Raw genomic sequence first — 233,424 nt, forward strand, 5'->3', positions numbered from 1 at the left:
CAATATCAGAAAATGGATCAAAAATCAATTCATAAAGTCTCACGTTCCAAGCCGAGAAAGATAGGAAGATTCACAAAGCATGCTTCTTCTTTTTTTCAGCACCGTGCTGCTCCCATATATAGAACAACTGCACGTCAGTTCCAGTTTTTTTTGTTTCTTCTTTGTCCCTAAACTTCATCCTTTTTATCCTTCGAAGAGCAACCTTGCATGGAAGTGATGATTCAGTAAGAAAAGTGACATCTGCTAATGTGAGACTTGGAAATTTTGCACCTTTGTTGAGCAGATCAAGCATGAGTTCAGATATTGTGAGAAGAGTGTGGGCAAATGCTGTTCGAGAATCTAAAGACCAGTACATTCCTAGTGCTCGGTATTATCATGCAAACCATCGCTTGAAATGAATTCTGTTTCAGTCGTTTCTAAAGAAAACTCAATGCTTCTTACCGTGACCAATTGACTACAAACCGCTGTTAGCAGCGACTCGATTTTATACAAGTTGTGCCGAGCTAAAATTAAAAACTTGAACCAGACACATAATTACTCCAAATCCGCAACGGGTCGGAACCTAGTGGGTGGGGTAGAGTGGGAGTGGGGTGGGGGTTTATGCAGAATTCGGGTAAGGTTGGACCCATGTTTATGGAGCTGGAGCATGGGGAACGAACCTACTAGGGCTCGTAGATTGGGTTCAAAATCAGTGGCGTTTGAGAGAAGGCATACAGTTTTGCACAAGAAGCACAAATCCTTCTCCACTTCCATTTGCTCTCCCAAGTGGGCGGGGGTTTCTTGGTTCTGATTTACTATTATATGACAACCATTGTTTGCCCCTCGTGCAAATTCCTGGCTCCGCTTACACCGTATAAAATCTCGTGTAACTGAATAATATATGATACAGATCCAGCTCTAAGTGCACTTTCTATGTGACCAATGCACATTTCATATCAAGTCCCACACACACACAGTCAATATTTCTATCCTTGGATTGATCACAGCAATTGAAAATGTGGCCTATATATGGCGTAAGAACTCGACCGATTATGCAACTTTTAAGATCAGGAAAAATTAAATGAAACTATGTTGAATTGATTAGCTGAGATCAAGGGAGCTTTGGTCTTTTCACTATAATTATCTCCAGCCCTTGACCAGGCCATGATCAGTGGTGATTATTATTCACAAAAGATTAGGGCTAATCTCTGGTGATGTAAGCATTTAATGATATTTTAAAACAAGTCTTTACCTGCAACATTGAAGAGCCCCTTTGGGAATGCTTGACTGTTTGCCTTTGATCGGCTTAGATATGGGGCTATTTGGTCTTTTCACTATTATTCCCAAAACCTTTACTAGACCTTGATCAATGGTGCTCATTGATATACAGGTATTAGGGCTGATTTCATTTAATCCAATGAAATCAGCCTTTCGAAGCTAAGGGCATCTTTCGCAACCATGTAGAATTATTTCAAGGAATGTTCATGTGCCCAATTAAAAGAGGAGCTGAGGGAGGGGGAGAGACTTAAAAGAGGGCATGGAGAGAACATGGAGATTGGCATGAGAAAACGCAAAAAACAGTGGGAAAAAAGAAATACCAGCTTCAGATTGCCTTTGTTCCATGTTTTTCAGGAGCTTTTCATTCTCCCTCACTCCTACCCTCTCAAGTTTCTCCTTTCTACCATCACTCACAACTGGCCGCCCCACTAATATTTCATGTAAAGATTTTCATGGTCGGCCAAACATGCCTTTCTATAAATTGAAACTTAGCATAGTTAGGGTCGAATGCCATTCCAATCTATCCCAAGGTGAATCCACATCTTAATATAAACATCTGCTTAACAAAGCAACTTAATAGAAACTTCCCACAGAGTATTCAAGAGCGCTCCTCATTAAAATCCTCTAATTGGTGCAAAGTTTTTTAGTGTTAAAGAAGGGCAGTGATATCCACCCCCCTCTAATGGATATTTCCTTCCCCCCCCCCCCCCCCCCCCCAACAGAAATCGTTAGCTTTTAAGCCTGTGGCTCCTCCATCCCTTTGTATATCCTAACGATATCTGTTAGGGGTGGGAGGAATATCACTGCCCTTGAAGAAATATCCCACGGCCGTCTAAAGTTACACAACATAACACCAATCCCGATTTTGAGGTTATATAGTCACCAAATGGGTAGGAATAGGAATCATAGGTCTCGAACAGATCTTCCGAACACTATTCAAGATGAAGTGCCTTTTTGAATAATCCAAAACACCCCTTCACAAAATGAAAGTCTTTTGAATCACCCAACATTAGGCGCCCCCTTTAATGTGAATTGTGGGCAGACTTTAATGCTTTTTTTATATCAATTCAGGTTAACAGGGGGGCTTATAATCCTACCCCGGTGGGGGAGGATTAGCTCCCTATAATTCGTTTTTATGTTTTTTTTGACAATTTCCAACGAAAGGGGCAACCAAAAAGGACGAGTTGGCATTAGAAGAGACAGTACGGGGTGGAGTTGGCCATGTTAGGAGTTAAGTAGTGAAGGCTTGACGATTAGAGAGGAGGAGGATCGAGGTATATATGTACGGAAAAATTGCACTCTGACACCATGTAAGAAGTAAGAACTTAGTATAGCTTATGCTTGTGGGAGTCATGCTTACATTCTTTGGTTGCAGGGATCAATTTGATATACACAGCCAATTAATCCAATCGCTTGGAATTGAAAGGGAGTTCGAAACTAATTAAACTATAAAAAGCTATAGTATAAAGCATAAAATTCTGAACGAAATGGCCCTCTTTCCTGGAAATTTTTTATTAGAAATGGTTTTAAATGGAAAATTTTTATTGGAATTTTTTCTATGGTGGATTTTTTTACACCTCAAGATGTAGGGTACATCATTTTACACGCATAGAATGGATGGGGCTCACCATTTTACACTTGTTTAATTTGATATGATAGGGCCCACCATCTCTACACAAATCCAAGCATTATGGTAGGGCCCACCAACTCCATTTAGACCCATGCATCCAGTGGGTCCCACCATTTTGATGTGGTGGGTTACACGATTTCCACCCAAAACCATGCTCATGGTGCTGCCCACCAATTTACACTTCATCTTTTGATGTCGTGGTGCCCACTATCTCCACCTGTATAGGACGGGCGGCCCACCATGTACATCTAATATGCTGATGTGATGGACCCATATTTTATGCCTTATGTTTTGGTAGGTGGAGCCCACTATTTAAGCGAAGAATGATGGTAATATTTTATATGGACCACTTTCCTCAAAATCAACTATTTACTCACCTAACTCAATCTTATACGAACGGGTTTTCACTTGAGTTTGTGTTCGAGCTTCACGCTACCAAATCAATCAATCAAGAACTCCTTCACTCCATTTTACCTTGGCTGAATTCTCATTCCGATTCGGCTTCTACATGTGTTAACCTCAAACCTAAAAACGCATGCATGCGCAGCACACGCATGCACACATGGACCCAAATAATCATATTCCATACCCCATCAGTGTTTCCCTCGTCAAAAGCCAGGAATTAATTTGTCACGGAATTGATTACCCCTCTGTGATAAAATCGTCACCTTTTTCCCTGCCCAAGTGCCCAGAGTCAAAGTTCTACAGTAAAGCATTCCGAGAAAAAGGCAATGCATGTAATCGATCAATTCCCATTTTGGCTTACCATCAAGCCCTGGGACCCATATGTATATACATGATCGGATCTGTTGACAGGTGGACGCCACTGATCAAACCATGATCGGATTATTCTAGTCCCTTGATTAAAAATGTGTATTCGTGGATGATTTTTTTCCAGGCTTAGATATCATGTATGTGATGTCTCTTCAGCATGGAACCAAAACTATTCAGGGCATGCCGTGGTGGCCCACCAGATCGACGGTCTCATTCACACAACTATGTACCATTCAGGTCCAGTGTTTTTAGAACTGAATTTCTTATTCGGTGTCTGAATGTGCGCTCAAGTTTTACAAAAAAAATAAAAAATCAATGGGCCCATATTATTCGATGATCCAAAACATTTATTTGTTGGCCTGCCTTTATAATCTTCTCCAAAAGATGATCGTTTGATCTGTAGAGAGTTCTATAATGTACCATCCATCTACAGATCGTTGGCTTAGGATCATCATATGGAGATGAACTATTTAAGTTGGGGCCCAACAAATGAATGGTTTGGATCATCGAATAATATGGACCCACCTTTTTAAAAAAAAAAACTTGCACATACAATGTGGACACCATATAAATACTCGATCTAATATAAGACTATGTGTTTGTTATTCTTCTAAGGAAAGCTTTCTCCGAAGATGCTTTACTAGGGAAGGAAAATCAAAGTTATTAAAGCAACTTAGGATTGATTATTGTTCGAGAATGGTCCAAGTAGTGGGGGACACCTAAAAGATGCATAAAAAGCTCACATCAGCAATCATTTGAGTTTCCGGATCCAACGTTCGAATGGTCTTGGCTCGCATCATTTCAAACCTCCAACTTATGTATTTTGCCTTTATGCTGTTTCTCTCTTTTCTCCTACCCCTAGCTTGACTTGTCAAAACATGTTTCTTCACCCTTTATTCTATTCATTTTATGCGGAATAATACTGTAAGACGAACTGAAGTGAGACACCCATAAGACAGCTCCTGCTTGAGTTTTTGCCCGGCCAATCACAGGCCACAGTCCATCCACCAAAAAAATCCAAATAATCAAATGGGTGGACCCATGTATTGCTTGAGTTTTTATATATGCACATGCAAGCACAGCAAAAAAATGTTGTGGGGCCCACATTATTGGATCTTCCAATCCGTTCATCTGTTGCGCCCGGACTTAAATAGACCACGCCTGAAAATCATTTCCATAGGATGATCCCAAACCTCCGACCTGAAATGGTTTAGAATGGAATGGGAGGGTTAGGATCATCCTATTGTGATGATTTTTGGGGCATGTCCAAATTAAGCTTTGGCCCTGCAAATAAATGGCCTAGATCATCCAAAAATATGGGCTTTTTTATATATATTTTAGATGTACTTGCATGTATAAAAGGGTTTTGTTCCAAAGAAAATATCCAGTAAGAAGTCCCTAATGACTTTTGCTTTTTAAAATAAGAAAATAAGCATCTATGAACGAACTATGATGCTCTGGATAAACTATACACCAACACTCAATTGTTCATATGTGCCTCTTCTCGACCGTCCAACCTGCTAAAAACAAGTATCTGTTCGATTGATCTTGAACGTTCCTTTGAAAGGTTTTTTATGTTCGGCAGTCCAATATCTTTTATTGACCCTATAAAAAGCAGGCCATCGATCACAAAATGAAGTCATTGTGTCTCCTGTATCTATACTTTACAAAAGATTATCATTACTCTTCATTACTCTTTATCAATTGATTTCTAATTACGCATAGAGTGAACTTGTGTTTTTCTGTGTGTACACGTAAGCGCATTAGGAAGCCTGTAGCCCTACTGGCTACTGTAATCATTTTTGTAAGCCCCATACGGTCCTTAGCTAGTTTTTTTCCCCTAACAATGGAGCTTGGCTGTCTATCCCACATATGGATGATTAGGTCCATATATCTTTTGGGTGCATGGTTTGATGGTCCTAAAACATCGGCAGTATGGGACACCCTATATTTAGGGCAATGATATATTGGCCCCTTTTTCTTCCCCGGGCCAGCCCCTTCCAGCTTAAAAAAGAATAGTCATAATTCATAAATGCACCAGTGGAATGGCCCAGCCGCCCAGGGAAGAAAAGGGCGGGGGCGAATATATCACTTCCCTATTTTATCGATATTGCTAATGTACTGTGATATTTAAAACCATGGTTGGGTGACAACAAGTGCAACCCTTTACCACCAATCTCAACATGAATGGTTGATCTTGGTCCATGGGGCCCACGTGTTTCCCACAAACATGATCAGGTCCCTGAAGACCCCAAATCTGGTGACGGGATGTTGATCAGATTGGATCTTAGCCCCTTCTTTCCATCAAATAATGTTTAGCCCTGTTCGTTTGAGATCATGACATCCGATGGTGAGCCCCCAAGCTCATTATTGGACTCAAATTACATTAATTTTGAGTCTAATAATCAGTTTGGGGTCTCACCGTCGGTCATCAAAGGCTTAGGGTTCTACCAAGAAAAGCTAAACTATTGATTTTCGTAGGCCTTTATCTAAATGATGGGATGCCCATTTGACATGAGACCAGGTTCATTTAGGTCTTCTCATGATGATATACAAGATCAACGGTCTCGATTGTACATGCACCTCCGCATCAAAGACCCAAAAATCTATAAATGAAATTGATCGGACGGTGACTATCCATTTATTGTTCTCGTCTTCTTACCGTCTGTCCAACAAAAAATAAAGGGGCCCACATGAGAAGCCACCAATCAGCACACCTCCAACTTAGAAATGTAATGGATCACTGCATTTAATAACTCACCGATATTCAAATGCTCTTCAGTTGGAGACCCAAGAAGCTCGTTTTCTTCTTCCTTTTTCTAGTTTTAATCGCATCATAAAGCAAGAAATATCTCAAAAAAACTGGTAGTTTTCTGACGGATTGTCGATCATTTTCCTGTCGATTAGAAAGACTTTCGCCGGAAGTTAAAGGTCGCTGTCCGTGGCAGCGATTTTTTATTTTGCAAAGAGGTACAGGAAATCAATCTACAGAGGAAATGTACTTTTTCTACTTCCCTTGATTGAAAATTTCATTGTTTTCGTTTTTTTCCTGAGGTTTTCTGATTGTCTTTGCTTGGTATGCTTTTCCTGATTAACTTTTCATTTTTTGTTCGTTTTTTTGTTCTTTCCAGAGATTTTCAGAGCATAGTTGCCTGATTTCTGTTCTTGATTTAAATATTCGGTTTTTCCGTACCAGAGAAAACATTTGCTTCATTTTCTGTTCTTGATCGACTTCTGTGTGTATGTATGTTCAAGGAGTTCTTTGAGAAATGTAATCACTGAGTTCTACTTGATTGAGATTTGTAGCTTTTCCAGACGATTTTCGTGCGATTCTTCTAGTTTTTTTTTTTCCAGAGAAAACCAGTTCTTATTTCTTTGTAGACTTTTTAGATCTGTTGTTATGTGTTTTTAGATGCTTCTGAATTTCATCTGATTTTCTGAAGAATTTGAATTTTTCTCTCTTTTTTTTTAAAGTTATGTTTCTGCGTTTGTAATTGAGTTTCTCTTTTTTCTCACAGAGAGCAAGGACAAATTCCAGTTCTTATTTTTTGTAATTGAGCTTTTCTTTTTCTTACAGAGATCTCAGTAGAAATTTCAGATCTTATTTTTCTCTCTGTTCATAGTTTGGAATTTTTGAATTTTTAGCATGTAAGGAATTTAATGTAATTTTTTGTTTTGTTTTAATGCTTCTGAACTGCGTAGAATTTTCGAAGAAATTTGAATTTTTTGCCCTCCCTTTTCTTATTTGGGAATATGCTTGTTGAGAGAGAGAGAGAGAGAGAGAGATTCGTTTTCATTTATTTTCATTTATTTAGTGTCTGACAAATGCTGAAATCAATTTTAATTTCTTGTGATGTTCTTTACCACCAGGTTTAGAGATAAGTAAGAAACGATGCCGCAAGAAAGCTCCAATCCGATTTTCGTCTCTCCTTGTAAGAGTTTAAGGGGAGGACTGAAGGCTTTAACTCTTCAGGACGGATTGTTTGCGGAGGAGACTATCAATGACGAGTTGGCTCAAAGGAAGGCAGAGGAAGCAGGTAAGATTACCCTCAGATTCACTTAATTGAAGAGTTACCATAAGATCTACTGATTGGGCCCACCCACATATGGGGTCACTCATGATTTGGACAATCCTAACCATTAGATTAGTGGCTTGAAAATAGATTGTTAAAGAAAATGAACAAGAGTCCATGTTCAAGTCCGATGATTGGATGGTTAGGATCGTCTTATATAGTGGGGCCTACCTTATGAAGGTTGACATCGCTTTGATGTCATGTGCGTGGGCCAAATATAATGTGGGCACTACCAATTAAAACTTAGGAAAAATTGCCAATGGGGGATATAAAAATACGAGAATTACCAAGGGGGGATGCACTTTTGAAAAATTGTTAAAGAGGGTTGATAACCCCCTTTTGAGAGTTTGATAACCCCATTTCGTCCCTCTAACAATTTTTCAAAAGTGTGTCCTCCGCTGGCAATTCTCATATTTTGATGTCCCCCGTTGGCAATTTTTCCTAAAACTTATCTACTGTGGGATGGATAATCTGTCCTATTATATCTCTAATTGTTTGCACATTTCTTAGGCTATAACAAGAGTTGTTTTTTAATACAAATGTAGTGAATATTTTTCCCCAGGGAAAAAGGCTACTTATGTTGGCACTACCATGTTTTGATACTTGCACATGTTTTCATAGTTACACTAACTCACCCTGTCCTTTCTTCTTTTATTGGCTTCTAAGAGCTTTTTAAGAATTGTAATATAACCTTTGACCGCTGGATAAATAATAAAAGACAAGGTGAGTTAGTGTAATTATCAAACAATGGTAGTGTATCAAAAGCCAAAAAACAAAAACAAAAACAGAACTACAAGAAGAGTCCCTTGTTGGGATTTGCTAGCGTCCATAGCAAAAGGCATTTCGAAGATGCGCTGTCGCATGTCGCACGTGAGAGCATCAACCTGGCAAATCCCTTGTTTTTATTAAGGTTTTTGGAAGAAACTCTGTTACCTAGAAAAACTTGAAAAATAGGAAACTTTGATTTTTGTACAATTTTGTGTAGCCACCTGCATTCGGTATTTTCGGTGTAAATGTTAGAACAAATCATTACTCTATGCTAAAACTCGGGTGTCAATAGACCCAGTTGGTTTGATGGATCCAAAGGGTCCAAACGTTAATGGACATAATTTGGGCAGAAGAGCTGGATCCGAACATAGTCCATTGGATATATTTATCCTAAAGTTCAAAATTATTTTAGATCAAGACAGGTGTAGCCACAAAATCCTATGGAGCATCCTTGATCGGAATGGATGGTGCCAATGTACAAAAATACCCTTCATATTTTCAGTCATTAGTGTTAATTTTATGAAGGATACTTTTGCAATCTTAATAAATTTTACATAGTTTTTATATCGTGTTTGCATTTAAGAAATGTAATGGATCTCACATTATTCAGTGGTCCAAATCATTCAGTCTTTGCCTTTTTGGAACCCAATGTCTATATGTAATGGCCCCCAAAATAATCTCCATAGGATCATCCTAACCTTCAGACCAGTTCAGAGGGATGACACTCTATAGAAACTTCCATAGATCGAAGGGTTATTATCGTCCCATGGAGATGATTAGTGACGCACGACCTACTTTTCTTAGGATCCAACAAATAAATGGTTTTGTTCATGGGAGATGATATTTTCAACCCCTCTCTACACATTCCCCACCCTTATAACATGAACAGTGGGCAACTTTAGCGCTTTTTGATGTCACGTTAAAATGGGGGGCGGATGCGTACTGGGGGTATGTCATCGCCCTTGTTCAATGAATTGTGTGGGCTCCACAGTATTTTCTGAAAAATAAGTGCATACAGATACTATATATGAAACTCTTTTAAACCCAACATTTCATTTCCCCACTTTTCGTTTTGACAAAGTATGGCCTCTCTTTCTAGAGTTTCTTCTCTCTTCCATATCCTGGCCCTGGGTTCTAATTGTGTACAACATAAGTAGGACCTAGGACCCGTCGGAAGGTCGAATTTGAAATAGATCACGAATGATGTGCAATTGAAGCCTCCTGGGGAAGACATAGGTGAATCCTATATACGGATGATGACCAAGGCTAGGTGCATTGGATCCGAAGTGGGATCCGACCCAAATTGGATCCGTTGACACTGGCTTTAAAATATTCAAGCCACATAAAGACGTTTTCGGTAGATCCATTACAAGTTACAACCTCCCATATACAGTTTTCATGACAAGACAACCCAAACTTTTCTGATAAAATGTGACTCTTTGGCGGGCATGTCCCGTTGAATTGGACAATCACACTTTCAAAGTTTTCTCTACATATGTAACAAGGGATTTGCTAGGGACTTTCTCAGAAAGAAATTTCACGGCTAGCTGTTGCACGACAGAGATTTTGTCTTCAATTAACCGTTATTAAAAGCCTCAGTCCTATTACAATTGAAGTGAAGTCGAGATTAGGGTATTCTGATTCGAATAAATTTCCCACATTACAGCTTCAAGAAGGTATCAAGCGGCAGGATGGCTGAGGGAGATGGATCAAGGTGCGTTCGAAGCTCTATCGAAAGAACCCTCGGAAGAGGAATTCTGTCTTGCCCTGAGGAACGGGTTGATTCTATGCAACATTCTCAACAAAGTCAGTCCTGGATCTGTTTTAAAGGTATGACGCCTTTGTACTGGTTCTTTTGCTAACATGGAACTTGGTTAGGAATTTTTGGTCCTGTCTTCGTTTATAGGATTCCTCACTTCCAATTCAATCCACCTTTCTTTTACTGCTTTTGCCTAATCTTCAGTGTCATTTAGATGATACAGAAAATATGGATTTTTTGTAGTTCTCATTGAATTTTATACGACAGGTTGTAGAAAATCCTATTATAGATGTTCAGTCAACGGATGGAGCAGCTCAATCAGCAATTCAGTACTTCGAGAACATGAGGAATTTCCTTGTAGCAGTTAAAGAAATGAAGCTTTTGACTTTTGAGGCATCTGATTTAGAAAAGGTATCCTTTTGCTTAAATGTTTTCATGAAAAAATTACGGAAAGAAATAAAGAAAGAGAAAACACATCTGTTGTGATTCCACGCAATTGAAATTATGTAGAAATTACAATTGGGCTACACAGTAGAGAGAGTATTAGTGAATTTGGGATTGTGATCCTTCCTGGAAGGCTAGAACGCATTCCTTGTGGATTAGTTGTCAGGTTTTAACATGGGTTGTTTTTATATAATTTACTTAATTTCAGCTTAAACTTTAAACAAAATTATGCTTGGACTTTGATGTCTTGTTTTCCACTCAAGGGGAGTTGGCCCATCCTAGTTTGACTCCATTCGTGTGGGGACGACTCCTTTTTAGTATCATCTTTGACTCGGAGGGTGGGAGTAGGTCTCCTAGTTAGACGAGGGCTAGGTTTTAGGTATTTGACATGAGAAAACCAGCGACCAAGAGGGGAGGTGGTGAGAGAAAAGACAGTTTTCTTCTTGGGTCTGTTTGGAGGGAGGGAGGGAATATGTAGTGGAATTTGGCTTGAAAGTTATAAGGAGGAGACAAAAATGCCACCTCAGCAGACATGCAATAGTTACCCAGAAGACATCCAGGAGAGTCTCCATTGAGTTCAATGCAATATTGGCAACCAAACGAGGAATGACATCCCAAATCCAAACAAAATCCCGACGGCTGTTGGGAGTTTGTGCAACCAAACACAGCCCAATGTGCTTTGTGTACGATCTTGGTGAAAAATATTGGTGAGAAATTAAGACTTCCTTTCTTGTTTTGTGTACGATCTTGGTTGAGAAGACAATGGAATGGGTTATGATTTGTGGGTTTCAGGTTAATCCCATTGTAATCGTTTCTTCTTGCTTTATCATGGTGGAAGATAGTGATTTCACCCGTGGATGTAGTCATCCAGGCCAAACCATGTAAAACTCAATCTGTGAACCTTGTGGTTTGTTTCTTTCTACTACTTCATGCCTAATTGGATTGGTTTTTTGCCCGCCAAATTTTTCTTCTTACTAAACTTAAGGAAATGGAAATCTAAAATTATCAAAGAAACAATGGAGAAGAGCATCTTCATATCAAGTGTACTATAAGTGTCCGCATTTAGTTGTTGACGTGGAGCGGCGCGTGTGGAAGCTTTCTTGCAATGGAGGATATCCAAAATATTTTGATTGCAGTAGGCAATTACTCTCTCCTTTCAAGAACTAGCAAAGATGAATTAGAAAGGATCAAATGCACAAAATGACTGGTTCACAGTCAAAGGAATAAGTTTCAGTTAGGGGAGAAATCTGGATCCCATTCAAGTGAAAGTCATTACATTTCAGTAGGAGTGATCTTCATAATCAGCTAGTCTCAAAGAAGAGGAATTACTCAAAAATTCCTAAAGGAACTAGAGAAATTAAGCTTCAGACGAGAACTCACTCTATTTCTGCTGGTTGTGAATTGTGACTCAGAACTGAACTTTGAAAACTTATGATTCTCGCTGGGATCTTGATTGGGATTTCCTTCGTTCCAAAGAAAAGAGCCTTTTTGCCTTTTTGATTGATCTGATATAGATCTTTAGTATAAGATCTAAACCCCACTCAACAATAGGATTTACTTGCAATTGAGATCTAAACCACACTCAACAATAGGATTTACTTGTAATTGAGCTGAGATCAACAATAGGATTTACTTGTAATTGAGAGAGAGAGAGAGAGAGAGAGAGAGAGAGAGATTCTGCAGGTTTTCATAAGTGAACCTGGGAATGATAATGAGAAGACCTCGAAAGATCTCCTCGGATGTAACCTATTTTGCTATAGCTTCTTGAAGGATCGGATCCTTTTCACTCAAGTAAGAGCAAAAGAATAGGCCTGAGGAAAATGCAAACGAATTTTAAGGTTCTAGATCAAACCGTGAGGACAAGTGTTTTGGCAGGTTTTAATCTTAAGCCTGAGAGTTTGTGAGCTTATGGAAATTGTTTGCACTTAAAATTTTGTAGCTTCCTTTGAAAAATCCACTGAATTTGATACTTGCAATGCTAAGCAAAGGAAGGAATTCAAAAGGACCGATAAACAAAGTCTAGAGTTTCCAAGGTGAACCTAGTGGTGCAAGTGTGTTCTCAGGTTTGTGAAAATTTCCTGAAACTTTCTTGATTCCAATCTGTTAATGGATAACATATCTTTGCAAATTCTCTTAGATCTTTAAGATCTGTAAAAGTTGTTATCTCAGATGAGGCATTAAGGAACAGATCTGAGGGAATTGAGCCAAATACTGAGCATAGACAAGTTGCTAACTGGTCAGGACAGAAAGTTCATATTAGTTAACTTTGCTGACTTGTGCTTCCAGATTTCAACAGTGACTCAGATCTGAACTTAATTCATTCTCACCATGCTAGAAGTATCGTAGGTCTCAAGCAGAAACAAATTTGCTTATGAAGAAAAAGAAACATAGTTTTAAATGTTATGACAGGAAATTCAAGAACATAGAATGGAAACTAAACAAAAAGGTTTAAACTCAGTATGATTACATCCAAAAGAGAAAAGATAATGGAGGAATAGGAAGGAAACTTACTCCATGTTCCTCATAAACTCCTCCATGGAAGGAGGAAAAACTCACTTCCTTGAGCCCAAGGCTCTAAAAGAAACTCTACACTCACAACTCAAGAGAAATATGGATGAAAACTGAAAATTACAGCAGCTACATGCCTTTTATAGGCAAGAGAAGAGGAAGTTCTAGATAGTTGTCAGCTTGTGCTAGCTGTTGGCCAGCTGTAGCAGCTGACTTGGCCAGGATTAACAGCTATCGGCCAGCTGTTAGATGGCTGATGTGGCAACTCACTTTTTTTGAATGGCACGAAAATTTTATTGAAGAAAAAATAGAGATAGTACATAGGACTGAGTTGGTCAAAAATGGGAAAGAGAAAAATCATCGGGATGTGCAAATAGCTAAAAGAGGAACTCAAGGGGGAAGAAAATAAAAATGCTCCTCTGGCCACTCTCGCCCTTGCTAATTGTCGGCCTCACCATTGACAGATCTCCTCACATGCCTATAGGAAATAGAGATGCCTTCTGCTCACTCGTGAAGCTCATCAATCCAAGGCGCGGACCTCCAAGGGGGAGGACAACTCCCCTCCAGCCACCTAATTACGTTCATGGAGTCTCCTTCAACAATGAGATTATTCAAGAATGGCCTCTCTAAAAGTCGCAAGCCCTGTAATGTTGTTCTAAGCTCCGCTTCATTCGAATCCACCAATCCAATGGGACGTAAAAAAAAAAAAAACCAACTTAGTAGCTTACTGGTCGTCCCTTGGAAGACCTCCTACTCTCTGCTGGTCCTGGATTACCAAGACTAGATCCATCAAACTTCAACTTTAGTGACCCTCGAGGTTCCTATTCTGGCGAGAGAACCGACCTCATTTCAGAGCTAAAGCAAATATCTCTCCACCCCTTCCACAACTCATAAGCAGAAACAAACTGAAAAGTCCGGGAGGGCTTTGACCAATGCGATGACAATGCAAGCAATCACTTTTATATAAATAAAATGACGCCAATCACTTTTATATTAGTGATGTGGCAGCTCACTTATATCCTCCTTCTCAGCCCATTATAAGCTTTGCAGGAGCAGACTTTTACTAATCTTTCTTTCATTTTCCCCTCACTCAACTACAACTCACATTCAACTACCCGCATACAACTACACATGTACAAGGCTCTCCACACACATGAAAGAAAGAAAATATATCTATCCTATGTTATTTGTTAAGTGATGCCATACTCATTGGCCAGGACCCGTTCCACATGAGTTGCCTTCTCTTATTAGTGGTTGTAAATATTCATTTTTCATTGAAGGATCTGCTACCTTTTCAAAACAAGAGAATGAGTCAAATTTTATTCAAGAAGTCAAGAACCATGTTACTGAATCTAAACAATTGCAATTATGATATTACAATTGGGCTACATAGTAGAGATGTTAGTGCATTTGGGCCTGTGATCCTTCCAAGAACTCAGATTGCTGATTCTATGTTAGGTTGTACCATGAGTTGTTTTCAGATAGTTTAGGTAATTTTAGTTTAAACTTTAAACAAATAAAAGGAAATGACAATTGGAAATTATTGGAGAAACCACAAATAGCCTCTTCCTATCAAATCAAGTGTACTATAGATGTTCAACTCAACTCAACTAAGCCTTTGTCCCAAACTAGTTGGGGTCGGCAAGTGTACTATAGATGTGCATTTTTCAAAATTCAAACTTCCCTATGCCTGCTCTAATTTATGTGTTTCTGTTTTCTGCCTTTAGTTTCATTCTCTGATTAGTAGTGGGGGGTTATAAACAATATTTAAAAACTCGGCTCAGAACTCTGTTGATTCAGAGGTGCGTATAGAAGTAACAGCCACAAATAATTTAACCAATGAAAAAATTCGATTTGTATCATTATATCATATAATCACAGCATGTGCACTGATGCATATTCAGATGATGTACGATACACACCATCGATTGGCGTATGATAGATATAAACAAAAATTAACCTTAACCAATCAAATGCAATCTGTTATAATTAACTTATCTTGTTAGTGCCGAGTGTCGGACACACTCTCCTTGAGGCGAAATCACCCCCTGCAGATCGTGATATCAGTACATCCGGATCTTTCCATGAGTTGATGATTGACACGGTCAAATTTTATCAACTCGGGTGAGTCATAGGAGTTTTTGATCGACTTGGTAGACCAAAACTTTAACTCAGACGAGAAGTAGGCGAAGCTAAAACCATGTTGATCCGGGCGAGATGATGATTAACTCGGGGAGTTTTTAAACAGTGGTTTTAAATGTCCATTATGCATTGAAGAAATCCGTGAAATGTCCATTATGCATTGAAGAAATCCGTAACCTTTCAAAACAAGAGTATGAGTCCGGACATTTGATGAAAGTTATGATCTCTTTGGGTTTTTGGTCAACTATGGTACTGATAGAATTGTTTAAAACTTCAAATAACTTGATCAAAGTACTCAAGAACTCTTCGAGCAGAGTAGACTGGACTCAACTTGCTAAGGCTCAACAGCTCAAGTCATGTTAAGGGGGTAGCTCAGTTTCTTTAAAACCTCAGAGAACAAAACGATTTGAAAAACTCCACCAAGTAGTCAAAGAACTTGATTCAGTACTTGCAAACTTGGAAAACTGGACCTCCGACATAAGCTTTCCAAACTGGAGAAACTTTGGTTGACAACTTGGAGTTTTTGGATGGCGGGATTTTGGCATTTATTAACTTCAGGCTGAATTTCCAGTTTTAGACCTTCTGTTGTGCAAGTCTGATCTGCTAGAAAAATGAGAGGAGCCATTCATGTGCTTACCTAATTATTGCTTTTATCATGGCATTTCTTTTTTTAAACAGTTTGATATGACTTTGTTCCCATTTATGCTCTCCCTTTATTTACAGGGAGGCTCTTCAATTAAAGTTGTGGATTGCATTCTTTGTCTGAAAGGATACCATGAGTGGAAACAGGCTGGTGCAATTGGAACTTGGAGGTATGGTGGGATTGTGAAGATCACATCCTTAGCCAATCGGTTGCCTTCCTCCTTGCTTGGTGGCGATTCTGGAGAAAGTGCTGACGAATCATCGGATAACTCTGGATTGCCATATGATCAACAGCTGTTTGAAATTCTCGGTCTTTCTAGTGAGGTTTCCCTTGAAGAATCCAAAGCAGCTAGTACCTTGAGTTTTCTTTTTGACAGATTTGGACTTGGGCTTATTCGGGCTTACCTCACCAAATGTACTGGGGTTGATGACTTGCCTTTGAATGCAATGGTAGGTAAGATCCTTTCCTATCTGTTATTTTTTTAGCTTCATCTGCATATGCTGCAAACATTATAGTTGCACATCTAAAGATTCAGATTACTTCACATGTGTTTAGACATTAAGTAAAATCTACTAATGATGCAGCATTGAATTAGTTGGTGATCAAATCAATGAGGAACATATGAATGCGCTGTATTTCTATTAATATCGTTTTTACTTGTATAATTCATGATGAAAAAATGATCTGTTGGAGGGCTATCTTTCCATTTTTTTCATAATCACCATTATTATTTTTTCTTAAATCAATCATCTTAATAATACAAGACATCTATCGCAACATATATCCTACATTTAGGATTATATACATGTCTATGTAAAAGGATGCAGACATATTGACTTCATATGTGTTCTTTCAAGTCCTTTGAATACCTGAAACATTCACTTGTTTTATACCATTCCCTGCATACTTGGGACCTCTGTCAAGTATATAAGTAGTGGATATCTTAACTCCTGCCTGCTTGATTTCTATTATTATAAATTATTCTCCTGAAAATGCCATTCTACTTTTATGGATCCCCGAGTCTGCATCTCTATATTTTTGCCTGATTGGATGAACAACAAATGTTCTTTTATTTCAATGTGTTTTAGTTACACCCAGTCAAAAAATAGTATATTCTATGAAATAATATTGCATTAAATGAACTTATTGTGAATTATTGTGATGAGAAAAATACTTCGTAAAAAAAAACTCTGATATCTCTTGAAATATATGATGCCTTGTGAATGTATATTAGAGATGTAAATGTAAAAAATATTTTATTATTAATCCAATCAGGATTGTACATGCTTTATACCAGTAAAGTGAGGGTTAGGATATCTGATTGTCTAGAAACAATGCTTTTATTCTGCAAAGTAGCCATTTTCTGGAATCTGATTATCAAGTAAGCATACATTTGTTGTGACCTGAAATTTTTGGGACTCTGATTCTTTGTCTTTGCTGGAATATTGTAGCTTATTGACACTGTTCTTGGGAAGGTTGTTAAAGAGCTTAACGGGTTACTTGTTTCCCAGAGTAATCAGGTATGCATATGGGTGGATGGTTACCATTGGAATCTTAGCATTGTTTTCCTTTTCTTTCTAAGGTTCTTTGAATTTTTTTTCTAGAATAGACTGTCTAAATCCTAAAACAAGTCACTGTTTGAAACATCCAAATTTAGTCATTGACCTGCCCGATTCGATTCGGTTTTTGTGTTAATGATATTGTTTTTTTAACCCGAAATTTATTTAGGAACCTGGGGCGGCACCTTAGATTTTATTAATAAGAACAAATAGTTACAAGAGGAGGACATAGAACCTTGCCTCTAATCCAACAAGATACAAGAATAGGAAAAATAAAACCCCTTTAACCCTTTACAAAGAAACAACCAATATTTATTTAGTGTGTATAAGGAATACCTAATTGGTCGCATCGCTCCTCTTGAGTTCTTGGGGAGAGTAGCCCATTCCCAAAAAACTGCATTAGTGTTGGAGGTTGCATTTGGACATCGTCTTTGCATCATCTCCTTAGATCCCTAAGCCATGTTATGATTTTATTTTTAATCTTGTTAGTTTCTGTCTTTTGATTTTCCATTCTTCTTTGGCATCTTTCTAACCAGATTTCCCATATTATAATAGAGGGGGCAATTTTGACGATATTATTAAAAACTCCTTTGATTTGCCTGCCCGGGTTAATAAAAACATTAATGCTTCAAAAGCACAAATTGAGTCGATTTTACCCTGGGTGAGTTCTTGTTGAAGTAATAGCTTTTAAATATGAGATTTAATTGGTGCAAATAAGAATAACTTTCGTACTTGGAAAATAAAAAACTCTGCATACAAAGTCATTGAAAGTGCTTCTCAAATTGAGTGAAGATTTGTTTTAAATATCTTCTATTATTTTTTTGAAAAGTTTCAAGCTTGCTAGTTCATTTGAAGGAGCTTTTGTTACACTTTAACCTATATCAATTATTGAACCTTGGTTTTTCACCATCACTTTTATGAGGAATAGAGAAAATTCTAATGTTTTTCCCCCATTATTATAAGGAGCACTCAAACTTTCTTCATTGAAATTTGAAAAATCACCATAATTGTCTTAGAAAAATAAAACGACTCAAACTTCAAAGCCATTTTCCCCTTCTGGCCATCATCAAATCTGATAATTTTGTGTCCTTTAAATTCTGAGGATTAGGAAGCTCATAGAACTATCTAATTGAGACTTTGAGGAACGTGTTATGTTAAGTGTTATAATGACCCTATTTTGAAAAACATCTATCTCTTAATCATAGAATGTATTGTAACTCGGAATGATTCAGTGGAAATGTTTGGTATTTCCGTTTGTTACTTTTGAACTGTTAATAATAGCGTCACTTTTGCCATTCAAAAATAATAATAATAATAATAGGGTCACTTTGATGATTTTGTCATTACAACTAAATGTCTAGCTATGTGGCATAAATATGAAAAATTCTTGCTATTTATTTACAACCATCATGAGCCTAAACTGTATGAATCTAACTCTTTCCCTATCTTTTGCTACTGTCAACAGCTTGGATTGGTTTTAAAGGAAATGCTGAAAGGTGGCACCAATTATTTATCAAAAATAGAGTTTATAGAATCTTTTACAAAATATCTTGATCAGAGGTTGACAGAGGTCTCAATTGGCTGCCCAAAATGCTCAAAACTTGGCATTTCTGGTCTAAGACATGGAGAGAACTGGCTTAGTGATCAACAAAATACCAGCCATGTGGAACAACTTGATGTCCAACAGAAGCAGCTTGAGGTATGGTTATCATTGGATACTTACGTCAGAACTTGGTAACTTTTTTGCTTCTATTTAAATTTTTTCCAAATGTTCTTATCTCTAGCAAGTATCTTTATTTCACTTGTTTTTTGGGAGCAATGCACATACCATGCTTCGAATCATTAGATTTGCTTGATGGGAGGATAACTTTAACTTGCTGGCTTCTTTATGGCCCCATGAATTGATATATGATAACATTTTCCACAGAACAAAAAAGCACAAGATAGGTAATGGATAATAATGTCTAATAGATTACACATACAGATTTTCCTTGCTGAAGATCAGTTAATATAATCCTTTTAGCATTCCCACCCATTTTCAACCATGATTACAAGCTGATGGCGGTATTTATATTTTAGTTATTTGAGCAAGGGCTGTTGTTTCTTGAATTTCTCAATAATTACCATGGAAATTCCTTTGTATTGATTATTTTCAGGAGCTAAAATCAGTATTTCAAAAGACTAAAGTTCAGGTCCAGTGGATTCAATCAAAATGGGATGAAGAACTCAGAAAGCTTGGTTAGAACTTTGATTCCTGAGTTTTGTTATAACTTTGATTCCTGAGTCAAAATCGGTTAATCTGTTAAACCATAGATTAACCGATGGTTTTAGTCCAATTGTTTATGTTATATGAAACTAAAAAGCTCAACCTGATTTTGTTTGTTGTCTCAGAGCATCATGTCCAAGGCCTTGAGTCGGCTGCCTCTTCTTACCATAAATTACTAGAGGAAAATCGCTTGCTCTACAATCAAGTACAAGATCTTAAAGGTTACTTCCCGCTACTTGTAGTGTTCAATGTACCATTTAGTTTTATAAGAGGTCTGTTACCTATTTAATGAAATACCTGTTTTCTGCAGGGAACATTCGAGTTTACTGTAGAGTGAGACCTTTCTTACCAGGGCAATCTAACGGGCAGACCACTGTCGACTATATTGGAGAAAATGGGAATATCATGATTTTAAATCCTTATAAGCAGGGCAAAGATGCAAGAAGAATGTTTTCATTCAACAAAGTGTTCGGAACAAATGTGACACAGCGTATGTTTTGACTTTATAATTAGTTAATAAATACCCATATGATTTATTTATAAAATAAGGCTCAGTTCTTTTTTAAAAAAAAAACACCTATGGTGTGTACACATACTCTCTCAGAATCTTAGTTATTAATTCCATTTTCGTAGACATTTTGTTTTGTTCACTGGAAAGGAACGTTCTGACTTTTTGGCCATTTTCGGAAAAGACACTGCAACAGGTGGAATTTTTTAAAAGCATTAAAAAATTCATAGAAATGAAAAATATTTATAGGAGTAAGATTTTAGGGAAGAAATGAAATCGTTCAAAAGTGCAAAAATGAGCGGGTTTGATGCGATGTTAATCCTCCCATTCATTTGGGAGGGTTAACAGACATCAAATGCCCTTTGACACAAAAAATGGTCACTAAAAGAGGGTAAAAAGGAAAACCCCCCAAAAATGCCATAAAAATCACATTTCTAGTTGTGTGTGCAGGTTTTCACACATTTTCGTTGGCATTTTGCCCTGTTTCGTCTGAAACAGCCAGAGTGGTCCAGAACAGCCTGGAACACAGGGCGCAAATTTTCATTTCCAATTATATTCCATTGCATTCCAGAATGTAACGTTCCAGATGTTCCTAAAAAACGAAACAGAATTAATAACTATGTTCTGTCATGAGAACACCCAAAGTTTCTTCTTAAAATGTTAAGGTTGATATATAATCTTGGTTTTAAAGGATAAACCTACTATTCTTGTTCGATACAATAAACCAACAATTTTTCCAGAAGTGAGTGGTTTTGCCATTAGCTTCAAAACACATGTGTGTAGAGTAGACATTAGGATTCTTCAGTGGAAAAAAGAAACACTTTGTAGCACATGGTTAGCCATTTTCTAAGTGAAGGAACCCAGTGATAATGTAATATAGATATTTTGCATGAGTATTAAATTGTTCTTATGATTCGATTTATTGTCTCTTCTAAGTTTGGCATTGCATGAAAAAAATGTCACTGGATGTTACTGAAGTGCAGATTGTTCTGATAATTTTATTTATTTATTTATTGGTAACTTGTTCGGGTGGGTAACTTCTTCAAAATTGAGTAGATAATACTTTTTTCCATTTTTACGTTGTGTGAAGCATTTTTTAAAATTGTTCAATCTGAGCTGTTTTATGTGCAGAGCAAGTGTTTGCCGACACACAGCCATTGATCAGATCTGTTTTAGATGGTTACAATGTCTGCATTTTTGCATATGGGCAAACAGGCTCTGGGAAGACATACACAATGGTAATGCCACAGTACTTTTTCTATTTTGTTCCAGTTCTTCTTCTTCTTCTTCTCTCTTAATTTTGTGTGGAAACTCAGCCAGTTATCTCTGGCTCACACAAAGTGTCTTTCAGCATCCCCAAGGCTGGGAATGGGAAATGGGGTACATGGATACTTAAGTATTTCACTTTGTGAATGAAAGGAGTCTTATTTGAAACTTAAAGGCAGGAAACTTACTATTTCAACAAGGAATGTTTAAGCTGAAATGGTTTGTGTGTGTAACTTTGTGTTTGGTGGGCATGATCTGAATTTCTACAGAATGATGAAAACATTCTTGAATACCAAAGCTATCATTTTTTCTCTGTTTTCCAACAATTTATACAACAATGGTTTTAAATGATTAATATTTCAGCCATTTCAAAAAAAAAATGATTAATATTTCAGAAGAGCTTAGCAATCACTGGATAATTTTTATGAATTTCAACACTCGCAATCTTTCTCAGATACAAGGTAATGATATTTTTAGATGAGTATGTGCCGTATCGTATCCATGCTTTTTTCAACACAATGAGGAGTACACAATTGATACTTAGTTACAGAAGCTGCCAAAATATACATGATATAATCTTTATCCCATCTCTGTGGTTGTATCACATCTTCAAGAGTACTTTTTCGGATGGCTCGTGAATAGTATAATAAGGGTTTCAATCAAGCACATCAAGCGAATGGTTTCATATTTTTATTTGCCAAAAATACCTAAGTTGGAAAGTGAAACAAAAAAAAGGAAACAGATTGATATTCTGGCATTGGTTATTGTGAAAAGGATTGATATTTCGTATTTTTTATCCTCCAAAAATACCAAAGTTGGAAAGTGTAACAAAAAAGAAAACATTTTGATATTCTGGCATTGGTTATTATGACAAGAATTGATATATTCATTTCTATGCTTTACTGAGTTTAAGATTGGATCATGGGGTGACTACTATGTTCGTCCTTGATTTAGTATGCCAAAAATATTATTAGAAGAATATGAGCTATCTTGAGCAGTTTCAAAATCAGAGAAGTAGCTCGTTATTGTGTCTGAAAAGGCGTAGCTTGCTTATTATTGCGTCTAAATCATTTGATAGAGAAAATATTTAATATTATTCATCTTTCATGCACATGTGACCTATTGTTCATTTGAGAGAGAAAAAATTTAATATTGTCTTCCTCTTGCTTTTTCAGAGTGGCCCAGATCTGATGGCAGAGGAAACGTGGGGTGTGAACTATAGAGCTCTGAGAGATCTATTCCAATTATCAGAAGGAAGGATGGATGCCATATCATATGAAATCGGTGTCCAGATGATAGAAATATACAATGAACAAGTGAGGGATCTTTTGGTCATTGATGGCTCTACTAGAAGATATCCTTTTCTAATAGAGTTGCTTCTTATTTTAGATTTGGAGTTTCCATTATTTGCCTGCTCTTGCATCATCAGAAATTGATGAGAATTTGAGATAGACCTCATTTTTTATTCATATCTCAAGATACAATTTGATTTTGAATTACTGTTTTTTTGTTAGTTGTTCTTTGGATAATTATATTTATATCTTGTTTTGTGTAGAGGTTAACAATCCAGTGACGGACACCAAACTTGCTCTGTCCAATAAAGAGCTGATGGTGATGGGAAGTGAGCCCAACTGCCCAACTTGATTTTCCTTTTTAGCAGGTGATCCGATGGTGATAATTTGCAACCCACCTGATCATTTTCTCTGTAGAAATGACCATACCTGTGACATCATTTACTTGGGTTTAGGGTTTAGGGACCCAATCTACGTTGGTGCTTTTAGCTTTATTGACCAGTAGAATCTACTCTGCAAAATCACTTTGGTGCATTTCTTAACTTCTTGCACGTTAGATATACGGAACAATTCTCAACTCAACGGACTTAATGTACCTGATGCGAGTTTGATTTCAGTCAATTGTACTGAAGATGTTCTGGATTTAATGAGAATTGGTCAGAAAAATCGTGCTGTTGGAGCTACTGCGCTAAATGAACGGAGCAGCCGCTCTCATAGGTATTTGCCCCCTATCTCTCTCTCCTGGTTTTGATACATTTACCCCCAAATTCTGGGAAATGACTAAATGACCATAACCACTATACTGCTCACAGACATTATGTTATAAGGGCGTATTTGATTCACATTTTTTTGGGAATGAAGCCACTTTCGTCCACCTCATTAGTGTGACCCATTCTTGAACTTGGCTGGAAAATGCATGCTAAGGAACAACGACTGGCCTCCATTTGTTGATACCCAAACAGGTTGGGTCTGTTGAAAATGTCCCATGATTGAACCTGCAGACACCCAAACAGATCCTAATTATCTTGTTGGGATTCATGTTTAAATAAGTTCCTTATAATTACACACACCAACCAATTTGGATTTTTTTCCGTCTAAGATTGGCGTAATCTAATCACATAAGGAAATGCTATTTAAGCACAGTAAGTGAGCCCTGTCTAAAATAACTGCATTACCTGACCGGATACTTGTATCATTTCCTTTTTCTAACCACCTCTTCTCTTTCCTGAGAATTGAATTTCCAATGTATCCGGTTTTGAACTTTAGAACCGCCGGCTATTTGGGATTTGGAGTGAACCATGACTGCTGGTCTACAAACCTAACATGAACTTCTAAGAAGAAGTATACATTGAGCAACAATATTGTTGGGAAAATATTTTAACACAATTATACTTTTGGATTATAACGTTCCTCACAATAACTGATTCTTTTCATACCCATATCCCCTGTACCCTGTTCCGTACAATACTTGATACCCTGCATTTAGTTTTCTTTATAAGGATTATGTTGTTGTTTGTGAGATTTTATATGGTGTAAGCCCGTATAGTCCCGTATTTTTCAACAAGTACTGTACGGACCACATCATAGGATGATCCAAACAGTCCATGTGATGGGCCACAACGTAAATAGGTTGTGCCCCAAAAATCATTTCCATAGGATGATCCTAGCCCTCCTTTAGGAGGTTTTAGTTACATTTGTTCTCTAAAAGTGGTCGGCAAAGCCTCCCTTACGCAAGCGCGGAAGGGCTTTTCTTCTTTTCCTATTCTCACCGGCGCTGCGCGCCCCCTCCGTGCCCGTGCCCGTACCGGTTTAGTCTTTCCGTTCGGTCAGTGGGCCCTCACTGCACTGGTTTCTGAATTGCATAGATAATCACTGAACGTGCCGCTTCCTGATTCATCAGTGCAAAAGATTATTGGTTAGGTGAGGCAGCAGGAGGTGTAAGTGGGGACTGGGGAGCAGGAACAGCATGAAAAAGTAAAATATTGAGAGACTTCAAAGTGTAGGCATCCGTTAGTAAAAGATTTATCCACTGTATTTATATAAAGATTAGGCCCATAACCAACATGAATACCTACTAAGAAACACCGAACACCAAGATTCTTTGATATAAAATATGCTACTTTGTGAAGATGCTAAACTATTTAAATAACACTGAACATCCTAACTAGTCACCATCACCATAAATTTCATCATTTCTCTACCCACACACACACACACACGTGTGTACTTATAATACACTAGGAGAGATAAATGGGTCAGGGATGTTTTTTACTTGTGAATCAGTTGAATTACAATGCGTGCTCCAAAAAAATTGCGTTTTTTCATCATATTTTATCTTTTGATGACTATCCTTGTTCAATTTACTTTATTACTTGTTTGATGATTTTCCGTTTTCCTGTAGTGTGTTAACAGTTCATGTCCAAGGAAAAGAATTAGTCTCTGGGTCCATCCTCCGTGGCTGCCTTCATCTGGTCGACCTAGCTGGGAGCGAGAGAGTGGATAAATCTGAGGCTGTTGGAGAAAGATTGAAGGAAGCCCAGCACATAAACAAATCACTTTCTGCACTGGGAGATGTTATTGCCGCCCTTGCTCAGAAGAGTGCACATATTCCTTATAGAAACAGTAAACTCACTCAAGTGTTACAAGACTCTTTAGGTATTAACTCTATCTTATTGTTAATGGTCTCTTTTTACATTCCTCTATTTTCTGAACTGTAAGGCTACAGAAGTCACCCTACATATATCATCCAACTTTCAATTTACCCTTGACTTTCTTTGCTTTCCATCTTTTGCTTTGCTTTGTATTTTCTATGTATATTTTTTCTCTTTCTCTTCTTCATATTTGACCATCTCGGTCGTTTCTCTTTAATGAAATTTTCTGCCATTCAATTTTTTTTTTGGAAAACATACTTGTTGTGAAGGGATTTCTATCTTGTTATTGGACAATGGACACACCTGTCAATTGTAGTTTCTCAAGATGCTTTTTTGTTATTTAGACCTGAAGTTTGTTTACCCATTTTGGTTGTTACTTTTGTTGTTCATATTGTATTTTTTCTTATTACAGGGGGTCAAGCTAAAACCTTGATGTTTGTACACATAAACCCCGAAGTTAATTCTATTGGAGAGACTATCAGCACGCTTAAGTTTGCTGAGCGGGTGGCCACAATAGAGCTTGGGGCAGCTCGCTCTAATAAGGAAACTGGTGAAATCAGAGAACTTAAAGAAGAGGTTTGCCCCTTCTTACCTTTGACCCTTCTAATTTGAATGAGATTCTTTTCTTACTAGAAGTTACGATATTGTGCTTTCATCTGTCCAGATCTCGAACCTGAAATTGGCGTTGGAGAGAAAGGAGGCTGAAGTGGAACAATTAAAAGGTGTTAGTATCTGCCGAAATGGTCAAGAGGCTCAAAAAACAAGGACATTATCACCTTTGCATTTACCGAGATATGGTCTTTCTGCTAACTTGAAAACTGAAATCAGTCAGCGGCCTATTGATGACACTAGAACCATTGAGGTACTCACTACATTGACAGATGCTTTGTTTATTTTTTATTTTTTAATTTTTTTTGCCTTCATGCTTAATATGCAACTCATGTAAAATGCTTTCTCATATCATTTACATTGTGTAGACTTGGTGAGTGCACATTCAGTGAGTGCACGTACGCATAAAAGAATTGATATGAGAAATGGAAATATTACTACAATATGCATATTAGATCATCCATGCTCTTAAAATTAGCCCTTTGAGATCATCAATTAATGACCATTTGTTTAAATTTATCATGGAATCTCCCTTGTGGATGGGTGGTATAATGTCCTGAGATGGAAAAATTATGTCCCCAACTACCATTGGAGCCTCAACCGTTTTTTTGTGAGATAATCTTTGCTTGGAATTGATGATTTCAAGTTCTCCCGTGTACGTAAAAGAAGTGGATTTGGGAAGCACATATGCAATTAGAGTTCAAGGTCTGTACGGAAGGAATGTCATCTTATGCATTGTGACTTTAGCTTTCTCCTCCTCATTTCTTGAAGTGAGTCGCTGGTCTAGTGTACTCTGATTATGTGTGCATCTCAAAATGATGCAATTAAAGACGGAATAGAATCAGAAATCCTCTTATATTTTGGAGCAATAGTTTTGATAGAAACTGCTGATGAAATAAAATATCATTGAAAAATCACCAGAAAATGCGGATAAGAACATTTAGTTATATGAAAAAAGATTAGTGTGTGTGCATTTGCTTGGGCATGCAATTGCGGTAACTGATTTTTTTCTTTTCATTCTCTGGAAAACTGAATTTCAGGTTAGAAGCTGTTCTTCAGGGAAGCAAAGGAAACCTCGTTTCCCCTCAGGACTTCCAGACAAGGAGCCTGAGCCACAGTTTCCGTTCATCAGCAATGAAAGATTTATCAATTCCAGAAAGCCAAGGTCACCATCTCCTCCTGTAAGAAGATCAATATCCACTGATAGAGGGGCCGTCATTAAGAGCAAACTCAAGCTTGAACCCCTTGATGAGCAGCCCACAGTAAAATTACATTTTCCAACCAAAGTCGCTATCAACAAATCCAACTCTGCGGTGCCAGTAACATCAACGTACGATAATTTAAGGGGACGTTGGGACCCACAAGAGCATGCCAAGCAGGACTATGTATCTGACGTGGTCTACCACGTCCACCCGGCTAACTCAAAGAAAGTGTACCCAGAACACGAAGAAGAGCAGTTTAAGCTAGCACTCAATGTGAGGCAGGGTGGCATTAGGAAAAGCAAGGCGGACTTTAAGTCCAAGGTCAAGCATCAGCTGCCAGCTAGGATCCAGAAGTCTGAAGCAATGCTGAGTTGGCACTTTGACACGGAGGCAGGAGGAAAGGTGGAAGAGGCTCGGAAGAGTGATTTTTCTGAACCAGAAAATGAGGTTGGGCTTGTTGTGTCACCGGCCGCCCACGGTAGTTTGAAGGTGAAGAAGCTTCGCCAGAACTTCACCAGGATTTCCCAAAATCTTGAAACAAGGTATGTTTTCGAGGTTTAAGACTTCATGCCCTATTTCATAAATTCACAGAATCAACCACCCTAGAAAATGGGTACACATTAGCTAATATTTTAAACATTGAACAGATTAAATGAATGACTCAGAACATCTATATCAGCTCGAAATCACTACTGCACTGTTCTCTAACTCCTTTGTCATGATGATGAAAATATTAAAATGAGAGGTGGATTCTGATCAATAACTACGCAAATCTCAGGGAAGTTGCTTCTGGTGAAACAGATCCAAGAAAGGCAAACACCTTATGATCGTGTCTAGCTTTTAAGAATAAAAAATCAGCTCCACGATTTTTTTACACAGAATGAGATGCATATATAGGAGAATTTTCTTGAGATGCATTGATTTGCCTCAATGCTCACCACATGTCATCCACATGATATGCTCCGTTCATCCAATGGTTCCATAGTGCAAAATTAACTCCGTTTGACAATACCAAACTATACAATTTGTTGGACTTTGGCCTATTGAATTTGATTCGCTCATTATAAGCATCACTTGGTTGATTTTTTCCTTCATTCTTTGAAATATCCTGCTTTTTTACCCTAAAAAATCCTCCTCCTGAAAAACGAAAATGCTCCTGTTAAAATGATGACCGGTCATATTCCTAAATGTATTCCTAGTGACTGCTAACTTCTTTTACTTCTTTATCGTATTGGGTTAACTTGAGATGTATTTATCAATTTCCTGCAGAGGCTTAGTTCAAGCAGTGGAACCGCTGCTAACAGTAAAGCATGAGAACAAGCTTCCGACTGGTGTAATTCGCAACGGGAAGGAAGGCAACAACACTTCCATACCTGACTTCAGACGGAGCCGATCTTCCCCTCGCGGAAAATTCACTCTCTTTTCATGACATTTCAGGACTTCACAGATACTGCATTTCAGAGTACTGGAAGTTCTTGCACTTGAAAATCATTGATTTGATGGCCCACTTTTTCACTTGAGAGATCAAAACAAGCTTAAAATTATTGCAGGTGACATCTCTGAAACCCTTTTTTGTTCATTTTTTGTGACATTTCCCTTGTTTCTTGTCATTTTTACACCATTTTTTCATCACTCATCATGTTTACTGCTAAAATGATTTGTATATGATAAGATCTCATCCCTCATACTGTCATACATTAGTATTCCTATGATGCTTCATATGATTGTGAGTGTGTGCGCGCGCGCATTTGAGTCTGAATGCTACTTCATTTGTACGTAAACGTTCGTTACCTCTTGTATTGGTTGATTTGTTACACTTTTTAGCGGACAGTTACAATTAATACCCTCAAAAGATTTGAAAAAAAATAAAAATGCTAATGAACTTGTAATATTAGTGCCAAGTTCATCCAAAGTACAGTTTTCCTATGTTCAATGGTCATTGGTGGGGGTCACAATTCAGCATTTTTTTTTTTTTTTTTTCGCGTTTTCTCATTACCATTTCCTTATATTCTCAAACTTCGGCCGTTTCTTTATATTCCAACTGTTGTACCCTAAAAATCCCGAACATCAGATGATCTTCTTAACGGGAGGAAGGAGAGATAAGTCTATCTATCCTAGCTGCTGTACCTGAAGATAGATGGCCATGTCATTTTGAGAGCCGATTTTGGTGCAAATATAGTTATAATAGGTTTAGAAATGATATAATTAATAGCTTCAAAAGAGGGCTTGATTTCTCATTTACTAAAAATAATTCTATATAAAAAAAAAAGTCCCTTTAGCCCCTGATCCCTCTAGCCCAAAATTCCAAAACTCCTAACAATATTTTGACCCCTTCAACTTTGTCACGAGTAAGTGTTTCTTGAATAACCAAAATCCCCTAAAAAAGGAAACAACAGTCAGCAGGCAAAGACACCTTGCAGTGGCTTGCACTGCCAAATGACTTGGCCACACCCCATTTTACCCTAATTTTATCTTAAACATTCTCACCCTTATTCACCATTTCCACGCCCTTTTGTTTGTCATTTTGGATCTTTTCAGAAATTCTAGAAAAATCAAACTAGAGGGGAGGAAATGCAGGAAAAGGGGGCTGGCAATATCATTTTCCTTCTAGAAATAGCCAAATACAAATGAATTTTTTCATGGGGGTATTTCGGGAATTTGAAAATATTAGCCAAAAAACGTTCAGGCCGTTTGAAATCTAGGGAATAGCTTTGGTAAATCCTAACGACTTTTCCCTTGCTCCACCTTTGGTTTCGGATGCCAATTTTGACAGCTTCTATACCATTTTTTTCTCTCTCTACAAAGAGGCCCTTCAAAACTTCCTTTCCAATGAAGACATCTCGCCTGAATTAGGTCCATTTCTCATCCGATTTCCGATAAGTGATTCGTTTTCTCAACTAAATTAACCATGATTCCAAATTCCCAGGCAAATTCTTACATGTTTTTCATGTCTGTTTCGTAATTTACCACTACAAGGATGATCTACGAGAAATCCACCTGAATATGAACAAAATTCTCCAAGCTGAGGTAATACATAATCCATCCTTCATCTCATGTTTGCCGAAGAAAATATGATTTTTGCCTCCAGCAGTGCTGGGTAGTCATAAATGACCATCATTTGCATAATGAAAGAAATCGCATTTCAAGGATTGGCGAATTGATCTCATTACCGATTGATCCGATCATCGCAAATCCAATCAATGCAGGATTCTCTGGCAACACCGTCGTGTTTCTCCGGCGAGAAATTGACAGAAGACACCATAGGAAACAAGTCAGGCCAATGCACTGTTGCGTGTGTCTACCAAACCAAACTTGCTGGCCTATGCCGCAATGTGACCGTAATTTGGTCCAAGAACCTCATTAACCATTCCCTCTCCATCATGGTCGAAAACCCAAATAGCGAAAACCACTACACTTGCAAAATTGACCTTAAGCCCTGGCATTTTTGGAGCAAGAAAGGGTTCAAGTCCTTCGAGGTTGATGGGACCCGCGTCGATGTCTTCTGGGATCTCCGGTCGGCGAAACTCTCCGACGGGTCCGAACCCTCCGGTGACTACTACGTGGCCGTTGTCTGTGACGAAGAGGTGGTGTTATTGTTAGGGGATTGTAAGAAGGAAGCTTATAGGAGAACCAAGTCAAGACCCTCCTTAATAGATGCTACATTAATGACCAAGAGAGAAAATGTCTTTGGTAAAAAGTGCTATTGTACTAGAGCCAAATTTGATGAAAGGAGAAAAGAACATGATATTGTAGTTGAGCATTCAATTTCAGGGTGTAAAGATCCTGAAATGTGGATTAGCATAGATGGGATTGTGTTAATCCATGTGACAAACTTGCAGTGGAAATTTAGAGGGAATGAGACAGTGCTAGTGAACCGGGCGCCGGTGCAAGTCTTTTGGGACGTTCACGATTGGTTGTTCGGTAGCCCTGGCTCGGGTCACGCAGTGTTCATATTCAAGCCGGGTGCACTGGATTATGGGTCTGATGATGATAGAGATGGTAGTGCTGGTGGTGCTGAGGGTGAGAGCGGTTATTACTCAGTTCAAAGTCGTGCGCAGCCGGTATCAGAATTTTGCCTGTTTTTGTATGCATGGAAGGTGGAGTGACTCCAGATTGGGTGAATTATCCATGGATTGGCAGAATCAAACATAAAGATGTGATTCTTGCGACATAAAATGGGCATAAAGCAAATTTTAGGACCATTTTTAAGTAAAAAATGAGGGTAATATTTGTACTCCCAAAGCCTAAGTTTCAATATTTGGAACTCCACAGCAGCATGTACAGTGTTACTGGGTTGATCCTTCTGTTATTGTGGAACTATATTTTTATATACAGATTTGGTGACTGGATTATTGTTAATTTGTCATGGGCATTTACATCTCTTTCAATGGTTGTCAATCAAGATGGGTTTGGATGAAAATTACACTCTTCTATGGATTGAAGCAGATTCTCTCCTCCCAATTCAAATCATCAAGCTACGCTACTTTATGGATTTGGATGAATATTACACTGTTCTATGGTCTGCCCTTCTTACTACCACACTCTCTCCTCTTCCCTCCCTCTCTCTTTAAAACAAAAAATGAATAGGGTTGTTTCAAATTCTCTATTTGTCTAGATAAAAGGTAGGAAATTTTAGAAATATTTTTTCTTTACAAGCTTCTCCACAAAATCCACGCAATCCAAGCCCGGGTTTCAAAACGCAAATGCAGATCAAAACGTGACCAAAGAAAATTCTAGTTAACTCGGCACGACGCAGTACTATGTTCATGTGGCTGAGTACTGAGTTGACACGATCATAACTTAGAAGAGTCAAATGAGTTTCGATTAACTTTGTAGGGCAAAATACGGACTCGGATAAAGACACGTTGAGGTTAAAAAGGAATCGACTCGGACAGGAGAGTTTTACAACTACGATCCAAACAGGGCCTAATGAAAAAGGTTTTCTCCAAGCCATTAATAATAATAATATTGGGACAGGTGCGGTCTAAACATAACTATGTTACATAGTTATGTCCCACAAGGTCTGGCCTTAGGAGCATCTAACATAGTCGCATGTGAACCCTAATAACGTTCTCAAATTTGCATCATTTTACCGCTCTGTTTCCACTCCTCGCCACAGGGGAAAAAAGGAATGGGTATTTTTGCAGGAAATCTGAGCACTCAAATCTCAATCGAGCTTCGCTCTCGTGGCCTCCTAATTCCATGGTAACCACTCTCCTTCTAACCCCCCTTTTCGATTTCTCGTTACTATTAGTTTTTAATCTCACTGCATTTCGATTTGCATCTTCAATTACTGAAGGAAAAAAAAGGCGATGGAGTCTTTTGAGAATTAGGTTTAGATTCTGAAAATTTGTGGGAAAAATCTCGTCTGCATACTCAGAAATTCTTTCTTGCCTAGGATCAACTACATGTTGCAATTGGGGTAACTGAGTCTTTGCCTTTGGATTGAACTTGAAATTCTAGGGTTACCATATTCTCACCACAATAACATGCACCTAATTGATGACTTACAAAATAATGGGTCATTTCAGAAAGAGCAACACACTGCATATCCCATGTCCAACATCAAAATAAACTCGCTTCCAGAAGCTTGTAGAAGAGTAGATGATGAGCCTACAAGAGGCAGTGTTGATCTCTAACAACCATGGTTGGGCCATGATAGAGTTATAAGGTTTAAGGCTCCAAGCCGTAGTCACAGATGTTATTGGCTTATTGCTCTGTAATAAACAGTGGAGTACCTTTTGAAAACTAGGCTAGTCAAAAGTGTTTTCCTTCTTCACCTTTATAGTCACATTATTATACTAATCAATACATCATTTAATTGTTCTACTCCCATTTAAAGTTTAATAACATGGATTTTCTTTCAGCACTCATCTTTTTCTGTTTTAGTTATTTTGACTTCCTGAAGGCCACCACCCGTGTAGTTAATAATATATCACTTTCTCTCTTTTTGTCTTTCACATTTAGGGTGAAGAGAGCCACCACTATCAACTTTTGTTCTGCTTCCCACTCATCTGGTCCTGTTAGGTACATTCCTAAGCATTCCCAGAGCAAAGGAAATCGAACTGTTCCACTAATGAAGAGTTCTGAGCAAAAAAGAATTGATGGTACTTTAGATTCAGGTTCGTTGAAAAGTGGAGTTCTAGAGGACAAAAGAGTTACCAAGGAAATACAAAGTTCAGTTGACAGATCTCAAAGTCAATTTTTCCGCGCCAAGACAAGTTCTGGTGCTGAAACTGGTATGATCCTGTGGCCACTGCATCTCTACTACCAAGTGCAATGTTAATTAAGACGGTAAATGAAAAAGAGTTCATAAACATAATTTTTTCTTGAAAGGTGAGTTCATAAACATAATTGTGCAGCTTTGCTTTATGTGGCAATTATGTTCCATAATTTCAATTTATCGTGATTTGAAGTGGATCAGGAATACATATTTTTTTGTGATGTTATCATAAATTCATGATATAATGCTTCATCTTTTGATTAATAAAGTTCAAAATCATAGGGGTTTTCTTCACACCCACAAAAACTAGGGTTTCCTCCTCCTTAAACCCCATGAATTTCTTTCTTGCTTGCTAACTTAAGCATCACTTAAGCGAGGTGAACGTTTGACATGTATTAAGTTGGTGCATTTTAGAACACAACTTAAAATAGGTGCATGTTAGAACCCTTCTCTTCCAAACAAAACAAACCCACAGAATTTCTCTCCAAACCCTATGAAATTCTCAAAATCCAATCCTAAACTTCTGATCAGATCTCTCAAATCCAGCCTTGCTTACCCACCCCTTGCTTTGGATTTCCTTCACTTCCCTCTTTATTTGGACACCATTTTCATACTTTTGATCCACCCTTTATTTCACCCCTGCTTCGACCTTTCACTCTCATGCCCTACAAACTTGTCATTCTCCTATCCCATTCCCATGTTCTCTTAATTCGTGACAACTTTCTTCTTTGGAAGGGTCAAATGCTCATTTTTCTTCGATCTCATCGACTTCTTGGTAGTTTGGAGGGACGTAACTTTCTTCACAATGACCTCATAAAAGTAGAAAAGACTGAAGGGAAGACCGAAGGAGTCACCACAATTAGTTCTTCTATCACTGCTCTTTCGCCATAGTAGGAATACAATCCTACCTATGATGTCTGGTATGCCCAAGACCAGTTGATGGGGGACCATCCAAGATGCCATGAAGAATCAAAGATTTTAGATGGGACTCATTGTTCATGTTAAAAGAGTTTTATTTAGTTTTTAGTGTGTTATTTAAGGCTTTTTAAGTTATGGGGGTTAATACGGTCTGTTACTCTTTTTACATCAAAATAGCTTTAGTTTTTTGAGTTATGGCGGTTTTAAATAGGCCTCACACTGTATTATGAGAATCTAAGTGGGAGCAAGTCTTTAAGACCTTTTGGGTATTGGTGAAAGTCACAACCTCTTCATGTTACATTCTTTAATTATCGCTTCTTCTCTTGGCTATTGTTCTTCATACCGTGAACCCAATCATATATTCGGCTATCCCACAGAATTTGAGTTGGAAAAAGACACTTAACTGTTGCCATTAAAAAAAAAGACTAACAATTTGTTGGTTGCAGACCATGCTTTCCTGGAAGAGTCTGAGCAGCTTAATGGTGCATTCCATATCTCCAATGAGAATGAGTCATGTGAAACGAATGCAGCATGCACCAATAAATCTAAGCAGGATGCTGAAAGTACGGCAATTGAAGCACTTTCAACCAGGTTGGAGCATATTCACTGTGTAGCTTGTGTGTTATTTTAATCTTAAAGTCTTATTTTTTGCTCCTTTTTATATGCTTATTTGCTCATTTAAAAAGCCTCATTATGATCCTTAGCATCTTCCCGAACTTATCATTTTTAGTTGGTATATTTTGGTCTTTGTTCTATGGAGAAAATGTGTTACCAAAATCTCACGATAGTCATCATGTTCTTGTGTTATTTTTTTAGATTTCTCATGATAATTTTTATGTTTTTCTTCTTCACCAAAGTCTTGTGATATTCTCATGAGAAATTGAAAATCTAGTCGATATTGTAGATGCCCACTAATCGTCCAACTTGTTTTTGTTCTCGTTTCTCAATCCTAAACTTTAGATAATTTTATTTCATTTATGTAGTGGATGAGAAATTTTGACGTTGAAGCTCATAAGCAATTAGAAAGTTTTGCTCTTAATATTGAGAATTTTTTTTGTGTACCTGTTAGTTATATGTCGTCATATAGGTGTTATTTTTAAATCTCATATTATAGTTCTCATTTACTGTCCTATATTAGTTTTTGAACAATGCTTTCTCCCTGCAGAGCATTTACAGCTGTTGAGCTGCAAAAGAAACTGCATGGGAAGAAGTTTCCTCTTGACATAATTGGCACAATAATAACTGACTTTCAGGAGAGGTGTGTATTTATTTCTCAGCTTTCTTAGTCTTAGATTATCCAACTAAGCATTTTTTTCTGCATAGGTGTTCTGAAAATTATCAGTAGTTTTGGATGCTTGCCGGTGGATAGGATATCCTATTCACTTACAATCACTTACGAATATTTATAGGGTCCCTTCTACAACAAATACATGCTTCTAAATTCATAGTGATATTTCTACAAGTTCCCTCCCTGGTGGCTATGAGCCTATGAGTCTATGACAATAAAAGCACACTTCAAAATTCACATGCACATGGACATATGTATGTTCTCGTGCACAGGGATGGAAGGATTTGACCTTTTTGGTTTCATGTAGGGGGTTGATTAACGATTACTTATATGCGGAATCATTTTCACGGTCCAGATGGTCTTCCTTGAGTTGGGGGCCAAGGCGAATCAAGCAAGTGAGTGCTCCCCTGTATGATCTGTGTTTTCTTTGTTGTACAAGGTTTATATTTTATAGTCGATTCAAAAAAAAAAAAAAAAGGTTTGTATTTTACGGTGTCATTATTCATACCTGTATACACTACATGAGCAGGCTCTTCCCTAGTTTGCTTTTAATTTAGGACTAGTATTGTGTTATCTTAGTTTGCAATATTTATGAGCTTGGTAATAGGTTTGAGTGATTATAGAAATCTAATATGCTAAATAAGAAATTTTATCCTTGTTAGACTATAGGGTAAATCAAAAAGCAGTTATTCCAGAGTGAAACAGGTAAAATATTGATTTATAATCTGATAGTAGAAACATTTATTATTCGATTCTCCATCTCGTCCACTGGTTATGATTAATATGTTCTCTTTGAATGACAAAATGAAAATATACAAAGGACATCTTGTTCAATATTTAACTGTAGTTTTACTCTGTGGCCCATTGGTTAGTGGCAATTGACTGCTGAACTATATCATCTCCTTCCAAATGATTCAGAATGTTAAATTTAGGAATCTATCATAGTATTACTTTTGGATTGTTCCCCAATTATTGTTGCATCAATGCTTTGTACCAATAGGTGGGCCATTGTTGTATCAGGCATTAGTCCGTAAGGGGGTGAGTGAAGCAGTAGTAGAGAAGGCACTGAAGCAGGTGTTTGAAGATGGTGACTCTGGGGGCGATCAAGATACCAGTCTAGGCATGTCAAAGGTTTCAATGGATCATCTCTTTGCACAGGCCTTGAAACAATGGCTACGAGGCCAAGACGTTTCTCTTGAGACTCGTAAGTCAAGGATTGTGAGGTGGCTCCAGTACCGTGGATTCAATTGGGGTGTCACTAACTTTATCCTGAAGAAGCTGCAGTCTCAGTATCTGCCCTAGGAAGCATGAACACTGGAGGTCCTCAACAAACCCAGCTAGGGACCAAAGACCTCCAAACTTGAGATTAATGGTCATCTGCGGCCTCAAATATTTGATTCGTCTGTGACTCGGGATCAATCAGTGAACATAGGGCTCGTCAACCTGGGCAATCACTTCTCAGATTTATCGCTGAATGTAGGTCTTGTCAACTTGGGCTATCACTCGAGGTATGCACACTTGAAGATGATATGGGATCCTTTCATTGCACCAATGTCAGTGGCCAGACCACAATTTCCGTGGGTCATATAGATTTCTAAACTGGCCCCTTTTTCCTCCCTCCAGTTCTTTAATGCTAAAAGGGCCCCTTCTCATCCCCCAGAAGCTCTAATATTCTTGTAAGCTAGTTTTGTTTGCTCCCTCTAGAATTTATTAGAGCAGCAGTTTCTGTGCTACAAAGGGTATCTGTATGTATTTCAAACTAAAGGCAGCTATATTCATGAGGGGTTTTCCTATGCTTTAGATTAGTTTTTGATTTTTTTTGTGGAGCAATAGGCCATTTGAGCTTTATAGCTGTAACGGCAGAAAAGATTCACTGATTCTCATTCTCAATCAGTAAGAAACAATATTAATTAAGAGTCCCTTTGTTTGGATACAGGAACCCTTGCCTCTTTAACCGTTGTTTTCACACAAGTTCGTATGGTTTGAATTGTCCGCTTTTAAGAGATTGTTGTATGGGGGATGCGTCCACCATTGAGCCCCACTTGATGGACAGTCCAAATCAATGGACAAGGGTTGCAACTCGGGTTGGGTTGATACCAACCCTGGCCTGACTCGAGGTAGCATTCCCTGAACCCTACTCCAAACCCAGGTTCTGACCCTTGGGTCGAGGAGGGTCAACCATAACTCTCAACCCTAACCCGACCGTCTAACCTTATTTCCCCAAATTGGACCGGGTTGAGTTGGGGTAGGTCAAGTTGGGTTCTGGTTTTCCCAGGGCAAAAACTGGAAAAAAAATTAGAGAATGGAGTCAGGGCACATTGCCTAAGGCCTCAACCCTAATCCAACCCGAAATTAAATAAGGCAGGGTTTTCCCAATCCTGACTCGGCCCAACCCAACCTGAGGAAATGCTAATCCAACCCGAGCTAAAATCGGGTTGAGCCCTACTCAAGTTGCAACCCTTCTTCTGTCCTTGCCACTGTTGCTTTCTAGTCTTAATGATTTAAATAGAGACATTTGCAATTTAATATGGTTCTGGCAGATCTAGCTTCATCAGGGTTAAATTAGGGGAGTGATAGATCGACCCCCTTAACCTAAAACGTTAGGGTGTGTGAGTTGTCCTCCTGTACGGCGTTTAACGGCAGATGTTTTCCTCACTACTGTATGAGTTCTGGAAATGTTATCCGCACTACTGTATTTTGATGAGGGCACTCCTCACTTTATTAAAAGTACAGTTTGGCCCACACCACCCGATGATCCAAACCGTCCATTAGATGGGCCACAGCCTAAATAGTTTGTGCCCCAAAAATTATTTCCATAGGTTGATCTAACCCTCTTAACCCTCCAATCTATATATATTGGAGGGTTAGGATACCGTACTTTTAATAAAGTGAGGAGTGCCCTCGTCAAAATACTGTAGTGCGGGTAACATTTCCCTTTTCTTGGTGTGAAGTTCCGTTAAGTTTCAAAGGTAAACGTTAAAGTGGTGAATTTATCCTTGTGAAACACTCTCAGGGAAAATGTTAATTTTATCCATTTAGAGGGGAGAATGCAAAGCATAGAAAAGCTTTTCCAAATCTTTTAAAAAATGTACTTTATTGTTTTTTTTTTTTTTTCAACTCATAGGGGGAAGGCTGCCCCCCTCGCTTATTCCATACGTGGCTCCGCCCCTGCGTCCAACAGTGGGGAGTGATGGAAGAACGGTTTAGATCATCACTGATACCCAAGTATATTTTCGCCTGCTCTTATTTCTCCCTTTAGAAATATATGAGTAGATTTTAATTGCAAGGACCTTATGTTTCCATTTCTCCTTCCTAAAGTAGTAGCAAACCAGAAAAGAACAAAGAAGCACCAAAAATCTATATACATAAATCAGACTGCTTTTACAAGCAGAAAGTATTTCCCAACCTTACCATTCAAAAAAAAAAAGAAGTATCTCACAATCTTCAAAATCTCCTATGGATTACCTGTGGGGTAAGAAGGGGAAAGATGAAGGGAAAAAAATAGACATCAATGTCACCTGCCAAAGCATTTCAGTATTGAAGATGTAAGAGTTGAAGAAAGGAATTTTAGACCAGCTGATCCTCCGGGGAAGTACGAAACAGCATAGTATGAAAGTGCAAGGACCTGGAACGATAGAACGATAATTTTTCTTGTCAAATTTTAAATTAGAATCAAACTTGTAGCATCCTTATTAGTATATAGCACGTTTGTGTATGAGAGAAACTAAGAGAGGGAGAGAGAAGAATAAGTCTGGCTCACCCGCTTGTTCTCCATTAAAGAAAACAGGCAATATGATAGTTTAAATGATATAGAAACAATAGAGTTTGAAAGGAATTAAAAAAGATATGTGAAAAACAGGAATTTTGATACCTGCAATGCAGAGAATAGCACAGAGAGAATGTAACTGTGAAGCACCATGGACACATAGATGGTACCCACCATGGTGCCAATAAATCCAAGTGTGAAGGGAAGCCTCTGCCAAAAGCACAAACAGAGATATCATACAAGAAATCAAGGTGGTGAAAGCATCTAGTTAGTTCATGTTAACTAAAGTAACTGTAATTTATTTTTATTTTTATTTTTTTTTGAGATGGTAGTAACTGAAAATTTTTATTTTATTTTATTTTTAAAAAGTGCTCGGTTTTCCAGTGCCTACTTGTCAAGACTATTTCTGTATGCACTGTGCTTGTGTTTATGCAAGGGAAAAACAGAAACAGGAACAAACTAGGACTGAGGAAATTCAAATATAAGCTATTACACATTCCAGATAGTCAACAATAAATCATGTACAATTTATAATTCCTAACATATCTTCTGATATTTCAAAAGTTGTCAGCTATTTTAGCTCTTCTACTGTATTTGTGGTGGTAAGAAAATAATTAGAAGCAACTAATCAAATCAACTACTTATTTACTATTTCATGATTTTCATCACACTCCTGAATGACAAGCATGGTAAGAGAGCCAAGTCAATTTCATTAGTCGTGTCCAAAGAATTAAATTCAATAACTGATGTTCAGAAAGTTTGAAGCAACCAAATTACAGGAAGCTTCATCTTATTTATGGGAGCCTGATTGGAGGCACAATTAAATATACTTTTATCACAGAAAATATTATATATTGCAGGAGAGAGAAAAGTTAGGCGAAATTTTCTACCAATGAACATGCACAATAAATCTATTAATGCAATAATATTTCATCAATCATAGTATATTCTGTGTGCGATAAAAAAATATCACAATAAAGAAGCATCTGTTGTGCATCTGTTAAGATGTTTGATTCAAAAGATGATATAAAAATAATCAACTAAGAAGGGGCTGAGATACCTCTTTTGATGACATGTGCACAAGCTGATTCTTTGGACCTTTGAGTGCAAAGAACGATCCAATGATAAAGACACAACCAAGGGTAAAACAGATAGCAAATTTTTGAGGCAGCAGCACCATCACAGGAAGGAACATGGTGAATGCAATGAAAATGAAGAAAATGCCAGTGGCAAATAGCAGGCCAAAGTACATGAGAGATTTTCCAGAAGGAACATTGCTAGTAGCTGATTGCAAGTTCCCTGGTAATTCCTGCACTCCTTTTGAAACCCTATCAAATACCAAACAAACAGATAGCAAATTTAGTCAGTAGAAAAATGGGAAAAGATATAAAATTTAGCAATAAATATACAAGCCAAGCTTCATAACTCATAAATGGTGTGAACTTTCACATCAGTGATGGGAGTTCTTGGGACCATTTTATTAATGGAAAATTATTATTGATCTGAAGGGAACTTCTCTTGATAGAATAATAACACATAATGGACAAGATGGCCACAATATACTAAGGATGCACTGGTGCAGTCCAAGGTCAAAGTCAGAAACAAGTCAGCAAAGTACTTTGCTGATGTAAGCATGGAGGGACACAATCTTTGGTTGAACTGGGGAAAGGGAAGGTTGTTCTATGATTTTTATTTGACTTTAGGTGTAAGTGTTGTAGGGTTTTAGAAGTTGGAAATTAGTCAAACCATAAACCCTGTTTTTCTGGAGTTGTGTTTCTGTTTAGATTTTAAGTTTAAGAAGGTATTATAATGAAGAGATATTTAGGTCTGCATCAAAATAGGAAAGTGTCATAAAATAGATGTTGGGCACAAGTGGACTTCCAATTAGGCCTGAGCTACTATATAGGATAAAAGTGGAATAAAGTAGTACAAAAATATGTTTCATTGAATCTTATTCTCTGATGTTTTCTCTTTGAAACAACACCCATGTTATTCTTCTCAATCCCTTGTGCCTATTAAGGGGAATGTTCTGTTTACTTGATAATGTAGATTAATAATAAGATGAATAAAGATGTACATTGGAGGGTAAAGACTGCCGAAGATAAATGGAGTCTCTCGAAGCAGCGCTTCTAGGGATACGAATGACAGTAAAGTTCATATCCTTGTCACTCAATCTACTGTTCAAGCTTTTTGCTGGACCGCTCTTCTAAGCAAGATCAGCGCTTTCTAGTCAAATTGCCAATATCAAGCAAGAAAATGAGAGAAAACAGAAATGCTATACGACCATACAATTAGCATTCAAAATTTAAAATTCCAATAATTTTGAAGACAACACAACACAAATAAGCAAACCCAACAAGGCAAAAGAAATCCATGATCCCTAAATCCACAAGTACCAAATTATCTTAAATTTCGAGAAACCAGATTAATAGAAAGAAACAATGATAGTTAACACACCATTATATTCAAATTGAAACCCATAGAGGATCCGAAGCCCAAAGAAAGGAAACCATCAAGCACTGTTAGAAGACCTTCTAACAAGCACGTATTTAGTTTTCAAAACTGTAAAACGCAACAGAACCAGATGCCTGACAAAAACTCATATCTAAACCCTAAATGGAATTTCAGATCAATAGTTGAAGCTTCAATAGAATTTCCGCCCTATAATCAGACTAAAACGCGAGAAATGAAAACCCTAGATCAATCAGAAAGAAGATTTCAAGTGGTTAGAGCTTACACATTGAAAGTTCCGGTGACCTTGTCATTTGCTGTTCTCACAGCAGCTTCTAGATCGAACCCTAGACTCGAAGATTGGGCATCATCGGCTGATTTTGAAGCGGCGTATGAATTCCAATCGGAGAGGAGAGAAGAAGACTTCTGTTGATCATCCCTGGTAGGTGCCCCTGTAAACCACGCTTCTGCAGTTTTCTGCATGATTTGTGGAGAGATTGGGGAGCAAATAAACGTTACTTTTTATAGCTGTTCCGAACCCAAGATTTGGCTAAAGGCGTAGGTTTTTCGGAATTTAAAAGTTATCAGCTATATTAGCTGCTCTTCCCTGGAATTTGTAGGCGGTGGTGTCGTAACTCGTAAGTATCTGTAGGGAATTGCTAAAATGCGCAAGAGTCATTGGCGATGTTAGCGTGTGCAACCCCGTAGGGCGTCTGGGCGAGACGACACAGTAGAGGTGCCGGTTGAGTCCTATAAGGGAAATTAATGGCTTACAGTGAGTGAGCCCGGCACCTACAAGATGATGTTTTCACAAAAGTGTGGGTCCTGTATGTGGATCTCAGTGTTTTCAGTGGAACCCACTTCTGATTTAAAGTGAGCAAGTATCCGAAAATCTCACCTAGCAGAAAATCCTGGTCATTGATTTCTCCATTGGGGCACACAGTAAGAGATTATTAATCATAGCCATTTCATCATTCAACATGCCCCACTAAATGTGGGCCAATGAAAAAAAATCCATTGTCAGTTAATCCTAGCCGTTAAATTTTCTGGTGGGGGGCCATGTCAACGGGTGACCATTCAAAAATTGGATTGACCACCTTATATAGGTGGTTGGTTTCTATCCTCAACATGGAGGTAAATCAGAAATGTCCATCCAGTGGGCCCAAAAAAATGACCAACGACCCTTAAATTGCATCATCCTAACAATTTGATTAGTGGCCCTACATATCCAAAGGTAAAAATAACAGTATCGAACGGTTCATATTCAATCCGAAAAAATCCTTTATATGATTATTTGATTGGCACAACATTTTATCCTCTCTCTATGATGGGAGTTGGATCATTGAACAGGGCCCCACATGTCCTTCATAGGCATAGCCGCTCAGATTCCTTTCATGAGCTATTAAAAAGAGTATTAGTAACTTCTCACCATTTATTTAAGGGACTGATATCCGCACTTAATTTAATAATGACACTACTCACTTTGTTTTACAGACATTACTGTTGTCCTACTAGAGAAGATTTGAGGCCATGGGCAATCCTAGGGCTTAGTTTGTGGGTGATCAGCATCTATCATGAAATAGAGAGGAATCTCATCATATTATGCATTGGACAAGGCACATCAGGTAATATTTAGACACTAGTTCTTTGCCAATTACAAGTTTCCTTTTGCAGGTAGTTACCTCGTAGAGTAGTGGTGTAAGTAGTCAACAGGGAGGAGACAAGCCTTGTGGTTTTTTGCTTGGATTTTGTTGGGAATTTCCTGACATGTCATGTTAGTGTTCTAGGATTTCAATGCTATATTGGCAACCAAACAAAGGGTTTTGATGGTGTTACACCCAAAAATCAAGCAAAACCCCTAAGCTAGCCTGGCTTTTGTGCAACCAAACAGAAGTGTACCAATGTTTAATTTGATTTCATAATCAGAGTTAGACAAGGATAAATAGCTCCAGACATCTTTAAACATACATTTATTTGCATAAACTCTTCAATCTGGAACACAATCAAAGAGAGAAAAAAGAAAAGAGCATGCACCAATCCAGACCATCTCTGACATTCAACAAAAGGAATGCTTGGTAGAGCACACTGATAACTATAGTACCTTCAAGAGCTGCACCTCGAACACCAATGGCTCATTTGCATGAGACAGAAGACTCCGCCGGGGTCCAAACTGCAACAGCGAGCACAGTGCTTATTAACAATGTCGATAATAGATAATTTCATAATTTTTTTCTAGCTTTCATATTATATGATACAGAAATGATGGAGACTTGGGCCATGTTTGGCAATCAAGAAAAAATATTCCATGGAATATTTGTGGGGCTAGTTGTGAGAGATGGGTGGGAGAGGGAGAGACTTGAGAGCGTGGGAGTGAGGTGGGAGTGAGAGGAGCATAAAAAGCTCCTAAAGACCAGGTAAACAAAAACCCAATTTTAAATAGATCTGTACTCCGTGTTTTGACATAGATTATGTTACTAAGCTCCAGGATGAACATAGATTATGTTACTAAGCTCCAGGATGGGTAGATCATGGTTACAGCGTTTATAGTTACAATTGAAGTGTCGAACTTGGTGTGGTACCCATTTTGAAATGTCAATAAAAGTTAATGGTTAATATTGCAGTTTAGACTCAAATTTCAGCTAAAATGCAATTGGTCTGCACACTCAAACTGAACCTGAAACTGAACAATGGCAATCATATCTGTGTCTAACTTGCAGAGGAATATTAGTGAAAGGCATACCTCGTCGGGGATAGGTTCCAAGTTTTCATTGACGTATCCTGCGTTAGGTGGTATCAGTGCTCTCCTCTTCCCTGCAAACCAAGAAAGCCTCATCATCTCGGTAGTATAGGCAGAAATTTTTTTAAGAAGCACCTGTTTTTTTCGCAAACATCTAAAGATTCAATTCATCCCAGTAAAAACAGGAATGATATTGCCAACTACTTGTATTCATATTTTCTACCCATCTCTTTTACTTACAATATGTTCATGTGATGAAAAAATCGTAAATAAAAGAATTGGGTGGAATGTACCAAAAGAAGCAGCTGGTAAAACCTGCCCCCCCCACAACAAATGTTCTCCTTGGTTGGTTGGACGTAGTTGCCTTGTAGAGTAGTGGTGAAATAGAACTTTAGTAAACAGGTGTAATAGCAATGAAGTAGTCTCCTCGTAGAGTAGTGGTAAGTCATGTTTGGTAGCGATTGAGCCTCTAGCTCAATGGTCAAGGCTATGTTCGTTGACCTAGAGGTTGGGGATTCAATCCCAGCTTACCTACCAAAAAAAATACTGCTTGGTTGTCAACTGGATTCATGGTTTGGATTGTCATTATCAAAATAAGGGCAGACAGTAAGGGTGTCATTACCAATAGAGAGAGAGTACTAAATCCCAAGACTACTACATACACACACACAAAGAACTTTTTTTCAAGTTGGTTGATGGGGGGGGGGGGGGGACAGACAAAAGTCATGCCATATAGACAGACAAGGGAGAGAAAAGGCAAGTAGTCTCCTAGCAGTTTGAATCAATAGAGGCACCCCAAAATCAACTAAAATGCCTAGTAAACCCCAGAAATTGTCCAACAAACATACCCTTAATTTTCCAAAGAGACCCTAGTTTTCCACCAGTAAACCAGTCTGCAATTTTATTGCACAGTAACAATTAAGCAGCCAAGAACGCACACCAAGGTACATATACACTTCCATGCATAATCACGTAGAATGCATGTACACATAGCATCTAGGTTTCTCTTTGCAACTGCATACACCCTGCTATTTGGTGATGTTTCATCAAGAAATAAGCATGATTGTATCTGCAATAGTTATTCACAAAGAACCTCTTCAATATGGTAGATATGAGCTAAGGAACCAGAGAAATACAGGAGCCTAAGGGCTACAGGTAATGTTTCTGTTAAAAGAATACACCCTCAACCATATCCAATATTTTTTTTAAAAAAAAAACCTTGAATTTTCTAGTTCGAATTTTGGAGCTTACCTCCAACCTTCATGCCAATCAAAACTTCCTTTAGGCCCTGAATGATCTACATGATGAACCACATGGAATAATTAGTAGAACCAACATTTTTTTATTGGAATGGTCTTAGTAGAACCAACATGAATTATTATTTCTAACACATGCAAAAATAGTTCCTTAGCTTCACATCTACAAATAGAGAAAACGGAAGAGCACAAGCTCTATTGGAGCATGAATTCACCATGAGAGAAGAATGGGAATGTTCATAAAACAAACGAAAGCTACTCCGCTTATTCTCACTATTTAATGGAGTTCTCAAGTAATTAACATAAATATAGTATTTGCTATGCTATCTATCTTAAGCAGCTTCAAAAATTGGAGATTGTAGCACCTAGAGCAATCCCAACATGGGATTCCTTCACAAAAAAAGGAAGAAAATGTCTCATTTTTCTGTTCGTTGAATTGAGCACTGGGGCTGCAGTTCATAAAACAAACGAAAGCGACTTAGCTTATTCTCACTAACTAATGGAGTTATCAAGTAATTAACATTATTATAGTATTTTCTAGGCATCTATCTTAAGCAGCTTCCAAAACTGGAGAGTGTAGGACCTAGAGCAATCCCAATTAGGGATTCCTTCACAAAAAAAGGGGGAAGAAAATGTCTCATTTTTCTATTCTTTAAATTGAACAGTGGGATGGCATTGTCCATGTAATTGGGGAACGAAAATGTCTCATAGTCCACGAGACTTAGGTTGCCACAAGGTGGAAGCGATGGAGACCCTATCAAATGATGTGGTTCTTCTACAGTTCTCCTGAAATAATGTGGGTCCAATTGTTTCTACCAATGGGAGCGCTAGAGAACAACTTCGGTATTCCATATATACCATTGAGCCAGTCCTCAAAACATAAGATATGCCAAGCACATTTGTTCAGGCTTCAATGCATTGGGACAAAAATAACTAACCTGCTTCTCATCCAGAGGAAGTATTACAGGCTTGCTTTCTCCGCTAAACTGATCCACAGTGCTACATTTGAAGTACAGAAAAGAAAAGAAATCAAGACACTGGCCTCTCTTTATAGAAAATAATCATTGCATAAAAGGCAAGAAAATTGAGAAAAGGGAATGACGAACTCAAAGCATGAGAGAAGCAGTTCTGATAATGATCAAAAGTGGAAGTGCTAGTAATATTCATGTAAAAAATATTTAAAAGTTCAATGTTATGAACTTTATGTGAAACAACCAATTACTCCAAAAGCTTAAGCTGTTGGAGAAGGCATTATTTAATGTTTTATACTTTTAACACTCCCCCTCATGTTTGGCCCCTCTTTTTTAGGGTTGGCCTACACGTGGCACATGTGGCCCCTCTTTTTTTAGGTTGGCCATTGCATGTGGATTGCTAATATCAAGGAGGTTTGAACCCAGGTAACTACTCTACTGCTCTGATACCACGTGAAACAACCAATTAATCCAAAAGCTTAAGCTGTTGGAGGAGGTGTTATTTAATCTTTTATACTTTAACACTTTATAGTTTATAAAGCAAGTGACACCTTAGTTGGAAGATACCAAGCTTAAACCACAAAACCGAATAAATGATTCTTCTCTTGCTTCGCACTCATGTTTACAAATTCCACCATGTGGATAGGAAATCGAAAGAAAAACGCCTATCATGGAGAGAGGTAACATAGGGTTAATTTTCTCTAGTCCGTTGGCCAGTCTGTAGCTTTGTTCTATTTGATCGTTCAATTGGTTCTTATGGGCCATTAGAAAAGAAAGAAGAAATGTGGATGCCTCACCTATGAACAAAGTATCCATTTGAACGACGGCAGACGTAATTAACTTCAACCAAGTCTCCTTCATGTGCCTCTGCTCCTTCCCCTTGAATAATCTCTTCAAACATAAAAGGAAACTAAACGGAATTATGACGAGCCTCATGGCTATAGGCAAGCAACAAATACTTAAATTCATGAGTTAGTGCAGTATTAAGCGACAGTCATATCATATGCAACTTAGACATGGGCAAGTGTGCATGCTGTGATTCTGGAAAACTCGACATGTCCACATGTCTTCAGTATAGGTCCAATCGCTCACTTCTACAAATAGCGACGATCATTTCCAAAATGAAAACGGGCACACAAGTGGTCCTCTACTGTATATTACTCCACTAAGGCATCAGATGTAAAAATCTCATATCTAGAAAAAACACTTAACTAAAGATCTTTCATGATAAGTTGTACTTCCGTGTGTCTGACACTGCAATTTTTGGGTTGTCCTCATTGCATCAAATATATGAAATAAGAGCAAGTTTCTAGTTGATCCCCTTCACTTTTTTTATTCTAAGTACCTAAATAATGAGAAGTTCATTATTAACAGTGAGATATGTTGAATATGTAATCCTATACGTGAAAATAGAAAGAATTTATCCATGAAAAGGTACAAAAAAATACCAATTCCAATCCTTGTTTTGCAAGTTTCTAATGGATACCCTCGTTCTTTATCTAAATTAGTAAATATAAAAAATTCTTGATAGTGAGATATGTTGCATATTTCAATTTAAATGTGAAAGTAGTCAGAATTACTACTATTACTATTTTTTATGATCTAAAACAAAAATGAAAGAAGAAAAAGAAGTTTAAAGATAAGAAACAAACCATGGATAAATCCAAGAATCCCTTTCTTGAATTCAAGCGATCTTTTCATAGGCGTTAGGTTCCAGTTGGATGGGGGGAATCAAATTGATTATAGAAATGAGTAAAATACTTTGTATGACAGTATGAGCAATTAAAAACCTAATGATTGGGTTTAAAATGACATAATGGTGAGAAATAAAAGATAACTCATTGAATAAGAAAGGAATAATGAATTAAGGATTTTTTTAAGATGCATTCACCATGGAAGTGGTCATTTACTCTCTCTGAACAGTAAGCAGGGACTAAGGTTTCCACCTTACATGGCAAATGAAAATAAAAGCTAAATGTTTCAGTCCAAATATTTGAAAGAATTGAATGGGATACGATTAAATTTACCTTGAACTTTCACTCCACTGGTCAGCTTCTGAGACCTGAATGCTTCAAATTTCAAACATGCATTGTTCAAAAGAACTGATATTAATATAAAATATTGTAAAGCATTTGACTGTTTTCTTCCTTCAAGTATGCTTATCTGGAATGTTGAAGAGAAGAAACCGGAATCTGTTGTAACCAATACATAAAGATCAGAAATTGACTCAGACGAACATTGTGTGGTAGGCCCAAATGAATCAACTCAGACAAACTTTTCACTGGCTCAGTCTAGTCAAATGAGATCTTCATGGACCAGACCATAGTTTCTTGCAAGTATGCTAAGTATCTAGTGTTTGTCACTAACTTGGTGAGGCATAAAATGGAGTCGACTAGGCCAAGTTCTGAGTTAGCAAGTAGAGGTTTTGAATGCTCATTGTAACTATATAAGCATAGCATTAAATGCAGGTAAGGGTTCAAACAGCATTTTTATTTTTGAATGGCAACATTTTATTAAAAGAGGACAAAGGCCGGGGACCGGGATGGTCGAAAACAAGCGCTCAAACAGCTAAAGTGCCAAAGTATTCAAGTCTTATTACCGGATCATTTCAGGTTCCTTCATCTCAAGAAATGTCAGTGGTGCAGCAAGAGCAGGATAAACATACAGCCCAGCAGCGGTAAATCCCATAGCTTCCAATAATAACCTCCTCCTTGATACTCTGCAAAGTGTTTCGGACGCGAATTTGTTTGGAAGCTCCATAACCCAAGTCTTCTTAAATTTCTGGTTGTCCATAAAACTGGTTCAAGGCAAATACTGTGTATGTATCAATGTTCAAAAACTTGAACTCCAACTTGGAGATCATTCTTGATTTCCAAGTTCAACTCGGCTGAATCAACTTAAAACTTTCCAATTTAATTAATGTCAGATAGACTAGACCAAACTTTGGAGAACCAGAGTTTTCAATTGGTACTTCGAGTCCTGTCAATCCGAATAAACTCATTTGAGTTCCGAGTTGATTAATGAGTTTCTTAACATTGAAAAAAAAAAAAAAAAACAAATAGTCATACATAAATGGATGACTCTAAGCAGATAAAAGGATATCAGAAACTAATGCCTTATCACTATTCAAAATAAAAAATCCTTGGAAAACATTAGCAGTTTTGCATCTCAACAGAGACCCACCCAAATGGAACTGAAACAGATAAACAGTTCTAGATGCATAACTAATTTCAGAGAGAGAGAGAGGTGGAGGATTTTAACGGGGACTTAAGCACTCACTTTCGATATCGGGAGATGCATTTCAGTTGAATTACTGCTTGGGGCGACCAAGCTTCCATGCCACAGAGAGAGAGAGAGAGAGAGAGAGAGAGAGAGGTCTGGATAAGAAGGGGGAATATAGAAAATAGAGGAGTCTACTCATTTGATGATCCAGAATCATTCGTCTTCTTAATAACACAACAATGAGTGTGCAATACATGGGCAAAACCAAGGGAAGTGATATATTCGTCGCCTTTTCTTCCCGGGCCACCCTCCCTTCTTATGAGTTATGAGTTATGAACTTATGACTACTCTTTTTACACTGCAAGGGGTGGCCAGGGCAAGAAAAGAGGGTGAATATTCATTTGTAGTTACTGTAGTAAGGTCCATCAAATTTACGACCCATCCCACGGATAGTGAGGAATCTGAGGATCATCCTACCAATAGGAGAGAGACTGCAAAAAGTCACTTTTACAACAACCATGGTAAATTGCAATTTTTGGGTTCTACAAGGAGGAGTAGGGGAGCATGTATGAGAAATCAGGACCGTAGATCTTGTAGAATTCTCATCATGAGGCCACCACATGGTATTGATCCCGTCTCAAACGTACATCCATGCATAAGATTTAATGACTGAGAAAATCAACGGCTTAGCTTTTGTTGATAAACCCTCGAGTGAGGCTTGACTGCAACTTGAAGGGCATAGGATTATTAGGATTATCCCATCAAGGTATTCTCACCGCCATATAGCCGGAGTTATGATCGGTGTTCAGATCAACGAATCCAATCACATGAAAGAGGCAGAAGTAAGGCCCAATAAGTCTCTTTTAGGAATGAGCATATAAAACTTACATTCCTTTTAGAATTTCTCTTATCAAATAGATAGAAATGTTCATAACAAAACCATTTTTACACCCCCTTGCTAAAAGACACTCGGTGGGCCCCATTTCTACTTCAGCGTACGTCTTTTGTATAATACACTTGGTGGGCCCCACTTCTTAAGTCGTTTATGTAGTCAAATCTATTGATCCTAATGAAAACCACAAGGGACCCCTTGATAGGATAATCTGAAGTGTGCTAAAAAAAATGAACTTTTGTCGTTCAAGGTATGATAAAACAATGAAAAAGCATGAAATTTTGGAAAAGTTGCTCTTTTTCAGAAAATTCCAGCAATCCAAACAGGGCCTGAGTGAAGCTATTAGTTAGAGGCCATTTCCTAATTATAGACGGGAGTAGTTATGTACTTGTATGGTATGCTAAGAACCATCCTATTTTCCCCTCCTAAGTTTATTTATAGAAAGATGGTTTCTAGTTGTTTAATGGTATACGATTCACTTTTAGCCTAGCCAGATTGGTGGGGGTCCAACAAGAAGTGTGTAATTTGGGTGGGGTCGGGTTGAGCACTTGAGCTTTTGCTAAAATAAATTGTAATCAATCCTAACTCGTCCCAATTTTATGGTAAAAGCTCGACCAAGTTTCCCAAAAAGTGAACCGAGGCACAGTTGAAGAGAGTACCTGCTACCTCCAGAGACGTTTTTAAATTCGCACAGTTAAATGGCTTTCAATGCTGCCGGAAATGGCAACGAGTACCCAACTATGGGATTTGTCAAGGGGTACTATTAATAAGCCTAGAAAGAATTATTTTCTATAAAACAAAGCTGAGAATGTGTGGTGGTTAAGCAAAGAAACACAAAGCCAACATTCTTCTTAACAATCACCAATCTCATCAAACAGCATTCTTTTAAAGCCTGTAATCTTAGGAGTGCCATATAATCTAGCAATAAACAAAACATAATAACAAAACCCTAATCTTTAAATTTATACGGAAATCAGACCTCAGGTATCGTCGACTTGTGAATGGAAGACAAAGCTCGGGAATGTAGTCGTGATATCCCTGTAAAAGGGGAAAAAATGTAAGCAAATATGACAGATAAACACGTTTGTTTCACATCAAAGAAAGTTAGCAAAATCATGCTTTTTCAGAGCATGAACCTGGTCTCCCTCAGGTTTAGAACAAGCGCAAACACTGTGCAAACCCATAATGGTTTTACAACAAAATATAAATTTTGCGGATCTCTAGGTAAAGTTGCTCAGAAACAAGGAGGTTTTAATGATGTGGTTTCTTCCTTTTTCTCTTCTGAATGGCAATTTGGCTTGGTTTTGTCAGATAGACATTACAAGAAGCACAAGATAAGGTACAAGAAACCAAAAACCGCCTTTAAAATGACAAGCATGCTCTTGAATGTTGTCACACATACAAATACAGAACATACAAGGCCCAAAAGCTGGATCAATACCGAAACAAAAATTATATTAATCTATATTACAGTAGCCCATATTGTTAATAAAAAATTGGAACAGCACAACAAGAACTATGTACTAATCCTTATTACTGGTTTTGTTGACAATTCTCGCTGCAAAAGGAGAGAGAAATGTGGCTCCCTGTAAAAAAACACTGAAACTCCTGCTTTTTCTGCAATTTCAGATTCCAAATCTAGTTTAAATGGTCTCCTAATTGAGGGTTTTGGTTAGGCATCGAGATCAGTAGTTTGGATTAAGCGAGTGGCTAGATTTTCTCCCACCCTTGATTATGGGCCATGCATAGCAAAAGGTGAGGCAAACAACATAAAGAGTCTAGATCAAAGAGGTTGCGCCCAGGTGCACAATAGAAGCTAGTTCCATGCCATTATGACATATGTTAGGCCAGCCAAACAGCCTACCAAATACTATTACGATTAAATATCTAATATAAGGGATATGTATTGGCCAGAAAAACAGCCCAATATTAACATCGCAAATCAACACATGTACTACAATGTTGACTTATTTCCAGATTTTCTTAATGGATAGTCAAATGTACCCTTGGTGATGGATCATTATCTCTGTCATTAGAGATAACTCGTTCTTAGAGGGGCAAATGGATAGATTGTCATACATATGACATGCTTGTGCATTCTCTCCCCAATTAGGATTGTTTTCTTGAAAGGCTAATTATTATTTTCCTATTTATTAACTTAAAATGAAAATATAACCATATATTATAAAATTTTGGCAACAATATAAAAAAAATTGCAATATTCTCTGTTATATCAAGTTCATTTCAAAATTTCTCTTTTTATCAAACTATAGCAGTTTTCACACTACTAGGAAAAAAAATGGAGATATATGCTCACTATAGAAAAAAATCACAACAATCACAAGCTAGTGGGGACATGTTGTAACCAAATTATCGACTATAGCACCATGAGACAGTTTTGACTCCCAACAACCAGTGGCGGAGCCTATTAAAGAGTTTGGCAGGTTATACATAAGGGGGGCAGGTTATACATAAGGCTGGGCCCGATTGAGTTGGGCCTATTAAAGAGTTTGGCCCAACTCAACAAGGGCAGCAGCCCCCCTTATGCTACATGTAGCTCCGCCCCTGCCAACAACATCTGCCCATGCTATGTTCGCAGCTTCTTCCCCGTATGGGACCAACAACAAAAACACTAGAAGATGAAGCATAAATCACTATGCACATACCTTTGGACCAGGCCAGTTTTTTTATTTACAAGACCTTGATAACATATGATCCTATTCTTGAAGTTACAGCATGTAATTGATAATCTATGAGCATCTAACAGATTAACTATAAGGATAGAGTGCACCATATTCCTTATGTAACTAGCCTGCTTAGCCTATAATTTTCAAGTGATCTGGTCTCCAGCTTGCATACAATACCAAGTACCGCAGACATAGTAGTTCACTGGGACAGTTTATATGTTTTTATTTAAAAGAGGGGATAAGTTCTATAAAATCAATTAGAATCACAGGGCAGATATCATAAATGATGGAAAACTAAGTTTATCCGATCTGAAATGGGAGCCAAATATAATCAGGTTCAGGAGTAACTGTTAATGTATTCTACATATCAAAAGAAGAGATGGGTAAACTTTAAAAGGAAACCTGTACTGGCTTGAATTTGTATCAATTCAAGCAAAAGGTGAATAGATAAAGAAACATGTAGCAGAACAAAACTTACTTGAGGTATTGTAAGGTCATATTCTTCAAAAGAGAGGGGTGGCGCATAACTAGACTTCGCCACTCTTCCTTATCAATCTTCCCATCATGTTTTGTATCAGCCTCCTCAAATGTCTACAACAGAGTAAGTGAGAAACATATCTTACCAGTGGATACTTGCTAACACCCCAACAAAATTAATATTATAAAATAAATAGCTAGTGTGCAGCAGAAAAAATTGAAACATTAAACCATTGACAAGAAAAAATGCATGCAAAAAATCATAATTCAGTTTGTAGAATTGGCCATTATGGATCATGACTGAGCAACATGATAGGCTGCAATAACTAATACATATTTATTTATTTTAAATGGCAAAAGCTGCAATAACTAATAATTAAAAGTATATTCACTCATTGTGCTGTGTAATAGCACTTCAAATAGTGAAGCATTGTCCTAGAGGTTGCAAAGCATTAAATAGCATAAGAAATAAATTAGCATTACGTTAAAGTCTCACAAATTCCTAACATGAAATTGATAAAAACTGAAAGTGAAAACAGCATGAACAGAATAATGACACTGTCATCTACATGAAGAATACATATAACACCCAAGGGAAACATGTGAAATTAGAGGAAACTAGGAACAGGAGAGAAGTTAAAAGGAATAAAGTAGATGCGACCAAAACCAGTATATATTTCAAAATTAGGATGAAACAAGGACAGCTACCAAAACATGTCAATGAGGATATCAAATGAAGCAAGCACCTTGTCGATGATACTTTCTATCACATCATCAGAAAGGTTCATGCCAGATTCAGCAAGTGTAGCCACTACCATTTGCTTCACCTGTACACCCAAAGTCAAAAAGATCAAATACTTCCCTATGTATACTACTGGGAAATAGATTAAAGGAATCTTGCTGCCACAAATTAGACTTTCAATAATACGAAACAATATGAGAAGATTAATATTAGACTAGCAATTATAGATACGTATTAGCTATTAAAGAAAATGGAGTAGGAAGATGACAACCAGATTCAAGGAGCTTAAAAGCAATAATTATAGAGGCCCACAGCAACTCTAGATTAGAATCCATTCATTTTCTGGTCAAAACACAAGGGCTAGCTTCGGCATCAGCCAAAGGTGGTAGAAAGGTTCAATAATATGAAAAAAAAAAGAGAAAATTAATATTAAACTAAGATGTGTAGGGGTGTTAGATAAAGAAATCCCAGGAGTTTAAAAATTACAAGGAAAATAGATAAGCAGATCAGAGGAGTTTAAAAGCTATAATAATAGAGGTGTTAAGCACATGACTTGAGACTGCAATCACAGTTTCAAAAAGCAGATCAAGAAAGACCATAATCATCTCCCCAAGATTCAATCTTCTAATCCTTGTTTTTGGTAAAATGTTTCTTCCAAATCACCTTTGCCTGCCAAGGACAGAAATCCCAAAAAATCGCTGAGATTTCTTCAAGGGTTGCTAGCGCTGCCCAAGCTCAGAAACCAAAACGGTCATCTCGAGAAGCTTCCGATAATTCTTTAGATGATGACAGAAACCACAAACATAAGAGGAAGCAAGCTGAGGATATTGAAGAATATTCTCCAGAAACCGTGCTTGATAGCAATGATTATATATCCATGAAGACTTGGTCATCATTGCACTACTGGCTACCTTTGAGGGACAGCCCTCAGAAAGACGTCATGGATCACACGATACAGGTGAGGGCTAATTCTTTTGATAAACATATATCAATTATGAAGAGTTTTTTATTAGTTCCTCATTCATTTTTTTTCTTCTTTCTGCAGGAGACATAACTCAGCCAACTCCTATACCAATGCCTAACAGTTCAGCTTTAACTTTACTGTCATCTAACGGTACTATTTAAAGATTTTTTTTCCTTGCCTTCTCAATAGATGTGAGCTCTAGTCTCATATTCCCTGCATTTTAGTAGTCGAAGATGAAAGCAGAGTTCCACATACTTCCAAACTGCCTTCTAAAAACATCTCATGTTTTTTAGTTGGGTAACCCATCCATACCCTCAGTGTCACATATCATCTTTACTCTATGGCTTCACTAATGCATTTTGTAAATGAATTTCACTCATAAAGAATTGTATTTCTTTTTTTCTTTTTAGTTGAAGGAAAAAAAATCAGATATAGATGAGAGATTAGATATTCCCCATACTTCGATTGATTGAGTTGATGGATCCAGCTGTCAAGTGGATCATATGTCCCTTTTACATCCATTGAGGACATACTGACCGATACACCATCTAATGGAGGCAATACCATCTTTCACTTGTTTCTTACTCCTTATAATACAAATGTTGATTATCTAACATCCCCCTTTCTTTTTTCAAATGTCGTGAATATAGAAATGGACGTGGATGGTCACGGCCGATTGCCAAAAGCCTTGACCGAAGTGAGTAACAGAAATGGATGTGGATGGTCATTGTCAAGTATGACGTATCTTTACAGAAATGTTAATTATCAAAAATTGTCATCTGATGTCATGTTGAGCCCTCCTACAACCTTCGGCATTATATCAAGACCGGCTGGTTCATTTGCAGTGGCTGCATTAAAGGTTTATCAACCATTACTTCCTATGACGTTCGGTGTTATATCAAAACCAGCTAGTTCTTGTTCAGCGGTGGAATCTTCCTTAATCGAAGTCATGCCTACTGTTGTGATGCCTCTCTACCCCAACTCAAATTGGTTCGACCACTAAAAGAGGTTCCAGTTTATCAGTAGTTGATGAATCCTTTAATTTTGCGAATTTTGATGCAAAGGTGGATGTGATTATCTTGGAGGCCATCAAATCATGGGGTAATGAGTTGTGATGTCGTTTAGCATCTTGTCCAATCTTAGAGGTCCCCAAAATGAAGGATCGCGCTCATATAATCAGATCAAATTTTCATGTTGTTCGGAATTAAGACTCGCATTTTAAAGCATGTATATTGGACATACTGCATTTGGGGTATCTCAAGATCGAATGTGTAAATTTGGACGCACAATTTGGAGATTTAGAAAGAGAGCTAGTCATAATGCAAGTGAAGGCGAAGAAATTACAAGCTGCAATCATCGAAGTCAAGTTGAGCCAGAAATTGTGAATTAAAAAAACAAATAAAAGAATGAGATGAAGCCCTGACGAAAGAACCTGCAATAAAGGTAGCCATCATCATTTCTAAAAACAATGCAGAACGAGGACTTTCCGAGCGGGAAAATCTTCTTAAAGAAAGTGGGACAAGTTTGGAGAAAAAGGAGTTCTGAGACAATGTTGTGTGCATTTGTCTTTATTATAGAAATTCCTGAAGTTTCATCTTAAAATTGATTTTACAAAATTCCCACCGAAATTTCCAACCAAAACCGAAACGTTTCTATCTCAGTGATGACTGAAACTAAAATTTAAAACCTTGATCCAAAGAGGACCTGATTTCATGAACTGGCCCCGCAAACCGTTTTTACAGGGTTTGTAGAGCAAATTCTTTGAGCTTGAATTGCAAATCTTAAGATGAGTCTCTTGGTTTCCAAGAAAGCCAGAAACCAATAGTCTCAAAATTGGAGAGAGAGAGAGAGAGAGAGAGATTGTAGTCCCCGAGGTCCTTTAGGGTGACCTGAAAGACAATCACAAAAAAATGGAAAAAAAACAAGCCAAAAAAAAGAAAACAAAAAACCAAACGAAATCCAGGAAAAACAAACATATCTCTTAGCTTCTTCTTCTTGGAGGATGGATTTTGAGCCGGCGGTTTATCGTGAGCAGGGGAGAGGAACAGGAGAGGAGTATATCTCGGTTAGGGAGGGTTAGGGTAGATGTCAATTAGGTTTAGCTTTTTCGTTTTAACGCCAATGTGTTTTAGGAAAGGGCCAAAAATTTATCGCAAAGTCGCGAATTTATTCATAAAAATACGTGATTTCTTTATTTAAGCGAAACTTTTCATTTTTATCAGGTTTTAAACTCATGTTTATTTATGGAATAAAAAATAAACTCATGTTTACCAGTCAATCAAAAAATGTGATTTTTTTCGCAAGATATTCAAAATCTATATGCTCGCACCAAAATGCATGCAAAAAACATTGAAACATTCAGGATCCACCTAATATGGATCATATGCCCGTACCAAAATTCAGAAGCAACTGAATTCAGGATCCAAGCTGTACCCAAAAGCTTTAAACAGAGTGCATTCTCAACCCAACTCAACTCAACAAAGCCTTTGTCCCAAATTAGTTGGGGTCGGCTAAATGAATCCTTTAGAAAAACAGAGTGCATGTGGAAAAAAACAGTATTCAAATACTAGAGTGCATGTGAAAAAAAATTATGCATTGCATTTGGTGCTGCATATTCATGCTTGAACAACAACTATTCAGCTCAAAATAACAATAGTACACCTCTTGTCGCTCAATGAACCCTTGCTGCTTGAGATCGTATAGTTGAAAAGAAACTGCAGAAGAGAAACACATAAAAGAATATAAGCAGGTCAAACCAATCAGCTTAACATGTTCCAGTGTCTGATTTTAAAAAAGACTCCAATTAGGACTTCAAAGAAAATAATTAGATTACCAAATTCCCTTAAAACTTTGTACTTCTGAACATATAAATCATTAATGAGTAAAGGCAACCAAAACTTACACTCAATCTTATCGTCAATTGGAGCGTTGGGATGGAAGACAGATAGGGCACGTGCAAACTCTTCAAAACCTAATATTCCATTATGCTTTGTATCAAATAAGTCAAAGACCTGCAAATTTTGAATATGGTTCAAAAAAAGGAGGTTAATATAAGCAGAGGCTCCATAATAAAATCAAAAAATAAACTAATATAAAGGTTGCCTGGTAGTGCCACCCATATTAACACCAATATCGCACAGCCTAATAGATAGTGACATGCTAACAGGGAAGGATGGAAAGAACCTAGCTACTAGACAGCTCAAACCAGGGCGGCATCACTTGGCTCAAATTTTGGAACAAGAAGCAAGCCGCCAGCAATGGTGTCTAATAAAGCAGTTTAAAATTAGGTTGAAAATGTTAAATTCAAATTTAGGAAGCTTCATCATAGTCACTAAATTAAAATTTTGATAATAAGGAGACCGGAAACTAATGCCTAATTTTTAAACAGGTTTTGGAACAAGAACCAAACCAAATAATAGACTCGCCATTAGAGATTCTAGATCGGTGCTATAATTGCAAAACGTGAAGGTGATAGGCACCATTTCCCCATCACGATAAGTCTACTATTTGTATGCTCAACATTCAAGGTTTGTAAAAATGAGGAAAAATCTTCTACTCATGCAAAAGTCTCGCAATGTTCCAGCTGGGTGATGCACCACTGGACAATACAGAACAATGTGTTTTCTGAACATGTGGCACTGGTGTCAAGTATCAAATGTCCTCAAGTGTCTTGACACAGCTACCTCTAAAAAATTTGGCACGGGCAATTCCATGCAATAGTGAATAAATTAATGATTTAAAAAATCTCAAGTAATTGAGAATCTACAGGAAAATTAAAAGAAAAAGTATCCATTCAATTCAAATTGAAGTGAATTGGAAAAAAAAAACCTAAAAAAAAATCTGGAAATAACACTTCTATATTGTGCAACTAAGAACACCCATACATATCTTGTAGCGTCACGTCGAGGAGGATTAACAGGTGCAGGTGTCAACATGGAAGTTGCAACTTGCAAGTGATACTGGCAGTTGAGTGCTTCCTTGAATGATGCAATATTGAATCCCACAAAATGAAGAAAATTTGTAAGTTTTAAGTTGGAGGATGAGTTTCTCAGGCACCCTATAAGCATGTGCCCTCACTCGCGCCCACACGCACTTGTGCGTGCAAACAAACAGAATGTTGTGGTTGAATTGCTGAGAACTACAATGGTGATCTTCAAACCATCTCCATAGCTAAAGAGTCGTCTTCTTGCTTGCTCCTTGATGAGTAAACACGGATACGAGGTATCCGACATGGTAACTGCTAGAAATCTAGAAACGGGAACATGCCCGTACACATACTTACATTTAAAATTATTAATTATCCAACACGGCAACCCCTAGAAATCTAGAAACAGGAGCACATCCGTACACATACTTACATATAAAGTTATTAATTACTCATCATAATTTGTCACAAAGTAAATATTATATTCATGTAACAAACTAGTAAACCTTAGGATTAGATTAAGCAACTATATGTCCCAAAGAAACATGAGACAGTCAAATCAGAGTGCATTGATCAATCTAATCTAGTTATCTTCAGCCTCCAATATGCATCCAGAAAGATTGAGGATCGAGTGATTTTAATATCAGATGAGTGTTTGTTTAGAGTTTTAGGTTTAGGAGTGGGAGGGATAACAACAAATATTAGTTAAAAAGAGTTAGAAGAAGAGTTATAGCAAAATAAGAGTTAATGATAAAAAGAGGAGGTAAAAAATATAATAAACAATATTTCACTTAACACGATATAATGTCTCAATGCGCCCACATTAAGTCTGATTGTTCTAGCGATACTTTACAAGGGTCGAAAGGAGTATCGATGTGTCAACACATGTCAAAATACATGTTTGCTGAAAATTCGATGTATTGGCTAAATCTTAGGAAAGATAAGTAAACATAGATACTCCTGTGCATGGTCTATTGAAGTTGAATTTTGACAGATCCAGTATAGGAAATCCAGGCCCATCTGATATTGGTGGGGTACAAAGGGATGAATTTGGTTCATTTATATGGGCGTTTGCAGGTCCAATTGGAATAGCAGATGCAAGTGAAGTAGAAGTGTGTCCTGTCGACCAAGGAATCATGTTATTAGGGCATGATGATTTGAATAGAGTAGTGGTGGAAGGGGATTCACTAAATGTGATGAGATGGCTCAGTGGCTCCCACACCTATCCGTGGAGGTTTGCCCCATATTTTGACGAAATTCAAGAAAAGTAGGACAATAGTCAATTTCCTTCCAACATGTTAGGCGGTCGCCTAATGAGGTGGCTGACAAATTAGCAAGAGATGAAGTTTCTAGGACGTCCATGGAATTATTTGACTTCCATCCGCCCTAAAGCCTCTTTTCTTTGCCTAGATGCAGGCTTCCTATTGTAATTCCCCTGGTGTTCTTGTTGATTCCTTGCTTGTCTTCAAAAACCTCCTCGGTCTCTTCTCTTTTAATAAAATCTCTTACCATTCAAAAAATAAAAAATAAAATAAAAAGATACTACGCTTTTCCCCATCACCTTCCTAATTTCCTAGAGGTAATATTGAAAAGGTTCTATGCAGTTTTACAATTTTGCAAGAGATAGTAAATGAGTGTGACAGTAAGGTGTAGGATTTCAGACAAGTCACTCCTGAAAGAGCTAGACACCTCTATTTGTAGATAAGTGGACCCCTAAGGATGGAAATATCACTTCACTTTTTGACTCAGTGGGCTCTAGAGGTTTAAATATAAGGGTATTTAAGCCATTGCCACCAAGGTCTTAAATATTGGTTTTGATTTCGGTCAGCACATTAACTGCAAAATTTCGGTTTCGGTTGAAATTTTTGGTGAAAATATTGTAAAATCGCATAAACATATGTAAACATATGCAAATGATAGAATTTAAAGATGTAACTTCAAAAAAAAAATGCTAGAATAAGCACAAATACAAACCCATCACATAGCCAAGAATACCACCAATAATGATTTAAAAATATCGAACACCTTGTGGCGTGCACAATCACGCTTATCTGATAATTTAGTGCATACCATATTTCACATGTAATTCATATAAATATTTATACATGATACATACACCACATTTTGCATACAATTCATAAAAATATAATTATGTAACACTTAATGATATAGTATACCACTATTACACTAACAATTTTGGTTTATGCATTTCAGTCGTTTCAGTTTCAGTTTCGATAAGGGTGAAAACGAAAACATTCCCGTCGTTTCATGTCGGTTTCAGTGAAACTTTAAAACCATGCCATAAAGAGATGGAGAAGCTATGATCATTACATGGAGTAAGGGTCTAGAACAAATGGTCCAAGTGTTTAGTGCTTCTAAGGATGCCCTAATGGAACCATAGATCAGGAAAATACTATGATAAAGAAAAAGGAAAAATCACAAGAGGAACTCAAACAGAAAGAATAGAAATGAAAATTCAGATACCAAGAAGTTAGATATCAAGCTACATACCCGATCAGCAAATAAGCTTTCCTTTTTGTTTGTCTTGAACAACGCCAATTGGAATTCTTCCTATGATATGCAGTAGAAAATACAATTATTATCATTCAAAAAAAATACGCATCACTTATTTAAGAAGAAAGAAATATCAAATTGTTATAGATGGATTGAAACACAGATCATCAAAGAAGAGAGAGGATAACAAAAAAATCTTGTTAAAAGCTAAAACCGCTTCGGGTGTTTTAAATGACCCAAAAGTCTATCAAGTGAGAGCAGAAAGAGGCGAAAAAAAAAAAGCTCCCTCCCTAGGGCTTCCGCCTAGGGAAGGAGGTGGTCTCTCTCTCTCTCTCTCTCTCTCTCTCTCTTTGGAATCTCGACCTCTCTTCTCTCCCCATTGCTGCTTTTTTTAGTCTCTCCCTGACTCCCTCTATTTCTCGTCTCTCCAATTGTTTTTTTTTTAAATGGCACAATATATTAGATTAGAACGGAACCGAGATGGTCCAATTACAAAGAAGCAAATAAAAATAGAGGAAACAAATAGAAAAACAATATATCTCAAGGCGGAAGATCGTCAAACCACTCCAAGTACTGCCTATTCACACCAGACTTTGCCAAAGCATCTGCTTCTTCATTAGCTGTACTTCGGATATGGAGAAAGGAGATCGATGAATTAGCCACCCAGTCAGCAATTTCATCAAAAAAACTAAGAAATCTCCAAGGAGGAGGAGCTAGACCCGCAAGCCATCTAACAACATTTGAGGAGTCCCCTTCCATTATCACCTTATCAAGCAAAGTTCTTTCCACATGAAGAATACCGTAGTAAGCTGCTTTCACTTCAGCCTCCGAAGAATCAGATATTCCATTTGGACCAGAAAAGGCCCATTTCACAGCACCATCATGATCTCTCAACAGCCCTCCAAAACCTGAGGCACCAAGGTTCCCAAAGGATGCCCCATCCACATTTAACTTACAGAATCCCTCAGGAGGCTGAGCCCATTTTTGAACAACCTTGGACCTACACACCCCTTCCTTACAAATTGTTTCCCACCTCTCCCATAAATCATAGGCTGACACGAATCTAAACAATGAGGTACTCTTAGCCCATGGAATAGAAAGAGCAATGATTTTCTGGAAAATGGAGAAAGCAAAACTGGCTTTTCCTTCAAATACTCTTCCATTTCTTTCCTTCCAAACTGACCACCAAAGAGCTATAAGGCAAATTTTCCATAATGTCTTTCCTTTCTTCTTCCAAGGAACAAAGTCCCAGCTTTCCAATTGAAGGGGAATCGACTGAGGAAAGACCCAATTAATGCCAAACCTTGCCAAAATTAAATCTCATATTTGCCTTACTATTTTACAATGGAGGAACAAATGGTCTATAGATTCACCGTCCTCTAAGCAGAGAGGGCAATGATCAATAAGGAAGAGACATCTTTTCATCAAGAACTCGATAGTTTGAATTCGCCCACTGCAAACAGACCAGCCAAAGAAGGTCACTCTGGGGGGGCACTGAAAGGACCATACCTTAGCCACCCAAGAATCTTCCCCCTCCGGAGCCAGCTTAGAGTAAGCCGATTTGACAGAGAAAAAACCGGAAGAGTTCCACATCCAAATCCTTTTGTCCTCACCTGACTTCTTTATATAGCACTTCTCAATGATCTCAAACAATGCAGACAGAGCCTCTAATTCTCTGTCAAAAAAGTTTCTTCTGAATTTCGGGCACCAAACCACTTTGTTATCCACCCTTTCAAAGCACTCACCCACCATAGCATCCTTATCCACAGCAACCCTCATTAACTCCGGGAAAAGGATCTCCAAAGCTTCATTTGCACGCCAGACATCTCTCCAAAATTTGATACGATTACCAGAATATACTTTAAATCGGCAACCCTTTCTAAACTCGGATCTTAGTTTCAAAATATCCCTCCAAATAGTCAGGCCTTTTCTCTCATAGATATCATCCGATTCCCAAGTGCCACTAAGAACCCCGTACTTACTTCCTATAACTCTAGCCCACAAAGCCAAGCGCTCCTCCCCAAAGCGCCAAAGCTATTTGCTCAACAAAGCTGCATTGAAGCCTTTAATTCTCCTAATGCCCAGACCACCCTTCCTGATTAGTACACAAACCTTCTCCCACTTAGTCAAAGGAATGCCCCTCTTCTCACTCGAACCCCCCCACAGGAATCTTCTTTGAATCTTTTCAATCCTCAATTCAACACTAACTGGACATTTAAAGAGAGATAGAAAATATACAGGGAGATTTGCCAGAACCGCCTTTATGAGAGTCATTCTGCCTCCTTTGGACACTAGTCTTCTCTTCCAGGAATCCAATCTTTTTTCAAGCCTTGCTACAATAGGTTCCCACAAAATCTTACTTGGTCTTCCTACTCCCAAAGGCAAACCCAGGTAAGAAGAAGGAAGAGATTCTACTTTGCAACCCAAGGATGCAGCGCACTCTCCTGCATCAGCTGAAGACATGTTGAGAGCGAATAAACTTGATTTTGAAAAGTTAGACCTCTGACCAGTAATCAGCTCATAGCATCTGAGGGTTACTTTAAGATTCTTAACTTGAGCAAAGTCAAGCTCACAAAAAAATCAACGTATCATCAGCGAATTGAAGGATCGACACCTCTACCTTATTTCTTCCAATTCTGAAACCTTCAATCAAACCCTTTTCACAGCTTTTCTGAACTAACTTGCTAAGAGTTTCTACCATGATCACAAAAAGAAAGGGAGACAAAGGATCACCTTGTCTCAATCCTCTAGACGATTGAAAAAAACCTTTAGACGTACCGTTGATCAATATAGAAAACCTGGCAGAAGAAACACAGCGTCGAATCCAACCTCTCCAAACATTCCCAAAACCCATTCTGCCAAGAAGATAGTCCAAACAATTCCACTCAACCCTGTCAAAGGCATTCTCCATATCTAATTTACAGACCACCCCTTTTTCTCCATTTCTGCGATAGTAGTCAATGGCTTCATTGGCAACGAGGGAACAATCCAAGATCTGCCTCTTGTCCACAAAAGCATTTTGACTATTAGAAATTAGCAAAGGGAGCACCAATTTGATTCTATCTGCCAATACCTTCGCCAGAACCTTGTAAAGACAACCTATAAGGCTGATTGGTCCAATTGTTGGCAAAGGATGAGCCATGGAGGCCAAATCGGGAACAGTGGAGGCTAGATCTGGAGCATGGCTCTTCCGTAATGGCTAGATCTAGGGCCGTGGAGGTAGGATATGGGGTCGTGGAGGCTGGATTGGGAGCCTTGGAGGTTGGATTGGGAGTCGTGGAGGTCGTGAAGCTGGATCTGGGGTCGAGGAAAACCGTGGAGGTTGCTGGAGTGCATGAAAGGCCGTGGGGTGCTGGACCTGGAGCTGTGGAAGGCCAGCTATAGGCGGTGCGAGGCCGTGGAGGTCATAGATTATCGGATCTGGAGGCCATGGGGGATCTGGGAAGCTTGGATCAACGGACTTAGCAATGGGGTTGCTGGGTTTGACCGTAGGATTCGGAATCAAGATCATGGGTGGTGGCCTGAGGACGGGTGTGATGGCCAGTGGGGTGCTGGACCTGAAGCCGTGGAAGGCCAGGTATAGCTTGATGACGATGGTGGTGGCTGAGACTCCCCCGACGGAGTTGACTTTTGTGGAGGAGACGTAGATGGGATTGGAGGTGATGACTGTGGAGAAGGGGTGGTCGTCAGCGGCAAGGATGACCAGCCGGGTTTTGGTGGTGATATGGGGTGGAGGCCGCCGGAGTTCCAACGGTGTTGTTGGGCTGTCGGCTATCGTGCACGGTGAGGGGCGCACAATAGCTATGGGCCTTCGGGCGGGATTTTTGAAAATCAAATTCGGAATGTGGTGGAGAAGTCTATGTGACGTGGCAGGTCACAATCTTGACTTAGTGGGCCCACAATATGGCACTTTTTGTTGGATTCGTTACAATTGAGGCTATTGCGTTAATGGGAGGGGTAATGGTCTTTTCTTTTGGGCCAAGGAGAATGCTCCTGGGCAATTCATACTATGTAAATCTAGTGGGACTACTGGTCCCCATTGTAAATTTTGCTAGTATGAATATATTTGTCAATTTTCAAAAAAAAAAGCTAAAACCAATTCCAACTCAACCATGTCAACATCAGGGGGGAGGGGGTTTCCCTTTTGGAAGCATAACGAGATAATATAACAGAGAAAAAGCATAGTTTGACCACCATATAAATCTTCCCTATGCATGCAAGAGTTAGCTAGCATGTCAGCCAAATTATATAGATGAAAGAAAGAGAATACAGAGGAAAGAGATAGCATGCAACTTTAGATGAGTACGAAGGACTTCCATAGTCTTGCATAACTAAAGGTTGTGTACCAAATCACAAACTTTCAGAGGTCACATTTATATAAATCAAAATTGTAGATGGGGATGACATTGTGCTCAAACACAAAATTAGAAATCAAGATTATTTTTTTTTCACAATTGCAGTGCTAAAGGAGTAGACATGCCTTGTTGATCAGCCCGTCATCAATTACAGCACTGCTGATTTTCTTAAACAGCTCGTATAATGCTTCTATTTCACTTACACTAACTGCAAACATAGTAAACCACAAATAATTAGTAAAGGTTGCATTATGAAAGACACAAAGAACCAAAGGTCAACTAAAAAGAGCATCAGCATGCTAATTCAAGTGAATTATTTGAAGCAGTAACTGTCCAACATTTAACCATAGTCAATACAAGAATTTACAACAAAGAGCCAAACAATAAACTCACAGTGCTAGTAAACATATGCTTAATTGTCATGTGTTAGCAACAATCCAAAAAAATACAATGCAAAAAAGAGGATATTTTGAGGCAATTGTAGGACATTAAACACGTAACCATGTCACTCAAGCACAATTGGAAGGGATTTTTTTTATATTTGAAAATGCACAATTGGAAGGGATTAACAGAACTGAACTGAGCACTCAACACCCATCTTCTTTGACTGTATTAAAACTCGATCAATAGACATACCCCAAAAAAAAAAAGACAAGCCTAGAATTGTTTTGTAACATACACACTGTTTCCCTGGCTAGAACTTCAGGATCTTCAAGGCCCTTCGGCTGCGTATACAAATTAAGATCACAACACCTAAGCAGAAAAGCAAACAGATGCTTGAATCCCTCTAGGCACTGCAACATGATATTCCTTGCTTGTCAAAACAATCCATACCTGCAATCGGAAAAGGAAAGTCATGTGGTACTCAGGTCACTCCAGTCAAGATCAAAAACCAATACACAACTAGCTGACGTATTGGTAAATAAAAACAACCTTTTGACTATTTGGTGCTTCTGTTGACCCAAACCTAAATGCAAGGGATCATTGAAATTGAAAATTGAACTCAAAACATTATCTGTTGTTGACAATGAAATGAAGTTAGTTTAGTGTTGGCTGGGCATGCAAAAATACCCACTCAGATGTTAAAAAGAGAATCTAAAAGCCACGAGAAAAACCAAACCACATAAACACAAGTGGTTGACTGGTCGGGAAATGAATTCGGAAGCGAAACATGAAACATGTGAAAAAAGTTAAAAGAGAAACAGGAAACGGGAAATGATGGAAAAGCACAGGTGAAATGCATTGGGAAACATCAAGGAAACGCGAGGGAGACATTTAGGAAACATGAGCAAAGCGTTTAGGAAACGCATACGAAACGTGATGGTAAAGAAATAAGTGAGAGCTACATCTAAATAAAACTTCTCATTATGCCACTGTTTTTTTTTGTTTTTTTTTGTTTTTTTTGGATTTCGAGAACCACTTGTGAGTCCAAATTCCAAAACTGATTATTGGATTCAAAATTAAATGTTAATTTTGAGTCCAATAATCAGTTTTTGACTCAAAGCAGATAAAAGCCCTCAGTATCCGTAAAAGAAATTGATTCTAAAAAAAGAAAATCGTCAGCAATAGCAAAATAACAGAACAATGTTAACACCATCTCCTCCAAAAAGCTTGACATGGTGAATGCATTAGCAGTTTACAAAACGCGGAACCTTTAAAACAGAGGTAACAAAGAAAATGATAAATTTCATAGAAATTAAAAGCTTAATGATCAAATTACCATTATTCTACAAGCGACATTGGCAATTTCCACGGAACCCTAAGCTTTACTCAATTTCTCAAACTAAAAGCCGACATAAATTCCATATAAGCTCGCCATTCAAAAAAAAATCCATATAAGCTCTATTATTTCTAATCATAAACTCAAAGACAGTTACTTTAAAAAAAAATAAACTCAAAGACAGTAGCTCAACCCTACTCCAATTCAACAAAAACCCCCAAATTTTCTTGATTCGATAAAAAAATATCCTCCCACTAGAATAAAAGCATCACAATAACAAGTACCAAAAACCTCCCAAAAGGTTCAATGAATTGTTTGTTATATAAAATCTCCTTCAGAACCCACATACAGTCTACCAAAAAGACTAAAATTTTTACCCGGTAAATTATTTTGATCCATCAAAAACAAATCAAACATTTCATTTTGCTTTTTTTTTTTTTTTTTATAAATGAATGGAAGCAATTCATTAAGAAACCAGGCTTCACCCAGCAACCAAGGTGGTCAAATAAAACCAAAATAAAAAGAGGGAAAACATACAACAAAACAGATCAAGAAGGGAGTCAAAAAGCTGCATATCGTATCTGGCAACTCTAGACGGAGCAAGACAATCAGCCATTTCATGGGCAGAAAGATTCTTAGTAAGCATCTCAGAGTCGATGTTACATCAATTGAACAAAAAGAGGAAGCCTCCTTTCGGGAACAGATTCCTCATCAAACATCTGATTGCATATGTTACAAAAAACATACTTCAGTTCATCTAGACATGGCCATCGTTATCCTGTGTGAATTGAATACATCCATGCAAATATCATTCACCATTAAATAAAAACATCCATTTTGCAAACTTGTAAGACAAAAAATCCAAAGAAAAAAAGAAAGACAACATGGTCCTCAGACCACCAATTCAGGTGGGGCCTGTCCCCAATATACACCTGCATGGTGATTCAAAATGGTCACCAGATGTGGCCCACCACGGATGGAACACAGCCATATAGCAAACTGTTCAGCTGAACCTAACCATCTAAGTGGCCTTCTGCTGTTTGTATGTGTGTGGTTAGATTCATCAGATCAGTGACAATTTTGGACAATGCAGAGGGCCTCACTTGGTGATCTTATCCTGCTCACTGTGCAGAACGACCGCTAAACTATCCTTCATGCGTGTCTACCATCAGAATCACCTAACCCTAATGACCTTGGTAAACGCCCTGTTCGTTTAAGATTATGACAGCCGATTGTGAGTGCTAAACCGATTATTGGACTCAAATTTAAACATAATTTTGAGTCCCATAATCAGTTTGGCTCTCACAATCGGTTGTCATAATCTTAAACGAACAGGGCCAAAGCCATCTCTCTTAAGCATTCGTTCCATAATCGTGCAGTTCCAGTTCATAAAATTAATCTTTTCCAGTTGAGAGGATTTCGATTTTCTTTCTCACCAATTAAAGCACACCAAAACAAACAGCAAAATCTACGATGTTATGAAACTTTAAAATAAACGCTCAGCCCCGCATTAGAATCTACCCAAGCGTTCAACAAGTTTTCTCCGACTCCAACCGATCACATTAGAAACCATAGACGAACCAAAAAATTAAAATTAAAAAATATCATATTTAGATCCGAAAAAAAACCAAGCATTTCAAAGCGTTCAAGATTTAAAAAAAAGGATAAAAACAGATCGAAGTGAGCGGTGAGGGAGAAGAGATCGGGAAAGCGAGAGAAAATTAGGGTTTTAGACGTTGGGAGGAAATCAAAAGAGAAAAACAGAAAGAGGGAGAGAAAAAGAGCTTACCTTTACAGAAGAAAAGAAAAAAGAAGAAACAAAAGAGGGAGAGAAAAAGAGCTTACCTTTACAGGAGCCATGGCGGAAAGGATTGGGAGAGAAAGGAGTGAAGATTCTGAAACATGTTTTGCTGATTATGCTTTTTATTGCTTTTCGGGGGATTTGCTTTTCTCGGAAATGATGATTGCGATGGAAGAAACTAAATAATGGAAATGGGAGGGGCGTTATATAAAGCGTAGGAACCACATGACGAGGTTGATGAGGGCGATGATAAATTCGCACCCCCTGTAGGATAATTCGCGGCCCTTGAACTTGCATTCACGTAAAAAAGCCCCATACCCTCCTATAAAGGGGTGTGAATTATGCTACGTGAGATGCGAATTTATCATAACCCTTGTTTTTATGTTGACGTCGTTATCAAACCTTAAAATGCGCACATGTGCGTCATACGCACCCCCAAACCCCCATCGTTGGAATCCTTACTTATTGGACATGGGATATGATCATATCTTTACCATTCATTTATAGCTGGGCCTGCTGTATATGCATTCATTGAGTTAGTGACCTCTATATAACTTTTCAAGAAAAAATTATAAGTCTATTTTCGTTGATCGGATAGTTTGGATCATAAGATTTTTAATTTTTTTTTTTTAGAAGAGTATGAAATGATAGCGATGTTTAGCGAAAATAGGAATTACGGGCACCTTTTAAAACAGGAACCAAAAAAAGGGCTAATCTTCATAATCGGGATGGAAAAAGACCCTGATACCCTTCTGGCATTAACAGAAACGTCATTCAATTTCCTTTTTCATTACTGGCGTGTTTCACGAGGTTCTTTTGGTTCGTCTATTATTTGAACCGACAAAACCTTGGGTTTGTTTCTATCTTGGCCGTTGGAAATACCTAGAGACAGATGGATGCCTGACATGTGTTGCAAAACTTTTTGGAAAGCTAACAGCTCTATACATAGTCGGTTTAGTTTGGATTTGAAATCTACTGTGAACCCATAGAGTCCTTGGGTTCGTTTAAATCTTGGTCGTCGCCAATATGAATAGACGGTCGGATCCACGACACGTAGACATCAATATGAAACGGTGGCGTCTTCTCCTCTCTGTACCCATTATTTCTATCGACGTAACCATTATTTCCGCTGGCATACCCATCATAAGAGTCCTAGTATGTTGCCCTTTCAAATGGATGAGATTTGAAAGCGTCCAATCATTATCTTAAAGATGTGAGCGTGGGGGAGTGAAAATATCATCCTAAAACATACCAAACGATCTTATAGGATGAGAACGTGGGGAGTGAAAATATCATCCAAACCGTTCATTTGTTGGGCCACAACATATATAAGATGCACCGCATAAATCATCTCCACTGGATGATCTCAACCCTCAAATCAATTTAGGTTTCTATAACGAACAATCCCATTGTAGATAGGACGATTAGGATCATCCAACTTTACCTAATAATAAGAGAGAGATTAGGAACTGGTTTAAGAAAAAAAATCTGAAAATAGGGTGTAAGCGGAAATATAGAGTACGCCGGCGGAAATAATGGGTAGGCCGATAGAAATAATAGTTATGGATTATCGAGTACGCCAGCGGAATTCCAAGGGGTAAGCCGGCGGAAATAATGGGTACGCCAGCGGAAATAATGGGTAGACCGATAGAAATAATGGTTATGGATTATAGAGTATACCGCATGAATATTAAGGGGTACGCCGGCAGAAATAAGGTGTAAGCGGAAATAATGGGTACGCCGACGGAAATAATGGTTACGCCAATGGATAGGGCGATAAAAGTAATGGTTACATAGAGGGGAATAATGGGTACAGAGAAATAATGGGTACGCCAGCGGAAATAATGGGTACACCGATAAAAATAATGAGTACAGAGAGTGGAGAAGACGCCACCGTTAGCGTTCCCGGAAGTTTTTCAACACATGTCAAGCATCCATCGGTCTCTAGGTATTTCTGACGGCCAAGATAGAAACAAACCCAAGGTTCTATCTGTTCAAATACCAAACGAACCAAAAGAACCTCGTGAAACATGCCAGTAATTAAAAAGGAAGTTGAATGATGTTTCTGTTGATGTCAGAAGGGTATCATGGTCTTTTTCCAACCCGATTTCAAAGTTTAGCCCGTCTTTTGTTCTTGTTTTAAAAGGTGCCCGTAATGCGTATTTTCGCTAAACATTGGCCCACATTCCGTACTTTTCTCCCTTTTTTTTTTTTTTTTTTTGAGTTGGATATTGGCAATCCAGGGCTTATCATGTGGATGACGCATATCTAATTTCTTGGATTGAATTGTATGTGGTGCCGCTGTTTACATATATGAGTTGCGACGTTGCGTACTTCCATCTAGGGCATTTAGGACTACTCTTTTACCCTACAAGGGTGTGGCGGGATTTAGCTCAGTAACTCTAATTTTAGATCTTCATGTTGGTCCCTCCTTAAAATAAAAGGAAAGTGATATATTCGTCCCTTGTTTTTACTTAGGACAGTCCCTCTAGTGTATTTATGACTACCCTTTAACACCAGTGGCAGAGCCAGGATTTATACATGAGGGGTAGGCTTCAAATTTTAGAGGGGGCTAGGCCCAAACGAGTTGGGCCTATTACGAGTTTGGCCCAACTCAACAGTGGCAGCTGCCCCCTTATGCTATATGTAGCTCCGCCTTAGGCCTAGCCCCACTTATAAGTGATCTCTCTTCTCTCCTCTGTCTTTGAAGGCAAACCCTCTGTGGGCCCAACAATAAATTGTTTAGATAATTGAAGAAGGCGGACCCCATAAAAAGTATATTTTTAAAAAGAAATTATTTGGGCGCACCGGTTCAAAGATCCAAACCATTCATTTGTTGGGACCTAGCGTAAAGAGGCATCAGCCATAAAAGCATCTCCGTACGATGATCCAAACCCTCCGATCAACTTCTATGAATCGGAGAGTTAGGATTATCATATGGAGATGATTTTTCTAGAAAAGGCATATTCATAATGGGGCCCATCAATTGAACGGTCTGGAAATTTGAATAGTGTGGGCCGCAATGAATTTTCTGGATAAATATGCATGCAAGTACTTTCTGTGAAAATAAAGTGGACCCACCTTGTTCTAAGATTTATACCATTTTTGTTAGACCCCAACATAAATATATCGTACCACAAAAATCTGCTCCAGTCGATGATCTTAACTCAATGATCTATAGAGGTTCCTATATGGTGTAGTTTATCGACACATTAGAGGGTTAGATCATCCAATGGAGATGATTTAGGGGGCACAATCCAATAACATTTGGGGCCAGTAGGCTAGGATCTTCAAATAAGATGAGCTTCACTGTATTTTTCAAAATACACTAAGGCCCACTTATTATATGGTACCTATATGCATATGTTATAAAACGCATTTTTTTTTAGAATACTTACTCTGGCCACTTTTGTTCAAAGATCCAAATTGTTCATCTGTTTAGCCTCGCCGAAAATATGTTGTCCCCAAAAATCATCTCGATCGGGTGATCCTAGGCCTCCAATCTAATATGACAGCACCATATCTAAATCTATATATATATTGAAGAGCTAGATCATCTCAGAGAGATGATTAGGGTGCAAAGTCTATTTAAAGAGCATGCCAGAGTGATTGTTTTAAAAAAGGAAAAATTGCCAATGGGGACCATCAAAATACAAGAATTGCCTACAGAGGACACACTTTTGAAAATTTGTTAGAGGTGGTTGATAATCCCGAGGCAATCGTATTTGTTTCGGTAGATACGCTCTTCAGGCACTTGACCCGCTTGGATCACATCTAGACAAATAGAAGCAGAGCAACGAGCAATGACACGATATGCGCGTCGTGGTGGAAAAATATGGGTACGTATATTTCCCGACAAACCTGATTCCTTAGAATTTTTTTCCTATTCTTGGTGGTATCAAAATGCCGCTGGGCCGGGAGATCTTATCTGTCTATCCAGGAAAATGGATATCTCCAGAAAAGATTTTCAATTCAATGCTTTTTTTTAAAATATCTCGCATTGGAAATCCTCCTTCTTTATTGTAATACATATATGATCAGAGGTATCTGTAGCTAAAGATCACTTGTATTTGTACACGAAATCCCTAATCCCTAATCTCGAACTCTTTGGTCTTAAGAATGCTGGTTTTAAGAATGAGTGATTGCCCTTCTCCGACCCTTACTGCCCAACCAGAGAGCAGACAGCTAGTGCGTTCCACTTATTAAACAGGGTCTATGGTCGGTCTGTGACCCCTGGATGCCGAAGGCACCTTTGGGGTGATCTCGTAGTTCTTATGGGGTGGAGACGATGGGGTCGGTCCATGGATTTAGGCGGAAATCAATATGCTGAAATAAGGAACAATTGCCAATAAGATAGAGATAATGAATCATAAATAGAGTTCAAGTTCGAATTCCATTAATACGGATGGAATTGTCTATAATGGTAGACAAATGAAACACTTCATCATGATTCTTATTCATCTATTTTTTTATATGATATTTTTCATTTGAAAAAGGGTTGGTTGAACTTGAAAATTTTCCTTTTTGTAGTCACGAATCTTGTATGTGTTCCTAAGAAAGTGAATTTGTCCATTTTTCGAGGTCTCAAAGGGCGTGGAAACACATAAAAACTCTTGAATGGAAATTGAAAAGAGATGTAGCTCCAGTTCCTCCCAGACTTATTCCACCATAGAGGCCAACGATAGACAATACCACCCCCCCTCCCCCCCGCCCCGAACACAGCTTACAAGTTACAACTTCCTATTGAGAGTTTGATAACCCCATTTAGACTTGATAACTCCATTTCGTCCCTCTCTAACAATTTTTCAAAAGTGTGTCCTCCCGTTGGCAATTCTTGTATTTTGATGTCCCCTGATGGCAATGTTTCCTTAAAAAATAAAAGACTACTTTTATAGTGTCCACCTTCAAAGGTCTAATCCATTCACTGTTGGCACCACGAAGGGTTCTTGTTCAAAATAGAACAGAGGGAATATTAGATATGATGAAAAAAGTAGTGAATCTGCTGCCATAATCTCCAATGGCCATTTATCTTAACTCAATAGTTAGTTTTAAATCTCGTGCGAGGTGTGTCATCAAGGGGCTCCTACATAGCCGTTATGATAACGAGATGCGAACAACCTCCTTTTTAACCTTTCATGCGCAGGTTCAATTCCCGTCTTTCGCCCATTGATTACTTGAGGTGGGTCCACTCAATTTTTTACAAAAATACATGCATGCATATTTATTAAAAATTTCATCGCGGGCCTCATTATTCCAAAATCCTGACTGTTCATCTGTTGGGCACCATTGTAAATAGGCTTTTTCTAGAAAAATCATCTCCTATGTTGATCCTAACTCTCCGATTCGTAGAGGTTGATCTAAGGGTTTGGATCATCCCATGGAGATAATTTTTATGGGTGAGGCCTCTTTACATTTGAGCCCATGGATCTTTATATAGAGAGTGTGAGGGTGTATGAGCCTATGAAGTTCCACTGAGGAGAGAGAGAGAGAGAGAGAGAGAGAGATGAAATCAGCAGCAAAGGTGATTTTCCTTTTCAGAGGCAAAGATGGATTCGGCCCTGCAATCTCAGACGCGCTCCAACCAAACCCTAATTCCCCTCTCCAAAGAACGTAAGTCCCTCCTTAAATCCCATTTTCTCTTATTCTTTCCTCTTGATACAGTTTTCGTGTTCAATGTCTCTTCCCAATATTGACCCAATTTTCATCTCGAAAGGAAATATAAAAAGCAGGATGTTACTCGATTCTGGGCTATCTCATTGATTATGATTCAGAAAGTTTTTTTTTTTTTTTTTTTTTTTTTTTCTGATTTTGCAGAGAATCGAAGTTCGATCTGTCATTAGAAAGGTACGGAATCAAAGATCACAAGGCGTCTGGAAACATCATAAACTTTCTCGACCCTCAAGGCTCGCCTCAGGTATGCTGAATTTTCTTTTACAATCTGAAAATCTCACGAAAATTTATACGTTCAATTTGTCAGAATACATCAGGCAATTAGTTGTTAGTTGTTCTGAAAATAGCCACCTCTTGGAGCGATCTGTTCTCAAAACATTTGGCTCCATCCACATAAAAACTAGAGTTTATTCCACCTATGAAAATTCCAGAAGGATTAAAAGTAATCGAATTAAAAAAAAGAAGAGTTTCTAGAAGCAGAACAAAGATGGGCCAACTCACTAGTTGGCTATTTCATGAGAAAAAAGCCATGCTACATGGCTTTGAGATCTCATCTGACCAGAATCTGGAATTTGAAAGGGGATTTTCAACTGTTTGGTCTACAAGGGGTTTTTTCTCTCTCTCTAAATTCACTAACGCGGAGGATTGCGAGCAAGTCTTGGAGGGAAATACTTATTGCTCTGTTTGGTTGCTTGTAGATGGGTGGGAGATCTAGAGAACAAGAAGTCAAAGGGGGAATTAAAGGGGAATTAAAAGCAAATCAGTCGACGGGGAGATTGAGAGCAAATCTCCCCTAAGTTGCTTGGTTGCGTTAGGTGAAGGAGGTTTTTTGGAGTATTTTTTTCTGGGGGAAATGTTATCAGCACTACTGTATTTTGATGAGGGCACTCCCCACTTTATTAAAAGTACTGTATGGCCCACACCATAAGATGATCCAAACCGTCCATTAGATGGACCACAGCCTAAATAGGTAGTGTCCCAAAAATTATTTCCATAGGTTGATCCTAACCCTCCGATCTATTCAGTAGTGCTGATAACATTTAATAAAGTGAGGAGTGCCCTCATCAAAATATAGTAGGGCTGATAACATTTTCCTTTTTTTTCTCTTATTGCTATGTTTGGTTCTCCTAGTTTGAGAAAAATAGCAGGGAATGTAATTCTACTAATTCGCCGAAGGGTGTTTGGTAGGAATTTTACAAAATTAGGGAGTTTGATCGCCAGGGATGTCGGGCGCTTGTCGGTGACGTGGAACCCACAAAATTCGCTCAAAATTTACTGGATGAATTTCTCCAAATCGAAGAAAAAAGGGAAGAAATTATCAAGGCAAATGCTTTTTTCTCGTAATTGTCATAATGTAGTAACTTTGATTGTAGTTTTTTGGGTAATTGGCATATGTTAGTACCCCATGTTGGTATTTTTTTCATAATTGTCATACTTTGCTACAATTTTTCCATAATTTTTCATTTAAAACTTACCACTCCTCCACAAATCGTAATACATAGTAATGATTACTATTTTTTGTTACTTTTGCCAATCTTTGCATCAAAGAATGGGCTTGTTGCCTCGGAGAAGGTGGCTAGCAAATTCCTATAAAAAAAATAAAAGGAAAATGTTATCAGCACTACTGTATAGATCGGAGGGTTAGGATCAACCTATGGAAATAATTTTTGGGACACTACCTATTTAGGTTGTGGTCCATCTAATGGACGGTTTGGATCCTCTTATGGTGTGGGCCATACAGTACTTTTAATAAACTGGGGAGTGCCCTCATCAAAATACAGTAGTGCTGATAACATTTCCCCCAAAAAAACAAAAACTCCAAAAAACCTCCTTCACCTAACGCAACCAAACAGCTTAGGGGAGATTTGCTCTCAATCTCCCCGTTGACTGATTTGCTCTTAATCCCCCTTTAATTCCCCCTTTGACTTCTTCTTCTCTAGATCTCCCACCCATCTACAAGCAACCAAACAGAGCATATAGGAATTTGCTAGCCACCTTCTCCGAGGCAACGAGCTCATTCTTTGATGCAAAGATTGGCAAAAGTAACACCGGGGCAAAGGTGGCTAGCAATACATAACCAAAAAATAGTAATCATTACCATGTATTACGATTTGTGGAGAAGTGGTAAGTTTTAAATGAAAAATTACGGAAAAATTGTAGCAAAGTATGATAATTATTAAAAAAATACCAACATGGGGTACAAACATATGACAATTACCCAAAAAACTACAATCAAAGTTACTAAGTTATGACAATTACGAGAAAAAAACATTTGCCTTGAGAATTTCTTCCATTTTTTCATCGATTCAGAGAAATTCATCTAGCAAATTTTGAGCGAATTTTGTGAGTTCCACGTCACCGACAAGCGCCCGACATCCCCGGCGGGATGAAATTCCGGCCGAAATTCCAGCTGAAATTTGCTAACGGAATAAAAGAAGATTAATATTTTATAGCAAATTTAGCCAAAATTCCCGAAATTTCGACTGATTTTTGGTAAATTTCTTTGGTTTCGGTCCTCACCGAAATCCGAAATTTAAAACCATGCTTTTGATTGAGAAAACTTTGAAATCTGCAGAGCAACTTGGGGATGTATTTATGAGGGCGTTGGGGACAGTCTCATTTCATTCTATGCGTAATAAGTTGGCCATAGTAGATATCTATGCTCCAGCTTGAGGGAGAGTGTTTAAGTGAATAGGTGTGAATATCTTAATGCATAGGGTCATCTTTTTCTTTTCCTCCTCTTTGTATTCACCATATTTATATGCATCTCTTACTTTATAATGATTTAAGGACTCCCTTTCACAGCAACTTCTCTATCTCTCTTCTCTCACGTTTACAACGACATTGGATTGAAAAGATCAGCAAAAACCATATTGTTATTATTATTATTATTATTATTTTTGAATGGTGAAAAAAAACCATATTGTTATTGTTGAGAGTTTTATCATGGAACCAGTGTGTAGAACCCATGTAGTGGTTCGCGAGGAAGTACGAGCTTGTGCTATTTGTTGGTGATCATGGCAATATGAAGATATGAGTTATGTGATTTGATGCTGTTATTATGTATTAAAGTTTGTGTTTGGAGGGAGAGAATAAAGGAAATCAGTTGTAAGATGCAACAGCAGAAGAAAGCTAGTTTTCTTGTATTTTTTCCCTTTTCATTTCCTGTCTCATTGCATCATAAATTTCATTGAGAGAAAATTTATGGGCTTTCTTATCTAAAAGACAAAGTCCCACAGTGAGTTTGTCGCTGGGAAGCATATTCTATGTCTAGATTGAGTAGTCATTGCAAACTAGGTTACCGTCGGGGGGGGGGGGGGGGGGGGGGGGGGTGGTGTTATTTCTTCAATCAGTTCATTTGATGCCAGATAGAGAAAATGGATTCTTTGGGCTATCTCTCTAGTCATCATTGCACTTCTTAGTGTTGACTAATAGGACTGTATGGCGCCTTTTGTCATTGACTTGTGACATTTGTGAAGGTGATCAATTGCCTGTCACCATCATGATGGAGTCACTTACACGATCCTTCAATGAGCTACTTTTAGGAGATTGTTGAAGGGTTTGTCAATCAACATGACCACTACATAATCCACACACTATTTATCTTTGCCAGTGGTTGCCTTGGCATAAGCGTGGTCAGTGTGCGAAATGATGGTTAAAATTGGTCTACAAATGAAGAAATAGATAGATTTGGATAGGAAGTGAGGGTGAGGGATTGATAGATGTGAAGACTGGTGACAAGATTTGGCCAAAAAAGAAAAGGAGTTTGATAGAAGTGGGGAAGAGATGCATGGATATATAGTGATGATGAGATTTTCAAGAAAGAAAGGGAGACAGAGATATGTTGTATCCAAAATTTCATCAGTTCTATCAGATCAAATTTCTAGAAAATTTGACTATAGTATGTCGTGATTTATGAAGTATTTTACATTTTCAACACTTATTATGCTTTTTTTGAATGTTCATAAAAAAAAATATTGAACGAAGAGCAAACGCAACATCGTACTACCAAGCTGGTCAAGAATGTAAAAAAAAAATACAGCACATAAAAAATCAGGATAGGTATCCAGATGGACAATGATCACGAACAATAAGAGCCTCTCTGGTCACCTTGTTATAGGCTAAAGTATCAGTCATCCTCATTTGCCGGCCGATAGATATGCAGGAAGCAATGAATTTGACTGTCGATGTGATCCAAAATCTCCTCCATTGCATTGACGAATCTAAAGGAAGCCTTTCCAATCTGACGTTGAGCACCCTAACAGTCAGATCGTTAACAACTGCTCACATGACGAGCATGATACCCTTCCTAGGAGCGAGGCTTCTGCCATATAAGAAACTGTCACACCAATGGACCCTGAAAATGTCCATCTCACTGAGCTGTCATAACCTTCGAGAATCTCACCCATTCCAATGGGGCCGGGTTGAGGTAGAACCATCAATTTTTTTTGCTTAAAGAACAATCCCACCCCCACCCCACCCCAACACATATGTGTGCATTCTCTTGGATAGCGTGCACGGGTCTTGATCCAAAATTCCAAACCATTCACATAGTAGTAGCTGTAACCAGATTCTAACTTACCTCTTGGGAACCAATGAACCTTAAAAAAAAAAACTTACCTCTTGGGACCACATAGCTAAGGCCCGAATCTTGATCAGATCATCAATGTCCTCCAGAAGCACCCAACATACCTCAAACAAGGAGAGAACAAACCACCATATCTTGCTCATAAATCTGTAATGAATAAATACATGGTCCACCCAAATCTCAATCAGATCATCAATGTCCTCCAGAAGCACCCAACACACCTCAAACAATGAGAGAACAAACCTCCACATCTTGCTCACAAATCTGTAATGAATAAATATATGGTCCACCATATCCTCAGCCTCACCATGCAAGCTACACCTATTTATTATCATCCGGTTTTGGTTCGGCAAACGATCTACTATGTCAATTTGGTCTAATCTGAATGTTTTAATCAGACATTTTCTTTATTGATGCTGGCTAAATGAACAATTTTGGTGTGGGATTATGTGAAGGCTCTTGTTTTCTATCAATGAAATCCTCCCATTGTTTTTTGCCTCCAACAATAAAAAAACGTTGCTAAGGAATTGTATCTAGTCAGATTTTTCAAGATCCTGATAAGTGCGTGTGCGTGTGTTTTTATTTAACAATTGGACATTTTCTTCTCTTTTTTCCCCTTTTTTGGTCAGAGTGTTGTATGTCGACTTTTGTAGAAGATCAATACAGTCCTCCAGTCTTGGTTGTTCTGACACTCAGTCAGTTTTCCTTGGGATATGCATCTCATGCAATGAGCTGGATTATGGGGATCATGGTTACAAGAAAAGGTTCTCAGAGAAGGAACATGAGGGAGGGAGAGAGGTTCTAAGATGATGTAGGCTAAGCTGTGATAAATATGAAGGTACGAGGGTGCTCAGTGAGGCGAAGGCTTTCAAGAGAGGAAGGATGGGGTTATGTAAAGCAAACTTGTCTTGTAAAGACCCAGAGGGGTCTTTTTATTAGTATTATCAAGAAAAACATCTTTGGAATGTTGTGAAATATTATTAAGATGTGCATAACATGTAGTCCACCGATTCTGGGGTGGGTGAGGTGATTTGGGCATTCTCTGGTCCGATCGGGTGCGTGGATGCTAGTGAGGCTGAGGTTCGAGCTGCTCATCAGGGGATTACACATTTGGATAGAGATTCATTGGATTGTGTCATTGTAGAGGGAGATTCCCTCAATGTGATTCAATGGTTGAGAGGGACGTCGGTCCCCCCTTGGAGGTTTTCGCAGCTCTTTGATGAAATTCATGACAGTCTTTGGATCCTCGTTGATTTTTTATGCACGTTAGAAGGTCGGTTAATTGCTTGGCGGACCGCCTGGCGAGGGAAGGTGTTGACAAGCAGGGCTTGGAGTTTTTTAATTTCTTGCCGCCTTGATTGGGAGTGTTTGTTGTATTTTCTTTGTCGGTTTTTCATTGTATTTTGTATTGTTCTTCTTTCCTGTATTGGGTCGATTGCCTTAGTCGGACCCCTGTTTTCATTAATGAAATATGCAACCATTAAACAAAACATTTAAAATTGTCTTCCTTTTGTAATTTAACTTGCAAACAATTTCCTGATGATATGTTATATCTTGGGCCACCAACAAAGCCATATGTCCTTGGGCGATTGCGGGCATTGTAGCGGAAATTAGGGACCTCGCTGCATCTTTATCGCCAAAATTTCAGCATATGCGTTGGTCGGCTAATGAAGCAGCCGACAAACTCGCTAAAGATGGGGCGGATAGAGATGATATCCTTATAATTCAGTAAGATCACGTTTTGGAGTCGAGGATTATCTAGAGGGTTTTGCAGTCTTCTTTTTTGACCGGAGGCTGTTAGTTCCGTAGTTGGTCTTTATGTAATCTGTTGCACTAGTGGGACACCTTGTCCCTCCGCTGTAATTGTTTTTCATTGCATTAAAATTGTTACCTTCAATATATATATAAAAAAAATCAATTTCCTGGTGATACCGTTACATATATCTTCATCCTCAATCTTATCTTTGTTATCTGTACCTATTTCAGTTTGAATTTTATTTGATTCGATTGAGAAAAAAAATAAAGAATCCATCATTTTGTCAGGTTTCCGTGTTTCTTCTGCAAAATTATGAGCCTCCTATCGTCGTTTGTGCTGTTAATGAAGTTCTGGCATCTATCATTGCTGAAAAGTCCTCAGATGTGCCGACATTCATACTACCATTCTCTGTGGAATCATCGAAAGTGATGAAACCGACATTGGCTGTCCAGAAAGTTTCAGTTTGTGGGGCCCAACTAGGTCCCACAACAGAATTCACGAAGGCCCTACTTGCTGGAATGCAGAAATTGCCACCATCATTGCAGATCTCCTCTGAGCCTTTGGCATGCTTGCTGCAGTTGGTCCGGGTCTTGAAGCTGCCTACTGTTCTTCTCGCCGGATCAAGCGGTCATCGTCAAACTAAAAGAACCAACGTCCAGGAGCTTGAGGTATTTATGCATTAATTAATGATGGAGAATTCCCCTACTTCTGAACAAAATGACCGAAAAATGCCTTTTTTTAATGGCAACATTAAACTTAAAATGACACTATTGAGACAACACTTGAAGATTATGTGTCTTTGATATGGGAATTTCTATTTTAAATGAACGAAAAATGCTAAGGTGTTTTTGTGTTTTTTATTGATTCCTTTTCCCCAGAAGTGAGTCCTGAGACTGTCCTTTTATTGTTCACTTGAGGATAGTTCTTTTATCCATGATCAGGACACATTACCAGTCTAGCAGATAAGAACAGCTAAAGTTTCTAGTTTAGACTTGTCTTGAAAAAATACCCTAGGTTCTGCTAGTATTTATAGGCTTCCTATATCGTAGTTGCCAAATTTCCTTTACCACCCTCTGCTCCAAACTAACTCAGGCAACTTTAGTTTGATGTGAATCAATTAGCCATTTGCATCAATTTAGTGTATTCACGAATCAAGATGACTGAACCAATTTGCAATGGCAAATGACAACTGATTCAGTAAATTCATATCTTACATTCAGCAGTAAAAAAACTACATGAGAAATCTTTCAGCAAATTCGTCTCTTACATTCAGCAGTAAAAACTATATGAGAAATCTTAACATAAGACCTACAATGTCTCTAACTTATCTTGTCCAAAGTCCAAACCCCATGTTTACTTGAGCTGATGAGGTCACTAGGCACCCCAATAATTATGAAATGCAAATCTGAGCATGACAAGTGATCCTGCTAGCCTTCACCGGAATCTCATCACGACTCATTAGTAGGACCAGAAGTTAATCTTGCCATTTATCCTTTCTTTGATCTCAAGTTCTGTTGCACTTTTACTCATTTGGAAGATATAATAAGGGAAATAATTTCAGCACAGCTATGTTTTGATACATGCGCTCATGTATCTTGTCTTTTAGTATTTAATTGTCACCAAGTGCTTTTTGGGAACCGTAAAAACCCTTTTACAGCTCTTTAAATACTAGAAGACAAGAAACATGAGCATCTTGTATAAAAAATGTTTGTGTTGAAATCATTTCCCTATAATAAACCTAAATCTCCTTTAAGAATATTATTTTCTATCATAATCTACTTACCAATCCTAATTCAATCCTCCTACTTGATGTGACCACATCATCTTAGCCGTTAGATTTGATTTTTGTATGACATGTGTCATTTTTTTTCCTTTTGGGTTGTATTTTATTTGTTTTATTAGCATTTTACTTAGCCAAGATATGTGGGATGTCCATTGAGCATATGGTGGGACTTTGGAAAACGTGAAGGAAACTCCCATAGGCAACATCTCTCTCTCTCTCTCTCTCTCTCTCTCTCTCTACCGTTTCACCTCATCTCTTCCTTTCTTTCTATTCTCTCCTTTCCCCACTAAATTCCCTCCTCTCCCTTCTCTCTTCACCTTTCTGCACCCATCTTACCGTCTTCCACCCTTTTCACGTTCTTTCCTACCAGTCCCCTCTATCTTTCTTCTTCACCCTTCTTATTTTGTAGCTTCTCTTTCTTTGTAACTCAAGTTTCTTTAGTGAATATTTTGATGTTATCATCGAAAGACAGAAGAAGTAAAAAAAATGAAACAAGTGCTTTGAAGAAGAAAGCTCTAGTTATGTTAACCTTCTCAGTCTAAGGTACTGCTTGAGATTGGGGAGTTCTTGGCAAGCTGTGTTTGCTCGTGCACTTCAACAAAAGCTTCACCAAAGATGATACAGCAAACTCAGCAGAAAAATTGAACAGTTTCTTTAGGCCGTGTTTGGCAACCGTGAATTTTTTTTTTTCCATGGAATATTACCCAGTGGCGATATGTGGGAAAAGGAATGAGGGATAGGCCTGAGAGGGACCAAAGTGCGGAATTAGTTTACCCATTAGTGAGAGAAGGTAGGAGAGGGAGAGATCCAAGGAGGACCAATGTGAGGAGAGTCTGAGAAAAGGCTGAATAACAAGGAAAAGAAAAACTCCACTCTGAATGCACTTACCTGTTTTGTACCCACTTCTCACATCTCCTCACTCATGCCCTCTTAAGTCTCCCCTCCCACCTCCCTGTGCCTCCCTCACCACTTGATAAACTAATAATCCATGGAAAAAAATTTCATGGTTGCCAAACACGGCCATAGCGAATATTTTGATGCTATCATTAAAATACGAAGTATTTAAACTATTTCATGGTTGCCAAACATGGTCAATTGGTCATAGTGTTTTCATTAAAAGGAAAGTATAAAAATGGAACAAGTGCTTTGAAGAAGAAAGTTCTAGTTATGCTAACGTTCTCACTCTCAGGTTCTGTTCGAGATTGGGGAGCTCTTGGCAAGCTGTGTTGGCTTGCACTTCGCCAAAGACAGAGTACATCAAAACCCAGCAGAAAAATCAAAGGAAGCCCAGGAGCCATGGCGTGCATTATATGGCTGAAACTCCTGCAATTGCAATCCGTGAATGAGTTCTGTTGTACCGATCCATCAATGCTTCAAACATGGAATTTTGTTATTTACAAGTCTTCCTTCACTGAAACTTTATCCATTGAATCCAGTTGCTCAAAAATTCTCAAAAAAGTCTTCTTGTTTCAATTTTTTACAAATATCTTCAACATTGTGTATGCAGTTCTTTTAATTGTTTTGATGATGATCTCCTTACACGCCCTCTTATTATCTTCCAATTACGTATACCACTAACATGAACGCCTTCCATGGGTAAGAAAAAATTCCATTTCTCTGCAAAGGTTTCTCTGGAAATCTTTTTGTTGTTTGGTTGATATCCTTCTGTTTCTTGCGATCTTAATTGTTGTGTTTGGACGAGAATCCTTTTAAAATTATCTATTAACCGAAGCCCATGAGACATGACACAGCTTAGATTCAGTTTCTGGTGGAACCGACTACTTGGCACAAGTTATAGTCCTGATTCTGTTCTGTAGTTTGTTAACAGAACAGAATAAAAGGCAGCTTATATCGGCACTACCATTTTTTTTATTATGCCATTGGATTTCGATACATGTTTGAGTATGGTAACAAGCCTTGAAAGCAAATTAAAAAGCTAATTATATCGGCACTCCTATGTTTTGATAATCACCAAGCTCACATTGTCGTTTCATTCTTAATTGGCTGCTGAGAGCTTTTGGGGGAATTGTAATCGCTTTTGACAACTGGTTAAATAATAAAGGACAAGGTGATCTCGGCCGTTATCAAAACATGGTAGGGGCAGTATCAGTAGCCTTAAAAACATAAAAATGGAGTGGCGCTATTGTAAATGTGTGGTGGCGGATGATATCCTTTTTTTAATCCTTCGAACTGAATCCATCTCCATGTACGTAGCGCTCGCCAACTACAACAAAATATAAGATTAAAAAACCTTGAAAAAAGAGAAGAAGAAAAACTCACCGATCACGTTACATCCATTGGCAAGAAAGCTATGAAGAATACCAATACATTCCAAAAACGGCAACAGTTTATTTACAGCCTGAAAATGATAAAAAAAATAAAAATAAAAAATTGCTCATCCAAAATTGGTAATGTTCTCAACTAGGCCTAGTCCAGGTTGTCTCAGAGGTGCTCGTATTTCCGTAATACACCTGGTTTGAGGATTCGTCCCAATAAGCCTACATACAGAACACCCAAACAATAAACAGCATAAGATTTTCGGTGTTGAAGCAGCAGGTAAGAGATCAAGGTTCCCTTTTTTAGACCAGCAGAACATTTTGGCAATAAATTGTATAGAAATATGCACATCTAAGGGCCATTTCAATGAAATTTGCTACATAATAGCTATAGACAGGTTTGGAAATAATTGGTATAACAAATTTTGAGTCCAATAATAAGTTTTGGACTCAAGATTGATTCTCAAAATCTGAAACAAGGGTCTTAAAGGTGTTTAAAATTGAATTCTTAGGGAATCACAAATTTGACTTCAATGGCATTGACAAGTTATGAAACAAATGGTATACGCTTCTCCCAACCCTCTCAGCCAACCTCTCACAGCTGGCCCCACTAATATTCCAGCGAATATCTTTTCATAGTTGCCAAGCATGCCCTAAATGTGTCCTCCAGAAATCAGCCTTCCAAGTTTTTGTGAAGTCCTCTGATTAAAAAAATGTTTTTAGTTTGTCTAGCCCTAGACAAAAACATGAATGACTGATTTCAGGCAACACACTTAGTCGCAAGGGAGGTGAAACATGCAATGTAGTTCATGCAATGTTTACATAGTTCTGAAGTATTTCTACTTAAATAGGTACGATTTCTACATAACAAATGCTACAGGCAGTCATGCAAACACAGACACAAAATGGGTTCACATAGATATCACAGGAATCAAACAGGTCATCTATTTTTTTGGTGAGGTGGCCATTTAATATGCTAACCTGGCTGGGGTTATCACTCCCTGTAGTTCTACATTTCATAAAATTATTAAACATGACTAAAATCGTAACACCATGCCATATTATAGTTATCATATAGCCACACAAACATGTCGTCTAGTCTCTTCCCTAGGTCCCTAGTCTTCTAAAGTTTAACTTTGATGGGTCAAGCTTGGGCAACCCAGGGCCAGCTAGAATTGGAGGGGTTCTGAGTAATGATGTAGGGGAGGTGATTTGGGCCTCTGTGGGTCCTATTGGGGTGGAGGCGGAGGTGTGTGCGGTGCATAACTCAACTCAACTCAACTCAACTAAGCCTTTGTCCCAAACTAGTTGGGGTCGGCTAATTAATCCTTTAGAAAATTTTCATGAAGAAGGTATGTGGTGCATCAAGAATTAAAATTACTGGCAAGAGATTCCATGAATGTAATCAGGTGGCTTCAAAGAGTGCATTCCCATCCATGGAGATTTGATAGTTTCTTTGATGAGGTATTTGATTGGGCAGGTTCTTCTTCATGGGTGTTCAATCATGTTCGGCATTCGGCTAATGAGGCGGCAGATCGCTTTGCTAGAGTTGGGGTGTCTAAAGAAGCGTTGTCTATGTTTGACTTTCTTCCTCAAGTTTTTTGCTTTTTTTTTTTTTATTTGTAAGTTTTTTGCTTTTATTGTTCTTCAAGCTGTTTTTTTCATGCTTGGTTGTGTTGTACTTTGACCATCTTGGTCCCCTTTCTTTTGCAATAAAATTGGCCATCTTTCAAAAAAAAAAATTAAGTGGGTTGCTAGTGTAGGTGCGACTATGTGAGGCCCTCACCTCATATGCTGTCTAGCTGTATTTGCCCTTTCGGACAGTACATAATGTTATATTGCAGATTCAGATATTTAAGAGATCGGAAATGATATTATACCTGCCATCCATAAGGAAGATCTTTCGAGAGTTCTACTAAATTGGGCTGCTGTTTTTCATTCACAGTAAGCTCCGGTGGGGTTTGTGGGGTTTGAATGGCTTCACTGGCTGATCCCGCTTTCTTGCGCCTCACTCGTTCACGCCTGTATCAAAAAGAAATCAACCGCTTTTCAAACTAAAATATCAAACGGCAATGACAAACTATATCCCACTCAGATGTATGTATCTACCACACATTATAAAATAATGTCATTAATAGAACTGATGTTAACAAATCAAAGTTAGACTTTGCAACTGATTAGGTACTCCCTCCAAAAAAATAAAGAAAAAGAAAAAAGGAATATAAAAAACAAAGAAAAAATAGAGAATAATGATAGGGAGACCTGAGAACATAAATCAATAGAATACAGCAAGAGACTAGGGTTATGGACACTTCGAGGGGAAGAAAACAAGCCTAAAGGTAACTTTTGTAGTTTTCTCAGAAGATTAAAAGGGATTTAGAAATGGTTGGGGAAAGGGGAGTTAAACGAATGAGGTTACATGTTGAGCCAACCTTACTCATCAAAAAAATCCCTTTAATATGGAAAGAAGCTGGTTTTGTCCGGTGTGCTACTTCATTGCCCATCCTCCCTTCAGGATATAGTGAGTAATTATCAAAAGTTCGATATGCATTGGGTTTCCCATAGATCCATAAAAATAACGATCTTGTATTGGGTTCTTTGGAGGTTGGTGTCATAAGCCTTGATACGGCACATTTGGCGAGAGAAAAACATGTGTATAATTGAGGTGAAACAAAGAAAACATTAGGCAAGAAATTAGTATTGGAGAATTAAATTGATTTGATTTCTTGGAGGAAGGACAACTCCACACTATCTTCATATATCATGGGGGACATTTTGAGAAGTTGGACGACAATAGCGTGGTAAAGATGGGAGAGAGAGGCTAAACTTGAAGTGACTGCAAAATGGTGCCCGCCTCCTCCTGGGTGGATAAAGTTAAACTTTGATGGAAGCTCAAAAAGCAACTGGGGCGAGCCGAAATAGGAGTATTTCGCGATAATAGTGGACAAATGCTTTTCCTTGTCTCTTTTTCTGAATTGGGCAGTGTGTGTGATACCAATGAGGCGGAGACGAGGGCCCTCCTTTGGGGTTTGCGATGGTACGTGAGATAACCACATATACCATTAATCATTGAAGGAGATTCCACAAACATCTTGGCATAAGAAAGCAAAAAGGTGCCAGGACTGTGGAACCTAGCTAACATGATCTCAGAATTTTGGGACCTTTGCCAAATATTAAATTCAGATTTCTCTCATATGAGGCGATCTTCGAACGATGTCGCTAACCGGCTTGCGAAGAAGCGGAAAAAACTCAAACAAGATTTCTAATCAGTGACATGCATTTGGAACTGGGTGATCAAAATAGCCAAGAAATGAGACAGCAGTCCCTTACCATTCAAAAAAAAAAAAATGAGACAGCAGTCGCTGTGCAACATGGGTGGAGCATGCAATATTGTTCCTCCTGCAGACTTGGCAATCTGCGCAGCTCTGCTGGCAGTTTGGATAGAGGCAGAAGACTGAACACCTCCCTAGACACGTTATTAGGGGATTTCTAGTGTGTGGATCCAGTGGATCTGTTGCCTCCTGGACTGTGGTGAGTTTTGGGATTTTCAGAACAGACCACTGAAAGATCCTAGTGTTATTGGTGAGTCCGTTAAGCTAACTATAGGAAGGGTGTAGTTGTATTTGCGTGAGGGGACGCCTTGTCCGCATTCCTGTTGTAAACTAGTAATTTGCCTATAACCTTTAATAAAATTTGTTACCTTCTCTCTCAAAAAAAAAAAAAGGACCTGGGGAGTTAGCTCATGCATAATTAACCATTAAACTAGAAGTTACAGGTAAGGTGTGTACAAAGCTTACCAGTCACCACCCAAAGGCTGGAAATTAGCATTAGCTTGAGCTTCTCCACTAGCAATCTGCTGTGCACGCCATTCCTGCAAGTAAAAGATGGTAAAGCATTAAAAAAAGATAAAACATCAGGTCTTAAAATATAGAAGCTGGAATTCGATATGCATGTACTTCTATTTCTCTTTGCCGCTTCTTCTCTAAGATCTCATAGGCATTTTCAGGTTCGTCATCCTCATCTCCATGCAACTCCTCCTTGGCAGCTTTCCACTGATAAAATAGAAACTCTGTTAAGGTATGATGCACCAAAAATAGTCAATAAAAAGTATTCTTGATGCATTCATTATCTCCCATTATTCATTAATATAAAATGTATAAGTACCTTATCCACTAGACTGGAGACCTTCTTATTAGACCTCAACATAGGTGCCACTGCAGTAGTTCGTTTCTTAATACGTGCAACTGCTTAGGGAAAAATAACTCATGATCAGGTGCAATTAAGAGCAAGAACAAGTAAAGCAAATTCAGGAATTATCAGTGAATTTAATTGGCCGAGAACAGTGACTATTTCAATCAACTATGTAAATATATCACTTATTTAGGCAAAAAAATGGATTTTCAGAGTTTCATACCTTTAGGTTGATTCTTAGCAGCATCTGACAAGGGCGGAGCTGCGGCTGAGAACAGTGACTATATTTCAGTCAACTATGTAAATATATCACTTATTTAGGCAAAAAAAATTGGGTTTTCAGAGTTTCATACCTTTAGGTTGAATCCTAACAGCATCTGGCAAGGTTGGAGCTGCGGCAATTTCATTTACTACAGGAATCCTAGTAGCTTGGACTGTTGTTGAAATAGGTGCAACCTGTGTAGTAGCCATCTGAGTTTCATTGCTGACAGTAGGAAAATCACAGTCAACCTTCTGAATTGGTAATGAAGTGGATGCAGAGTCTGAGGCAACACCAACGAATCCCGTACGGTCAGAACCGGCAGTATCAAGATAACTGATGGAACTAGATTCACCGTAGTACCCAGAAGTACCTAGGCAACTGACTGCTGTACCGGTAGGAACAATCCCGTTTTGAAGGTCATAGTACCCTATAGTTTCCACTGGGTTAATTTTGGCTGGAGCAGCTTCAGAGAAAACATTGGCAACCGGTTCGTAATAAGGGATTGGCTGGGCTTCAGCAATCTGAGATCCTTCAGTATGGGCATAATAATTAGGGTTTGTGACTTCAGCCATTGCAGGTGCATAATACTCAAATGTTGGAATTGAATACGCCACATTGTATTGCTCGGTGTAAGAAAGAGAAGGTATCGGATCAGCATAAGGTGGCAAAAGAGGATAGGTGGGAGCAGTTGGGTCATCTGGTGGTGGTGGAGGAACCACTTCATTATCAGGAGGCGGTGGAGGAATCCACTCCTCATCTGGAGGTGGTGGGACCCCAAATTCTTCGTCAATCAATAAAGATGCGAATTCAACTGAAGGTGGATGGGGAATCGAATGAATTGATTGCTGCGGTGGAGATAAATGTTTTACAAATTCAGCAGTTGTGTAGTTTGCTGGAGTTTCATCATCAACATCCATGTCCACATCCATGTCCAAGTCTCCGCAGGCATGAGGGTCAATATTGGAAACCAATTGAACAGGAACCAAATTCTCATTATCTTCTTGCACAACCTCTCCTTCTTCTGGCTCACTACCCAGATGGCCACCAGGAAATCCAATTGGTACACCCACTTTGCTTTTGGCATCTTCATTGTTAGGCATATGATGCAATTCTTTCTGATCTGCTTTATTTGATATATCATCAGAACTGGGAGGAGTGCAATCATTTTTGGTAGTGAAAGGTACAACTCCTTTATCATTCTCATCAACTTCAGATTTTGAATCCAAGGTTTGCAGTGACAAATTATCGCCTCTACAGGAAGGAATTCCCCTACTGTCCACTTCATTCAGTTGTTCAGATGTTGCAAGTAGAGAAGCTTCTTTTTCATTGATAGCAGATTCAACTCTTTTAAGCTGTGTTTCAGAGTGCAACCAAAATGGGAGCAGAGATGACCCATAGGATGAGAGTGCCTTGCAATCAGAAAGTCTGATCTCAATTTCCAAGATGCACTTTGACCTCCATTCATGCCCTTCTGTACGGTCGTTGTAGTATCCTTCCAGTGCCCTCAACTTCTGTAACAAACCTTCACAATATTTCACAAGCCCGGCAGAAGAAATGCCCTCATCACTTTTTGCTATAAGGTGCTCCTCCCCAGTGGTTGTTGACTTCCCAATCCCAGAAGTAGTACCAGTTGATTGGTCAGTAGAAACAAAACCACATAGGGCAGAGTTGACGCCTGAGTCAGCTTGATTGGAAACAGAGCCCAACTTTAAGACATTGTGACTTTCACTTTTGTCCCGTTTATTTTGTGCTTCCATTTCAAACAAATCTTCATGCTTTGACATGTTAGTAACCAAATCGGTACTCCCAAGTCCATCAATAGCAGGAACGTTTGGATAAACCTCAAGCTCTCCATTTAAATTTGAACCAGACACATGTACATCCGGTACACTTCCATTATATTCAATAACAGGAGTAACTTTTGGTTCGTTGGTCATCTCTGCTCCCTGAACCAAAACCTCAGGTACTTCCCATGAAGTTTCCCCCGAGATTGTGTTCCAATAATAATATTGACTACTCTCTTCATGCATCACAATCTTCCACCCACTAGTCGCATCCCCAATGATTTGCATTGCAGAAGTCCCTGTCACGTGGATTTGTGATGAAGAGTGAGCTCCATTGCATGGATTAATTGCATCAGTAACATCAGTTTCTCCAATATCATTGCCATCAACTTTCTTGGCAACATCTAAATCCTTGTCTATGCTCTCTGGTTTATCAACATGAGCTGCAAGATCTTTACCCTCATCGCAATTGATGTCTCCATCTCCATTAACAAGCTCCACTACCTAACCAACAAAAACACTTCCATTAGTATAGCTTGTTAAGGGAACCAAATTTGCAAAAGACAGCAATTCAATAGCTTATAAGATATACCGAACATATAAATGTGTCTATACAATGTGTGTGTGAGTGTGTGTGTGTGTGTGTGTGTGTGTGCGTGTGTGTGTGTGTGTGTGTGAGAGAGAGAGAGAGAGAGAGAGAGAGTTCTCCCAAAAATCCCTGACAGTCTTAAGAAACATCCAGAACCTGGTTTTCTTGGTAGCCAGAAGTAGACAGCAAAAAACATACGAGTTAAGAAAAACAAAGGAATAGAGTCAATAAAAGAACATATTACAATGCCAGTTGATAAAATAAATAGTATAAACCTAAAATAAACAACTTAATGCAAGCAAGTCTGATAGAGTCAACTGAATGGCAGACTAGAGACATGGAATGAATGGCTTGCAACTTACCTAACGAATGGATTTTCCATGTATGGTATACAAGAATTATTGCAAATCATGCTACCATCATGGTGTAAACACATTAGAATGTACATAAGAGAAACAGATGGCTTCCAAGGACATACCAGAGCAGACAAAAGGTATTCAAAGGGCAAACAAGATAAAGCTGCCAGGCTCACCTCTCCATTTTGGTCGTCCAAAGAACTCCCTGGAACATCAGGCTTAGGTCTTTTATTTGCTTCCTCGTCCAATTCAACATCAGGCTTAGGTCTTTTATTTGCTTCCTCGTCCAATTCATCATCACTGTATTGTCCAAGTAAAAACAAAGGATTCTCCTGCCGTTGACCTGGAGACAGAATATCAACTTGTCAGCCACTTTTAAAAGCAGCAAAAGATTTTATAGGAATAACCAATTTGTCTCGAAGCCAAAACACTTGGTAAATTATTTGATATTACTGTGGATTTTCACAAAAAAAAAAATGATATTAATGTAGAAATTGTTAGAAGTGAAGAAAAAGATAAGCCATTGATATAATTCATCATTCAAAAAAATATATAAGCCCTAAGAGCCTCTACAGAATCCAACACATGAGCTTATTTGACCACAGCCACCTGGTGCACAAAGAAAAGAAAATGTTAGGAGGCACAAACAAATTAAAGCTAGAGACATACGAACCGAAAAGGCAATATTTTCTGGCTGAAATCTCCAAAACGCTTAGATGCTTCATAAAAGGCCATAACAGGTAGGGAGTCATTCAATTTTCACTGTGGCCGCCCGATCTGATCTGACCATTGAATGTTCCCAAGACCTCAGCCACCCTACAGTCTCAAAACCAGATTCTTGGGACAAACAACATGTCTTTTATAACATTTCCAAATTTCCACCAAAAATATGCTGTGCAGGCATATCTTCTCTATATAGTCCTTTGAAGAAATAATGACGGAACCCACCTGAAGATGGTGAAATGGGGACTCCAGCATGATGATTCTGATCAAGAACCCCTCCAATTTCATCATTTATAGAAGTGCTGACCACATCTCCTAGAGAATTTAAAGAAACATCAGGGATTAAAAGATGATTCAATAAAAATAAGCAAATAATATAACCACAAAATTGCATTCTCTGAATGTTAAAGGATGAAAGCACACGATGATGAAATCCATCCAATGTCACCAAAAAAAATCACAAAGAATATATTTATTTGTTTTTCTTACCTTGTTCAGTTACAAGCCACATCAACTAGAGATAGACAAGAAGTTCTAATTCCAAATTATATGATTACAACTAGATAAAAATGAACCAACTGTTTCAAAAATTCCCCAGCGGATAGAATATCTACTAATTAGTCATTGAAAATCACCTCTTATCCAAAAAGTTGATGTTTTAGAAATTAATTTCTAAAACAACCCTCAAACCAACTTCCATCGCTTGGAGTTCTTATAATTTTCAAAATTCCGATTTTAGCCTCATCATAAAGTCTTAATCAAGTTTTAAGAGTCCCCAATTGTCTTCGAAGGAGAGCCCTTCTCTCCCCATTCTCCTATCCTTCTCCTTTGCTCACCCACCCAAAGCAAAATCATAGCTCCGCTCTGCTGGTTTCTGCTGTGCTTCTTTCACTTTCTTTGTTGTCACTGGTTACTCAGAGTGAAACCCTACAGAAACTGCAATTCTTTGGGAGCCAGCACCATCCACTTATCAGTCTCCTTGGTGTCATAGTCAAGGATCTCAATAATATCACACGAAGATACTGGTTGCTGAAAGTATTTATGAGGAAGTGATAATGATGGTATTATTGAAATCTCAGGAAACAAGGTGATTGTAGATCTTGGATGAGGGAAAGAGGTGACCTCGGCAAACGAAACGACCAGGATCTAGGAAGACATTTCCCTGTTTCTAGTTTTCTCCTATTTAATCATTTCTTGGTACATGTATTCTGACTTCGGAGAGTTTCAGTTTATCAACCTCAACACGAACCCAACCAAATTACTTCGGGTTTGATTTCCCCAACCCAAACCCAGCCCTAATTTGTGAAGTTCAGACCCAACTCGGTTAAAATTCGGGTTGAACCCAAAGGGTTCAAGTTGAGCCCGATCCGAGTAGTGCCGCTGGTTCCAACCCTAATGACTTATGCAACTTTGTGTTTTTCAAGCCACAAAGCAGAAAAGCGACTAAAAAGTGTTTCAATTCATCATTCATTAAAAAAAAAATTGTCATTCAGAAACAACGTTTTTCAAAGCATTCAGTAATCTCTAACATTTCCCTCAGATTTTATTATGAATAAAGCAAAGGGTTTAATCAAGCACCAATTTCTTTTTTCATGTGTTAAACAATCAGATTGCGAATAAAAAGATTTGTTTTTAGAAAGTTCTAAATTATTATTAATTCTACAGAAATAAACAACGCTTCTAATTTCTTGACAATTTCACATATTTTATGCACAATTTTATGGATATATCTTTTAATGAACAAAATTATAAGTAAATTTCCAAACTTAAATGTCAGAAACAAGTTTAATTGGCCTAGGCCCTTTTATTTTACATAGATAAGAAAATGTTAATTGGACAGAGAAATTTACAGGTAACATGTACCCGAATTTTAGGGTTTTAGTTGTGTCCTGCATTCAGATTAACAAAACCTCTTATTTCACCAGTCCGATAAGAGCCAAAAAAAAAAACCTCGTCATCGTTTTTGCCGTACAGAAATCCACGCTTATAACACTTCAGATCAATGAATGCTAAAATCAAATAAAATAGAAAATCTAAAGCAAAATTTCCTTTTTATCGATCCAAGTAATTTATAGAAACGAAAAAGAAACAGTTGCGTTTCATGTTTTCGCGATTAACAGCTCAAATCGACATGAAAAAACACAAACCCTAGACAAAATCCATCCTTGCAAAAAACTAAAAGTAAAAGAGATAAGAAAAACAAAAAACAAAATCAAACCCTATAAACGCAAGAGGATAAAAAAAAGAGATTACCAGAGGGTTCCGCGAAGAGATCGAGCTTTACTCGTCTACTGGATGCGCTTTGAGCTGCAAGGCGACGCTCCTTTCTCTTTCCCATTGCAAAAATCACGGAGATCGAAGCAAACTTAGAACAAGACGAGGAGTCGAAAACGGAGAGGCCGCGAAACAAAATCTCGTGCCCTAGAAAGTGTCCGAGAGGGATAGTCGTATACGAAACGAAACCCCGTATATATACGTATTTGTTGTGGTTTTGACGCGGAAAGATACTACGAGAGGCCTTAATCTTGAGAAACTGGGAGAAGCCTAAGAAGGGGCCCACACACATGATGATTTTTCGCCCCACGGTAGGATTATGCGCCCAAAAAGCGTTAAAGTATCTGCGCTCAATTCACGTTACAAGGGGGCGCATAATCCTACAGTGAGGGAGAAGAAATCATCTCCCGTGACATTATAGTGACCCAGTGCCATTTATTTGTAGCACCTACCGTGGATGTGAGATAACCCGCAAATTACACTAAATTGGATTACTGATTTTATAATTGATAGATAAAAAATGATAAATGATTTATTCACCTTTTTTTTTTTCTGGGTGCGGGCCCCTCTAGTGTAAAAGAGTAGTCGTAGATAAACTGGAGTGGTCGCCCACTAAAAAAAGGGCGAATATATCCCTAATGAAAATGACCTAGATGCCCACATTCAAATTTTACGTTCAATGAGTGGAAGTAATTTTCACACTGGCTGATATTTGGGGCTATTAACGTCATTTTGAAGTACTCACCGCATAGAACGATGAAACTAATTGATCATTTAGTAATTTTAGTAGAAGCTTCATTATTCATCCCTTGCTAGGCACAAAGTTGAAAATAGAATCATTAAGGTAGATGACGCATTGCCTCCATGTTCCCTTTCATAATGGGAAAAAAATAGAATCTACATTGAAGTTGGTCTTCATCAGATTGAATGTGTATGCAGTTAGAACTTAGAAGGGTGTTGAGATACGTGTATCTAACTGTTGGATTGCATTATTGTAGGAAAACCAAGTGATAGGATTGACAATGGATCATCATAATATCGACAATGGATCGATTCCACAGCATAAGATTTTAGATATTTTCCAAAGACATGTGCCCCCACGAATCCCAAGTCCAATATAGCCACCACATCACCTTTCCTTCACGACAAAGTAATCCCTTACCGCCTCTCCATTCGTATGTGTGTAAGCTATACAGTGCATTTCACAATACAGTAGAGCCTCTTCACCTGTCCCATACATTTAATGCGCATTTAATAGTCTCATGGTGAGTAATTATGATCTAAATCCCCCGGTAAGCCTTTAACACGTGGCGTATACACCAGGCCTCAGTGCGGCCAACTTTTTTCGTCTATAAAAGGTCCCAGCATCCAGATAAGAGCTCTCTCTCTCTCTTGGGTGAAAGAAGAACCATCTTTCTTCCCATGGAGGCAACCATTTAGCATATAGAAACTGGATTGATAAGTCTCTCTTCCTCGTGACTTCGTCATTTGATATTTTAACAGTGGAATCGAAATCTGGCTTGATTGTCAAAGTGGCTTCCCGGAGCCAAGCTTTTGGGACTGCTAATGCTCTTTCTGTGATTTCAGGTTGCAGATCACAGGTTGAAGTTGTATCAACCCTGGGATAAGGATATTCAGTTTTCCACACCATCACCGAGAGAAATCTCTCTCTCTCTCTCTCTCTCTCTCTCTCTCTCACACACACACACACACACGCACACGCTCACTGCTTGCATAGCACAAGGTATGCACAACATAGACTATCACAGCCCCTACTCTCCCTCTGTCACCACGTGCATATGACAACGTATGCGACATATAGACTAGATCTCACAACCTGACTGCCTCTCTCTCTCTCTCTCTCACAGTTCAACTAAGATATAAAAATAACAGCCAACCTACTCTCCTTTGCCCCTTAATATCATTATGATAATCCAATAGGGTACTTACTTGCGTAGGCAACAAGACACCTATTCTCAATAATATTTACCTTGGCTTGTTTTTCAGCTACATAAAGGCTTTTTGTTAGCAACTCCACTAGTTGTACGCGCCATTCAATCATTCATATTTCTCATATTTTTACTCTATTTGGCTCAATCTACATGCCCAATGCACATATGTAGCTGCCCCGAGCCAACTTGTATAGTCAACTCTATGAATGACCTTAATCTCTCTTCACCACAAAGCACGAACTAAACATTCACCACCGCCAACAACCTAAAAGTTCCTCTATATGCCAACTAAAATAGGGATACTTTGCATGTCATGCCATTGTGCTCTAATTATGCATGAAACACTATGAATACTGTTTTTTTTTTTTTTGAATAGCAACACTATGAATACTGTTTATCGCCCGTTCCCTACAAAACGATACAAACCTTCACACCCAACTCATAAGTTTTGAAACCCTTTTTAGTTTGGGGTTTTGCGCACAAGGAGCTCACTGTCATTGACGGAGAAGCAGAGCAACTGGAAGTTGTCCCGGCATGGTAGCATTGGAACAGTCCGATCAACCGCCAACGATTGGTTTCTGGTGAATACACCGTGGACAGTGGGGTAAGTCAAAAGCCCAAAACAAATCTTTTCAGTGTACTAGATATGTTTGATTTTAGTTCTGTATGGTTTTCTGCGACACCAGCAATAGAACTAAATCAAATATCCCAAATTAAATTGATTAACGAGCTAATGATATAGTCTTTAATTTACATTAAACTATAAGAGCTAAATCTTCATTATTAGGTACTCACAAAGATCTGAATAACAAAAGGTCTAATTATAGAGACAATATAATTGACTATAATATAAAATCAAAATTCACAAACCTCGGTTGTCATTTGTTTTTCATCTGTAATCTAGGCTTTGGATATTCCATGATCTCCTTCGGATCTGCTTGATCTTGTAATGGGGATACATCTACCATACATGGGTCCATGATCAATGGCAGCCCCGTATTAGCCTTGCTACCAAAAGGCTTTCTGTTTCCAATGTTAGGAATGGGTCTAGGGCTTAAGAGCAAGCTCATAGGACATGCTATGCATTATGGGCTGATGCTAAAGATGGACAGCCAATTTGCAGATATGATAACAATGGGCATGATGGTGTTGCAAGGTATTTTAAAAAAATTCTCTCTTCTTTATTTTCATGTGAAATATTTTTCACATCATCTGATTCATTTGTAAATTTCACATTTGGGGAATGATCCTAAGCATGAAGCAATCACTAAAAGTGATTCATAAACCTATATAACCGATGTACAGTGTCTCGGCTATCCCATCCCATGTATTTGGCCCCCAATTGAGCCATAGCTTAAAAACAGGGGAAAAAAAAACCGAAAGTAGGGTATTTTTTTCACTTAATTGGGGATTTGTTTGATGCTCTTTACATTCGTGCTCTCAAGTCTCTCCTCCATCCTCGCCTCAGCTCGTATTTCATAATTGGGCAAAAGAATATTTCATGGGATAATTTTGTTTGCTCCTAGCAACCCTGTTACATGCTATTAACGTACTCTACTAGTTTAGATTTAACAACCGGTACGAGGAGGTAAGAGGGTGAAATAAAGGTGGGGATTTATCATAGCCACTCTTTATAACACAATTTATTATAGATTAATGTTTAGAAATCCATCGGACAAGATCTGATATGCACAAGCCAGCATGCCAACATGCACTCGACAACATCCATGAATTGGGGAAAACCCGACCCGCATAAACCCGACCTGAAAATAACATGGGCCGGGTTTAGAAAACCGTGGGTCTTGGGTAGGGTCGGGTTCTAAACTGGAAAACCTGACTCAATCTTGCGTAGGGCCGAGTTTAAAGAAAAAAACTCTAAACCCGACCTGAAAATAACATGGGCCGGGTTTATAAATCATGGGTCTTGGGTAGGGTCGGGTTTTAAAGAAAAAAACCCGAAACCCGACCTGAAAATAACATGGGCCGGGTTTGGAAATTGTGGGTCTTGGGTCGGGTCGGGTTTTTAATTGGAAAACTTGACTCAATCTTGGGTGTGTTTGGCTGGGCGAGGGTGTATCTGAGAGTAGGGGAGGGCTTGTGGGTGATAAAGACTCCACTGATTGGTAGAAGAAAAAGAGGAATTAATTACTAGGATTTTTTTTTGCCTTATATCCCTTTTTGTTTGCCCATGATAGGATAACTCATTTCAGGGTAAATTATTTCAGAAGAATCTACTTACCCTCCATTAGCTTACCTTATGATGGAGCGAATGAGAGTGTATTTGACATCAAATCACGTTATAAGGGAGCGCATGCGTAATGGGGGGGGGGGGGGGGGGGGGGGGGAGGGAGGCGTGAAAATATCATCTCCCTAAATTTATACACATGATGACACAAATTTAGAGATTTGTAGTGCGTAGACTTGATTTTTTTTCCTACAATCTTTAAATTAGTCACTGTAACGCTGAAAAATATGAAAACCCGACCTGACCCGCCGACCCGAATTGAATTGCACCCAGTGATGTAAGATCTTTAGGCTCTGTTCACTTGCCGTCCCGAGAAAGGAAAGGAAACGAAAGTAGGGCAAATTTTCCCGTGATGGGATGTATTCCGCTGTTCACAAGGTTTCTCGAGAAAGAGAATTTACAGACGTGGTAAAGGAAAATAAGGACGTGGAAAACCCACTTTCTCGCGCTTTGACTCGATTGTTTTCCCACAAAATAGATGGGAAAACCCATTTCCTTTTCCAGCGAGAAAATATATCGGGCATCTCTCTGTCGAGCAAAAACCCTCCTCTCACCTAAGTCCTCTTCTTCACGATTCCGGCAAGCAAGATCACCCCATCCGGCGAGCTCTCCCCTCCGGCGACCCCAAAGAAGGTTAGATCTCGTCTCTCTCTTCCTCCTTTTCTCCTTTTTTTTATTTTTTCTGCCAATACGCCTTTCAGTGACTTCTTTTTTTCATTTTTGGGGGGAGTTCTGATTCTTTCCAACATATCTTCTCCTACTGGTTTGGTGGATTTTTTTTTGAAACTCTTCTTCTCCGTTCAAACGTCGGATTGGGTCTGTAACAAATATTCTTCTTTTTTTTTTATATGTATTGTTAGGGTTTCGGTTTGGGTTGAACGTGGGTTGGATTTTGGGTAAATAGGGCTTGGATTTGGGAAATATGGGGTCCGATTTTTGTTCTTCACAACATGAGTTGAGTCTTCTCCTTACGGTTTCGATATATATTGTTAGGGTTTCGTTTTGGGTTGAACTTCGGTTGGATTTTCGGTAAATAAGGCTTGGATTTGGGAAATTTGGGGTCGGATTTGTGTTCTTCACAACACGAGTTCAGTCATTGTACCGATTTTAGGATTGTGTTTTACTGTGTGTTGTAGCGAAGGTTATTGTATTGATTTTTGTGAAGGTTAATTTTATGAAGGTTATTCTATTGATTTTTTTCAACCTAATTGTAATGTTTCTGTTATTTGATTTTTTTACAGATTCTTTTGTTCTTGTTGCTTCTTTTCTATGTAGTCCATCTCTGTTTTATAATTTTGCAATTTTTTTGGGTGCAATTTTTCTGTGTAGTCCATCTACGGTTTGGTGGATATTGGTTGTGGGTGGTTCACATTCATGCACAGTTTAATTTTGCTTCGCATATTCTTACATTGGTGGTTGTGGGTTTTGGTTGTTTGGTGGTTAGTGGTGGTTTGGAGGTTGTGGGTGGTTGTTGGTGCTTTGGTGGTTGGTGGTGGCTGTAGGAGTTTTGTTTCGATGGTTGTGACTGTGGTTATGGTGTCTTTGCCGGTTGTGTTTTTATCCTAAATGTTATTTGTTTTAGTATTTGGTAGGGTTACCATCATGCCTCGTCAACCAGCAGATTGGCGGATGTTGATCCTTCGAGCTGCAGCTATAGTAATCTCTGCGGCGGCCGCAGTTACGCTTAGGGTTCGACTATACCTTGAGCAGAATATTACAAGAACCCCTTACGAAAGCGGGTACTTAACCCGTAGGACCTTTGTTAGACGTATCACGCACGCAGAGAACCATTGTGTTGCTCTTCTTCAAATGGATGTTCGGTGCTTCCGCTCCTTCGTGGGCCTTTTCAGAAGCACAACATTGTTGAAAGACACAATTCACTGCACTATTGAGGAACAGGTGGCTATTTTCTTAAGTGTGATTGCACACAATGAAAGGAATCGTACTGTTAGGGCAACCACAAGAAGGTCATGGGCTACTGTTTCAAAGTATTTTAATAAGGTTCTCGACGCTATTCTCATCCTACAAGACATGTTCATAGTACGTCCATCAAGGGAGACACCACGGGCAATCCTTGATAATCCTAATTTTATGCCTTACTTTAAGGTACGTTTACGATAGCTACGCATTTCGACTGAAGGTTGTTAATTCAGGTTGACATTTGAATGTCCTTATTATAGGATTGTATTGGTGCAATTGACGGGACCCACATTCATGCAAAAGTATCTGAGGATATTCAAAAAAGATATATTTGTCGTAAGCACTTCCCATCCCAAAATGTGTTAGCCTGTTGCGACTTTGACCTAAAGTTTACCTACGTCCTTTGTGGGTGGGAGGGGTCGGCATCGGACTCACGGGTGTTAGCATCTGCTATATCAAAGCCGAACGGGATTCCCATTTTGCCAGGTAATAATTAGCTTATTAGACTGTTTGTATTGATGCGGTTTCTGTAGTACTTAGCTAATTTAATTGTAATCCTTTGTTTCATTGTAGGAACGTTTTACCTTGGTGATGCCGGGTATCCGTGTCTGTCCCATTTTATAACTCCAATCCGAGGTATTGGTTACCATCTCAATCAGATTAGAGGGCGCAGACCTAGGAAAGCCGAGGAGTTGTATAATCAAAGGCATTCTTCAGCCAGGAATGTAATCGAGCGAACTTTTGGTGTCTTGAAGAAGCGATTCAGCATATTAAATTCAGCACCCATGTATTCATATTCCAATCAGATCGACATAGTGTTGGCCTGTTGCTGCGTCCACAACCACATTAGGAGGGAGATGCCTGACGACTCCTACATTCAGGATGTTGACGATGAGCTGGCATCACTTGTAGCTGAGGAGGAAGAGGAGGAAGAAGGACCTGTTCCTCCTCCTCCTATGACCAGGGCCGAGGATGTAAGGGAAGGTCGTAACATTCGAACCGCAATCATGAATCAAATGTGGAATGATTTCGAAGCACGTCGTCGTTAGGAAATGACATGGTCGCAATAGTTGTGCACCACCTGTGTTTGGATGTGGATTTCACAATTTCGATGTGTAGTTTGCTGGAACCGTAGCTTATATTCCTTGCTTTCTTGAGATTTATGTAATTTCTATGTTTGCATTAGTATTGGTTCATGGGTTTGTTGGTATGAGTTTGATGGACTAAATTAGTATGGGTTTGATGGACTAAATTATGTATGGGTTTGATTGCATCAATAGTTTTTGTATGTTATCTTATAAAGCTTCTAAATGAAAATGTTGTTTATCTATCATTTGTTATTGCAACTATTATGACTTGTTTATGTGGTACCAGGTAATGGCGAAGGATAAATTTTATGTCGTTTTCAAGGGACGGCAGGTGGGCATATTCGACAGTTGGGCAGATTGTCACCTTCAAGTGAACAGGTATAGTGGAGCATCTTATCGCTCCTACGCCACAAGGAAGGAGGCAGAAGCAGCCTTAAATGCATATGATAAGCGCCATGAGGATTTGCAAGACAAGCGTGAAGATGACATCCACAGTGTTCCTTGGTTTTTGGGGTTTGCCATTGGTGTGGGGTTAGTACCTATGATAGTAGTATTTTAGACTTTTTTCCCACTTGTTTATGAGGTATGTTTACTCACATTATGGTTTTATATGCAGACTGGGCATTAAAATGGTTGGTGATGCAGGAAGTTCTACTAGTGAGGTACACAGCCTCCCTGGCCTCAAAGATGCAGTGCTGAACATTGATGGTTACGTTAGAGGTGACTTTATTGATGCTTATGTGTACCTTCACGGGCATCACAAGGAAGCTAGGGCCTTCCTTTCTCTCGACGAGATGGACCGAGTGGAGATGTTGAGGCGCATTCTGCGCCGTATGCGCTATTTGGCTATGTGATGTTTATCTATTTTTTGTTCAACCGTTTATATATGAACTTTATTTTGGATGTATGAGTTAGGTGGAAATGTTATAACTAATGTTTAATTTCTTTTTGAATGATTTGATTCTTATAATTGGTTAGTTTTAGTTTATGATAAACATAGTTACAGCAAGGGAACTCTACCAACGAGCATTGTCAATCGACTCGACAAGTGAAAGTGCTGCTCATTGCCTTCAGGTACAGTCATGTCATTTAGGCAACCATGGAGATTAGAACATAAAACTGCCAGAGTGATGCCCTGATTCTTGAGCTTTTATGTGGGAAACACAGTTGTAGCTAACAATAGTTTGAATATGTAATTTATCAAATTCATGCTTTGAATCAGCTGAAATTGTATTATGTGTATATAGAGTAATTTCAAATTTTTTTTTTTTTCGAAAAGTCACTTTCAATTATATTAAAAAGGTGTTGGAAGTGTAGAGGTGGAGCCCCCCCCAGGTTGAAGCTAAATTTTGACAAGTCTAGAAATTTTGCACTGTTGGATCTGCCCAATCAACGGTCTTGATCCATCCGCTTTCTGGGCAACTGAACAGCGAGAAAATAACTTTCCTGTATATTTTCCCTCCCTTTCTGGGCAAGTGAACAGCGAGAAAATAACTTTCTTGCATATTTTCCCTCCCTTTCTGGGCAAGTGAACAGCGAGAAAGCATGGGAAATCACAGTTTCTTTTTCTTTCCTTTCCATTTTGCCACGTCAGATTCCTTTCCTTTCCTTTCTCGGGAAAACAAGTGAACAGAGCCTTACAGAAGCTTACGCACACGTGTCAAGCTGTCGTCCCGTTGATTATAAATTAAGATGGTTCGAGGGCTACCTTTAGTCCGAACACTGGGAGGATATTTTCATCCCATACCTTGGTCTCTTGTTTTAAACCTAGCTTTCCCGCACAACCGCACTCCATTTCCATTTCTCTTCAAAACACTCGGAAACAAACATGTAAGTATGTAACAGTCTCTCTCTCGAGAATCCCAATCTTCTCCAAAACCCTAACCCCTCACCTTCTCTAAACCTCCAATCTCTGCAAAAATTTCTCCAGATCGAACAGCGTCCTCCAAAAAGCCATGGATCCAAAAGAACCAGACGACCAATGCACCACAAACGAGCTGGAAGAAGAAACAATCGCCCGCCAAAAGAAGCGAGCGAGGCGCGTGAGCTTTGCAGACATCACTTCCGTTCATGTATTCTACAAAGATGAGGAAATGGAGACTCCACCAGATGCGAGACCTGAGTTCGAGAATGCAGAATTAGGGCAAAGGAACGAGGCTTTAGCGTTTCAAAGAGATTTTGGAGACAGTGATGATTCGAAGGAGTCTTCGCAGAGGGAAAATGATGACGAAGAAGGAGATGAGGATGAGGAAGAAGAGCGGCTGTTTGTACAGAATATGAATTTGTCTTCTCCTGGTAGTGAGGCCGGTTCTGTGATGTCAAACGAAGGTAATTTTGATGATTTTTGTTTTTATTATGCTATTTTGACTGTCGAATGTAGTGTTATAATCTGAGGAATGCTGAATTAGGTTAAATTTGGCATTCTGCTGGAGTATCTTTCTATGTTGTTAATCTTCAAAACTAATAAGAGCAGTATAATAATATGTGCTAATGTTCCTATGGGCAAAGAGGTAGATGTTAACATTAGTGTGTCGATCTGACTGCAGAAAGTGGTTTTAAGTTTTTGCTCTCAAAATACTAGGACAGTCCTAAGATATTATGAGGATCGAACACTAGATTTTTAAGGGACTAGGCAGGGAGAAAAGAAAGAAGTCAGGATTTGAATCAAACATAATGCAAGAAACTAGCTTGAAAGTAGATCTAAATACCGTTGATGCACTGAATATATTAGATAGTTGTGCCAGCATCACGCTAAAAAGACCTTGGGCATCACACCAAGAGGTTCCCAGGAGGTCACACCAAAGGAGATCAAGGCCTCACATCTCGAAGAGTAGTCATGACATCCACAAATTGAATAGAGTTGCAAAAAACTGTTTTCTTTGTTCTTCGTATCTTAAAGTCGATGAGCCCACTCCTTACAATATATATAAAGACCTGTCTCCCGACTTGCCTAAAAGACTCCTAAACATCTCAGTAATAGCATCATGTTTAAACTTAATAATTTCTAAATAACTCTACTAAAAGTCTTAATTAAACAAACCTTCTAAGAAGCAACAGTCCTAACATAGAAACAAATAGAACTTTCCTAACTTGGATTCCTAGAGACTTCTCCACTCAATTTAGAAACTAATTCAATAAAAAGAACTTCTCCACGTGGGCCCAAATTCCCCCGTCCTTCTTTGGTTGGCTTCAATATGGCGTGAGTGGTCCTCGCGGGCCTCACCTCCAGACATGTTTGAGGTCCATCTTTTGAGCTTCTCTCTCTTCTTACTCTTGATCCCCATCAGGCCCTAAATTAGAACTAGTTAGTTTGGCAGTGGCACCACCTTTAATCGTGGCTCTCCCCGTTATCTACTGTGATGGTCAAGTGATTGTTCCCACCGAGGGAGGCCAAAAGTTGCACTGGTTGGTCGATCTTGACTGTCTGAATGACAACCTGCAAATGGACAATTTGAAACTTTAAACAAAAGTAGCCAATGATTGAACGTCAATGAGAGCACAATTCACACATTGCTTGATTGTACAATTCACTAAACGTTAAATACCATTAGTGTATTCTGGTAGTGATTGATTACTTGGTGGACTAATGTGCGTGGTACACATGCGGGTCAAGTTGTGCGGTCAACTCGTTGACAGTGCTGGTTGTTAGGTTTTGTGAGTTTTCTTGGCCAAGAGGAAATGAGAGCTTTGCAACCTTAAACCAAAATAGTGAAACTCTTCTCCCGTGGGCGTAGGCACAAAACTACATAAATCTTGTGTTCTTGCTTTGTGTGATTGTTTTTTCTTGCATCTCTTCTTGTCCTTTGCTGCACATCGTGTTTGTTCCTATTTTGAGAGAGATTAGAGATCTCTCGGTTTTCTACAATTAGGATTGGAGGTTTATTTACTGAATATTAAGTACCATTAGGGTCTTATCTAGCAAAAAGAAACCTCTGTTAGGTAGTATTGTGAATGTGATGGAATTTGCAGGGAGTTTTCTCCCATAACAATAGAGGGATAAACCTCTTGGCTTAATATCATAATATGGGAATGATTCCCTCAGAGAGAGAAGATTCTCCAGTTTCAAGGGAGCAGTCCTCCATATGTTGGGAAATAACTCTCATTTTAACGGTGTGTTTTGACCCACTTTAGTAGTCATTTGGAAGGGCGCATTCTCATATGTTGAGGGAGAATTCTTTTTAAGGAATATTTCTCCCAATAACAAGAGGGACAGTCCCCAAACTTTGTACTGGGAACAATCTCATTAGAGAGAAGATATCTAGTTCAAGTAAGGGATACTTTACTCACTATGATCTGGTTTTAAGAGATGTGAGCCGTCTTGATTTATGATTGTGTAAATGACCAAAACTTCAAAGGGAGTTTCTGGGGGTTTTCTCCCATGGTTACAAAGAGAAGCCTATCTTTATTTGATAGCGAGCAAACAGCCCATGCATTGAAGGGGAGTTTTCTCCCAGTGTTTTCAGTGAAGGAATTCTTTCCCAAGCATTCTTCCAATGATTCCCAATGAATTAGAAAAAACTTTTTGAACTCCTTCATGGTGGGTAAATCCACAGTGAAATGTTTGTTTGGTTTTAGTAATGGCTAATGCACCCCATTTCAGGGGAAGTCTTCCCCTGAGTTCTGGCAGTGAGGAATTCTGTAAAAGTGAGAAGACTCATCTTCAATGTAGGCGGTGGGTTCTAACCATATGAAGTATCTTGGTAAGTTTGCTATTTTCTCAGACCTCTTCTCCTTCTTCTTTCATGGCAAATCAGGGTGGGTTATTTTGCAAGTTCTCCTTATAACTTTGGACCATTGAAACCTACCATCCTTCTTTTTAGTGTAAAATTTCTGTTTAGCGTCCTGGATCTCGTTGAAAGTTTTTCTTATATTTTTTTCTTTTTAGAAATATTTATTGGTCGATTTATCATTTCTCTGCCTTCAAATGCATGATGCTAAATATGTCGTGTGTTTCATGCAGAAGACAATTTTTTCGGGCCTGTGTCAACAGATTTTATAAGATCTGGGAGGTTATCCACTGAGTCTGCAACCTCCAATGATAATCATGATGTTACTATGGATTCCACCGCATTTTCATTACATTTTCGTAGTCTCGTGCAGTCAGACAAACGGTTGAGTAATGCAGAAGGAAATTTCAGGACACCAACAGGGGATAATCTTCCGTTTTCTGAAAAGACACCTACTGGAGACTCCTTACCTGGCAACCCTGATAGTTTCATGTTGTTGACAGGAATAAAAAAGCCTATAGCTCACTGCGTTTCTGATGGAAAATCTAACACTGGTAGTGACTCGGATTATATGAAGTCAGTTGTTGCAAACCCACATAAATATGATTATGGAAGGCTGTCCCCCAGCTTGGATGCACTGCTAGCTGAAGCTCGTAAGGATACACACCCTCTCTGTGATTCTAATCAATCAAACCCATCCAAATCTTTCAATAGTGAAAGTAAGTTTTCGGCGTTGTGCGAGCCCGGGATTCATTTTATGGATCCAAAGAATTTCGGCAATGAAAGAGTTGACAACTTTGAAGGTGACTCTATACCAGCTATTACAAAAGTGACTCTGCCTGCTGATATTGCTGATGAGCACTTGAACCAAACACATAATGGATCAACCCAGGTGATAAATTTCTTTTGTAATCATGACTTCTGGGAATTTTTTTTTTTTTTTCTTTCATTCATTTATTCTCTACATGCTCTGTTACTGTCATCATCTCCAAGTGTTTATTGGATGGCTGAGGTATATTAATTTAACATATTTAAACACTTTAATTGCAGGGTATGTTTTATGATGTGGATAAGGATTCCAGCAAAGGTGTACTTGAAATGAGTCAATCTCAAATAGAACTTGGCTCTACTTGTAATGGTAGCAACCTCTCACCTATGAATTCAAAGTCAACCTCGTATATGATTATGCAACAGGATCATCAAACTATTGGTCATATTGGAGATATATTAGAGGAAAATCACTACTTTTCCCGTTCTTCTTCTATGCCTGTTGCAAAAAGTCCTGCTTCTACCCTTGCAAATAGTCAACCAAAATCATCAGAACGTCCTAGGGATGGACCATATACTCCTACTTCCAGCCAGAACGCTGATCAGGGCAATGAATTTTCATCATTTTCTGTATCTTCTTTACGTGCTAAACGGCGACGGGTATTTTGTGATGCTGATGTTTCATCCATCAGCGGATGGTTATCTAGTCCTTTTGCCAGAGAACAACTTTTTTCTTCTGTAAATAAGGAAGGTGTAGAACATGGTGTGAGCATATCATCTGCGAAGAACAGCATCTCAAAATTCAAGAATGTTGAATTACAGGACGTTGTAGTTGACAACTCCAAATCATCATTGTCTAGACCTCCGTTTGAGGACATTATGGAGGGAAATAAGGATCCAAACTCACGACATATGGGTGCTTCTGTTGTTAGCATAGAAGGGCATTCGTTAAATAATGCTGAAAAGAAAACAGTGCAGGAAATTGCAATGGAAACTAGTTCTAGCATTGAGAATCCCACAAACTTTATAATATTGAGGCACAATCAAAGTAATAAATTGATGGAGGCAACAGTTTCACCGCACCAGGTCTCTGGGTTAAGAGAACATATACAGAAGCATCCCCTGAATTTTCGCATTACCAGTGAAACGGCCGTGGCCACACCTATACCTTACTCTTCACATATACTGACAACGCCTAATCATAAGGAGACTAATCAAGTAACTGGTTCTCCTAATAAGTTTAAATCCTCTCCAAGAGAAGAAAAGTTATTTGCATCAGGGAGGCCTATGGGAACACCTTTACAGATTTTGAATCCCCAGGATCAATCTGGCAGGCTTGTGGATACAACCCGAAGGCAGGATACAGAAGGCTCAATAAGGATTTCTAGGAACTTGTTTCGATTGTCCCCGGGAGCTGAAGGTACCACTTCTTCTAGTTTCTTGCTCAGGGAAACCAGAGAGGATTTTACTATGCCTTCCATTGACTACTCTAGTGAATTGAGAAACTTCTGTAAACGCGAAGAGGTAGCCAATGAAGAATCTTTTCCCCATGGCTTGGAGAAGGATCCGGGGAATATGTTGAGTCATAGAATTACCCTAAACATTCACTCTGGAAGCCAAGATAGGAGTTTCCCAACATGGATGGGTCCAGAGCCCCCAGCCAAGACTCGAGAGAAATCCTTGCCTGAAGGAGAACTGACTGCTTCTTCGCATGAGTTTGCTCCTGATATCCATAAAAAGATTGCAACCCCAGCACAATCTGGAAAGGTCTCATTTGTTATTTGTTGAATTATAAGAGATTAAATAACGCCATCTCCAATAGCTTAAGCTTTTGTAGTAACTGGTTGTTTCACATGGTATCAGAGCCAAAGGTCCTGAGTTCAAACCTTCTTGATAACAAAAATCCACATGCAATGGCCAAACTCAAAAGTGGGTCCACATGTGCCACGTGTAAGCCAACCCTAGAAAGAGGGGCCACACGTGAGGGGGAGTGTTGAAGTATTAAAGATTAAATAACACCATCTCCAATAGCTTAAGCTTTTGGAGTTTGTTTGACACTACTTATAATGTAATCTCATGATTAAGCATCAGAATTTCTTCTACATTTAGTATGGTTCCCTTGAGTGTATTAATGTGTTGCTTGGTTAAAAATCTCAATCCTGGGATATGCTTTTAAATGACAAAAAATGTGTTGGCAGTATAAGAAACTTGAACTATTTTTACATGCAGGGCTTGGTTGAACGGGTGGTTCAAAGTGCCTTGAGGAAAAAGACCTTTCATTTACTAGACCATGACAGCGTGCATTCTCTCTCTGTGGATGGTTCGTTCTCCAGTAAACCAAGTCAAGGTAGTCACCAGAGTCCCCACAATTTACAGAAAGCACTTTTCATTCCTGATCGCGAGAGTTCTGGCAGAAAAATAAAAATAAGTGAAGCAATTACCCTCGTGGATAAAGACCATATGGAGAACATGGAGAGGACAAAAAATAGTCTTAAATTTCACCCAGAAGCGGAGGCTAGTGCCTCAGGATATCCTTCTGATCATAGTATTATAAGCAGCAATGAGGCAGAAAAAATTATAGCTGAAGTATCAAGAAAACAATGGAGTGATGTAAGTATGTTAAATACTTAAATTGCTCTCCTCGGTATTTGTTTCCTTGCATCCTATTTCGGAACAAGTAGAATTAGCTTAAGTGCTTTATTGGGGTAGTCTAACTTCCAAGTCTACCTTACAGGTTTACTCAAAATTTTCTTCAGCTACGAAACAAGTCTTACCGACATTAATTGATAAACTTAATTCACGAAAGGTATTTTCCCTTTCTTCAATTTGTTGCATATCATGAATAGGATAGAGAAATTAGTAGATTTGTTTCGAGTTTGCTAAATTCCCTAGCTACTTATTGTTTTGACTAGTGTCTGATTAGATGCTGCCGTGTTTCTGTTGTGCTCATGTACCTGAAATTTGTTCTTGAGTGCAGCTTGGAATTCTGGAAGATATTCTGGATATGCAGCAAAAGGCTAAAAAATATCAGATCCTTTGCACTGAGATCCATGCCCAGGTCTGCTAAATGTTCGCATGTACTCATTTTGGGTTCTATGAAATTTCAGCTAGTTATATTCTAATTCACTAAAATGCTACTTGAATGATTGTTGGATTATCGTAAGATTAAGTGGCGTTTTGATAATAATCAGCCATTTGGTTGATGTTTTCCAGAAAATTAATGATGTGGATAGCATACGACAGCAAAGGTTATATACTCCAGCCTGTTTAAAATATAACCCTTTTTCCATTTGTTCTTGTACGCTGTCTTATAGCCATGAGTATCTAAAACGGCCAGTTTTAATAGGAAAAATGCTGACATTGAGCTGTTATTTTTTACTCAGAGTAGTAGAAGCAAAATTGTTGCAGACTATGCTTATGTATGAGCAGGCAAAGTTGCCGCTACAACGTCTAAAGCGGGTGAAATTGCTTATAATTTTTTTCACTTATTGTTATGAAATTTACATATAGTTTAGGGGCTGAGCACAGTTCTTTTTTTAGAGAGAAGTACAGCAGTTGCAGTTAGGAATTCAGGAGTGCTGCAGTCACAATAATATTCTGCAAAATCATACACCTGGTACAAGTGATGCTCAAAATAAGGCCAGATATCCTCACTCTCTTTCACCCAATTTTGACAGCAAAAATCAGGTGCATATAAATATCCCAAGCTGTGGATGTATTCATATGCTTCGTTTGGTCTGTTGAACACTTGCTATTTCCATTATGATACTTGTAACTTCTATCTCATTGTGTATTTTCTAGTTCTTGTACTCTGCAAAAGGTTTTCTTATTTCACCGTTCAAAAAAAGAAAAAAAGAATTGGGGTTGAGCCTCTTTCTCAATGGCCAAGGCTTTTTTCTTCAACCCTGAGGTCGGAGGCTCAATCCCAGCTTGGCTATAAAAAAAGAATAAAAGAAAATTTTTCGTGTTGCCAACAATAGACAGAAACAGTTCATATGCCTACATTTTATTTTAAAGTGGATATGAACTTTTGTTCCTCACTGTTTGGTATGGTATGAAACATTGTAATGCAAATAACTTTAAATTCTGAAGTGGTGATGTACTGCTGGTTGTAATGCGTGTATCATCAATAAGTTTGCATCGGAAGCTCTCTGGGAAACATGTGATTGCTTGCCTTATTGCATATTTGTTTTAAGCCATGATGGATTTGGTTTCTAGTCATTGTTTGGAGTAGATAGCATAGAAAATGTGTGGGGGTAATTGGAATTTTGAAATAAGATAAATGTGTTAGACATTCTTTTACTCGAAGCTTTGCTACAAAATGACAGCATAAACATGCAATATTAAAAGAAATTTGGGACATCAACTTGGTATCGAGTACTTTCTACATTCAAGTTAGTTTCCAAATGCTCCTCCTATCTGAAAGCTAATTTAGCATATTCAGGTGGTAAAAAGCTTGACTTATACTTTATGGAAAAGTGAAACACAACTGTAGAAGAAGTTGAGAAGACAAGAAGTGGAAGAGAACAAGGGAAAAGAGAGGTAGAAAAATGTCACTTATCTCCAACTTGCCAACAATTTGAGATAATCGATCTGTAGTAGCACCTTTTGTAAGGATGTCAACTAGCGGTGCCTGCCTAGGCCTTTCATGTATGAAACTTTGATCAACCTCAATATGTTCTGCCCAATCGTGCTAAATAGGATTTTTTGTTATGCAGAAAGAAGTAAATCAATCTTCGTCACTTAGCCTGTGATTTTGTTTGATGGGTGTCGTTGCCTGTTTTGCTCCAAGGTTGCCGGTTTTGCTCCTAGGTTGACTGTCTCCTTCAAAAGAACTAGAATATATTTTCTTTGGGAAATCAAGATCCTCTTCTTGGAACGGGCTACTTCAATTCCAAGAAAGTAATACACCTTTCCTAAATCTTTAATCTCAAACTCTGATCGTAGATAACTTTTTAGCCTGTGAATTTCTTTATGATAATCACTAGTAACCACAATTTCATCAACATATATGATCACACCAATTGTGCCTTGAGCTGTTCATTAAACAAATAAGTGTTGATCTTCTTTGCATTGCGAATATCCATCCGTTTTAACATTACTATTTCATTTCCTATCAGAATAAGCGTATAGATCCAATCAATAGGATATGATCATTAACTAATAACGACTGAGTATTGAAAAAATGATTCTTTTTTGTGGGAATTGGGGATATCAATTCACTATATCTGATGGAACCTTCCCTTGTGCACCTGGGAATTGAAAGCCTAGTGGGATCTGCATCTAGGCCGCCTCCTCTAGGTCTCCACGAAAGAAAGCATTTGTTACTTGTAATTGATGAAGGGGCCAATCCAGGTTTGCAGCAATAAAGAATAGTTCTGTGATGGAATTTATCGTGGCAACTGGGTACAAATGTCTCCTGGTAATCAATGCCATGATTTTGTGTGCATCCTTTGGGCTTTGGCCACAAGGCGAGCCTCAACCTATCAACTGGTTCGTCATGCTTGCACTTAATAGTATATACCCGCTTGCATCCCACTGGATTCTGTCCTCTAGGAAGATCTACCAATTCCCAAATCCCATTATTCTCTAGAGCTATCATCTTCTCACTTTTAGCTTCCCTCTACTTGCATCCCCCATTTGGATCAAATAATTGGGGAAAGAAAAAAAGGGCGGCCCAGTGCATGGGGCTCCTGCCATTGAGGGGTCTGGGGAGGGCTAGATGTACACATTTCAAATGCTGGAAAGACAAATGTCCAAGTCTAACATGCCACTCCATTAACACATCTATGTGACATTTAGGACTACTGATAATTAAACTAAACTGGTGAGCCACTGGAAGCTGTGGTGAGATCTCGAGCAGATGCAGTCCATTAGATTCTCGGCCATTCCCAATTATCTTCCTTGATTGTCTTGAAAAACATAGAAGGGAAAAATATTATGCCACAATTCAAGGATTTGGTAAAGGAACTAATGGAAATTATTTCTGTGCAAGTTTTGGAACATGCAAGACAGATGATGATGATAAATTGGAACTGATGCATATTTCCCCTTTATCAGCAACGGAGGAGAGGTATCTATGAACAACCTTCACTTTATCACGATCAGAATAAATAGAATATTAAGAAAATATGGAAGACTAACTTTAAAAAAAGAAAAAGAAAATATGGAAGACATACCCGTCATGTGGTTTGAAGCACCAAAATCAATGATTTATGATAGAGAAGTAGAACTTTGGAATGCAGATGTACGTGTTTCTGAGTGGTGTATGTTGTGTAGATGAGCTTTCCAACTGAGATACTTTAAGACACATGCGTTCCAATTCATCATTGGTAATGGGGGCTATCATAGGAGCAAGAACTATGGGCGATGCTTAACGGGGTTCAACTACTATACCAGCAGGTTGTAGTCGATGCAATGTGAGCAGTAGATGGTCCCTTTTTCGAGTTAACTGTGCTGGTCGACCAATAAGATCCCAACAATATTCCATATCTTGTCTTATCTTGCCACAATAAGGGCATTTTGGCTTATCCCAATCCTTGGAGAATCTCTTATCATCCCTTTTATCTCCGTTTTGGAAACTACTGGTGGATGCAAGAGCTGATTTCCCAATATGAGGAGGATGTTGCTGTGCATTGGTAAAACAACTCTCCTCACTTTGGACATGGGCATAAACTTGCTAGAGATTCGGTAAGTTATCACAATTGAGAAGTTGAATGCGAACCGCCTCATACTCTGGATTGAGGCCAGCAAGGAAGTCAATAATATGGTTCCGCTCAACATGTTTCTGATAAGCAACTGCATTTGAATTACATACTGGTTCGAATGTATCATAAAAATCCAACTCCCACATACGCTTGAGAGTGGCAAGTAGCTAGATAATGATTTCTCCCCTTGTTGAAGATGGGTAATGCCCATTCGTAACTGATATGTCCTCATAAAATTTTGCACTAGGAATACATTTCAGAAACCGGATCCCAAATATCTTTTACTATCTGCAAAAACATAAAGCCTTTGCTGATATCTAGTTCTGTAGAATTGACGAGGAATGCCATCACAAAGAGATCTTCTATCTCCCAACGATCATGTGTTGGGTTATCTTTCTGCGGCTCTATGACCTTTCCTGTGAGATACTCAAGTTAGCTTTGTCCTCCGACATTTTAACAGCCCGTGACCATGTAAATAATTCAGCACATCCAGTTTAACAGTAGCTACAATCATACTTTTCAGGGGGTATCACCTGATTCACAAACAACTATCCCGGAACTCCCAATGTTCGTAGAACTAACATTACTTCTGACTGGCATTTCTTTTTCACCGCAACAACAATAAAGATTAAAGAGCCTATACTTGGAAACAACACTAATATTACCATTCAAAAATAAATAAATTCCAAGATGGTACACCAAGGACTCAAAACACAACCAGATTGTTTACACACTTGCCAATCTAACTTATCTTTAGATTGCATGCACCAATCCTTTATATTATGGAGACTTACACAAATGGATACCCCAATCTAGGGATCATTCCTATTCGGGAAGATTGGACAGTGTTGATTATCAGACTTGCTGGACACTCGGGAAGAACCCATCTCAAAATCGCCCCCTTTAGGGTTGGAATCTGGGGCAAAAATTATAGGGTTTTTTCACTCATGGAAAGGTGAGATCATGATTAAAAAATCATTGAAAAATATGACTTTTGGTTGGTTAACAGTAAATCCTACCTTGCGATCTTGCTCTAATTTCAAGTGGAAAAGTGAATCATATCTGTAGAAAGAAGATGAAAGGAAAAGATTTGGAAGATATAACGGGAAAAGAGACGTAGAGTAATTGTGGGGGTGGGGGGCGAAGCATTGCTGACTTCTCACTTGCCCGCCCTTAATACTGATTGACTTTCGTAATTACAGAAATTCCATTCATTAGTTAAAAGAGGGAAAAAGACAAATATATGCCCCTGGATAATAACTATATACCATGTACCTCAATATTTTACATACTTAGCAGAATAAAACTTTTTCAGGTATTTTATTACGCATTGCTCACATAATTGTTATATTTTTGAAACCCAACTTTTTGGAGAGAACAACAAATGCTTGCACTTGTCTGGGCAACCCAGGTTATTCCAGATTCATGATACACAATTTATGTGATTTGGTAGTATATTGATCTTGCTTCTTATCATTAATTGCAAATGTGTTAGTCTTCACATGGTAAGTAGTAGTCTTTTCCTTCCCGATCTTTATATGCTTGGCATGTTTTGAAACCTAAGAAGTGAAAATACACTTTCTTTTTAATTTTGGGCTTTTCACCAATCCATTTTTCATTTTAAGATGAGTATTAGCTATGTGGTTTGTTCATTGCTCTTCCAGGATTCACATCATAGAGTGGCCAGAATGAAGCACGAGCTTGCAGGGCTAGAGAAAGAAATAAAGGACCAAATTAAATCCTTTCATTCATCTTGTAAGATAAAAGGAAACCCAAGCGTTGATGAGACTATCATATTAATCAATGATCATCTGCAGAAGAGAGCTCGATGCAGGATTATTTGCCGATACTTGCAGGTCTCCTTTCATGCCATTTTGGTTTTAGTACTTCACATGATACAAAATTCTTTTTTTTTTGGCTACTGATAGCAGTTTGAATTGTCGGCATTCTTTCAGTTATGGGAACTGGGTGACATAGAGAGAAAGGATGGCCACCGCAGTATTGTTCTCAACTTTGTTGGGTTGCTCTCCCAAAGGTCTGTTGATGTTTTATCATTTGAACCACTCTCTTTACTGCTTAATTTCATCACATGCTATTTCTTGCTATTTTCTTAGCTTCAAACATTTGACAGGTTAACAAAAAATGGACCATTTTCAAGTATAGTCTCCTTCAACATGTTAAATGATTCCAATATCATGAAGGTAGCGAGGTCTCATTCTGCAAGAAACTGTAAACCTTGTCATTGTTCGTTCTACTTAATTATCCTAATATTTTCTCTTGCGGATCAGAACTTTCCAAATATGAATGCACGCACAGCCTTTGACTTTGTTTTCATTGCCAAGAGTGACCGCAGGCTTGGTAATCCAAAAAGTTTTCAGCAAGAGGCACAGGCAAGTTTATTTTTCTTGTATTTAAAATTTTGATTGTGGTTCAAGGTTTATATTTACTTTTGGGAATTGCTATTGACTCTATAGATTCTGCTTTTTTACACGTAGGACAAACTGACAAGGGTTTCATGCCTAATTTTTAAGGGGGTCTATGCCAGCCGGTTATCTATAAAGCATAAAACTACTTCATAGACCGAATAAATATGCTGTTAAGTTAAAGACTTAAAGTTTCAGTCCTTATCTATAAAGCATAAAGCTACTTCATAGACCGAATAAATATGCTGTTAAGTTAAAGACTTAAAGTTTCAGTCCTTAAAATGGAGCTGGGATATCGATAAGGTTCCCTCAAAACCTATTGGATCTGCAGCATCAAAATTATTCTCATCTTGATTGAGCTTGAAAATGGTTATGATGGTGAAAGTAATTTGAAACTTGGATAATTCTTGTATAATAACAGGAATTGTGATGCACTTTGACTTGATAATCCATACCCTTATTGGTATATCATAATTCATATGGACGAACTCTCTTCAGAATATGCACTTTTATGTGCTGAAGAAATTCCAATAGAAGTCACATGTGTTTGCCCTCGTGCACTTGTTAAGAGAATGAGTATGTAAAATGTAGTCCCGAACCCAAGAAGAAAGAAGCTTAAACCATTCCGTCCCAGAAAGTCTCTACTTAAACCATTCCATCCTGGAAAGTCTGGATCACATAGCCTAATCCATGCAACAAATGGTTAGAACTGAAGTGAACTTGTGGCTATTCATGAATAACCTGAATTCATTTTAGTTATGTTTTTTTGATATTGTGCTTATGAAAGTTTGTTGCTGCCTGGAATAGTGTTGTTTGCTTCTTAAAGTTATTTTAATAGACAATATTGCAGTTGTAATATGGTTTCTTGACATCTTTGGATTTTCTTTTCATTGCAGGTAACTAGTTTACTTTTGGGCAATCTGTTGGATGTCATTGAAGAAGTACAGGGAGCACGAATAGAGCTTCCAAATCTAATCAACGCATGCTTTGACTCTCCATGCAGTAAGACATTCTTCTTGTTGCTCTTTCCTTCATGTGCTAAAGTTAATGACAAGAGTGTTGCCCATTGTATGTTTGCTGGAAATTGGGAGCTGGACTTTTTATCTTAAGTATTTTGTTCTCTATCATTGATAATCTCTTTTTATCAATGGCTATGTGTTTAATTCACGAGTTGGGAGACTTGTATCTTGCTTACACTTCTTTATTTGCAGCTGCTCGGCTTGATTTGCAGCTTTGTTTCGTGGATTTCAAGAGTGGTAGGAAGGCGACTCTGATTCTTGACATGACAGACCTGAATTGGTAAGTTCAGTACTGATTGTTATTTTATTGGCAGGTATTCCCCATATGCAAAGTGATTGAGGGCTTGGATTTAATTCTGAACTTACTCTTTTGATTTCCAAGTTTAGAGTAACTCAGAAGTTAAAAGTCTTTTCATTTCCAGGTTTAGACTTACTTTTTGTCTGAGTTTCATGCTATGCGGTCTGGTCTAGAACGTTCAGGATTACAGAGGCACAAATGCTCTAGACAGTCCTATATTCACGAAAATTAACCCAAGTAAATATTTTTACATATGCATAACTACAAACTTTTGGGGATGTTCTCTAATGGAATAGAAATCCGTGGATAAGCTGTTCTTGGGATTGGCTACCCTGCTTCTGTTTACCAAATTTGTTCTGATAATATTAAAGCCAATAACATCTTCAAAAAAAAAAAAAAAAAGCCAATAGCAAAGGTTGACCTGATAGGTGGATAACAGGTCTATCCAGGGATAAAAATAAAATAATCCCAGGCTTGTTATTTCCATGGAGAGCAGCCCCTTCAGGATGTTAACTGAAGTCTCAATGTTTTCATCATCCTTCTCATCTTTAGCAATTGGTGTCATGTTAAACAAGCCTTAGACAGTCACAGCTGCCTCAAATTTAGAAACTTCTTCTGCATTTTGTGTTAGTGCAAGCATTGTCTTTTTGTTTGATGGGGGCAACTTGTCCCCACCATCAGTAGACATTAAGACCCTCCCTGCACCCTTTTTTTTAATGCAAATCAATAAGGGCTGGGAACAAAGCAGGGGTTAGTAAGGGAGCACCCGCTCTGATAACCATGCCCCACTCTACGAAAGAGTTTTGTTTTAGGAGAAAAGAAGAACAAAAATTCGGAAATGACCCTCATCATTCCCAATTGTTTTGGAACAGTGCGTTATATCCCTCAGAGATCCTTCCATCCCAGCTACAAATTCAGACATCTGGAACGCAAACAGCACCATCATCACTCTCATCTGAAATCAAAGATGCAATTCAGAGTCTGAAAGCAGGACATTCGATGATTCTAAGGCTCTGTCAGTGTGTTTCTCAGGTCGTTCAAGATTTGAGTCGATAGAATTTTGCAGCCGATGGAATTGCTTATCAGTATGTTCTCCATTGCTTTCACTATTCAACTTTTACTTTTTCTCCTGCCCGGATTTGTTTGAGTGGTAACAGAAGTTTTTTTTCTGGTGCAGTGTCGATTAACTTGGATTTGGCTGCTGAATCCAGTTCCGTTGCTGAGTTAACTGCAAAAAAGGTAACAATTAATCTTCCTTGTTTAATCTATTTGCCTACTCAGCAAAAAAATAGAAGTTAAAAATTTTCCTTGCCATCACCTTGAATTCTCTATAAGAGGGAGAGAATGGTGTTGCAATTTCCCCAGCTGGTGCGAATTTAAGGCCTGTAGCTCCTTGTATTATGAGAAATGTTCCAATGAAGTACGATCTCACTATGATACACTGAGGTGTGCCCAGTATTATAACATGGTGGTTCTCATTTTGGATCTCCAATTGAACAAAAAGCACGTTAATCGGACGATTCCGACTGTTTGATGAAAGTCCATATGAATGGACGATGAGGAATACTTTATACAGCCAAACGGGCGAATGGGTTTAATTTGATGGTCAGGAATACTTGAACTACCATGATAGAGATCTAACTGCAACTTTCTCTGTATTTTTAAAATTTCCTACATGGAACGCAAAGTTTAAACAAAGGAGTGTAAAATATCAGTTCGCAATAAAAAGCATTTTGGGTAACGAGTAAAATGCTGGTAGAGATCGTTTAAAAGGTTTTCATGAGGAAATGGTTTGTGAGCAGTTGCTCAGATCAGCTTATCTGAGCAGAGCTCACAAACCATAGGGGGGCCCATATTTTGGGGGTGATCGTAAGCATTCATTTGGAAGGCCCTGTCATGGATGGAGTGTGTACCAAAAATCGCTCCATTGGATCATCCTAACCCTTCCATTTGTGGAGGGAAAAAATGGGTAGATTTGTGGACAAATAGTACATGTTCATTTTTTTTCTCCACAAATGGACACCCTAAGATGATCCAAATGGAGCTGATTTTTGTTACACACCTCATCCATGATGGGGCTTTCCAAATGAATGCTTAGGATAACCCCAGAATGTGGGCCCTCCTATGGTTTGTGAGCTCTGCTCAGATAAGCTTCTATGAGTAGCTGCTCCCAAACCATTTTCTCTGATAGAATTCATAGAAATGAAAAGTGGAAAAGATATTAGAAATGGAAGAAAAAGATGAAAATAAGAGCTAATCGATCACCACAGTCACATGTGAAAAGCATGTCGGCAAAACCCACCTGTTTTTCACGTTCCAATTTACATTTTCTTTCACAAGACACTTCGCAATAGAGATGGATATCTCAAAATGCCATCCAAAAAGATAAACGAAGGTGGTTAAGGGAAAAGAGCTATATCAAATCGAGCATATCTTTCTTCTTTTCTACACTCTCTCTCAATATTGGCAATGCCAAAGTTAGGCTTCTTACTGGACGTCATCTGCACGTTTTTTGAGTTTCTTTGGTTCTAGTTATATGATCTTCACTGTGGTCTCCGGTTAAGGGTATCTTATCACTTTTCCGTTGATGGATGCACTTAAGAGAACTACTTGAAATGAAATATGAGTTGTTGCTTTATTTAGTAGGTAAGATGGGATTGAACCTCAGACCGCGAGGTTGAAGAACAAAGCCTTTGAACATTGAACTAGAGGTTCAATCTCAAAATAGTGAGGGTGCTAACCCGAGGACTTCCAAAGAGGTCACCCATCTCAGTACTACTATGTTTCAATAATTGCACTAATTCAGCTTGTCCTTTTATTCTAAGAACCTAATTAAAAAAAAGAAACAAAAGGCAATCTGAATTTGTGCAAATATTAGAACATGGTAGTGCCAATATCAGTAGCCTAAAAATAATGTTAGAAGTGTATTCCATAGTAATCTGATAGACGTGTGCGAGAGGACCTAAGACGCTTTTTTAAGCTATAGTCGCCCAACATATCAGTGACCCCACGAGAGACCGGAATTGAATTTTGGCAAAAGTGCTCTCTTATTTTACTCCCTCTGGAGTCGCCACCTCAGACCGCAATCAGTGACTCAGCGTCCACTTTTTATTGCAATTAACTGTTAGTTATGACTTATGAGAAAAAGGCTTCCATGTCATACTTCAGTTTGGAATGGCAGAGTTTTTATATACCGTAAAATCGGTACCACCTTTGATATTTGATCCAACAAACAACAACAGACCACTTTTTAAGGGTGATACCTCTGACGTGCCACCTTGACGGGACTTCACGGTCCGGCATCATATAATTTCTTGGAATGATGAAAATATCCTTCCTTTTCCGAGTAAAATTACATATGTCCCATGAAAATGCTCTCTCTGTGGGCCATGTCCCATAAAAAAGATGGTTATCCTTCAAATTATGCAGTGCAGTACATAAAACGGACGGTTACAAAAAATATCTTGTGCATTATCCATTTATTAAGGGTCCCTGTCCTGAGAGGAGGCTTGAGCGGAGGATTTTGACGTTGTGGCGTCGGAATACGAGCATGTGAGTCTGGAATAATCTCTCACTTGGGAGTGTCCTTATCAACTGTCAGAGAGTCCCATATCCGCTGTTAGTAGTGGAAATTTCGTGATGTCACGACCTTTCCCCGGGCGCGCGAACTTGAAGTACCCGCAAAAAATCTCATTCAATGTTCAGCCTACCGAGGTGAAATTTGAAGTCCATGCCTTCTCATCGTGTATCACGGAAAAAGCACCATAGAAAGGGATTATGAGGTATGCTCCTCTCTCTCTCTCATTCATTTTTTTTCATCCCCATCCCTGTCATTTTTCCTTCTCCATCTCTCATTGTTTACCTTTTCATTCATCAAAGACCAAATTGGTTTCGTTCATGGCCTCACTAGAGAAGACGAACTTACATTTCTGAAACCCCAAACCCTTTCTCTTTCCTTCTCTGAAACCCAGCACCATCCCTTTCTCTTCCCTTACCTCTAAACTCGAAACCCCATTTTCTGTATTTGTAGATAAAACCCCAACCAAACTCCTTTCCTCTCTCTCTCTGAAACCCAGAACCTCCGTTCCAGCTCATCGTTCTCCTGTTTTCCGGTTTTCCACAATGGGGTAGGGTTTTCTGAGCAATGCTCTTCCAAAATTGCCTTTTCTCATTCATCTTGTCTTTTTCTTTAAAGAATCCTATGCAAAGTCCACTACTATGCTCTGGTTGAATTGGATTCCCATCTGCTTAGTAATCTCGAAGTCATTTTTCTCACCATTTCTAGCAATTGAAGGACCTAAATTAGGTGTTCTGTGCATAGAAACGACTACTTTAGTTCAGGTTGGCGTTTCAGGCCTTTTCATTAATGGAAATGGAGTGCATCTTAGATGTTTGCTCAGAGTCTTGTGAATTGAGTCCTGAGGATTTTAAGTAGAAGGCTAATCCAAGCTATACTATCCAGTTGGCTATTTAAATACTTGGTTCAGCTTGACTTGTTTGGGGAATTGAGTCCTAAGGATTTAGATTTCCATTGCAGAGGCTAAAATTTAAATCCGAGAACGCAATATGTTTGAATAATTGTCAAAACCATAGCTATAGTGGAATTGGATTGGGATATGTGTTTTTCGCTCTTAACATACTGCCATAACTCCCTGGGCCTGTTTGTGTTTTGGTTACTTGATAAATTTCAGAGATTAGCACATAAGGCTTTTTGAAAAATCTCTAAAATTTGCTGCCAACTTGTTTCCAAAATTTCTATGACAAGTTTGACTTTACTCTCAGTTTCAATGGTTGCCGAGTTGTCCAATATTAGTTGTCTTTTTGAATAGTGGAAATCTAATTGGTCAGTTCTATTATAAATGCATAACAGTCCATGTTGAACTCCCCAGAGTCCCAAGTGTCCGCACATTCAAGTCCAAGTCCCCATAGAATCATGGACATTTTGTCAAAGTCCCTATATTAAAGTCCGCACAGTAAAATCCCGTACGGCTAAACCCAAACAACCCCCCCCCCCCCCCTCTCATCTCTCCGAGTTATTGGATTTCGTACAGATGAAATCATGAATAGTTTCCAAACGATTGGGTCTAATAATTATCTATAATTGGAATTTCCTCCAAATAAATTTCCTTCTAGAGTTTCATATTTACATAATTGCCCTTCTCTTATCTATCCGTACACTTACAAGAGAAAAGAAACTAAGAAAATGACTTTTTCCAGGCAGTGGGGTCCACCACATCCAAGCGCTTTTTATCCAAACTACGGAAATTCTTTTTTATAGACCAAAAGAGCCAAACTTTACACGATACTGGGCCCCAGTCTGTGCACTTTTATCCCAAATTCCTCCACCAGAGCTCCGAGAATTTGGATTTCTAGGGTTTTGATGCGAATGCAAAAAATCTCCTGACCGAGCTTTTCCGCTCTTTTTCCGCCATTTTTTTCTCTTGAAGATCTCAGGAAATCGGTAATTCTACGAAATTCTGTTACTTTCGGTAATAATTTAGCTGTTTATCTCGTCACGAACGAGCGTTTATGTGCTATTGTATGCCGTTTTTTCTCTAATATTTACTTTTGCGCGCAATTCACTGAATTCTTTGGTGGAATAAGTAATTTCGTTTTTTTTTTTTTTTTTGTGGTAAAGAGAACGTGTCTTGACTTGGATTTTGGTTCTTTGTGAAAGAACCGAGGTTTTGGTGGTGAGATTTGGAGACTATTGGTTGTATGATTGTGATTTTAGGCTTTCCACGCCATTTTTTATGGAAATTGGTTTTTTGGTATCTTTTGATAATTTTAAGTATAAAAAGAGGTGAATTTGTTGCTTTGTGATTTTATTTTCTTGATTTCGTCGTGAAATTGACGGAAAATCTGTCGGGATTGAGCCTCTAACTCAATTGGTTAAGATTTTGTTCTTCAAACTTGAGGTCGGATGTTCAATCCCAGCTTACCTACCGAAAACAATTCTATTGCATATGTCAGGAAATTGAGTTTGGAATGCGAATTTTGGTAATGGGAATTATATGGATTAGCTGTTCTTTCTATATGAATGAAAGTAATAGAAATTGAAGAGTTTTTTTTTTTTTTAATTTTTTTTTTTTTTTTGTTTTTTTTTTCTGAGTGGGAATTTTATCATCCTTTTCTTATTAACATTTTTTTTATCCTTGGGACTAATTTCTGATAGCAGGGCTTTTTTTTTTTTAAATGGTATTTCTGATAGCAGGATTTGAACCCTCGCCCTTTCATAGTATTTACTTCTGGTGCAGTGCTTGGCGATTTTATTGTATCAATCTTTAGTTGCTTTGAGTGGAAGTTCATAACTTCATATCTCTCAAATTGTCTATATTTTCCACCAGGGAGATTGGTGCTTTCCTTTTATTGTGTATACTCTGTTTATTATGCTATTTCTTTTAACACTTGAAACCCTATTAGAAATATTGAAATGTGGGGCCTTTAGTATGACTACTTGCGAGTCAGATTTATCATTAAAAAAAAGAAAAACCTGCGAGTCAGATTTAAAGATTAACTCACTTGAGTCTGTTTAATTTTCCTTTCACCGTTTATGTCGTTTGAAATTTAAAGAGCTTCTTTTTGAATGGTAAAATTTAAAGAGCTTTATTTTTAATGTTTGTCAGAAATGACAACATGGATTAAAGACATCACATGAATGCTTGGAAATTGAAAGTTGAAACGATGAACTTTCGTTTTCTCTTTTGTGTTTCCATGGTCGTTCGTGTAAGATACTGAACTCAACTCAACTCAACCAAGCCTTTGTCCCAAACTAGTTGGGGGTTCGATATCTTACACGGTTGTTCGTGTAAGATAGCATACTAAATTGTCAAATGGTGAGGAAGGAACTCGTGATAGTAGAGTTTCTTTTTCAATTTATTATGGTGCTTGGGGTTGGAGTGGTTACAAATTATATTTCTTATTTTCTAACATCATTCTTTGTGGGGGAGACAATGAGGAGAGAACTCAGTAGACTGATATTATTTGCTGAAATGGATTTTGGTTACATAAATTGTTTGCCTTACTATAATTGGCTGGACACTTGAGAAATGGATCCTTGTCCACGCTGTCAGTTGTAGGAGAAGATGAGAAATGCAATAAAAAAAACCATCTTGTATTTTTTAAAATAGTAGAATATATCAACATTTGTGCTGTATGTTAGTCCTCTACCTCTGAAGGCTGTCATGTGTGTATTGCATGTGTTCCAACAACTTGATCGAATCTTGACAGTTGTTATATTATTTAGGAAATAAGTGTGAATGGTACTTAGAAACTGCCATTTTCTTCTCTGCAAGCTATTTTTATTTCATTTTACAATTGAGTTCTGAATCCTCTGAAATGGTTTTTGACGATTATAGTCCAGTCAGGTTATTCTATTTCTAAGATTCTTAGGACGGAAAGTTGAATATCCAGGAAAATATTTGAAAGCCAAACAAGACATTGTTTTGCTTTTTGATTCAATTCTCATGTTGACTACAGAGAAAGTTGAAAGAAAAACATGGGTCGCCTCTGTGATTTCTGTGGGGAGCAAAGGTCTATGGTTTACTGCAGATCTGATGCCGCTTGCTTATGTTTGTCCTGTGACCGCAATGTTCATTCTGCAAATGCACTTTCTCTGCGCCATTCACGGACTCTTTTGTGCGAAAGTTGCAATTCACAGTCCGCAGTAGTGAGGTGTATTGAGGAGAGGATCTCGTTTTGTCAAAATTGTGACTGGAATGTTCATGGTAGCTCCGCCTCAGGCTTAGGTCATAAGAAGCAGATGATCAACTGCTATTCGGGTTGCCCTTCGTTCGCAGAACTTTCTAGAATCTGGTCATTTGTTCTGAATTTTCCTTCTATGGAAGATTCAAATTGTGAGCAGGGGTTGTGTTTGATGAGCATCAATGAGAACAGTGTTAGTAACTATTGGGGACCTCCAGATAACAGCAGCACCATTGACCTAGCTGTCCCAAGCTGGATGTGTGAACTGGAAAATGCTGATAAATGTGACATTTGGACGGGATCCTCTTCAATGTCTGCATTGAATCGTGTGCCACGCAGTGTAGATCAGACGGCTAGATCCGTGGACTTAACCATTCCCAAGGTGATTTATTGCTTTGGAATTCTTAATATATATATATATATATATATATATATATATATATATATATAGAGAGAGAGAGAGAGAGAGAGAGAGAGAGAGAGAGAGAGGAGAGGACAGTGTTCCTAAGCTATAGCTTATCTAAGCTTATCTAAGCTATAGCTCAAAAACACATGTGGCCCCACATTTTTTGGGGGATCCAAAGCATTCATTTGGAAGGCCCTTCCATGGATTGAGTGTGTACCAAAAATCAGCCCTATAGGATCATCCTAACCCAATCAAAGGTGGAGTGGAAAATGGACAAACAATGTGTGTCCATGTTTCTGCCCATTTTTTCCCTCAACAGATGGCAGGGTTAGGATGATCCTATATGGCTGATTTTTGGTACACACCCTATCCATGGAAGGGCCTTCCAAATGAATGCTTTGGATCCCCCAAACAATGTGGGGCCACATGTGTTTTTGAGCTATAGCTTAGGAACACTTTCCTCATATATATATATATATATATATATATATATATATATATATATGTGAGGAAATGGTTTCTGCGCTCAAGCACATAAACAGGGGTGGGGCCACATTTTTGATGGGATCCAAAGCATTCATTTGATTGGCCCTTTCATGGATAGAGTGTCCACCAAAAATCAGCTCCATTGGATCACCTTAGGGTGTCCATTTGTGGGGCAAAAAATGGACAGATTTGTGGACAAACAGTATCTGTCCATTTTTGGCCCCACAAATGGACACCCTATGGTGATCCAATGGAGCTGATTTTTGGAAGGCCCACCATCCATGATGGGGCCTTCCAAATGAATGGTTTGGATCACCCCTCAATGCCCCCCTGTTTCTGTGCTCGAGAGCAAATAAGCTTATCTGCGCTCGAGCATAGAAACCCTTTTTCTTATATATATATATATATATATCGGGAAAAGTGTTGCTACTCGGTCTTGTAGCTAAGCTTATCTACTCGGTTGGGTTAAATACAGTGGGGGCCCACATTGTTTGGGTGATCCAAACCGTTCATTTGAAAGTCCCTTACCTAGATAGGGTGTCCACAAAAAATCAGATCCATAGGATCATCCTAACCCAACCAACAGTGGAGGGAAAAAATGAACAGACACAGTTTGTCCACAAATCTGCCAATTTTTCCCTCCACTGTTGGATGGTGTAGGATCATCCTATGGGTCTGATTTTTGTGGATACCCTATCTAAGTAAGTGGCTTTCAAATGAATGGTTTGGATCACCCAAACAATGTGGGCCCCCACTGTATTTAACCCGACCGAGTAGATAAGGTTAGCTACAAGACCGAGTAGCAACACTTTTCCGATACACACACACTGGTAAAAAACCTCGTGCGATGCACGGAAGCGACAAACATATTTAAATCAATCATCTCAAATCATCAAATTAAAAAAAAGAAGAAGCTACAAATCTTTGGGGCTAGATAGATTTGATGAGGCTGTTTTTCAAAATTTCTGTTACAATCATTTGCAAAATAAAGGCTTATTTTTGTGGCATCCAATTAGGCACTAAAACTCGGAATTGATCGGGATTTAATCATCAGAATCTTTTCTTGGCATTTAAAAATTCTAATTTGTAGTAACTAATTAATACAATAAGAATAGTATGCCACCTAACTTCCTGCAGAACTTCCCTAACTCAATAAAAAGAACTACTTGGATACCAATTGTATGAAGAGAGCACACTTTTAGAAAAATAATGAGAATAATTGAAGATTAAGTGTTGTTCCATTGGTGCACACACTCGATTTTGTAATCCATAAAATTTGTTGGCAAAAATATCAGAAGTTCAAATGTTGGCAATATAGTATTGAAGAGAGGGAAAACAATGAATGTAATCAAAGAAACGTGAGAGAAAGTACCCAATTTATCTTTCATTTCTCATACAAAATAGTAAGTCCCTCGAGAAGCAATCAAGAACTGCAAAACCTAAAATCCATGACTGCATTCTCTCCTTGTTCTCAAATCTAGTAAGCAAACGAACAGGGCCTATAGATGATTATTTGCCAACACTGATTATTATAGTCCTAGAAATGATATAGTTAATGGTTTCCAAAGAGATCTAAAATTTTTGTTAACTTTAAAAAAAAAAAAAAAAAAAAAAGAGATCTAAAATCCCATTTGTAACTATGATTAAATTAAAGTAATTTTATTTGCATTTCATTTAAAAAAAAAAAAATTATTTGCAAATAAGCCGCCATTTTGGAGGCCTGTCAATGATGGACTGGTTAATGATGGCCGTATGCATCTAAACATGCCGCCATGTGTATGATTGATGGCAACTCTTGTTAATCTCAGTTCCATTCATTTTTTTTAAGCAAAGTCTTTTTTTAAGCATACACATATGGTTGAAAGCAGGAAATGTACTATTATGTGAATTTTTTTTGGGAGCTATTATGATGAAGCAATTTTTTTGGTAAATGATAACAGAGAAAGTAATAACTAAATGGCTCAAGAAACTTGTAAATATGAGTTGTTATATGATGCATGCTCGTATTTTTATCCGAAAAAATATGACCAGCTAAAAGTATAAATAGAGCCCACTTGTTCAATCTAAACCATTTATCTATTAGGCCTTGTAATGGATAGCACAATAGGACATGGAAACTGACTTATAACAAAATGACCAAAACGTATGAACAGAAAACAGAGCAACTCCGAAGCAGAGGTGGCTCCAATGTAGAAGAAGATGAAGCCTCCGACCACATGGGCAGCTTGGAATTGTCTGGCTTTTCAGATTATAAAGAACATACTACAGGCTGTTGTATACTTATATTATGGGCTTCCTTCTGTTGAAGATTTGACTGAATCTCTTTTTACTCTCTTTTCCTCTTTAAGCTCTTCCTTCAATTCCATTTTCTGTAGATGGGAATTTTAGTTTTGGGGCTAGTTCTCGAAGCTATTATCTATATATAGATAGTTATTAATGTTGGGAGAAGTAACAAAGATAACCTGTTCTGTGTAGAGATCACATGACTGGCAGACAAAAGAAACCCCAGAATCACAAGAGGCACATATGTTTCATGTGTCAAACCCTAGAATTGGTTTTAGAGGATGAATGGTTCAAACCCTAATAATATTTTTAGGGTTCCAGTCTGAAACCCGTACAAAACGCTAATAATATTTTTAGGCTTTCCAGGCTGAAACACATAGAAAACCAAAAGAAAAGGGAAGGGAAGGGAAAGGAGAAGATCTTACAGGGACTTTTCTTAGTGGGAAAGAGGGAGAAGTTTTTCACCGGAAAAGCTTCAGAACTTTGGAGATCGGAAAAGGTTCAAAACTTTGGCGATCTCCTGATGGGTGGTGGTGGAGGATGTTGCAGAGACATCTAGAGAGAGAGAGAGAGAGAGAGAGAGAGAGAGAGAGAGAGAAAGAGAGAGAGAGAGAGAGAGAGAGATAGAGTCGTTCCCACATACTTTTAGGGAAAAAGGAAACAAATAATAAGCCTTTTGACAGAGAGAGAGACAAGGAGGTGGTCGTGATAAACACGCCACTCAAAGCTTCTCTAAATGCATTGAGAGAGAAGGTTATGCGTACTCGTGGAGAGAGAAAGAGGGAGGGATAATGTAGGAATTCTAGAATTTAGACCTAGTGTTGACCGGCAAAAACAGAGTGCTATATGACGATGTGTAATTCTCACAGAATTTAGGAAGAAATTCAAAAAATTCAGCCTTTTCTCTTCTACTATATCAATATAGATATGTATGGCTTGGAAATTTTGCATAGAGCTATGGTTTATGTAGCTGCTGCCTATATGCCATTCATAGCACTATGCCTAACTCCTATCACGATTCATGCGAATAAATATCTAGCTGATGCTTGACATGTGAACTTCTTATGAGTACAATTTTGATTATTCAAATTATGACGATTAAGCCGCAATCTTTCCATTTTGTGCAAATTACGGAGGTCGGGTTGGTGTTTTTTCATGAACAGACATTTTAGTTTCTCAGGCTTGAATTGTAGACTGTTGATGTGCCTTCTTTTCCATGAAGTTTTTCTATTTAAACCCGGAATTTATCCAGGAACCCAGGGTGGCACCTTCAAATTTTATTAATATGAGAAAATAGTTACAAGAGGAGGACATAGAACCTTGCGTCTAACCCACCAATTACATGAAAGAAAAGGAAAAAAGACCCCTTTACCCCTTTAACAAAGAGAAAAAAGCACACAACATATATTTAGTGCGAATATAAGGTATACATAATTGGTCCTATTTCATATTTGAAATGGCCATGAAGTGCAGTACTCTTTGACTTCAGAAGTACCTCCCTGCTCAAATTTTTGAGGTGCTTTTATTCCTGACTTCTTGAGTCCTGTTTGAAATAGGTCTCTCTCAGACCCTTGAGATCTAGAAGGGTGCACCGGAGCTTCTGTTATGAAATGCCTATCACCATATCTACTGACATGTTCACGTCCTCTCTGATAAAAATAGTCAGAGTGGCAGTTTGAGATCATATTTGTAACCTTGAACATGGTAAAATTTTAGATTCTTTACCAGCATGGGCTTTCAAAAGTGAAGATGAACATGGTTATCTCAAAAATTTATGATAGATGTTAAAGTAGAAAAGGAAGACATTATAACATTCTGCATGTGTTTGTGCTTCACTGAGTTCACTAGACTAAAGTAACTAATTCTTGTGGTTGTATTCCGTATTTATACTCGAGAAAGATGTTGTAACGTCTAGATTTTAACTGAGGACTTGTTAATCCCTTTTCTGATCTATTATGCAGCTAAGGTGTACGGGGACGAAAGGCCTTGGAATCTGTGAAGCTGATGACCTCTATGAAGATTTCAATATGGGTGATGTTGACTTGAATTTTGAGAACTATGAAGAACTCTTTGGTGTATCTCAGAATTATTCAGGAAAGCTTTTTGAGGATGCTGGGATTGATGGGTTGTTTGCAGTGGAAAATATTTCTCCTGCTGATTCCAATGGTCGGGGTGAATTTGTCGCAGAGGTTTTATCTTTGCTTATTCTTATTCGTATTGCTCAGTCTTGCACTGTTAACTTTTCTTCATACGCTCTAACTTTTTATCATCACTTTAGGGCTTATAGTCTTATACATTTTTTACTTCTGCTTGCACCGAGGCATGAGTACTTAGATCTACAGTATCACTGTTCTCGGTACAGATCAACTCTCTTGTTTACTTATCAGGGTGCCAAAAGATAGCTTCATGAATTGATTTTACAACATTTTATATATGGGTATGTATTAGAAAGATTATTTTTGTATTTGTTTTATTAAATATATATTGAATCAAAAAGTTGATTTGTATTGGCTAAAGAGGGACTGGAAATTCAGAAGCGGATGTTTTGGCTAAAGAGGGGGCCCATCTACCGGGCATTCGATTAGTTTATCTGCCCGAATCGGGCATACCACCCATTTAGGGGGTCTTGTCCTATTTTCTTTCTTTGTTTTTATTTTCGGGAACATCTTGTCCCCGATTACTGTAATTAGCTCTGTTTTCATTAATAAAGTTACCTTTCAAAAAAAAAAAAAGTTGATTTGTATTGTTGAGATTCTCTTAGTACATAGATTTCCATGAAGATCTCTAAGAAGTGTTTGAAACCAGATAATATCATTATAACCAGATGTCATATTTTCGTACTTGCTTCTAATGCTGGATTTTGAAATCTCATTTCGTGTTTTTTTCAAGAAACTAGGGAGGAGTAATGAGACTTACTGTAAACATTATTATTCTCGAAGCATCAATGCACTCAAAAGATGCCTGTGAAGCCTTGGGCAGACAACACCTTATGTTGAGAGTAAATAAGGAATGGCACAATGAGCAACATGCCTATGTGGCTTATGATGAGTAGATAAACCGACTGACAATATGAACCTCATGCAGATAATCAGGACGAGTGGCAGTAAAGTAGATAGGATTCCCAACAATGTATCTTTTGCAAGTGAGATCAAGCAACAAAAGCCTTGAATTTGCAATAAACTGCACATTGGATTTATTTGGCCTTTTTTTGAGTTAGGCACTGTCAATATAAGTCTATACTCTTCGAAGAAATCACAATCTTTGAGACCAAGACATTTTCAGGACAGTAAAAGCAGTTTTTCAAAATGCAGACGCAGGCCATGACACTGCCAATGCAAATCCTAGTCGACTCAGTGCAACGCAATCAAGTACTCAGTTAACACAGCCAATTAGTTGGTTGATGCTGTCATAATTCGGGAGAAAGGATTTTTGATTGACATTGTAGGGGAAAATGCGGACTCGGGTAAGAGTGCAGCCAATGTAAAAGGGATTCGACTCGGGCGAGTCGACAATGACATGGGGGAGTTCTGAAACTAAGAGTAAAAGAAACTCTTTATTTGAATAAAATGCTTCGCTTGACCTCATATAGCGAAGCTGACCAATATCTTTCATGTTAGACTGATTGAGTAGATTGCGCTTAAGAGAAGACATAGCCTGACAATCATATCCACTAACGATGATATCATCCGCAGGGCAATTAGAACTATTGGCCCCTGCTGGAATGATACAACAACATGGAATAGTATGCTCTAGACGACATTCCAAGCTAATTCTAGGTTTGTCTGAGATGGTATGGGGCTTTTTAAAGTAAGAATAATGTCAATCATGTAGAAACAACTAAACTTGTTGGGGTTACCCATGGAAATATCCTTGAATAAATGCAGTCTTCATGTCTACCTGATGCAAATTCTATCTCTTAGCTACCAGAGCAAAATTGTTCCACTAGTATATGGCACAGCAGCAACTACTTCTTCTCTCCTATTTGATCTTTTTTCCTGTCAGTGAACCTCATTGTGTTTATCTAGATCTTGGTTTGAAATATCTACCGATATGGATACATACCAGCTGATATGTATCTGTATTGGCGGGCTCCGATATGATTCCTACCCCCTGTATTTGGGTGCACAAAAAATTGCAATTGTATCGGTCGATGTGCTAGGTGTATCATCTAATTTAGGGCTGATACGACTGATATAATGCTAATGCTAATGCTAATGCAGGGAGAGACTAGGGTTATATTCTGGCATGTTGATGCAAACCTATAGGTTCATGGATGACTTTGTCAGGAACAATGTATGAATCTTAACTCAGCAATACAACAACACACATTCCAAAAATCAGTCTAAACTGATCATAAATACTTAAATACAAAAAGAATTTTCGGAGATATGCTAGGCTTAAGAGTTCAACCATCAAGGAAACTAAATTTATCCAAATCATATTCCACACAGTAATTTTCAAAAGAGAAATGACTATGTAATGAAAAAAATCCTAAAAAATTAGATATGAAGTAAAATATCTTAGGCCCAAATAATGCTAGTGGTAAGGAAATAAGAAGGTGGTGAAAGGATCATGGTAGTGTGTATGAGTGACAAGGGTAGGGTTGATTGAGTTAAATCAGGGTGTAAAAACTGATGGGAAAAGGGTTGGAAAGGGGAAAGTTTAAAGAGTGAGTTAGTAGGCAAATAAGTTATTAAAAGTAAATGGGAAATGGAATTAGTACTTGGGAGCGTGGATAGTTAAATTTAGGACGATTTTTGGTTTTAGCAATCACAATATATAAGATTTGGCCAAATATCTACATAGGCAGCCTATCGTATGCAAATAGATAGTATCACGATACCTTGGAATGGCACATCTCATGCATTATATTGGTTGCGTCACAGAAATGTTTCACTTTCTCCTTTGTCTTATTATACTTTTACAAAGTATGTTTGGATCACGCATGCATCGTCCAATATCAGTCATTGATCTTCATATTCTTTCTCAGGCATCTTCGGCCAGGCAGACTAAAGCAATGCAGGCAGAATGCAGCAATGCAGTATCTGTAGATTCTCTGATGTCAAAGCCAGGGACCAAAAGTGACACAAATTTCTATTTTCCTGGGAGGCAAGCTCGTTCCAGTCTCTCACTTTCATTTTCTGGACAGACAGGTGAGAGTAGTGCTGGAGATTATCAAGACTGTGGGATATCGTCAATGCTACTTGTGGGTGAGCCTCCGTGGTACCCTAGTGGCCCTGAAAACTTTTTCCCAACAGGAGGCAGGGACAGTGCTGTCATGCGCTATAAGGAAAAGAAGAAAGCACGCAAGTATGCAAAAAGTCACATGCACTAATTTACATAGATATGTTTGTCCATGGCGCAACTTCATTGTAATACGATGAAGCCTCGCATTTACCATGGCATCATGGGTCCCACCTTTGTTTGATCTGAACCGTCAACTTGATAGGCCTTTCTGTGGATCTCCCATGGCCCAAAAACCACGCCAATCATCAAGGACCATCTAGTGGACAGTTCTGATCAATCAGAGTGGGATCCATTATACCGTAGTATGGGGGGTCTCATTATTTTATTATGAGGTCATGCTCTACTGAAGCATTCCCCCACTTATAGAAATGCCAAATGAATTGGAGATGCAAGTGCCATGTGATGACACTCTTTTCTTTCCAATATACAGGTTTCAGAAGAAAATAACATATGCTTCTCGTAAGGCAAGGGCTGATGTGAGAAGACGTGTGAAGGGGCGGTTTGTGAAGGCTGGTGATGTTTATGATTATGATCCGATGTGTGTCGGACAAGAAGCTGCTGAGGAGAGAGCAGTCTCTAACTATATTCATAAGCAAGGCCTTGGTGGTGGCTTAAGATATCTTGGAGATGATAGAACTTTGGGATAAATGGCTGATATACAACAAATGCATCCATCTCTAGGACACACTCTTCATTTAAAAAGAAGGCAGGATCCCAATCTTGGTTTATAGAATACACAGATAGAGAAGCTCTCCGCCTTCCAGGTAGCACCCAACATCAACAGGATTATAATTTCTTCAAACAGTGCTGAAATTATGCCTGTCTATTCTGAAAATTGGACATTTTTCTCCTGATGGTTATGGGGTTTGTATTTCTCATTTCTTTTTTGAAGACAAGAGTATGCATTCAACTTTTTTTTTTTCGAAAAAGAGGGGCATATCAGTCTTTGCACTTTATGGATGATCGGGTAAATTTGCCGGTTCATCTTTTCCTTTTTTCTTTTTCAACGCATTTGATAATTCAGCTACCATGGAATGGCATGTGGCAATTAACCTTTCAGGTCAGAGAAGCTCCTCTTATTTTGGATGTTTATAGTTGTAATTTTTATTTTTTTTGGTTATGTGAAATATGTAGAGCATATTGTTATGTATGTTATGTATCTTAGAAAATCAATTTGCAGTAATTGATTGCATGAAGATGGAGGTTTTTCTGTTATGTCATTTGGGTTTTGTTGTAGAGAATAGAGAAGCTGTAAATTTGGGGCTGTGAGAATGGGCCTCTTGTATTATATTCTATTCCATATTTTACTTAGCCATGTATGAACAATTTTCAGTTGTTAGGATATACCTTGCCTTTGCTACCATTTGTTTTATGCTTTTCCATGGCATTGTGCTTGTTCTTTTTGTTTGAGGTGAAGACCAGAATCGGGCTGTTCATCGCGGGGATAAAAATCCTTGGATAAGCTGTTCTTGGGATTGGAAATCCTGATTGGATAAGTTTATCTTGAAGTTATATTGTCTACTGTTCATTAATTTTGTTTCAATAGTATCTTATCCAAGAACAAAGGTCGACATAAACAGAGGATAGCAAGTCTGTCTGAGGATAAATAAACCCCGGTTTGCTGTTGCCATGGCAAGGAGCTCCAATAGCATTGAAACTCTAAACATATTTATAATATTTAATTGAGTTCTTTAGGTTCTTAAGTAATTGTTATTGAATTTAAATTTTGGTTAAACGTTTTTTCCTTCTTTATATAAGTTTGTTATGGTGAATAATATGGATATCTCATTTAGATCATCCATCAAGTGGGCCCACGAGTACGGCCTAGCGGCTCAATAGCCTCCATCACCACATTGAAATGCATAGTACTGTAACTTGGACTTGTCTGTGAGTCATCGGTATCAGGTAGTGTGGCACTAAAACTTGACACAAAATCACATCCCTGCAATTCTATGATAATATATAGTAAGATATTTTTGAAATCAAATATTGGTTCATATTACATGCACACTTCTGTAGGAACAGTTTTCTCTTGCAAATAATCCTATCTAACTTCAAGACCATTTGCATATAAGATTATATGCACATAATTTGTAGAGGTATGCAAAGAGGCCCTTACTCAGGAAGTGACTGAGCTTACCAGGCAAATGCTAAACAGTGGTCGTTGCCTCGGGTGTGTGTATATGTTGAATCAAGCAAGGTTGCTTGAAGCATTACACCTTAGGTATATAGTTTGGAATACCTAGTTTGTTGCCTCCAGCCCCTATATATAGAGATACACTAGGGTTATTGGCTGGTTAATGGACTCTAGCCCACACAGGCGCACTACACCGGTCCTGGGCTTATATTAAAACATAATTAGGGTTATACTTATGGTGTCTTGTTGATATAAGGGAAGTCTGTTGCTAACGTCACCCAAGTCCCAAGTTCTTTTTGAACTTGCATCCAGTGTTATTCTCTCTGTTTCGAATTTATGAAGAGACCACGGGAACTCCTTAATTATAAAGTAGGAGAAAATTTTCTCCCATTATCTTGAATTGACCAAAGTCTTCCTACAAGTTTAGCCCGAAGGTATAATTATTTACGATGAATGGAATGTACTGTCATTTTCGTGGATTACTTGTTAATTTGATAAACAAAGGTGAATTGCTTCTCCCTGAATTGATGTTTTGCTTCCTAAAAGTTTTTGATGGCTTCTAATTATAGTTATGCCCGAAGGCTTGCATATTTTCCTCATCTTAGAATAGTTTAAATTATTAGATTCAGGGATTATTCAGAGTTAAAAAACCTTTGTTCTTTCAGGTCTACCAGTACCTTGTATCCGCAAACTCTTCCACCACACCGCCTGCAGAATGTTCTGAAGAACTTCGGTTCCTTTGTCCAGTCTCTATGCAATTATTGCAGGAGAGCCACCATTTGTTGTGGGGTCCATCCTGTCTAACATAGGAAACAATGTGTCCAAATTGAAAAAGTGATTGGGAGAGAGTAGGTGGGTGTGTTACCGTGGAAAGGGAAAACCCAAATCGTTGCTGTGTGCCGTGGTGTGAAAAAACGCAAAACGTGAAATAGAGGAAGAGAGAACGAAAAGAAGAAAAAAAAGAGGAGAGAGAGACGGAGGAGAAGAAGAAGAAAACTTGGGGGGTTTCTTCTTTGTGTGTTTAGGGTTTTGATTCGGATCAAAATCTATGGCTCTTTTTTGAGCATTCTTCTTAGAGATTTTTGCCACGCCGTTGAATCCTCTCGTTGCACGAAGACGTTGTGAGGATTTGGATTTCTTCGACTTGAAGATCGAAGTGAGTATTTTGTGAGAAATCGGGTTTTGTTGTTTGCAACGAGGTAACGCTTTTATCTCTCTTAGTTCTTGTATGGTTTCAACTCTCAAGCTTTGGGTGAAAAACTTGAGAAAGAGATGTTGTATTACTTATTTGATTAGTGGATATTTCGTTGGATTCGCCCTGTGATTTTCCCATTTCATTGGAGGGTTTTTCCCGTAAATCTTTTGTGTTCTTTTGTGTGATTACTCTCTTGTTGGTTTGATTTCTTAATCCACATTTATTTCCTTTGTAATTTGAGTGGGTTTTCTTCAGCGAATAACCCAATACCATTCACCACCTGCAATCCTAGTACTACATATTCTTTTCAGCTTCGGGCTGACTGAGTCAGTCTTCTTGAACTTCCAAGACCAGAGTCTCCTGATGGTGTTGGTGGATTGCCGAGCGATCATTTGCCCATCGGCCCAGACTTGAACTTACCGGGACTTGAGCCCACAAGGGTTGGTCTTTAATTTCATTTGGAGTTGACATAATTGGTGAAATAGATGGTTGAATTAAAAAAGAGGAATAGTAATTCAAGTAGTTAGGCAGGTAAACATGTAATCATGAAAGAAAGCCTCTGGAGCAGTTGATCAATTCCACCAGATTAATTCATAAGGATTTCTTTTTCTGTTTCAATGTCAGCGTAGTAAGAAATCATATAAAATGAAGGGCAGTGATAAATCGACCCCCATATATCTTCAAACGACCCATTTTAATGCAAAACGTTCGGGCGTGTGAATAAAGTTTTCATCTGCCATAAAAAACCGTACAAGTGTACAACTCACACGCCCTAACGTTTTTCGTTAAAAGGGGTGGATTTAAGATATATTAGGGTCGATTTATCACTCCCCTAAAATGAAATGAAGTTTTGGGTCTCTCATATTTGATTTAGTGAATTGTGGTTGTCTAAACTCTAAACCATGGTTTGAAATTTCGGGCGAAATTTTGTACATGCGCCCGAAATCCCGAATTTTTTTGACGAAATTCCTTAACACAATAAAATATTAATATTTTAATATCAATTTCAGCGAAAATCCCGAAATTTTTGAAACGTTTCTGAAGTTTCGGTTTCGGAAAATTTTTGGATTTCGGTCGAAATTTAAAACCTTATTCTAAACTCTATCATAAACAAAATTTATATGGCTTATCAATTTAATGAGACATTTTCTGATGAAAAGTATAAGGCATTTCGCGGACTGGTTGTTGCATCAGAGAGCAAACACCTAAGATGAATTAAATGAATGAGACAAAATCTGAGCCGATGTGGCTGCTTTATCGTGCAACAGCCGGTCCACGAAATGCCTTCAGCGATGGCCCCTAACAAATCCCCTATACATGTATGTAAATTAATAAGATAATATTGAAATGAATTGAGATTAAGATACATTCATGTGTGAGAGGCAAGTGTGTTTCCTTTATTTTTACTAATGGAAAACCAATATTAAGACATCCTTCTAAGATTTTATATGATGGCCAAGCGTGAAATCCTGTATTTTTTTTGAAAATTACAGTCGGGCCCATTTCAAAGAGAAATGGGTTAGGATCTTCCTGTTGATATTCACCGGGTAATAATTAACTGCATCCTTCTCCTAGACTGAGGTAGACACTGGCCGGTACGGGTCCCTGCCAAACCCCAGCTTACCCATAAAAAAAAGGGAAGTGATAAATCCGCCCCTTTTGATTACTTGGGACACCCAGTAGCAATGTATCAATGACTGTAAAGGGTCTGAGGGGTCTGATTGCCACGTCCACTGCTCCAGGTGTCCTGAGTAATCAAAAGGGGCGGATATATCACTTCCAAACACACACAAAATTGGAAAATGGCAGAGGATTTCATTAGTTTTTGTGAGAATTGAGTCTATTTCTTGTTCTCATGTGCACGTGTCACGTTAATAAAATTAGTCTTTTTTGAAGAATCGGAATCCCATTTTGCTATCAGCCCTCAAAAAATAAATAAAAGCTCTTAGGACAGGGATTCGTATTCGTAGCAGTTCTTGTCTATATAGAAACAGAGTCAAGTTAGTTTAGTTGGTTGAAGAACAAGATCATAATCATCTCTATTTATTCCTCATTCGCCATTTCAGTTATTCTCGTTTATTTTTTGCAGAGAGAGAGAGAGAGAGAGAGAGAGAGAGAGAGATGGAAGAAGAGAGAGAAGACAAGAACCTGGAGAATGGATCATTCGATCCGACCACGAGCCTATTGGAGCTCCGGCTCGATTGTCGGTGCTCAGAAGCGGTTCACCTCTCCGACCCATGCCTCTGTTGTGGAAACTGTTGGGTATATATTGGGTGTAATGCTTCAAGCAACCTCTTGCTTGACCTAATTTCTCTAACAGAAACAAGCAACGGGAACTGCAAAGACCCACATGGGGCCCCGCTAAGAAGATTTCTCTTACGCCGTTGGAATCTTTCCGGCGTTCGAATTCTGCTCCGATTGTCCTAATGACGGATCCAGTGTCACTAATTCTTGGTTCTTTTGGGCATTCCGTTTCTGCTCCGGACGTCCCCGTAATGTTATCGGATTTTTCTAACCACCCGTGCAAATGTGATCTGATCGCCGCCCCTTGTTTGAAGAAAGACATGTCCTTATCATCGTCCATTCCAATTCAACGTTGCCAAATCCCAACATCCGACGGCTGTGGTGAGAAGAAAGATTTGGTAGAGATTGGGGCATAAAAGAAGGATGACGAAGCCAAGGTTTTCTTCTTTTATCTCTTTATCTTTCCTTTCTTTGTTCATTTAATCTCTATATTACTGTTCATTTCTAATCTTTTATCTTGATCAACATCTGTTTTCCCTTTCTTGGTTCTTTTTTACGAAACATTTTCATCTTGGGTAATGACTCGGTGCAACTCAGTTGTAACTCAATCCAGTGGCCCCCCTTTGATTGTTGTAGTCCAAAAGCCATCTTGATTTGATGATCCAGATCATTCAATCGTTGATCTGTGTCATCGGTCAATAATTGGATGGTCAAGATCTTCTCACCAGTGCAATTTTTTGCATGTTGTTCCGAGAATTGGCTTTTCCTACTTGTATTAATTTATCTTGAAATTACCCTCAAACATGGTGCCAATGCATTATTAATTTCATTTGGAAGCATATACTGACCCCTCCCCTGTTTTGACCCATGTAATTTTCCTATTCTATTCTTTTCTACTTTTAGTTGCTAAAGTTGATATTTCTTCAACCATCTGAAATAACTGGTTTTTTGCTCTTGTTTTCATTTGCCAGGATTGTCCGTGCATTGCTAAGGAAGGAAACGTTTTGCTGGAGACAGTGGGAGAGTCTCATAGAGTCTCTATCAAGTGCCCTTGTGGCTTTGTCTATCAATTTCTTTTGCCAAGCAACTGAAGAGAGAGAGAGAGAGAGAGAGAGAGAGAGAGAGAGAGAGAGAGAGAGAGAGAGAGAGAGAGAGAGAGAGAGAGAGATGATATTTTGTTTTTTTATCAGCATGAACGTTTCACTGCATAAAAAACTTTTACAAGCATGTATTTACATTATGATGTTACACTGCACGATGGATAATAAACTATTATGAAATTTATCGCAGGCAATATTTCAAATATTTACCCCAACAAAATTTACCTACGGCATTGACTTAAATCTTAATGAAATTTTCATTCTATTTATTTGATAAGTTCCAAGTGTTTCCTTGAAATCAGATTGAAATTCTGTCGGGTATTGAAAGCTGTTGTGGGACACATTCCATGGTGTGGGCCTATATACCCACATATGACATATCCCTAGACACAATAAGATGTGGTAGGAGAAAAATAAAAAAAGCTATGAGAGAGAGAGAGAGAGAGGTAAGGCTTTCAATCAGGTTTTTGTGTACGGGGATCAAATCCTATGGCTTTTAGGCAATATCATGTTACTCCATCCTTCTGCATAGTTTGGGGAATGTGTTGTATGTCAGTTTTGCTAATCAACCTAGCTAGTCTCGCTTGTTCATACATTTTAATTATCTCATTTCTATAAATAGTTGGCTTAAATATCAGCAGCAATGGATGAAAGAAGAGTTGGATGCAGTAAAACGCCTATTTGGAAGCCATAAATTATATCATTTGTAAAACTGTTATAACGATTACTTGCAAATAGAGGTTGTTATTGCGGGTAAGCTTACCTGCACACGAGTGCAAAAACAAGGTCATTTTTTGGGGGTCTAAAGCATTCACTTGGAAGGCCCTTCCATGGATAGGGTGTGGCCCAAAAATCAGCCCCATTGGATCGTCCTAACCCAATTAAAGGTTGGGGGGCTGGATAGACACTATGTGTCCATGTTTCTGCTCATATTTCACCTCCATAAATGGCAGGGTTAGGACAATCCAATGGGGCTGATTTTTGGGACACACCCTATCCATGGAAAGGCCTTCCAAGTTAATGGTTTTGATCTCCCAAAAAATGTGGGCCCCCACCCTGTTTCTGCACTCGTGTGCAGGTAAGCTTACCTTCACACTTGTGCAGGAACAGTTTTCTCTAGTCACAAATGTTTTTCATAGTTATTTTAAAGGATGGGTATATCTTGGGAGATTTTAAAGTTTTTTGTTTTTTTGAGTTTATATGGAGAGAAAAATAAGACTGCATGAAAAAAATAAAAAAAGGAGAGAAAGTGGAGAGAAAAATAGGACTGCATGAAAAAAAATAAAAGCTGGATTATGCATAAAATGTAAGACGCACTATGCATTAAAGAGAGCAAAAAAATATTGTTAAATTATTGTGATATTTTCATTAAAAAATAAAAAAACACAATATTTTTGAAAAGTTGGAGATATTTGTGAGTGAATAAAAGGCAAAAACGCTTAGAGATTATAGGAACATATTAAACTAGACAACTAAAATCTAAGAATTGTTATCTGGCAAAAATAAAAGAAAAACCAATTGTTTATTTCGCGATAGCTATCTTGTTATGCTGGATATATACATCCAAATAGTTCAACAAATTTTAGAAAAGAAAAAGATTCCTTGTTAATTGATTTTATTGTGGAAAATTTTCAAATTAGGGTTAGTTTTTAACTGCCTAGATATTGTATATTTGTATCTTCTAGCCTGTTAAAGCCAATGATATCTTCAAAGAAATTTGTTAGTACTGGAGTTTAGTTAGATTTGATAACTAATCTACTACAGTGTATTTTATTTAACTGTTTGTGGTACCTGGAAACATAAAGTCTAAACCTTGGAGAGAACCCCAAATAGAATTTGCAGAAAGGTGAGACATTTTGAACTGCTCTCTAACTAATTACCACATGATATTGAGCATTAAGTTTTGTCTTGGTTCTATTCTTACTAACAACTGTAATCACATTTGACTTTGGTTCTATCATCTATACTGCCTGATCAGGATCTAATTAATTTCTTTTTTGGCCAGTCTTTAATAATCATTTTCTGATTGGAGATCGAGCATCTTGGGAATTGTAACTGTGTAACATATAGTTTACTTATATTACTCATAATGGAATATGAGTTTAATTTTATACCTCCTTTATACCTCTCTTTTCTATGGCTTATAATTTGAAAGGTAATCGAGCAAAGGAAGTTGTGAAATAAAAGGTTAGGTAGATATAGTGGGCAGAGTGGGAAGGGGGTTCAAGAAGTGACATAGGAAGCACTGGGTTTAAAAAAGAGAAAACCTGGGAAGCAAGAAGCTCTAAAGAAAGTAAAGAGACAATGTGTGGAAAATATCATTGAAAGTGAATACAAAGAATGTCGTAAGCCTCTTTGAAAGTTAACAGGAAATGCATAGAAAGAGTACGGTTGTAGTAGGTTATGGAGGAAAGAATAACGTAGTAAATGACTAGTAGTAAAGAAGACTTCTCGATTGATTAGAATTACAAGTTTTAGGTTATGGAGGAAAGAATAACGTAGTAAATGTGGGAAGTGAGAAGAACATAGCTTTTAAAACCAAACATAGCTTCTAAAACGAGCTTCCAATCCAACTAGGAAGATTCGGCACTTAGAAGAATATGAGAATGAAAATTAATAAAGGGATGAGATCTGAAGAGTTAAAGAAGCTGAATCAAAGGATTGATCTAAAGAACCTTATGACAAATCTAAATTTTGTAAGGGTATCAAGGATTTCAGGATGGGGATCTAAGAATATTTAGATATAGGAAAACCTTTTTCCAATTTTTTTTCTCATGGGAAATGAATTTTTAATTGATAAACTCATTTGCCATCAATTTTTTTTCCAAAATAATTTTTTTTCTAGTTTTTCCAAGGAAAGCCGCAAAGCTACTAAACCCTACAATTTTATTCTCTACAGAATATTTTTTTCCAAAGAAAATTTTCTATAAAAGCCAAAATTTTGTCCTCATTCTTCCAGGAAAACTGCAAACCTACTAGACCGTAGAATCTTCTACACAACATTTTTTTTCCGATAGAAACATTTTTTTCCTATAGAACATTTTTTCCATAATTTTCTTTTCACGAGATCAAAATACGCAAGGATTAATTTAGTGGGGTGTGGAATGTGTAGTCTGAGTAGATCTAAGGTTGGGCACCATGAATCTAGTCCATTGGTGCCAAACCCCAACATGATGGGATGATCTTAGACCCTTGATTCAAAGGTTTCCTATTCCGATTTTTCCAACAAGAGTCTGGCAGTTGATTTTTCATTGCACTATCTAAATCCAACGGGTGGGATCACAATTCAGCTTGGATCAATCATTCAATCATACACAGTGGGCCATACCTGCCCAAATTGAACGGCGACTGTCCAAGTAAACTAAGTAGTTATGCTCATATCCTCAATACCCCTTAAAAATTAAAATGCGTCAAAGCAAAGTGGGACCCATTTCACTTCAAAATCTTAGATGTGAGCTTTTTCCAACCTTTAAACCCTAACCCTAATTCCTGAACCCTAACCCTAAAAAGGGCCCATACGGCGGCCTCTCTCTCTCTCTCTCTCTCTCTCTGTCTCAATCTCCGTGACCATTGGAGCATGAACCCTCCCAAAACCCTAACCCTAATCCCTCTGAAATCCTCCCTTGATTCATCTGAAATCCCAAACCAATCCTCTGCCAAACCCTCCAATTTTTCTTCTCATCAAGATAAAATACCCTAGATCTTCCTCATCTGTCTTCTAAATCCAGCAGAAAGATGAGAAATCCATGGAAGCTGCTGCTCGTTCGGAGCTTTTCTCGAAGCACAGTCAGAAGTCCGGGAATCGATTCTCTTTATAATCAGGTAACGAAGTTAGGTTCTCAAAATGCTCGTTTTTCCCATTCGTTTTGCCCTAGAAACTCGCAAAATATCGGTTTTCCTTTTTCACTTAATGCGAAAATGGGAAACCATATAAATCGCTACTTTTCGTCCGAACTGGTTCTTGAACAGAAGGATCCCGATCATGTTCTTTTTCATGACATTTTTTCGAAAACGAGTAGTTTTGATGATGTTAAGAACGCATTTGAATCGCTTAATCTTCCATTAGACCATGAAACCGTGTTATTAGTGCTGCGGAATCTTGATGGGAGCCCCAAGGTTGCTCAAAGGTTCTTTGACTGGGTTTTGGAAACTGATGACGGGAAATTGAGTTCCAAATCATATAATTTGATGTTAGGGTTTTTGGGTGGAAAAGATCATGTCAAAGAATTTTGGGATTTGTTTGTGGTTATGAAGAAAAAAGGGTATGGAATTTCTAAGTACACTCACAATAAGGTTTCAGAGAGTTTTTCTGAGGAGGGCATGGTAAGCGATTTGGATAGATTGAAGGAAGTGTTTACGTTGAGATCTATGGAGGATTCCACAGAAAGGTTATGTTCTATGGTTTGTAAGATAATAAGGGAAGGCGAGTGGGGTGAAGAAATCCAGAAGAAATTAGAAGATTTGGATGTTGTCTTATCAAGCAATTTAATTCTGATGGTCTTGCCACGTCTTGATGTTTGTCCGATGAAAGCTCTGATGTTTTTCCGATGGGTTGAGGAAAACCGTTCTCTTAAACATGATGCCAAAACTTATAATGCGATGGCTCGGCTTTTAGTCCGAGAGGATTGCATTGGAGAGTTTTGGGCTGCTGTTAATGAAATGATGAATGCAAGGTTAGAAATGGAAATGTCGACATATATTATGGCTTCAGGGTGGTTTTATAAGAGGAAAATGGTGAAGGAAGCTGTGGATTTATACGAGTTTATGATGGAAGGTTCTGATAAGCCTCCAGTTCAGGATTGTTTGTTTCTTTTGAGGAAAATTGTGTCCTGCAAGGAAACAGATATGGATTTATTTTCTAGAGTCATAAGCATTTTTGCAGCAGGTGGGAATATCTTAACAAAGTCTACTTTTGATGGGGTTCTTAAATCATTGACGGGTGCGGGTAAATTGGGGGAGTGTGATGGGATCTTGAAGGCTATGGAAAAGGGTGGATTTGTAGCAAACAGTTCTGTACATAGTCAAGTTGTCTTAGGGCTTTGTAAGGCTGAGAGTCTAGACGAAGCATGCAAGTTTGTGGACGGGTGTAATTCAGGTATTAAACCTTGGGAATCTTTAATTCAAGGTCTTTGTGGAGCTACTGCAGTAGATATGGCTTCTTCTTGGTTCCAAAAGATGGTAGATAGGGAGAGTGCCGCTAAAGTTGGTTGTGCATTTGAAGTATTGGTGAAAAGGTTTTGCCACCAGGACAGGCCACAAGACGCATGCAAAATTCTTAGTGAGATGGTTGATGGAAAACAATTGCAGCCATGGCATACTACATACAAAATCTTGATAGAAAAGTTATTAGGTGAAGGTTTTCTTAAAGAAGCTTTGAGTCTTCTGGGATTGATGAAAAAAGATGGGTTTCCGCCCTTCATAGATCCATTTATTGTTTATATTTCCAAGTCCGGGTCCGAGGACGATGCTATGAGTTTTCTGAAAGCCATGACAGTGAAGAGATTCCCATCAACAACTGTGTTTCTCCGAATTTTTGAAGCAATTTTGAGGGCCGGAAGGCATAATGTCGCCCACAATCTTCTTTCTAAGTGTCCGGGTTATATCCGCGGCCATGCTGATGTTTTAAATCTCTTCTGTTCTATGAAGCCTAAAGAGGCTGCTGCTGCTGTCGCTTAGGCTGTCTGTACTGTGAATCTCTTGTTATGTATTCTGTGAAGAAGTTTCACCTTCTCAAATGAGGTGATTAATGTTGGAATTTGGAAGAATAGCCAGGCGTAGTGGCTGGCCTCTATGGGTCTCAATTGTTCGAAGGTATTTCCCATCTTAGGAGAGGTCTGGATTCAATTTTGATTTGACTGAATGGAGTAAGCAATTTTGTGATTGCCTGAATAAAATTTATATTTTCAGATTTTGTGCCGTACATTCATTTATTAAGCGTCCAGTTGTTTCCTTTTGGTTAATCAAAATTCAAAACTTAGCAAATGGACTTGATGCAAATATTTTTTTACTAATGGAGATTTTTTCGAAGGAAAATATGAAGAAGAGAGCAACAGAATTAAAGAAAATAAAAAAAATATAGTAAAATTATTGGATAGACTTTCAATATTTGAAGAGCTTCTACAAACCCTATTCTGCCACCAAAAAAAAAACTGTCACTTCATTAGCTTTACGAAAGTTGCGGGTAAACTTTTGATAATATTACACTAATTCAATCTGCTAGGATTGTTAATGCTGAAAAAAAATACTTTATCAGTGAAACAAGGATCTTTCCCTTGTGATTGTGTAGTAAATAAATACTGGATATATTTAGAAATGAATGTCAGGATTGTGAGGATTGATTATCTCTCTTTTCCATTTGGACATAGATGTCACAACTCATAAGCCTACCAATGTCATGGTGGATGTTGCTCTTTTGTTGGGTTTTTCCCTCACAATGGATTTAATCAAGTTGCATGGCCAAGTTGGATTTATCCAATTACTCATTCTCAACTCAACTCAACAAAGCCTTTGTCCCAAAATAGTTGGGGTCGGCTAAATGAATTCTTTAGAAAAATTTCATGAAGAAGGAATCTAACCGGCTTTAATCCTGGCTCTAGTTGGGTCTTCTACGTGGAACCCAACTACTCGTTCAGAGTTTAAAATGTTTTCTACTCTCCTGCATGTTGGCATGTGCGTCCCTAAAAAATGAAGCTTCCCTATGGTTACTTATTATGTAGCAGATTTAGGACTAATTGTTACCCACTATTTAAATGACTTAAATGAAGATTCTCTCACTCTGAGATTGAAGCAATCTATTTTTATATTTAATGTAGTCAGGAATTTAGTTGTTGGATTGCCACCTATTGTTATTACTTTGCTGTGTTGCCTATTTCGGCCGGGCTTGTGACGCTTTTATACTTGATGAGATATTGAACTTATCATAGTTATTTCTTGTTTTGTTATCTTGGTGGAGTCTCCACTGAGGTGGCTGCACGGATTTCTCCAGAGAGTTCTTGCAGTAGGGAAAAGAGAAGAGAATGCTAGTTTAAGATGCTATCAATGAAATTTAGTATGGACATTTGGGCATGAGTTTTGGGGTTGAATCCAGCTTGAGGTGACACAAGAGGTTGTCCCTTTTCAATTTGCACCCTCTGCCTTCTATCCGATACTCAATAATTATCTAATGTGCGTGTCTGGTCTATAGAGAGATTCTACACGCATAATTTTTTTGGTCGATTTAATACAGGAACATTACTATGGCTCGGAGATAATGGACACTGAATTTGCTAGTGAGTTCTTGCGGTATGAAAAAGAGACAGAAGTTGTTATTTTAAGATGCTATTAATAAAGTTTGTATGGATATTTGGGCACGCGTTTTTGTGTTGAATCCAGCTTGAAATGATGCGATAGGTGGTCCCTTTTAAATTTGCACATGAGATTCTACAAGCATAATACTAGTTCATGATGCATTCGTCCATGCTACGGAATTGGAACTTGCTATATCCAATTTGGACATGGAATTGTATGGGGGGCCTCAATCTCATCTTAAAGGCTTCTTCTTTTGGGGGTTACAGTTGGAAACCTTTAGGACACCTCTCTTGCTCGGAAAGTTTGTTGTTCTCTTGCTTCTAATAGGGTAGCGACCTTTCGTTTGTTGGCATGCCATAAAAAAGATTCTCACTGTGGATTATCTTCTTGCTAGGCATATGATCATCAGGAATCAATGCGTATTATGTTTGGAGGATTCTGAGTCTGTTAACCACCCAAGATGATCATATGCGTATTATGTTCGAAATTCGTCGAGATAGGAAAAAAGTAATATTTTATGCCGTACGAAATTTCGGCGAAATTACAGAAATTTCGGCGAAATTACAGAAATTTCGGCCTGAAATTTCGAAATTTTGTAACGTTTCAACTTAACCCAATTTCGGTTTCAGTCTGGACCAAAACTCGAAATTTCGGATTTCAGTCGAAATTTTAAACCTTGGATTCAACAACCCTAAGAAAGAAAGATTTGTGAATTTGCCAAAATATTTTATTCAATTCTCAAATTTATATATTTTACATAATAATATAATTATAACAAGTAATATATTTAAAATTTTAATAATTTAAGTAAATATAATATTTTATTTTCATATAAAAACTTAATATTAGGATGGATACAACATGAAGTTGGGGGAGCATCCAAGATGCCATGGAAAATCAAGGATTTAAGAAGATGACCCGTTGCTGATGTTAAAATAGCTTTATTTGGTTTTCATAGTGTTAAATAAAGTCTTTAAAGTCATGGGGGAGGGAGGGGTAGTAGAGTCTTTTCTCATCAAAATTTTAAGTGGGGAGAGTGTCTTTAAGGCATTAGAGGGTATTTTAGTCCAAAAGTGTTAGGTTTTTGTTTAGGTTTTTAGAGCTTTCTAATTCTATTCTTATATATATTGTAAACTTTAGGGCTATGAGTGCTATGGATGAATGAATGGAAATTAGATTTTTCGTGCTTTCTTTCAAATTATGGATGTGAAGTCAATTTTTCCAATGTGCGAGGCTTTGACTGCTTAGTGTGATGCCTAGTGTTCTCTTTGTCCGATGCCTTGGTATTGTTATTGGGATTCTAGCACAACCTTCTTCAGTAGGATGCAAAGCCTTGAAAACCTGGGTGTGATGCCTAGGCAAGATCTGGAGTGATTCAACGTCTAGGCAAGATCTGGAGTGATTCAACGTCTAATCTTACTCTTTAATTTCTTACTTAAGTCCTCTTGATTTTCAATTCTTATCTCTACATTGATCCATGGGCCCCTTAGTCTTTCCAAAAACCCTTGCATGCACCTTTCTGGCATATGTTGTCTACACCTTTTCGGCATCCGTTTGCACATTCCTGGCATATGTATGCACTATTCTAAACCTACCCTAATCGTAGTAGAACTATTTTCCAATCTAATTACATAATCTAAAATCGTAATTTTCACCCATCTACTCAGCCCTAACATTCATTCAATAGATCCCGCCCTGCAATAGTTTGGTATCAGAGCAAAATATTAGTTCAACCTTTGATCATCTGCAAATTTGATATCATAGCTCAGGTTGGAAACATGTCACCTAGATGCATCGAATAGTTGGGTTGTTGGAAGGGTTAAACACCAAATTTGAACGGTTGCAATCTCACCCGGATAGCGTAAATTGTACTCACCAAAATTTCCATGCATGCCTTCCAGCCTTGGAGACTCCACAAGCTGCATAGAGTCAGGGGTTCGTGTCGGAACAATCATTGATGATGCCTTTTATGGAGAGCACTGAATTAGAGCAACAGACTAGAGCCACTATCATCATACAAAGCTGGTTACGACGATACTTAGCTCTTATGTACTACATGAGGATAAAGATGATGCCGATCTTTATTCAACATGCCAGGAAAAGAAAAGTCGTTCGTAAGAATCCGTGAGATCAGGGGCGGAGCCACATATAGCGTGGATGGGGCCCCTCCTCCTCCCCCCCCCCCCCCCCCCCCAATGACTTGGAAAATCCTTTTTTACGTTGTGACACAGAAAGGGTTCTACCGGCGTTCCTGAATGCCGGTAATAGTAAGCTGCCCCCCAGACCAATGCACTATTAGTCCCCCCCATTGTAAATTCCTGGCTCCGCCCCTGCGTGAGACCTTCAATTAGTGCCAAAGGGCGTGGATGGTGCTGCAAAAGCTGACACGATGTCGTTTGTTCTACCAACGCTCGTAACAGATTCTTTTGAAATTGTACTTAGCATCCAAATTGTGCTAATAAAAGGATATGACTGTCACACATACTACAATTAAAATATTTAGTCTGTCAAAGAAGACAGTGGCATTCGACGCGCGTGAAGATCAAAGCTGACGAACTCCTACCAATGAAGTCTCAAGTCATAGGGTGGATAGTAGTGTCTTTTCCCTTCAAAATCACTTAAGTTATTTGAGTTATGAGCATTTTAAATAGTCCCCACATGCCTTACTCAAATTTTAAGTGGGGAGAGTCTTCAAGTCATTGAGGGTATTTAAGTCAAAAGTGTTAGTTTTTTGTTTAGGGTTTTAAAACTTTTTAATTCTCTTCTTTTCTTATATATATTGTAAGCCTTAGGTCCATTGAAGTTATATATGCTGTGGATGAATGAATGGAAATTAGTTTTTTCTTGGTTTCTTGCAAATCATGGATGTGAAGTCTACTTTTCCAAGCTGGCAAGGCTTCGATCCCTTTGTGCGATGCATAGGGTTCCCTTAGTGCAATGCCTTGGGAGTTGGGATAGCTAGTGTGATTCTAGCACAACTTTCTTTAGAGTGCAAGGCCTTGAAAACTTGGGTGGTGATGCCTAGACAAGATCTGGAGCTTAGAAGCAGGAATCTTCCCTCGGGGTGCCGCTCCCGACTCGGAACCTCGATTCAGCGCTCCTTAGGAAAGAGCTTCCAAGGAGCGCGATCCTGAAGAGATGGAACCCGCTCCCAACGTGCTCCTATAACACCATTAGCAACCCCCTCACCAACTTACTTGCATCAAACTCCCCCAAATGTTGAAAGTACTTCATTGGAGCATGCACGAAAGCAAATCTTTAGAAGGCATGAGGAAAGAGGGCATGAAAATGAAGACGGTTAGAAATTACTACTTTTGATATACTTAAATTTTGAAAGAATATAAGATAGTTAAAAATTACTATTTTATGTACTTGAATTTTGAAAGATATACTATTACATTAACGCTCCCAACCTTAGATTCTTCAAGACCCCCACGCTTCCCAGCTCCCGACCCCGCACCTGTACCCGTTTCGTGCTTCTTTGATCTCGAGTGATTCTAGGTCTGATCTTACGTGCGATGCATACGGTTCCCTTTGTGCAATGCCTTGGGAGTTGGATTGCTAGTGTGATTCTAGCAAAAATTTCTTTAGAGTGCAAGGCCTTGAAAACTTGGGTGGTGATGCCTAGACAAGATCTGGAGTGATTCTAGGTCTGATCTTACTCTTTTATTTCTTGCTTTAATCCTCTTTATTTCTAGTTCTAATGCAAGTATTATTCTTTTATCCCTTGTTTTTACTTCGTATCTACATATTATTCTTTTATCCCTGAAACCCTTAGTCTTGCCAAAGACCCTTGCATGCACCTTTCCTGCATACGTTTACACATTCCTGACATGTCTGCACCCTTTTAAGCTTACTCTAAACTTAGTAGAAATATTTTTCCAATCTAATCTCATATTTAGGATCTAAAACCCCAATTTTCACTCCTTTGCACCCCTAACGGCCCTTCAATACATCCGTCCTACATATGTTTGGTATCGGAGCGGAGCATTAGTCCAACATTCAATCGTTCTGCATCACGTGGTAGTAGTGATTAGGAAAAACCAGATAAAAGAGATCTTGAAGTGTAGCAGTGAGTCCTGAAGTATTGCAAAATCCGACATGAGTCCACGTGTCTGTCCATTTAGAGGAATCCAGGTAATACAGGTCTGCAATCTAAATGCTTACTATATTTGTTTGTTTAAAATAGTTCAATTTGTTATGGTGACATATAGTCATGTTGATTGGACCGGTGTTCTCAAACTTGGACCTAGTGCCCGCTCACCATGTCCTGACCATAATAAAGACTGTCTACCGACTGAGCCAAATGTTTTTTCATTGATTACATAATAATAATTTGAGTGAAAATCCCTCATCGGTTGGTTTTTTTACTTGTGAGGCAATTTTCTTGGGGTTTAGCGAGATTTTTGCCAGTACAACCAACTGATCACCTGAGCTAGGCCAACTTGGCCGGCTTGTGACATTAGTTAGTTGTTGAGTAAACCACAATACTATTATCTATTGTCATATTTAATTAACTGACAATTTACTACATTAGTGATATATTGTCAACTACAAATAATTCTAATATAGATGTCCCTTCACTGCCAGTTAACAAAATAGATGTCCGTACACAATTTGTGTGCATCATACTTCCATATGATGTATGCGAATAATCTTCTTTATTGGTCTATGCCTATATGTTAAGCCTTAGTAGTTTTCTATGGAAAACCGAAGCCATTTCAAAACATTGCAAGAATGCGTCACCATACCTCTCTAGCAAAAGGGCAATGAAGGAGCAAGTGGTCAACGGATTCTCTATCCCTTACACATAAAGCGCAGTGGTTGATGATCCACATTTGACGGTTGCACAATTGATCCACCGTGAGAATATTGTCCAGGAAGGCGTTCCACCCAAAAGCACATACTCTACAAACGATAAGACTGCAAACAAGATGTAATTTGAGTGTAGGAGGACTTGACACTAAACACAGGACTGCAAATTACAGGCTTTTAGATTTGAGGTGGTGTTTTCTTCTGCTTAGGTGAATCATAATTGGAGGTGTCATTTCTACACTTGCATCTCTATTTAGGTTCTTCTTGACAAGCACGCATGAGTAATGGAGTTGTGCTACTAAAGTATTGAGATTCAGGGCTATATTCAAATAACTTCCAAGAGTTAAGGAAGTTCTTTATTTCCAATTATGGTCAGATTTGCAAAAAGAAATCCAGTGGGCAGAGCTCATATGTAGGGAAAATTCACATTCTCTAATTCTGAGAATTTTTTTTTTATATCCACTGGATTGGATTCCTCTAATGTACCTAACTTATGGCATGAAAACTTTTAATTACCTTGTAGTCTTTTTTGATACAATTTAGCTTGTCTGGCTGATCCGATGCTGTTTTGTTTATATGGTTAGTCCTTAGTGACCATCTCATAGAGCAAATGCTTCCAAGGAAATGCAGAGTCCACTAGCTCTCATTCTTTATTGACAGGCTTTAATGGCAGAGTGCCACCATGATATCACCATGAGAGTTGGAATGTCAAATATTTTGACATCATTTGTTATACCTTATATCAACATTATTCTTGTAATTTTTGTTTTCTTTTCATGTGCTCTAGACTCTGACTCAATCTATGCCTGTTCCCTCTTTATTTCTCTCATACTGAGCTTAATTCTCTTTTTCTGGTTTGTTTATACAATTCAACCAGGCCCATTTCAGGTCACCATGCCAAGATATCTAGCAATTTAATTGACCTAAGGAATCTGTAAGTTCTTATCTGTCTAACCTTAGTATATTCTTTAGCCAAATCTGTTTAGATGACTCATTACTTCTTGATTTGGATTTCTCCTTTATTTTTTTCCAACATGCAAGCAAACATTGAACCTCTGACATCGATGTTATACACTTGGGGCATCATGGCTAGGGCAAACATGGTTTTTCCCATCCTGTTAGTGTGTAGATCATGTTAGATGATGGTGAATTTATTCTCTTAACTGTTACGTATGCCCTTGTTCTTAGCTAAGGACTCTGCCATCTATTTCTTTGAAATTTTCATAATGTACATATTGATGAGATCTTATTTATCTCATTGTTGTTAGTTCAACTCACCTGCTATGCATCTCATCTTCTCTTGCTTATTTTCCATGTCCAGTTGGAATGCGTATTTGGAAGTCCTTGGAGTTGGATTCTGCAACTGCAATGGGTCATTTTCTTCATCCCATGTGAACTTGATTTCTGGTTAATGATTTGCATGTGCTTGTGAAATTTTCAATCTTCTGGTCTAGGTTGGGCTTTTAGCAGCATGGACTTGCAGTCTTCCACCCTATGGTTTGCAAATTTTATTTTCCTTGTTTTGTTTTATTACATTAGAACTAAATTTTCATTACATTTTTATATTATTTATTTTCCTTATTTTGTTTTATTGCATAGGACATAAATTTCATTGCATCTTTATAGTATTTCTGTTACTTTATTTTTATAATTATCTGTATTTTTAGCTTATATTCTGTTTGTATTTAATTTTTCTAAGTTTCTATCTTCTTAATTTTAATATTTTAAAGTTTCTAGGATTTCTGAAATTTTCATTTAATTTTTTTTTTTCAATTCCATTCTATTGTAATTATAAGAGGAATTCTAGACTGATGGGAGCCCTTGCAAAAATCAAGTGAAAGGGCTCCCCCATTAGCTGGAAGTCACTAATTTATAATTTAATTTTTTAGAAGGTCTTCCATGATTCAATTTTTTAGTTCCTTACATTTTTTACGTTTTGTTGGTATTTTTTTTTTTTCTAAATTTCTTTCTTTATTCTCCAGTATTTAATAGTTTTTAAGATTTTTCATCTTTTTTTCTTAGTTCTATCTGTTATTTATTCTTTAATTATATTGTAATTTTGATTTATTTTTTTTCACAATTCAGTTGGGTTTGTATTTTGCTTTTAGCACTACGGAAGATGTAATTTAGTTCTGCTTACTCATGGTTGGTTGCTTAAGAAAATGAATGAATGATCTGGTTTGAGGTTAAGTTAATTCAGAATACGTTACTATTTAATTGCTCTTATCATGTCTTCTGTGTGACTCGACATATATGATTAAGCACAAACCATGTCTGAAGATCGATTACTTTTATTCTATGGAGGATTCAAGATGGCCCTCAAGGTGGCTAATAAGGATGGTTTACAGATGTAATTCACTATACATGACAAATATACAGTGGAATTTAAAATACAAGTACAAAATAGAGGGATTTATGTTACCAAGGCAAGGGGTGTAAATTTCAATTTCTGAGGGTAACCCTGTAACAGGGGCTTCTCAATTTTAAAATGTGTTATCTTTTTGAATGATGGCCGAAAACAGCCAGTGTACAACATGGACCCACCACCAAGTATAATTTGATTGGGTTTGTTAAACTTTCCGGACATCTCACATCTCATCCAGCCTCTTTGTCAAGTATTATGCAGGAGCTGTCACTGTCTGTGTTTGGTTGCAGGTTATGTAGTCACTGGGTCGAGACAAGCCTTGGATTTACCTGGAACATACCTCGTAGAATAGTGGTTAGTAGTGTTTGATTGTGAACCTCATAGAGTAGTGGTAGGGGGTGTCATTACCAATATAAAGAGAGGAGTGAAAAAGAGAAAGAAATAATATATAAAGAGGAGAGAAAATGGGAAATAAAAAGTATCATTCCTACGAAATCCAAGTGAAAAAAACACCTGTTGTGGTTTTTTGCATGAATTTTGTTGGGAGGAGACAGTGATGACACGTCACCAGACAATCAGGAGATATTCCTGGTTGTCTCCCGGAATTTCATGTCTAAACGCAACCAAAGGTTTTTGATGATGTGGTAACCCAATACTCAAGTAAAACGCCTACAAAAAGCCCGGCTTTTGTGCAACCAAACAGGGGGATCGTTCTCTCTAGAACTGAGGGATATCTAGGCCTTTTCTTTGACTGTCGAGAGAACATCTCTTAGGTAATAAGGACACCCCCTTTGAGACTAGAAGGGTGGTACTATCAACGAGGGGTTTAAGTTTCAGGTCATTTTGTAGAATTTGAATAGTGTGCACACATCTTGGTGAACAGGGACGTTACCCTTAGGTGAACCGACTGTACCCGTAACCATTGCAGGTGAAGAGAACCGTCTGCTCTGCTATACTTTGATACTTCGATAACGAAATGAGGCACATGATTCCATGAAGTGGTTGCACTGCATAGAGCTATAAGGCCACAGAAAGGTGATGTTAATAACTAATGATTTTACATTGTCTTCTACATGGATGGATGAAACTGAATTTTTTACAAAGATTAGGATAAGATGGTGTTTTTGAATGTGTGAGAAGCGAAGGTATTTTTGCGATGATTTATCTTTTTCTAATCCCTCGTGCTTGATTGTTCGATAATTAATTTTGAAAGTTTGTTGAGAGATCTGGTGTTGCTTTCTTTGGAGATTTGGTTTACTGCGGGTCTCCTGAGCGTTTGGTGAATCGCCTTTGACTGTTGGATGTCTGGTCCTTGGATGAGAAAGGGTAGGATATTGTGTAGAGGGTGTTATTGATATAGGCTATTCGGAAATTGGAAGGAAAGAAATGACAGGATTTTCAGATGTTTGGTTAAAACCCCACACTTATTGACAAAAACATATCACTAACCATCTCTTGGGTTAAGATTCTTCCTAGTTTTAGGTTTATCTCTAGCTCTTATGGAGATGCTGGAAAGAGATATGCAATACAGGGGAAAATAAGGAAGCTCTTGTGCCGGAATGGTCCCCCCCATTTGATCAAGGGCTAATGAAGCTAAATTTCAACGGGTCGAGTCTCAAGGCTTGCAGGTGGAGTTCTTAGAAGATGATCGGGGCTTGACTAGGCGGGCTTTCTCCCCCCATATTAGGATTGCATATTCCAATGAAGTGGAGATGAGGGCTATCTTGCAAGGGATCAGATTAGTTAAGGAAAGGGATTTAGCATACTGATTGTAGAGGACTAAATGTAATCAAATGGTTCATTTTCATCACGGATAGATTAGCTTTGACTTCCCTCGAAGGCCTTTGTTGTTTTTGTTTGTTCTCTTGCTTTTCCATCCTTTTCTTTTGTTCTGACCACTCCGTCGTTGTATCTCTTATTTCTTTGTTATTATAAAGCTTTCCTTACCGTTAAAAAAAGAAAAAGAAAGAAACGGTGTGGATTGATCGAAGGATATTTAGATCAGTTAGGAGAGAACCATATGCTCTTCCTACACATCTTCGAAGAAAAATAGAGTGACCAGATGTACAAGTGTCTTAACTTGTGTAATGATCAAAGCCATTTATGTGTTAGTCCTTGTTTGGGTACTCCATTATCAGTATTTACTCCCATCTGAAGATTCTAACCCTACCATTTGTTGCTGGTAAATGGATGTGAGAATTCTAACCCGTCCTATGGATGCCTGGCAGATAATTTGTTCACCTGACAGATGAATGGTTAGGATCACAGAAGAATTGGGCCTCACATATACTTCTAACTGCTAATATTTTTCATAAGAACTCATTTCAAATAGGCCCTGTTCACTTGTTTTCCCGGGAAAGGAAAGGAATCTGACGTGGCAAAATGGAAAGGAAAGGAAAAGAAACTGCGATTTTTCCTCGCTTTCTCGCTGTTCACTTGCCCAGAAAGCGTAGGAACACATTCCTCTTTCTCATATACTATTTGTAAATCTCTTGAAAAATTTAAAATCAATGAAAGGGAGCTGATAAATATTCTTATATTCACCTTTTCTTTTTAAGGTAACAATTCCCCAAAAGCTCTCTGAAGCCAATTAGAAAAGAAAAGACGAGGGGAGTTCATGCAATTATCAAAACATGGTAGTTCCTATATGAGTAGCCTTTAGTAAACTAATTTTCGATTTTCCCTTATTTCCCTTTTCCCTCACTTTCTTAATTTTATGATTTTTAAAAGATTTTTCAATTAAAATGTATACTAATAAACTTATTTTATTAAAATAACTGTCCAATTATTTCATTTTTATGGTCAATAAATACTTGAGAACAATAGATTGGATTGTGTTGATTTGATATTAAGAAATCAAGAATGAAACCTCGGTTTTTCCTATTCATTGACTGTAGAATTAAAAATAATAATTTATACAAAATTACATCATGCATATTTTTATAAATTTATTTTTCTCTTCACCTCGTACCCGTCTCCATCTAATCAAAGGCGACATTCTGCGGCGCGAGTTTCTTTATTCAAATCTAGCCTTTCACTCTTTTGTGATGAAGGGATGAGATTAATCTCAATAAAAAAAAAGCACCATTTTAATCTCGGCCATTTGTGAAAGGCTTATTTCTGGGCGAGCAATTAGTGGTGATTTCTATTTTGCGGGCAGTGATAAATTCACCCCCTTCAATGATGAATTCACCCCGTATTCTTCAAAACGGACTGTACGGCCCATACCATAGGATGATCCAAACCGCCCATTTGATGGGCCACAATATAAATAGGTTGTGCCCCAAAAATCATTACCATGGGATGATTCTAACCCTCCGATCTAAAGAAGGACTGACATTATGGAAACTTCTATAGATCGGGTGGTTTGGATAATCCTATGGAAATGATTTTTGGGCACAGCCTACCATCAAATGGACGGTTTGGATCATCCTATGGTGTTGGCTGTACCATCCATTTGGAAAAATAGGGGATGAATTCGTCATAGAAGCCAGAATGGGGTGAATTTATCACCGCCCACTTTGCAAAAGAGGCGGAGATTTTTTTTGTGGGTAATGTCCACCACAGTGGGTCCCACTAGGTTACCAGCAGCGAATGAGGACAATCTAAGACAAACGGCCAGAAGACGTGTCAGCCTCAAACGCTACGGTCGGAAAAAAACAAAAAACAAGTGTAATGGTGTTAGCATGTGACAGGGAGAGTAGTGGTGGGAACGCTACTCCCTCGACGTGGGTGGTGCCACATGGTTTTTTCTAGTCCCTTCTAATGACGTACTGGCACGTGTACATGGGGAATGGCTTGCCACGCTGCATCCACATGAGAACTTCATGGGGAGTCTTTTCCACATTCAGTTCCCATACATTGCATGCGCTTCAAAGGGACCCTTGAATTTAGACACTTCAACCCATGTTTCCTGGCCTTTTCTGTTGACGGGCTCTATTGACTTCGAATAGGATGAACCCTTCAGGGTGGAAATACCACTTACCTAGTAGTAATCCAACTCTATTGATTTCAATTATGATGAACTGACCTGGGCCAATGTCAATTTCTGGGTGGCAATACCACTTACCTAGTAATCGATTTTTTTAAATATTCGCTCCTTTTTGTACTTTTCTTCCACAAGAGTGGGCTGTCCCAAGTAAAAAAATATGGGGTGAATATATCATTTCCCTTCCCACTAAATTTTCACACTATGCTGGAAGATGATTCTTCTTATGAAGTTTTCTTGAGGCAGAAATAAGGGGAGTGAAACGAGAGGTTTCATTACTAAGCTTGCTCGGGATTTTGCGTGCGAAATTCACAGATTGTGGTTCATTTTGAGGAATTCCTGTTGAAAGGTGTCTCAAACTCTTCAAGAGAGACTTCACAGTGAAACTGGGATTTTAAAGTCCTGTGTAAGTAGTGAAGAAATGAGGGACTTTAAGGTTTTTTTTTTTAAATAACATTTTAATTTTTCACCCCAGTTATGGGTCCCACACAATATTCATATATAATCAAGGGAAATGATACATTCGCCTCTTTTCTTTACATGGAACAGCTAGCTCCGGTGTACGTGGCAATTCGGGAGGTGACCTACATGATCCAGGTCCTAAGCCACATGTGTGTCCCATTTGTAAGATCATAATTGTAATATCAATATCTTGATTTGTAAGACCATAATTGTAAAAAAAATAAAATAATGGTCTAGCTTCTTTCGGCGTTCATGATCCGATTGACCTTAATTGGAGAATTCTTCGGATCCAACTTTTAATGCTTGGGTCACAATCCAATTTGAATCTGGGCCGTCCGTTGGGCCATCCTAGATCCAACATTAAAATGTTCAGACTGAAGCGATATAGTCCATTAGAAAGCGAGAATTATACCCAAGACCAACTTTTGACCTTTTTTTTTAATTTTTATGAGAACAAAATAAAAGAACTGAAGTGAGACTAAATTTAAGATAACTATAAGCTAATATGCAAAGGTCTTGGCCGAAGGTTTTAACAGATTTTTTCTTAATTTATCGGAGGTAACTGTTCTCGTAGGGAATTTAACTGGGTAGAACTCACCCTTAAAATCTAGCTGTTAGAGGGAGGTTTCCATTCCCTTATAACCCATCCTGCTCCATTTCACATTTTCACTTATCTGATGTTGGACTATTTGCTTTTGCTTAGAACCCCAACAATCTCCCCCTCGATGCGGAAGTAACGTGGAAAACTCGCCCATTCACGCGGTGGCAACAGTTCACGCCTAAAACCTAGTTGTTAGAGGGACGGTGCCCATTTCCTTATAAGTTATCCCATCCCCATCCATTTCACTTATCCGATGTGGGACTATTTGCTTTTCAATGGAACCCCAACAGTTCTCTCCTGCAAAAGTGAGTTGCGAAATGGCTTTCCGTGAAATTGCCTTTCAAACCCCTTTTTAGAGGGCAAAAAAAGTTGAGAAAAATGAGCTTTGAACCCTAAATTTTTTAATTATTGCCAATCTGCATGTATGTGTAATCCACAACTTGCAAGCTTTCAGCGCTAGTCTTGGCTTGACCAACTGCGTGAAGGAGTAATACGTGGAGGTTCTAAAACACTAAGTTGAGCTGATTCATGAACCATATCTTAGCAAAAGATATAGTCAGCAACTACATTTTCTTTTGTCTGTTAACAGCCACACCATAATAATATTTTTATCATAGTGACGGATTATGGGGAACACGATCTGAATGGTGACTTAACTTCTGTCAAATGGTATTCTATCTATATAATTTTTTATCAGCAACAATGAAGAAGACTTCACACTCTTCAAAGATAACATAAAAAGACTCTCTCTCTCTCTCTCTCTCTCTCTCTCGTTAGGTTAGGCATGATAGTGTTTTAGAGGGACATCCAATGTAGTGGGTTAGTGGCCCTAGAGAGAGAAATTTTATTATACTTCAACACCTTGGTTTGATAGCTTGGTCTTTTCTAGTGCTGTGTTCAACAAGTGATACCAAACTAAATATGGTTATTTTTTCATGTTCACCTAAGAAGGTGGCCCCAATTATAGGAGAGCACTAGGAACACATCAGCATCTTCCTCTTTGTGGGAACAATGAGAAAAAGAACCCAAGATAAATTAAAGTATAACTGAAGCTAAAGGGTTCAAGTCATCTGATGTAGACATGGGTTCAATGTGGCATCTTTCGATACATATTGGCAAACTTTTGGAGGGCCCCCCCGTTTATAAACGCGTATGGGTAATCCAGGCGGGCGAGCGTGGTGCCGTGATAAAGCTACACGTTCACACTTAACCAAACGCAGTTTGGGCCCCATGATTGCCCCTCAAGAGGATGACACGTTTGGGAGTGAGGGATTCGCAGAAAAGCACGGTATTAGTAATCTGGCCCTATTCTGTTTATTCATACATGAAATGGATGCATATGAGCACATACCCCTTATTCCAAAATAGCATTATTGACATTTTTCCAGCAAAAACCTTATAAAAAAGACTTTGAAAATTTTAAAAGGGATTTGCTAGCATCCATCGAGTAGAAGGCATTTCGCGGATGGCCTGTTGCAACCTTGTGAATGAAGACAAAATCTGCTGGAAAGTGAGGCTGTGTGGCTGCTCCCACATGAAACAGGCCATCCCTGAAATGCCTTGTGCGATGGACACCCTCTTCTCCTCAACATTGTAAATGGATTGAGTATGGAAAATTTATGAAAGACTTTAACTCTTATTCTTTTTAATGAACCGGTAGGGCTCCAGCCAAATCCCAACTTACCTACCAAAAAAGCTTTGAAATTTTTAAAAGGCTCTATGTTATTATTATTTTTTTAAAACAAAACTTTTGAAGATAAATTTGGACCGGACGTGTATCTCTCTTTCCCAACCCCACCAAACATTTGTTTTTTTCCTACCCTTTTAGTCTTCTATTTTTATTTATCTTTTCATTTTCCTTTCAATTCGATCGTGTCTTCTTGTTGAAGAAATTTGTTAAAATTAAGGTAAATAAGGGGTTTTCTGATTCAATTAGAGCTTATAATTAAAATCTAAGATGTATTGAACTGAGATCTAGTGTTAAAAATGTACAAAACATATATTTTTAAATTAACTTAATTAATGCATGCTTATAAATTATTTAATTATATGTAAATAAGTTCTAAAATCTTCATAGGAACTACAAAAAATAGGTATCTTTCATTGTTCAAGAGATGAAGAGTCCACACTAAGACACTTTATGTGTAAACACTTTATAGACTTAAAATATTTTAATTTTCACATATAATTTAATTAGTATAATATGAAGATAAATGAGAGAATCGCCGGTTATTATTATAGATTTTAGAACTTGGAGCAATATCTTGAGATATATTACATTTAGAATTTCGGATGTATATAAACAAGTTTTTATATGTCATTTTATTAACGTGGCATTGAATTTTTCCGTTCATGTTCCTATTGATGTTTTGTTCAATTTGTTTTTTTCCTAGTTAGGGGCGTTTTAAACACGTCATTTTGGCTTGGTTTTTTTCCCTGCCATTATACATTTTGCTAACTATGAGTGAAGGATTCCATAATAACATTGGCATGTTCCCATAACTACAATTAGCATGACGTGTTTAGCGGAAGACGACAATGCTCTATGAAACAAAGAATAGATAGCACATGCCACACAGTGAGAGATATGCGGGCATGCGACCTCACGGTGGTTGATAGTGTGCAAGATTTGTTAGTATTCATCCTCTAATGCTTCATTTATAAAAACTTTATTTACTATTTGGAGAAAACACTCAAATTAGGTACCACTATCTTAATCTAGGGTTTGTCTAGTCAATTTCAAAAACGCTATTTCGCATCTCACTCGAGATGAATTAAATGAATAAGACAATTTGCTACGAGGTGGATGTTCTGTCTTGTAAAAGTGTACCGGGAAATGAATTTTTGTGAAATTACTTAGTTATATTAATGATAAGTTGTTAAGTTTGGAAAAAACATACTTCCCGAAGCTTTCTCCAAATTGCTCGAGCAGACATGAAGAAAGACCAGTAAAAATTATGATATTTGACCAGAATCGATAATAGGTAGATGATCTTGTTGGGTAGAAGATCGGAGTCTATATCGTTATTGCAATATCTTTCTTTTTATTTAATAAACCTGTAGGGTCCTGCCAAAACCCAGCTTACCTACCAAAAAAGTTGTTAATTGGAGACTAAAATCATGAATCAATGAACCCATCGTTGGCCTAATTACACCTCTTGTTAATATTGCTATAGAATATATGGGGAATTATATCCGCACCCCCTTGGTTCCGATTTTCGCCGATAACATTTTTTCTACTCCGATGTGATATGTTACAATTCCTAAAAGCAATAACACCCGATGAGTAAGTTTAAAGATGGTAGCGTTATTACCAAACAAGGGAACGCAGTATCGTTTTGCCCATATTAATATCCTTTCGTTTTCTTTTCTTTTCGGAATGCTAAAGACAGCTCTCACACATTATCAAATGTTCATGTCAATCACTTTCGGGGAACAAAAATCACAAAAACATAACCAAGGAAAGTAGAGGTGGACCCACTAGACAATTGGTCCCAATTCCCAATGGGTGCCAAACGTACGGTTGAGATTCACCGGAAACTTCAGGATTAGTAGTCCAAGGAAGAGAGAGAGAGAGAGAGAGAGAGAGAGTAACCCGAGTTACGAGGCAATGTCTTTAAAGTAACCCTAGTATAGTAATTAGGGTTAGAGGAGATACAGGGGGCGGCTATATAAATGTGAAAAAGAGCGTTCCATAGCGTCCAATCCACTTAATTAGATCCGATGAATGTTCGAGCTTCGACATTTCTCTCAAATCCTGTCAAGTAAGCCTCAAGTTTTGATCACCTCATTACCTTCTTTAGCTTTTTTTTTTTTTTTTTTTTTCTGTTGGGATTCGATCATAATCGCTCTGAAGCTCTCTTTTGAATTTCTAGAATTTCTCCTTTTATGCTGAGAAGCGTCTAATCTCATCTCGCTTCCATTTCTAGAATTTCTCCTTTTTTTTTTCTTTTTTTTATAATAAATCTCAGGTTTTTTCTTCTTCTTTTTGTTAAGAAGATGATCTATTTCGGCTATGAAACCGTTTTTCTACTTCTTCTTGCATATTTTAATGTACGCAGTTACAGAAAGCTCTTCCTTTCTTTTTGTTTAGATATCTCTTCATTTTTTCTTCTTAGCTCTCTTCTCTGCGAAATCTTTTTATCGGATCGTGAAATATTTTGCTCACAGTCATTTCACTTTTAAGCGTTTTTGCATTGGAAAATGCCTAATTTCAACCCCAAACCTTTGTTTTCCATGACTACCCCCTAACATGTTTATCTGATTTCCTTTCCCGTTTCTAGAAACTGATTTTGTTAAAGTATAAAAGATTAATAACTCCTTTCTCCAGCAGCTTAAGCTTTCGGAGTAATATGGTAGTTTCACACGGTGTCAGAGCAAATGCATGGGTTCAATCCTTCATAGCAAAAACCCACATGCAATGGCCAAACCCATAAGAGGGGCCACCTGTGCCACGTGTAGGCTAACTCAAAGAAAGAGAGGTCACCCGTAAACTGGTAGTTTCATATGGTATTAGAGCAAATGCCAGGGTTCAAACCTCCTTGATAGCAAAAATTCACATGCAACGGCAAACCCAAAAGAGGGGCCACATGAGCCAAGTGCAGGCCAACTCAAAGAAAGAGGGGCCACCCCTGTGAGGGGAGTGTTAAAGTATAAAAGATTAATAACGCCTTCTCCATCAGCTTAAGCTTTTGGAGTAAACTCATGGTTTCACAGATTTTCTGTGTTTTCATCGCAGGTCGTTGGTTTCAGCTCTTATGGAGGATTTCATCGAAATCTACTAATCTGTCTATAATTTCTAAAGGTAAAGTTTGCGATCGATTTCCGTCATTTTCTTCATCTATCTCATCTAATCATCCGTGTGCTCAAGTTCTTGAATTTCTTCTCACTTTGCTCATTTTCCTTAATTTTTTTCTTCTTCTTTTTTTATGATTTCAGATACAACTGGATCGGTATCCTTAATCTCAGATAAGAAGGAAAATCCGAAAGATAAGATCGAGGACGAACGTTTTCTCTCATTCCGCTTAGTGTTTGTACTTTTCATCCAATTTAACCCCTACAATCGTCTGAGAATTCTCCGAAATTCGTATAAGTTTTCCACTAAAAATTTCAGCTCCCTCACACATCTCCATACAGAAAATTTCCTTCAATTCTGCTGAAATTACTTTTAGATCGCTCAAATTTATCCTAATTCCCGATCACTTAAAACCCTAATACCTGAAAAACGATATTAAATTTCTTTGGAGATCCAAATTCCATCTTTTTCGAAACCCTAGAATCTCGGATCTGTACGAAAAAAATGGGGCTTTCAAGCCTCCCTGCACCTTCCGAAGGGGTTTTCTCAATCATCATAGCAAACACAGCTCTGTCCATAGCCATCTTCAAAGAGATAGTCCGTTCGATTCTCCATGTTTTCGGCATCCACCTATCGCCGGAATCCGGCGAAAATTCATCGGACCAGTTCGAAATCTCGCCCTTCGCAGAGCAATTCCGTTACCGGATTCCGGCAGTCCGGTTCGGGTCCTTCTTTCGGTGCCCGGTCGAACAGCACGAGTGTTCGGTCTGTTTAACCCGGTTTGAACCGGATTCGGAGGTAAACCGGTTGCCCTGTGGGCATTTCTTCCATAAGGTTTGCTTGGAGAAGTGGTTGGGTTACTGGAACACCACGTGCCCTCTCTGTAGGACCCCTCTGTTGGCCGATGACGACTCAACTTTGTCTTGGCTCTAAAGAATTTTACGAGACTGCCACTATATGTACACACGGAACTTTCATATGTCACTGCCTCTGTATTTTCTGTACAGCGTACATCTGTGTGAAAAATACCATAATATGTTCGGAGACGAGACTATGTAGCCGTGTTTTTGTTTTCTTTCTTGAATATAATGGGCTTTGTAATCTTATGTTGCCCTTGAGGTGTGATGAGATTACCCCCACACGAGAAATGGGCTTATGTACTAATGGACCTCTTCTTTTTCCTTCCTTAGATGTACACAATGAATGTGTTTTGTTTTGACATTTTCTTGTATAGGGAAATGATATTTGGACCCCCATTTCAAGCATTTTAACTCCCACAGGAAAAGCCAAAGAGAAGGGGGGATAGAAATGCTAGGCAAGGGGTGGAACTGTCATTTTCCTTCCATCATCCACCCATTTTAAGGTAAATTAAATCCATTCGTTGCTCTAATTTTAATAATGGCATTCCTTGCCTTCCCAACATCTCATTTCTAACCTTCTTTCTATTTTCTTCTGTATTTTACTCTGTTTATCTGTGTCTTCACCGTATCTAGCTTATGTAGACATTTTAACATGCTAACGATGACTGTTAGCAAAGAGGCAAACAGCAAAAATCCTGTGCCGAAATGATTAGATGGGTCTGGTTGGTTTTTCCATTCATCAAAAGTGGACGGTTACGATCAAAAGTGGACAGTTACGATGGCCGGGTGATTGCCCAATCCATAGTGAGGCCAGAAAAGGAGTTTTCATACATATATATTCCTTCTCCTGAAAAATATCAATGGATGGCAAAATAAAAAAATAAAAGTTATAGATTTAAGAATAAGAACTTGCTCCTCATATGATGCTATTTTTATCTCCTTCTCTAATCTTCCAACTATTTAGTTTTTCCCTCTAGTCATATTTGTCTCCACTTTTATGGGGATGACCCAATCTGCCCTTGCTTTCATTCTTTTTAGATTCCAGTCTGCTGCCGAGACCTTCTTCCTCTATCACTTCTCTTTCCCTCTCAATCTCCTTCACTTTCTTCTTCAATGCCATTCTTTCTGGCACCGGTGGCGTAGGCATTCCGCCTTGATGTTTTTTCGTACGGGTTTCCTTTTCAGGGCGCGCCACCGCCGCCGCTTTCCCAGTATTTTCCACAGCTTTCCCAGCATTTTCCTCACTTGATTCCCCTGCCTCTCGGAAACCTCTTCTCTTCACTGATGTCTCCTTAATTTCGTCCTTGTTTGGCGACTTCTGATTACCTGTTCCGGGGGCCCTTGTTTGTTCTAAGAAGAGTACTTGCACTACTGTTCTCAATGGCAATCGTTCGTTCCTCAATGCGTGCATGCATACATCTGTGGACAATTTCCGGCAGTCTAAAATTTGGCAAACTCTCTTCCTCTCCGTCTTGCTTAATTCTGGGTGTTCCTGAAAATGGAGGTTAAATGTTGAATTAGTACTAATAATTTATCCGGAATGATCTTGTTTATAGATGATTGGCTTTGAGAGCGTATTACAAACCACCTTTACCAAGGCCATGTTCGTTTTGGATTGAGTCCAAAACTGATTATTGCACTCAAAATTGCATTTAGATTTAGCCCTGTTCGTTTTGGATTTTAAGAATTGATTTTGAGTCCAAAGTTGATTATAGCACTCAAGATTGTGTTTAGGCTCTGACCCAAAACTGATTATTGCACTAAAAATTGCATTTAGACCAGTACAATAATCAGTTTTGAGCCAAAATCTTAAACGGAGAGGGCTTTAATTTTTCGTCCCATTATCAGCTTTGAAATCAAAATGAATTCTCAAAATTAAAAACGAACAGGGCCTAAGTGATGTCCCCATTCTTCAATTGCCAGCTAGAGACTGAAATGATGGAAAAAAAGAGAAGAAATGATACTATGAAACGCATTTGAACGAGAGTTCCAATGCAACGACTTCGTTGACACTCATAGTATCATCCCGAGTGAAAACATTTCACTTAACTTTTTCATGAAGATCACAAAACATTTGGCATGATTACCAATCCAAAGTAAATATTTTCATGTTTAGATTCTTTTACCTTGAGAAAAATATCGATCGCTTTGTAAAGCTCATCATGAACTGGCCGGGCATTTTCCGGCAAGGATTCGGCGAGAGATGCTATTTTCGATGCTGGAACGTTGCCGTCACGTGCAACCACTTGCAAATACAAATCCACCAGCTTCCCCACTTTGTAAATAGATCTCATGGAGTCCCCATGCTCTGGCGATCGGCGCCGCCGGAATTGCACGAAGAAATTCTCCAATATCGCCCCAACTAGATCAATATCGTATAGTTCGGCATTCGTAGATGAGCGTAAAGGAAAGAGCAAGTCACTCACTGTGGCTTCATCTAGCTGCCTTCCTGATCTCCTCACTAGCTCAGCCTTAGTAGAGGGCGAAGGTCCGATAAGATTCGCCACCTTAAGGAGCCTTAACAAAAACCCACCTGTGACCGATTCCCTATCACTTGGGATCATACTTACGATGGATTCGAGCACGCGTAGGTTCTTTGTTCGGGATTCTTCGGTTCTAGAGATGGAGCTCTCGGGGCCCATTGCCTTAGAAATGTTGGGCAGCCATCGCGAGGCATAGACGTGCAAAGCTTCACCAATTAAGGGAGCCGAAAGTTTCTTCGCTGATCGGACGGCGGCGATTATACATCGGAAAAGGTCTATGTCGAGGTCGGAAACATCCTCTGTCCACCAGTCCTTTGGGATGGAACGGTGTTGCTTTTTGGCGTACCCCGGTCTAGTGTAAGTGTAGGACCACGTAACCTAGAATAAAAATGTTAAATCTCTTTGTTCGTTCACCAAAAACATGAACTATACTTCGCCTTAAATTAAGGGAAATGATAAATTCACCCCTTTTCTTTACATGGGAAAGCCTGCTCCAGTTTACTCGCTCAATCCTTCCCACATGAAGTTAATCAGCTCGTCTGCAGCCATAGATACACTGGAACTGGCTGTCCCAAGTAAAAAAAGGAGTGGATATATCACTTCCCTAAATTAAATGTTGTTTTGACTCTTAAACTTTGGCCTGTTTGTTTTGGATTTTGAGAACAGACTGTGAGGTCCAAAATTGACTTTAAATTTTAAACTCACAACCGGTTCTCAAAAATCCAAAACAAACAGGGCATTAAGATATGCTTCTGAATTATGTCAGCTAATTTTGCATTAAGTTTGATTTTCGAACTAACCTTCGATGTGGGTGTGAGGATTTTCTCGACGATCGCATCAATGCACCGCCCAACAATACCGAGATTCTCCGACCACTCTGGTAATTTTCCGGTGGTGTGTAGTGTGACTATCGAGTCTTTCCACCCTTGTAGGATGCATGAATTGAAGAAAACTTCGAGTTTTAAGACTAAATTATCCTTCTCAACCGATTCTGTCATCCTGAGGAACTTCGCCGCAGAGATTGCCAGTACAAAGTTGTGTGCGCTGAGATTAATCGTAATTCCGTAACAGAATTTAGCGCAGAGCTCGAAAGCTTCTTCACCTCCTGGAAGGTCGTGAAGCTCTATCAAACTCTCACCGGAGTCCCCACACATTTGTTGTAGTAGGCCACACTTGGGAAGAAGTGGAAACTACAGTCACCATGATTGAGAATTCAAGAACAGCTTACCAAATCTTAATCTAGATTAAACTACGTTAAATGAAAGGGAAAAAGAAAAAAAATAAAAAATGATATACTGTTCGTAATAAGAACCATCCTCAGTAATTTGGACAGTCAGAACTAAGCCACCGCCCAACTCTGATCAGATTACCCTAAACCATTGATCAATGCTAATGAAGAGGCATTGTTTTGGGTTTGTCATAAAAAATATTCAACCACTGATTGTTTGTAGCCTTGATCTTGGAGATGAGATTTCCATTCAGCATGGGGTCAGTGGTCCCTATCACCTAAACTGGTTTAGTGGTGATCTTCTCACTGCCCTAAAATATCCTAAATGCTCTTACAATTGTTGTTTTTTGCTACAATCGTCAAAAAACTAGCTATAAAATGCCTCCCTTAAGTTGGATATGGATTTGAGATCTGCTCTCCCGTGTTTCATTAATGACAATACTCCCCATCAAGGGAGCGCAAGCCTATATGTGGTCCTCGGATGGTGAAATCCTTGGCATGTACTCTGATTGTCACAACTGATCATATCTACTGCCTCGAGATGGAAGCCAATCTTCAGTGTCTGACCCTTGCAAGTCGCAAAGAAAAAAGGAGTTCGGAAAATATGGATCAAACTCGGACTTGTTGATGGCTGTGAAGATTATAAAAGGAGATTATGATTGCCTGTGGCGTGCAGAAGTGATTTGGAACGTATGTAAGCTTGTAATGTTCTTCTTTTTTCCTACTATCTTCGTAGGGGTCCTTGCCTAACCGCAGCTTGCCTATCAAAAAAAAAGAAAAAAGAAGACAATACTCCCCATCAAGGGGTGCGCAAGCCTATACGTCTTCTATTGAATCCCCTGCTAGTTTAGACAAGTCCTCTTATTAGTAACATGTGTAAGAGAGGATGAGATATATTTTGGTGAGAAAAGGAGAGAAAATTGGGCGAGCAATTGTAGTCGCTTTCCTTAAGACAATATTCGGCCTCCATCAATTGACAAATTGATATGCATATGGTTTTCGGAAATTCGCCTCCAAGATAATTGTGAAGCCCAGTAGTATATCTAACAAGTCCTCCCTATTAACCAGTATTAGCTTGACGTTACTAATATTGGGGCATCATTACAAGGCAGTTTTAGCATACTTTGCTAATAAGGGCATGATAGGGGTACAGTTTTTTAATTAGCTTTTAATGGGTATTAAAGTCCCCAAGATACTCTCAATAACCAATCATAGAAGTACTTAAAAAGGAGTGAAATGGATTATATTAGAGCATTCATCACATCATGTGCTGTCATGGAAGGGGCAACTTGTGGAGAGGAGTACCTGAAAAGGACTATACGGTAAAAAGCCATAAAAACTAAAAAAAAAAAAAGCGAGTATTACGGAACAGGTTTAATGGGCCCAGGTATGGGACTAGGTGGGACCCAGCTTGGTATGGAACAGGTTTAATGGGCCTAGCCTAAGGCATTCCATCTACTATGGAGCTTTTCTTTTGGTGTATTGCTTAGGCACCTAATAATATTACTGTAATTTGACTCAATATCTATCTATCTAGAGAGAGAGAGAGAGAGAGAGAGAGAGAGAGAGAGAGAGAGAGGGAGGTGTACCTTATGGAGAAGATATGTAGTGTTGTTAACTTGTATGGTGAGGTCGCTAGGAACATCTGAGGACACAGACCTGCACGATTAAAGAAAATTTCAATGAAAAAGTTTCTCCTCTTTGAGTCTAACTGGGCGTCTATCCTCCATACCTTGTAGCTTCTTCTGTATAGAAAGTGTCTGGCCCTGTCCCAATTTTCATGTATTTCATCTTTTTGTTTGTTTCGCCACTTGTTCAATATGGTGGCATCTCTCTTTCCCTCCTTGTCTTTTGTCTATTTCATAAAATAGAAGTTTGCTCTTTCAAACCCAATTATTCTTTGCTTGATTGAAACCCAGCACCTGCAAAATATAGTTTCATCAAATATTTTCAGGATTTTGATGGCAACAGGACGGATGTTTTGGGAAAAGATTCATTTTGTTGATTATAAAATTTCAAAAGTTTGGAGATCTTTTCTATTATGGTGGAGATTGGAATCAAGGAACTATTTTTATGAGATTTTTGAAAGAAAATGTCTAATCAAGTTTTTAAAGAAAAATCCCATCAAAATTGGATTATGACCCCAAAAATATCATACTGAATCTATAAAAATCTCAACTACCAATTATTTAATTCATGAAATGTTCTCGGCATACAATCTATATCACGGAGATCCCATTCACATGCAAGTGGTTTCAAATCACAAATGCTAAGTCTTTTCCATCATTCAATCAAGGGTCTAGAGTCATCATCAGATGAGATGGAATCGAGGGTGTAGAATAATGTGATGAGGTGGGACCAGGGCCAATAAAAGCCCCCAAAACAAGAAGGGTTTTGATCTACTGACTTCTATCTTCCTTATTGTATACACTTACATAGACTAAGTGGATCAACCCTCTAACATTCAGTCACTCTATAGATCGGAGGGTAAGGATCAACCTATGGAAATGATTGGCCCATCTAATGGATGGTTTGGATCATGCTATGGTGCGGCCATACCTTACTTTTTAATAAAGTGTGGAGTGCGATCATCAAAATATCTAACGAACTAGAAATGGATGCTGTGGTCCAAGGGTTTCTCCTCGCTGTGCAAAAAGGTGTTAGGAGAATATAGATTGAGCCTGACTCCCTAGTTTGTGTAAAAGTGGTCTATATGGAATTCAAATGCCCTTGGTAAAAGAAACCTATGAGGGAAAGAATTATGATACAACTCAAGGATTTTGAGGAATGGAAAATTACTCACACATGGCAGGAAGGAAATAGTGTTGCTGACTTTCTCTCGAAAGTTAATTGTCTAAGCGAGGAAGAAGACATCGATCCCTACTTGATCCGCCGGAACTTGATGAAATTGTGAGGAATGAGGCCAATGGCACTTCCTGTGATAAAGTGTAACGGTTATTTCTCTATTAATTCGTTCTGATCGGGGTCCTGCCAAACCCCAGCTTGCCTATAAAAAAAAAAGAGTGGATCCACATTGGGTTACAATTGGGAGAGATGGATTAAAAAAAAAACAAAGAAAGAAAGAAAGAAAAGAAAAGAAAAACAAGTCTCACGGCAATCCACCTGCTTCTCCATAACCAAACACGTGTATGTTATACGAGGAATTCTAGACTGAAGGTATACGGCGCATGATGGTGATGTGCAGCCAATAGGAGACCCCTTTCACCTCTTTTTTGCAAGGGCTCCCTATTGGATCTGCTGTCATCCAACCACAAAGGCACTTTAAAATGCAAAATTAAATGAACGATAAATGCAGTCGGGTGACTGGGTAGACTGTGGCACTCTTGCGGCTGGGTTTTTGTAAAGGGCGCCCTTCACTTTAACATTTCTCAGTAGTAAAATACATTAATGAATATTTAGAATTATATAAATTATTAAATAAACATCAACTCTAACAAATTTAAACTTTTGTAGTAATTAGTTATTTCACCTGGTATTAAGAGCTATTGCCTCACGACATATACGGGGTTCTAAACCTAGCAACTCCTTGATATAAAAATCTATGTGTACGGCAAACCCAAACGAAGGGTGGACCCCTAAAAAAGAGAGGTCATATGTGAGGGGAAGTGTTGATGTATAAATGATTAAATAAATATAAACTCAAACGGCTTAAGCTTTAGAGTAACTGGTTGTTTCACATATCATTTCACTTCTTAAGACACTATTCATTGTAAATCCTTTAACTTGAGACCAACCGCGCTTACCGGTGCATCATTGCCCTGCCCGACTAAGAAGCTAGCCCTCACAAGGTCTCTTGGAAATGGGAAAAGTTAGTTTTCATGACACCCCACAAGGGAAAGATAACATGCAAAAGTATTTTCAAGTGATTGCAGAAAAGCAATGGGTTAGGTAAGATACTCTCGGAAAAGCTTTTCTGCCTTGATATAAATGGATTAGTTCAGTCCTAGTTAACTAGAGATTGAGAATTTATATGATGGGTGGCCGTGAAAACACGTGAAGTCTAAAAAAGTAGGCACTCCTCACTTTTCTTGATGATCCAAACCGTTCATCTGTTTGGGCACAACATTAATAGGTTGTGCCTTAAAAATCAGTTCCATAGGATGATCCTAACCCTTCGATCTGAACTGACCAGATCATCAAAAAAGTGGGCCGTACCTACTTTTTTTAAACTTCATGTGTTTTCACGGCCACCCATCGTATAAATTCTCAGATTGAGACTCCTAGAGATTTTATTAAAAGGCGTGCTGAAGAAAATCAAGCAATCATGTAACTAAAGTGGAGGATTCATAGAGAAAAGATGCACAGAAGGAACTTACATATAATCATTTCTTAGCGATTACTAAAGTAAAGGGCTAACTGTGCTCTATGAGATCTAGAGATGGGAGTGAATGTTGTGTTGTGTCGAGGAAAATCAATGTTAATGTAGCTGAAATGAGAGGAATCATACACAAAGGGAAATGATGTTCCCACATCTTGACTCAATAATGGCGTTACACCCTTAACCCTTTACACTTTTCTAACTAGCTTTTAATTTTTAAAGGTTGTTATAATTCCCAAAATACTCTCAACAACCAATTTAAGAAGTATAAAATAAAGATCCTAAATTGCTATTATTGAAACAAAGGAGTGGCCGGGATATATTTTCCAAAGAAAAAAAGAGCACACTCGAAGAGTGTAGGATTTATAAAAAGAAAATAAGGGAAGTATTTGTAAATTAATTACAATTCCAGTAAAAAAAAACTTAAGAATTAAAGGAACTCTTGGTAAAAAAATAATAAATTAGGAAATCGGTTGCAAAACTTTTAGGTACCTAATCAATACACCGAAAGCTTGAGATGGAATGTGTTAGGCTAGGCCCATTAAACCAATCCCATATACCAGGCTAGGTCCCACCAACTCCCATACCTAGAAAGGCTTCTATCACGCTTCCGCATCCACTGTCCTCGGCAGCACACTCTGTGACATCTTTCACTCTGGCTATTTTCTAGGTAACCTTTTTCATAGGTCATCAATTCCATATCCCGAATATAGGACATGATGGTTACTTTGATACCAAATATTAGGTACCTAATCAATACACAAAATGCTCAAGAGTTGATGGAACGTGTTAGACTAGGCCCATGATAGGTTGGGTCCCAACTAGTCCCATACCTATGCAGACGCCCACTAAGGACCATAACATTTTATAACATGTCACCTTACTTCTGCATAACGTAACAAAAACTTATTTTTACAATTCACAAAGCGAAAAGGAGGCTGAAAAACCTTTGAAAAAATCTATATGGAAGGAAATAGTGAGAGCATCTACTGCTAAAAATCACAATAATTTTCAAAGGGATAAATCTTGTGACTCAAAACTTCATACCACAAAATTGGAAAAAAGAGAAAATCAGCTACTTACATTTACAAATCGTTTCTATTTTTTGTGGAAATTCGCTTTTATGAGAGATTTGATGCTCTCCTAAGGAAGAAACATTAACAAATGCTTCTAGAGAGTGTACGTCTTTCGTTTATGATGTGCTTTAGATATAACCTGAGATTAGATTAGAATATTTGAGTGTGAGAAAGCCAATGAAAGATTATTCAGACAGAGACACAAGTGAAAAGAAAAAGAAGAGGTCGAACGTGGTGGACATTCATTGTCAGGATAAATATTTTTGGTCCCACGAAAGAGAATATATGCCCAATCGAGACCGACATGGTCCACGCCCTACAGCGACTGGATGTCCCATGTGTAAGAAAAAGGAGTAGAAAAAATAAACGGCTTAGCTTTTCTTGATGGTGCCCTAAACGAGGTTTATGGATAAGGGTTTATGCTCATCCAATCTAGGCACTTAATAAATGGACGGATTGGATAATGCCAGGTGGCACACGAGGGATAAAAAGGTTCTGCCACCTGTCCTTTAGCATTTTAAAAAACAGTGAAACACTGAAATAGGCATCCCACTAGTCTAACAGGGTTCTTATCTTCCCTCTCTTGCCAACCACTCTCCTATGAGGCACTTTTCTCCATGGATAGCAGGCCGGGGTTTATTTTAACAGTTGTTCTTGGATAAAATATAAGAATAATTCAAGTAGGATAGCCAATCCAAGAAACAGCTTAACAACAGATGAAGAAAAAGGGTAATGTTCTCGAATATTGGTTGTTGCACACTCAGAGGGCCCGCAAGAGCTCTCGAGGAGGTACGTATTCCTTATATTCCCACTAAAGCACTGTTAGTTTTAGATTATGACAACCGATTGTAAGCCAAAACCTATTATTGCATTTAAAATTACATTTAAATTTTAGTCCAATAATAGATTTGGGGCCAACAGATGGTTGTCATAATCCCAAACCAACAGGGCTTAAATAAATATATATATAATTCCTTATTATGTACAGTAGAAGAGCAATCACTTGAATAGAATTATTAATTTCTTTTCCATAAAGTTTGGCAAGTAAATCGGAAATCGAGCATCTTAAATGTATGAAGTGGGAGAAAAAGTCAAAGACTAAAATAAGCAAGGGAAATGATACTTCCACCCACTTTTGTTTGTCTTTTTTACTACAATGGCTTTATTTTTTCAAGGAAAAGATAACCAAAGGAAGGCGATGAAGCAGTTATTTGTACTAAAATACAAACAAAAAGGGGTGAAAATGCTGAGAAAGGGGTGGAAATATCATTAAAAATTACGAATGATGTTATTTAAGAAAGACAAAAAACCATGATCCCTCTATAAAATAAAAATCGAAGAAGTATTAAGGTAAGAGGTTATCAGAGAAGTGAAAAAGCCAAAAAATTAGGGTCAACAGTCCGAAAGTAACATGTCAATTATAGTGACAATAGTGTTTTCCTACCCCTTTCTTCATCCAAAAAAATCTCTTGAAAGTTAAAGTTCAGAAAGAATCTACGGGAGCTAAATATAAGGAGATTATTTCAACTAATTTTCTGAGAACTTCGAACTGATATTTGTTCTTTGAGTGGCATTTGATTTGAAGTGTTTGTTCAAATGGAGGGAGATATAATTATTTACTAAACATCAGGGAAGATTTAAAATGGATAAAAACAACCAGGATTTGTGTCATTTCATTCAAGTGTTGGGTGACTATCTATAAGTGGAAGCACATACCTTTGAGAAGTTCATGAGAATCCGATTGAAACTGCCCCCGCATGTTCCGAAACGCCACTGTAGGTAGTAAAAGAAGGGCAAAAAGTTGGGCGAAACCCTGTTCTTGCAATTTCGCACCTTTCCAAACTTCGATTCTCCGAGAAACAAAAACCTCCCTTCCAGAGAGAGAGAGAGAGTTGAAGAAATAGAAGAAAACCCAGACTCCTCGATGAATGAGTTTAACCTTTTAGTAATATGAGAAAGTGAGATTTTGTCAATCAAAGACTACGAACACTTGAGAGAGAGAGAGAGAGAGAGAGAGAGAGAGAGAGAGAGAGAGATTCTTTTTTGTCTAAACTTCATACGAATATTGATATGGATGCCTCACAGGTGTCGAAACAATGTAGACAACTCTTTCCTCTGTTCCTCATTTGCTTATCACAATATAAAATTAGGTATAAGTCCACGTTTGGAATAGTGTGTTTGTGTGTGTGTGTGTGTGTGTGAGAGAGAGAGAGAGAGAGAGAGAGAGAGAGAGAGAGAGAGAGAGAGAGAGAGAGAGTGAGGTGTGTATGATGTGTGTGCTTTTAAATGCATTGCTTAGTATAGTGGAAAGGTGATGTATTATTCAAAATATTATGAAGGGGATTGAAAAATAAGGGAATCCTTTGCATTGGTGCTCTATGATAGAAGGATGCAAGTGGGGGCTTCTGTGTAATGGGTAAGAAAGAAGCAGAAAGATCGGCTGTAGATATCCATCATGCTTCCCCCCACTCAGATGGTATATTCTGTTTTCTTTACAAGGAATGTGGGCCCCTCCTCTCCCTCTAGTTTCAAGCCACGTGGATCGGTCGGCTGATCAGATTCTCCACTTCTTTTATACCAATTTCACAACTGACTATGATTATATTGGCATCACTTCAGTGTTGGATGTTCAGGAGACTGGCCATAGACAATCCTCTCTCTATCTCAATGCTTTAATTGAACTCCACCTCATTGTAATACAATATGGCACCTTTGAAATGACATATAGGGTTCCATCTCTGGTTGATCTGAACCGTCTCTCATCTTTGGATCTCTTATGACCTAAAAATCGCACCAATCATGCAACCTTAAAATCAAACAATGAGTAGTTCTCATTGAATGTGAACCGTTGCTGGTGTCTAGATTTTGGCAGTCCATGTTCAATGACAAAAAATAGACATTATTATATGTTAAGATTGAATGACTTCAATGATTTTGGGATCATTGGAGATCCGAAGCAATTCAGGCATATCCAATGGACGGTTCAGATCAATCATGGATGGGACCCACTATATATATGCTGCTGCTCTCTCTCGAATTCTTGCAAGTGCATGCCTATTTGGCGTGAATATCCACTTCAATGTGTCTTGTTGGTGTCTAATCTACAAGTCATGTCTGTTTGGCGTGCGTCTGTGACTGTTCAACGTAGCTTCTTCTCCGAGTGTTTTATGAGTCTTGTGCGTTACTCTCCCTTCCTCTCATTTCCATTTGTTTTAGGCCCTGTTTGGATAGATTTTATGTAGAGTGACCTTCAATTTATAATGATATCTCTCTAAATGTCTCAGAACTCTTAATCATTACCCTCCAAATTGAGGAAACGAAAAAAATTTCCCAGGAAAACAATGAATTTTTCAAAAAATAAGAGCAAGCATAACACTAAAAGAAGTGCCGCAAAAACACTGTTGCTATAAACACCTTATAGCACATATTTTTTTACTATGATTATTTTTGGTCTCTACTTTTCCATAATTAAGGGCCTTTGTATAACTGTCGCAAAAACCAGTCCCAATGGAATCTAGGGACCCCAGATATTGCCTCCGATTTTGGACTTTTAACGACGGATTTTGTTGATCGCCAATGTTGTCCCTCTACAGATCAGAGGGTTAAGATCATCCTGTGTAGATTATTTACAGGATACAACCTATTTGTGTTATGGGTCATGTTTTGAAGGGTTTGGATCATCCTTCGAAGTGGGCCCTTAGAATTTTTTGAAAAAATAATAGACCTCAAGCGCAGATAGCATATAAAATCTCCATCAAGAAAACCTCTATAAATTAAAGGGATTTGCAAGGGACCATCGCGGAAGGCATTTCGTGGAAGGGCTGTTGCATGAGAGCCACATAGGCTCATTTTTCAACAGATTTTGTCCATATTCATGAGGTGGCTGAGCTTAGGTATACCGTATATTTCCCTAAATTAAAAGATGAGGTTAGTTTGTCCAGGGAGAATTTTGGGTATACGTCCAATAGGACCAATATTCCAATCCATGGAAAGTCATGGAGATTTCCACAAGTGGCCTCTGCCTCAATGGTTTGGATCTTTCCACAAGTGGCCCCTGCCTCAACTTTCGGTCACTCAATACTTTTCCGAAGAAAAATAGGCACATCCATCATATAGTGACCCCTTCTCAAAAATACAAATAAGATAGAGACCATTGCCAGTAGTTAAAATTTTGGAATCAACATTAGTTATGGGGCCCACTAGTGTGCGTCAATGGCTATAGTCAAGAACACTTATGAGTAGTGGGCCTGCTAAATTTAGCCTCATTTCCAAACTTAGTGAGAAAAGTCACATTGATAACAGATTGCCCATGATTCTTATTACATAAGAGTATGGTTGAATGTCATTGGTTCCCTTGCTATAGGATATCATGTAACAAAAGAAATATTTCTCAAAAGTAGATTACTACCATTACAAGTTAAGAGTCTAAAAGAGAGAAGGGTATAACATGTTGAAATGAGAAAAAATGCCATTCAAATCTATGTAGACATCTAGAAATCCACAATAAAATGGCATTTTCCAGACATGGCAGTTTATATATTCTATAGCTTGGTTACTTTTATTTGGAGTCTGGGGTAGATGACAACGAGAGGAGTATCTTAATGAGCCTTTTTCAGATTTATTCCAAACGAATTTTAGGTGTTTAAAGTCTTAGGCCCCGTTTGAATTGCAAGAAAAACATTTCTGGGGGAAAATTTTTTCCTTTCCGGCCATGTTTGGCAACCATTAAATATTTTTTCATGGAATATCAGCTTACCAAGTGCTGAGAGAGTGGGCAGGGAGACTGGGAGAGGGAAAGAATTGAATGGGTATGAGTAAGGAGATGATGTGAAGGGGCTGAAAAATAAGGAAAACAAAAACTCTATTTTGAGTATAGTTTTTCTTTTACATGTTTTCAGCCACTTATCACACTCTCCTCGCTCATGCCCTCTCAGTTCTCTCCCTTTCCCCACTCATTCCCTTAAGTTCACTCCTTCTCCCACCCTCCTTGCCTCTCTCCCATCACTTGAGAGACAAATATTCCATGGAAAAAACTTTCATGGCTGCGAAACATGGCCTCTCCGATTTGTAGAAAATAGATATGATTATAATTAACTTAGAGGGATATTATCATGAATTGAAGATCCCTCTAAGTAAAAATTGATTTGTAAACGTGATCTTTTTCCGTGTAAAAATTGGAAATTTTCAATATATTTTCTCTTTACAAACTTCTCCAGAAAATTCCCAAAGCGGGCCTTAGGCCATGTTTGCGTTACAAGAAAAACATTTGAGAGAGAGAGAGAGGGAGAGAATGTTAAAGTATAAAAGATTAAAGAACGCTTTCAACAGCTTAAGATTTTGGAGTAATTGGTTGTTTCATATGGTATCAGACCTACTCCTTGTTATTAAAAATTCACATGTAATGGCCGACCCAAAAGAGGGGCCACATGTTAAAGTATAAAAGATTAAAGTCCTTCTCCCACAACTTAAGCTTTTGGAGTAATTGGTTGTTTAGGGGGGAGGTGTGATCTGCGGATTAATCTCGTAAGTTTTTTTTGGTCATAGTAGAAGATCATGTTGACGTAGGCTTCTTGGCCGAACCACATAAAAAATCAATGTTCATCTTGCTATTTGCTTTTATTTCTGCAATCTCTATTCTTTCTATTATTCTTTAATACAATATAGATGATTGCATGCATTCAGTCAATATACAGAAAGCAGTCAAGTTTATTGTACATGCACTTAGAGGAAAAAGAAGAAAAAGCTTAAACCCTAGGCATTAAACACCACACAACCAAATTCTTCACTCACAATGAATACAACAAAGAAAAGAAGGTAAAATCGTAACATGTCAATCTCCGGCTGAAAACAGTAAAAGCAGCTCGGAGCTCAGGCACACTGTTCTTCAACTGAGTCATTAGCGCGGGGCGATTTGGATGCTAACTCGGAGAGACGGGAGCCAAAAGAGTTGCTATTACGAGTAAGAACCCTATGGTGTCTGCACCTGAAAGAGCCCACATGTGTGGTAGGAGAGCACAAGCAATTCAATTTTGCACTCATCTGTTTATTCAGTATTGATCGCGCTGGAATCACTTCTGATGAGATGATCAACGGTGGAGGTTTCTCATTTTGATTGACATTGATTTCCTGTGTAGCCTGCTTTTCTACTTCTTGAGCTTTTTGATCCATTTTTTTTGACCTGTGGTGAATCTGCTCGTCTAAAATATGAACTATATATTTCAGGTTATGTCACAAATTGGAAGGTTAGAATCTCCCTAAGGAAGTGGATTTTGATGCATGACCCATCCAGATAAATGGTTTGGATGATTGAAGAAGTGGGCCCCACTTGCACCTCTACCCACTCATATTTTTTAAGGAAATAAAAATTAGATAGCAACTGATGTTGGCACTACCATGTTTTGATAATGGGGCGAACGCACCTTGTCTTTTCTTATTAATAGGCTCCTTTGAGAACTTTTTTGGAATCACACTAGCCTTTTGTTTTTTTTTTTTATGGGTGATTCACACTAGCCTTTGACAGCTGGTAAAATAATAAAAGACAAGCTGTGATCGCTCCAAATGTCAAAAACATGGCAATATCCAAATGATATTCTCACCCCTCTTCCTTCATTATACCTCCATAAATTTGACTTGCCTCAAACATGTGTAAAAAATCATTTTACATATTTGATAGGAAACATCATTTTGCTAGGAAGCATAATTTTACAAGGGCAGTGATACCCCCCCCCCCCCCCCCCCCCCCAACAGAAATCGTTAACTTTTATGCTTTTGAAGCTAACGGTTGCTTCTCCGCCCCTTCATAAAAGTTAACGGAAACTGTTGTCGGGGAGACGGAGAGGGGGGGGGGGGGATCACTGCCCTTTTACAGATGTTTTGTTAAAAAAAAATCTGATAACATGTGTAAAATGATGTTTCAAAGAGCATTTTAAATGCTCCTTATCGAATCAAATAACATTTCCACCTTTCTTTTTAACTTTTCCTAAAAACTCTTTTTAACTTTTCCTAAAACTACGCCTAGACGCAGAACCATTTGTTTTTCTTTTTCTTGACAGAGGACTTTTGGAAATATTTTTCCACTCCAAACTTGTCAAGAAAATTCCTTCAATCAAGACTAGGCCTAAATTTACATGTGAATGCTTTTTGGAGGCATCCAATGGGGAACATTTCTACAGTGAGGCCCTTCTGTATGCCTGATCCCAATCTTTTGGGAAGTTATATAATCTCTCCCTTTTTTTTTATTACTTGGGACAGCCCCCTGTAGTTTATTTATGATTACTCTTTTACACTAGAGAGGGCTGTCTCAAGTTAAAAAGATGGGATGGTGAATATATTATTTCCCCATCTTTCTAAACAAATTGGTGGGCCCAGTCGTGAGGGTGTCTTATAAATGCATCTCAAAGTACATTATGCTGCTAACTTTAATTGTGAAAAATCTAACATTAAAACATGAGTAATGAATAAAAATTAAATAAATTACCAGACGTGTTAAAAGAGATCTCTGGAGCTAGTCTCCGGTCGCCGGAATGGGCTTTTTCCCGACGGGGTGAAGGGTGACAAGGGGGACTGAGAGAGAATATCAAACCTAAGAGACAAAAACTGGGTTTTCTTAATAGCCAAAATGCTGCTGAGGAATCGGCACTCTTTTCTCTTTGCCAGACATTTGTGTGGCTATGTGAAATCTGAAATTTTCCTCTACTAATTTTCTCCTTTTGTAATATACTTACTTTAATGGGCTAGATAATCGAATGGACCTTTTAAGCCTAATCCAGACTCGTCATCTTGGGGGTGCTAAATCGTAGAGGGCTTAGTGTTAAAGTCACTCCAATCAGGCCTTATTAGCCGCTTGATCGAATGTGAACAGCTTTGTTTATTTGTTGGGAGAAAATTGCATTTGCACCCACTCTTGTTTCTGACTCATACACTTCTACCCCTGTGGGTCTAAACGTGACAAGTACACCCCATGAGGTTTCAAAACGTGACAAGTACACCCCCTCCGTCAACGTTCCGTCAGTTTAACCTGACGGAAAGACTGAAACTAACCATGGTTGATATTTTGAGGACAGGAAAACCCTCATTCAATCATTTGCAGGGGATTAAGGTTACGCCATTTCCCACCGCCGCCACCGTCACAACCTTCGGCCACCGCTGCCGTCATCATCTCCGGCCACCACCATCACCTCCACCACAGACAATGAAACCCCACCCCATTGCTACCTTAAACCCACATTTCATTAAGATTTAAGCCAATGTCATATGTAAATTTTGTTGGGATAAATATTTGAAATATTGTCCGTGATAAATTTCATATAAGTTTATTATCCTGCGTGCAGTTTAACATCATAATGTAAGCATATACATGCTTGTAAAAATCTTTCATGCAGTGTAACGTTCATACTGAATAAAAAATAAAATATCCTCTCTCTCTCTCTCTCTCTCTCTCTCTCTCTCTCTCTCTCTCTCTCTCTCTCTCTCTCTCTCTCTTCATTTGCTTGGAAAGACAAATCGATATACAAAGCCACAAGGGCACTTGATAGAGACCCTGTGAGACTCTCCCACTCTCTCGAGCAAAATGTTTCCTTCCTTAGCAATACACGGACAATCCTGGCAAATGAAAACAGGAGCCAAAAACCAGTTATTTCAGATGGTTGAAGAAATATCAACTTTAGCAACCAAAAGTAGAATAGGAAAACTGCATGGGTCAAAACAGAGGGGGGTCAAGTATCTGCTTCCAAATGAAAATAATAGAGCCCCTGGCAGGCTGGCAGCATATTTGAGGATGTTCACTGCAGGGATACCAAACCGGGATTTATTTTATCCTTGGATTGACTTGCTATCCCTCTACCACCTCCGGTCTTTGATAAAGTACAATTTAAAGAAGGGAGATGATATTTTCACCCCCTGCATTACGCATTAGCTCCCCACTTATAACTTGATTTGTCGTGAAGAGTGAGCAACTTTAACGTTTTTAACGTCAAATCCCTGTAAAAGGAAATATCATCACCCTTAAAGAAAGGGATTTGCTAGAAAACTTCGCTCCAACAGCCACATCAGATAAATTAAATGCATAAGATAAGATAAAATCTGCCATAAAGTAAACATGTGTGGCTGTTGAAATGGCATTCCGCAAAATTGCCTAGCAAATCCCTAAGCCATTTTGCCGCTGGCTTTTGCATGTGAGAACAGCCACATCGGATATATTAAATGCATAAGACAAATTCTGCCAAATGGTCAACCCATGTGGCCGCTCTCATATGCAAAAGCAAAAGCCACCTGCCAAATTTCACGGATAGTCCAAAAAAATGGTGAACAGCAGACAAGTAAATTTAGGGAAATGATTTCAGCACAACTTTTCAGCAACTCATCTTTTAGTATTTAAAGAGCTGTCAATGGTTATTACAGTTCCCATAAAGCTCTCACAATTCAATTAAAACGGAAAAGACAAGCTGGGTTTGTGCAGTTATTAAAACATGGTTGTGTTGATATCATTTCCCGACATTTATCTAAAAGGAAAGCCAATTGTCGGAACAAAAAAATTGCACTGGTGAGAAGATGTTGACCATTCAATTATTGACCGATGACACAGATCAACGATTGAAAGATTTGTATCATCAGATCGAATGATCTGGATCATCTAATCAAGATGGCTTTCGATCATCAAATCAAGATGGATTTCGATATTGATATAATCTACGTGGCTTCCTATGCGTGGCCCACCATGTAAAAATTTAGCACTAATGGGAAGATCTTGACCATCCAATCATTCACAGAACAATTCCCGAATGATCTGGATCATCAAATCAGCACGAGTTTTGGACTACAACAATCAAAGGTGGGCAACGGGATTGAGTTACAACTGAGTTGTTACCCAAGATGAAAAATAGATGTCAAATGAACTGTAATATAGACATTAAACGAACAAAGAAAGGAAGGACGAACAAAGCAAGATGAAAACCTTGGCTTCGTCATCATCCTTCTTTTGTGTTGGATTTGGCAACGCTGGAATTTGAATCGACGAAGATAAGGGCATGTCCTTCTTCAAAAAAGAGGCGATCGGATCACAATTGCACGGGTGGTTAGAAAAATCCGATAACATTGAGGGGACGTCCGGAGCAGAAGCGGAACGCCCAAAAGAACCAAGAATTGGTGACACCGGATCCGTCATTAGGACCATCGGAGCAGAATTCGAACCCCTTAAAGATCCGACAATTGTTGGTGTTGCCGTGAAACCTACAAGGGTTTTTTCTGGGGTGTTGGGGTTGATTTCGAAGGGGATAGGGGTGGTGGAATTGTTGGGACTGAAAGAAATCGGAGGTGGGACCGGAGCAGAAATTGATCGCCGGAAAGAATCCAACGGCGTAAGAGAAATCTTCTTAACGGGGCCCCACGTGGGTCTTTGTAGCTCCCGTTTCTTGTTCCCACAACAGAGGCATGGGTCGGAGAAGAGAACCGCTTCTGAGCACCGACAATCGCGCCGGAGCTCCGATAGGCTTGTGGCCGGATCGAATAATCCGATATTCTCCGCTTTCTTGTCTCCTCTCTCTTTTTCCATCTCTCTCTCTCTCTCTCTCTCTGCGAAAAATAAATGAGAAAGCTGAAAGGGGGAGTGAGGAATCGATATATGATTATGATCTTGTTCTTAGAATGAGGAATAAATAGAGATGATTATGATTATGATCTTGTTCTTGAAGCAACTAACTTGCCTCTGTTACTTCATAGACGGAGCAGCGGCGAATACGCATCCCTGTCATAAGGCTCCCTAAGAGCTTTTATTTATTTTTGGGTAATGATAAATTCGCACCCGGTATAAGATAATTCGCTCCCCTTTAACTTGAATTGACGTTAAAAACCGTTCAACTCTGCCACATATACTCCTTCAGGCGTAATCTTATTTCTTGAGGGCTGATAGCAAAACTGGAATCCGTTTTGTATAAAAAAAGACGAAATTTAGTAGCGTGACACGTGCACGTGTGGACAGGGAATGGAGCTCGATTCCCCATGTAAAACCAAAACCAATGTGAAAATTTCCGTCGTTTTGGAAGTGTATTTGTTTTTTTTGTAGAAGGATGCGGTTACTTAATAGTTAATAAACTGTTAACTGTTAAGGATCTGCTACCGTCCATCGCAGAAGGCATTCCGCAGAAGGTCAGTTGCATGTCAGAGCAGCCGCCAAGGCTCACTTTCAGTAGATTTTGTCTTCATTCATAACGTGGCTGGTCTGACATGCAACAGACCATCCACACAATGTCTTCTGCGATGGACGCTAGCAAATCCCACACTGTAAATATTAGAAGGGAGCCCCAACCCTTTGATTTATACAGGGACACTGAACTTTATACAAACCTCTGTAAATCGGAAGGTTAGGATCATCCTATGGAGATGATCTGTCGGGTACAGCCTATTTACTTTGTGGCCTAACAAATGAAGGGCTTGGATCATCCTTTGAAGTGGGCACCACTTTAAGTTTCAAAAAAAAATAAAAATACAATTGTACGATCTGAGACATTGGAGATCACAATAAGGAATTGAGCCAAAAATTCTTCATATCTCTTGATTTTAAAAAATTGGGTATTGATGAGGGTAAAAACAGCGGCCCAATCACGGGCTGCCATGTGCACAAGGATAATGGAGTAATTTCACCATATATGGAAAGCTCTAGAGAGAACTGCCAACCAATCATATCTTGCCACGTATTGGGGGGGTGTAAAAACAGAAAGGGATGTGCCAATATCATAAGAAAATTAAAAAGTTAATACCAAAAAAAACAAGAACATATCCTCCCCACAAATGTTTCGAGAACATTTCTGCCAACACAAACTTTATTATAACAGTATAATTTACATAGAAACAGAATCACACATACTGAATTTTACATTTGAAACTGCTTCATATATTGATCTCCATCATTTTCCTTCCCTTCAACAAATAATAATCTTACATTTATTAATTTTTTGCCCAGAATTTGGCAGAAGCGATCCGAGTTATCTCCAGGTTCCGAGCCATGTAATGTGAGGATTTCACTAACTTCAGCAAACATACTAACTCAACTAAGCCTTTGTCTCAAACTAGTTGGGGTCGGCTTTCAGCAAACATACTAAATTATTCAAAAATAATTCCCAAAAGGAAAATAATTTGGTTACAAATCTACTATTCTACAGATTCTTAGTATGGGTTAAGCTAACCTCGTACCTGTCTGCAACTGCCTTTCCTCTGACTCTGCCAAACTGACCGAAAATCATTGTCTTAAACTGGGAAGCAAATTATCCATGAAGATTCAAGAGATTCACCGTCTTTTCTTGTTTTGTTTTGCTCCTCTCTCTTCTAAGAAAACTAGCTTGAAGTCAGTAGAATCAAATTCTAACCCATGTTTATTAAGGGATTTTCTTCTAATAATGATTTTTTGTGCTAAGCACACTCTGTTAAAGCCGTAAATAGGACTCAAATCTCACTTACCTCCTCGCAAATCTCACTTCTTTGAAACAGCCCATCTTAGTAAAACCCAGGCTAGAATTCTGAAATCACTGGGTCTCAAAAGTAACCTCTGGTAATAACACATCAATCATTTCTGCGAGGTGAGCAGCGCCAGTGAGTGCCAGCTTTGACTGAAATGCAAGGGACCCTTGCAAATTGAACCCATCAAGTAAATATAGCAACAAATTTGAGCACTTGTTTTTTCTCAACATGGGGGAAATGATGCTCAATCAACATCAGCTCAGAGAAATTCAGAAAAATATGGACTCCGACAAAGCCTTCTACTTCCCAGGCATAAATTCCTTTTCGACTATACTAAACATTTCCTTAAGGCGCTCGGCCAATCTCATCATAACATTCTTAGTTATCCTTTTCTGATGTCTGGTGCTTTTCAGCCATGCAATTCCTAAGAAGACCTGGACATTGCATGCCTTCGATCTAGTGGGAAGATCCTCAACCTGATATTTGAGATGCAGCTGCAAATGAGACAGAACGATGGACAGGATTAGCAATTGCATACTCAAGCAAAGTACATAGCAGAGGAAGTAACCAATAAATGTGTTCCATACGCTGAAGTAGTCGCCAAGTGGAATCCCCTGGAGGGTCATGACCTCTTCAATAACCCATCCATTTCTACCCGGTAAGGGAGATTTTTGCTGAGTGCTAGTCACTTCGCCTCCATAACGAGAAACATGCTTGTCAAATTTGTAACAAAGTTGTCTTTGGTGTACGTCGGGCTTAACAAATTCCCATGGTGTACAAGAGTAATCAAGACAACCCACTTTCTCCATTACTTTACGGTCCACATAACCTCCGCTAAATAGTTCCATTAGTGAGTTTATCTGAGGATAAAAGAAAAAAATTAACAATGAAAACCCTGACCTTTACGAATCTAAAATACCCACATTGACAGAATGCATAAATGCCGGAGAGAGAGAGACTCACAGGAATAGCAAGAACAGAGGAATAAACCTCTGACATGCTGGCATCTTCTATGCCTAGAAACAAACCACTCTCTTCAGTTTGGAGGCTTTTTGCTTCCGATTCTTCTTCCACTATTTGCACCTTCTGCTCCGGAGTCAACAACCTTGCCTTCCATAGTGCCATTATTGTCCTGTTTGGTGGGAAGTAATGTTTTAACCACTGTCATTTTAGGCCAAAAGCAAGAGAGAGAGAGAGAGAGAGAGAGAGAGAGAGAGAGAGAGAGAGAGAGAGAGAGATGCATGTGAAAGCATCTAATTCTGAAAGCATAAGTGCCTTGGTCATGCAAGATGCAATTATTTCTGACAGGCATCTTCGGAATTAAAGGGCAGTTTTAACATCATTTTCATCAAGTATATGGCTTATTGGAAGTAATGGGCGGTTTTAACACCATTTTCAGCAAGTATATGGCTTATTGATTGTGGAAGGAAAGGGCAATAGGGACATGTGAGGGATGCACAAAAAAACATGAAAATATATAAACAGCAGATGGATAAAAGAAGAAAACAAACAGCGACCAAAAAGGGGGGGTGGGAGCGTAGAAATAACTGAAGGCTGCTAACTTGGAAAGCATGGACCAAGGATCTGAGTCTAGAAGTTTCGACCAAATTTTCCATAATTAAAGCTTTTTCTGAAAGGTAACTAATTTTATTCATTTTAGTTCATCTTTAAATGGGCTCATCCAAACAAATCAATGCTACAATTTCCCCTCATTGTAGCTTGCCTCCAAAGAAAATGACTGAAGCAAGTAAACCATAGCTTAATGCGATGGATTGGGCACAGGAACTGCACCACAAGAATGAAGACTTGGCCCATACTAGAACGGAAAAGCACACAAAACACTTTACCCTTTTTTCAACGTTACATAAAGCACTTTTTATTATCAGTAAAAAGGGCATGATGCAATCGGTTTGATTGCCCAATTAGTACCTGTGGGCTACATGGAACGATACAAATGACTGGAAATGGAACTTTAGCCTGCCTTCCTCGTCTTGAGTTTTTGCCCCATGCTTTGCATCCATACCTCTACCTCGCCGAAGGATAATGACCAAAGATGGACTGCCCACTGTCGCCAGAGAAGGAGGAACCACGTGGATGTCTTCTATGTCTTCCCATAGAAAGAAAAATTTAGTTCTATGTCCAAACATGTTGGTGTGAAACCCAATGATTCTTGGTGACAGAAAGAGGCGGCCCTGAACACATGAGTAAATGGCTCCGCCAGATAAGCATAGTCATCAAAACACATGAGTTATGGAAATAAGGTCTACAGAAAGCGAAGGGTTTATGTATTAAGGCATTGATGAGGAAAATAAATGAAAAAGGACACAGTAATACATTTTTATCACAGTTATGTAATTCAATAAATGTGCAGATGATAGTAAAGCCCCCAACTTGTAATGCCAAGGTAAAGTAGTGTATAATATAAAATGCAACATCACCTGCAGAGGGAAATTGCGCTTCAAGTGACAAGTAAAATCATTTATAAGGAATTCCTCTGGTGGAAGACCAAATAATTTCTGAAATGCAGAATTTGCTTGAGGCGACCGCACATTTATCTACAAAGATTTTCAGTTGTTAAAGAAATAAATAATTAAAATAAATAAATAAATAAAAACAAGAGATGAAAATTAAAACAGAGGGCTTGGTACAACAAAAGCATTCCAAAGCAAGAAATAATTCACCTTCTTCCCGACCTCCTTCTGGATCTTTGTCAAGTAATCTTTAACAATATCAGTCCCTCTTGTATTATTCAAAAAAACTCTCAAGTGCAACTTCGATTGACATGCTTGAGCTAATTTCCCGTGAAGAGGAATCCATACGTCCGCTAGTTCTGACAAATTAGATTTTACAAAATTGATTTCAGCATGGCCAAGGGATGTAGCTTCATCAAAAGGTCCATCAAAATCAAAAACTTCCACATCCATTGTAGAGGGAGGCTCATCCATTGCATCAAATTCAAATATTTCTGCAAGCCAACAAAGTTTCCACAATAAGATCAATGACAGAACATGGAACCAATAGTTTGTCACAGAGACACGTTTGACAGAGATGCTACTCGTATCTTTCCAACAAATGCATGCTGTTTGGTCTTAGTTATAATTACAAAGCAGCAGAGATATGCATAACCGTGGGACAAAATTCTGGTCGATATATTGTATCCAGTTGATGCATGTTGGATTTTATTGACACCTATGAAGAATCGCAAGTGTACTGGGGTTTTGTTAGGCGATTGGATTGATATGTTTCTTTATCAGCCGATACAGCAACAAAATGTTGTCAACAGCACATGAATTTTTTCAGTGTTCCAGGGTTTGTGTAAACAGCGTAACTTGAGCACATTCCTTTTCACTTGTAATTCTCACTCGGAATTCACTAGATTAAATATCATATGACCAAATCCGACCACGATTAAGTGTGAATCGACGGATCAAAGGAAGAGCCACATATTTGGAGATTTTCACCATTTGATGTAAACGATACTTATTCCCTTTAGTTTCAGATCATCAAAACATGCATAATTTATTAAAAATGCATTTTTTATCAGATTAGATGGGATCTAATGGTTATGTATGTATCTCTCTTTTGCTTTCTCCATTTTTCATTACTTTTCCCCCTAAATTTCCATATTTTAAAGTATGTTTGGCCTTTCAATTCATTGTCTGGTGACATTATACATGTTTTAAAGGAAATATAATGAATATATGCATCTATTTTCTCACGATCACTTTTTTCCATGTGCTTATTGTTTTATCTTTTTCAAATTTAGATCTTTATTTTGCATTTTATTTTAAGGGATTTGCTAGCGTCCATCGCAAAAGGCATTTCGCGGATGGCCTGTTGCATGGGGTGAGACGAACCAACTTCTTGCCAAGAATATATATCTCTTTTATAAATTTGGCATTCTTTGACCTAGATCTATGTATATATACAGGGGCTAGTTTGTTTTTTGACTAGTTTTATCTTATCTGTTTCCCTTTTCTTGCATGTCACTGTATTTTCTCAATAAAAAAATATATTTGACATCCATTTTTATCTGAATTTCTACGTGTTATCATTGTATTGGCCATGAAGTCATTCTCTCTTTTTAATGAATCACTTGTTCAAAGAAAAAAGATTAGTACAGGATTTTGCATTGCTTTCTTGTTCTTTACATATTTTATTATAATTTTTTTTTTTTTGAATGGCAAACAGTAAGTTGAGTTCCAATTTTTTATTTTTTATTTTTTTGTGTTTTGGGGGGTGGGGTGGGGGAGCAATGGCAAACAACCAATCAAATGAATGGTTTGCATCACCCAAACAATGTGGGCCTCCACTGTATTTTAAGCTAGTGTAGATAACTTATCTACACTTGTGTGTAGAAACCTCTCTCTCTCTCTCTCTCTCTCTCTCTCTCTCTATATATATATATATATATATATATATATATATATATTATATTATATATACATATATATATATATATATATAGAGAGAGAGAGAGAGAGAGAAAGAGAGAGAACTGTTGGTGCGCTTAAGCTCACCATTTTTTTGGTGCGCTTAAGTTGTTATAACGCCTCCCATTCGTTTAAATGTTTGGGTCCCGCTAAAACACACCAATGGGAGGCGTTACAACAACTTAAGCGCACCAAAAAAATGGTACGCTTAAGCTCACCAACAGTTTTCTAATATATATATATATATATATATATATATTGAAAATGGCAGCCAATTTTATTGAAAAGAAGAAAGACGACCAAGATTGTCAAGGTACAAAGCAAAATATTCCCAGGAAAAAAAAAATCACAGCTAGAGCATGGGTTGTTTTCTGAAGATTTTTTTATGGAAAAATTTACCTGAAAAAAACTTTTACCGAAACAAGCAGTTTAACAAATCTCTGGAAAATATATCCCAAGGAAATCAAATTTTAAGAAAACATTTTCAATGTTGCCAAACACACCCACTGCGCAAATTTCTTTAATTGTTCATTCGTTTCTAGTTTCTACACCTTTAGTCCAAGTAGCAGATGAAAAGTTTGATAGACAAGTAGATGAGACAGATCTGACAAGCTCACCACTACCAGAAATATTATACATCACATTAAATTATAAATACTGCATATATTTTTGTTAAAAAAACTATGACAAAAGTCATTGAAGAAAAAACAAAAAGAATAATATGTGGTGGAAGTTCATGTATCTCATATTTTCTGAACCTAGAAATGTAAAAGGAAAATACCACATCAGGTATGAGCCGATAAGATACATGCCGATTTTGGTTATATACAATAAGCCTGTCATATGGATATTTTGATCCTTATGCATAACATGTTAACAATTAAAAGTAGAATTGAAAAGAAATTTCAACTACTTACCATTCCATTGAGGATCTAATATCTGGAACTTTATCGAACTGGTTCTTGTTTTACCATTGCAGGAGAACACCACATAAGGATCCGAGAACCCAGTTGAGTCCACAGCTGCTAAGCTCCTTCCTTCTATCAAAGCAATAGTTAGCAACCACCCATCCCCCTGTGCTTTGACTCCATGATCACTTCCTAAAAATCATCAGGAGAAAGAAAACATGTTAAATTCTAGAGAATTATAATGAGATAAACTTAAACTTGAAAGAGTGGCAGGCAAGATTTCACAGCAACAACAGAAACCAAACTGGGCATTGTTTTTTTTTTTTTTTTAATGGCCGATTCACTTTACTTTTTAAGTCCTGGAATTTGTTCATATTTTATTCTTTTAATGGGGAATTCATCATATTTTCTTATGTTGCAAAGAAAAATAAAAGAATTAGTATGCATTGATCAACAAGCTTTCTAAATTTTTAATAATTTTTTTTATAAGAGCATCATTTACTACATTAATAATGGTATTTTCAAAGTCAGGGGATCCAAACATAATAAAGCATGTCGAGATATAGAGAAATCAGGCTCAATTTTCAGGTTAACCAAGGATTTTTCACAAGACATTTTTTTTTTTTTTTTGAAATGGATTTTGGAGGGTGATAACTCTATATTACAACTTACTGTATGGATTCATATAATTTACTAATATATTTATACACACATATATACATAGATACATTTTTTTGAATCGTACATATACATAACATGTGTGTGTGTGTGAGATTGAAACTAGGTTCATTTTCTTTCTCTGTTTCATGAATGTGACAAGAATAATTATTAATTGGGAGACACCCCACAGGTTTAGTCTTTGAAACTTAAACATTAGAAATTTAGAAGGACCCAAAAAAAAAAAAAAGAATCCCCCTGCTGTAATTGAATCTATGTTACATGGATTCTTCTTTATTGGTGTCGTAACCGTGTCCGACAAATGTCAAATTCCAATACTTTAGTATTATTTGCGACACTTCTAGATCTCTTTAATCTATTCTTTTCCTAATACTAGAATATATTTACAATTAGTTGCCCCTGACAAATGTCGGATTCTAATACTTCAGGATTATCTGAGACAATTCTAGATCTCTATAATCTATTTTTTTTCTTAAATACTAGGATAAATTTACAATTATCACATGTTTTGAGTTTTTTAATATGGAAATAAAACATTATATTTACTTAACCTACCAAAAAATTCAATATATAACCAAATTATCATGTAAAATAATTAAAATTAGCCGAGAATCTACTAATCCATTTTTTATGTTAGACAAATCTGACACACGATATCCCATGTCAGATTCCGACGCTCGTATCTGTACTCAGGCAATATAGAATTGAATTGATAATTACCATCATTGCTACCACACCTTTTTTTTATGGGTAAGCTGGGATCAAACCTTTTTTTTTTTTGAATGGTAAGCTGGGATCGAACCTACGACCTCGTGGTTGATATACAAAGCCTCAACCATTGAGCTACAGGCACAACTCCGCTACCACACTTTATGATACTAAAAAAATCTTACCTAGTAAAGTGTAGAAGTCCCTTTTAAAATTCTTGGAACCTTTACCATTCAAAGAAAACATTAGTACACAACAAAATAAAAGGAGTAGAACAATGAACTCAGGAGTTACCTCTTTGCAATCTAGCCTGCATAAAACGTGCTATCATCTCTAGAACGCGTTCACCTTGAAGAACAAGAATCCCGCACACAACCACTTCTCCAATTGAGTCTGGCAAGTCCAGCCCAATAAATTCAAGGCCTTGGATTGTGCTAGGCATGGCTAGCAGGATATGTGCAAGTACGTACAATCCCAAAAAAACAGCAGAAACTACTGTAAAATTCCCAAAATATCGAACCGCCAGCTTCCAATCTGACTCGTGTTCCATCTGTAAAGAAGCCAAAATTTGCTCCTTGTTGGACCCCAGTTCTTTCAAATCAACTGGCTTAACAGTCTGTGATAACAAATCTGCAAACTGCACGTAACTATCCTTGAGACCTTGCCGGGCCCCACCTTCGATCATACCTTTCATCATAGTGCTCTGTAGGAAATTCATGCGCCATGATATGACCAGATGCGAGGATAGATCTCCCGATGGCAATTCAGGTCCCGGCATCATACAAAAGAGCAACTCTACCCTGAAAAAGCTCCCATAAGGAACATCTGGGGTGCTCACACTAACTAAAACTGCAAAAACCTTCCCATCAGCTTTCAAATATGTCTGCTCCTCTGTAGCTTTCACGGCCTTAATTAATTTAGTTGCAGCCTTTGTATATGACACCGCTCTTTTTAATCTAAACCCATCATTTTCAAGCGCCCAAGTTCCTTCTTGCAGATCTGTCGTTCCCTGAAGCTCTGCTAAAGACTTCATAAATTTTGAATTGGGTGAAAAGAGAAGAGAATTCAGGTCAGCTGGTGAGATAAGATAGGATTGGTCAACAAGTACTCCTCCGGGTAAATTGTTAGGCACTTCCCCTCCTTGGTCTTTTGATTCCATGATTCGAAGTCCTTCATCAAATGTGATGCCAGAGGAGGGGTCTCCTGATTGGTTCTCAGAAGCGTTGGGGTTGGGTACATCTAATGGAACAGAACTCTCATTGGTAGTGGATATTGTCTCCTCAGTTTTTCCAAGGAAAAATTGAAAAAAGCGGCCACCAACCTTGCATGACTTCTCCTGTTTAGCAGGTATGGCTTCTTCCATAGGGTCGTACGGAGATAATGCAGGGGATTCTCTTGTAATGTTTGCAGATTTTTCTGTAGGAGGTACATAATCGCCATTGAAGGATGATGGAACAGTCGGCATTGGATCTAAGAAAGAGTTGTTTTGGGATAATGATATAGTAAGACGAATATCACCTGTAAAATACCAAAGCTACTGATCATTAAAAAGATCCATAGTGAACAATAGGATCCTACAAAAGAGACAATCTAGAAGAGGATGCATAGATATGCTTCCTGTTTAGTAAATATAAAACATAAGAAAACATATTTTTAATTGGATAAGTATCCCTGATATCATGTAAACAAATGAGTTGGCAATTTGGTCATAAATGGGAGGATATTTTATCAGCTCTTGGATATAGAACAGTTCCTAATGCTCCAGGCACAAGGATGACAAATGGAGAGGAGACTGGATAACTGAAAATATTGTAATGTGCTAAAGATCACTGATGCTTCAATCATTGTGCTTCTACAAAGACATTGATGTAGAGAGTTTGAACTGCACATGAATAAGCCAAAGCATTTCTGATTCTATGGCAACCCGAACCGAAATTTAAAACCTTGGTTAGATGGGCCTTCTTGGGCCATATTGGTGTGACAAACTCCAATGATGCATAGGTCCTTGTGCTTAAGATAGGCGTCCTTCTTATTGACCTACAAACCCTCAGTTTTGTGATCATGGACAGGGACTCATCGAAAGTTATCTGTTGGAAGCACGAAAGGATGGGTTTCCCTTGGAGTGCAGTCAGATGGGCCTTCTCGAGCCCTATTGGTGTGATGGACTCCAATGAGACAGAGGTCCTTGCACTTAAGACAGGCATCTTTCTTATTGATCGAGAAACCCTTAGTTCTGTGATCATGGAGGGAGGGCCCATTGAAAGTCATGTATTGTGTACACGAGGTGATGCGGAGTTGACTAATGGTGGTATGCATAGAGTCTATCATCATCCATGATCATTTCCCATTTGTTGATTCGTGATAGCAGTTTCTTCGTCGTGGTTCTTTTTAGTTCTCTTAATAAAGATTTTGTTACCATTAAAAAGAAACAGAAGAGAGGAACAATGTATGGTGAAAGGTAAAAGAAACAGAAGAGAGGAACAATGTATGGTGGAAGGTTATAGGTTCATGCAAAATAATCACAACGACAACAATATGAACAATGAATGCTGTGATTCTAGTTATTACACATGAAGGTAAGCGATTGTCATGTATGCCATGATAGGTGTGTTTAACAGTCTGTCATCAGAACCAACAACCCAAAACAGGCTTATGGAACAGAACAACTACTAGAAAAAACAAGAAGCTAAAAACATAGAGAAACCCATTTAAAGATCTATATCTAAGAAGGGGATACTAAACCATACCACAGTCTTTGTTCTTGGACTTCTTAGTCTTGGGTTGCAGAGGATACCAGGCAGTTCCTAGGGTCTTATTGTCCGCATTGAAAACCTCGGATATTGGCACTTTCATCTGACCCACAAAATCATCATTGAAGTACTTATCTTCATCAAAGACACTGATTGTGAGCTCCTCCTTAAGATCTTCGACCCGAAAACAGAACTCTTCATCCCATAAAGGATTCAAGCACTTCTTCACAACCTTAGTCCTGAATCGGTACTTCCCAAGCTGTATCTTAACATAGGGGTCACTTGAACCATTGAAATCCATGGCAAGCAGATTCCTAGCTTCGATTACGTGCACGGTGAGCTTCATTTTGAAAAATAAAATAAAATTGGATAATGCAGAGGAAAATCCACAGAGGAATCCTGATTTTATACAGAAGAAAACTAATTTCACGAAATGCGAGTAACTGAAAAGTTGGACGAAGGTTTTTATATGGTAATAAGAAGAAATCAAGAAGAAAGAAAGGGGCAACACATAAAGAAAATGAGATTATAGTTGTTGTCAGGTGCAGAAAACCCTAAGTTTTACAAAAGACAAAAAGGAAGAAAACGGCCGAGAAAGATCCAGATGATAAACAAAACAAATGATACAGAAAAGTGTAAGGGACTCTAATGAAGAGAAAACAAAAGCAGAAATTTATCAATTTTAGTTGCAGAAAACCCTAGCTTTCTTACAGAAACACAGAAAAATAGTCTAGTAATCGACAAAATCCGAACAAGGGAGAAGAAGCATCCACTAAAATCAAGAAACACGAAGACGATTGGAAAATGAAATAACAAAACAAGAAAAAATAGACAGAAATTTCAAAAAGCAAACCATTAAAATGCTATTTTAGCCGTTGAAGAAAAAATCTATTTTTCAGTGGCAGGAAATCCTAATTCTCGAAGAAATTGGAACTACGAACAGGAAAAAAGAAATATCATCACCGAAACAGAAGGAGAAAAATAATCAGAATATTCTAACAGAAAATCAGAAAAACTCCTTTTTTTCAGCTGCGGGAAACCCTAATTTTACAGAAACCGGAACAAGAAAAAAAAGATTTCCTGCGGAATCAAGAAATCAACAAGAAATGAGAAGCATCGAACAGAAATTTCACGAAATTAATAATAAAATGTCCAAATTTCAGTCGCATAAACCCTAAAAACCCTAGATTTTGAAGAACTTGTTTAGGTTGAGGTGAGATGAGGGAGGCAAGGACGAAGAAAAGGAAGAGACCTGTTGCTACTTTCTCTCTTCCTCACGTCTGAAATTTCTCCGCCTAGATTTTTTAGACTGTTGACTTAAAGATTTTATTAAGTGAGATTAATGCGTGCTTAGAAGAGAGTTAGAGAGTCAAAATCATGGATTTGACTGTTCTAATAATGTTGTCCGAGAGCTTCTTCTTTCGCCGCCTTTCGCGCGTTTTTGGTCACTTGTCTTGTTTTTCGCACGAAGATTTTTTAATATTGGAAAAAGACTCAAAACTTTCCTGGCAGATCTGTTTGATGTAAAAAAGGGGAATGATATATGCGGCCCCTTTTCTTCCCTGGGTTACCCCTCTGTAGTGTGAAAATACAAGGCGTAAATGCCCTAGAGGGGGTCACCCGGGGAAGAAAAAGGGACGAATATATCACTTTCCTGAAAAATGTTGGACGATCCATTATGATCCAACTTCCATCGTAAGGATCATGTAGACCCCACCTTGATCCAGACGGTGGACTGATTGGCCATTATTAAAAAAAGACGCTACGGTGGAATGATCCTAGCCATCCATTTGATCAATAGCCTTCCAATTAAATGGTCCACATTCAACCACAAAAACATTGACCAAAAGGGGTTGACATGCCCATTCACCCATATGCGGCCTTCGGAGAGAATGCCACTTTAACTATAGAGGGTAAAAAGCTATTTTGGGTCCCACAGGTTCCCATCCCCCCATTCGTAAGATGGTAGAGAGATCCATGGATCAAGGTGTTCTCAATGATAATTGGCCGGGCCCGGCTATTCATTGTTCTTCACATCTATTTAGATCAATGGATCCGATCTTTTCTGGGGTAGAAGTGGGGCCCGATAAGAAATGAGAATAGAAATGACATTTTTTTTAGCATTTTTGTTTGGTTTCATCACTTTTCTAGGGAAAGTGGAAAGTGGATTTTTTGATGAATTTTTTCCCTCTGCATTCGCGGAATTCTCTAAAGAAAGTTTGGAAAGGAAAAATGTTTCTAAAATTTCCTACCTTTTTAAGTTATAAAAAAAAAAAATAGAGAAATGGTAAATGCGCCCCTCTCATCACCAGGGACACCCGAGGGCCTGATGTACTTCACGTCAGAAGGATTCGGCGGATTTGATTTCTATGTACACTGCAGTTGGTGATGAAAAGGGGCGCATTTATCATTTCCCAAAAAATAGCTTGAACCAACCCAATGATTAATCAAGCTGCTTGAAACTTAAAAGAAACCATAAAAAAATCCAATTCTTCCTTACGTAGGTAACTAATGCAACCAGATGGAAACCGGAAATATGATTAGACCACAGAGGTGTTTAATACAATGAATTTGGAGCTCGCAAATAAGAATAAAAACTCAAGACAATAGCTGACATTATGGACCAAATCAAAATTGATGAGTCGTTGTAGTGCTAATTATAGAAGGAAAATGATATTTCCACCCCCCCTTTTGTTTGTGTTTTTCTAGAAGAGACTTTCCACGCCCTTTGTTTTGTCTTCTTCTAATCTAAAATTAAAGTGTCTTGAAAAAGATGAAGAAAAGGAAGTGGAAAATGTTTGGAAAGCAGGTGGGGATATCGATTTTCTTTCTAGAATTCATCCATAACTATAAACGGGTTATGATATATGACCGACGCACTTGCTCTTTTCCTTTGAATGAGGACCATCATCTACTAACCGTAAGATATTCATCTGACGCTGAGGATCTTCTGTTGGTGAGATTGTAGCAAGATTATACTGGGGATTCTCAATCCCTTGACCCTTGTGGAACTTGGTGGAAAAATGTCTCACCAATTTGTCCAAATCGGTGGACCCAAAGCCATTGGCCTCGTCCTTCTCATTGATTCTCTCTTTAAATGCAGACTGCCTAACTTTCAATGGTTTAAATCATAGATGGATAATAAAAACGAACTTCTATAGACACCCACAAAATTGGACATGACGGAACTTCTATACACACTCATGTGAGTTTCGTTCCATATGTAGGAAAAGGTAAGGGGATCATAACCGCACTCCCTTGTTTTAATAATACCACTTTATCCTCATTCTATGCTTTTAAATTAATTAGTTGATTTAAGGCTAATACAATTCCAAGAAGCTGAGCGATGGAAAAAATGGGAAAATTCTAAGGCCATCTTTGTTTAAGATTATGACAACTGATATGAGGGCCAAACCTATTAAATGACTCAAAATTATGTTTAAATTTGATTCCAATAAACAGTTTAGCACGGCAAATCGGTTGTCATAATCTCAAATGAAGAGGCCCTAAGCAAAGTCACTTTGACACTCCTTCCTAAAATATACTTACTCGACAACTACTTCTGCCTTGTTTACCGTGAGGCTGAGAACATCTTTGAGCAGATGATCTCATGGCCTAATCTAAACAAAGTCACTTTGACACTCCTTCCTAAAAAAAAAGGAGAGACGTTGATGTGGATTCAAGGAGGCAAAAATATTTGTGTTGCTAAGTGAGAAATTGTTTCTTTTATATTAATTCTCTTTAGAATGTCCATGAATATTCAATTAAATTTAGAAACTAAAAAATTAATAATTTATTTTAAAATTATTTTAATTATGGAGAAATATTTAAATTTAGAAAATAAAAAATAATAAGTTATTTTTAAATTATTTTGATTACGGAGAAATATAATTTTTATGTGGCTCCTAATGTTCAATGACATGTGGCATTATGATCTGTCATGTAGCATGCCATTTTTATATGTAAATAATGCCCCTCAACTTTCAACTGAATTCATCAATGCGAGATTGTACTTTGTTTGAAAATTCACCCAAAAGTGATTAATTAGGTGGTGGTTTTTTTTTTTTTTTTTTTTTTGTTGGGATCTGCGTAGAACTCACCCATAAAAGCTAGCTGTTAAGGGTGAGTTCTACCCGGATCCCAACAAACAAATGGTATCAGAGCCAGCCAGGGACATAGGAAATCTCAAGATCTCGGTAACCCCGGAGTACCCTCGGGTTCAGGGGTGTAGAAAATCCCTCGGTTGTTGGAGGTTCCACGCGAAAAGAAAATATCCCACACAGGACAAGTGAATGGATGCGGAAAGGGAAAGGGCTTAAGTGCTAGCTTTTAAGGGTGACTTCTACCCGGGTCCCAACATTTTTTCGCTCTACTATGCATATTCCTCACGGAGTCTTTTCAAGGTTTATTAGCACCTAAAATGGCATGGTGTTCATTATTACACTCAACCGAACATGATATAAGATATTTTTGAGATGCTTTACCATCTTTGTGGATAGGAAGCATAATAGATATCTTTCACTTCTTTGGTGGAAGTGGTTTGACAATCAATGACATGGTTCATTTAAAATTTTCATCAGTGTTGCCCCTACAGTCAGGGGTGGAGCCAGGAATTTACACCGAGCCGGACTAATTTAGCCAGGTCATTGGGGCCATGTCCACTAGACTACCTAAGCATGCATGTACAGTCATGCACAATTTTGCAAGTCAATGGGGGGCTAGCCCCTCATGCTATATGTGCCTCTGTCCCTGCCTACAGCGAGTTATGAGTTATTAATTTGAATTTTCCATGGTGATTAGCTAGGAGTACACGCACCATATTCATGTTGATTGGGATACTTTTGAGGTGTTCTAGAGAATAAATATTGAATCAATGACTCAAAATTGTCTTGTTGCTGTTGGTATAACTCCAATGGAGATGGCAAAAAGAAGACATTGGCGGAGAAAAACACTCTGCTCTAATCGTGGCATCAAACACTTTCTTGACACAACTAATTACTTGATAGAAAAGTATCTAGCTTAAATAGCGTCGAGTGTTAGACCTATCAAGACGCGTACTCTTCAAAGGAGAATCTGAAGGTGATTTGTTAAAGGGTCTTATCGAGGGCCTCTTTCGAATATTTAATTCTATATGAAGGACTTAGGCATTGATCGAAGTGTGATGGATATTATTAGAAGTGATTTGCTAGGGACCATCACAGAAGACATTTTGCGGAGTGGCTGTTGTATGAGAGAGCAGCCACATAGGATGAATTAAATGAATAAGACGAAGAGTGAGCAGCCATGAAAGTTTTTTCTATGGAATATCTGTTTATAAAGTGGTAGGAGAGGTTAGGAGAGGGGCAAGAAGAGTGGGAGAGGAACAGAATTGAGAGTGCATGACAGAATTGGGTGAAAAAAGGGGAACAGAATATTCAATTCCCTCCCTCTCCTACCCTCGCTGCCCCTCTCTCTCAACACTTGATAAGCTAATATTACATGGAATAAAAAATCATGGCTGCCACACATGGCTTTGATGAACTAAATGAATAAGACAAAATCTGCTAGTCGGCACTCGGCACTAAACAACAAAAAGGTCAGGAAGATTATCTTCGGCTCATCGGGTTTCCTTCGTGGGCATTTTTGTAATGAAGGCCATTTCTGTCTTATTTGGAAAACATTGAATAGAGAGCGCATAGATGTCCATTCGGTTGCTCTCCTTGACTGGGAAAGGAAATGGAAATGGAGATGGCAAATAGAAAGACAATGAGTTTGGCCTTCTAAAATCAGCAGACAACAACAGAGCTACTAAATATGCGTAAAAATAGAAAACGTACGCATGTTTTTCCTCTAAATGGAAAACAACAAAACAAAGATCAGGGAGAAGAATTAGGATTAGACTTGTCTTCCTTTCCCCATTTTTCACATTGTTTCTCAGCTCCTATTTTTGTCTCTTATAGATCTTGCCCAAGAAAGACTTCAACACCTCCTGCACTGATTTGTTTGGCTGGGCTTCAATTGAGGATATCAACTCTTCATAACTCTTGCGCTCATACTCTTCAAACACAGTCTGCATCAACCAAAAACAATTTAACAGAGCGTAATTTTACCAGTAAAAAAAGGTACACTTAGAACAGAAAAAGGCAATAATTGAATCTCATAGTTCTAACCATAACATTATAAGCTAAAAAGAAAAACAATGCATATACGAAACTGATATTTGCACCCTTGTTTGATACATATATGCCCTTTTGTTATTTTAGACCTTTCAACCTGTTTCAATTCTCAATGAGCCAGTGGGAATATATGAAAAAAAAAAGAGGAATGCATTTATGAAGAAAACAGGGCGCCGAATCATGTTTGAGCTTTATTATGTAGGACAATGATATTGCCACTCCTTTATTTCAATAATGGCACTTCTCACTTTAAATGAAGAAGATATATAAGAATATTTTTCACTATAAATAAAGAGGCAATTTCTTTTTCTTTTTCTTTTTTTTGTTATTTTCGGGTTTATATTGGGAAAAAATGGGAAAAATAGAATATTTAAAAATATATAGTTTAAGTAAAATATAAAAAATATATCGTAAAAAATATGGTGATATTTTTCACTATAAATGATAAAAAAAATATATATATATTTCAGGGTTTTGTCGTTTTCTCAAAATGCAGCAATAAAATCATGATATTTAAAAAGTGTCAGAGATATTTGCGACCATGACCATAATGAGTTAAATCAACATTTGGATTTATGGTAGAATGTAGACTAATACTCTTCAGATCAAGCATGCTTTATAAGGGTGTGCATAGAAATCAAGATCGTTACTACTGAAGCCCAAATATTTGGATTTCCCAAGTTGAGATGTGATAAAACTTTGAGGATGCCACTATTCAATGTAAATTGGAATGAAAAGAATGGAGCTCAAACCTGAAGATCAAGATCTTTATAAAGTCCCTTCACTATAGCAACATGGGCAGGATCTACCTTCCCATAGTTCTCCTGAAGTGGACATCATATATAAGAAAACCTTGCACTTGTTTTCCAAATTATAGGCGAGAGAGAGAGAGGGGGGGAACTTACAGATAACAATTTCTTTTTATTCTCATCAGCACATTCAAGAGCTTTCACAACCAGCCAAGAGCACTTAAAGTCTTCAATATCTGTTCCAATCTGATAATGCAAAAGAGCTGGGATCGAGATCTTAACTTACAAAATAAAGAAAAACATGCAAAATGGGGTTGTGCAGGATGAACTTCCTTTAGAAAAATCTGGAGATTGGCTCAAAACCTACCTTACCAATCACTTCAGGGTTGCCATAGCAATCCAGATAATCATCCTAGAAAGCAGAACATCCATTATTGATGTGTATGGAAGGAACCCCCGCTCTGTATATAAGTGAATAATAATGGAAATTCACAGAACTCCTTTTAAAATAATCACCTGTACTTGAAAGTAGGTCCCCATCTCGATAAGAATGTTTTTAACATCAATGAAATCATCCAAATTCTCACCTGACATAAGCAATGCGCATGCAACCTGCGGTTGTATTGTGAAAAAAAAAGCAGATGTACTAATAGGCCAATAGAAACAACCAATTCTTACATAAGGGTGAGAATTCATGGAAGAGAAGAATCATTTTGATATGTTTATAGGACCATAAGATCAATCCTGCTTATGTGCATCATATATATATGGAAAAGAAAGGCTTGAAAGTGAAAACCCAAGGAGAACATAAGGAAATAACACCCCCAAATAAGATTAACAATAACATGCAATTCTTTTACAGAGGGCATTTGAAATGCAGAAAACATGTAGAAGATTTTTATGTACTAATGCCGGTAATAATATTTGAAAAGTTGGGCTAAGTATCTGCTAGAAACGGTAAAGACATGCTTGGCCTAAAACAAGTTATCCAGCAACAGATTTTGGTTCTTAAGAAAAACAATCAAAATCAAAACAAACCAATGTCTGTTTAGGTGCAGTTCCAAAATTTGAGCAGTCTCTGCCAAGACATCAACAGCTTAGGCTCTGTTCGTTTAAGATTTTGCCAACTGATTATGAGTTTTAAACCGATTACTGGACTCAAATTTAAACGTAAGTTTGAGTCCAATAATCGGTTCTGGACTCACAATCAGTTGTCATAATCTCAAACGAACAGAGCCTTAATATATGTGCAGTTCAGATTGCTCATTTTTTAGTAATTTATTCTTAAGAAAGCATGAAGACAGATCTGAACATAAACCATGTGGCATCATATGTACGTATTAAAGTAAGCTTTTTGACATACCGGAAGGTAAAATGAATAATAGGCAGTTTTGTACTGAACAATGCGACGATACCTGCAGAACAATTCAATAATTTTGCAGATTAACAATAAATAAAAAAACAAGTTGGTTTCAAAATTAAAAAGAGACAGAAATCATATAAAATAAGTATGAAACAAGTATTGAGCAAAGGCAACTTCACATACAATGTCTGCATGTCACAATATAATCAAGGAAAGACGGAAGAAACTAACAAAAGTATAGAAATCGATTGATGGTTTTATTTGAATCTCATAATTCCCATGCTATTCCTGTGAGGGAAGTACCTCACAATCAATGCATGATAGAATGCCATGTCATGTTATACTAAGTGCTTGCAGTTTCTATACATACACTGGCAATGTGTACTTGGACAAATCTTTCTCTCCTTCATGGGTAGTAATCAAATCTAACATTTGTCCTGAAGCTGTCTGAAACTCAACCTATCAAAAGATGACAAGAATTAGTCATAACTAATAGTAAGTCATTTAAAAGAAAAACCAAGACATTAACCCATAAAAAGACGCACACCTCAGTAATAGATCATTACCCTATGAAAAGATGCTCACCTCATTGAATAGATCCACGAGATCTACATAGTAAGGCTTTTCCCTGAAGTGTTTTTTCAGCATTCTAGGAATATGGTTTCGAAGTAGAATCCCATCATTTGCAGCAATCATACCAACCTAGGATATGAATTTCATAAACGTTAATAACTTTCCGAGCTAAATTTTGGACAGAAAATGCATGTAAAGCTTCATTCCTAACGAAGGTCAGACACTGCCACACGTGAGAAAGGACATAGAGAATCACTGGAAGATGCTCATTACAGTATCGCAGGAGAACAAGTTCATTATTTTTTATTTTTTTTTGACCTCATCGCATTGATGACAGCTACAAACAACTAGCTCTGACTTGTAACCCAAATCTCTTTATAAGCTCAATAATATATTAGATCTAACAAGTAACAGATGTATTACTCAACTGCCATTTTAAAGGACCAACGCTAGAGCATTTCACAGTGGAACTTTAGGGCCTAAACTATTTGCATATGATCTTATATGCAAATTTTTTAAAGTAAACATGATTATTTGCAAATAATGACTATAAAAATTTTATAAATGATATAGTTAGTGGCTTCCAAAGAGATTTTAAAGTCCCATTTGCAAATCATATCAACTTAAACTAATTTTATTTTCAAATAGGGGCCGATTTTGGTCACATCCAAATATGCCTTCAAATATAAATGTCATATGTGCGGCGAACCATGCCGCATAGATGCTGCGTTCATGCTGTGCCATGTAACATGGCAGGAAAGGATGCAAAATCATGCCAAGCACAACAGCTCTCAGATGAAATGACGTACAATAGCATGATGTACAATAGCACTCATGTAATTCCTATTGTACAATAGCACTACAATAGTCGGTTTAAAACCATGGTCCCAACAAGTGCTATCAGAGCCGGGGCGTGGTAACTCCTGTGTACCCTCTAGGGCTATCAGAGCCAGAGCATGGTAACTCCTGTGTACCTTAAAGGATGGAGAAAATCCCATGGGGAAGATCTCAGTAACCCCAGTGTACCTTAGAGGACGGTGGGTGAAATTCCCTCGAAGAAGATCTCACAGTTCCCACGTTGTTGCCGCATGCAGTGGGAGATTGTCCACATTGCTTCCATGTTGGGGGTTCCATGCGAAAGCAAAGATCCCACATCGGAAAAGTGAATGGATGTGGATGGGCTTATAAGGAATTGGGCACGCACCCCTTAACGGCTAGCTCTCACGGTGAGTTCTACCCAGGTCCCAACAGAGGTAGTATCGGATTTTGATAAAATTCAAGCCCCAAGAAAAGAATTGGATCCGCAAAATCTCATTGCACATACTTGAAGCTAGGAAAATATATACTTGCCTAAGTAGCCTACCAAATAGCCACTACACTATCAAGAGGCCTGACAGGTACTAAATTGAAATCCAGATCCACACAGCAGCCTCTAGCATACTCATATAATAGATTCTGTCTCTTGTCCACTCTAAAAGCGCTCAAGGCCAAGGTAAGAATCTTTTGATGAATTTTACCCATAGATATCCTTTCAACCAATAAGGCATTTTCTGCTCTTAAACATGTAAACATGAATACTATAGATTCATTTGTTTTGTGTTTAACAATTATCCTATTGTATATTTACTGGAAGCTGCAAAGCAAATCCTATACAAAAGAAATGCTTAATAACCAATCACGATTGAATGAATGAAGGAGGACAGCCTGGCAATGTTCTTGTATACTGATATGTCGACTGAAAAATCACTAGATTATCTCCCTAACATCTCTGAAAGTCCCAAATGATATTTCTAGAGAGAATCTATCATACCACTTACATAAAACATTCAGCTACAATCTACTGTTCAAAGCATTACTGATATTGAAAATACTGAATGATAAGCACTTAAAAGTAGAAAAGTGTACACAGTGTCAATGATAAATTACTAGAAAAATTGATTACATACCTTTGGCAATCTGAACCAACAAGGTTGACCACGTCGTGTGTGAGAGTTGTCCATGATATCATCTAGGACAAGAAAATATGCTTGAAGCTGCCAGTATTGTTGTCAAGAAAGTTTCAGATGCCATCCACTATAAGAAACAGAAAAGATAAAATAACCTCTTAAGAAATTTTCAGGCTCATTCAGAAAATATCAAAGCATTTCAGACTATACCCATTCAATGCCCCAACCAAGCACACAAGCAAGGAAGACTTCATCTTCACTCAACTCCTTTCCTTGTTTTAAAAGTTTGTAGCTATCAATCACAGAAAGCCCACGATTCAGCTTCCCTGCCAATAACACAAATTAATCAAAATCTGTTGATAAAAACATATTCCTGCATATCTGTTAAGAGAAACATGCTCCTTCCCGGTATTGTGTATGAGTAATCTCTGCCCTTGTAGTGATTCTTCTTCTATTTTATATGTATTTAGTTAAATTCTCCAAAAAATAATAGAAAAGAGTACTCAGAAAAAGAAACGCAGTCCTTCGTATCAGCCCAAATTCTATGAATAAATATGCACACATGGATCATGGAAAATGTCACATAGCTACAATGATGATACATAAAAATACCGACCAAATGTCTTCTTTACTATAAAAGCGATAGATGTATATGTGTTCTATTGCCCACCTCCAGGTACATTGTACTCCAGCATCTGTCATGAAGAGGCATAAGACATGATCAAGTCACAGAAGTATGAACAAATTCTAAACAAACAACATAGAAAAGATATAAATCTTCATATAAATAAACATTTAAGTCAGTTACTCAAGTGATGTTATATAAAATGAATAGAAAATAGAAGTGTGGAAGTAATGCTGAACATATGCATTAGCTAATAATGCTTTCAAATTTTCAACAAATTCTCAAATATTTGATAAAAAATTTAACTAGAATAAATATAAGTCATGGATTTTTTAAAATAAAATTCATAGATTGGTCTGACTTGTTGCACCTTTTTCAATTCATATTTTAATAACATGCGTCATGTACATTTGATGACCAGATACACCTTACTGTTAGTGTACATAATCCTGAGAGAAGAATGGAGATTCTAGCATATACTTAATGTGAAATTGGAATGAGAATGATCCAAAATATCATTGCTCCGTCTGGTTGCCGGTAAAATTTTGGTCCTAGGAAGTTTTAGTAAAATTTTGGTCCCATCCCATGTTTGGTTGCCTTTTAGCACTAGAATTTTTTTAATCCCACTCTTGTAATGATTGCCTTTTCATCCCATCCCAAAATAATCCCAGGAACCAAAAATAAGCTTGAGAAGAATTATTTTCTTCCCAACAGTTCAAGCAAGCAAACAAAGTTTTTTTTTTTCTCCCACCATAGTCCGGTCAACCAAACATGGGATTTTTATTTTACCGGGATACTTCTAGGACTTTTTTTTCCCACCAATCTCCTTGGATTTTTTTTCTCCCACATAAATCCCAAGAACCAAAAAAAACCTGGCAACCAAACAGAGCATGGAGATAGAATATTTCGGACAGATAAGGTAATATGAGTAAAATGGAGATTCTAAGAGACTGACAGCATGGCCTTCCCATCCTCTTAATTTTATTTTAGGCTGGAATGATAGTGAACAATTTAATATGAAGATAGAGGCAGACACCGACTCTCACAAGCCAAGCTGGTATCAAGTGAGAAAGCATTAAGAAAAACAGGTGCAGCCAGACTATGGCTCTGGAACAATAGGGAAGGTCATGAAAGTGATAAGAACAGGTCTAGCAATAACCTCCCTGGCTAGAGAGTCTGCTTCCCTATTGGAGGATTGGGGGTGTGCTGAAACACGAGTCTATGTCAATCCAAGCGGTCAATGATCTTGTGGAAGCAGTCCGATATTTGCCAAGGAAAGTCATACTTAGCCTGAATCAACTTGATAATATTATTGGAAGCTTCCGCTAAAACCTACAGCTCCCAAAGACGCGAGGACTAAAAGTTGATGCCCCACTTGAGAAATGAGAACCAAAACCTCCTCCTCATTATAATCTTTAGTACCAATTGGGCCAAATTAGGCGAGCTTGACCGAATCTCTATGGTCTCTGATACAATCCGGGCCAATCTAGCGACACCCATCCTCTTAATTTTTCCTTTTTAATCTTATGTCCTTTATGGTTTTGATGGGAATGCCCTTCTGAATTCCCCTTTCTCCAGAATGTTTCCCTTAACTATTTAAAAATAATATGGGTTCAGGAGAGATTTCTTAGTGGAGCCAGAAAGATTAGATACTATGAACGCCTTTGGTAGAAAACAATACAGTGTTGCAATATTGACACTGCAGGAAAGTTTGCACTCATTGAGACATTGTGTCTCTTAACATCTGTTGGACATTCTCTATTGGGCTAAGAAGCGTCATGATTGCAACACAAAACACTAGCTTTGAGAGTCAATCTAGCTGATGCCAGGGCATGGATATGTACTACAACAATCAGGAAAAGATTCGACTAGTTAAAAACCGTCTTCAGAGGAAGGACAAAATGCACAATCACACTAAGGTTCTGTAAGGAAAAATTGATCTCGACATAAGCAATGAGAGAGAAGTCAGCAGAAAAATATTTATACACAATTTGGAAGATGCATATTTGTATTATCAATTAGTGATATCGTTAAATTGTAGGGGTGTCAATGGATCCAGACGGTCCGATGGACCATCCGAATCCGAACTTTAATGAATGGGATATAAGCATACCAAGAGGGTCCATGGGCATATTTCGGACTCCCAATCATATGATCTGAAATTATTTGGATCGGATCCGGGCATGCTACAAAAGTCCTTAGGGACAGTCACGATCCGAAATCGTCTTACAGAAATACCCTCAAAATAATTATAACATCAATGTTAAGTGGGGATATTGTCGTCAAAATAGTCCATATTCTTTTAGTAGTTATTGGTTTCCATCTTTATTGAACGAAATCTCCTCTTTCCTTTTCGAAATAAATCTCCCTCTTCGTTCCTGTGTAAGTAACCCTTCCCCATATGTGGAGCGAACATCTCATCTTCCTATCAGTAACCCTAACCCATCTACTCCATCTAGTCCATCTTCTCCATTGACATTAACGTTCTATCCCTAGTCATTGCTCTCACCCTCGGCATCACTGCAACCTTTCCTTCCCAGCATCCGAGCAGTTAGCACGGAAAACTCCTGCTAAGTTTTTGGTTTCTATTATCTTCTTAGAATGCTGGATCGTGGATACGTATTTTTTCCCCGTTTTTAGTCACTTCTCTGAAGTCGATTACTGCTTTCATTGTGGTTTCCTAGTTTTTGTATTGTTCCCTTGTTCAGTGAAGTTTTTTAGGAGAGTGGGGTGATGAAGTTGTAACGATTGAGTTTGTGGATGAGGAGAAGGGGGTCCGTGGGAATGGAAAACAGACCTAGTAGCTAGTTTGTGGTGAAAGATTTGTTGGCTTTGGATGTGGCATTAAATCTAACTGAGTTGGGTAGGGGATCAACTTGGCAATTTTGCAAAAAGCCATTTCGGGAGAGGACAGCCACCTGTAGAAGATTTTGTCCTATTCATTTAATTCATCTGAAGGCGGTTCTCTCCCGTAAAACTGAGCCACTGTAGACACCCCATTTTGTCTTTCTAAGAAATTGCCTGCCGTTGGGTTTAGTAGGATGTTGTAGTAGTGGGTCCAACATTTGAATGTTGTCAACCGTCCATATGAAAGGCCTTGTGTTGGATCCCGTTTGACTAAAAAATAGTGGACTGGCATTCTAACTCTTTTTGAAAAAAATTAATTGTGTACTAAGCTTAGTAGGACATAATAGGACACTCCGATGGACGGCCCGATTTAAAATGGATCGTGATCGTGACGTGGAAAGTAGGATCCGAAGAACAATCCGAATCCGATCCGACCGATAAGGAATTTGAATGGATCGTGACTGTGACATAGGTGGATCCGATCCAAAGTGGATCCGTTGACACCCCTATTAAATTGCTGTAATATGATCTCACAAAGACAAAAGAAAATCACTTCTTTATTAGAAATCTAACTCAATCATTCAATGTTCAAAGTCCTTTGATAAGATCACAATAATAAGAAAGCTAAGAAGAAAACAGAACTTCAGCTCTCTCTCTCAAATGAGCAAGATCTATCCTTTATATAGTGAAGAATAAGATATGCGATCCTTTGGTGTATCTCCCACGTGTCATATCTTGATTGGTCTTTTCCCCGCTCCAATGATATTCGGTATACACGTTTGTCCAGCTGTCGTCTAGCTGTCAGCCACTAATAAAGTCCGCCTCTAACAACTTTAGATGATGTGGCTGATTCAAATTACTATTTTCCCATCAATACAAAGAGATAGATAACTCTATATGAATCAATATATTAAATCTGTCCACATGTATGAATCATGAGGCGTATGACCACTTTTATCCCTATCAATTAGTAATATATCTCAACAAGCAACAATAGATCTTCACTGTTAAATAGTCTCTTCCAAGTATATGAAATCAACCAAACATAAAGATCATTCTGTCATTGTGCATTTTTCATGTTCTTAAAGAACATTCTTTTCTTTTTCTTTTTCCCCTGAACAGGGATTATTTCAAATCAAATAGGCATTTCGCCATTTCCAGTAATTAAATTTTAATTTTGCCTCTATTTACATTTTATATTTCCTCTTCATTTATCTTATGTGTCTTCATACTACCGTAACAAAGCAATAGGAAAAGAAAAAGGAAAAAAATTTCCCGCCTCCGAAAAACATTGTTTCGTTGAAAATAAGAACACATCTAAACAGAGGAACATCGGAATTCTACAAACTACTCAAAATACCAGAAAATAAGGGGGGGAAATTCAAATAGCAAAAAAAAATACAGATCTTCATAAGCACTTAGAATTTCAAAAGAATAAGAAAATACACCAGCAGGTAAATCACAGTCCTGCTAATTAATTAAACCACAAGAACAAATCGCAGGAATTTCTCCGTCCGTAAAAAAATGTAACATTCCAACAGCATGATCTTTTCTATTTACAGAGAGTATTACAAAAAGTATGAAAAGAACAAAAAAGAGAGATCTTGAACGAAAACGAAAACGAAACGATAGAAGAAATGCAGCATTTTCACAGAGAAATTTCTTAAACTTAAGGAGCGATTCCGAACTAGATCAGATAGCGAGAAGAACAGATCGAGAAAAAAAAATGAAAGAAGAGACAATGAAATGGTCAGGATCCTTACCCGATCGATCCATTGCCTTGAATCTTCCGTGAAATCAAAGGCAGGATCTTGAAGCAGTTCGGATTTGAGCTGAGCGTAGACATCGAGAAATTTCGATCTCAGATCACTTGATTTCCCGTTTGTGGCGGCCATGGAAGAAGAGCACAGAGAGAGAGAGAGAGAGAGAGATGCGACTCTTCATCGATGGGTTCAATTTATAGGGGGAGGAGAAAAAGAAAAGGGCAATGATAAATTCGCCCCCTTCTATTACCATATTCTCCCCCTATTTTTCAAATGGACTGTACAGCCCATACGATAGGATGATCCAAACCGTCCATTTGATGGGTCACAATGTAAATAGGTTGTGACCCAGAAATCATTTCCATAGGATGATCCTAGCCCTCCGATCTATAGAGAAACTCCATATAATCATACTTCTATAGATTGGATGGCTAGGATCATCCTATGGAAATATTTTTTGGGGTCCAACCTATTTACATTGTGGCACATCAAATGGACGGTTTGGATCATCCTATGGTGTGGGCTGTACAATCCATTTTGAAAAAGAGGGGTGAATATAGTAATGGAAGGGGGCGAATTTATCATTGCCCAAAAGAAAAATGCTTCTTGTATGGGCAGCATTAAGAATTTAAGATATATAGTCAAGTTGGAATGAGTGTTGCTTGAAATGCCCCTGGTCCTTTTCTTTTTGCATGAAACTACGAAAGTGCCATTCTCCGTTTTATATGCTGTCCGTGCGTATTTATTTTTAAATACAAATGTATTTGCGGTGCCTTTAATACCGAATCCTTATACGCGTTTTTATTTTTAAAAGGGCATTGTTGTCACGAGTCAGGACAACCCGTATTTATATTTGCACAAACCCAGCTGTCTTTTCTTCGTTAATATCTTCCACCTCGCTAAGGGAAGTGATATCAACACTCAATTGTTTTAATAAGATGCGCGCAGCAGTAGCATCTTGCCGTTTAGTATTTAAAGGGCTTGTAAGAGCTTTCGGGGAACTAAAATCCTTCTAACGTCCCTTTAAGTGTTAGAGGATAAGATGCTTGGTGCATCTTTTCAAACCATTGGAGTTTCGATATGGATCTCCCATATGATACTTAAAGACAAGATGGTTTGTAAAAATATCAAAGGGAGATGATAAATGCGCCCCCTCTCTGGATAAATGTGCCCAATTGTCACCGGAAAATGTTAGAGTTTCCTGAAAAGTTGGTAGCAGGGGCGCATTTATCAGGAGAGGGGGTGCATTTATCATCTACCAATAACAAAATATGGTTGCGGTGATATCATTTCGCTTTTTAAGCATGTCCATTTTTGCTTTAGATTTATTCCTTGGGTTGGACAACTCAATGAGAAATGAAACATGCTGACAGAAATGAATAAGTTCTTATGCACAAAGGAGGTTTGATCCTTCCCTCAAAGTGGATCAAGAGGCTGATCTTCCCTCTAAGAAGATCAAATCCGTTGCGATCCGATCTAAGTTGTTTCATTTCTTCATTCTTCATTCAACATTATAAATAAAGGTTACACGTACCGTCCAACACCTTGAAAATAGGAACAACCACAATTCTAAACTAAGACTCCAAGACCAATAAAATAGGTAACTGCGTCGATAAGGATAAATCATAATCTATCTCTTAGATGGATTACCTAATCTAATTAACTCAATCAAATAAAAACAGTAAAGATAAATCCTAACTTATTTGCTAGATAGATAACACTAATCTAGCCAACTTATTCAAGAGACCAAAACTAACTATTAAACTCCATCACACGTAACAATCTGTGTATTGTACCAAAACAAGGGGTTTGTAAATATTACCTCTTCATGAGTTCAAGGTTGGATCCAACATCAAGGGCTTCACATTTGCCAGCTGAGCACATACCCATATAATTTCTCGTTAATGATGCTATCTCGAGGAATGCTAAACTCAGGGGGACCCTTGCAAAAAGGGGCTCAAAGGGTGCCCCCATTGGCTGCACGTCACCATCGTCTATTTTTTGTTATAAAGTGATGGGCCCAAACATGTTATGCACGTTTCTTTTCATCTGTCATTTGTTTTTACTGGAAAACTTTTCCGTGAGAAATTTTTAAGGGATTTTTTTCCCATGTTGGGATTATTCTTACAACTCAAGCGTGGGCCCATCACTTTACCACATATGTTTTGATAATTTTGATGAGGTAAGGCTAGCATGGGTGGGGCCCGTATTTACATCTCATGCTTTGATATAACAGGGCCCACCTTCTCTACCCAAACTCGTGCATATGGCGGGGCCAACAATTATACACCAGTGGGTGGCCACCCACCATCGCCACCCAAATCCACGCACAGGATTGGACTCACCATTTTACACCATGATTTGATAGGGTGGGCCCAAACAACCCTGCTCAAACTTATGCATTTGGTAGGGCCCAACTATACCTTATGTTTTGATGAGAAGGGCCCATTATTTTTACACCCATGCATAGCATATAGCATGGGCCCGAATAGTTGGTTTGTACGGCTATCGCAAGGAATCTATTTCTCTCTCTTTTTTATTGCACATGGTTGGGCCACAACGTAAATAGGTTGTGCCCTAAAAATCATTTCCATAAGATGATCCTAAGCCTCGGACCTAAAGAAGATTCTGCAAATGATTTTTGGTGTGGTACCTCTTTGGATGCCCACAAGATTGGTCTTTATTTGCACCAAATTATTTTAAGTTAATTTTATTAGTAAATTGAACATTAAGACCTCTTTAGAAGCCATTAATTATATTTAACTAAAATTATTATTATAATTATTTGAAATAATAAAATTTAAATTTAAAACCTTTTGAATATAAGACTATTTAAAAAATAATTTTGGTGGTATCCAAAGATGCCCTCATTTATTTTGAGGCGATCACTTAATTGTGGCCAATAGATTTTCTCTTCACTCTTTCAAAATCAACTAGAATGATAGCAGGATTTAGAGGAATAGGTTATGAAAAAAATGCATAAATCTTTTTTCTTTCTTAATTTATAGTAGATAGGGATTTGGCGAGTCCTAGAAATTCCTTGCAGCCTAGTTTGAAAGTATTTTCTATCTCCTTGTAAATAAATGATTAAAGACGCCTAATTTTCAACAAATCTCATATAGTTTTCGAGGGAAATTTCATCAATATGCTTTGCAACATTGATGAAATCAAAAACATTGTTAGTATGGTCGATAGATCAACATCATAGCCGTTATATCATTTCTAACCATGGTTTTAAATCTCGGCCGAAATCGGGGACCGAAACCGAAATTTACCAAAATTTCATTTTTCACCATTTACCGAATTTCGGACCGAAATTTCAGTTAATTGCCATTATTTATTTATCTTTTAAAAAAAGTGTTACAAAATTTAGGTCCGAAATTTTGGAATTTCGGTCCGGAATTTCGAACCAAATTACCAAAATTCAAGTTTAATACAGTATTGGTTCCAAAAAAAATAAAAATGTAGTAAACAACAGTCAAATACACGGAAACAGGAAAAAACGCATTTAATACATTCAAATTTCTCAGTTATAAAATATAGTGGGGTAAAATTAGCCAAAATGCCTTTAATACTTTAAAATGTATCTTAGAAAAAGAGAGTTTTTTTTCTTTCTGTGAATGATTTTAACGGCAAACCTACAAAATGGTTTTTCTTTCGTTTAAAATGAAGGGACGAACTTAGCTACACCGCCGGTGTAGCTAACTTAGCTACACCGCCGGCTTAAAATACAATGGGCCCACATTGTTTTGGTGATCCAAACCATTCATTTGATTGGCCCTCACATAGATAGGGTGTCCACCAAAAATCAGCTCCATAGGATCATCCCAACCCTTCAAACTGTGGAGGCAAAAATGAACGTGTAAAAACCTTCACAAATTTGTCCATTTTTGCCTCCACAGTTTGAAGGGTTGGGATGATCCTATTGAGCTGATTTTTGGTGGACACCCTATCTATGTGAGGGCCAATCAAATGAATTCTTTGGATCACCAAAACAATGTGGGCCCATTGTATTTTAAGCCGGCGGTGTAGCTTCACTTTCCTCTATATATATATCTGAGAAAAAGGTTCTTACACATATGTGTAGAGAGTTCTCTACACACTAGCTTAAAATACAGTGGGGGCCCACATTGTTTGGGTGATCCAAGCCATCCATTTTAAAGGCCCTCACATAGATAGGGTGTCTACAAAAAATCAGATCAATAGGATCATCCCAACCCTACGATTTGTGGGGGGTACAATGGATGTCTTTAAACCTTCACAAATTAGTTCATTTTTTGCCTCCAAAGTTCAAATGGTTAGGATGATCCTATGGATCTGATTTTTTGTGGACACCCTATCTATGAGAGGGCCTTAAAAATGAATGGTTTGGATCACTCAAATAATGTGGCCCCCACTGTATTTTAAGCTAGTGTGTAGATAACTTATCTACACATGTGTGTAGGAACCGTTCTCTCTCTCTCTCTCTCTCTCTCTCTCTCTATATATATATATATATATATATATATATATGAGAAAAGGGTTCCTAAGGGTGCCCTCATATAGCTTATATGAGGTGGCTCTTTAAAAACATAGGGGCCCCACATTGTTAGGATGATCCGAAGCATTCATTTGAAAGGCCACATCATAGATATGGTGTGTACAAAAAATCAGCTCCATTGGATCATCCTAACACCTCCAAAAGTAGGGGCAAAAATGGATAGACACATTTTGTCCACAAATCTGCCCATTTTTGCCCCCACTTTTGGAGGGGTTAGGATGATCCAATGGAGCTGATTTTTTGTACACACCCTATCTATGATGTGGCCTTTCAAATGAATGCTTCAGATCATCCTAACAATGTGGGGCCCCTATGTTTTTAAAGAGCCACCGCAACTAAGCTTAGCTGAGGGCACCCGCAGGAACTGCAAGCTCATATATATATATATATATATATATATATATATATATATAAGAAATAAATAAATAAATCAATCAAAAGATTAAGGGAGGAGACGAGATGACCGTTGTAGTCGTGTCTCTTCAAAATAAACTTAAACTTTACGGATTTTTTGCAATGGGTTTTACCGTTGGTTCCCAACGGGCAGAACTCGTTTAAAACAAAGGAGTGCCAACGGTCATAACCCAACGGTCGATGACGTTGCACCAACCGCCCAAGGGGTGTCTCAAGGGACAGTTGGGGGGTTGCATTTAGTGTCTTTTAGAGTTCTATAAAAGACGCTTAATGACCCATGTTTTAGACACTTCACCCACAACAATTTCCGAATTTAAGATTTGATATTTACACTCTTTTGTTTTACTGTTCTTTTACACTCTTCTTCTGTTTTTTCACTAAGTACGGGCATACTGGTTGCCTTGAACTAGGGGTGCAACACATTGTTCTTGGCGTAGGCATTGTATCCTCGGGACTTATTTCCTTGTAGCCACCTGCATAAGTGGGGAAATAAAGTCTATAAGAGAAAGCTTCGGCTTGCCTTGCCTACTTCTCTTTATCTTCTATCATTTGATTTCTTTGTTCACAACAGTACCTTGTTTCGTTATATCCTACCTATTTTTTCCAACACAGTCCTCATTGTGCAGCCATGTTCAGCATGGCTCTCCACCCTCTAATAGTCTAATGTGTTTTGGGTTTCAGATAAGGTAGGGTTCCATATATTGGTGAGCGAATCTTTGAGTAACCCATCTAGGTTTTCAAAGGGATATTGGGACAAATATTGGAGTAACCCGTTACATCAATTTAAAGGTTAAGGACGTCTATTACTCCCCTACAACTTATAGAAAGATGATTCATCATATTTCTTAACATAAGAAACGCCAGCAGTAAAGAGTGACACTGTCATTACCTAATATAGGTCGCATTTGTAGTTTGTTTATGGGCCAGTACAGGCAGCTGTGAATGGCCAATTGCCCATATGGGGTTCGCTAATGAATTTCTCATGTGCATAAAATACATGATTAATAGTAATGTGAGAGACTAATATGAGAGAAACATGAAAACTCTTAAATCTCAAAGTAAATAAGGGAGACAGATAATCTCAAAGAATGTGACAGTTAATGCTTGTATGTAGCTTTAGCAAATGATTGACCAATAGTGGGTTTTTTCTTAGACCACCAATATAGAAGATTAGGCCCAAGGTATGCCAGAACCCAATTGTAGACCATCTACTGTATGGGAGACCCGCAAAGTCAGCTAAGGAAAACACAGGCATGAGAGACCGTGGGATCTACTAGAATTAGAGTGAAGCGAAATCCAAAGTGTGCCTTTTAAATGCCACATGAAACACTTTTTTGGTAGGTAAGCTGAGATTGAACCTACGACCTCAAAGTTGAGTTAAAAAGAGTGGAAGTGAAGATTTACTGTACTTGGCTTTTATTCAAAGAAACCAGCTAAGGTCCTTAAGATCCTTCAAACCAAGCTGAGGACGAAGCAATTTTGACACAAGAATTGACGAGTCGTCCGTGAGAATGATATTGTTTGGGGCTAAATTGCTCAAGTCCTAATTGCATTTTACCATATTAATGTTTATAACCATAAGTAAAAAGTTTTACATAACCCACCATAACAATTGGCCGTGGACATACTTATATTTCAGCCTTTTTTCTTATATAAAATGTAACCAGAACAAACTCGATGAACAGAAAACAAGATAGTTTCAAGATTAACTTATGCAAAGAAGATAGGTAACCCCCGGAACAGCTTGTCCAAGGATATCTATCACCATGGAAGACAAGCCCAAAAAGGATTTCCTTCAAGCCATGTTTTGGATTCTGCCAAGAAAAGCTAAAGCATTAATTTTCGTCAGCATATCCATCACGAGGATGAGTGACAGGCTCTGAACCCAAATTCCAATTTGAAGGTAGAACCAAACACAACATATGCCATATAATGGGAACATGGGTTGAAAACAGAATGAGTAGTATTCCTACGTTCATCAAACTCATAAGATAAAAAAAATACACACACAATCGCACAGGTTCTTCATTTTTATTTATTTTTGAATAGTAAAGTATCACACAAGTTCTCTATTCTTAACTCATTTCTGCAAATATTTTGACTTCTGGTAGCAACGGAAGAATCCAAAGAAACAATCTTGCTGCAGATCAGATATCCATCAAAAGAGTGCATGTTTTCAGGAAGCACAGAGGCATATGGAGTTATGAACTATGAAGGAACATTATAGCAATGGCATGGAATCCATAGTTCATACTAAAATGATATCATTGGAATACAACATCAGCTAAAACTACACCAAATGAAGGTAATACATGACGTGCAATCAAACAGCAACTGAATCCTAACTAGTACATGAAACACTTATGAAGATGCTAATTGAAACATGATAGTAGAATTGGTACAAGGAAATCAAGATAGTGATGATTCTACTGAGTGCGCGTGGAAGCGAAAATTTTAACAAGGGCAAAAATTCAAACCCCAGCTCAAGCATATCCATCACGAGGATGAGTGACAGGTATTTATACCATCCTTACAATCACTGGTGAGGTCACTAAACGTCTCAACCTGCTTTTTTCCCCTCAAGAACACTTCAGTATCAACCTCCTGCCTCATGTAGCCATCAAATTCCACCGCAACCAGGTTGTTAAGCTTCTTGGTCTCTCTATACCATTCACTCTCCTCGCCCCAAAGATCGCTGTAGTCATTAAGCAAGTGAGTAGTATACTTGTCTTTCAAAGGGTCAAAGAAGGAAGTGTCAGGTTCATTAGTTGCAATATAAAGGTTCCTTCCACCATCGATCTTGTCCTTCAGAGCCGAAAGAAGTGCTTCAGGTGAAGTATCCCTGGCTAGATTAGGCCAGAGTTCTGTGTTCCTTGCCTTCTCCCCTCGCTCGACATGGACGGAATCGAAATCCCAATTCATTCTTGAGGCGATTGCCGACACAATGTCCATCAATCGTCTGGATTTCCAGATGAGGTGCCATGGCCGTTGAATGACGGACTCCGTTTCTCCTTCGCACACTCTATACCAGTAGTTATCTGGCTCCACCGCCCCAAATTTCCTCATAATCAAAGCATCCTTCACATCGGCGAGCTTCATTGGTGTGATCCTGAAGTCCTCTACAAGGCGAAGACTCAAACCATTTCGCTTTTGCCACTTTCCCCAGTCCAACCAAAAGTCGCCTTGTTCTACAACTGATGTAGACTCCTTGAGATGCTCAAAATCAAAGTAAAATCTAAAGTCTTTCCCTTCTGCATCCTGCTTGGAGGTAGTGTACATCGAAGATAAACAAATAGTCAAATCCATCACCAAAGTTCGATTCAAATACTGAGCTTCACCCAAAGCACACAACAAACTCCATAGGTAATGGTTCATGCTCTTGCATCTATCACCAGTGCCACTGTAAACTAAATAGTGACCTCTACTGAATGTCCCCTCAGATTCGATCACTGGAAGCATATCATTTACAGTTTCTCCAACCACTGGCAGATCAGCAACAGGCACTTTTTGCTTGGGCTCAAACCCTGGTTTCTGATTCTTTTTCTTTTTCCTCGCATTCCCACCAGAATGGTAATCCCCAATCGCAACCACAGTAAAATTACAGTTTTCTGACTTGGAAATCACAAATCTCCGATAATCCTTGTAAAAAGAAGCAGTTTTTCCTTCCTTAGGTCTAAACCGCCATGCCATGTCGCAGGAGCTGTCATTTGATCCGCGAACAGGTTTCCCAAACCGATAGAAATGAATGTCCTTGTAAATTTCAATGGCAGTTCTCATCATCAAATGGAAGATATCAGGGTCAGTACAGTCGATCGGGCTACCCAGGTCAGCCGTACAGTCAGGAGTGGCTTCTTCAGCAGCGATGGTTTGGGTTTCTCTGTCTTGTTTAGGGATGTCTTGTTTAGGGACAGAAACATCGGTGAGGTTTATGAACGTGTTAAATGCAGACTGGTTCGAGGTCATAAAGTCCTCGCCGGTCTTGAGGACAGTGTCATCCGATTGAAAGGTGGCATTGGAGGTGGAAGTGAGGAAGGCTGTAATTTTAGTTGTTGGGTGTAAAAGAGGATCTTCAGGTTCATATGTTGCGGCAATAATGGTGAAGATCAACACTCCAACAACAAAAATAGCGAAACAGAGGTTTCCTATCATGGCAATGGCATTAGCCCCCAAGTTCTCCGGTCGGAAACTTCCTGCTCTCGATAGTGAAGAACGACCTAACATCTTGGGAGTAGATGCCCAAACCCCACTGAAAACTCTAGCGGCAAAGAAATGTAGCGAGGGAACTTGAAATTGAACCTGAAATGCCAAAGGTAGACAGCTCAAACAAGGAGGAGTGATGAAAATTAGGGTTTTCTACAGAGAATTTTAGTGAGAATCTTGTATTCCTTTATTGCAAAATAAGCAGACTTAGAGGTTCAGATCTAAAAAAGCAAAAATCCCACAGAGATACTGTCAGTACTACTATTTACCAGGGGAATTAGGATTTCCAGATCTTAAGTCCTACAATTTTGCAGAGGAATCGAAACAAATGCAGAAAACAAGAACAAATTAGATCCTAAAACATAGATACTGCAGATAAACTAAAAGAATGCAGAAAAAAGGTAATTAGGGTTTCAGATCCAAACAGAATACAACATCGAGAAGATCTGATGCTACTCTAACTAATCCTCACAAAGAGAAAAACAATTTCCAGATCTCAGAGGTAAGAATTCAAAGAATCAGCCAAAGCAATGGAAAAAGGAAAACAAAATCACGGAGAAAGCAAAGAATGCAGGAAAAGAAAGAAGACGATTGATTTTCAGTCCACAAAAGCAAGAAAACAACTTCCAGATCTCTGAAACTAAACATGAAAGAATCACAAAAGAAAATACTTAAGTTTCTGAGATCTTAAAGCAAATACGAGGACAATCTTAAAGTAATGCGATCGATTCAAGAAGAGATTAGGGTTTCGAAAATGAGATTAGGGTTTCGCATCACATACCTTTTCCTTTGGTTCGCAGATCTGAAGCAGCTTCGAAGCCTCTTGGCATTATTGCGATTTTATTACCTTACTCCTGCTCTGCTACTTGGAGTTCAGCGTCTTCACATCTATGCCAAAGTCGTTTTGGATTAAACAATAGGATTAAGGTTAAAACACGCCTATATGCGTAGTACGCACTACTTCTTTAAATGGTGACACGTGGATTTTTTATTACGTGGGTGAAGGGATGATGGTTGTGCGCATATCACAAGTGGTCGTATTTAAATTAGTGCAATAAAGAGGGTTGAAGAAGATGCACCGACAAGGTAAAAGTTCGGTTTAGGTTTTTACAAAAATTACAGGAATTGCCCTTCTTTTTGCGCCCCCCACCCGCCCCCGGCGCTTGTAGTGTGAAAGGTAGTCATAAATTCACTAATGAGGAGGGCTGGTCCAGCCTAAAAAACTTTTGGCCTTCAAATGTGGACCCCGCTCCTTGTGTACCTTTTTATTGTGGAGTTGCAATCTCATGACATGCGCAATTGGATGATTCTAACCGCTCGATTAAGAAGGACTAATTTGCCTATTAATTATTGAATAATCACCGACTCATGTTTAAATTAGTAAATATTAATAAGCATGGCTGAGTCAGTAGCTCAATTCAGGCTTTGTATTTCAACAGGGGCGTCATGGGTTCCATCCCCAGTGTTTACCTCTACTATAAAGCCAAAAAAAAAGAAAGAAAGTGGCTATGAGGATATTTAAAAGCATGTAAAAATTTGCACCACAACGTTTTATAGAATTAGGGAGTGCTTGTAATTATTCCAAACATCAAGGGCAGTTCTCAATAACCAGTCCTTCTAATAAGGCAATGATGCGGGGTCTTTATGAGCACATGATTATATTCCTGATTTATGGCTTTCTAGACTTATACATCCATTTTCTTGCCTTCATATTTTAGAGGGCGTCTTCCTTTGAAAATGGATCTTGTGCTACGTTAGAATAGCTTTTCTTACCCCTAACAATTGACTACACCACGTGCCCACGTGTATGAGATCCACACCACGCTTACTAAAAGCAGTTCCTATAATTTGAACCTGTATTTTATAATCTTAAAATGTACAATCCAGGTTTTGGATTTTGAGAACAGATTGTTAGTCCAAAACTGATTATTGGACTTCAAAATTACCTAGCCCAAAATTCAAAACAAACAGGGCCTAAATAGCATACTGAAAACTTTCCAAAAGATCTAGTTTAATCTGTAAGGCTCCGTTTCTTTAGACGTAAAAAATGGATGTAAAATCTGTTTTATGTTCGTTTTTACAACATAAAACAAATTTGACGTCCAAAGAAACAGAGCCTAAAGATAGCTCCTCAGATTCAATCCTCAAATCTGGAATTGCTAGGCAGCATCTCCCTTGCCCTGTTTGGATTTGGATTGCAGGATATTTTGGATAAGTTTGGTAAAGAAAAAGGTTCCTAGATTTATTTAGGGTGGCCTTCAATTTTTAATGATAGACCGTGAAAAGGTAGATTTTCCCCCGAAAAAAGAAAATTTGCTTCCAGAAATGTTTTTCCCGCAATCCAAACAGGGGCTAAGCTATTAGTTATTGAGCATGAAAAGGGGCTTCCCGTGTTCTATCTATAGCTAAACCATTAGCTAGTTCTCAACACTCCCACATTCTCAATTGTGCTATTTCAAGATTTCAACTTACAAGAAAGCAGTAAAGAAGGGAAGAAGTTAAAAAAAAAAAAAAAGAGAAAAAAGAATTACACTCGCTTATTAAAAGCAGTGAAGAAGGGTAAGAATTTCTAGAGACCTTATCAAATACTCGTCTCATTTACACAAGCTTCTACACATTTCAACATGTTATTGGACAAAATATAAATGAATAAAGGTAATGTACACTTTTTTTCTTTACTCTCAGCAAAGTACAAGGTAATTCAAAATCCACACCCTTTGCAGATATTATACAAAATTCACACCTGTAAATAGGAATTTTATTATAGGAAATAATCAATAAAAATGAATAAATATACCATATAAGTAGTTAAAAGGCACACAGATGACTCACAATCTTTGTGGAGAAGATCTCCCGTTGTTTTCCTTCACATCATACATACCAACAAGGGTACTTAGCTCCACACAATGGCATCCAAAAAAGGCACTGACAAAATTTCTACAGCACATTACGGCTTGTGCGCCTTTGCATCAGCCAGCACAAATTCCTCATACAAATTCTTCAAAGCAATCACAACCGTCATTATCAGTGGACCCATGATGGCTCCCTGTGGAATAGCATACAGAAATCCAAACCTATAGTCAATTATGCTGTTTCAGCTCATTAAAAATTGAATGTCCAGTTTAAGAAAGTTTGATTGTTGATCAAGTTTATTTGTCTAAGCTGCCACTAAAAACCCTTTCTAAAAATTGGCTACCGGGGTTTGACTATATGAGTTTTTTCAGGTCTGATTGGGGTAGACTCCAACGAAGCTGAATTAAAAGCGGTTTTACAAGGTATCAGAATTTCAGATGATTGTGTTCTACTTCTAAGCAATTTGATTGTTGAGGGAGACTCTCTCAATGTGATTAGGTGGATGAATGGCAGCAAACCACATCCTTGGCGATTTGCCGAGTTCATAGATGAGATCTAGGAGAGAATAACTGATTTCTATGTTAGGTTTCAACATGTGAAAAGATCAGCTAATGGTGATGCAGATTGACTTGCTCGAACTGGGGTTGGTAGGAATGCTTTGGAAGTTTATGACTTTTACCGCCCCGCAGTGTATTGTTTTTTGTATTGCCCTCCCCTTTCCATGTAGCCCTGACCATCTTGGTCTTAGGTCCCTTCTTTTTTCTTGAATAAAACTTCATTACCGGTTCAAAAAAAAAAAAAGTCCATAGAATAGTTTTTGTGGTAGCCCAATAAAATGACTGGTTGTAAGGCAGCTATGGAATAAAGATCTTATAACTTAGATTTAAGAGGGATAAGTAACAAGGCCGAAAACTACTGCTTAGACAAGGAAATTCTCTTTAAGCCTTTTAGTCATGGGAAGCTAACAAGAAACTTCTCTTTAAGCCTTTTAGTCATGGCTAGCTATAACTTCTATGATTGTTGTCTTCCTCTGTTGTAATGCTCAGTTGCTCAGCAAGGAGGTTCTGATCTTTTTAGTTCACATTTATTGGCTGTCTTCTAATATTTTTTTTGAACAGTTGCAGATTTCAGTGGTTCTTTCCAGCTTATTTGATCGACTTTGAAAAAATAAGCTGGAATTCTCAAGCGAATTGGCATTCAGTGGGGTTTTCCAGCTTGTTTGATCGTAGCATATTCTAGATATGTCTTGAATGCCCTGATCCTAGTTTTACAAGAAATTCCAAGGACTAGAATCAAACAAACAAACAATACAAAGTAAATAAACAAGAAGAGAATAAATAAACTTACTGTAAGCATGTGTTTTTATTAAAAAAAAATTTCGTTCTTCACGCTTTTAAAAATAGTAAAAAAAATAGCCCCTCACACCCCCAAAAATCCGATTTGACAAATCTCAAAATCTCCTTGATTGATTTGCCAAAAAGGGTGATTTTTCCATCCTTTCACCTATAAATACCCAAGTTTAGAGCCTCCCTAAGCATGGAAAAACACGAGCAAGGCATATTGCAAGCTCTCTCTCTCTCTCTCTCTCTCTCTCTCTCTCTCATCCTTTTAAGTATTTCTTCTTTTCTTTTCATTTTTCTCCCATTTGCAACACCCAGGCAGCAACATTGAGTGACGCTCTTCAAGCAAGGGTCACACAACCCGCCCATACAATATCTCTTCAGAAAAATACAAGGCAGATCGTTCGCCTCCCAACTCAGCAAAAGGAGGACTGAACTCCCTTTCCACTAGGCTACTTATTTTACTGACACTTGTGCAGTAGTTCACTGTTAAGTTTAGATCTTGCTATTTTCTTGTCTATTCTGTTTTATGTAAAGTTTACTTCGTAATAAAACTGATTTCTTTGCAAATTATTCCCATTGAAGATCATTGAGTAGTTGCATAACTTGTTGAACAGTTCTGTTAGTTTCTTTTTTCCTCGTACAGTTTTATAAAATCCAATCCACTTGATTCACTATTTTCAAACTGTGAAGATTGATTAAGCCTTCTATTTGTATGTCTATCTGAATTTACTTGTTTCAAAGCCAATGTTTCAGAGCTCAGTTCAAAGTTTCGCATTTTGTCATTCAAACAAGGATAAACCAGCTCAAATCAACATATTTGTGCTTTAAAATCTATTTTTCTACTTATCAACATTGTCACGGGTCATTAGATTCCAAAAATCATTTTCTCTATTCATTTATAGCACTATATTTGCTTCAACCTAGCTCATCGTAGAAATCTGTCTATTTCAATCACAGGTTGTGTGTCTCTTATCCCACTGCTACAGGCTATATTGCTGACGTGTTTATAACTTGAATTAATACCAGTATATCTTTGCAGCTCTAGACCGTGATTACTGTAGAAATCAGTTTATACATACTGATGGCATTGTGTATACGAGCCTAAGATTGTGAGTTTCAGTTCGTTATAGAGATTTAACCTTTCTTATTGCATTGAACTTGGCTTGCTTGTTTAGTTTCTGAATCTGATTTTATATTGCACTATGAAAGGAGATTTAACCTTTCTTTCATATTTACTTTGATGGTTATACTGTGGAATTGTCACAAAACCTGTCAATACAGCGAACAAACCTCTTTGCTCCTATATATATCAGCCTCACCTCTTGTCAGTCACGCCAAGCTCACCATAACAGGTTTGTAACTTGAATCGTCAAACCTACTCATATTAAGCAATATAATAAAATTGTACGCCCTATTCTCCCACATCTACTTGGAAATCTAAATTCTAAACCTTGGATGGTATTTCAACATTTAAAGTAGGGTTAAACTAAATTCTAATTCAAACTCGACTATTAGCTTCCAATTCAAACCTTAAAGTCATCTCTTTAACTAGATTCAAATTCAAAATTTAAATTCTCTACCGTTATTAGATTTAAAATTTTCAAACATTCAAAATTTTAAACATCACCGGCTTTCACTTACCTCAAATGCAGATGGGCACAAGGTCACTCCACCGATAATGCTAAGCCCGGTAAGATACGCGCTATGACCAGGTATGTCCTCCTGAATGGCTGATGCCCCATAATCCATGAGCACAAGATGAATAGTGGACAGGACAAAGGCACGGATATAACCCCCTTCCATTATCAACTGAGCAGCGGCAAGAACAGAAGAAATCCAAGGCGGAAATATTGGAAACAGCGGACTGATGAAAGCTAAAACAGTTGACATATACAAGAAATGAATGGAGCAGAATCTAAACAAGAGCCATGTGAGACACCCTTGAAAGACCGCAATCTCCGCTGTAGCCAAAAGAACACTACTAATGGCATGATCAAGGACTTCAACGCAACGAATTCTCGTCAATTTTGAAATAGGAAACATGCTGAGAACCTGTTCTGTGACTCCACCAGACTCCGACGTGATTAAATAATACAAAAGCCAGCAAAACACCATTGATTGGGAAACGAAGTTCAAAAGACCCGCGGCTCCAGAGACAATAGAAAAGCCGATGGAGAACAAAAAGCTCGCAGTTACACCAAGAACAGATGTACTACTTAATAGAACCCTTTTAGACACATCAATCCCTTGAAAAGCATAGTTTTTTGCTCTTTCCACCAAATCCTTCTTAGTAATCAATAGCTCCCTGAAAATTGCATCCAATTCAGTATAAATCAACCCCCACTCGCGATTACTAACCCAACTTTTCAAACTCTGGATTTTTTCAATGTAAGGATCTGGAGGAGTCATCAATTCAGTTGAAGGGGCTGAAGAATTTACAGGCGGTTTGATAACGAAATGCTTAAATCCATCGACCAATTCCGTCATATTATACTGTCTCGCCAAATTATCAATTTGTTCTGAGACAGTTTCATAGAATTTCGCAGTGTATCTATCCATTAACTCAGGAATTTCATTCTCATCCATCCATTTTTTAATCCCAATCATCTCAGCATAATTACTCTTCTGCAAATGCGATTTCAACGAAATTACAGCATTCTTCCCCTCCACGCCAATCTTATAAGAGAAAAAAAGCCCACCTGCTAAAAACCCAACAATCAAACCCACAATCAATCCAACAGCCACTAGTGTTTGCAACCTTTTAAGAATCACACCAGTCAAAATCCTACTAATTTTTCTCTGGCGGAAGCTCCGGCTACTGATCCGAAACGAAGAAACAGCAGAAAATTTTGAATTCACATCGCCCGACGCAAAGAAAAACCCTAAGCCAAAAAGTGCAAAGGACCCACCAAGACCCAAATGTTCATACGCAGAAACAAAAACCCCAAATGAGAAGAGCCAACGAACCAACTTAGAAAACCCAATTCGGGTCTCGCCGGAATTTCCTAATTTTTTCCGGCGAAGAGCGATTCGAAAACAGGAGTTCTGAATATCAATCAGAGTAGCAGCTGAAGCCCTAAAAATGGCCACTGGAACAGCGAGAAAAGTCTCGGTGAGCCCTGATTTTAAGGGTTGAGACCAAAATCCAACTATAGCCTTTTGAATCCCTCTGAGAGGGATTGAACATAGGATCGCCCATTGGATAGGGCGGAGGTATTCTTCGAGCAATTTTCCGAGACCAAATAGGAGGAAGATTGTGAAGGCCAAGCCAGCGTGGGCCATGGCTATATAGAGAGCGAGACGTACCTGTGGATCTCCAGTTAGGGTTTGGTGGTGGGGAATTTCTAGGGTTTCTGGTTTTGGGTCCGGTGCCGTAGCCGGTGAGGATGGAGTGGCATCGGCCGGCCGGCGAATTGAGGCAGATCTGAACATTTCTTTCCATGGAACTGTGGAGGAATTAGGGTTAGGGTTTGAAAAAGGGACGAGCTCCATTGAAGAAGAAAGGGAGGGAGGCTTACACTAACCACACACAGGCAGAGAGAGAGCGAGAGGAGACACTGAGCTTTCTTTTTATTTCTCGTTCGTTTTGAATAACACGAGGACCACATTGCTTAATAGCCAAGGGGAAGGGGTAAAATGGGAAGGAAAATTTTTGTACTGTGCATTTAACGAAATATACGCCATTGTTTACGAAACTACCCTTTTAATCTTGTATTTATTACCCCTGAAATGGTCAACCCAGTGGGGAACAACATAGATTGGGGCCTTTTTTTTTTTTTTTATCGGATGACGTAGGAGGTCCCCCACCCCCCTTCGGGAGTGGACCAATCCCTACGGATACACGCAGCGACACACAACACGTGTATCAGGTAAGTCGGAGGCGGGATTCGAACACTCGTCAACATGAAGCATACCCGGGACTTATGCCGAAGAGCCAACTGCCTCGGTGTGTTAACATAGATTGGCCTTTGCCTAAAATCACATGCATAAGACAATCCTAGCTGTTGAATCCAATTGCAACCTTAATGGTCGGATGGATTGGATCGTCTGCACAAAGGCGAAGACCTGACTGTACAAAGTACAGTAGCCAGGAGGAAGAAGTTTTTATCGTGCAAATAACGATATAGGCCACTTTTTTTTGACGAAATTACACCTGTAATCTTAAGTTTAGTGTACCCATGACGGAGATTTGCCTTTGCCTAAGCATCACATGTATGAGGCAGGTTAAATCCAATAGCAAGCCAATGATCGTATGCATTGGATCGTCCATTGGTTGAGATTATTTCAGTATGGGTCCATTATGATTTATGAGTTGGCACTCTAGTGCATTTACCACATATTCATGCCAAATGCGCGAAGATAAGTTACGGCTAGATTACATAAGTTGATCCAACCAAAAAGCCCACACTGATTTTGCCCGAGTTATTTTGATTGCAATTCAGTCTATTATTGTGGGGAATCATGTACAAAATATATGGTTGAGATCAAATGCTTGTCAAAAGGTCACAAACCATAAATATGAAGATACTTATAACAGAAAATGATCAGGTCTGAAATGCCCAATTCGAATTAATTTGATACATTTCTATTTAGGGGTGTAAACGAGCTGAGCCGAGCCGAGCTTGGCCAGGCTCGGCTCGGCTCGTTAAGCTCACAAGTGAGGCTCAGCTCAGGCTCGGGCTCAGCTCGGCTCGGTCAGGCTCGCGAGCCTTACCGAGCTCGGGTTATATTATGTTCACACCCCTCATCTTCCCTAGACAGCCCTACTAGTGTAATTTGACTACTTTTTTTACACTATGGGGGGTGGTCCTAGTAACAAATGGGGTTCCAAAAATGAAGTGACATATTTTGCCCCCCCCCCTTTCACTCCATGGACAACCCCTTTTAATGTATATATTAATATATAATATATATATTTAAATATATTAAATTCTTAACTAGCCTTAACGAGCCGAGCCGAGCTGAGCCGAGCCTGGCCTAACTCGGGCTCCGCTCGTTAAGGATTTGAGCCGAGCTTGAGCCGAGCTCGAGCGAGGTTCCGAGCCCGAGCCAAAATTGACACCCTTATTTCTATTGATTTTAGGATGTACCGTGTACGAAGGGCTACACAGGTGTGGGCCGGATTATCCAATGGCAAATTAGGCTTTAGTGGTTAATACGCTTGACAAGAGGCATACGGCAAAAATAAACAAATAACCTCTGCCCAAATTAACAACTTCCTCCTGATTTTTTGCATTATTTCTTAAAATGGCAAAACTACGCCTTCTTTCTGACGTGCCATATAGGATTTGTTCAATTCCGGTAGCAGCACTGGAATCAAAATAAGATCTCATGCAATAACTAGAATGGAGATGATATTTTCACCC

General features: G+C 38.3%; 18 protein-coding genes and 1 long non-coding RNA gene across 36 annotated transcripts; 10 read left to right on the forward strand and 9 right to left on the reverse strand.

Moving 5' to 3' along the window:
• The first annotated feature begins 6,436 nt into the window (after positions 1–6,436).
• Positions 6,437–29,223, forward strand: KP1 (kinesin-like protein 1). The gene is made up of 18 exons (XM_077381428.1): positions 6,437–6,631; positions 7,532–7,698; positions 10,169–10,332; positions 10,529–10,672; positions 16,079–16,447; positions 17,450–17,518; positions 19,023–19,256; positions 19,714–19,795; positions 19,949–20,044; positions 20,134–20,313; positions 21,463–21,569; positions 22,773–22,951; positions 23,442–23,606; positions 25,291–25,544; positions 25,953–26,116; positions 26,205–26,402; positions 27,190–27,893; positions 28,621–29,223. Exons 2-18 carry the CDS (start codon positions 7,554–7,556, stop codon positions 28,778–28,780), a joined length of 3,414 nt encoding a protein of 1,137 aa, XP_077237543.1. The 5' UTR covers positions 6,437–6,631; positions 7,532–7,553; the 3' UTR covers positions 28,781–29,223.
• Positions 29,224–30,117: 894 nt separating this feature from the next.
• Positions 30,118–31,739, forward strand: LOC143878193 (uncharacterized). The gene is made up of 2 exons (XM_077380494.1): positions 30,118–30,378; positions 30,558–31,739. Exons 1-2 carry the CDS (start codon positions 30,355–30,357, stop codon positions 31,455–31,457), a joined length of 924 nt encoding a protein of 307 aa, XP_077236609.1. The 5' UTR covers positions 30,118–30,354; the 3' UTR covers positions 31,458–31,739.
• A 630-nt stretch (positions 31,740–32,369) lies between these two features.
• LOC143878194 (regulatory protein RecX family protein) lies at positions 32,370–37,713 on the forward strand. The gene is made up of 6 exons (XM_077380496.1): positions 32,370–32,556; positions 33,319–33,590; positions 34,939–35,083; positions 35,658–35,750; positions 36,088–36,175; positions 36,801–37,713. The coding sequence occupies exons 1-6, from the start codon at positions 32,483–32,485 to the stop codon at positions 37,080–37,082; spliced, it is 954 nt and encodes a 317-aa protein (XP_077236611.1). The 5' UTR covers positions 32,370–32,482; the 3' UTR covers positions 37,083–37,713.
• Positions 37,714–39,124: 1,411 nt separating this feature from the next.
• On the reverse strand, positions 39,125–42,785 carry LOC143879193 (Got1/Sft2-like vescicle transport protein family). Of its 3 annotated transcripts, XM_077381421.1 has the most exons (5): positions 42,592–42,612; positions 42,284–42,522; positions 40,607–40,874; positions 39,652–39,756; positions 39,125–39,405 (listed from the first exon to the last, which is right to left on the reverse strand). In XM_077381421.1, the coding sequence occupies exons 2-5, from the start codon at positions 42,478–42,480 to the stop codon at positions 39,295–39,297; spliced, it is 681 nt and encodes a 226-aa protein (XP_077237536.1). In that variant the 5' UTR covers positions 42,481–42,522; positions 42,592–42,612; the 3' UTR covers positions 39,125–39,294. The 3 variants fall into 3 exon arrangements, with proteins under 3 accessions (XP_077237536.1, XP_077237535.1, XP_077237537.1); XM_077381420.1 differs by having other exon boundaries at positions 42,284–42,785; XM_077381422.1 differs by lacking the exons at positions 42,284–42,522; positions 42,592–42,612 and adding an exon at positions 41,624–41,761.
• LOC143879194 (FKBP-like peptidyl-prolyl cis-trans isomerase family protein) lies at positions 41,649–50,399 on the reverse strand. Of its 3 annotated transcripts, none has more exons than XM_077381425.1 (9): positions 50,241–50,320; positions 49,561–49,742; positions 48,989–49,023; positions 47,759–47,852; positions 46,929–46,989; positions 45,986–46,031; positions 44,738–44,808; positions 44,099–44,167; positions 41,649–41,772 (listed from the first exon to the last, which is right to left on the reverse strand). In XM_077381425.1, the coding sequence occupies exons 1-9, from the start codon at positions 50,259–50,261 to the stop codon at positions 41,728–41,730; spliced, it is 624 nt and encodes a 207-aa protein (XP_077237540.1). In that variant the 5' UTR covers positions 50,262–50,320; the 3' UTR covers positions 41,649–41,727. The 3 variants fall into 3 exon arrangements, with proteins under 3 accessions (XP_077237540.1, XP_077237539.1, XP_077237541.1); XM_077381424.1 differs by having other exon boundaries at positions 41,653–41,772; positions 49,561–49,758; positions 50,241–50,399; XM_077381426.1 differs by having other exon boundaries at positions 41,654–41,772; positions 49,561–49,940; positions 50,241–50,324.
• A 1,443-nt stretch (positions 50,400–51,842) lies between these two features.
• Positions 51,843–70,458, reverse strand: LOC143879191 (calcineurin B-like protein 3). Of its 2 annotated transcripts, XM_077381419.1 has the most exons (10): positions 70,305–70,455; positions 67,673–67,754; positions 67,419–67,573; positions 66,865–66,947; positions 62,382–62,441; positions 58,848–58,956; positions 58,607–58,659; positions 54,986–55,066; positions 54,241–54,353; positions 51,843–52,113 (listed from the first exon to the last, which is right to left on the reverse strand). In XM_077381419.1, exons 3-10 carry the CDS (start codon positions 67,540–67,542, stop codon positions 52,056–52,058), a joined length of 681 nt encoding a protein of 226 aa, XP_077237534.1. In that variant the 5' UTR covers positions 67,543–67,573; positions 67,673–67,754; positions 70,305–70,455; the 3' UTR covers positions 51,843–52,055. The 2 variants fall into 2 exon arrangements, with proteins under 2 accessions (XP_077237534.1, XP_077237533.1); XM_077381418.1 differs by lacking the exon at positions 67,673–67,754 and having other exon boundaries at positions 70,305–70,458.
• Positions 70,459–75,710: 5,252 nt separating this feature from the next.
• LOC143879195 (period circadian protein) lies at positions 75,711–85,596 on the forward strand. The gene is made up of 4 exons (XM_077381427.1): positions 75,711–75,870; positions 76,075–76,174; positions 82,562–82,942; positions 85,247–85,596. The coding sequence occupies exons 1-4, from the start codon at positions 75,764–75,766 to the stop codon at positions 85,373–85,375; spliced, it is 717 nt and encodes a 238-aa protein (XP_077237542.1). The 5' UTR covers positions 75,711–75,763; the 3' UTR covers positions 85,376–85,596.
• A 732-nt stretch (positions 85,597–86,328) lies between these two features.
• On the reverse strand, positions 86,329–96,689 carry LOC143879197 (WW domain-containing protein). Of its 3 annotated transcripts, none has more exons than XM_077381429.1 (10): positions 96,492–96,689; positions 94,464–94,553; positions 93,692–93,858; positions 90,878–93,074; positions 90,748–90,792; positions 90,498–90,577; positions 90,290–90,385; positions 90,131–90,204; positions 88,214–88,355; positions 86,329–86,555 (listed from the first exon to the last, which is right to left on the reverse strand). In XM_077381429.1, the coding sequence occupies exons 1-10, from the start codon at positions 96,574–96,576 to the stop codon at positions 86,475–86,477; spliced, it is 3,057 nt and encodes a 1,018-aa protein (XP_077237544.1). In that variant the 5' UTR covers positions 96,577–96,689; the 3' UTR covers positions 86,329–86,474. The 3 variants fall into 3 exon arrangements, with proteins under 3 accessions (XP_077237544.1, XP_077237546.1, XP_077237545.1); XM_077381430.1 differs by lacking the exon at positions 86,329–86,555 and adding an exon at positions 86,583–87,034; XM_077381431.1 differs by lacking the exons at positions 94,464–94,553; positions 96,492–96,689 and adding an exon at positions 94,189–94,375.
• A 1,228-nt stretch (positions 96,690–97,917) lies between these two features.
• Positions 97,918–104,736, forward strand: LOC143878195 (uncharacterized). Of its 3 annotated transcripts, none has more exons than XR_013250893.1 (4): positions 97,918–98,256; positions 98,929–99,068; positions 104,040–104,248; positions 104,334–104,736. XR_013250893.1 is itself a non-coding variant. In XM_077380497.1 (4 exons), exons 3-4 carry the CDS (start codon positions 104,007–104,009, stop codon positions 104,569–104,571), a joined length of 480 nt encoding a protein of 159 aa, XP_077236612.1. In that variant the 5' UTR covers positions 97,918–98,256; positions 98,929–99,068; positions 104,004–104,006; the 3' UTR covers positions 104,572–104,736. The 3 variants fall into 3 exon arrangements, 2 of the variants coding, with proteins under 2 accessions (XP_077236612.1, XP_077236613.1); XM_077380497.1 differs by having other exon boundaries at positions 104,004–104,248; XM_077380498.1 differs by having other exon boundaries at positions 97,918–99,068; positions 104,004–104,248.
• Positions 104,737–105,445: 709 nt separating this feature from the next.
• LOC143879198 (uncharacterized) lies at positions 105,446–121,262 on the forward strand. Of its 2 annotated transcripts, none has more exons than XM_077381433.1 (17): positions 105,446–106,045; positions 108,678–109,336; positions 109,495–110,979; positions 111,442–111,822; positions 111,947–112,018; positions 112,190–112,270; positions 112,426–112,460; positions 112,596–112,671; positions 112,753–112,899; positions 117,584–117,775; positions 117,875–117,954; positions 118,051–118,120; positions 118,208–118,309; positions 119,239–119,344; positions 119,554–119,641; positions 120,532–120,744; positions 120,837–121,262. In XM_077381433.1, the coding sequence occupies exons 1-16, from the start codon at positions 105,673–105,675 to the stop codon at positions 120,713–120,715; spliced, it is 4,131 nt and encodes a 1,376-aa protein (XP_077237548.1). In that variant the 5' UTR covers positions 105,446–105,672; the 3' UTR covers positions 120,716–120,744; positions 120,837–121,262. The 2 variants fall into 2 exon arrangements, with proteins under 2 accessions (XP_077237548.1, XP_077237549.1); XM_077381434.1 differs by having other exon boundaries at positions 108,681–109,336.
• Positions 121,263–123,284: 2,022 nt separating this feature from the next.
• Positions 123,285–139,236, forward strand: LOC143879199 (zinc finger protein CONSTANS-LIKE 9-like). 3 transcript variants are annotated; one of them, XR_013251163.1, is made up of 6 exons: positions 124,953–125,120; positions 127,139–127,745; positions 132,500–132,727; positions 135,529–135,848; positions 136,216–136,752; positions 138,588–139,236. XR_013251163.1 is itself a non-coding variant. In XM_077381436.1 (5 exons), the coding sequence occupies exons 2-5, from the start codon at positions 127,158–127,160 to the stop codon at positions 136,430–136,432; spliced, it is 1,353 nt and encodes a 450-aa protein (XP_077237551.1). In that variant the 5' UTR covers positions 123,285–123,441; positions 127,139–127,157; the 3' UTR covers positions 136,433–137,127. The 3 variants fall into 3 exon arrangements, 2 of the variants coding, with proteins under 2 accessions (XP_077237551.1, XP_077237550.1); XM_077381436.1 differs by lacking the exons at positions 124,953–125,120; positions 138,588–139,236 and adding an exon at positions 123,285–123,441 and having other exon boundaries at positions 136,216–137,127; XM_077381435.1 differs by lacking the exon at positions 138,588–139,236 and having other exon boundaries at positions 136,216–137,127.
• A 206-nt stretch (positions 139,237–139,442) lies between these two features.
• Positions 139,443–142,478, forward strand: LOC143879200 (uncharacterized). The gene is made up of 3 exons (XR_013251164.1): positions 139,443–139,557; positions 141,227–141,798; positions 142,333–142,478. It is a non-coding gene; the product is annotated as an uncharacterized LOC143879200 (long non-coding RNA).
• A 3,478-nt stretch (positions 142,479–145,956) lies between these two features.
• LOC143879201 (pentatricopeptide repeat-containing protein At3g02490, mitochondrial-like) lies at positions 145,957–156,135 on the forward strand. Of its 3 annotated transcripts, none has more exons than XR_013251166.1 (2): positions 145,957–148,272; positions 155,885–156,135. XR_013251166.1 is itself a non-coding variant. In XM_077381437.1 (1 exon), exon 1 carries the CDS (start codon positions 146,197–146,199, stop codon positions 148,135–148,137), a length of 1,941 nt encoding a protein of 646 aa, XP_077237552.1. In that variant the 5' UTR covers positions 145,957–146,196; the 3' UTR covers positions 148,138–148,369. The 3 variants fall into 3 exon arrangements, 1 of the variants encoding a protein (XP_077237552.1); XR_013251165.1 differs by lacking the exon at positions 155,885–156,135 and adding an exon at positions 155,441–155,650; XM_077381437.1 differs by lacking the exon at positions 155,885–156,135 and having other exon boundaries at positions 145,957–148,369.
• A 9,517-nt stretch (positions 156,136–165,652) lies between these two features.
• On the forward strand, positions 165,653–167,993 carry XERICO (RING/U-box superfamily protein). 2 transcript variants are annotated; one of them, XM_077381440.1, is made up of 3 exons: positions 165,653–165,743; positions 166,718–166,783; positions 166,918–167,993. In XM_077381440.1, exon 3 carries the CDS (start codon positions 167,279–167,281, stop codon positions 167,705–167,707), a length of 429 nt encoding a protein of 142 aa, XP_077237555.1. In that variant the 5' UTR covers positions 165,653–165,743; positions 166,718–166,783; positions 166,918–167,278; the 3' UTR covers positions 167,708–167,993. The 2 variants fall into 2 exon arrangements, with proteins under 2 accessions (XP_077237555.1, XP_077237556.1); XM_077381441.1 differs by having other exon boundaries at positions 165,694–165,743; positions 166,313–166,783.
• A 448-nt stretch (positions 167,994–168,441) lies between these two features.
• LOC143879202 (Phototropic-responsive NPH3 family protein) lies at positions 168,442–178,904 on the reverse strand. Its single transcript, XM_077381439.1, has 6 exons — positions 178,477–178,904; positions 173,078–173,267; positions 172,935–173,004; positions 170,918–171,307; positions 169,761–170,495; positions 168,442–169,126 (listed from the first exon to the last, which is right to left on the reverse strand). The coding sequence occupies exons 2-6, from the start codon at positions 173,134–173,136 to the stop codon at positions 168,608–168,610; spliced, it is 1,773 nt and encodes a 590-aa protein (XP_077237554.1). The 5' UTR covers positions 173,137–173,267; positions 178,477–178,904; the 3' UTR covers positions 168,442–168,607.
• A 9,654-nt stretch (positions 178,905–188,558) lies between these two features.
• On the reverse strand, positions 188,559–200,012 carry LOC143879204 (C2 and GRAM domain-containing protein At1g03370-like). Its single transcript, XM_077381442.1, has 9 exons — positions 198,685–200,012; positions 196,232–197,455; positions 194,561–194,743; positions 191,892–192,175; positions 191,649–191,765; positions 191,140–191,402; positions 190,174–190,342; positions 189,798–190,070; positions 188,559–189,704 (listed from the first exon to the last, which is right to left on the reverse strand). Exons 1-9 carry the CDS (start codon positions 199,031–199,033, stop codon positions 189,510–189,512), a joined length of 3,057 nt encoding a protein of 1,018 aa, XP_077237557.1. The 5' UTR covers positions 199,034–200,012; the 3' UTR covers positions 188,559–189,509.
• Positions 200,013–204,472: 4,460 nt separating this feature from the next.
• Positions 204,473–214,883, reverse strand: LOC143879205 (farnesyl pyrophosphate synthase-like). Of its 2 annotated transcripts, none has more exons than XM_077381443.1 (12): positions 214,709–214,883; positions 210,144–210,168; positions 209,684–209,799; positions 209,474–209,560; positions 207,540–207,656; positions 207,325–207,413; positions 206,955–207,006; positions 206,108–206,203; positions 205,959–206,003; positions 205,748–205,837; positions 205,595–205,666; positions 204,473–204,736 (listed from the first exon to the last, which is right to left on the reverse strand). In XM_077381443.1, the coding sequence occupies exons 1-12, from the start codon at positions 214,838–214,840 to the stop codon at positions 204,608–204,610; spliced, it is 1,050 nt and encodes a 349-aa protein (XP_077237558.1). In that variant the 5' UTR covers positions 214,841–214,883; the 3' UTR covers positions 204,473–204,607. The 2 variants fall into 2 exon arrangements, with proteins under 2 accessions (XP_077237558.1, XP_077237559.1); XM_077381444.1 differs by lacking the exon at positions 204,473–204,736 and adding an exon at positions 204,829–204,939.
• Positions 214,884–221,883: 7,000 nt separating this feature from the next.
• On the reverse strand, positions 221,884–224,801 carry LOC143879206 (uncharacterized). Its single transcript, XM_077381445.1, has 2 exons — positions 224,644–224,801; positions 221,884–223,958 (listed from the first exon to the last, which is right to left on the reverse strand). The coding sequence occupies exon 2, from the start codon at positions 223,881–223,883 to the stop codon at positions 222,159–222,161; it is 1,725 nt and encodes a 574-aa protein (XP_077237560.1). The 5' UTR covers positions 223,884–223,958; positions 224,644–224,801; the 3' UTR covers positions 221,884–222,158.
• Positions 224,802–226,420: 1,619 nt separating this feature from the next.
• LOC143879207 (uncharacterized) lies at positions 226,421–231,996 on the reverse strand. Of its 2 annotated transcripts, XR_013251168.1 has the most exons (3): positions 229,700–231,996; positions 226,695–226,908; positions 226,421–226,605 (listed from the first exon to the last, which is right to left on the reverse strand). XR_013251168.1 is itself a non-coding variant. In XM_077381446.1 (2 exons), exons 1-2 carry the CDS (start codon positions 231,548–231,550, stop codon positions 226,810–226,812), a joined length of 1,950 nt encoding a protein of 649 aa, XP_077237561.1. In that variant the 5' UTR covers positions 231,551–231,996; the 3' UTR covers positions 226,421–226,809. The 2 variants fall into 2 exon arrangements, 1 of the variants encoding a protein (XP_077237561.1); XM_077381446.1 differs by having other exon boundaries at positions 226,421–226,908.
• Positions 231,997–233,424: the final 1,428 nt, after the last annotated feature.

Source organism: Tasmannia lanceolata, unplaced genomic scaffold, assembly GCF_043159265.1.
Source record: "Tasmannia lanceolata isolate RefF3 unplaced genomic scaffold, GAP_Taslan_0.1 ptg000006l, whole genome shotgun sequence".
Classification (NCBI taxonomy): domain Eukaryota; kingdom Viridiplantae; phylum Streptophyta; class Magnoliopsida; order Canellales; family Winteraceae; genus Tasmannia; species Tasmannia lanceolata.

Coding starts and splice junctions, on each gene's coding strand:
- KP1 (XM_077381428.1), top strand. CDS start 7,554: ATGCCGCAAGAAAGCTCCAATCCGATTTTCGTCTCTCCTTGTAAGAGT. Junction 10,673..16,078: donor AGGCATCTGATTTAGAAAAG/GTATCCTTTTGC, acceptor CTTTATTTACAG/GGAGGCTCTTCAATTAAAGT. Junction 25,545..25,952: donor AGTGTTACAAGACTCTTTAG/GTATTAACTCTA, acceptor TTCTTATTACAG/GGGGTCAAGCTAAAACCTTG.
- LOC143878193 (XM_077380494.1), top strand. CDS start 30,355: ATGAACAAAATTCTCCAAGCTGAG. Junction 30,379..30,557: donor ACAAAATTCTCCAAGCTGAG/GTAATACATAAT, acceptor CAATCAATGCAG/GATTCTCTGGCAACACCGTC.
- LOC143878194 (XM_077380496.1), top strand. CDS start 32,483: ATGGGTATTTTTGCAGGAAATCTGAGCACTCAAATCTCAATCGAGCTT. Junction 33,591..34,938: donor AAGTTCTGGTGCTGAAACTG/GTATGATCCTGT, acceptor TGTTGGTTGCAG/ACCATGCTTTCCTGGAAGAG. Junction 36,176..36,800: donor GGCCAAGGCGAATCAAGCAA/GTGAGTGCTCCC, acceptor TTGTTGTATCAG/GCATTAGTCCGTAAGGGGGT.
- LOC143879193 (XM_077381420.1), bottom strand. CDS start 42,480: ATGCAGAAAACTGCAGAAGCGTGGTTTACAGGGGCACCTACCAGGGAT. Junction 40,875..42,283: donor GTCACCGGAACTTTCAATGT/GTAAGCTCTAAC, acceptor GGTATTTGATAG/GGTTTCAAAAGGAGTGCAGG. Junction 39,406..39,651: donor TGCTATTCTCTGCATTGCAG/GTATCAAAATTC, acceptor CTATCGTTCCAG/GTCCTTGCACTTTCATACTA.
- LOC143879194 (XM_077381424.1), bottom strand. CDS start 50,299: ATGGAAGCTTGGTCGCCCCAAGCAGTAATTCAACTGAAATGCATCTCC. Junction 49,024..49,560: donor AAGGAACCTGAAATGATCCG/GTAATAAGACTT, acceptor TGAAGCATTCAG/GTCTCAGAAGCTGACCAGTG. Junction 46,032..46,928: donor TTCCTCTGGATGAGAAGCAG/GTTAGTTATTTT, acceptor TTCATCATGTAG/ATCATTCAGGGCCTAAAGGA.
- LOC143879191 (XM_077381418.1), bottom strand. CDS start 67,542: ATGTTGCAGTGCCTAGAGGGATTCAAGCATCTGTTTGCTTTTCTGCTT. Junction 66,948..67,418: donor TCTAGCCAGGGAAACAGTGT/GTATGTTACAAA, acceptor CTATGTTTGCAG/TTAGTGTAAGTGAAATAGAA. Junction 58,957..62,381: donor AAAGCTTATTTGCTGATCGG/GTATGTAGCTTG, acceptor CAAAATTTGCAG/GTCTTTGACTTATTTGATAC.
- LOC143879195 (XM_077381427.1), top strand. CDS start 75,764: ATGAAATCAGCAGCAAAGGTGATTTTCCTTTTCAGAGGCAAAGATGGA. Junction 75,871..76,074: donor AATTCCCCTCTCCAAAGAAC/GTAAGTCCCTCC, acceptor CTGATTTTGCAG/AGAATCGAAGTTCGATCTGT. Junction 76,175..82,561: donor ACCCTCAAGGCTCGCCTCAG/GTATGCTGAATT, acceptor TCATTTTGTCAG/GTTTCCGTGTTTCTTCTGCA.
- LOC143879197 (XM_077381429.1), bottom strand. CDS start 96,576: ATGGGAAAGAGAAAGGAGCGTCGCCTTGCAGCTCAAAGCGCATCCAGT. Junction 93,859..94,463: donor CCCCATTTCACCATCTTCAG/GTGGGTTCCGTC, acceptor TTCTGTCTCCAG/GTCAACGGCAGGAGAATCCT. Junction 86,556..88,213: donor ATCTTCCTTATGGATGGCAG/GTATAATATCAT, acceptor TTCTGTATGTAG/GCTTATTGGGACGAATCCTC.
- LOC143878195 (XM_077380498.1), top strand. CDS start 104,007: ATGGCGAAGGATAAATTTTATGTCGTTTTCAAGGGACGGCAGGTGGGC. Junction 104,249..104,333: donor GGGTTTGCCATTGGTGTGGG/GTTAGTACCTAT, acceptor TTTTATATGCAG/ACTGGGCATTAAAATGGTTG.
- LOC143879198 (XM_077381433.1), top strand. CDS start 105,673: ATGGATCCAAAAGAACCAGACGACCAATGCACCACAAACGAGCTGGAA. Junction 111,823..111,946: donor CAAGAAAACAATGGAGTGAT/GTAAGTATGTTA, acceptor TCTACCTTACAG/GTTTACTCAAAATTTTCTTC. Junction 112,461..112,595: donor GATAGCATACGACAGCAAAG/GTTATATACTCC, acceptor TTTTTTACTCAG/AGTAGTAGAAGCAAAATTGT.
- LOC143879199 (XM_077381436.1), top strand. CDS start 127,158: ATGGGTCGCCTCTGTGATTTCTGTGGGGAGCAAAGGTCTATGGTTTAC. Junction 132,728..135,528: donor GGGGTGAATTTGTCGCAGAG/GTTTTATCTTTG, acceptor ATTCTTTCTCAG/GCATCTTCGGCCAGGCAGAC. Junction 135,849..136,215: donor GAAAAGAAGAAAGCACGCAA/GTATGCAAAAAG, acceptor TCCAATATACAG/GTTTCAGAAGAAAATAACAT.
- LOC143879201 (XM_077381437.1), top strand. CDS start 146,197: ATGAGAAATCCATGGAAGCTGCTGCTCGTTCGGAGCTTTTCTCGAAGC.
- XERICO (XM_077381440.1), top strand. CDS start 167,279: ATGGGGCTTTCAAGCCTCCCTGCACCTTCCGAAGGGGTTTTCTCAATC.
- LOC143879202 (XM_077381439.1), bottom strand. CDS start 173,136: ATGAAATACATGAAAATTGGGACAGGGCCAGACACTTTCTATACAGAA. Junction 173,005..173,077: donor TATACAGAAGAAGCTACAAG/GTATGGAGGATA, acceptor TTAATCGTGCAG/GTCTGTGTCCTCAGATGTTC. Junction 171,308..172,934: donor CTACATATCTTCTCCATAAG/GTACACCTCCCT, acceptor TGGTGACTGTAG/TTTCCACTTCTTCCCAAGTG.
- LOC143879204 (XM_077381442.1), bottom strand. CDS start 199,033: ATGAAGCTCACCGTGCACGTAATCGAAGCTAGGAATCTGCTTGCCATG. Junction 191,766..191,891: donor AGAAGGAGGTCGGGAAGAAG/GTGAATTATTTC, acceptor AAATCTTTGTAG/ATAAATGTGCGGTCGCCTCA. Junction 191,403..191,648: donor AGCGCAATTTCCCTCTGCAG/GTGATGTTGCAT, acceptor TCATGTGTTCAG/GGCCGCCTCTTTCTGTCACC.
- LOC143879205 (XM_077381443.1), bottom strand. CDS start 214,840: ATGGCCGCCACAAACGGGAAATCAAGTGATCTGAGATCGAAATTTCTC. Junction 207,007..207,324: donor TCCAAGTACACATTGCCAGT/GTATGTATAGAA, acceptor ATTGTTCTGCAG/GTATCGTCGCATTGTTCAGT. Junction 206,004..206,107: donor GGACCTACTTTCAAGTACAG/GTGATTATTTTA, acceptor TCTGCTTTCTAG/GATGATTATCTGGATTGCTA.
- LOC143879206 (XM_077381445.1), bottom strand. CDS start 223,883: ATGTTAGGTCGTTCTTCACTATCGAGAGCAGGAAGTTTCCGACCGGAG.
- LOC143879207 (XM_077381446.1), bottom strand. CDS start 231,550: ATGGAGCTCGTCCCTTTTTCAAACCCTAACCCTAATTCCTCCACAGTT. Junction 226,909..229,699: donor TGTGCCCATCTGCATTTGAG/GTAAGTGAAAGC, acceptor GCTATTCCACAG/GGAGCCATCATGGGTCCACT.